Here is a 270,748-nt window from a genome sequence, read left to right on the forward strand (position 1 = left end):
GGCTATGGACCCGCTGGGGAGAACAGAACAGAATCAGGAGATATCTAGCAGTGTCTGCCACACACTCCTGATGCTTTCTTTTCCCATGGCTTTCTGATTCTTCCCTCAGTTCTTCCTCCCACCCTAAACTTCCAAATATAGGCATGCTGCTAAAGGCTTTATTGTTAACCTTCATTGCTACTCTACTAAATCTCCCTGAAGTACAAATCTGACCCTACTACTTCTCTCTTCACAACCTTTTGATCATTTCCTTGGATAAAGTAAAACCAATTTCCCTAGCATTCAAGGTTCTCCATAGTATAGCCTCATCCAGTCTTGGCCTCATCTGAATCTCATTCCCTTTTTGGAAAATAGAAATAATATCTGCCTTGGCTCCAAAGGCTGTGAGGATTAAAATGGAAGTGTGAGGGGAAGCACGTTTAATCTGTAAAGGTCTGTAAACATGTAAGGAATCTAGTGCTCTCTTCCTTCACATGGATGGATGGGTCCTATGCTGTAGCCGATCCGGACTCTTCCCTGACCTATGAATCTGTTTCGTAGAAATGGAGAGGCTTCCACACATCTTAGCTCTGAGGAGGAAGACACAGTCTCTTCTGGTAAACCTGGTTTATGCCAATGATCCAGACATGCAGCTGCAACCTGATTCTGATCACTGGGCATTTTTCTCCTATCCTGTTACTTTTCAGCTGTTTCTTTCCGTTGAGTGCTTATGGGACAGACTTACCTGCTAGACAACAATGTTATATACCTTTGGCAGGGGCTATTAAGGTTTGTACCATGTTATGATGTGCTGGCACACCTCCCTATACATGGGGTAGCAAGGAAATGTATTAACCAAATTTAAGAACCCAGAGGCAGTGAGTCTAGGGCTGGTATGACAGTCCCAGATCTTCCAGTGTCCTCTCTTTCCACTTCCAAAAGCCATTCATTCCTACCAACCTGTCCATAAGAGTTCCTCATGGGCAGATGGGATAAGAAGCAAAACTGTTCCACATGAAGCCAGTCTGGGTGACCTGGACAAGCATTACGCCCATTTAGGGAAGGGTGACTCAGTTTTGGCACGTCTCAAAAAGTGTGGGCTCAGAGGCAGAACTTTTGGCTATGGCCCAGTAAGGAAATTTGCAAGTCCTCTCTCCAAAAAGGCTAGCTATAAAGCTAGACAAATTTGACAAAAATAACCATTTCAGTGCTACAGAAATCAAAGGTAGATGGCAGTCTGAGAAGTGTTTATGCTCGAAAAGCCACTGAGGTTTGGGTAAACAACATTTGCAGTTTCTGTCATTCTTCCCTGGGGCTGCATCCAGCCTCTCCCTTGCACCAACTCTGTAGGATTGACATCTTCTTTGAAATGATGTTAGCAGAAGTGACAGTTGCTGTGGTGGGCAAGTGGGGAGGGCCAGCAGTTCTGCTAGTTTGATGTTGTGGTCATCATTAGAAAAAGCATGTATCTTGATGAAGATGTGCACATGTACATCAGGGACCAGAGAGAGCCCAAGCTAACCACACAATCCCAGCTGACACTGAGGCTGCATTCACATGCCGAGGAAACACAAAGGGGCACAGTGGAAAGGAAAAGCTGGGACCAACTTGAAAGTGACTTGATATTTTGAATGTGCTCCCTTACCCACACACAGATCCACTGACAGGACAGAAGCCCTACTAGCTCAGATAATTTGGTACAACTGTAGTCTGATCATTAACTGCCTTTAAGCTATGTAGACAAAGGAAGTCAGATTTTAAAATAAAATAAAAACAAAAAAAAAAATAGAGACATCAGATGCTACAAACCATAGGGGAGAAATTTCATGAATTTATCTCAGGCAAGCTACTAAACAAGCAAACAAAAACAGGAACGATCTTTGGGGAGTCCAGAATCTAGAGTTGCTACAATATATTATCTAAAATATCTAGTTGTCAATAAAAAATTGAGATGTGCAAAGAAACAGGAAGGAAAGATCCATACTGAGAGAAAAAGCGGTAAGTAGAAACTGAGTCTTCAGACAATGGATTTAACAATCAGCATTCAAAGTAGCTAATATAAATATGTTCTAAGAACCAAAGTAAACCATGTTTAAGGAATTATAGGAATCTATGGCAAATAGTGATTCTCAATAGCAAGGCAGTATAAAAAAAATGGAAATTCTGGAATTGAAAAGTACATAAATTGAAATGAGGAATTCACTAGAGCCTCTCAACAAAAGATTTGGGATGGCAGAAGAAAAAGTCAGTGAACCTGAAGATAGGTCAGTAGAAATTATCCAATCTGAAAAACAGAAAAAAGAAAAGTAAACAGAGCTGCAGAGATCTGTGAGACACCATCAGGTGTCATACACATAATGGGAGTCCCAAAAGGACAAGTGAGAGAAAGGGACAGGAAAGTTATTTGAAGAAATAATATCCAAAACCTTCCCAAACTTGCTGAAAAACATTAATCTGCACATCCATAAAACTCAACAACCTTCAAGTAGGATAAACACAAAGAAACCCATACATAGACACATTAGAGCCAAACTTAAAAACCAAAGTCGAAGATAAAATCTTGAAAGCTGTAAGAGAGAAATGACTCATTACATACAATAGGTTCATAATAGATTAACAGCTGACTTCTTATTGGAAATAATAGAGTTCAGAAGGCAGTGGGATGACATATTCAATGATCTGAATATGAAAAGAATTCTATTTCCAGCAGAACTGTTCTTCAAAAATGAAGGCATGGGCTTCCCTGGTGGCGCAGTGGTTAAGAAGCCACTTGCCAATGCAGGGGACACGGGTTCAAGCCCTGGTCCGGGAAGCCCGTGCACTCCAACTACTGAGCCTGTGCTCTACAGCCCGTGAGCCACAACTACTGAAGCCCGCGCGCCTAGAGCCCACGCTCTGCAACAGGAGAAGCCACCGTGGTGAGACGCCCACGCGCCACAACGAAGAGTAGCCCCCGCTCGGGCAACTAGAGAAAGCCCGCGCAGCAGCAATGAAGACCCAAAGCAGCCAAAAATAAAACAAAATAAATGAATTTATTTAAAAAATTTTAAAAAGCTCAGGCTCCAGTAGCAGGCTTGGCTGAGTTCAGCTCCCACAGCGCTACCTTCTAGCTACGTGACATTGAACCACTTGCTTAACTGCCTCAGTTCTTCCTCTTTAAGTTGGGGGAGAATAACAGCACTCATAGGACTGTGAGTACTAAGTGCGCTCATACAAGTAAGGGCTTTAGCATAAGCACATATTTAAGTGCCCAAAAGTCACTTAAGTTAGCAGAGCAAGAGGGACGCCCGCACCCTCTGGCCGCCAGCCCTCCGCGCTTCCCGGAAAGCAGGCAGTCACTATAGTAACAACCACCTACTTCCGGAAGAAGTACGGCGCGCGGCGAGGGTCAATCCCAACCGTACACATCAGCGAGTTGACCGAGGGGCAGTGGAGACGCTAGTTGGCGGCGCCGTCAATCCCGGCCCGCCGCCTCCCAGACCCGCGCGGGTGCTCTCGCAGGGCCGCTCGCTTCTGCAGCCTCGCGGACACCCAGAGCCAGCCCTTCAGGCCTGGACGCTGGGGTGCGGCGGTGCAGCCATGGACTTCTCCAAGTTCCTTGCCGAAGACTTCGACGTGAAGGAGTGGATCAACGCGGCCTTTAGGGCTGGCCCCAAGGAGGTAGCGGCCGGGAAGGCGGACAGCCACGCGGCCACCTTGGTGATGAAGCTTCAGCTGTTCATCCAGGAGGTGAACCACGCTGTGGAAGGTGAGCGGCCGGGCGGAGCTCTCAGACGGGCCCGGGGCCCCGGGGGTTGCACGTAGTGGGCAGTAAACGTCGGCGCCTCCCATGGAGAGCGAGCGAGCCCTGCTCCGGTTCTCCCGCAGTCTTTACGGGGATATCCAGGAGAAGGTCTCAGCCCGCTACTCCTCTCTCTCTGCAACACTTGCGGACTTGGGATCTTGGTTTTCCACCTCTGGCGGTGCTCTCAAGTTTCCTTTTAAAACTTAAAAGAGCGAATTTTAAGAATATTAAATAATAGTCAACTGATGCTTATATTTGGCAAAAAAACATATAGAAGGTGTATAGGAATGACAAATCTGGGAAACATTGTTTTAATGGATTTAAAAAATTATTTTATTGAAGTATAATTGATTTACAATATTGTGTTAATTTCTACTGTACAGCAAAGTGATTCAGATATATATATATATATATATATATACACACATTCTTTTTCATATTCTTTTCCATTATGGTTTATCACAGGATATTGAATATAGGTCCCTGGGCTATACAGTAGGACCTTGTTGTTTATCCATCCTGTATATAATAGTTTGCATCTGCTAATCCCAAACTCCCAATCCAACCCTCCCCCACCGCCCCTGTTTTAGTGGATCTTTATGTCAGTGGGAAGATGGGCTGTCCTGACGGGAGACTTTTAAGTATCGAATTCACTAACCAGAATAGTGAATTATAAAAAATAACACACCAGAACCATTTCATTAACTCCTCGACCTGGTTTTCATTCACTGTATGTTTATTCAGTGCATACTGCAGCCAGTCTCCCTGCTCGGCTCTGTGGGAAAGAGGCTCAGACCGCCCACACTGGGAGCTTATGATCCTGTAAATAGAACTTTGTTTTATAGATGCGTCCACTGTTTAAGAAAAGGTGGAGGTGGGGGGACGCTTTATTTCACTGCAGATTCTTTATTGTACTTTGCATCTTTTAGTAATTATTGAGCATCTACTATGCACCTGTCAAGAAATGAGTGCTGGTTATGAAAAGTTTACCTTTCTAGAGCTGCCCTGTGGGGAGCATACGTGAACTGTTTAATTACAGTGAAGGGTGGCTTTACTGAGAGTAGAACCGGAAGCTGAGAGCTGGATGAAGGGAGCAATTATCTCTTGTCTGGGAGAATCATAAAGGGCTTTTCCCTGTGTTAGGCCTTGAAGGAAGACCTCACAGGGCCAAGATGGGGAGGACATTAATAATAATATAATAGCAAATATCTGAGTCCTTGGTATACGTCAGGCACTGTTTTAAGTACTTTATGTGCATTAACTAAGTGGTTCTCAACAGGGGTGGTGGGACTTCCCTGGTCCGCCTGCCAGTGCAAGGGACACGGGTTCAATCCCTGTTCCGGGAAGATCCCACATGCCGCAGAGCAACTAAGCCCGTGCGCCACAACTACTGAGCCTGCGCTCTGGAGCCCGTGAGCCACAATTACTGAGCCTGCGTGCCTAGAGCCTGTGCTCCGCAACAAGAGAAGCCACCACAATGAGAAACCCATGCACTGCAAGGAAGACTAGCACCCGCTCGCCAAAACTAGAGAAAGCCTGCGTGCAGCAACAAAGACCCAAATCAGCCAAAAAAAACCAAAAACAAAAAATCCGCCTTCCAGTGCACAGGATGCAGGCTTGATCCCTGGTCGGGGAACTAAGATCCCACATGCTGCGGGGCAACTAAGCCCACACACTGCAACTACTGAACTCGCGCACTTCAATGAGAGAGACTGTGTGCTGCAAACTACAGAGCCCATGCGCCACAACTAGAGAGAGAAAACCCATATGCCACAACTAGAGGGAAGCCCGCACCGCAACAAAATATCCCACACGCCTCAACGAAGAAGACCCCAGTGCTGCAACTAAGACCCGATGCAGCCAAAAAAATTTTTTTAATAAATAAATAATCCCTGCATGATCTGGCTCCTGCCAACGTCTCCAAGCTAAGAATAGATATTGTTCAACATTGTATCTCCAGGCCCTGGAAAACAGTTTGTGCCCAATAAATATCCACTGACTGAATAAATGAACAAATCAGTCCTCCTATTAGAGTTCCTCAACAACTCCTGTTTGAGCCTCTGCAATAACTTCACTGTAGACTTGGGACCTTGTTTCATTGTCCATAAAAATAAAGCTTTAAACCTCCGAAGGCTTCTCACTGCCCACGGGATGAAATCCAAACCTTCAGGATGGGCAAAGCACCTTTCACAATTTGATCCTAACCTACTTTTCTACCTTATCTCCAGCAGAAGTTCCCCCCATGAAAGTGCAATCCTTCAATAATAATAATACTAATGACTAATATTGATGTTATTGATGAAGCTCTGTTTGAACTTCCCGCCTTTCTCTGGACTGGTTAGGCCTTTTTATACCCACATGCCTCTGCATGTTCCCTCTCCCTTTAATACCAGAGAGGTAGTAAAGTATAATGGATAACAGCCTGGGATCTGGAACCAGTTGCCTGGATTCAAATCCAGACTCCCCATTCATTAGCAACATGATGCTGGGCAAGTTACTGACCTCAGCCGCAGTTTCTACAACTATAAAGTGGGAATAATAACTATGCCTACCTCTAAGGATTACTGTCATTTTAAAATTAGATAATCATGCCAAGGGGAGGGGGCACTATTAACAGTTTGGCCAGGACACTTCTTCATTGCTCAGGACTCTCCCAAGCACTGCAGGACATTAAGCACTGTTGGGTCATTTCCACTAAATATCCTACCATAGCAACAACTAAAAAATTCCTACCAACTTCCAAATATGGGTGGGGGGAGCGTGCAGGGGTGGCATTACCACCCCTGTTTTCTTTGGTTTTTTTTTTTTTAATTTTATAAATTTATTTATTTATTTATTTATTTATTTATTTATTTATTTATGGCTGCATTGGGTCCTCGTTGCTGCGCGCAGGCTTTCTCTAGTTGTGGCGAGCAGGGGCTACTCTTCGTTGCAGTGTGTGGGCTTCTCATTGCGGTGGCTTCTCTTGTTGCGGAGCACGGGCTCTAGGCGTGGAGCATGGGCTCTAGGCGCACAGGCTTCAGTAGTTGTGGCACGCGGGCTCAGTAGTTGTGGCTTGCGGGCTCTAGAGCGCAGGCTCAGTAGCTGTGGTGCACGGGCTTAGTTGCTCTGCGGCATGTGGGATCTTCCCAGACCAGGGCTCGAACCCCTGTCCCCTGCATTGGCAGGTGGATTCTTAACCACTGTGCCACCAGGGAAGTTCCTCTTTGGTTTGTTTTTGTTTTTTGTTTTTTTTGGCTGCACTACACAGCATGTAGGATCTTAGTTCCCCAACCAGGGATCAAACCCGCGGCCCCTGCAGTGGAAGTACAGATTCTTTTTTTTTTTTTTTAATTGTTTTTAATTCTTTTTTTTTTTTGAACGCAGGGATTTTTTTTCAATTTTTTTTAGTTCTTTTATTTACTTTTAATTTATTCATTTTTTAAATTTTTGGCTGTGTTCGGTCTTTGTTGCTGTGCGTGGGCTTTCTCTAGTTGTGGCATGCAGGGGCTACTCTTTGTTGTGGTGCACGGGCTTCTCATTGTGGTGGCTTCTCTTGTTGCGGAGCACGGGCTCTAGGTGCGTGGGCTTCAGTAGTTGTGGCACACGGGTTCAGTAGTTGTGGCTCTCAGGCTCTAGAGCGCAGGCTCAGTAGATGTGGCGTACACGCTTAGTTGCTCCGTGGCATGTGGGATCTTCCCGGACCAGGGCTTGAACCCGTGTCCCCTGCATTGGTAGTCAGATTCTTAACCACTGCGCCACCAGGGAAGCCCAGAAGCACAGATTCTTAACCACTGCTCCACCAGTGGGAAGTCCCCATGCAGGGATTTTAATGTCACATTAAAGAGTTTGGATTTGGTTTAAAATTAGTGTAATGGGAAGGTACTGCAGGATTTTTAAGCAGGGGAATGAGATGGTTTGATTTATGTCCCCATTCAGGAGACTATGGCTGTCGTCCAGAAGAGAGGTGACAGTGGCTTCATCTGAGGTTATAGCATTAGAGATGGTGAGAAATGGGTAGATTTAAGGTATTTTTTAGGAGGAAGAAAGGGGAGAACTTGCTGATGGGTTGGAATGAGGGATGAGAGGGGAAGAAAATCAAGACTGATGGCAGGTTCTTGAACTGAGCACCTGGATGGAGGTGCCAAGTGTTCAGCAATGTTGAGAGAATTTGTAGTAAACATCATAACCCACTGCCTAGATGCTACAGTGAGCAGTGTGCTGTTCTCGCTTTATCACAGTTCTATCCATCCCTCTCTCCATCCATTTGTCCATCTTATTTTTGAGTTCGAAATAAATCAGTATTTCAGAGTAAGTTACAGACATTGGTACACTTCACCCCTAGACATTTCAGTTGGAACCCTAAAAATTATAGAGTTCAATACTTGTTTACGGCTCTTTTTTTTTTACTAGATAAAATTTATTTAAGGTGAAATGCAGGGACCTTATCTGATAAGTTTGGGTTTTGACAGATGTATACGACTAGTGTAACTCAAACCCCCATCAAGATGTAGAATGTTACCATCACTTTGGGAGGAGCCCCAGTCCCCTTTCACAGGGAGATTTGGCCCTTACCCTCCCAGAGACAACCACTGGAGGTGAGAGTTCGTTTGTTTGTTCGTTTTGATTTTTTTTGGCCACACTGCAAGGCTCATGGTGTCTTAGTTCCCCAACTGGGGATCGAACCCAAGCCCTCTGCAGTGGAAGTGTGGAGTTCTAACCACTGGACCGCCAGGGAATTCCCAGGAGGTGATAGTTTTAAAATGGATACTAGAAAGAATTAAATTTATGTGTGGGCGTGCTGTGGAGAGGAAAGAAGAGGTTTACAGGGAACCAGCCAGACATGAAGAGTGACTCTGAGGTTCCGTAGGCAGGGGGCCAGGCTGGGACCATGACAGTGCTGTAAAAATCAGTGCTGTAGAAATCACTGTTCCCTGGTGGCACAGTGGTTAAGAATCCGCCTGCCAATGCAGGGGACAAGGGTTCGAGCCCTGGTCCGGGAAGATCCCACATGCCGCGGAGCAACTAAGCCCGTGCGCCACAACTACTGAAACCCGTGCACCTGGAGCCCGTGCTCCACAAGAGAAGCCACCGCAATGAGAAGCCCGCGCACCGCAACAGAGTAGCCCCCGCTTGTCGCAACTAGAGAAAGCCCGCGTGCAGCAACGAAGACCCAACGCAGCCAAAAATAAAATTAAATTAAAAAAAAATCAGTGAAGTCTCTGTGCCTCGAAGAACTCTTTGTTCTGCCTTTGTTTTCTTAAAACTTTACTTGAGGTCAGTGCTGGAGACAGATTGTTATTTTATGGCAGAGCTGGATGAACAGGTTCCTGAAGCATGTCTTCAAGATGTTAAGGTTCCGTTCAGTGCACTGGTGGAGCAGAAGGCTCTGGACTTCTTTGATTGATTCCCCAGCGAATTGCTATTTAAAGGGCCAAAGGGTTATGCTGTTAACCCTCCTGTTTCCAGATAACACATCATGGTCTGCAAGGATTTTCAGATTTTATTCTACACTTGGGATGCCTGTTAAGAAAATGCAGGTTCCTTGATCTTACCTGATCTACCAGGATTCCTAAATAAGAATCTCTGGCAGGTGGCCTGGGGACCTGCATTTTTTTTTTTTTTTTTTTTTTTGCGGTACGCGGGCCTCTCACTGTTTTGGCCTCTCCCGTTGCGGAGCACAGGCTCTGGACGTGCAGGCTCAGCGGCCATGGCTCACGGGCCCAGCCGCTCTGTGGCATGTGGGATCTTCCTGGACCGGGGCACAAACCCGTGTCCCCTGCATCGGCAGGCAGACTCTCAACCACTGCGCCACCAGGGAAGCCCTGTGGACTACATTTTGAAAAGACTGTGGAAAGCAGACATTGGGTCCAGACACACGTTAGTTTCAGTTCTGAAATCTTGGGCAACTTACTTAACCTCTTCTGAGACTTAGTTTTCTTATCTGTAAGAGGTGGCTGCTAATGATTGCCGGGGACATTAGGTGATATAATGTATATAAAGCACCTGGTGCAGAGCTGGCATTTACCACTGTCACATTCCTCCATTCTCCTTCCTTGAAAAGGGAGTTGCTTGGGAGTTCCCTGGCGGTCCAGAGGTTAGAACTCGGTGCTTTCACTGCCAGGGTCCAGGTTCAATCCCTGGTTGGGGACCTAAGATCCCACAAGCCACGTGGTGTGGCCAAAACAAAAAAACAAAAAAAAAACCCCAACGAGTTGTAGTAAGAAGCAGCTGATGTTGGGTCAGGTTGACAGTTTATTCACAGGGCCTCACCATCATTCTTGGGAAGACAGGGTCCCGGCAGAGGCCAGCTCTGCGCCTCTCCCCACCTACAACTTTCCACAGGCTCAGAAAACTGTGTGGTTGGTAGTGCCTTAGGGAAGATTTGCTTCCTGCTGTCTGATTTATTCATATTGTTCACTGGTGAGTGATCCGATGTTCACCTTTGGTTCTTGGGTTCTTGCTGCAGAAACAAGTCACCAGGCCCTTCAGAACATGCCCAAAGTGCTCCGTGATGTAGAAGCCCTTAAACAGGAGGCATCTTTTCTGAAAGAACAAATGATTCTTGTCAAGGAGGACATTAAAAAATTTGAACAGGACACATCTCAGTCGATGCAGGTATTTTGGCTCCTGTCCTAAGTGTTGACTCTTGTTTTTGGAAGATGTTCAGTTTCCTAGTGGGAGGTCAACCTTAACTCAGAATTCTGCCAAGCACTCAGACTACTCTTTTGTTTGGTTCTTTCAGCTTATTCATCTCTCTCTAGCACCGCTGAACAATTTAGCCATGTAATCAGTGTTGTACGGGGTACAGAGGCTCCCTAAAGGCAGGAGCATGCCATGATACTTATGTTTCGAGTCACTGATGGAAGGTAGAGGAAATGGAACTGCCACTTCTTTAGTGTTCGACCCCTCATTTCTCTTCTAGGTATTGGTAGAAATCGACCAGGTGAAGTCCCGAATGCAGCTTGCCGCAGAATCTCTTCAAGAAGCCGACAAATGGAGCACACTGAGTGCTGATATCGAGGAGACATTTAAGACTCAAGTAGGTTTCTTGTTTAGGGGATGTTGTGACATCTCTTTAAGCAGGAACTTGAGGTTTGGAGAAACAAATGAGCTACCTATGCCACTCACAATCAGAAGGGCTAGTAAATAACCAGGTGTGGGAATATTCAGGCATAGGTTGGGGGCAATCTGAGACTGCTCTGAGTTTTTCCACCTTCTTTAGTTTGTATCATCTGCTTGACTGAAGCGTTTTAGTCACAAAAGTGAGTTCAGGAAAAGCTTAAAAAGGCAGAGAAAATGGAGTAAATAGGAGTGTGGGACTTGGGCAGGGGTGCCCTACATACCGTGGGACCATAGCAAGTTACTTTACCCTTCTTGGATAGCAAAGTGTGGAAAAGAGTGATTTTTTTTTTTTTTTTTTGCGGTACGCGGGCTTCTCACTGTTGTGACCTCTCCCGTTGCAGAGCACAGGCTCCGGGTGCGCAGGCTCAGCGGCCATGGCTCACGGGCCCAGCCGCTCCGCGGCATGTGGGATCTTCCCAGACCAGGGCACGAACCCATGTCCCCTGCATCAGCAGGCGGACTCTCAACCACTGCGCCACCAGGGAAGCCCAGTAGTGATATTTTTGATACCTGGTTATAAGGATGAAGTAAGATGATATCTTATGAAGAACTTTTTTTTCAATTGTAAAGCAAAATGAATTATTTATCATCTCTTTTGCTATTTAAAAAGAAACTTTAAAAAGTTTTTTAAAAGTTCTAAATGCACACGGGAAAAATTGAGTAAGCAGGAATAAACGGTGAAAAATAAGTCTTTCTCATAGTTCTGACCCTCCCAATCCCCTAACTTCCCTCTAAATACAAACCCTGTTGTCAGCTCTGTGCCCGTTCTTCCAGATAAACGCACACACATATATGTTCCTTGCCCTGTTTTTCCTCCACAAATGGTAGCGCATTGCGAATACTGCTTCGCACGTTTTTTTTTCAGTCAACAATCTATTATTCTGTCAGTTATTGTTACCTTTTTTTAAAAAATTTTATTTATTATTTTTGGCTGTGTTGGGTCTTCATTGCTGTGCCCGGGCTTTCTCTAGTTGTGGCGAGCGGGGGCTACTCTTTGTGGCAGTGTGTGGGCTTCTTACTGCGGTGGCTTCTCTTGTTGGGGAACACGGGCTCTAGGCACGTGAGCTTCAGTAGTTGTGGCGCTCGGGCTCAGTAGTTGTGGCTTGCAGGCTGTAGAGCGCAGGCTAAGTAGTTGTGGCGCATGGGCTTAGTTGCTCTGCGACTTGTGGGATCTTCCCGGACCAGGGCTTGAACCCATGTCCCCTGCATTGGCAGGCAGATTCTTAACCACTGAGCCACCAGGGAAGCCCTGTCCATTCTTAATTGAAGTAGCAGGGGTGTTTAAACATAAATATCCTCTATTCTGGTCTTTTTACAGGACATAGCTGTGATTTCTGCCAAGCTCACAGGTATGCAGAATAGCCTAATGATGCTTGTTGATACACCAGACTACTCAGAAAAATGTGTGCACTTGGAGGCATTGAAGAACAGGCTGGAGGCCTTGGCCAGCCCCCAGATTGTAGCAGCATTCACATCTCAGTCTATAGGTGAGTGCTGGCCATTTATCATCTCTTTGTACACCTCTTCACGAAGGTAAGGCTTTCCGAATCTTCAATCTTTAGAATGTCTTAATGTTGATTAAATTATGTAGATTGGAAGTCAATCTGTAGCTTTATGGTGGTTGCCTTTTCTTCAACATTTTATATGAACTTTTTCAAAATACAGAAAAGTTAAAATAACCATCAGTGAACACACCATCTAGATCCTAGTGTTAGCATTTGCCACATTTGCTTTATCACATATCTACCCACCTATTCACCTCTCTATCCATCCACCTTATTTTTTTTAATGCATTTCAAAGTAAGTTGCAGACATCAGTATACTTCACTCCTAAATACTTTAGCATTCATATCAATAACTAGAGTTCAGTGTTGGTTTATGATTCTTTCTTTTTTTGAGGTAAAGTTTACATTTAGAAAAATGTACAAATCTTAAGTGTACCATTTGATGAGTTTTGACGCTGATCAAGACCATTATGATGCTGTGTTATTTTCCAGTGATTTTTTTCAACAAATAAGTTTATCTAACTCCCTTTCCATTTCATCCACAAAACTATTGGTTAAACAAGAAGCAGCAGCTGTTTTCTTACCTTCACAGCTATTTACATTGGCAGAATGTAGTCTGTATCCACTGCCCTGCTTCCTGCACTCTTGCTCATATATCACGCAAGCCCCTCTACTCTGGGGTTAATGTTCTCCTGAACCTGTTCTGTTGAAGGTCTCCAACAGCTGTATCATCACCACACCCCAAGGCCTAATATCACTTTATTACTTTTCTGCATCTTTTTTTTTTTAATTTTTATTTTATTTATTTATTTTTGGCTGTGTTGGGTCTTCGTTGCTGCACGTGGGCTTTCTCTCGTGGTGGTGAGCGGGGCCTGCTCTTCGTTGTGGTGCACGGGCTTCTCATTGCAGTGGCTTCTCTTGTTGCGGAGCACGGGCTCTAGGTGCACAAGCTTCAGTAGTTGTGGCATGCGGGCTTCAGTAGTTGTGGCTCGTGGTCACATAGAGCGCACGCTCAGTAGTTGTGGCGCACGGGCTTAGTTGCTCCGCGGCATGTGGGATCTTCCCAGACCAGGGATCGAACCTGTGTCCCCTGCACTGGCAGGCAGATTCTTCTCCACTGCACCACCAGGGAAGCCCTACTTTTCTGTTTCTCATTGTCAACAATAGTTAACAATGTTTTTTACTCCCTCCTGTTCTGAGAATGCTTTCTTCCCTTGGCTTCTGAGATGTAGCATCGATTTTGTTTATATAATGGTACCTTTCCAATGGTGAAATTAAATCATAAGAAGTCTGATACCTTTGTTTTTCTAGTTTGTTTAAAATTTATTTTTTTATTGAGGTAACATTGGTTTATAACATTATGTAAGTTTCATGTGTACAGCATTATATTTCTACTTCTGTATACACTACAGCATGCTCACCACCAAAAATTTAGTTTCCGTCCATCACCATACAGTTGATCCCCTTTACCAATTTCGCGTTCCTGGTGCCCCATCCCCTCTGGTAACCACTATTCTCTTCTCTGTATCTAAGTGTTTGTTTTTATTTGGTTTGGTTTTTTCATTTATTTTGTTTGTTTTTTATATTCCACATTTGAGTGAAATCATACGTTATTTGTCTTTGTCCATCTGACTTATTTCACTAAGCATAATACTCTCAAGGTCTATGCTTGTCACAAATGGTAAGATTTTATCTTTTTATTTTATGGCTGAGTAGTATTCCACTATATATATCGCTTCTCCTTTATCCAATCACCTGTTGATGGGCACTTAAGTTGGTTACATATCTTGGCTATTGTAAATAATGCAGCAGTGAGAAGTGCGGATATCTTAAGAGTTCTGATTGATGTTTTATTTTGTTTTAGGATGGGTGAGCCTAGGCTTTGAATAATTAAGAAAAGTCTATAGCTAGATAATTATATATGAATATGCAGACATGTGCACATGTAAATTCTTATCATACATAAAAACGTTACAAAATTTCAGTATGCTGAGTTTGACCATGCAATTTATTATTAAACTAGGACACTTTTGAAAGGAAAAGGGAGTGCTTTCAATAATGCAGCTGGGGCAACAAGTATAAACCAAGACTGTCCTGGGCCAGCTGGGACATATAGTCATCCCTGTACCCATACAGTATAGAACCCTTGAAGAATGACCCTCTGGATAGTTGAGTTTTCAGTGTGGGTGAGAGCAGCTGAACCTCCTCATTCTGAACAGTAACACTATCTTCCCTCCAAAGATGATTTCTTTCCACTCCAGTTCTCTTGATAGTCAAGACCTGCAAAGGTTTGGCCTCCCTTGCCCTGGTGGTGAGGTCACACCAAAGTGGAGCCCTCTTGGAACTCAGCCCTGGAGAGTTGTGTATGTCTGTTTCCAGGAGCGAGTCATCTGTTTTGTAATCCCTGTGCTGTTCAGTAACTCCAAAGACAGAAACAAGTCTCAGTCAGTACTTGATACTATCCCGTTAGGTAATTTTAAAAAGGTAAATTGTCATATTTTATTAAATGACCTTTTAGCATCTATCAAGATCGAATGTGTTATTTTTATTTCCTCTGACCTACCAATATGGCAAATCATATTAATAACATTCCTAATTTTACATCATTCTTACAATTCAAGAACAAGCCCTACTTGTTCACCGTGTGTGTGTGTGAATATACTACTAGATATTTCCTGATATTTTATTTATTTATTTTTTGGCCATGCTGCGAGGCTTTGTGGGATCTTAGTTCCCTGACCAGGGATCAAACCTGGGCCCAAAGAAGTGAAAGCGCAGTCCATAACCACTGGACCACCAGGGAATTCCCCTGAAATTTTACTTAAAATTTTTAAATTGAGGTCCTGTACGTGAATATCTCTGTTAGGTTTTAGTATCATGATTGTGTTGGCTTCACAAAAACAACTGGGACCGTTTCATTCTTTCTTACTATTAGGATTTAAATAGCATTTTAATCAAATATTGCCATGGCCCCATTGAAGGCTTTCTGTCTGCAGTTCAGCTTGGGTATAGATATGAGGACCTCTGCCTTCTTTTTTGTTTGTATTTGTTTTACTGTGTCTTTGCCTATTTTGTCTTAACCCTCAAACTTCCTGAGATGTTTTATTTTAGACTTGTCTGTTGGAGATGGCACATAGTTGAATTGTATTTTTTGATCTAATCTTGGTATTTCTTTTTTAATCAGTGACTTTATCCCATTTAGCTTTTTTTTTTAACAGAAATTTCCAGTCTTACATGTTTCTATTTTGATATTTTCTTCTTTATGTTTCTGTTTCTTTTGATCTCTATATTTTGCTATGTTTTCTTTGTGTTTTTTTCTCACGGATAACTTGAAAGATACATAACTTGTTTTTAGTTTTACTAGTGATTTATGACTTCAAATAATAAACTAAATTTTTTTCTCAGTTTATCAACCTTGTAAATGAAACAATATATGATTCCCTCAATTAGTGCATTTACACTCCCCTCCCTGTCTCCCACCCTTCACCCTCCCCCTGCCCTATTCTAGAATATTGCATAGTCTAGAATTTTTCTTCATGGTATACCATCACATTAATAATTTTTTTTATCATGTAGCTTTCTCTCTGAAATGTAAACATTATGAAATTTTTGTGTTTTATAATATTTTATTTTTATATAACTGTTTTATAACCCAAAATTGCCATGGTTGTCTATGCTTAATATCATGTTTTTAAGTGGATTCACTCTCATTTCCAGACTTTTCATCCCACATTTGTTAATTCTTTTTTTTTTTTGCGGTACGCAGGCCTCTCACTGTTGTGGCCTCTCCCGTTGTGGAGCACAGGCTCCGGATGCACAGGCTCAGCGGCCATGGCTCACGGGCCTAGCTGCTCCGCGGCATGTGGGATCTTCCTGTACCGGGGAACGAACCTGTATCCCCTGCATTGGCAGGCGGACTCTCAACCACTGCGCCACCAGGGAAGCCCTGTTAATTCTTTTTTCTTTTTTTTTTTTTTGGCCACACTGCGTGGCCCGCGGGATCCTAGTTCCCTGACCAGGAGTGGAACCCAGGCCCTCGGCAGTGAGAGCGTGGGGTCCTAACCACTGGACCACCAGGGAATTCCCTGTTAATTCTTTATTTTGAGGCTTCTCTTCATTAGCAGGATTCTGTTCTTAAGTAGACTTTTTTTTCCCTCAGGAAGGGAATGCGGATCATATGTATATCCTTGGTATTTAAGTAAAGAATGTGTTTTTATTGCTTTTCCATGTAGAAAAGAATGACTGCTTTTGGAATTCTTGGTTCATACTATTTTTCCTTCAGAAGTCTAGAGACGTTGCTTTGTCTTCTGCCAGCTATATTCTGATGTTCAGTATGAGACTGGCCTGCCTATTTTTTTCTTTGTACGTAGTTTATTTTCCTTGAATAGTTAAAATAGGGTGGGCAAACATTGTCTGTAAAGGGCCAGATAATAAATTTTGGGGCTTTGTGGGGCATATGGTCTGTAGCACAAATACTTAATTCTGCAGTTGTGGCACGAAAACTCATATGTAAATGATTGAGCTTCACTGTGTTCCAATAACATTTTATTTACAAAAACAGTTGGTAACTTGGCTCATAGTTTGCTGACTTCTGGCTTATGAGATTCTTTCTTTTACCCTGTAGTTTAGTTACTTTACTAGGTTATTTTTTGGTTTTGAAAATTTTTAATGTTTTCTGGAACATAGTATCTTATTTGCTGATTCATATTTTTCTTCATTTCCAGAAAATTTCTTTCTTAAAAGACTTTTTCTTCTATTTCATTTATTTTCTTTTTCATTTTTGAGAACATCAACTGTCTGTTCATTAGCTCTTCCTTTCCCCCCTCAGCGTATACTATGTTCACGCTGGTCTATTTTGGCTCTTTGCCAACAATCTCCTCTCCTCCATAGTCTGTTATTTTTCAAAAGTCTGTCTTCCATTTGATCAATAGCATTTTCTAAAGTATGTGTTCTGCTCTTTCTTCTTCTAATTAATTTTTAATTCATCATATCATTATTTATTTCCTAATTTTTTTTTCTTAGCTCTGCCAGCCTCTCTTTATATCTCATTGTGATACCTTAGATCCTGTTGAAGAAAACGTATACCTTGTGTAATTTCCTTGAGAATGTGAAGCAGTTGTAGTGTAAAATTTTCTCCTCTTTCCTAAGGTAAATCTTTTGAAGTGCTCTCTCTTTTAAGAAAAGTTTTTTTAAATTTCAGTTTTGTTTTTTATTATTTATTTTTAATTAGTTAATTAATTAAATTTATTTTTTGGGCTGTGTCTGGTCTTTTTTAAAAAATTAATTAATTAATTAATTTTATATATCTATTTTGGCTGCGTTGGGTCTTCGTTACTGTGCTTGGGCTTTCTCTAGTTGCGGCGAGTTCGTTGGGGTGTGCAAGCTTCTCATTGCGGTGGCTTCTCTTGTTGCGGAGCACGGGCTCTAGGCACGCAGGCTCAGTAGTTGTGGCGCATGGGCATAGTTGCTCCGCAGCATCCGGGATCTTCCCAGACAAGGGCTCGAACCCGTGTCCCCTGCAATGGCAGGCAGATTCTTAACCACTGCGCCACAAGGGAAGCCCTGTGTCTGGTCTTAGTTGCAGCACACAGGGTCTTCGATGTGGCGCAGGCTCTTCGTTGTGGCGTGCAGGCTTCTGTCTAGTTGTGGCGCACGGGCTTAGTTGCCCTGCAGCACTTGGGATCTTAGTTCCCCAACCAGGGATCGAACATGCGTCCCCTGCAGTGGAAGGCAGATTCTTTACCACTGGACCACCAGGGAAGTCCCTAAATTTCAATTTTAAATCCAAGGTCATGAGGCTTTTCCTTTATGTTTTTTTCCTAAGAGTTTTATAGTTTTAGCTCTTACATTTAGGTTGTTGAGCCATTATAAGTTAATTTTTGTATATGGTACAAGGTAAGGGTCCAACTTCTTTCTTTGGCATGTGGACATCCAGTTTTCTGAGCAACATTTTTTTTTCCTGAGCACATTTGTTAAAAGGACTGTCCTTTCCCCATTGAATGGTCTTGACATCCTTGTTGAAAATTATTTGACCATGTATGTGAAGGTTATTTCTGGGCCCTTTATTCTGTTCCATTAGGCTATATATATGTCTGTCCTTATGCCAGTACCACATAGTTTTGATTATTGTTGCTTTGTAGTAACTTGAAATCATGGATTGTGAATCCACCAATTTTTCTTTTTTTTGGCTTGTTTTTCAAGATTGTTTTGGCTATTTGGGGGTCCCTTAAAATTCCATATGAATTTTAGAATGGGTTTTTCTGTTTCTTCAGAGAACACCATTGAACACCATTTTGGAAGGGATTACATTGAATCTGTAGATGGCTTTGGTAGTATTATCATCTTAACAATATTAAATCTTTTAATTCATGAACATAGCATGTCTTTTTATTTATTTGTGTCTTTTAAAATTTCTTTCAGCAGTGTTTTGTCACTTTCAGTGTACAAGTCTTTTAGCCCCTTGATTATATTTATTTCTAACTATTTTATTCTTTTTGATGCTATTATAAATGGAATTGTTTTCTTAATTTTTTTTTCAGATTGTTCATTGTTACTGTATAGAAATGCAAGTGAGTTTTGGTGGGTTGATTTTGTATTCTGCTGCATTAACTTACTAGTTCTAACAGGTTTTTTTGGGTGGAATCTTTAGGGCTTTCTATAATAAGATCATATCATCTGCAAACAAAGATATTTTTCCTTCTTCCTTTCCTGTTTGAATGCTTTTTACTTCTTTTTCTTGCATAATTATTCTGGCTAGAACTTCCAGTACTAAGTTGAATAGAAATTGCAAAAGTGGGCATCCTTGTCTCGTTCCTGATCTCAGAGGAAAAGTTTGAAATGGTCTTTCACCATTGAGTATTATGTTAGCTGGGGGCTTTTCATATATGGCCTTCATTTTGTTGAGGTTGTTTTCTTCTGTTCCTAGTTTTTTGAGTGTTTTTGTCATGAAAAAGTATTGAATTTTAACAGATGCCTTTCTGCATCGGTTGAGATGATCACGTGGATATTTTTCCTTTGTTTTGTTAATGTGGTGTATTTCATTCATTGATTTTCATATGTTGAACCTTCCTTGCATCCCAGAGCAAATCCCACTTGGTCATGGTGTATAATCCTTTTAATATGCTGTAGAATTCAATTTGCTAGTATTTTGTTGAGGATTTTTGTATCAATGTTCATCAGGAATATTAATCTGTAGGTTTCTTTTCTTGTAATGTCTTTTTCTGGCTTTGGTATTAAGGTAATGCTGCCCTCATAAAATGAATTAGAGAGTGTTCACTGCTCTTCAATTTTTTGGGGAGAGGTTGAGAAGTATTAGTATTAATTCTTTAAGTGTTTGGTAGAATTAATCAGTGAAGCCATCTGGTGTGCTTTTCTTTGTTGAGAGGTTTTTGATTACTAATTCAATTATTAGTTTTAGGTCTATTCACAGTTCCTATTTCTTCATCATTCAGTCTTGGTACATTGAGTATTTTTAGGAATTTGTTCATTTCATCTAATTTATCCAATTTGTTGGCATATAATTGTCCATAGTACTTTCTTATATTTCTTTTTATTTCAGTAAAATTAGTAGTGATATCCCCTCTTTCATTTCTGATTTTATTTATTTGAGTCCTCTTCCTTTTCCTTAGTAAATCTAAGTTAAGTTTTATCAATTTTGTTCATCTTTTCAAAGAATCTTTTCAGCCCTTGATTTTGTTGTTTTTTTGTTTTGTTTCTGTACTTATCTCAGCTCTGCTCTTTATTATTTCTTCCCTTTTGCTAACTTTGGGTTTAGTTAGTTTTTTATTTTCTTAGTTCTATAAGATGTAGAGTTTAGGTTGTTGATTTGAGCTCTTTCTTCTTTTTTAATGTAAGTATGTACAGCTATTAATTAGCTCTTTGGGCTACTTTTGTGGCACCCCATAAGTTTTGGTATGTTAGGTTTTTGTTTTCATTTGTCATTTTCTAATTTCTCTTACGGTATCTTCTTTGACCCATTGTTTGTTTAGGAGTGTGTTGTTCAATTTCCACATATTTGTGAATTTTCCAGTTTTTTTTCTTCTGTTGATTTTTAGTTTTCTACCAGTGTGATCGGAAAAGATACTATATGATTTATATGATTTTAATCTTTAAAAATTTATTAAGACTTGTTTTGTGGCCTGAGATACGGTCTGTCCTGGAGAATGTTTTATGGGTACTTGAGTATGTGTATTCTGCCATTGTTGGGTGGAATGTTCTGTACTGTCTGTTAGGTCTAATTGGCCTGTAGCGTTTGTTGAAGTCTCTGCTTCCGTACTCTCTTCTCTCTGGTTGTTCTTGACGTGCTCTCTGCATGCACCTTCTGTATGCTCCGTTCCTTTTCTTTTTTACCCCCTGTGGTACTTTTGCATAGGTCACGTGCTACAATTTTTTTGTTTGTATTTGTTTCTATTTATTCATATTTGTATGTGGGTGCTTTTTTCTGGGCTTACTGTTTACTGCAAAATAGTTAGCATGGGAGCTCCTTGGAAACCCCTCCTTTGTTGACCTGGACTTAGGTGAGAGATTTCCTCTTGCCCTTGATTTAAAGGCTATGTTCTCTGTTGTGCTTTTCAGTTGCCCAAAGAGAATGGGTTCAGGACTCATCTCCAGCCTTTTCATTCCGTATCTTCCTCATTTATCAATTCTTTATTTGAGTCTTCTTCTCATCATTAGCAGGATTCTAGGACTGGAGCTGGGCCTTTGGAAAATCACCATCTGGCAGCTTTATTCCTCATGTTTTCTCATGAATTTGTGGCAGCTACAGACCACGGAGCTCACCTGCATGGTTTGGGTGTATGTCTAGTTATGTGAGGTTAGGGGAGTAGGAGTGGCGGCGGGCAGCTCCATGAATTTAAGTTTTTTCCTTTCCTTCTGTGTGAGTTGGCTACTTGGTGCTGGAATCAGGTTTGAAGAATGCTCTGTGGGTCAGGATCATGGGCTTTGGTTTTGGGGTTAGCTGTTTTTGACAGCTTTCATTCACAAATCTGAATCAGGCTTGATTCCAGATTCTACTCTCTGTAGGCAGGATGCCGATTCAGAAGGGGGAAATGGCGCTTTTCAGCCCTGTGGCTGTCCCACTGCTGAGCTGGTACAGAAGCAGGCCTTCCCCTGCCTGCCCAGTCCTCCCTTGGCTCCCAGTCTTTACCTTCCATCACGCTGCTCCATGCGTGATACATCCAGAGTTCTCCCAGCATCCCCACTCATCTGCCAAAATGATTGAATATCTGATTGGTATTCTGTGAAGTTTGGCTTTTTTTTTTTTTTTGGCCATGCCCTGCAGCATGTGGGATCTTAGTTCCCCAACGAGGGATCGAACCCACGCCCCCTGCATTGGAAGCATGAGTCTTAACCACTGGACCACCAGGGAAGTCCCCTCCAAAGTTTGTAGTACAGACATTTTCCTGGCTTCAACACAGATGAATGATATTGTGTTTTGCTTTGGGTGGTTAATTTTGAATAGTTTTTAAAAATTAATTTACTTTTGGCTGCATTGGGTCTTCGTTGCTGCACACGGGCTTTCTCTAGTTTAGGCGAGCGGGGGCTACTCTTCATTGCAGTGCATGGGCTTCTAATTGCAGTGGCTTCTCTTGTTGTGGAGCATGGGCTCTAGGTGTGTGGGCTTCAGTAGTTGTGGCTCGTGGGCTCTAGAGCTCAGGCTCAGTAGTTGTGGCTCACAGGCTTAAATGTTCTGTGGCATGTGGGATCATCCTGGATCAGGGCATGAACCTGTGTCCTCTACATCGGCAGGTGGATTCTTAACCACTGCGCCACCAGGGAAGTCCCTGGGTGGTTAATTTTGGTGAGTATCAGGAAGGGCTTTTGTCTGCCACAAAAGTAATATGCTCTTTAATCTGTCATCTTTCCTAGAAGGCCAAGGTGCTTCTTTACTAACAGTTTTTAAAGGGAAATCTGATAAATTAGTACATCCCCAACACATTACCCACAATCTTCAAATATACATGCCTGGTTCGTTTTACACAACCAATGAATTCAGTTGATAAAGTGAAGCAACTTTTTGGAGCCTGATTTTACATATGGCAGGGATATTCATTTATTTAAGTGATCTTATTAAAATGATAAGCATTTTAAAAGCAATAGTCATTAAAAAATTAATTTATTTATTTTTGGCTGCACAGGGTCTTCATTGCTGCGTGCGGGCTTTCTCTAGTTGTGGGGAGCGGGGGCTACTCTTCGTTGCGGTGCACGGGCTTCTTGTTGCGGTGACTTCTCTTGTTGCAGAGCATGGGCTCTAGGCGCGCGGGCTTTAGTAGTTGTGGCTCACAGGCTCAGTAGTTGTGGCATACAGGCTTAGTTGTTCCGTGGCATGTGGGATCTTCCCAGACCAGGGCTCGAACCTGTTTTCCCCTACATTCGCAGGCAGATTCTTAACTACTGAGCCACCAGGGAAGTCCCAAGATTGCTATCCTTCAAAGACTTTACACACTGATGGAGGGTGAGGCTGGGAGAAAACAAGTACACAAATAATTTTATTACAAGATGGAATGTGAAAACTGCCTTAGGCCTCCCCAGGATGAAGGAAAGGACAAAACAAAATCGAGGAAGCTTTTATGAAAGAGCTAGTATATGTGCAGAACCTTGAAAGAGATGAATTAAAAATTTTTAAATTGTTTCTGATTATAAAATAATACATATATAGGTTATTAAAAATTTGAAAAATGGAGAAAAATATAGAAAAGAAAATGATATACCAGTAAAATGATATACTCACCACCCAGAGATGACTGTTAGTATTTTCTTCCAGTTTTTTCCCTTTGTGTACATATATCTTTAAAGGAAAGTATGTACATTGAGTATATGCAGTTTTATATCTTTTTTGCTCCCAGTCAGCAATGTAGCATGAGCATTTTCTCATGGATCTAAGATTTTGATAGGTGAGGAAAAGTACTTAGGGCAGAAGGAATAATATATATTTGAATGGTATAGAAATGAGAAAACTCAGGGACTGTTTTGCAAATAATAATTAAACCCATTTTGTGGAATGAACATTGGCATGTGGTATCTGATTAAGTCACATGTTCTATCCTTAACGTCACTTGTTTTTCATATTTATGATCTCCACACATGAGTTAATTCATTGTCTTGGTGGGAACTGCTGAATACAAGCTCATGTCTAATCCACATTTATCCTGCTGAGTTCTTTCTCTTGGCTGCAACAGAAAACCTGGTAACAGTATGTACATGTTTTCCATTGTTTTTCTTTAGATCAGTCCAAAGTGTTTGTGAAGGTTTTTACTGAAATTGACCGGATGCCCCAACTTCTTGCATATTACTACAAGTGTCACAAGGTGAGAAGCTGTGAGTGATTACCATTGTGGAATGCTTGTAGAACTGGGCTACAGAATCACAGTTTTGAATCCCAGTTTCCTACTCAAAGGTAAAAATATTTGCCTCCATGCCCTCTAGTTTTTTTCTTTCAATTAGCCAGTAGAGGGTGCTCTTGGTCCAGCCTGTGGATTCATTTAATTGCAAGTTGGAAAAAGTCATTAGTTTTCAGCCTCACTTGTATTTATAGCTAGATTTACAGATCGAAGAGTTTTAATTTTTCCTATTTTTGTCTTTTAAGGGCGATTAGGTTTATTATGCCTTCAGCAAGCCTTAAGAATTTTATCTGTTTTCTAGGTTTGTTGAAATTAGGTTACTGAAAATTTTGACAGCTTCCTGGGCTAACTTAATTCCTTCAAGTCCAGTGCCCATCTGTCTTTTAAGCAGTAGTGTTAGGACACGAAGCTAAAACACATATTCATGCCCACCTCTGAGGTCTATTCAGAAGAATGGTAGCATGCTGAGTACACTGGCATGCTTTGGGGGCAAGAAAAAAGGAGAAAGGATCACTTGGAGGGCAACAGATTCAAGCTCTGGATGATGATCAGAGCAGGTGACTGTTAAGTTTTTTTTTCCCTGCCTCTTTTGAAGTGAATGGTCGTCCGTGGGTACCCGATTGCCTGGGAGAGTGGGCAGTGGCCAGTCGCTTGCCCCGGTAGGAGGGCAGGGCAGTTGCAGCAGGCAGCATGTCTTGGCGGACCCAGTAAGGCCTCCTTTGTTCTGCTTCTGCAGGTCCAGCTTTTAGCAGCCTGGCAGGAGCTGTGCCAGACTGACCTACCCCTGGACCGGCAGCTTACCGGACTCTATGACGCCTTGCTCGGTGCTTGGCACACGCAAATCCAGTGGGCTGTGCAGGTAACAGCTCTTTTGGGTTCTAGCGAGAACAAAGCCCGTGGTGCCGAGGGAGAGGGTGATGGCCTTGGGAGCGGGCTGCTCGACCACAGAGCACCCAGACCACCCAGAGAGAGCACCGCTCGGAGAACCTCCCCATCTGCTGTCCTCACCAAAGGGGCAGGAAAATCTTTAGGTCTCTGTTCTAACTCTTCTTATCGCTCTTATCTGTATCTTAAATAGAATCTAATGTGACAGTGTTGCTTGTTGTTCAGCAGGGGAGCCCTGTGGAATTCCTGGAGGCCATTATCTTCTGATCTGAAAGCAGGAGGCCCTCAGTCAGGTGGTGCTTGAGTGAACAAGGCTGTTTTAATCTTAACTTTGGGTAAAATTTACCCGGTCTAAAGTTAGTTTCCCTTGTTCTCACAATACGCCAAGAGTTAGAGGAACAGTATAATTTTAAAGGCACCCTCTGACTTAGGGGAGAGGTAAGACAGAGAACTTCATTTCATTTACTTTCACGAACTTTCCATCATTTACTTTCCTAAAGTGTCTAGGCATTTTCAGCCTTGAAGGATATGAAACGTTGGTCCCTTGTCTTGATGCCAGGAGGTGCACTAGATCTTCTCTTTAGAAGGGGAAAAAGGCTGTCTTATGTCTGAGTAATGACTGACTGGGCCTGTTTATGGTGTGGCTTCTATTTTTTTCAGAATTAGTTGTGAATCGCCCTTCTCATATTGGTCAGTAATTTGCTGGAATGAACTCCACTGTAGTTGGAGAGAATTCCCTCGTATAGGGTCATGTCATTCAAGGTGCTTGAAGTTCTCTTCTCCACCCTCTTTTCTTTCTCCTTGAACCAGCTTCATTCAGACAAAAAAACCCCAAAAAACAAAAAAAAAACCAAAAATACCCCCAAACCAGCGAACAAAACAAAAAACAACCTCCTGTAGAAGTTTCCCATTTTTTATGTAATCGTCAGTTTTCAGTGATCCTGTCCATCTGCACGCATTTCTGTGTCCTTGTCTCCTCTACTGCTTATATCTTGAGGATAAAAACAGTTCATGCCGGGCTTCCCTGGTGGTGCAGTGGTTGAGAGTCTGCCTGCCGATGTAGGGGACACAGGTTCGCGCCCCGGTCCGGGAAGATCCCACATGCCGCGGAGCGGCTGGGCCCGTGAGCCGTGGCTGCTGAGTCTGCGCGTCCGGAGCCTGTGCTCTGCAACGGGAGAGGCCGCAGCAGTGAGAGGCCCGCGTACTGCAAAAAAAACCACAACAGTTCATTTATGCTAATTTCCACTTTTGTCCCGTGGCCCATTTTCTTTTCAGAATGTGAGCATGATAGGTGACTGTCATCTCCTGAAGCTCAGTAGAGCACAGAAGAAAACCAAAGGTGCCAGGGTGAATGTCTCTAAAGATTTCTTTTCCCCAGTATTTTATTTTATTTTTTATATTTTGGCCATGCCACGTAGCATGTGGGATCTTAGTTCCCCAACCAGGGATTGAACCCCGGCCCCTTGCAGTGGAAGTGCAGAGTCTTAACCACTGGACTGCCAGGGAATTCCCTTTCCCCAGTATTTTAATATGGAAAGTTTCCAACATATAAAAAATTTGAAAGAATTGTACAGTGAACACCCATGTACCCACCTCCTGTGTTCTACAATGAACATTTTGCTATATTTGCTTTATCACAAATCTATCCATCTATCCATGTGTATCTGTTCATTGACCCATCTTATTTTTTGATTCATTTCAAAGTAAGTTGCAAACATCATTCACTTCAGAATATATGTATTATTAACTAGAGTTCAGTATTTGTTTACTGGGATTTTTTTAGGTAAAATTATGAAATGCAATGATCTTAAATATGCCATTTAATTAGTTTTGACAAATGCTGTTTAACCTAATCCCCTACCAAGATATGGAACATGACTATCACGCTAGAAAGTTCCCTTGTGTTCCTTCTCAGTCAGTCTTTGTACCAATATCCCTGAAGGCAACCACTGTTCTGATTTTTCCCACCATAAGTTAGTTTAGCCTGTTTTAGAATTTCATGTAAATGGAATCATATGGTGTATGTCCTTTTGGCGAGGCTTCTTTCATTCAGCATGTTTTTGGAGATTTATTCATGTTGTTGTACGTATCAGTAGCTTGTTCCTTTTTATTACTGAACACTCTTACATGGTATGAATATATAACAGTTTTGTTTATTGAGTTTTTAAAAAATTTTATTTATTTAATTAATTTATTTTTGGCTGCATTGGGTCTTTGTTGCTGTGCGCGGGCTTTCTCTAGTTGCAGCGAGTGGGGGCTACTCTTTGTTGCAGTGCATGGGCTTCTCACTGAGGTGGCTTCTCTTATTGCGGAGCACGGGCTTCAGTAGTTGTGGCTCGTGAGCTCTAGAGCACAGGCTCAGTAGTTGTGGTGCTCGGGCTTAGTTGCTCCATAGCTTGTGGGATCTTCCCGGACCAGGGCTCAAACCTGTGTCCCCTGCATTGGCTGGTGGATTCTTACACTGTGCCACCATGGAAGCCCTATTAGGTCTTTTATTGATGGATACTTCTGCTATTTCCAGTTTGCTGCAATTATAAATAAAGCTGCTCTAAACATTGTTCTGTAAGTTTTTTTTTTTATTATTATTTTTTTATTTTTATTTATTTTATTTTTTGCTGCACGCGGGCCTCTCACTGTTGTGGCCTCTCCCGTTGCGGAGCACAGACTTCGGACGCACAGGCTCAGCGGCCATGGCTCACGGGCCCAACTGCTCCGCAGCATGTGGGATCTTCCCAGGCCGGGGCACGAACCCGTGTCCCCTGCTTCGGCAAGCGGACTCTCAACCACTGCGCCACCAGGGAAGCCCTGTAAGTTTTTTGTGGACACCACATGTTCATATCTCTTGGGTAAAGACGTGGAAGTGGAATTGCTGAGAGTAGGTCTATATTTAGATTTATAAGAAATCGGCACTTTTGGGGCTTCCCTGGTGGCGCAGTGGTTGGGAATCCGCCTGCCAACGCAGGGGACACAGGTTTGAGCCCTGGTCCGGGAAGATCCCACATGCCACGGAGCAACTAAGCCTGTGCGCCACAACTACTGAGCTTGCGCTCTAGAGCCCGCGAGCCACAGCTACTGAGCCCACGTGCCACAACTACTGAAGCCCACGTGCCTAGAGCCTGTGCCCCACAACAAGAGAAGACACCACAATGAGAAGCCCGCGCACTGCAACGCAGAGTAGCCCCTGCTCAAAGCAACTAGAGAAAGCACGTACACAGCAACGAAGACCCAACGCAGCCAAAAATAAAGAAATAAAGAAATCGGCACTTTTTCAAAATAACTGAGCTTTTTACATTCCCACAACACAAGCATGTGAGAGTTCTGATTGCTACACATCAGGTGTTGTCTTTTTTTTGTTGTTGTAAATTTATTTATTTTATTTATTTATTTTTGGCTGCATTGGGTCTTCGTTGCTGCACTTGGGCTTTCTCTAATTGCAGTGAATGGGGGCTACTCTTCGTTGCAGTGTGCGGGCTTCTCACTGCGGTGGCTTCTCGTTGCAGAGCACGGGCTGTAGGCGTGCAGGCTAAAGTAGTTGCAGCACGTGGGCTCAGTAATTGTGGCTCGTGGGCTCTAGAGCACAGGCTCAGTAGTCGTGGCACACGGGCTTAGTTGTTCCACAGCCTGTGGGATCTTCCTGGACCAGGGCTCGAACCCATGTCCCCTGCATTGGCAGGCAGATTCTTTTTTTTTTTAATTTAATTTAATTTAATTTATTTATTATTTTTGGCTGCGTTGGGTCTTCGTTGCTGTGTGCGGGCTTTCTCTAGTTGTAGTGAGCAGAGGCTACTCTTTGTTGCGGTGCGTGGGCTTCTCGTTGCAGTGACTTCTCTTGTTGCACAGCACAGGCTCTGGGTGCACGGGCTTCAGTAGTTGTGGCACTCAGCCTCAGTAGTTGTGGCTTGTGGGCTCTAGAGCACAGGCTCAATAGTTGTGGTGCATAGGGTTAGTTGCTCCGTGGCATGTGGGATCTTCCCGGACCAGGGCTCGAACCTGTGTCCCCTGCATTGGCAAACGGATTCTTAACCAGTGCGCCACCAGGGAAGTCCCTAGGTGTTGTCTTTTTAATCTTAGCCATTCTGGTGGGTGTGTTGTAGTATCTCTCTGTGGTTTTAATTTGCAATTCCCTGATGATTAAGGATGTTGAACACCTTTTCACATGCTTATTGGCCATTTGTATATCTTCCTTTGTGAAGTATCTGTTCTGGTCTTCTGCCCATTTAAAAAAATTGGGTAATTTGCCTTTCTATTATTGAGTTATAGGAGTTCTTTACATATTCTAGATATAAGTTCTTTATCAGATATATTTTGTAGATATTTCCTTCCAGTCTGTGGCTTAAGCAGAAGTGTTGATTCTGATGAACTTGATTTTATCGTTTCTTTTATGGTTATTGCTTTCTTTGTCCTCAGAAACCATCACCATTCCCCAAGTTGCAAAGCTCTTCTTCTGTGTTTTCTTATAGAAGCTTGTTGAGCTTTTACATTTAGTTCTATGGCCCATCTTGAATTATTTTTTGTGTGTAGTGTAGGGTAAGGTCAGATTGTTTTTCCATGTGCTGTTTGGGTTAATTCTATGGCCCTCGTTGTTAAGTTTGGTCTTACAGTCTTTGAACTTTTGGTTCTCGTTTGGCAAATGGCCAGAGCATCCCTTTTGCCAGATCACTTTAAAGGAAAGGGGACACCTTTGAGCATAGGGGACCTGTTGGTTGGTCAGCTGAAACTATCAGCTATAAACATAGTTTCAGCTGACCAACCAATTAGAACGCTTGGGTACAGAGTCGTTTAGTCTAATTCTCCCCCCTCCACCCGGCACCCCAGCCTCAGGTCACTTAAGTAGGAGCTAAGAGTGAAGTAGGTACTCATTGCCTAGTCCTTTCTCGCAATACAAGGAGAGGAGTCAGGATTTCTCTTTCTAGATAAGAATAGTTTTCATTTTCTCCTTTGGTCCCATCCGTTCTTGTAGTAAAATGTTTGTTTTGTCAAATCAGGACGTTGGACTGGGTGATATGTAAAGGTCTCTATGGTTCTCTTATGTTTGGGGGATCGTGGGGGGAATACACTGGATGGAGACAGAGGAGGGTTTGTATTGGTGCAGCTTTGTGTGGAGGGAGTGGGAACATTGAATGCGAGACAAATCTGGCTTTCTCTAGAAGATAGTGAGCCTCTGGAGCGATAGAGTGAACGATGATGTTACTGTTTTAAGAATGCTTTTGGTGTCAGAATATCACCTATGTAGTTTCTCTGCCAAAAAGTCTTACCATGAGGAAACATGCAGACAAATCCAAATCAAAGACCACGTTTCAAAACAACTGTTCTAGACTCTTCAAAAATGTCAGTGTCATGAAAGAAAAAAAGTCAGGAAATTGTTTAGATTAAAGGAGACAAAAAAAAAAAAGACAACTAAATGTAATTTCATTATCCTGGATTGGGTTCTGCATGATGACAAAAAAAACCTATCAAGGGCATTGAAAGAACAATTGGGGAAATTTTAACATGGACTGTGGCAGGTAAAAGTATTAAATCAAGGTTACGTTTGATTATTTGCAGTGTTGTAATATAAGAGGATGGCCTTATTCTTAAGAGATAAACACTGAGGTAGTTAGGGGTGATGTGTCATGATATCTGTGATTACCTTTCCAATGGCTTAGAGAGAAATAGAAATAAAGCAATTGTGGCAAAATGTTGATTGTTGAATCTTGCAGTATTTAAACATTTAAAGTGTAAGAAAAATTCTAAATAACATTTCAAAATAATGAATTTGGTGGTGGTAAATAGGGTGAATTGATGAGGAAAGACTGAAGACAGGTAGGAAGCTGTGTTTGGTCTAGGATGGTGATGGTAATGTAGCAAAAGATACCCAGTTAAAAAATGAACAGTTGCTAGGACCTGGTAACTGATAAAGGGACTGAAAGAAAGGAAAGTGAAAAGGGAGATTTTTATTCTGGTTGAATGGAGATGCTACTGACAGAAATAAGGAAGTTGATAGAAACAGACCTGGGGAGGTCAGTGGGAAAATAATGAATTCCAATTCAGGACACTTTTAAATTCCAAGTGAGAGTGGCTCAGCTTAATGGTGGCATCCAGTAGATGGCTGGAAGCTGTTGCTCAGGATATAAATTGGTCATTTCGGTATTTGTTGGGTTAGATTTGCATTTCCTCTAGTTCTTTCTCTCAGACCCCAGCAGTGATGTTTATTAAACTAAACAGGTGTTTGCTGAAGTTTTGTGAATTCTCTATGAGAATTTAAAAATTTTGTTTTCTATTTTGGTAATAATCTAAGAAAAAATATAAGCATATTTTGGGTCATGTATGTGACCACCTTATAACCAAGTACTGCCATGTAATTTCAGTGGGTGCTTTTCTGTTGACAGTCACATTGGTACCCCTGTTCTGTTGGGGGGCAGTGAAAAAAGAAAGAGACAAACTTAATGCTTAGATGATGTAAGTGCTAGTGCCAAGTGAGTGCTGTTTAATGCCGTTGCCAACTTGATGTTTTCTTAGTAGTTTGTAGTTTGAGTAGAGATAGAAGCAGTGTAAGAATTCTCCTCACATACCACAGAGAAGCATAGGCAAGCTGAACTCAAAAAAAAATCTGTGCTGTAGCAGTCAGATCAAATTATTGATGAAAAAGGCAGTTTAGTTGCAGTAAACATCTTCATCTGTCCTATTATTTTGAATTTTATTGGTTTGATAGTTAATTTTTTGTGTGTGGTAAAATATACATAAAATTGACCATTTTAGCCATTTTAAGTGTACAATCAAGTGGCTTTAAGTACATTCACAGTGTTGATTAACTATCATGCTATCTGTTTCCAGAACTTTTTCATCACCCTAAACAGAAACTGTGTACTCATTAAGTAATAACTCCCCACTTCGCCCTCTTCCATCCCCTAGTAACCTTAACCTTTACTGTGTCTATAAATTTTCCTATTCTAGATACCTCTTATAAGTAGGGCCATATGATATTTGTCCTTATGTGTTTGGCTGATTTCACTTAGCGTAATGGTTTCAGGGATCATCCATGTTGTAGCATGTATCAGAATTTTCATTCCTTTTTTATGGCTGAATAATCTGTTGTATGTATTTACTACATTTTGTCTATCCATTCATTTGTTGATAAACACTTGAATTGCTTCCACCTTTTGGCTATTGTGAGTAATGCTGCTCTGAACATGGGTGTACAAATATCTCCTTGGGTCCCTGTTTTCAATTCTTTGGGGTGTATACCTACAAGTGGAATTGCTGGATCATATCATAATCCTATGTTTAACATTTTGAGAAACTGCCAGACTGTTTTCTATAGCAGCTGCACCATTTTACATTCCCATCAGCAATGCATAAGAATTCCAATTTCTCTACATCCTTGTCAACACTTGTTATTTTCCACTTTTTTGATAAATAGCCATTCTAGTGTGTGTGAAATGGTATCTCATGGAGGTTTTGATTTGTATTTCCCTAATGACTAATGATGTTGAACATCTTTTCACGTGCTCGTCAGCCATTTGTATTATCGTCTTTGGAGAAATGTCTATTACAGTTTTTTGCCCATTTTTGAATTGTAGTGTTTGGTTTTATGTTGTTGAATTGTAGGAGTTCTTTATATATTCTGGATATTAATCCCTTATCAGTTACATGATTTGCAAATATTTTCTCCCATTCCATTGGTTGTCTTTTCACTCTATTTGCAACGTGCTTTAACAAATTTTTAATTTTGATATAGTCCAGTTTATCTGTTTTTTCTTTTATTGCCTATGCTTTTGGTGTCATACTTAAGAAACTATAGTCATCTCTTTGTATCCTCAGGGAATTGATCCAGGAACCCACCCTCCTCCCCATACCAAGATCCATGGGTGCTCAAGTCCCTTATGTAAAATGGTGTGGTATTTGCATACAACCTATGCCCATACTCCTGCATACTTTAAATCATCTCTAGATTACTTATAATACCTAATACAATGTAAAGGCTATGTAAATAGTTGCTGGTATGCAGCAAATTCAAGTTTTGCTTTTTGGAACTTTCTGGAGGGTTTTTTTTTTTTTTCCTGAATATTTTTGATCTGAGGTTGGTTGAATCTGTGGATGCAGAATGTGTAGATATGGAGGGCCAACTGTTGCCAAATCCAAGGTCATGAGGATTTTGCCCTATGTTTTCTTCTAAGAATTTTATAGGTTACTCTTTTTAAAAAAAAATTAATTTAGGGCTTCTCTGGTGGTGCAGTGGTTGAGAGTCCGCCTGCCAATGCAGGGGACGTGGGTTCGTGCCCAGGTCCAGGAAGATCCCACATGCCGTGGAGCGGCTAGGCCTGCGAGCCATGGCATGGCCGCTGAGCCTCCGTGTCCGGAGCCTGTGCTCCCCAACGGGAGAGGCCCGCATACCGCAAAAAAAAAAAAAAAAAAAAAATTATTTTTGGCTGAATTGGGTCTTCATTGTTGCTCACAGGCTTTCTCTAGTTGCAGTGAGCGGGGGCTACTTTTTGTTGCAGTGCACGGGCTTCTCACCGCGGTGGCTTCTCTTGTTGCAGAGCATGGGTTCTAGGCGTGTGGGCTTCAGTAGTTGTGGCTTGTGGGCTCTAGAGTGCAGGCCCAGTAGTTGTGGCACTTGGGCTTAGTTGCTCCGTGGCATGTGGTATCTTCCCGGACTGGGGCTCGAATCCATGTCCCCTTCATTGGCAGGCGGATTCTTAACCACTGTGCCACCAGGGAAGCCCTATAGTTTACTCTTAACATTTAGGTCTGATTAATTTTGAGTTAATTTTTGTATATGGTATCAGGTAAGGGTCCAACTTTTTTTTTTTTTTTTGCATGTAGTATCCAGTTTTCTGAGCACCATTTGTTGAAAAGACTGTCCTTTTCCCATTGAATGATTTTGGCACTCATGTTGAAAATCATTTGACCATGTATGTGTGTTTCTGGGCTCTCTATTCCATTGGGCTATATGTCTTTCCTTACGCAAGTACCACACTGTTTTGACTATTATAGCTTTGTAGTAAGTTTTGAAATTAGGAAGTGTGAGGTAGCCAATGATCCTCTTCTTCAATATTGTTTTTGCTATTTGGGGTTCCCTCAAATTCCATATGAATTTTAGGATGGGTTTTCCTGTTTTTCCAGAAAACACCTTTGGGATTTTGATGGAGATTGCATTGAATATGTAGATGGCTTTGGGTAGTATTACCATGTTAACAATATTAAGTCTTCCAGTGCATGAACATGGGAAGTCTTTCCATTTTTTGTGTGTATTCTTTCATTTCTCTCAGCAGTGTTTTGTCGTTTTCAGTGTACAAGTCTTTTAGTTCCTTTGTTACATTTATTTCTAAATACTTTATTCTTTTTGATGCTATTATAAATGGAATAATTTTCTTAATTTGCTTTTCAGATTGTTAGGATAGAATTGCTAGTATAGAAATGCAAGTGATTTTTTAAAAATTATTTATTTTGTTGCACTGGGTCTTTTAGTTGTGGCAGGCGGGCTCCTTAGTTGTGGCAGGCGGGCTCCTTAGTTGTGGCTCCTGGGCTCCTTAGTTGTCGCATGCAAACTCTTAGTTGCGGCATGCATGTGGGATCTAGTTCTCTGACTAGGGGTCAAAGCCAGGCCCTCTGCATTGGGAGCGCAGAGTCTTAACCACTGTGCCACCAGGGAAGTCCCTGAATGTGAGTGGGTTTTTTTTGTTGTTTTTTTTTTTTGCGGTACCCGGGCCTCTCACTGTTGTGGCCTCTCCCATTGTGGAGCACAGGCCTCGGACGCGCAGGCTTAGTGGCCATGGCTCATTGGCCCAGCCGCTCCGCGGCATGTGGGATCTTCCCGTACCGGGGCACGAACCCGCATCCCCTGCATCGGCAGGCAGACTCTCAACCACTGCGCCACCAGGGAAGCCCGTGAGTGATTTTTGTTTGTTGATTTTCCATCTTGCAACTTTGCTGAATTTATTACTGCTAACGGTTTTTTTGTTTGTTTTCCAATTTGTTAGGATTTTCTACATAAAAGATTACATCATTTGTGAAGAGATAACGTTACTTTTTCCTTTCCAATATAGATGCCTTTTATTACTTTTTCTTGTCCAATTCTTCTGGCTAGAACTTCCATTATTATGTTGAATAAAGTGGCAAAAGCAGGCACCCTTATCTTGTTCCTGGTCTTAGGGGGAAAGCTTTGAGTGTTTCACCATTGAATGTGATGTTAGCCATGGGTTTCTCTGCTATGGCCTTTATCATGTTGAAGAGTTTCCTTTCTATTCCTAGTTTATTGAGTGGTTTTGTTTTTTCCAATTATGAAAGGGTGTTGAATTTTGTCAGATGCTTTTTCTGCATTAATTGAGATTAATGAGCTTTTTCCCCCTTCATTCTGTTAATATAGTATATTACATTGACTAATTTGATATGTTGAACCATTCATTCTGGAGATCAGTCTCAGTCATGGTGTATAATTCTTTTAATATGCTGCTAAATTCAGTTTACTAGTATTTTGTTGAGTATTTTTGTATGTGTATTTATAAGAGATATTGGTCTATAATTTTCTTTTCTTTTCTTTTAGTATTTGCCTGGCTTTGGTATCAGGTTAATGATGCCGTCATAGAATAAATTAGGAAGTGTTCTATATTAGTTTGCTAGGGCTGCAATAACAAAGTACCATGGAGTAGGTGGTTTAAAGAATAGAAATTCGTTCTGGAGGCTAGAAGCCCAAGGTCAAGGTGTTGGCCGGGTTGATTTCTTCTGAGGCTTCTTCCCTTGGCTTGCAGATGGCAGTCTTTTCCCTGTGTCTTTCCTTTATGTGTGCCTGTGTCCTAATCTCCTCTTGTATAAGGACACTGGTCAGATTGGATTAGGGCCCACCCAGATGACCTCATTTTATCTTAATTGCCTCTTTAAAGGCCTTAGGTCCAAATATATAGTCACATTCTGAGGTACTGGGAGATTTGGAATTCAATATACGAATTTTGGGGAGACACAATTCAGAATATAACATGCTCCCTCCTCTCCAATTTTTTGGGAAGAGTTTGAGAAGGATTGGTATTAATTCTTTTAATGTTTGGTAGAATTTACCAGTGAAGCCGTCTGGTTCTCGTTTTTTCTTTATTGGGAGGTTTTTGATTACTGATTCAGTCTCCTTACTAGTTATAGGTCTATTCAGATTTTCTGAAGTCGCTTTTGGTAAATAATATTTGTAGGAATTTTTTGTCCAATTCATCTAGGTTATCCAGTTTGTTAGCATACAGCTGTTCATAGTATTCTCTTATAATCCCTTTTATTTCTATAAAATTGGTAGTAAATGTCCCCACCTTCATACCTGATCTTAGTAATTTGAATCTAATCTTTTTTTTTTTTTTTTTTGGTCAGTCTAGGTAAAAGGTTTGCCATTTTGTTAATCTTTTAAAAGAACTAACTTCTGATTTTGTTGAGTTTTTAAGTTGATTTTCTGTTCTCTATTTCATTTACCTCTGCTCTAATCTTTATTATATCCTTTCTTCTACTAGCTTTGGGTTTAGTTTCCTCTTTTTCTAGTTCCTAAATGTGTACAGTTAGGTTATTGATTTGAGATATTTCTGCTTTTTTAATGTGTGCATTTACAGCTATAAATTTTCCCCTTTGCACTGCTTTTGCTGTATCCATGTTTTGGTTTCCATTTTCCTTCATTTCAAGATATTTTCTAATAAAAATGTGAATTGATTGATTTTATAATTTTTAAACTTACACTAATTTTGGCCTTAGTGTTGCATAAGAACAGTCTTATATCTTGTTTCACATTTGACTAAGTGAATCTGTACTTAAAACAGGGGTCCCCGAACCCAGGGTCCACGGCCTGTTAGAAACCGGGCCGCACAGCAGGAGGCAAGTGGAGGGTGGGGCCAACGATAGACAGAAAGTAGCCAATTGTCCTTGACAGGATGCAAGTCTTGCTAGTTTACTTGGCTTTCTGAGCATGTTCACATGGGTGCTGAGGAAAGCTTGGGGCTCTTGACCAGACCGCTTTCTGGCTTGGAAGGATTCCTTTGAGCAGTCCAGGAGTCTGCTTCTTTAGAAGGTCTGCTCCAATGTGCTAACACAGATACCTCTCTCCCCCTGCAGGTTTTCAGGAACCCCCATGAGGTGGTGACTGTGCTGCTGATTCAGACCCTGGGGGCCCTGGTGCCCTCTCTGCCCATCTGCCTCAGCTCCAGTGTGGAGAGGGCAGGGCCCGAGCTGGAGCTCGTCAAGCTGCTGGAGTTCTACGATGCCACCGCCCACTTCGCCAAGGGATTGGAGATGGCCCTGCTCCCCCATGCAGGTAAACATCCTTCCTCCCAGCTCGCGGGCTTGTTTTTACTCGCTCTTTTTGAAGCTTCTGGGGCCTGGGTTTGTTTTTCTTTTCTGGTGACTGATTTTACAGAAATGCAAGGGATCAGTGTTTTCCTTCTTAACAGATATGAAAACCTTTTCCATGAAAACATTACCATTATGGAAATAATTGTTGCTTAATATATTGTTGCCTAGCTCCAGTGCTGCCTAGGTGCTTTACACACTCTGGGGAAGTGATAGACACTTCTGCAGGGGCTTAGAATGTAAGAGGCAGGTAGACATTAGTGGCAACGAGTTGGCAGTGAGTTACACTTGGGAGGGTAGTGTCCTCTTCTTTTCAAGGCATCACAGAACCTTGGGTAAGTCAACCTAAAAAGTAAGTTTAAGAGAACAAATGGATTAGAGGAGCTTTTTGATAGGACAACAGCAAGTTTTTAAGGGCAGGGGTGCTGCATTAGGACTAAGGATGGCTATAAGGAAATTGGGCTTTCCCCAGCTGCTATATGAGAGCAAAGCACTCCTTCTTCCCATTTGGGCAAACAATGCCTGGTGTGTTGCATTTCCCCAGCTGTTTCCCATCTAGGTTAAAAGCATCATAAACTTTTTAGTCATACAGACTTCATCACGAATGCTACTGTCAAATCAGGAAATTGCTTCAGGAAGGCCTGCTTCTTCCGTTTGGCTGCTGTGTGTCACTGACTTGGTTTATTTAATAGTTATTCTCTTTAATTACCTTTGTGTGTAATTACCTCGTACATTCCTGGGAGTGTGTTTATTGTTCGAGTTCCTGATGACTCATTGGTGTTTTTGGCACACTCACTGGCAGGCCCTGGTTGTGGGAGAGGCATGGTGGATGTGGCTTCCAAGGGACCTGGATGCTGTGGTCCTAGTGGCTGAAGAGTATGTAGGCTGAGCGTCCTGTGGAGCAAAGTGGAATGAAGGCAGGGCAAGGAGCAGGTTGCTTTTCTCCCACTAGTGATGGACATTATTGAAGAAGAGAGAACCACCCTCTGAAGAATCAGATACAGAAAATGCTTTGTTAGTCAGCCATGGAAGTTTAGATTTTTAATGATTCCTACTGAGGTTTTCAAAAAAGTATACGAATTTATTTATTTATTTTTTGTGGTACGCGGGCCTCTCGCTGTTGTGGCCTCTCCCGTTGTGGAGCACAGACTCCGGACGCGCAGGCTCAGCGGCCATGGCTCACGGGCCCAGCCGCTCCGCGGCATGTGGGATCTTCCCGGACCGGGGCACGAACCCGTGTCCCCTGCATTGGCAGGCGGACTGTCAGTCACTGTGCCACCAGGGAAGCCCTAAAAAGTATACGTAGTTTTTAATTTAAAAATACTTTGGAAACACACACAAAAATAAAAATAAAAGAGTAAAAATGATCCATAATCTCATGACTCAGAGAAGGCCATGGGAACATTTTATTTCCTCCCAGTAATTCAAATATAATTATACATTTTCATAAATAAATATAAAATATATAAGTATATGCCTATATAAATATATATGCACATACATATTTTAAAATATTAGTTTTTTTAAAAAAATTTTATTTATTTATTTTTGACTGCATTGGATCTTCATTGCTGCTCATGGGCTTTCTCTAGTTGTGGCTAGCAGGGGCTACCCTTCGTTGCGGTGTGTGAGCTTATCATTGCAGTGGCTTTTCTTGTTGCATAGCATGGGCTCTAGGCATGCGAGCTTCAGTAGTTGTGGCTCGCAGGCTCTAGAGCACAGGCTCAGTAGTTGTGACACGCGGGCTTAGTTGCTCCGCGGCATGTGGGATCTTCCTGGACCAGGGCTTGAACCCATGTCCCCTGCATTGGCAGGCAGAGTCTTAACCACTGTGCCACCAGGAAAGTCCCAAAATATTAGTTTATATTATCTTATATTCTCTTTTTTGCTCAAATTAATATAATGAGCATTTTTTATGTCATTAAATATTTTCCTAAAACATGGTTTTTAATGACCACTTGGTAACTATGGCTTACTTTAATTTTTAAACCTGCTATTATAAATAAAACTATTATTAACAATCTTATGTATTAATTTTGGAGCCCAACTCTGATTATTCCTTGGGATAAGTTTGAAAATTACAATTGCTAATAAACGAAAAATTTAAAGATGTTTGTCACATTTTGCTCTTTAGGAAGTTTCTACCTGTTTTCACGTCCATCAGTAGTAAATGAGACTGCTCATTCCCGCATGCCCTCACCAGCGCTAGGCTCTATCTTTTTTTTCACTTGCCAGGTTCTTAGACAGTTAATGATATATTATTTTAATTTTCATGTCTTTGATTACTAGCCAGTTTGAAAATTATATTATAAAAAGTTATATTTTTCTCTTGAATTGCTTATTCTTTTGCTTCTTTTTCTGTTTGAGGGTTTAATCTATTTCTGGTTAATTTATAAGAGCAATTTATTTAAAGCAATATATTATTAAATGTATTCTAAAAAGCAACAAAGTATTGTTATAAAAATTCATGATATAGCTATCTGTAACACAAAATGAAAGTCTCCTATAACCAGCTTGCTAGAAATAACCACTGTTAAAAATCTGGTGTATATTCCCTAAATATCCTTATATAGTAAGGATTTTTTTCCTCATTATCAAGTATGTTGCAGATATATTTTCTAACTTTCTGGTTTGCCTTTAACACTTTTCCATTTTAATAATTAATAATGTACATAGTATAATTCAAAATATGTAAAAGGTTATGCAATAGAAAGTCAAAAAGTTAAATAATTTGTTGACTTTATAGTTAACAAGCAATATGTATTCAGTATAGAAAAAACCAGAAAATACAAGGAAGGAAAAAGATCATGCTCAACCAACTGTCCAGAAACAGTATTTTGGATGATATACACATGCAAATTTTGTATAAGAGTGTGTGTGTACTTAAATGTTTTTAATAGAATATTTTGTTATCATTATCACCCCCCATTTTATATTGATTCAATATTGTCATCCAAAACACAAGTTTTCCCAGTTCCACAAAAGTCTTTATAGCTGTTTCCCTACCTCCCATTAAAATCCAGTCAGTGTACATGCATTGTCTTTGGTTGTCCTGTCTCTTTAATCTCTTTTAATCTAAAACAGTCATCTCATCTTTTGTCTTTCATGACATTGACGTCTTTGAAGAATACAGGGTAGTTTTCCTGTAGAATGTCCCATATTCTGTAATTATCTAATTGTTTCCTTGTGATTAGACTTTGATTAAACATTTTTAGTAAGAGTACTACATTGGTGATGATGTGTACTTCCTATGGCATCACATCAGGAGACACAATGTCCAATTATTGTTGATGGGTTGGATTAATCACTTGGTAGTTGTACCTGCCAGATCACTCCATTGTAAAGTTACCTTTTCCTCTTTGTAATTAATAAGTATCTGTGGCGTGATATTTTGAGCCCATAGGAATATACTGTTCCTTAAGAAATATTTACCTAGTGACTTTAGCATCCATTGGTAATCCTTGTCTGAATAAACTTTTACATTGCTGATTATAAAATGGTAGTATTCTAATTCTCTCGTTCCTTTTACATGTATTAGCTGGCATTCTTTTTTTTTTTTAATAAATTTATTTATTTATTTATTTTTGGCTACGTTGGGTCTTCGTTGCTGCGCACGGGCTTTTTCTAGTTGCGGTGAGCGGAGGCTTTTCTTCATTGTGGCGCGCGGACTTCTCATTGCGGTGGTTTCTCTTGTTGCGGAGCACAGGCTCTAGGCGCACGGGCTTCAGTAGTTGTGGTGCACGGGCTTAGCTGCTCCACTGTATGTGGGATCTTCCCAGACCAGGGCTCGACCCTGTGTCCCCTACATTGGCAGACAGATTCTTAACCACTGCGCTACCAGAGAAGTCCCTTGCTGGCATGCTTTTGTGAAGAGGAGATTTTTCTTTCTCTTTGATATCACTATGAACTCATTGGATTCTTTTTTTATTCATTGTATTATGATCCATTATTTTCATTATTCATTTTGATGCTCGAATTATTTCAAATTTGGTCAGTGGTTGCCCCTTCAGGCTGGCTCCTGTATCATTTTGACACGTCCCTATCAGCCTTTGAGTGCTTTATTGTTTTTTTGGCACAAACTGTTCCAGGAACACTTTGTACTTTCTCTGCCTCAGACTGGGAATCAGCCATTTTCTCGAGCTTCGTTTCTTCTAATGGGAAATGGTATTTAGAAACCAAGGTCTGGCACCAGGGGTGCTTATTGTTGCTGGGCTACTATTACTTCCTGTGCCCTTTGTGGACAGAGCTAGGAAATGCATAGTTTTTAAAATTACCAGTTTATACTGATACTTCCAAATCAAATGCAACACCAATAGATTTTTACCTCTTGCTGTTCTCAGTTGCATCTCTTTTCTCCTACAGGGAAAATTCTGGTTCCCATCAGCAGTGTGTGAGTGTGTGTGTGTACGTGTGTGTGTGTGTGTGTGTGCATTATAAACACATACAGTTATTTTTCATGACCCTATTATCGATAGGTCAAAATGTATTTGGTTTATTTATTCAACTACAAATGGACTAGTTCTAGAGTGATGGATGCTGAGGATGCTATGCTCTCATACAATGTATATTCCAGTGGGAAATAACCAAATAATCACACTAATGAGTGTTTGATTACAAGTGAGATGAGTACTTTGAAGAATAGCAAAATGGTTCTAGGAGAAAAGCAAAATGGTTTTAAGCAAATAAAGATGGTTGAGAGTAGCAGACTTGAACTTAGTGAGTGCTGAAGGAAGAACAGGAGGTAACCAGATGAAGAGGGGTAGGGAAGAAGAAGGTCGTTGCAGACAGAAGCAGTAGCAGGTGGCCGGAGGGGAACTTCTGAGGAGCCGAGGGAAGGCTAGAGGCTAGGTGAATTGTGAAGGAGGCTGAGTCTATAGAAGTAAAAATAAAAGTAGCTGGCCTTTATTAGGTGCTTATACATGCTAGACACGTACTATTTTACATAATCTCCAGTTAAGCCTTAAAAAATTGATGCCATTATTAATCTCATTTTATAGTTGAGGAAGCAGACACTGAAAAGTTAAGTCATGCACACAGTCACCTAACTAGGAAGCAGTAGAGCTTCAATAGAAGAGCCTTCACCCTTAACCACCACCCTCTTTCACCTCCTGAGGTCAAACGATGCAGAACCTTGTAGGCTATGGAAAAGATTTTGGATTCCAACTGAAGAGATAATTCTTAGAAGTTGAATTGCTGTGCCATAGAATATGTGCATTAAAATTTTTATGTAGTTGAATATAGGAATTTTTGGAATGCCTAGTGTATGGGCTCCAGATGGAAAATGTTCTTTCTGCAGAGCCTTTTCTCTGTAGCAGTTCTTGAACTTGACCCTGAGGAGGATTATCATTTGAAGACGTTCTTTTTTTTTTTTTTGCGGTAAGTGGCCTCTCCCGTTGCGGAGCACAGGCTCCGGACGCGCAGCCTCAGCGGCCATGGCTCACGGGCCCAGCTGCTCCGTGGCATGTGGGATCCTCCCGGACCGGGGCATGAACCCGTGTCCCCTGCATCAGCAGGCGGTCTCTCAACCACTGCGCCACCAGGGAAGCCCTGAAGAGGTTCTTGACTATGACGGGTTGTAGGATTAAGGGGATCGGTATCTTTAATAGTGCCTTAGGCATATAATACACAAAGCTCAAATTTATCAAAAGATTTACTGACATGATTGCTTCAGCTTCCATGAATGGTAAAAGCAGATGAACAGAAAGTAGTCACCCCTAAGATGAAATAGGAAAAGTTCCAGTGGAGGTCCTTTCACCTGTTGTTTTTCAGCAATTGATTTCCAATTCTTTGTTCATTATTGCATTTAATTTCTGATTCCCTGAAGATGAGCAAACCCTGGTGAAAATCGTGGAGCTGGTGGATGCTGTGTATGGTCCATACAGACCCTACCAGCTGAAGTACGGTGACATGGAAGAGAAGAGCCTCCTCCTCCAGATCAGCGCAGTGCCTCTGGTAATGGCATAATACCGGCAGTGGCCATTCGGGAATCATTCTGTTTGCCAGGCTCCTAGGGTTGGGGGTGGGTGGGATGCGTCGGAGAAGGTGTGAGGTGGCATTAGGAATGCAAAGAGTGGAAACTGGTGCGCAGACACTGGGTTCTCAGTGCTTCCTGGGCTCTTGTAATCCAAATGTAAAATGAGACCACAGATATGCTACCAGTTTTTTATTTAAAATCCTCTAGCAAAACTTAGAGGCTTAAATCTTCTTGAGAGTTAGTTGATTATCCCCCTGATTCAGTCATTATCACACAGTCTTTTGTTTAAGGCAGCATATGCAAATGGACACAGGAGCTGAGTATTCATGGACAGTACTCTAGGGCCAGGTTCACCAGGTGGGCACCAGAGGGGAATTTCCATTGTAAATGTTAAGGTCGCCTAGCATGATGTGAGTTGACATTTAAGAATAGATCTTACAGTAGTTAAAACCTGCCGCCTCCCGCCGCTTTTCTGTTTTCTAAGGACGTACCTAGAAAGTCTGTTACGCTCAATTATGTTCTTGCCCCTGAAGGAAGCATTCTCCTTTCACTACATTCTTTTGGAGCGTGTGGTATGGAGAATTCAAATCCTAGCTTGAGAGCCAGAGGGAGAGATGCCATCTTAAATCACAGAAAAAGAGGAAAGAGAGGAAAAATATAAAGATGAATATAAGGATTTGATCATGCTTTTTAGCCAGGAGTTTATTTCTGTGATCTCACTGACCACTTAGACTGTTCTTCCCTAGGTCAGGCTCTTAAAGAGCTGTCACCGTTTGGGACTGCATTTCTGTTGCACCTATTAAGTGATTTTACCATGAATGAGGAGGTTTGGAGCTCTCCCCATCTTAATGTTGTCTATTCGTTTGTTCTTCAGTCTGAGGCAGCTTTTTTTATCTCTGTTTGCTGACCAGGAGCGTGGGGAAGTCATTGACTGTGTGCAGGAGCTGAGCCACTCTGTGAACAAGCTCTTTGGCCTTGCTTCCGCAGCCATTGACAGATGCATCACATTTACCAACGGCCTGGGGACCTGTGGCCTGCTGACAGCCCTGAAATCCCTCTTTGCCAAGTAAGGCTGGGGTAGTGGGGTCAGGGCCAGCCTCATTGGAGAATGATGTCTCTCCCAGTTAAAAATGTGTGTGTCCTGTATTCCTGCCATGAACCCGGGAGAGGCACTTGCACCTGAGCCCAAGGGGGTGTTCTTAAGGATGTTAAGAACACTGTGGCATGTTTGTAATGGTGGAGCATTTGAAGCAACCTGAATGTCCATCCATTTGGAAATGACCAAATAAGATATGGTATATTCACATGAGGGGAGTTCCCTATGTGGCAGTTAAGGTGTTAATTAGATCTACACATAGCAACATGGATAGATCTCAAAACATACTGCTGAGTGAATAAAAGGTTGCAGAATACTATATAGAGTCTCATACAGTGTGTGAAAAGAATATACAAAAAATAGAGTATATTTTTCTGTAGCAGGGTTCGGCAAATTTTTTCTGCCAGGGGCCGGATGGTACGTATTTTAGGCTTTGAGGGCCTTACAGTCAACAGAGACTTTTGTAGTGCACTGCCCTAGTAGTAGAAAAGCAGCCAGAGACAACACATACATGAGTGGATGTGGCTGTGTCCATTAAAACTTTATTTACAGAAAACCAGGAGTGCCAATTCCTGTTCTAGATCTTTTTTTGTCACTTAAAAATGCATTATATATTCCTATAGCATAGAGGTCAGCAAACTCTAGCTCATGAGCCAAGTCTGTTTTTGTACAAGTTTTTGTAAAAGCTATATTGGAATGCCACCATGCCCATTCACTTACCTATGGCCTGTAAATCCTCACTATAAAGTTAGAGTTGAGTAGTTAGGACAGAGACCTTGTGACTCTCAAAGCCTAAAATACCTGGATCTTAACAGAAAAAGTTTGCTGAGCCCTGATGTGGAAGGTTAGGCAACAAACTCAAAACACTGGTTGTCTTTGGGGAGATGGGGAGGGACTGAGGTGGTGGTCATAGGGGATTTAGCTTTATTTGTTATTTTCTGATTTTTTAAAAAATTAAAAATGTAAATTAATTTATATTTAAATTTTAATTAAAAATGTAAAACAAAAAAAATATAAAATCATGCTACGTGAAAGAAGCCAGTTACAAAAGACCACACGTTATATGATTCCATCTATATGAAATGTCCAGAACAGGCAAATCTGTAGAGACAGAAAACAGATGAGTGGCTGCCTAGGGCTGGGGAGAGGGGAATATTTGGAGGAGATGAGGGATGACTGCTAAAAGTTATGGGGTTTCTTTTCGGGATGATGAAAATTGTTCTAAAGTTGATTGTGGTGATGGTTGCACAACTGGTTTTCGTGACTACCCTAAAAACCTTTGAAGTGTGTGGTATGTGAATTAAATCGCAATAGAGCTGTTAAAAGAAAGAAAGAAGGGGAAACCAAAATTAAGTTTACTTAGAAAAAGGAAAAAGAAATCAATATAAGGCTGGATTCTCTGACCTGTGTAATTGAGATGTAAGGGCCCTCAGGAGGTTAGATGCTTTAGTCTCTAGCTTATAGACAAATACATTCTTAGGCTCTCCAAGAAATCTTGTTCTAGAATGAAGTTGCCGCGAGTCTCAAGAAATTCCTCGTACTGAACTGAATGCTCTTTTGCTGCCGTAAGTTTAGGGAGCTCTTGTCATTCCAGAAATGCTGAGCATGCCCCTGTGAGCTCTGAGGGTCCTTGGACCCAGTACTGTTAGACACTGCCATGGACGGTCTGCACCTTCCAGGGTGGCTTACAGGAAGGCACTGAGGGCTGCGAGATCATGTCCCTTGCGTAAGACAGGGGCGGGGAGCCAGGTGAGCCCAGACATGTCCCCCAGGAAGAGAAACATCAGCAACAAGTTTAATCAAATAAAATTTATCTCTTTCTCTCTCTGCCACCAGTTGGGATCTTGTGGATAAAATAATTTTTTTGAGATCTAAAAATTTTATTATAAAATTAAAAAAGTAATGCTTCTAGAAATACATATATATTTAAATATGAAAAGGTGTAAAAAGGTGAAAGTCTTCCTTCTTTCCTGCGCATCCTTAGGCAGTCCTCAGTAGTCACAAGTTTTAAACATTTTGCTTTGAGTCTTCTCATTCTTCTCTCCAGACTTGAAAGAAGATTTTTTTGTTTATCACCTTTAACTATTATGTCTTGACGCAACTCTGAAAGGTAAGGAACTGAGCCTCCTCGGGGCTGGCGCTGTCTCTTACCCCCGCTCCTCCCAGCTCTTGTTGGTGACATTTTCACTTTTAGTTCTTCTGTTGGCTACTTCATTTTAAAAAGTAATACAGGGGCTTCCCTGGTGGTGCAGTGGTTGAGAGTTCGCCTGCCGATGCAGGGGACACGGGTTCATGCCCCGGTCCGGGAAGATCCCACATGCCGCAGAGTGGCTGGGCCTGTGAGCCATGGCCGCTGAGCTTGCGCTTCCGGAGCCTGTGCTCTGGAACGGGAGAGGCCACAGCAGTGAGAGGCCCGCGTACCGCAAAAAAAAAAAAAAAAAGTAATACAAATCCATATTAAAAATTCAAACTGTACAAAAGGACATATGATGAAAACAGGTCACCTGCTCTAGAAGGGAAGGTTTTGAAGCTACCAAGACAGCTGATGTTTATAAAATTAGGGAAATGAGGATGATGCTAACTTGCCCAGGGTTCAAGTGGGACCTTGTTCAGGAGTGGGGAGGGTGTGGGGATGGTGTTCAGGAAGGCAGGGTAGGGAGGATGGAGGATGCAGGCAGGGCAGGAGGAGATTGGCCTAACTTGGACCCTGCTGAAGCTGTAGAATATAGCTGCTGATGGGGTGTTGCAGGGTGAGGGGTGTTACAGCTGGGACGGGAGCCTGGGCCCTGGAGTTGTAGCCACCTGGGCTCAGATCCTGTCTCGGGCACTTACTAGCTGGGACCTTGGGTGGGTTAGTGTGCCCTTCTGAGTCTTGGTATCTTTTATTGGGGTAAACTGATGGTGATAATATCTCCTTTCCATGGTGGTTGTGAATATTGAGTGAAAACATATAATTAAAGCACCTAATGCAGCAGCTCTTACATGGTAGAGACACTTGGAAACGTGTATTGTGAGAGAATCAGAAGGTTTTGGTACAAATGCCATAAAAATGTGATGTGATACACACCTCATGTGGGAGCCCCACTATGGCTAAACAGTCACCCCCCTGCCTCCCCCTGGCCCTGCCTCAATGCTCGGCGGCTGCTCACTGTTCCGGGGACTCTGTCGGGAGGTTCTGTGGAGCTCACGCCTTGTTGGACGGGGTGTTCTTCTTGTTTAACGTCCTTCAGCTAAAGCACAATTAAAACGTTCTTCAACAGCTCCCTGTCAGTGTGTCCTGAGGGCCCTCCCCCTCCCCCAAGGAAAGCTGTCACCTCTCTGGGTGCAAAGGGAAGGTGCTGTCCGTGGCATTTTGGTTTCGTAGCTTTTCGGCCCTGTGTGAAGGGAGCAGAGCAGCAGGGGCGTTTGTCCCTCAGTGGAGTGGTCTGCAGAAGTTCCTTCCGCTTGCTTCTCTGAATGGCCTTTCTCTCCACCACACAGACTTACTCTTCAGAGCCGTGCCCTGAGTCATCACAGTCCACTGTCCTCACTAGAGCTCATGGCTTGGGAAGGGAGAGAGGCGAGACTTCTTGTGATGTATGCAGGTGTCGTGGGTTTTAGGGAGCCTGTTGGCTTCCAGAGCACATGACCATCCACCCCTGTCCTCCTTACCACACCCTCCCAAGGACTTATGTGTTCACGTTCCAAGAACTGTACAGCTGGCCCTCTGTATCCAGCGCTCCTTATCTGTGGGTTCAACCAACTGTGGATCAAAAATATTCAGAAAAAAAATTTCCAGAAAGTACCAAAAAGCAAAACGTTAATTTGCTGCATGCTGGCAACTCTTTATGTAGCATTTATGTTGTATTTACAATTATTTACATAACATCTATGTTGTGTTAGGTATTATAAGTAATCTAGAGATGATTTAAAGTATATGGGAAAATGTACCTAGGTTCTATGCAAATATTATGCCATTTTATGTAAAAAACTTGAGCATCCATGGATTTTGGTATCTTTGGGGGAGGAGGGGGGCAATCCTGAAATCAGTCCCTCATGGCTACCCAGGGAGTACTGTACATAAAAACGATACCACTGCACATCAGCTTTCATGTTATACTTTTCAGGGAGCTTTTGTGTCTACTATTTCATTCATTTCATTTTATTTTATCATCATGACAACTCTGTGGGGCAGTACAGAAGTCATCATTAAGTCCATTTTAAAGATGAGGAAACTGAGGCCCAAAGACACCTAGGTACTTGCAGTGCAGGTCTGTCATTGACTCAGGACCTATTTCTGGATGTCCCCTTTATGCCCAGGTCTGTGTTAATTCCTGGGGATACAATTATGACCTACAAATGGATAGTCCCTATTCTCCCAGAGCTTCTAGTCTGATGACAGCAATAAACATTAAACACATACATTAAATAAGCTATTTAATTATACTTGTGTTAAGTGCTATGAAGGAAAGTATGTGGTATAGGTGGGAGCAGACAGCAGTCTGTGAGGGAGGGTTTTCAGTTTTGAATCCAGTTTCATGCTCCTGTACCATTAAAGTCGGGCTCTTGCCTGCCATGGAGCTTGGCTGTTTAATCTAAATTCAAGGATTTGAATGCTACAGAAGTACACTGGATATCAGTGAACTGCCTTATGGTATCCTAGCTGACAGTTGGGTATTATAGTGGGACCATGACGTTTTGAAACAGTTCTTTGAATCAGCTTCCAAAGAAATGCCCCTGTTAGGATGAGGGAGTAATTAACCAGCATCGTCTCTCACCTGGTTGGTCACAGAGTCTTGGTCTTAGTGGCCATCCCCTTCCCCCCTCATCTTGAGCATCTCTTAAAGCTGCTCTGCCAGGTGAGAAAGACAGTCTTGCCACATAGAGGAGACCTTTTTGTGGTCAGAGCTTTATAAGTAGTGGCAACCCTTGGTAGGATAGCCTCTGAAGGTGCTCTCAAGGTCATTAGCAGTTTGTCCAAAGCTGTATAATTCCAGGTGACTCTGGGTCTGAGAGTTTATGATGATACCGCTGTCATTTTTGTCTTTCCCCATAGGTATGTGTCTCATTTCACCAGTACTCTCCATTCAATACGAAAGAAGTATAGGCTGGATGATATTCCTCTCAACTCCCTTTTTCAAGAAGATTGGGCGGCTTTTCAGAATTCCATTAGGTAAAGTGGGGGTAAACATGCATAATAGAGTATATAAAAATGATAAATGTGTGTGTAAGGCGTTCTTTTTTCTCTCTTTCACTGCCCCCCCCCCTTTTAAAGCAAATACTCTAGACTCTGAAAACAAGCCAATAAACAAAAAAACCAAGCCAAACCAAACAAACACCAAAAAGACCCCTCTTGCTCTTAAAATATTTTTTAAAGTTCTTTATGAACTCATCTCCTTTGGTGACTTAAGTTTTTTTATGTTTGGTTTGAGATTTTTTTTTTCCCCTTAGCCTATAGTTTCTACAAACGTAAAATAAGTTAGAGCTTTTATTTTAGAAAATGCACAGCTAATTGGATCCTGTTTCTGGATCTGTGCCACAGAACTAAATGGTAAGTCAATGCTATTTGGCCTGCAAAGAGCCGTGTAAGAGTTCCGTGAAAGGGCTTGAGGTGACCCTCCCAAGTCGTTGTTGACAGACAGATTCTGGCGTAGCCTGTGTGACCTGTGGGCCACTAGGTAGACACTCTGTTGCCCTAAGCCCTGAGGTCTGGTGGGAGTGTGATTGGCAGTGGCCTGAGGAGTTTGGCCCTTGATGTGTCCAGCCTGAGGGAATGCCCTAGCAGTCCAGTGGTTAGGATTCCGCGCTTCCACTGCAGGGGGCACGGGTTCGATCCCTGGGCGGGGAACTAAGATTCTGAACGCTGCACAATGCGGCCCCCCCCCAAAAAAAAAAAAAAAGACGGAAGCTCTGGAAGCACTGGGCCTGCATCGTCCCAAGGCTATGACCTGAAGTCTCGGTTGACTAGGTGTATGTTCTTTGTTGTGCTGTGGTTCTCCCACTCCTATGAGGTCTAACAACTGTACTATCAGCCTGAGATAAAAAGCGATCTAGAAATTTCTTTTCCTTACAACCATTCTTTGCAGACATAGTTCTGAAAAGGCAAGCTGCTCTCCCCCCACTTACATTTCTTGCCTGACCCCTGGCCTAAGTGGTATGTGCAGAGTGCCCATGGCACATGTGGGTCTCAGTGCAGATCCAGACCCTCCAAAAGCTGTCTTTAATCAGGGTAAACCCAGGGCCTCCCAGGACCATTTGGAGTGTCTCCTCATGGGCTCTGATCTGAACTTTTTTTTTTTGATGAAATTTAATGTTCTAGATGCTAATATCCCTTATCAGCTGTGGCAGCTTGGTACACCAGAAAATATTATGCGCAAAGTTGTTCTCTTGTAACTGGTGTGAGTGGAATATTTCACTTTCTCATAAACCTTTCTTATGATGGAATGCCTAGATATCCTGGTGATGATAGACACTTTTAGAGAAAGTTAAAAGTTAACTAGACCTAAGATGTTTTTAATCCTTGGATTTGTCCTGACATTATAGTTTGGTGTTGAAGGACTCAGTAGCTGGAGTTTGAGGCCTAGCATAAAATTACTTGAAAATTAAAGGATTATTAAATACAGAAATGATCATTCAGGCTTATCTCTGAGAAACAAATGGATTAATCTTCATCTGCCTTTCATGTGATCAGAGAGAAACAATTCTAAGATCAAAACAGTTTTCTCTTCTATGCCTGGCAAATAGCAGGCAGCTCACAAATATTAATGAATTTTGGTTTTTAAATTTTAGATACAAAGAATTTCCAACCCATTTTATTTGCTTGTTTGTTTTGTTTTGTTTGTTTTGCTTTTTTGGCCACGCTGTGCAGCTTATGGGATCCTAGTTCCCTGACCAGGGATCGAACCCGTGCTCCCTGCAGTGGAAGCGTGGAGCCTTAACCACGGGACCTCCAGGGAATTCCCTCCAACCCATTTTCTTAAGGACAAAGCCCAAAAGCAACCTCAGTATATTTGGAAATGTAAAATTATTTGAGATCATGTTGGATAGAATTGCGATTCATAGCAGAGAGACCCATGACACGACGATATTAGAAGGGACCAGCATTTCCCTTTTACATGCATTACTAATGAATGGAACATTTCAGGTGGGCCCTCAAGTGGTTAACTGCTTTCCCACAACCCAGCACACCACCAGAAGTGGTGAATAGTTAGAATTTTTATGAATGGGACAATGTTTGTCCTGTACATGTCGGCATTCCAGATACTTGAAGTGCTTTTTGTTTCGTTTAGGATAATAGCCACCTGTGGAGAGCTCCTGCGGCAGTGCGGGGACTTGGAGCAGCAGCTAGCCAACAGGTAGGAGAGGGCTGTGGGCCGGCCCCTGGGCTCTCAGCTGGGGAAGACCTTGATAGAGTGCCCAGCACCATCTGAAGCCACAGAGCTTGAGGACTCTCTGTACCTCGGATACGAGGTGTCAGTGTTCTCACCATTCAACATTTATCGAGCACCTAAAAGGAGCAAGGCTCTGACCTCCTTGGCACATACTTTTAGTTCGATATGGAAGTTTCAGCCTAAAAGAGGAAGCAGCACATGTTGTCTCCAGATTATGAGTGGGCAGGGCTCCCACTGCATGTTTGCAAGTCAGTTATTGGGAATGGAAAGTTATAGGCGGTGGCGAGGTCCCCTGGGCCAGCCCACAGAATCGGGATGAAACCGGCCAGCCTGCCTTCTGGGTTCTGCAGTAGGATCCTGTGCTGCGGAAGCCGGTGTGTGTGTCAAAGGAGGATTTCTGGGGTCAGGCCTAGGAAAGGCCCTCCTGCCCCCTCTCCATTCTGATACCTGCCAGGGCTTTTACACTGCCCCGAAGTGACCCCATTCGGACCTGCTTTTCCTTCCAAGGGCTTCAGGCTTCCCAAATGTCCTCACTTCTTCAGCAGAATCTCTGATTGCCCTGGTGCAGCTGCTTTCTCTGTTCTGCAGGAATTCAGGGGAAGAAGTCTGTTTCCTACAGCGGTGTTAGGGCCTAGCGGCAGGCAGTCCCTTCACCTCTTTCTGGGATAATTCTTTGTTGTCCTAGAGTCATCTCTGCAGGAGGGAATTTCTGGCAGTGCTACAAAGTGAAAAGCAAGCTGAGGCCTCGAAACTGGGTGGGCGGTAGGGCTGAGCTGCTGGGGAAGGTCGTCAGACCGGCTGCAGGGTCAGGGCTCTGAGTCGGTCATTTCTCTTCTCCTCACCACTCTTTGTTTCATTTCTGAACCCACGGGTTGCCTTCAAGTCCCAAGATTTTTCACCATGGTCCTCATTATGGGGAAAGCCTTGCGGGGGCCAGGGGTGCCCGGGTGAGTTGGAATGGGCAGCTGTTGCAGTTCATAACTCCCAAACAGCCCAGCACAGAGCTCATGTGACTTCTTGGAATGAATAAAACCAGAGCACCACAGGCGTACAGCGGAGTGTGTATAAATAATATAAATAATGATGTAAACACCCCCTTTCTCCCTCCCCACTCCCACACACACTTATGCTCGTGTTTATATGCACGTGTGTGTGTACACACACACACACACACACACACACACACGGTGAGGGGAGCCTATGGCGGAAGGGTGAGTAGGTCTGGGTTCACGAAGGGCCCCTAAGAAAAGGTGAAAATTTGACATGTATATATCTAAAAGAAAGCTATGTAGCTTATTAGTTTCTTAATTACGGTGGTAATTACAGCCTGGGCCCAGATCAAAAATTAAAAGTTCACGAGTGTACAAAGTATTAAAAACTGAAAATCTACTCACCCCAAAAATTCTTGAGAAGAAACGTTAACAGCCCCCCTGCCCCCATTGCATTTGTTGAGCTCTGCCATGAAAGGCTTTACATGAATTAACTCCTTAATCCTCCCAGGGCGTCCAAAGAGATAGGTACTATTCTTACCTCCATTTTTACACATGAAGAGACATTGAGGCATAGAATTTGGCACCGGTAGTAACTTTTTAAGTAAAAGAAATTATCTGTGGAAAGAGCTGTGTCTGAGGTGATGCACCTGAGAGGCAGTGATCTGAACCTGGACATCAGCTGAGTCATCCCGAGTGTGTGAGCATCACCTCCACACTGTCCTTCCTCACAGATGAGTGTCTGTCCTCAGACTTGGGTTTCTCTGCATATATATCAGACGTCTTTCCATATCAGAACATATAGACTTGCCTTAATCTTTTAATGAAGATGAGTATTACCTTCTAAAGGGTAAGGAAGGATCTGGTTAAGAAGGTGAATGGGGGCATGACAGATAAAGGGTGAGCCCCTCTAACTGCATTTTGCAGCCCCGAGAGGCTGAGAGCCTGGCCCGAGCTTTGGTGTGAAATGAGAACAGATTGGGTGTATCCAAGGGAGCCTTTTTAAGAGGTGACGTCATTCTGGAAGCACTGAGCCTGGAAAGGGAAAAGAGTAACAGTCATCATCTGTGTTCCCATCAGGGAGCCTATGTGTGTGACTGCCAGCTATAAAGCTTATCTTATCTCCCTGTCAGTTTCACCGGCAGACAGACTGCAACTTAGGACCCCTCTCCTCGGGTGGCAGAGGCAGTAGCTCGAAACATTGCAGATTGCTTCAGCGACAAGAGTGACATTGGCTACTGGGCCTTTAAGATCACCTGTTTGCAGACAGGGATCGTTTTGTGATCAGTGGGGCGAGTAAAGCAAGGTTGAGTTGGGTGTCACCCGAGGGATTTCTCTTGTGCTTGGGTGACATACAGGGAGATTGCTGTGGTTCCTCTATACTTTTATGGTGCCCACCACTTATTTTTGGAACAGTAGTATTTTCACTAGGACAAGGTTTTAGTGGGACAGTTCAGTGGGACAGTGAGGTTTGGGGAATCCAAAATAAATGTCCAGGTTCCTGTGGCTGAGGAGTGGGCAGCAGGCTTTCCAGAAAAGGAGATGAGTTGAGGAAGGAGATGGAATTGGGATGTTAGTCCCTCCCTCTTCTGCTCATACTCACTGCCTTCTCCTGGCTCAGCAGGTAGCATAACACTGGCACATAATGGACTCTCCTGTTAATCTCTGAGCTTCTGAGGGCAAGCTCTATGTTTAATCACCTGATATCGCCAAGACCTGGCTTAGAGCCCACTGCAATGATGAGAAAACGTTTCTTTTTTTTTCTTTCTTTCTTTATTTTTGGCTGCGTTGGGTCTTCGTTGCTGCGCACGGGCTTTCTCTAGTTGCGGCGAGGGGGGGCTACTGTTTGTTGTGGTGCGTGGGCTTCTCATTGCAGTGGCTTCTCTTGTTGTGGAGCACGGGCTCTAGGCGCACGAGCTTCAGTAGTTGCAGCATGTGGGCTCAGTAGTTGCAGCTTGCAGGCTCTAGAGCGCAGGCTCAGTAGTTGTGGTGCACGGGCTTAGTTGCTCTGTGGCACGTGGGATCTTCCTGGACCAGGGATCGAACCGTGTCCCCTGCGTTAGCAGACGGATTCTTAACTATTGCGCCACCAGGGAAGTCCTGAGAAAATGTTTCTTAATGAATGAGGAAATCAAGTGTTCATTTTGGTATGGTTTAGTTCTCAATAATAGGAAATACATATAACGGGAAATCAGATTCTAATGATGAGGTCATCTAATGGTGACTGGATGAAGAGGAGGCTAGGGAAAAATGCCATTAGTTCCTTAGGGTTGGAGCTATATTTACTCCAACATTTAAAAATATTAGATTTGGTTTTTATTGTAGAGCACAGTATTGTGACATTTTAAAGTATAATTTTTTTTAAAATTAATTAATTAATTTTTGGCTGCACTGGGTCTTCGTTGCTGCGCGCGGGCTTTCTCTAGTTGTGGCGAGTGGGGGCTACTCTTCATTGCCGTGTGCAGGCTTCTTATTGTGGTGGCTTCTCTTGTTGCGGAGCACGGGCTCTAGGGGCACGGGCTTCAGTAGTTGTGGCATGTGGGCTCAACAGTTGCGGCTTGCAGGCTCTAGAGCACAGGCTCAGTAGTTGTGGTTCACAGGCCTAGTTGCTCTGTGGCATGTGGGATCTTCCCGGACCAGAGCTCAAACCCGTGTCCCCTGCACTGGCAGGAGGACTCCTAACCACTGCACCACCAGGGAAGTCCCTTAAACTATAATCTTTAATACTCAAAACATTCCCAACATAACTGTTTTTCTTCAGCTTGGATGGCAGACTGATGCCACTTGCCTGGCAGCCTGAGACTGAGACACGTATTGCAGTAACCCCAAGAAGGAGAGCTGACTTCCCGGAGGGGAGAGACGAAAGCTCAGCTGTCAACTTCCTGCTCACCAAACCCAGGGTCACCTGTCAAAAAATAATTACGGAGCACCTGCTATATGCCCGGCACTGTGCTAAGTGCTGGGAATTCAGAGATGAAGACCAGTCTGTGGTTTAGCCTCACCATCTAGTGTGTAAGAGAGGTGAGGGCTTCCCTGGTGGCGCAGTGGTCGAGGGTCCGCCTGCCGATGCGGGGGACGCGGGTTCGTGCCCCGGTCCAGGAGGATCCCACATGCCGTGGAGCGGCTGGGCCCATGAGCCATGGCTGCTGAGCCTGCACGTCGGGAGCCTGTGCACTGCAGCGGGAGAGGGCACGGCAGTGAGGGGCCCGCGTACCACACACACACACAAAAAAAAGAGAGGTGAAGGCTGGTGAAGTTAGAAGACTGAGTGCCTGGGGGGAAAGATTGGGCAGAGAAGATGCCCCTGGGACAGGTCCTTGAAGAAGGAGTAGGATTTTTCCAGGTGCACCAAGGAGGGGAGAGCATTTCAGATCATGGGAGCGTGCGAGCAAGACACGCAAGGGCGTGAAGCATGGTGTGTGGGCTGGGGGCGGTTGGCACGGTAGCGGGAACGTTTGTAAGGATACGGGGGCTCCAGCGATGGAGGGCGCTGGGGGCCATGCCTAGGCATTTTTAATTTTATCTTGGGGAGCACTGAAGGATCTCTGGGAAAAAGACAAAATCAGATTTGCCTTTTGGAAAGATCATTCCAGTAACCCTTAGGAGGACAGATTAAATGGAGTGTGGAAGGGAAGGCAACTATGATCCAGACAAGAAATAGTGAAGACTTGGAAGTCAGGCAGCGGCAGGGACAGGCCACAGTTTCACAGAGAAGAGATGCAACCAAAATTACCGGTAGGCGTAACCCACAGGGAAAACTGTAACTTGACCTTAGTGGCAGAGGCAGGTGGCTACTTGTGTCAGCAGTGGTTCCTGAGGAAAGTCCTGTCCCCAGGATTTGTTTGCAAGTACAGGCATTTCTTGACAAGCTCATGGGTCATGGGATTTGTTTTGAAGAAGTGAATGCCTACAGGCTGCCATGTCCAAAGTGATCTTTTTTATAAGAAATTATGGTAAAGGAGGCATTGGGGAATTAGGCACAGTTGGGATGTACTACAGTGTCTAGTCTTCTGGCTACATAGGTTTGTATAATTCTGTACACATTTAAACGTATAGGCTGAATGGTGAGGTTGGGCTAAGGAGGAAACAGAGTGAGGATTTTCAGCATCCGTCAAGGGAGGTCATCCTCGTTGGAGACAGAGATCCTGCTCCCCAAGCAGCGCCAGAGCTTGATCATCCCATAGAGCCTCCTCCAGGCGTTGTTCTTTCTCAGGAGAGCACCAGGTTCTCTCAATAGATCTCTCTAAACCTCAGAAGTAAACTTTACAGTGCCGGTGAACACAAACACCACACGAGCCCAGCGTGTGCGAGAGTGTGAGTCCTGTGGGTAGAGGTGTGCAGCGAGCTGCTGTCACTCTTCTCCAGGGACACTGTCGTGTCTCGTGCCTCTGACTGCAGTGCCGATGGCTCCCCTGGCTTTGACTATTCCAAAGAGTAAAGCTAATATAGCTCATATATAGAAAGTGCACAGTATTCCCAGATTGTAGTGAATTGACGGCTGCCCTGTAGGCTGTGCATTACATTAGGAAGATGGCATATTCTGTTAGCGTGAGTGTTAAATAGGAGATAAAAACACCTGGTGTTTATTGTGCACCTGAGGTCCAGCTCCCTCCTAAAGGATCAAGGGCGTCTCCATTTCCTTATAAAATGGACCCTAAATCAATCTGCCTCATGAGGATATCCTGGGATTTAGTAAGGAGCAGTCTGAATGCTCCAAGAAGAAAATTCCATACAAATAGCTCAGGGCGTAATCATCATCACTTTCATTACAGGATTTTGTCCACAGCTGGGAAGTATCTCTCTGAGTCCTACAGCCCTCGGAGCCTGACCGGTTTTCAGGATAGCATCTTGACAGACAAGAAGAGCTCTGCCAGGAACCCATGGCAAGAATATAATTACCTTCAGAAAGACAGCCCTGCCGAATATGGCAGTTTAATGGAAATACTCTATACCCTCAAGGTATGAGACCTGACTGATGGCATTCTTGCAAATGAAAACTTTTCTCTTGTCACTCACCCTTTCCCTAACCCAGGCTTTCTGCCCCTGTTTGTGGGCCCTGGGCTGTGGCATGCCCTCCCACGGTCTCTGTCTCGTTTATGTTGGGGTTTTAAGAAGCTAATCAACTAAACCGGGGTCGAACCAATTGAAACACAGCTGTGGGAGGAGTTGGATAAAGGGAGCTTTATTACCGACGAAAGGTAGGCTGGAGAGTGTGGCTCTCGATCTGCAGCCGTGGGAGCTCGCTGTTCTCCTCTCCGGAGTTAGGCCCATCAGCAGGGTGGGCGGAGCTGGACGGCCCCGGGCCCCCACACGGGCACAGCCCCCCCGTACTGAGTGGCAGAGAGGGGACCGGAATCCTGTACTGCCTGGGCGTGGGCAGAAGCTGGGAAGGTGGACCCCAACCCAGGAGCCAGGGGAGGAGCAAGGTAGGGAGGAGCCGGGAGCGCCCCTCCAGTGAGGTTCTTCCGTGTGGCAACACGACGACGTGGGAATCAGTGTTCCCTCCTGGCTGTTCCTTTGGTTTAAACTCTTCGTTTGTCTACCATAAAATGGCCCTTGACTTTGAGCTTTGGGCCTCTTGGGGTCCAGGGACAGGGGACCTCCCAACAAATGGAATAAGCCGCACGCTCCCTGGGAATGGCCTCAGGGTTCTTAGAGGGCCACGGCCTCCTTTCCAGAGCCACCCCCCACCCCCCACCCCCAGTCTGAGTTGAACCGCACTCTCCTGGTGATAAGCCAAGGAAGTATGGCTGTTCCCATAGCACCAAATTCAATCTGAAATTATCCTGTTGGGCCACGAGCTCTGGAGGTGACTGCACAGTGTGCCTCAGGATGTGTCTGAGGCCTCAGCGTTGCCCTCACAGGGTCTCCCCCATCCCTCTGTACCTTGACCCACCAACTGGCTGCATTTGAGCTTGACAAACACTTCTTGAAGCCATTCTGCAAGTTCATTCATCCGTGCTTCTGTGATTACGTTAAAGCAACTCTGTTTATCTTTATTGCTGATCTGATTTATGTCTGTTTGTTGTAATCAGTTCATTTATAATAGCAAAACTAAGGTTACATTTTCCACCTCTGTATTTTCTCAGGCTGTTTGGAATACCTCGGGACTCACACAGGTGGTGCATACTCTGGTGTACAGCCGAGTATAATCGACCTGACCTCACTGGGAATCAGGGCTCTGTCTGTCACTCTTGTTTCTACATGACACTTCTGATCATTTTTTCCTTCTTCCTCTATCCCTGAGGGACAGTCACAGGTTAATTTTTCCTAAACTACCAATCCATGAGCTTATATTAGCTTAAATGCATCGGGGTCACCTGGGAAAGTGAATGAAAAATATATCAATAGTTTCCTGGGCTCCAGAACCCCAATGGATCCAGATTCAGTAGTTCTGTGGTAGACCCTGGGTATCTGTAACTCACTGTGCTCTCCAGGGGGTCCTGGGGCACAGCCAGGTTTGGAAACCACTGTAGTAGAGAACCCTCTTACTATTTTCCTTTCAGTGGCCTTTCAAAATGCTTAGCTAATGCTAATCCAATCGGTTGGATTCAGGGCATAACAACCTGCCTTCTGCATTTTCTTGTCTTAGGAAAAAGGGTCAGGTAACCACAACCTGCTGTCGGCGTCTCGAGCGGCTCTGACTCGGCTTAACCAGCAGGCCCACCAGCTTGCTTTCGATTCCGTCTTCCTGCGCATCAAACAACAGCTGCTCCTCATTTCCAAGATGGATGTAAGTTTCCCACCAACTGGAAAACGTGCCCCTTCACCCCCCAGCCTAGGCCTAATGTCCCCTTCCCCGAGCTTTGGGTGGTGCCCCCTCTGATTCTCCTAGAAGTCCAGCTATAGAGTCACTGTTCCCTTGCAACTCACTGCTTAGCGAGACTGTCCTATCTTAATTGTAGTTACTGTGATGCTGTGTTTTTAGGCTGTTTCTTGGGATTATTACTATTGCTTGATTAACTTTCACAGCAGCTTAGCTGTGCCCTCTTAGGGAGAAGTAAGGGAGATTATGTGCCTCTGGAAAAGTTGGGGCCGGTCAGAGGAGCTAATTGTCTGATGAGGTTGAATTGTTTTCGTGCCAAACATTTGTGGAGACTTGGTTCTGGAACTTTATTCAGGAGAGTGCCTTACTAGAGTTGATCTGGTGTTTTTGAGGAGAGTTTGAAGGGTTCTGCTCTTTTCTATCCTTGATACTCTTTCTATTTGGCGATTCTTAGAACATCTCACTTTCCTTGCCTTGCACACTCTTCTCTTTTCTGGTTGTCCTTATTCCTTTTCAAGGAATTGCCTATCAGTCCTGTTTTCTCTACTGGCTCTGACTTTCCCTGGGTCCAGATCTCATGACTTTCCTTTCAGATTTCTGAGACAGTCCCCTGATTAATTTTTCTCACTGACTCCTCAAGTCTATCTGGATTTGGCTTATTTTAAAGATAGTCTTGGGACTTCCCTCGTGGTGCAGTGGTTAAGAATCCTTCTGCCAATGTAGGGGACATGGGTTCGATCCCTGGTCTGGGAAGATCCTACATGCCACGGAGCAGCTAAGCCCACGTGCCGCAACTACTGAAGCCCACACACTCTAGGGCCCACGTCCCACAACTGCTGAGCCCGCATGCTGCAACTACTGAAGCCCACGTGCCTAGAGCCCATGCTCCACAACAAGAGAAGCCACCACAATGAGAAACCCGCGCACCGCAACAAAGAGTAGCCCTCGCTCGCCGCAACTAGAGAAAGGCCGCACGCAGCAACGAAGACCCAACGCGGCCAAAACAAAACAAAACAGTAAAGATGGTCTTTTGGGAAAGATCCAGTCATAACTGGATCATAACTAACCAAGAGATCCTTTAAGGAAGTCCTTTGCTTTTTGCCGCCCTCTGGAAAGCATACTAGGCCTGGAGCCAAGGGCCACTCGCTTTATTCACCGTATGACCTGGTTACGTCTGTGCGAAATGCCGTGAGATCTACTCCAACTAGATTTTGCACGTCTGGCCTGGCTGGGGCAGGGCTGGGGGGGGGGGGGTTGGTGTGGTGTGGGGCCCCTGCTGTCGCATCCTAGTGGAAGTGCTGTCGGTGGAGCTGTACCGGGCACCGCCCATGCCTGGTCTTGTTGGGTCACATGGCTGAGGCTGTTACCTCCTCTGTGAGCCTCATCTCCTTATCTTTAAAATGGGGATACAGTAATTCTCACCATATGGGCGTGTGAGGATTAAGTGAGATTGTGTATATGATAGAATTTAGCACAGCCCCTGTCACAGAGTAGATGCTTAATACGTGGTGGTTTTCTTTTTTTTCTGTGATTCTCAAGAGTAATGACAGTTTTTAAAAATAGAAATTACATATATTCATTTTCAGAAATTCAAGCAATATAGGAAAGTACAAAGAAAAAAAGCAGTAAACCCTTCAAAGTCCCAACGTCCAGAACTCATCAAGCCAGACATCTCTTCCTGCCCACTCACATGTTGAAGGCTGGACGGGCATTGGTAGGGAAATGATCTATAGGAAGAAATGGAATTGTGCTACACATGCTGTTTTTCAAAAAAATATATATATATATACAATATAAATGTTATTTGAATTTAACTAGAAAAAGAAGATAAACGAAACCAAAGGAATGGTTGAACTTGAGATAATAGTTTCTTCACCATGAAAGATATCAGTTCCCAGAAGATCTCTTCAAGATTAAGAAAGAAAGATTATGAAAACTACAATGGGGGGTCGTTGGTTTTTGTTAATCATGTTTCTGTTTTAGATAGATATTGACATTGATTCGCCTGCCCTGAAAGCCGCTGGGATTAGCATTCCTCACATCTCTCATCTTCCCCCACCTCCCCGGTTTGGTTGTTTTTATTATTTTTATTTTGTCAGAGGTTGAAGTCTTGACCTTCTGTTCTGAAACCTTCATTCTGCCAGTTGTTTAGTCTTCTCCACTGAGCCCAGCTCGTGCTTCCCACCCGGCCTTTCCCCTCTACGTCTGCGTTCCACGCCCATTGTTCTGCCCCGGTCCTTGGTCGCCTGGTCTCGCCTTCTCATTCAGGCCTCACCACGACGGCTCGGGCGCTGGGAATGGATGCAGGCAGCTTTGGCAATTAGGAGGAATTCTCCCAGAGTGCCAGCGTGAAAGCACACAACACAAAGGCGAACACTTTGGCCTTAAGGATTTGAAAATTAAACCCTGATCATTAAATGTTTGTTTTTAATGTTTGCTGGTAAATTGTATTGCTCTTGTACATTACAAGAATATAAACCAACACTATATTCCCTTTCAAAATAGATGGTTGAAGTTTACCTGCGTTACCTGGTGACAGATGGTGAGAAAAGGCCCTTTGAAGGAAATTTTAAATTCAAAAATAATCTGCATCATTTCCCTATTGACCCTCTTCAGGTCCACCCTCTCTGCCTGCTTTTTCAGGCCCTCCCTCATCAGTCCACTCTGTCTCGCCCTTATTTGAAAGTACTTTTCCACTCTGGCCCTTCTTTCCCTCTGCCCTCCCCCCATCACCTTCCGACTTCGCTCCTCCCACGTCCTCTGTGAAGCCTTCCCAGGGCCTGCAGCCCACGGTGCTGGTCCTTTAGATGCACTCTGGTGATGTGCTCTTTCCCCACAACTCAGCCCTTGCTCCTGGCCTCCCCTTCTCGGCCTCACCGACCCTCACCACCTCTGCTCCCTCCCTGTGCCCCTCTGTGCCAGGACTTCACCACCAGGTTGTATTGTTCCTTCTTTTCAAATCTGTCTCTGTCTGTTTCCATGGCCACTGCCCTGGTTTGGGTTCTCGTCATCTCTGAATTGTTTCTCGAGCCTTTCATCTTCCTCTCCGCCCACAGCCCTTCTCAGAGTTGCTGCATCAATCTTCCTAAAGCATCGCTCTGATTTTGTCTCTCCGCATTCAGATCCCTTTCTTGGCTCCCCCCAGTCAGTGCGATTGTCTATTTTAAACAACTTTTTACTATGGAAATTTTCATACATATGCACGAGTAGAGGGAAGAGTGTAATAAACTCTGTGTCCTCATCACCCTGTTTCATCAGTGATCAACTCCTGGCCGTTCTGTTTCATATATATACCCCTTATCTAAAATAAGAACTCTAAAAATAATCACAATACCATAATCACCCTTAAAGAATACAATTAAAAATAATTCCTTAATACCATCAGTGTTCAAATTTCCAGTTGTCTTATAAATGTCATGATTTAACTGTTTGAATCAGAATCCAGATTAGTTCTGCACATTGGGATTGGTGGATGTGTGAGGTGTCTTTTACGTCTCTTTTGAACTCTACAGGTTACCTTTCCATCTCTCTTTCTCTGCCTCCCTCCCTCCCTCCTTCCCTCCCTCTCTCTCTCTTTCATTTTCCCTTTTCTTTTCTTTAAAATTTATTTTTTTATTTATTTATTTTTGGCTGTGTTGGGTCTTTGTTGCTGCACGCAGGCTTTCTCTAGTTGCGGTGAGTGGGGGCTACTCTTCGTTGCGGTGTGCGGGCTTCTCATTGCGGTGGCTTCTCTTGATGCAGAGCACAGGCTCTTGGCGCCCGGGCTTCAGGAGTTGTGGCACGAGCGCTTAGTTGCTCAGCGGCATGTGGGATCTTCCCGGACCAGGGCTCGAACCTGTGTCCCCTGTACTGGCAGGCGGATTCTTAACCACTGTGCCACCAGGGAAGCCCCGTCATTTTCCCTTTTCTTAGCCTGGTGTTCACAGCTGTGCATTCTCTTTCTAGCCTTCCCTCTCTGCACCTCATGCATCCTGTGGCCGGCCCCTTCTCTAGCCACCCTAGGTTCTTGCTCCTCTGAACTCTTATTGTATAAAACCTGACTGAGAACTTCTGCCACTGAGAACTCTTGAAGTGGAAGCCTGTGTGTGTGTGTGTGTGTGTGTGTGTGTGTGTGTGTGTGTGTGTGTGTGTACGTGTAGGGGGTATAGGGTGGGAGTGTGTCAGGGGTCTTGGTTCCCCAAGGAGAGCAAGAACCAAGATTGCCAATTCTTTGTCTCCTCCCTACAAAGCCTGGCACAGGGTGCTATACAGCATGGGCGCTCGGTGCACGTGCATGATTGGCGTGTTCCTTCCCCGTGGGGTGGGAGTTACCAAAAGAGGATTCTCAAAAAACAGCATGGAGGGCTTCCCTGGTGGCACAGTGGTTAAGAATCCACCTGCTAATGCAGGGGATTCGGGTTCAATCCCTGGTCCGGGAAGATCCCACATGCCACGGAGCAACTGAGCCTGTGTACCACAACTACTGAGGCTGTGCTCTAGAGCCCACGAGCCACAACTACTGAGCCTGCGTGCCACAACTACTGAAGTCCATGCGCCTAGAGCCTGTGCTCTGCAACAAGAGAAGCCACTGCAATGAGAAGCCTGCGCACAGCAACGAAGAGTAGCCCCCGCTCAACACAACTAGAGAAAGCCCGCGCACAGCAACAAAGACCTAACACAGCCAAAAATAAAAACAAATAACTAAATACATTTATACAAAAAACAACAAGGAGTTTAGAAAACTATAGGGGCAGGAGTGGGGAAGAAAAGGCTTTGTCTAGAGCAGGAAAATTAGAGTCGAGTTGGTGCTAGAGAGTGTGGGGAGGACGGCTGAGGCTTGGCCTGGGCCGGGATCCCAGGGGTGGACACGGTCATGACATTCCCGGAAAGCTCCTTAAAGGATCAAGCAACCAGATCGGGCATCAGGTGGCTGCAGAGAGCAGCTACCACGTGACCTTGGGAGTCACTCCAGGAGTCCAGCCAGAAAGGGCATTGTTTTCCAGGCTGGCCTTAGGGTGACTCAGGTAAGAATTAAGCAACTAGATTTCTGTGGAAAGCTGTGCCATGCTGACAATTAACCACATGTGTGCTGGTAATTGGCCTAACTCTGTAGGGGAGGCCGGGAAGGCTCCCACAGTGACGTCATAGTCCCATTGAATGATGAAAGAAGATGTGTTGGTGCTGCAGGTCTCCAGACAGGGGGTCCTGAAGAGGACAAAGGAGCTGTTGGTGGGGTTTGGAGGCTCCTTCTCATCCCTTTCCCTTTGAGTTCTGAATCAGTTGAGACATAGATACAGAAAGCAGGTGGAATAAAAGCAGCACCTTTAACTTAGTAAAGCAGTGTTGGTGAATGTGGTTTGGATATTCCTGCAACCAGACAGGGCTTCCAATTCACGTATGGTCTCTGTGGAGGATTTTAGGGGGTCCTGGTCTCTTCAGAGTGCTGGCTGATGAACTGGGAGTTAGTGAGGCTACCTGTGCCAGCAGCTGTTAACCGGTTACCCTCACCCTGTAGAGAAACTCAGAATAAGAATATCCAACTCTTCCTTTCACGTTTTGAGCGGGTAAACACAGACGGGATCAGTTCCCATTGAATAGTTGAGTGGAGAAGGTGGGATTTCCTGCTTTATGGATCTGAAAGGATGCAGAGAGAGAGAGAGGATTACTTCCTCTATGGCAGGCTTCAAGGTGATGCCGTAAAGAAGAGAAATCCCTGGTCTGCCGCGTGGTGATGATTCCAAAGGCCAGCTCTGAGCAAAGATAGTGCCTGTGGTGATGCTGCGTTCTTCATGCAGTTTCCAGCACGTGGTGCTTGCGCGTGCTGCCTGGGTGCTGTGACATTGACTGTTTCCTCTCCTTCCTCCCCTAGAGCTGGAACACCGCCGGCATTGGAGAAACCCTGACCGATGACCTGCCCACCTTCAGTCTCACTCCTCTCGAGTACATCAGCAATGTAAGAGCCTCTGTGTACTTTTCTCTGCGCTGATCACAGCATCTGAGACCTTGTCTTGTCTGGCCCTTCTGGGTAAAGTGGTCCTTGCTGCATCGGTTCTGTCTGGACCTTTGCTTTTGGATAGTCTCCATCCATATCCAGGACTTTAAGGAAATGCGGTTGATTTCCTTAAATCAGCTGATGAAACACATGCTGATTCCAAAGCCTAACACATTCCCGCCCCTCCCCCATCCCTCTCAATATGAGGTGTGGCCAGTGCCTGAGGGCATCAGAGTGTGAGTCCAGCTCCATTGCTCTTAAATGTCAGTGAGCATAAGAAATGCTGTACAGGAATGATAGACCCCAACTGTGTCTTCCTCACACTATGGGGGAGTTCTGCAATTTTCAGGGGTGATTTTGAGATAAGTGATTTCTGCCTTGAGCTCTCACTTTAGAACCCACACCTGTGTAAGTTATGACTGTTGTAATAGATATGAAGGAATTTTATTTTTATTTATTTATTTTTTTGCGGTACGTGGGCCTCTCACTGTTGTGGCCTCTCCTGTTGTGGAGCACAGGCTCCAGACGCGCAGGCTCAGCAGCCATGGCTCACGGGCCCAGCCGCTCTGCGGCATGTGGGATCTCCCCGGACCAGGGCACGAACCCGTGTCCCCTGTATCGGCAGGCGGACTCTCAACCACTGCGCCACCAGGGAAGCCCTATTTTATTTTTAAAAATATTTATTTATTTTGGCTGCGCTGGGTCTTAGTTGCAGCATGCGGGATCTTTAGTTGTGACATGTGGGCTCTTAGTTGTGGCATGTGGGCTCCTTAGTTGCAGCATGCGAACTCTTAGTTGCAGCATGCATGCGGAATCTAGTTCCCTGACCAGGGATCGAACCCGGGCCCCCTGCATTGGGAGCGTGGAGTCTTACCCACTGGACCACCAGGGAGGCCCCTGCAAAGGAATTTTAGAAGTAAATATTGCACAGTTAGAGGAGGTGTGTGTGATCCCTCTGGTGAGCAGCAAGGAGGATGGCTTTCCTCTGTCTCTTCACTGAGCAAGTCCAAAACGGCAGTTGTTTTCCTCTGTTTTTCAGGGCATTATTCAATACCCTGGACCGATGGAACTAAAAATGTTGGTTGGTCTTTACAACCAATGAGAATAATCTTATTTTTAGAATTGAGACATGTGTATTGCAATCGAAATTGATTCCAGAAACGATGTTGCTTAGAAGGAACTCGAGAGGCTATCCAGTTGATTTGAAACACAGAGGAGTAAGGAAGGCGAGGGGGCGTTTTCAGGCCAGGACTCTTTCCCACCGGCTGCCGCTCGTCAGCCCCCAGGTAGGCATCGTCCTCATGAGGTCATCTCCTGATGACCTCGGCTCAGGAAATGAACATCTACTGAGCACGTACTGTGTGCAGGGGCAGTGCTAGGCTCTTATTGGTGCCATGAGATAGTGTGCAGTATAGACTGAATTTTAGCTTAACAACAACTTTGTGAGCTGGTTGGTGGCAGCCGTGTTTTGCTGTCAGAAGCACCAGGGCTCTGGGGGATGGGAGGAGGGCAGGGAAGCCACTCATTCAGCAGTCGCTCTGTCAGGATGCCTGGTGCTTTATGTGTGTCTCACACATATTAGTTTCGTCTTTGCCACAGCCCTCTGAAGTAAGTATGAGATCACTCTCATTTCAGAGATGGCGAAACCAAGGCCCAGACAGATTAAGTAAGTTGCCCAACGTCACACAGTGGTAGAGCCAGAACTCAAACCCAGGTCCTTCTGACCACAGAGCTGTTCATTTTTCCTGAGTCACTGCGCTTACCCAGCCAGGATATCAAGGAGTATTTATTGAATAGGGGAGAATAGCAGACAAATATCTACAGGTGTGATGTTGAGCATCCCTTCCCACATGGATTTCCAAGAAATAAACATAGACAGAACTCCCAAGAAAAGCTTGGCATTGTGGAATCTCTCTAGGAACCACAGCAATCCCCACAGTCTAAGGCCAATTCATTCAAGTTTGAGATGTCAGATTATTGAAAATATGCACCTAACCGATGCTTTGCCTTGCTGGTGAATGCCCTCACCCACGCAGAACTGTGTGAGCATTATAAGGGGATGAAATAGGAGAAAATCCTTTGAAGAAATAAAACAACATAGATGCAAGGCATATCAATGATGATTCTTTATTTCAAGTAAAACTGGGTTTGTGGATTTAGCCAAGAGGTGATGGCTACGGATGAAAGGGGTACCAAATACAGGAATATGCCTGTGGTCTCTGCACATAGTAGGTATTCAGGAAGTGCTTGCTGAGTGGAATTACAGCGGAGAAATTCTAACCCCAGAAGTCAACCTCCTTCCCTTCCTCCAGCCTTGAGGAAAAATGATGAATTTGTTGCCATTTCAAGCTGAAATGTACAGTGGTTGTGGTTATTAGTGACATAAGTGACCACTTGTCTAGTTTGAGTGAAAGACACTCAAACTAGAGTGTTTTACTTACTAAGTAAATGAAAGGAAAAGGTGCTGATTTTTATCATTTTACCATCTATGTACATAGCACTTTAAAGGGAGACCAAACACAATTTTTTGTTAGCACGATGGGCCACATTAAGTGTTTGGAGACGAAGGTGTAATCATCCTGTAGTCCTCTGGGCTGGTAGATTTTGGGAGTCTGTCTTAACTTCTGGACATGTGCTACCGTATAGGTGTATGTAAGGCCAGATCGAGAAGATCTTTCTCGAATAGTCCTTGGACTTTTAGCTTGCAGAATCAGTATCAACTCTAAGTTGGAATGAATGTGTGAAATCAGTATGGAGCCAAAAAAATCAACAACAGGCTCCAATACCTTTTTAAGAAGATATATATTACATTGTCGTAACCTGAAAATCAACCTCATTTTGAAGTGACACATACACTTACCTTAAAATACTAAACAATTGTGAGTTGTAATAGAAATAGGTGTCTAAAATGTATTCATGATGACAGTCATGTATATCTGACAAATACATGACAAATCCTGAATTACTCATGGACTCATCCCAAATGTCGTGTAACCCTGCCTTTGCGATTCCTCACCCACCAAGAAGGTTTATTTTCTAGAGTTTGTATTATGAAAATGTATAGTTTTCCCTCCAGATTAATTTATAATTATAAACTGCTTTTTTCCCCAACAAAATTCCTTCCTTCGCCTGGTTAAATCACTTAGAAGGAAGAGACCCAGATCCAAATCCAGAAGACAGGATTGAAATTCTTACTTGACCATGCACTTGTTGACATTAGCATCTTACTGGTTTTTCATCTATGAACAGTAATAATGACTTATATTTACACAAGTGCTTTAAATTTTACAAAGCACTCCAGTATCCATTACTCACTTGAGGTAGAGCTCGCACTGAATGCATTCCAAAGAACTGAGGCCATGAGTGAGAAGGATGAATCCATGATCTATGTGCAAACTACTGGTGACTTTTTTTTCAGATGTTGCCTCACCAGTATTACCACACACTGGAAAGATCAGACCTGGAGCTGCTGCAAGGTCTTGCAGTTTTGTCTGTCCACCATTTGCCTTCACATAAATGTACTGCATGAAATAATTACCGCCGCATGTATCAACGTTGGGCTGACAGTGCTTTCTTTTGTTTCAGATCGGGCAGTATATCATGTCCCTCCCCCTGAACCTTGAGCCATTCGTGACTCAGGAGGACTCAGCCCTAGAGCTGGCTTTGCACGCTGGAAAGCTGCCGTTTCCTCCTGAGCAAGGTAAGAGAGACCTGCAGGAAAGAGAGCGGCGGGCTTGGATGTGATCTCATGCCCCTTGTAGCATCTTACCGTCATCATACCCGTCCTCCACACTCGCACTGAAATAGTTGTCAAAGTGTACAGTCGTGACTGAGAAAGGTTGGGGTTCTCTTTTTGCACCCTCTGAGGGACCTCTGCGGGACAGAGTGGATTAGGGAAGGCTCACTGTATGCAGGGCATCCCTGGGGAACTCCCCCAGTGCCGTCAGTTGGGAGGGGGTGGCAGGTGGGCCTGGGGTCGTAGGCATTCATTGGTGATAGAAGGGAGGTCACAGGGCAAGGGACCCGCCAGGTGTTTTCTCTCTCTTTGCTCCCCCTCTGTGTGGACCACCTGTCAAGTAAAGTGGCACCTCATAAGAAGAGTTTTTCTTGTCAAGACAAAAATAAACTCTTCAGTGTAGAGGTTAACACTTCTGTCCAAATGCCTCTGGCTGTAGCGAGCTTCCAACTCCCCAAGGCTCGTGGGTCTCTAAACTGGCAAGGTAAAAAAATACAGTACGTTAGCACTTTTCCTTTTTGTCATTGTCTGGGCCTGACAGATTGAACAGGGACCACATACTCTGATCCAAAATCATCTTATCCCTAACATTGGGCATTATAGGCCTCCCTCTGTAATACTGAATAGACAGAAAAAAAATCACTTGGTATATAAAGGATTCAGCAGCTCAAGAGAAGGTACTGCACTGAAAATAAAATCACATCGAAAGGTTAAAAATAAAGGGTTGCTAAAAGACATCTCATGTAAATTCAAATAAAAAGAAGACAAGATGACTGCATCACTATTAAAGAAGTTGAATCAAATCAAAAGATAATAAATGAGACTAAATGATTCCTTATGTCAATAACAGGTGGATTCCACAGTGAACCGGTAGTAGTCAGGTACCCTTATGTGGCCAGTAACACAACACTGAAGTATATAAAGAAGAAGCTGGCAGACAAAACCACATTAGTACTGAGAAAATCTTGTACCTCTCGTTGAGGCTTTGACAGATCAAAAAGGAAAATTAACGAGAAGAAAAGAGGAATTGTTCCGTATAATAAGCACATTTGATTGAATCAATATGTCAAGATTTTTATCCCACAGAGAATAGGCATAGTTGTCAAATTTCCATAAACTGTTTGCAAAAGTAATACAAAGAAAATCTCCATAAGTTTCATAGGATTATATATATTAATGGTACTTATATAATTTTTGAAAAAAAATTCTATTTAAAATTCAAATTTAAAATGTGAAACCTGCTAAGCTAAACTATGAGTGAATATTAATTAATCTTCGTGATAGGGAAGGGAAGACTTTTTTGAAATGAAAGATAGAAACTGTAAAGGAGGGGACTTCCCTGGTGGTCCAGTGGCTAAGATTCCACGCTCCCAGTGCAGGGGGCCCAGGTTTGATCCCTGGTCAGGGAACTAGATCCCACCTGCCACAACTAAAGATCCCGCGTGCTGCAACTAAGACCCGGTGCAGCCAAATAAATAAACAAATAAATATTTTTTAAAAAAAGAAACTGTAAAGGAAATTGAAAGATAAATGATAAACTGGAAAAAAATAGCAACATATATGATAGATGATGGTTAATATCCTCATTTTATAAAAGTTCTTACAAGTCAGTAAGAAAAAAATGAACACCCACGGAAAAATAAGTAAACAACATGAAGGCATCAAATAAGCTAAAACATATAAAGAAATTTTTTTTTTTTTTTTTTTTTTTTTTTTGCGGTATGCGGGCCTCTCACTGTTGTGGCCTCTCCCGTTGCGGAGCACAGGCTCCGGACGCGCAGGCTCAGCAGCCACGGCTCACGGGCCCAGCCGCTCCGCGGCATGTGGGATCCTCCAGGACCGGGGCACAAACCCGTGTCTCCTGCATCAGCAGGCGGACTCTCAACCACTGCGCCACCAGGGAAGCCCTAAAGAAATGTTTTAACTTTGGTAATCCTCAAAGAGCTGCAAATGAAAGTAGGATAGATCATTTTACAGCCTATCAAATTGACTATATATACATGCATATATTTTATTTTATTTATTTATTTTTAAAATTAATTAATTAATTAATTAATTAAAAGCAAGATACAAAATAATACATACAATATTATTTATGTTTTGAAAGAGCCCCACCCTCTGTATTTCTGTACATACATATGCACCTAAAAGCATTGCAAACAGGTCTGGCAGAACATGTACCAAACTGATATCAGTGGCCACCTCTGGGCGGGGAAGTGGCAGGAGAGATGTACAGTATGGTTAGTTTTTACTCATGATATTTCTGTACTGTCTGAAATTTTTAAATTAGAATATATTTCTCTATTGAATGTTAAAAATATATGTAAACTAAAATGCTAGTAATAGTTATTGATGGGTGATGAGTTTATTAAATTCAATTTTTCTATATATATATTTATTGATATAATATTAATATATAATATATTAGTTTCAGGTATGCAACATAATAATCTGATATATGTATACACTACAAAGTGATCCCCACAAGAAGTCTGGTTACCATCTGTCACCATACAGTTGACCCCCTTCACCCTTTTTGCCTCCTCCCTTAATTCTCTTCCCCTGTGATAACCACCAATCTGTTCTCTGTATCTATGAGTTTTGTTTTGTTTCATTTGTTCGTTTGTTTTGATTTTCAGATTCCATATATAAGTGAAATCATACAGTATTGGTCTTTCTCTGACTGACTTATTTCACTTAGCATAATACCCTCAAGGTCCATCCATGTTGTTGAAATTGGCAAGATTTCTTTCTTTTTTATGGCTGAATAGTATTCCATTGTGTATATATACCACATCTTATTTATCCATTCATCCATTGATGGACTCTTAGGTTGTTTCCATATCTTGGCTATTGTAAATAATGCTGTGATGAACATAGGGGTGTGTATGTCTTTTTGAATTAGTGTTTTTGTTTTCTTTGGATAAATACCCAGAAGTGGAATATCTGGGTCATATGGTAGTTCTATTTTTAATTTTTTGAGGGACCTCCATACTGTTTTCCATAGTGGCTGCAGTAATTTACATTCCCACTGACAGTGTATGATGAGGGTTCCTTTCTTTCTACAACCAAAACTTGTTATTTCTTGTCTTGTTGATAGTAGCCGTTCTGACAGGTGTGAGATGATACTTCATAGTGGTTTTGTTTAACATCTCCCTGATTATTACTGATGTTGAGCATCTTTTAGTGTGCCTGTTGGCCATCTGTATGTCTTCTTTGGAAAAGTGTCCATTCAGCTCCTCTGCCCATTTTTTTAATCAGATTGTTGTTTTTTGTTATTGAGTTCTTTATATATTTTGGATATTAGCCCCTTATTGATTATATGATTTGCAAATACAGTAGTGCCCCCTTATCCACAGGGGATGTGTTCCAAGACTGCCAATGGATGCCTGAAACTATGGATAGTACTGAACCCTGTATATACTGTGTTTTCTCATATACTAATGGGTGGGTGGTATATACAGTAACAATACACTGGACAAAGGGATGACTCATGTCCCAGGCGGGACAGGGTGGGGCAGGGTGGGACAGGGTGAGATTTCATCATGCTACTTAATGCATTTTAAAGCTTGCTATATGGATTGGTTTTTTTCTGGAATTTTCCATTTACTATTTTTGGACTGTAGTTAACTTTAGGTAACTGAAACCTCAAAAAGCAAAACCACAGATAAGGGGGGACTACTGTATCTTCTTCCATTCACTAGGTTGCCTTTTTGTTCTGTTGATGGTTTCCTTTGCTGTACAGGAGCTTTTTATTTATTTATTTTAAATATTTATTCACTTTATTTATTTATTTTTGGCTGTGTTGGGTCTTCGTTGCTGTGTGTGGGCTTTCTGTAGTTGTGGCAACTGGGGGCTACTCTTCGTTGCAGTGTGTGGGCTTCTCATTGCGGTGGCTTCTCTTGTTGTGGAGCCCAGGCTCTAGGCACATGGGCTTCAGTAGTTGTGGCTCATGGGCTCTAGAGCACAGGCTCAGTAGTTGTGGCACATGGGCTTCGTTGCTCCGCGGCATGTGGGATCATCCTGGACCAGGGCGCGAACCCGTGTCCCCTGCATTGGCAGGTGGATTCTTAACCACTGCACCGCCAGGGAAGCCCCCAGGAGCTTTTTAGTTTGATGTAGTTCATTTGTTTATTTTTTCTTTTGTTGCCATTGCCTCTGGAGTCAGATCCAAAAAAATATTGCTAAGAACAATGTCAAGGAGCTTACTGCCTAGGTATTTTATGGTTTTTGGTTTTACATTCAAGTCTTTAATCCATTTTGAGTTAATTTTTGTATATGATGTAAGACAGTGGTCCAGTTTCATTCTTTTGCATGTGGTTGTCCAGTTTTGCCAACACCGTTTATTGAAGAGGCTGTCCTGTCCAGTTTGTATAGTTTTGCTTCCTTTGTCACAAATTAATTGACCATATATGTGTGGGTTTATTTCTGGGCCCTGTAATCTGTTCCATTGATCTATGTGTTTTTATGCCAATACCATACCATTTTGATTACTATAGCTTTGTGATATAGTTTGAAATCAGGGAGTGTGATATCTCCAGCTTTGTCCTTCTTTCTCAAGACTGCTTTGGTTATTTAGGGTCTTTTGTGGTTCCATACAAATTTTATAATTTTTTGTTCTAATTCTGTGAAAAATGCCATTGAAATTTTGATAGGGATTGCACTGAATCTGTAGATTGCTTTGGGTAGTACACACATTTTAACAATTTTAATTCTGCCAGTCCATGACCATGGAATATCTGTTCATTTATTTGTGTCTTTTTAAATTTCTTCCATCCGTGTCTTACAGTTTTCAGTATACAGGTGGTTCACTTCCTTGGTTAAATTTACCCCTGGGTATTTTTTCTTTTTGATGCAACTGTAAATGGGATTGCTTTGCTGATTTCCCTTTCTGATAATTTGTTATTAGTGTACAGAAACCCAGTCATTATTCTGTATATTGATTTTATATCCTGCAACTTTACTGAATTCATTTATTAGTTCTAAGAGTTTTTTGCTGGAGTCTTTTAACGTTTTCTATATGTAGAATCGTGTCGTCTGCAAATAGTGATGGTTTTACTTCTTCCTTTCCTATTTGGATGCCTTTTATTTCTTTTTCTCGCCTAATTACCATGATTAGGACTACCAACACTAAGTTGAATAAAAGTGGCAAGAGTGGGCATCCTTGTCTTGTTTCTGATCTTAGAGGAGAAACTTTCAGCTTTTCATCAGTGAGTATGATGTTAGTTGTGGGTTTGTCATATATGGCCCTTATTATGCTGAGGTACTCACTCTATACTTACTTTGTTGAGAGTTTTTATCATAAATGGATGTTGAATTTTGTCAAATGTCAAATTTTGTCAAATGTCAATTGAGATGATCCTATGATTTTTATCCTTCATTTTGTCAATGTTGTATATCGCATTGATTTGTGAATATTGTATCCCTGGGATAAATCCCACTTGATCATGGTGTATGATCTTTTTAATGTATCATTGAATTTCGTTTGCTAATATATATATATTTTTTTCACACTTTAGAATCCAAAATGCTTTATTTCTCATTGGCAGTGATAAATCAGAAATGTGTATTATTTTTGCAGTGGCAGGTGAGTGGGGTAGGGAATTAGATGTCATGTTTTTTTCTAATCCCAAAACGCTTAACGTAGCAAACTGAGAGACAGGAAAGCACAAATGAAAAAATACAAACCACGTTTCATGTCCCCCCATCGAGATGTAACCGGGTGGTTTGTGAACACGTCCTTTCTAGTTTTTAGTACCAAGGACACAGAAACATTAAGCGACAGGCCAAAGAATTTTCTGCTATCCCAGGTTAATAAAGGACAGATCCTAAACTGTTACTGTTTTCTCCGCACAATTCCTCTACTCAGTAGTCAAAAGACTATCAGAATGCTTCCCACGTCAATTCAAAGAAGTCACACAATGACCAACAATTTACTCAAACGTTTCTGACTGAGTTTTGAACAGGAGCCAATCTGTAAGACATTTATCTACTGAACTAAGGGCCTTAAATCCAATCTTGTGCTAGAGTACCACATGCCCTGTTCCATGGGACCTGTGCTGCCAGTTAATACCATGTCTTGGAAAAATGGCCTCTTAGCCTCATAAAACAGCTGAATTCTAGGTACTGTTGACTAAGGTCTAGGACTGTAGTTGAAAAGGAAACTTGATTGTCCTCAATCTTCACAAGAACCACACAGGGTAATTCCTAACTTTATAAAGTGAGGCTAAAAATGACTACTTGCTCCAAGATGCAAGGTCCTTCAACCAGGGGTCTCAGAACCTACCGCGGTCTGAGGGCCACATTTTCCCGAGCCCACCTGCAGCTGACCAAGGCTGCTCTGGGTGCCTGAGGCCTGGGCCCCATGAAGGAGGGATCATGTATCCTTTACAAACGCCTTCCAAACAGAAGGTTCCACAGAGCACGAACAGGCAAAAGAGCAATCTCTGTGACAAGCTGTCAAACAAACTGAAGAGTAAAACCAAGGGGGAAATGCCAGATGGCTGTTTTACAGTCTTATTAAACAAAGCGTGCACACGAGCTGACTATTCATTTTCTTCGCTGTGCGGCGTGGCGTTGGGATTGGTGACTCTGATGGCCAACTGGGCTGCTCTCTCCACAATGGCTTTGCGGTTCTTGGAGGAGACGTTGTGCGCAGTAAGACTTGTTGCACATCAGCAGCACTTCAAGCTCCTTGACGTTGTGGACCAGGAAATTCCGGAAGCCACTGGGCGGCATGTGCTTTGTTTTCTTCTTGCTCCCGTAACCGATGTTGGGCATCAAGATCTGGCCCTTGAATCTCCTGTGCGCCCTGTTGTCAGTGCCTCTGGGTTTCCGCCAGTTCCGCTTAATTTTGACATATCGGTCTGACTGGTGCTGGATGAACTTCTTGGTCCTCTTTTTGACGATCTTGGGCTTCACAAGGGGTCTGAGGGCAGCCATGATGCCGAGTAGGAGACGGTGGCCACCTCTGTAGGCAGCACCGAGGAAGAGAGGGGAAGGTAGCGTGCGAGGCTGATGGGACTTCCTCGTTTGCTGATATTTTGTTGAGAATTTTTGCATCTATGTTCACCAGGGATATTGGCCTGTAGTTTTATTTTTTTGTGGTGTCTTTTCTGGTTTTGGTATCAGAGTAATGCTGTTCTTATAAATTAAGTTTGGAAATGTTCCCCCCTCTTCAATTTTTTGGAAGAGTTTGAGATGGATATGTATTAAATCTTCTTTGAATGTTTGGTAGAATTCACCAGTGAAGCTGTGTTGTCCTGGACTTATGTTTGTTGGGAGGTTTTTGATTACTGATTCAATCTCCTTTCTAGTAATTGGTCTATTCAGATTTTCTATTTCTTCATGAGTCAGTCTTAGAAGATTGTATGTTTCTAGGAAGTTATCCATTTCTTCTATGTTATCCAGTTTTTTGGTGTATAATTGTTCATAGTAGTCTTTTATGATCCTCTGTATTTCTGTGGTATCATTCTCCTCTTTTCATTTCTGCTTTTATTTATTTGAGCCTTCTCTCGTTTTTTCTTGGTGAGTCTAGCTAAAGGTTTGTCAATTTTGTTTATCCTTTCAAAGAACCAGCTCTTAGTTTTATTGATCTTTTCTGTTGTTTTTTAGTCTCTATTTCATTTATTTCCATTTTCATCTTTATTATTTACTTCCTTCTACTAACTTTGGGCTTCATTTCTTCTTTTTTCTAGCTCTTTTAGGTGTTAAGTTAGATTATTTATTTGAAAAATTTCTTGTTTCTTGAGGTAGGTCTGTATTGTTTTGAACTTCCTGCTTAGAACTGCTTTTGCTGCATTCTATAGATTGGGGTGGTTGTACTTCCATTTTCATTTGTTTCAAGGTATTTTTGATTTCCCTTATGATTTCTTCATTGACCCATTGGTTGTTCAGTAGCATGTTGTTTAATCTCCACATATTTGTGATTTTTCCAGTTTTCTTCTTGATTTCTAGTGTCATACCATTATAATTGGAAAAGATGCTTGATATGGTTTCAGTCTTCTTAAATTTATTGACTTGTTTTGGGGCTAACATGTGATCTGTCCTGGAGAATGTTCCATGTACACTTGAGAAGAGTGTGTATTCTGCTACTGCTGCTTTTTGGCTGGAATGTTTTGTATATATACATACACACACACACACACACACACACACATACATGTGGCCATCTAGTCTAACAGGTTATTTGAGGCTGATATTTTCTTGATTTTCTGTCTGGATGATCTATCCAATTATGTAAGTGGGATATTAAAGCCCCCTACTGTTATTGTATTGCTGTCAATTTCTCCCTTTAGATGTGTTAATATTCGCTTTATATATTTAGGTGCTTCTATGTTGGGTGCATAAATGTTTACAAATGTTACACCCTCTTTTTTTTTTTTTATGTTACACCCTCTTGATGGACTGACCCCTTAATCATTATGTAATGACATTCTTTGTCTTTTATTACATTCTTCGTTTTAAAGTCTGTTTTGTCTGATATAAGTATAGCTACACTGGCTTTCTTTTCATTTCCATTTGCATGGAAAATCTTTTTCTATCCCTTCACTTTCAGTCTGTGTGTGTCCTTAGATCTGAAGTGAGTCTCTTGTAGGAAGCATAGATGAGTCTTGTTTTTTATCCATTCAGCCACTCTGTGTCTCTTAATTGGCGAATTTAGTCCATTTGCATTTAAAGTAATAAGTATGAACTTACTGCCATTTTGTTCATTATTTTCTGGCTGTTTTGTAGTTCCTCTCTGTTCCTTCTTCTCTTCCCTTGTGGTTTGATGAATTTCTTTAGTATTATGTTTATATTCCTTTCTCATTATATTTTGTGTATCTACTGTAGGTTTTTGCTTTGTGCTTACTATGAGGTTCACATATAACAGTGGCGCTCTCTCTCTCTCTCTCTCTCTATATATATATATATATATATACACACACACATATATATATAACATATATAAAATATACTATATTAGTATATATAAAATATATATACTATATTAGCATATATACACTAATATATATTAAATATATATATAAATATATATATAACATACTGCCAAATATATATATATGGCAGTATAATTTAAGTTGGTAGCAACTTAAATTTTTTTTTTTAATTTACTTATTTACTTTTTGGCTGCATTGGGTCTTCGTTGTTGCATGCGGTCTTTCTCTAGTTGCGGCGAGCAGGGGCTACTCTTTGTTGCGGTGCGTGGGCTTCTTACTGTGTTGGCTTCTCTCATTGCGGAGCACAGGCTTTAGGCATGCAGGCTTCAGTAGTTGTGGCTCTCAGGCTCTAGAGTGCAGGCTCAGTAGCTGTGGCACACGGGCTTAATTGCTCTGCAGCTTGTGGGATCTTCCCGGACCAGGGCTCGAACCTGTGTCCCCTTCGTTGACAGGTGGATTCCTAACCACTACGCCACCAGGGAAGCCCGGTAGCAACTTAAATTTGAATGCATTTTAAAAACTCTACATTTTTACTCCCCCCGTCACATTAAATGTTTTCGATGTCATATTTTACGTCTTTTTATTTTGAGTATCCCTTTACTAATTATTGTAGTTAATTTTACTACTTTTTTCTTTTAACTTTCATACTAGCTTTATAAGTGGTTAATCTACTACCTTTACTATATATCCATCTTTCACCAGAGAGATTTTTATTTTCATAGGTTTTCTTGTTATTAGTACTTTTTCTTTTCAACTTAAAGAAGACCCTTTAATATTTCTTATAAGGCTGGTTTAGTGGTGATGAACTCCTTTAACTTTTGCTTGTCTTGAAAACTATCTCTCTTTCAATTCTGAATGATAGCCTTGCCTGGTAGAGTATTCTGGGTCGGAAGCTTTTTCCTTTCACCACTTTGAATATAACATGCCAATCCCTCTGGCTTTCAGAGTTTCTGTTGAAAAATCAGCTGATAATATTATGGTGGTTTCCTTGCACATACAAGTTGGGTTTTTTTTTCTTGCTGTTTTTAAGATTCTCTCTTTAACTTCTGACATTTTAATTATAATGTATCTTGCTGTGGATCTCTTTGGGTTCATCTTGTTTGGAATTCTGTGTGTCCTGGACCTCAATGTCTGTTTCCTTCCCCAGGTTAGAGAAGTTTTTAGCCATTATTTCTTCAAATAAATTTTCTTCCCATTTCTCTCTCTCTTCTCCTTCTGGGACCCCTATAATGCAAATGTTATATCTACTTGATGTTGTCCCATAGGTCTCTTAAATTATCTTCACTTTTTAAAATTCTTTTTTCTTTTTGCTGATCTGTTTGAATGAGTTCCACTGCTCTGTCTTCCAGGTCAGTGATTTGTTCTTCCACTTCATCTAGTCTGCTATTGAACCCCTCTAATGTATTTTTTAGTTCTCTTATTGTATTCTTCTGCTCTGCAGCTTCTGTTTGGTACGTTCTTATATTTTCTACCTTTTTGTCGATGTTCTCATTATGCTTATCCATTCTTCGCCCAAGTTGGGTGAGCATCTTTACAGCCGGGCCTTTATCAGGTAGATTACTTATCTCTGTTTGATTCAGGCCTTTTTCTCAGGTTTTGTCTTATTCTTTCATTTGGAAATTATTCCTCTGTTTCCTCATTTTGCTTGACTCTCTATGTTGGCTTCTATGTAATAGGCAAAGGAGCCACCTCTCCCGGTCTTGAAGGAGTGACCTTGTATAGGAGATGAGCCTTATCATTCAACTTTTCCCTAGCTCTTGGTTGTCTCTCAAACGTCTGTGATTGTCTAAGTAGCCTGGCTTATTCTTGATAGGCTCCAGTTGTTGAGGATGCACCAAGACCTGTCAGTGTTCCAAAGGGAATGATCTCACTCAGCACCCAGATTCAGGCTGATTGGAAGCCAGATACTCAGGCAGCAGCTTTTAAAGTATGCAGATGTATACAGTCCTATGGGACTGCAATCATAGACCCTGCTGACCTCCAGACTGGGAGATCTGGAGGTGTCTCCTGGGCAACAGTTGCAAGCATCGGGACTTCAGACGAGTGTATGAGCTCCTTGCTGGGAGGTACCAGTGAGCAGTGGTGAGGCCAAGGGAGGCTGCAAGAATGGTGCCTCCCTGCCTGCTTCCCTGAGAGCACCTCTGTAGCCCTGAAGCCTATCCCTCAGGTTGAAGCTCCAGGACAATTAAATGGCCCTTTTTCACCTGCAGACTGGGGATGTGGCTCAGTCTGCTGCGTAGTGCCCTGGGTGTGATAATCCTGCCCAGAACTGGCTTTCTGATTGTTACAGTCCTGTGCCCAGGAGCGCAAGCCCCTCTGGTTATCAGAGCCAGGCCGTGGAGGTGTCCCCTGTGTGTGGACTGCACTTGCCCACTGGCGTTAGCAAGGTTGGGAAGGAGCGCTGGGGGCAGGGCACACCTGTGCTTTTAGTGATGTGGGAGGAGAGTGCAGAGCGGGGCACACCCTCAGCTTTCCCGAGGCCATGTCTGCGCCTGTCCCCCTGCGCCCCGAGGGAGAGGGAGAGTTCAGAATGGCGTTTTCCAGCCCCTTTGTCCCCGAGGTCAACCCTAGATACTCCCTGCCCCACTGGCAGATGCTTTAAGATTAGCAGCTGAATCTCCTTCTCATAGAATCCAGTCACCTCTCAAACTGCTGCCTTTGTGCTGGTTCCTGGGGTGAGTCTGTGCACGAGCTCCTCAACAGGAGTACCTCAGATTCCCACAGACCCCCGGGTCCCCTGCACGTAAACTCCGTTGATTTCAAAGCCAGATGTTTTGGGGGCTTCGTCTGGCTACAGGTCCCAGGGTCGGGGTGCCCGATGCGGGGCACAGACAGACCTCTTGCTGCTCAGGAAGGGGCTCTGCCCATGAGATCCTGCCCTACTCTGTGGGGGGTTTGGTGAGGCTGTATCTCTGCCTCTCCTCCCCATCTTCATGTGGCCCTCTTCTCCCTTGCCGTGGAGGAAGCTGTTCAGCTGGTTTTCAGTTCTTACGCAGTGGGTGTTATTTCATGAAGAGTTGTGGGTATGGTGTGCTGGGGGAAGAGGTGAATTCAGGGTCTTCCTGTGCTGCTATCTTGGACTTAAGGGCTCCAAGTGATTCTTATTTTCATCTATTGGCTAATACACTTTTTTTTTTTTTTTTTTTTTGCGGTACTCGGGCCTCTCACTGTTGTGGCCTCTCCCGTTGAGGAGCACAGGCTCCAGACGCGCGGGCTCAGCAGCCATGGCTCACGGGCCTAGCCACTCCGCGGCATGTGGGATCTTCCCGGACCGGGGCACGAACCTGTGTCCCCTGCATCGGCAGGCGGACTCTCAACCACTGCGCCACCAGGGAAGCCCTAATACACTTTTTAAGTTTAAAAATTTTTTAAACTTATTTTTCATAGAACTTTTCACGTACACACACTCACACGCAAAAGTAGTGAGAATAGTACAAGGAAACCCAGACACTCATCACCTGGCTTCAAGAATGGCTTCTTGTTTCATGTATTCTGCTCACATTTTTTGCTAGGGTATTTAAATCACATCCCAGGCATCATGTTATTTCATCCATAAATACTTCATTATGTATCTCTTACTGATAAGGATTAAATTCAGGTTCAGATTCTTTGGCAAGAAAATGTGGTGCTCAGTTTATTGTCTGTTGCCTGACATCAGGAAGAGCATAATGTCTTATTGTTCCATTGCAAATAAATATATACAGATTTAGTGAATATGTGATTGTTTTCATTTGCTCACTCATTCATTCATTCACTTACTTAGGAAATGTTTATTAATCGTTCTGTGTGCTGGGCTCTGGGTTGAGCATTGTTCAGAAGGAAAAACCTCCCGGCCATAAAGTAACATTGTAACAATGGTTGAAAACATAACGACAAGAAGCTGATCCGGGTAATTTTTTTGTTTTTACCTTTCATTCAACGTTTTATTATGAAAATTTTCAAGCATACAGAAAATAGGAAAGAATTACCCAGTGAACTAGCATTCTAGTTCTAGTTTTTTTTTTCTTTTTTAAAAATGTTATTGAAGTATAGTTGATTTGCAGTGTCGTGTTAGTTTCTGGTATACAGCAAACTGATTCCATTATACATATACGTATATTTTTTTCATATTCTTTTCCATTATGGTGTATCACAGGATATTGAATATAGTTCCCTGTGCTATACAGTAGCAGGACCTTATTGTTTAGCCATCCTATATATAATAGTTGGCACTAGTTCTACTTTTCTCCCGTTTTAACATTGAAAGTTTTATGAAGCAGATGGTTAAACAGCCAGTAGGAACTTTTTGGCTTAGATAAATGATAAGTAGGAGGGAGATTTAAAAATCATTGCGAGTCTTTTTCCTGTGAGGAAATTGAACTCTGGGAATTGTAAAGGGATGTGTCCAAGGGTCACAAACACAGTGGGTTAGAGCAGAGGCATTTGCAGGAAAACTCCAGTCTCCACGTTTCATGGTCCTCTTCCTTGGTGGAGTTACCAGGTTTGGCTGCAATGGACTTGGGAGATCTGTGGAGGCAGCCGGAGCTGCCGTGGAGTCATGATTCTGGGCACTGGGGAAGAGTGCTTCCCAGGTGTGGCACTGGGCCCGGGGGGCTCCCGCCCTCTCTCTGGCCTGGCTGACAGGCAGAGGGCCCAGCTCCTGGTTCCAGCAGGTCATCTGATGGGCAGGTGCAGTCTCTCTGCGGAGCTGCTGCTGCGTGGTGGGCCCTCAGGAAGAGCCAGCCCTGCAGGGACTATGGCTCAGGAAGGGGCCGCCGTCTGTCGTGGCCAGGCCATTGCTGAAGTCAGTGCAAAAGCTCAAGCGTTGCTGAGCCCAGCCTGGCCTTTTAAAACCCCTTTTGCTTGAGATTTCTTTTCTTTCCTGCATTTTGTCTGTCTTGCTTCTTTTTTCTGGTTCTTGCCCTCACCCTCTGACTAATGATTCCCTGCCCACTTAAAAACCTCTGATGGCCCCTTAGGACCTACATACAGGACAATAATCCAAACCCCTCATGGCCTGGCGTTGGGGACCCTTCCCAGTCCTGCCCAGGGGAGTGCTTGCGGCCTCATTGCCTCCCTTTCTATCTCTCCTGTGCCCCACATGCTCACATTCCAGCTACTCAGAAGGATTTTTTCTTCATTTTCAAAATTAAAAAAAAGTTTTGATTAAAACTCTACTGCCCTGAGACAGTCACTGGTAGCATCTGAGGGACTGTTCTCCCATGTGCTTTTCTCTACGGATCTGCACGAACCCGCACTTCTTCACAAACAGGATCATCTCACATGTGCTCTGTTTATCACGGGCACTTTTTAAAAATGAGTTTTGTTCTCTGTGCTTAGAATGCTCTTTTTCCTCGTGTGCGTTTGGCAAACTGCCTGTCTGTCCAAGTAAGCACAGGCACTCGCTCCTGGTTGTGGGCTCCTGCTGGTCTCAGAATGTGCAGCTGCTGCAGCAGTGACCTCATTGAAGGCTGTCTTTGTTGCCTGGCCAGAGGGTGCCTGAAGGGCAGGGCCACCCAGGACAGCGCCAGACCCAGCAGGGTCTCCACAAATGGGACTTAATGCAGTTAACACACGACTGCCCGCCACCCGCTGTGTCCATGTGTCTGTGTCTCTGGCTCCTCTTCCCCTGGCCTGGAGGGTCTCCCAAGGCACCAGCCTAAGTCTCTTTTTCATGTCTCCCTCTCATCCATTTCTATCAGCTTTCAGTTCTGTCCCACAACCCGAGAATCTAGGTGCTTGGTGCCCTGTCCTGTTAGGTTCAGCCCTTTCTGGGTCAGAGTCGGTGAGAAGGAGGTTTATCCCCCAAACCAGCCTCCCTCCCAGCTGCGTTTCTGGCCACACTATAGCCAGTCCAGTTCCAAGGCGGAAACGCTAGATCACACATTATTGTCCTTGTCCTCATTTGTGTTTATCCTGTTTTGATTTTTAGCCTTCTGGCTTGTATTTGTTGTACAGATGCTCTGTGTTAAACAGGTCGCAGTTTTCAAAGAAAATAGATCACGTCATCCCACCACTGCACTCACCGGTGTTACCGTGTTCCCACGTGCCCTCTGGGCTCTCCTCTAAGCAGCTGATGTTTCCCAGTAACTTTATATTCTCTGTTACTATTATCATTAGTGGTGGTAATAGTAGCATTTTGCTTATCTTCTTCTACTTTTCCACTGCTTGGCGCCATACTTACTTAGAAAGAAATGTTGCTCTCATTTCTCCCCTTCTTTCCACTTCTGCTGCGGGGTATCCCCCTTGCCCTCAGGCCTCAGCCTTGTGCCTCTCGTGCCTGGATGGCCGCTGCATCTCCCTCCTTCACCCCGCCCTGGCCTGGCAGGCCCTCCCAACATGGGCTCGTCTTCTCACAACCTTGCAGGGAACCTGCAGTCACTGCCTCCTCCCTACTACATGGGGTGCACGTGGTTCTTGGGGTGCCCTCTGTGACCCAGCCCAATCCCCTAACACATTTCCCTCCGCTCCCTGTACATACTCCCCCCACCCCCGATAATCGTTCTAGCACTAATGGCTACTGTGCACATGGCACTAAGCGTGCGGAAGGCCCCACGCCGAGGGCCCCATGTAATTCCCACGGCAGCCCTGAAAAGCCAGGACTGATGTTATCTCTATTTTACCGATGAAGCAAACAGTCAGGCGGCACCCGGCTCATTAGTGGTAGGCTTGGTCTTGAACCCAGGTCTCGGTTCTGATGTGCCGCCTCTGTCTTCAGCACTGCCGTCTGTCTCCTGCTGGGCTGTGCCAGTTCTCCACCCTCTCACCTGTGGTTCGGGCCCCCCCTCCCTCTGCTCTGTCTGCAGAACTCCTCCTGGCCTGCCTGGCTGCGTCTGCCCCCAGCCTTTGAGACCTCTGAGGTTGTCCCGCCTCACCTGATTGCTTTCTTTTCTGAATCCTCATTGTACTGAGTCTATACCAGTTGACCTTAGATGTAATTGTCCTCTGTTTCCTGCGTTGCCCGTTGAGACTGTAGCTTTGCGTATTGCATGTGGCACCTACCATGGGGCCTGGTCACCCCGAAGAGCCCCGTAAGAGCTGTCGGTGGCCGGTTCTTCCTGGCCAGGCTGTGTTTCTTTGGTGACCCTCTTTTCCTTTCCAGGGGACGAACTGCCCGAGCTGGACAACATGGCCGACAGCTGGCTGGGCTCTGTCGCCAGAGCCACGATGCAGACCTACTGTGACGCGATCCTCCAGATCCCTGAGCTCACCCCGCACTCCACCAAGCAGCTGGCCACCGACATCGGTGGGTCCCTGGGACGGGTCGGGGGAGGGTCAGCTCTGGCCTGTTGCATCCGTCGGGCCCCCTGCCCTCCAGGAGCGTCGTCCCAGGTCTCCTCTCAACTTCAGCTCTGGGTTTGTCTGTGAAGCTTTGTTAAACATGTGGACTCCCCAGGCCCCACCCCCAGAGATTCTGACATAATAAGCGTGGATAGAAGCCTAGACACCAGTGTTTTGACAGGTGTCCCCGCGGACTCGGATAGCTGCCGAGGCTGAGAGCCATTAAGCGGCGCTTTGCCGGGATGGGTTGGGATGAGTGAGGCAGACTTGTGTGGTGCCGCCTTGCCCCGCCTTGCCCTCTGCCCATCGATAGAATCATCATGCAAACTGACGTTGAATAAGCTCTCACTGTGCGCAGGCATGCCAGGTGCTGAGCCAAGCACTCGCGCACCCACTGGCTTACGCAATCTTCAAAACTCCCCTGTGAGCTCAGCACCCCTGCCTTCATCACACTGTTAAGGAAGCGGGGGCACAGAGCACATGCATCACGAGGCCACCCAGCCAGGGTTGCCCCGTGGTCTCCATCCAAGTACCTGCCTGCCTCCCGGGTCACAGGGGCGTGTGCCCACCTGCTCCTGCTGGCGCAGGTCCCTGGAGGTGATGCCGCCTGCAGGGTGCTCTGAGGCTGGGGGTACTGCAGGCAGGTGGTCGGGGCGTCTCCCCAGCCTCTTGGTATCAGTCCATTGCCTGCCTGTTCTTTAGCTGGAGGCAGCTCTTGGAGCGGGCGAGGGAGAGGGTGGTGGGAGCCTTAAAGATTAGCTCCTTGGGGACCCAGCCAGAGCTTTGCCCTGGGTGACCCCAGGCCCGAGCCAGCCTTTTGTTTTGCTGAGGAAGAAATGGAAGTGAGGCCCTTAGGCCCTTTGCTCCGGGTCCCAGAGCAGTGAGTGATGGGGCCAGGCTTGGAACCCAGCTGCCCCAACTCCCAGCTCTGTGCTCATTCGTGGTCAGCTCTCAGCCGTTACAGGGCAGCAGCCAGCTTTTGTCATCTCACTGGGCACAGGTTCAGAGAAGAGATGAAGAGGTTCAAATGCTCGTCGGTGGTCCCTGTTGGTATAGGCGGGAGCATCGAGGAGAGAACCAGCGGAACTAGTGAGTGAGATTTGGGGGTGGTCCCTAGAGTTCACTTGTCCACGTCGCGTCTCCCTCCCTGTTAAGCTGCCGTCCACATCCATCTGCTCACTCGCTCAGCGTTGACCGAGTGTCTGTTACGTGCCAGCCGTCATGCTAGGAGATGGGATGCAAGAGAGGTTTGGACAGTTCCTGTGCTCACTGAGCTTACGCTGTGAGGGAGTGTGCTTAGGGGCCGGGAAGTTGCCAGGTGGTAACACGATAGAGAGCGGAGAGGTCTGTGGCAGTGCGTGGCCACCTTAAAGATGCTCAAATTAAGCATTAAAATGTAACAAAACCAAACACACTCTTGCTGTCTGAACAGAAGATGTCAAGGATATATTGGGTAGATCACGGGCTGCTGCTTCGCAGGTCCTGGCCGACAGTCGAGGGGAACTCACAGTTTTATGGGTGAATATGTGCCACAGGCAGGTGCCTGACTGGTTGGTGGCGCCCTTCCCAGGAAGCGGCTCGCTGGGACGTGAGTCAGGCAGCCAGGGCAGAGCGGGCACCTCCTATGGGCTCTGCCCTGAGCTGGGCCTCAGAGAGAAGACACAGGGAAGATAGAGCGGTGCCTGGAGCTCCAGCCTAGTCGGGCAGAAAAGATCAACGTGGGTGGTCATCAGAACATGGAGGGACCTGCCGGGTGATGCGTCTCCCGGTCCCTCAGAGCAGGAAGAGGGAGGGGCTGGAGAGCGCCCTTCCTCGGGCTCGGCAGCCGTGCTGCCCAGGAAGAGGAAGGGAAGGAGCATCCAGTTACTGACCACCCGCGTCACGTCAGGCGCGTCCGCGGTCCTTGTCCCACTTCATCCCCCGAACATGCTGCCTGATGGGTACGAACTGCATCCACAGGTGGAAGTAGAGACTCGAGAGGTGGATGGAGTCACTGAGGTCACCCTGACCTCGGAAACCCGGTTTTCTCCTCCACTCTGCCGGCGCTGCCTGAGCTTGCCTGCCGGTTGGAGGGCAACTGCCGCTTTTCAGAAGGACAGGAGCCTCAGACCCTCTCTTGGAAACGCTCACCGACTTGGCCTGGGGGTGGGCTCAGTAATCTGTCCTAACTCGTACCCTAAGGGGTTATCTGGGAGGTGTGGGAACTGTGTTACACCAGGCCTGGCGTTACCCCTGCACCGTCCAAGTCCCCCCTGTAGGGGCTCTGCTGGGAAATCTTCGGGAGCTGCTTAGATAAGCCCTGTGTCTCCTGACCCCTTGGGTTTTCCATGTCGTCAGGGGGGTCCGCTGGGGAGCAGGGCTGGGAATGCAGGAGTCCCCAGGGTAGAGCTTCGGCTGAGGTCAGCTGGCTGGGCTGGAGAGCTGAGTGTGCAGTGGGAGTGGCGGGGATGGGGCGATGTTAGCAACTCCTTTATGAGATTAGAATTCCTGGGTCCGGGCCGAGCTCACAGGCAGGTCTGACCCCTTGGAAAAGCCCTCGGGGTGAAGGCTTGTGGGCTGAGGGCAGACCTGGCAGCCAGCACTTGGGGGTCGGGGGGAGTGTCTTGTCCCTTACCACGGGGAGGCCTTTGGGGCTCGTCCTCTCAGTGCTGAGTGTGTCGAGCTGTGTCTGTCTGCGCCCACCCCACAGACTACCTGATCAACGTGATGGACGCCCTGGGCCTGCAGCCGTCCCGCACCCTCCAGAACATCGTGATGCTCTTGAAGGCCAAACCCGAGGATTACAGACAGGTCAGCAAAGGCCTGCCCCGTCGCCTCGCCACCACGGTGGCCGCCATGCGGGGTGTGGACTACTGACCCTCACGCACCCGGCTGATAAGAGGGTCGGGGCTGGAGTTCCGGGGCCACAGAAGGCCCCAGAATGGATTTGCTCTAAAAATCCGCCTGGGATTGGGCAGAATTCGTTTCAAAAAGATGTGGTTCGTTTGTATAATCAAAAAACACGGTTGTAAGTTAGAGGTGTATTATTTATCAGGGAGGAATTTTCAGATGATTTTTTAAATGATCCTGTCCTGGAAGTGCAATTAATAAATACTGTGAAATGAAAGACGGCTGTTTTCTTTCCTCAGTGAATATTTGGGTGCTTCTCATGTGCTGTGCTGTCTGCACTGAGGATTCGGACGGAAAGGATAATCCCAGCTGGTTCAGCCTGCTCGTGCCAGCCCTCCGGAGGGGCACTGCCGCGAACGTGGCCTCTGAACCAGCCCCACTGGGCTGCCAGGGCCGTGTCTCTCTGGGTTTGTCATCCAGGGATTCCCACACATTCTGTTCCCACAGCTTTGGAACCAGTTCGGCTGGCCCCGAAAGAGCATCAGCTGCGAGTCCACACCAAGAAAAATATTTTGGTTTCTCATGTGGTGGATCACAGACTGTCCATGGCAGGGCTCGAGCCTGGCTCCTGCCTTGGAGTGGGAGCTGGTAACCTGGAAGGTGAAAAGAGCTGCTTTGAAGTGGAAACCTGTTTGCAGTGACCTCTGTGCCAGTGTGGGTGAGAGCCACTAGGACAGGCTTGGTCTTGATTCCCAGCTTTGCCACCTTGCAGCTGTGTGACCTTGGGAAAGTCATTCGCCTCTCCGAGCCTCATTTCCTAATCCGAAAAACAGGGGTCATAATGGTACCTAACTCATAGGGTTATTTGAAGAGCCACTGAGACACAGTGGGGGCAACAGCATGTAGTAAGTGCACAATAGCTGCTAATTTCATAGTCCTCTAGCGTCTGTAACCTACCTTCCCTTTGGGAGTAGAGGCAGGAATTACAGAAGGCCATTTTTCTGGGCAATTTTGGCCCTGCTAGACTAATTTGTCACCCCTAAACGGCTCTAATGGGACCCCAGAGTAGGAATAGGACAGCCCTTATCTCCTTTAGATCCGGAGGGGAGAGGAATGCCTGTCTGCCTGACCCAGAGCCTGCTTTTGGAGGTGGGGCCATCATCCATCTTCACCCCGGCCCTCAGTACTCCCCAAGAGAGGGATGGCAACTGATACCCACGTCAGCCTGGTCCCCGTCTCCCGTCTACAAGCAGCTTCGGGGGCCAGAAGCTCCTTCCCACTCTGCTTCAACATGTCTCTGAGCAAAACTTCTCACAGGAGTCTGTAAGGGGCTGCCCGCTGTAGATACACCCCAGGATGGCCAGGCAGCGTCTCCCGTCCCCAGTCACAGTGGTAGGTTCAGAATGAGCATGTGGCCCAGGCTGACCCAAATGAGCCTCACTGTCGAGGCTTTTGCTGGGACACTGTGAAGGAAAAGCTTTCTTCCTGCTGTGGTTCCTGAACTGAGGGAATGGAGTCTGGGACTATGGAGGGAAGAGTAGCATATGGAGAGAAACTGTTTGAGAGGGATATCAACACAGAAGAAAATACAGCCTGTAGCTGAACCCTTGGATACAGCCGTGCTTAAAATCCCTGGACTTTAATTATAAGAACCAATGAATTCCCCTTTTAGCTCAAGTTCAAATTAACTTGTGACCAAAGGGCTGGCAAATGGGGTTAGATAATAATCATTGCTCTGCCTGCCCCAGAGCCTCAGATGAGATAATAAATATGAAAGCCCTGGGCTTCTCTGAGGAACTGGTATTCTTATGACCAGAAGTCTCGCCTTTGTCACTTACAAGAATAGCAATCTAGTCTAGCCCCTTACTTTACCTCTCCAAGCGTCAGTTTATTTACTTGTAAAATGGCATGATCATATTTCTCAGTGGTTATGAGAATTCAATGAAATAAGACTTAAACTACTTGGCCTGGTGCCTGGCATGTCATAAGTGTTTGATGATACAATATAGCCATTGTTTAAAAGCAACCAATAATAGTGAGTGTGGTGACAACTACCACCATTGCTATTGATAAAAGTCCCAGTCATAGTAGTAAGTGTGGTAATTACCAAGAATTGAGACTCCAGCGTACAGACTCACCTGGCCCTGAGCTCGGAAACCCGGCTTCCCCGAGGCCTGCCCCACTCAGTCCCTAGCAATGCTGCCTTTGGCTGGAGTGGCATCAGCCTGTGACACCTCCTTCCTCCACAGGTGCCATCGTGGGAGGACAGCTTGTTTGCCTTTCAGGCCAAGGACCCAGGCGTTCTAGCCCAGCAGGGCTGGGATGCCCTGGTCCCAGGGTCTGAAGCGCGAGCGCCTTCACCACCAGGGCCAGCAGGTGACAGCAAGGCCCTGCAGTGGTCAACTGTCTGCAGCTGCCAGACCACGTTCTTCTTTGGTAACAGCTCCCTGATCTCTCTTTGGGAAGCCATTAGGGTTGCCATATTTAGCAATTAAAAATATAGGAAGCTCAGTTAAAACTGAATTTCAGAAAAACAGTGATTTATTAATATGCCCCCAATAGTACATGGATGTATGTCTACTAAAAAATTAATTTGCTGTTTATCTAAAGTTCCAGTTTAACTTGGTGGCCTATATTTTATCCAGCACCCCTAAGAGCCATGTCCCCACCACCCTCAGACCATGTGATTCTGCTGGGGGCCAACTGGCCTCAGGTATGGGCAGGGCCTGACCAATCCCAGCAGCCTGCCAGTTGGGCACACTGATGATTGGCTCAGAGACAGGCATGTGACCCACTCAGTGACCAATGAGAGTCTGCCTGGGAACTTACTGTGACAACTGGGAAAGAGGTGCTCTCTCCTAGCTGAGTTTGGAGTTGCAGATGGCCCTTTGCTGCTGTAAAGTAAGGACAGCCTGCCTGGGAAGCCAGAGAGAACAGACATCACTCGAGCTGCTGGAGATGCTTTTGCTTAAGCCAGTTTTGAGTATTTCTCCCATCTTACCTCTCTTTCTCTCTCTCTTGATTCTTGCAACCCAGAGAAATAAGTTGGATGACACTGAAAAAGGCATAAAGCCACTGTTTCAGGGACAACTTGAGAGCACCTTTAAAAATCACCAGCTTGGACCTTTCTTTGGCCAGGTCTCTGCTCTCGAGTTGTTATGGATGCCCTTCCACCCCCAGAGATGCATCAGGGCACTCTGGCTGCCCAGTCAGACAAAGAACAAAGCTAGACTCCATGTTTTCTACTTTTATTTCCCAGAACAAAACATGTGCCACCTGGCAGGGCCTCTGATGCCTGCTATCCACCAAAGCTGCCCTCACTAAACCCATTCACAAGGTCCCAAGCATGCTGCCTGTTCATCTCTGGGGCAGACGGTGACCAGCCCTGGGAAGGAAGTGGCCTACCTCCAGGGGAGGATGCTCCGGGTCTTGGAGCCTGGCTGGGGGCATCCCAGGCCAAGGATTGGGTCAGGTTGGAGGGTGCAGGCAGGAACACAATTCCCACATCCGTACCAGCACCGTTACTTCATGGAGCCCTCGGCCTGGGACTGGCCAGGAGCTGCTGGCTCTCTGTAGAGGGACCTGGACTCTGGCCTTGGCCACCTCCCATCCCGGGCCTGTGGAGAGGGCATCATAGAATGCGGCCTTGAGCAACGGTCTCCACTGCTCAGGTCCGAATTCCTGGGCTGCCCGGGATGGGCAGGGTCTAGATGGCATCACCCTCGTTGTCAGACTCGATGATGTCCAGTGGCTGCAGACGCAAGGAGTCGTAGTTGGGGGGTGGGGTGCCTGGGATGGGCGGGGTCTGCTCATGGGGGTGGGGCCCAGCATCGGGGCCGTGTGTGGCCGTGTCAGGCTGGAAGCCAAAGTTGGTGTGGGCCTCCACCAGCTCAGCCACGGTGGGCGGCGGGCCGTCGTAGCAGGCCTGGGCCCGCCTCTGCCGCAGCCTTTTGGCGAAGGCCACCAGCCTGATGATGGTGATCCACAAGAAGTCGATGATGATCTCCCCGAACTCGATGAGGCACAGCACTGAGCCCCCCATCCAGAAGCCAAACTGTCCTCCCAGATTTGAGAGCAGCCAGACAATCTGTGGGGAGCAGGGGACTGAGGGCCCGGCCGGGGAAGGGGGCCTGGCCGGGCCACAGATTCCTGCCTCAAGCCCAGCCTCACGGGTTCCTGTGAGGTGGGTTGTTGGCCGGGAAGGGGGAAAGGGTGAACGTCTCAGCCCAGGGAAGTAATGTGACACTGCTTAAGGGACCTTTCTCATTCCTCTGTTGGGCTCAGGACCCTCCCCACCCTCAGGGTACCAGGTGGAGGGACTGTAGGCAGGGCTGAGGTGCCAGGAGCCCCCAAACTCACGTTATTTGCTGCTGACTCCGCAATGGTGCGATAGTTGTATTCTTGGAAGTAGATGTTGAGCTTGATAACTCCCTTCCTGCAGGAGGCAGCAAAGGGAGCTGGTGCCCTCTCCCCGACACACACACGCGGCAGCAAGGGCCCCCCAGCCCTCCTCTGGCTCACGTGCCACTCCCAGCAGTGGTGAGGTCCAAACAAGAGCCAGGAAGGGCCCCTCTAGGCCCTGGGGCCACAAAAGGCAGCACTGCCCAGCACCCATCCTGTGTGCCCCTTTCTGAACCAGCTCTCCAGAGGACCCTGGGGCCCGAGACAGTCCTGAGGATCAGCTCTGGGCTCCCCTCTCCCGCCCCCAGCCCATGTACAGTAGGCTTGACATAGAGTCCTAAGCCTTGGCTCTCTGTCAAGGGACCTGAGATGCTCCTCAGAAAGGCGATGCTCTCACACCTCCAGGCTTCTGCCGGGACACTGTTGCCTCTTCTTGTTTGTCTGGACATTTACTCCTCCTCCTTGGAGGATCAGCTCAAGTGTCATCTCCCTGTACAGACCTCCCTTATCTCTCAGGAAGAAGGAGCCTCCTTCCCTGCTGGGATCCCACAGGAAGGGTCCTGGGCAGACTCCCATCATAAGCCCTGTTCGCATACCTCTGTCCTCTAGACTCGAACTTCCTGATAGACTGAACCTTCTGTCTTTCTTGTGCTCAATGCATGTTTGCTGAATGGATGGAAAAGTGGTTGAATGGATGGAGGGTGGGTGGGTGGATGAATGAGTGGAAGAATGGAAGGATGGACAATGGAGGGATGGATGGATGGATGGATGTGTGAGTGGAGAGGTGGATGGGTAGAAGACTGGAAGGATGGACGATGGATAGATGGGTGGATGGGTGGATGGGTACAAGGATGAAGGACTGGAGGGGTGGATGGCTGGATGACCAGGTGACAGATGGAAGAACAGGCTGTCCTTTAGGAGGCGGTAGGCTCTGAGCCCCCCTGGCTGGCCTCTCTCTCAGTGCTCCCCCTCTAGGCTTGCTTCTGAATCTGACCAGTGTGAGAAGGTGTCTGAGTAGCTGCTCTATGCCCAAGCCCCTCCCCTGAGGCTCTGGTTCCTCCTCTTTTCTGCCTTCCCTGGCCCGTCCAGACTCTGGGCTCACCTGTTCAAGGTGATATTGGTGCTCTGGTCCCGCTCCTGAGACAACACATGGAAAATCCAGTCCTGGAACCCAAAAAGGCAGCTGAAAACAACGGTGCCTTGCAGCATCCCCTCCCAATCATGGGCCCTGCTACCTGTGGAGGCAGACCACAGCCCTGTGTCTTCTTGAAGCCCCTGGGGGACCATGTGTTGGCACAGGGAGAAAGGGGAGGGTGACAGTGCACGCCGTGGCTGCTGTTCTGGGGAGAACGCACTCGGGTCTCTAGGCTCTCCCCCGCAGGCCCGGCCTCCCTGTGCCAGCTCTTTCCCACCTCTGGCCCTGGTCTACCCTACACAGCCATTTGAAATGATCTTATTTCTGTATATTGTCTGTCTCTCCAGGTAGAAAGTACGCTCTGTAAGGGCAAAGGACTGTGTGTCTCGCTTACTGCCGTGTCCCCAGCACAGTGCTTGGGGGACATGGGTGGAAGGAAGCGGGGAGGGAGGGGATGGAGGGACGAACACCCCTCTGTAAAGTTCCAAACGGCCTGCAGACCTCTGCCCAGACCTGCCTCCCGCCTAAAGATGGGCAGCCAGGAGCTTGGCCGCGCCCCTGACTCACCTCAGAGGACTCAGAAGGCCAGACGGCCATGGAGATGGTCATCTTGTACTGAGTGTCACTGGAAGAGAGAAGGCAGCCTGTCACTGTCCCCACCCGCCCCACCATCCACAGCCCGCCCCGCCGCCCACACGAGCCTCCAGGCAGGACTCACTTGCAGGACTCCTTACAGATGTCGATGCAGGTCTCCCTCTGCGCCAGGCTCATGCGCAGGGCCGAGTAGCAATAGACTGAGCGGTAGGGGGTGGGGAGAGAGACTCTGAGCGGGGTTTTGTGCTTTGAGCCTCTGGCTGCCCTCTGCCCTCCTGGGCCCTGGGCCACCTGAGGCCTGTGGTTAGGTTGAGTGGGGGGAGTTATCTCAATCCGAACCTCCCTGGTCATGGAGAATCACTTACATCCACCCCCAACCCGCCCCGTTGCCAGCCATTTCACCCCAGCCTGGCCTGGGGGATCCTCTCCCCAGACATCCCAGCCCCAGCTCGGCAGCATCAGAGCAGCTTTCCCTCCACTTGTCACCCGATCCTGGCCGGTGGGCCGGGGTGATGGGGTCATGTGGGAAGGGATGAGTGGCTGGAAGGGGTAAAGTTTTCCCCTCTTGTCCACACATTTTGTTAGTTTTAAGAGGTGGTAGGGGGCTTCCCTGGTGGTCCAGTGGTAAAGAATCCGCCTTCCAATGCAGGGGATGCGGGTTCGATCGCTGGTCAGGGAACTAAGATCCTACCTGCCACAGGGCAACTAAGCCTGCGGGCCACAGCTACTGAGCCCGTGCGCCTCAACTAGAGAGCCCGTGTGCCGCAAACTACAGAGCCCATGTGTTCTGGAGCCCACGTGCCACAACTAGAGAAGAGAAAATCCACAAGCTACAGGTAGAGAGAAGCCTGCGCGACGCAACGAAGAGCCCGCGCGCTGCAACGAAAGATCCCGCACGCCTCAACGAAGATCCCGTGTGCCGCAACTAAGACCCGATGCAGCCAAAAAGTAAAATAAATAAATAAAAGTTTAAAAGAAAAAGAGGTGGTGGGATGCTCTTTGCTGCTGACAACATCCATCGGTGTTTGGACTCCAAGCCTGGATCGCAGCTCAGTGTGAGCCCAGCAGGGGCTCCTCCGCCTGTGGCTTCAGGTCTCAAGGACAAATCCTCTCCCGAACATACGTTTCATGTGTACACTTAATGGAGTCGAAGAATAGGGGGAGCGGCGAGAGGGGCTGTGGTCTGAGAGGACGGGGACGGAGGGCGGGGAGCTCCGACCTCCCTTGTGATCAGGGCCTTCAGGGGGCAGCTGGCGGGTGGCCGGTCCCCCGGGGCTCCCCACTCACCCCAGTCTGGGAATTCCCGGTTGTTGCAGTATTTCTCTCCGTGGGGCAGCGGGTACAGGTAGTGGCCACAGCTGCAGTTATGGATCATGTGGTCTTGGAAGCAAGAGCCAATACAGGCCTGGGGGTGGAGGAGGTACAGAGAGAATGCAGACTTGACGGTGATGTCCCCGTCCCAGCCCCGGGGGAAGGGGGCCTGGAGAGCTTGCTGCCCAGGCCACGGGGGCTGGGGGGGTAGGGGGAGGGGCCCCTCCCGTGCAGAAGCGGTGGCCGAGCCTCCTCCAAGTTGGGGCGTGGCGGTCCTCCCCTGTTCCTGGCCCCCATAGAGGGACTCAGGCCAGATGTCGGCTCTCTGAGGATGGCCCCTGCCACCTTTCAGAGTTGGGGCCCCACGGATGACATGGGGAGGGGTGGCTTGTTCCAACACTAAAGCTGACTCTGAGGGACTTCCCTGGCGGTCCAGTGGTTAGGACTCTGTGCTTCCACTGCAGGGGGCACAGGTTTGATCGCTGGTCAGCGAACTAAGATCTGCAAGTGGCCAAAAAAAAAAGCTAACTCTTAGATAGCTCTTGTCACAAGGCTGCCAGCAGGTTTCCGAGCCCTTTACGTGGAAGGACCCAGAAGGGAAGACAGGCAGGCTTGCCCTGTGCTCCTTCTTCCTGGAGAGAAACACTCAGGGAAGGCGAGAAGTGTGCTGTGAGTGCTCTGACTGGATGGAAGAGGAAGTGACCTTCTACAGAATGTCCCCTGGTTGGGGAGGGGGGAGGGGGAGAGTGGACTCAGCCCTCCCCTCCCCCCGCCCCGGCCCCAGGCTGGATGAGATGAATCTACTCATACTGGGTTTTCAGGTCATTCCACTCAGAGATGAGCTATGTGTCCCGGGGCCAGCCCTTAGCCTCCCAGCCTCGGTTTACTCCTGTCACTCCCATCGGCTCAGGCGGGGAGGTCGGCTTGCCATGGGGCGCTCAGCGAACGGAAGCAGCCATTCCTCACGTCTCTGGCTGCCCAGTTTCCCAAGTGCTGCCTCTGGAGGACTCCCTGCTCCCACCCTGGCCAAGGAGCCCACAGCGTCTTTTCCGCTCTCCTGCCTGCTGCTTCCCAGTAACGCATCCTCTCCTCTGTTCTCCCCGGCAGACCTGTGGGCTCCCTGCGGGAGGAAGTGGCCGGGGGGAGGTGGCAGATGAAATGGCACAGCGGGAGGAGCGGGTCTGGGGCGAGGTCAGGGGCAGTGAGGTCAGAAGGGAGCCCTGACTTGGCCAAGTGTCTCACACTCGCCCACACCTCACTGTCTCACCTGGAAGGCGGGAGTCCTCTCCAGGGCCCAGCTGAGGCTGGGCTAGGGCGGGGCCTGGGTGGGCCGAGCACCTGACCAGGACCTGGGGCTTTGCCAAGGTCTCCGGCCAGAGTGGTGACTGCACTGGACAAAGCAAGAACTGAGGTTTTTCTGGAATGAGGTCTCCAGGGCTGCGGCCTGAAGCCTCTGGCCTCCTCCTCCGTGCTCCCCACTTCCCTGTGCTGTCTTGTCTGTCCATCTGTCCCTCCAGAGGCTTGGAAGGTTCCCTGAGCTCTCCATCGCAGGCAGAAGCCCCTCTAGACAGGAGGGTCAGAGTGCGGGGTGCCTGGGGTCAGCTGGATGGAGTGGGCGGGCAGGCGGGCATGGGGGAGAGAGGAGTCTCCTGACTAAGGCAAACGGGAAGACCACACCTTGCTTGGGGCTCTCAGACACGGAGCCAGGCACTGCCCTGGCCCTTGTTATGCCTCAGTTTCCTTATCCACCAAGGCAGACTGGGCTGGAAGAAAAAGTGTCAGCAAGTGGTCACTTTTGCAAAGACTCAGTGTGTCCTCTCCACTGGGGCCAGGTCTGAGGCCAGGCCTCCTGGGCTGACCTTGGAGATCAGGATAAGGGGGAAGCCCCCCAGCTGCAGCAAGGGGGATTGAGGCCAGATACAAAGAGGGACTTCTCAGGTACATCAGTGAGGCATTTGGACTGGGGTCTGTAAACCCCAATTTCCTCATTCCTAAAAATAGTATCTACATCTTAGGGTTGTTGTGAGGGTTAAATGATTTAATGTATATATGTGAAGCATGTGGAACAGTGCCTGCCTAGCACACAATAAGCCTGCTGTTTTTAGTATATTAATACTTATAATAAATAGCATATATAATAAATGCTATTAATAGCAAAATACGTTAACAATAGTTAGTAATTATTGTTAGTATATTATTGCCTCGTAGGGGTATTGAAAGGATTAAATGATAATGTAATTCATGTAAACCCTTAATATACACAAGGCTTCTTCTTGGGAGACCCCAGAGCAAGACCCCAAGGGCACACCTACAAAGCAGGGTGGAGAAGTGGCCAGCCCTGGGCTCTGGTGAGAATCAGGATTAGACTGGCTCCCTAGCCCCCAGGGCACCCTGTGGTCCCAAAGATCCAGCAAAGTCAGCCTTGCTGGGATTAGCTTTCCCAGAGACCTCAGGCCTCAGGCTAGGCAGACGTAGACGGGGGCCCCAGGGTCATGAGGCTGCACCGTCTTCCCACCTGGATGGAGTAGGTCGTGTTGTAGTCGCTGTAGAGGTTTCGGATGGGGACGTCGGAGCCGTTCATGGTGCACTGGCTGTAAGGCTCGCCCTTGCGCTCCAGCTTGTCCTGTGTGAGAGGTTGTTTGTGGGGGGCCCCTGGTCACCCCTAGGAAGCCCCTCTGTTCCTCCCTCCCATCTAGCATGCAGATCTAGGGGATGCTGAGAGGGGATGGAGGGCCGATGCCCCAGCAGGCACCAGGGGTTGGGGGCACTCATCATCCCCCAGAGCGTGGCCGCCCGGTGGGGTTCCAGCCAGAAGGCGAGGCAGGAGTGGATGGTGAGATCCAGGGCTTGGGGAGGCCCGGCTCTCCGGCTCTCAGGCCCTGGGAGGTGGGTGCTGGGCAGGTGGGGTGCCCTTGGGCTGCAGCCATACCACCAGCACCCCGATGGAAGTCTCCATCCCCGACATGGCGAAGATGCCCTCTTCTTTGATGAAGGGGTACGACATCTGCTCGTGAAGCATCAGCCGTGCACCGGCTGTGGTCGTGAGGAAGGGCACGTAGTCTTCTTGGCCCATGTCCAGGATCAACTTGAGGCCTGAGGGGAAGACGGGGCCAAGGGCTGCCTGAGCTCGCTCCCCAAGGCTGAAGGGACACCCACCACCCACTGGTCCAAGTCCCCTCCAGCCAAGGGTCTGTGCAGGAAGCTGGCTCCACTTTACGAAAATCCAGACTTCTTGCCTTCTCTAAGGCCCCCATTCGAGTCCAAGCCACCATGGTCTCCTCTCTGGGCTCCTTTTGCCCCCTGTACCACCCGCCATGATCTCTCTTCCACAGGCAGGTAGGCCTAGGGCCACAGCACAGGCGGTCCTACCTCCACTCACACAGGTCCCCATTCTCTCCACTCACTTCCCTTTGCTGCCGTGCTCCCTTCTGCTGCTGGGACTTCGTGACGCTCTCCCTTCTCTCTGGAATGCTGTCTCCAGCTCACCTTTCACCTAGAAACTCTTGCTCTTCCTTCAGATCTCAGCCCAAGTGTCACTTCCTTCAGAAGCCTTCCCTGACTACCTAGACTGGGTCTCAGGACCTCTGCGATATGCTCTCCTAGCCCTGGAACTTTTCTTCCAAGTACCTCTCTCACTCTTGAGATTCTTCTTTTATTATCTGTCTTCCTGCCCCACTCCACTGTTCCCTTCTTGAAGGTAGAGACCAGACCCATTATTTTATGCACCATGGGACCGGGCTAGGTGGTTAGGACAAGAAGGCTAGTATTTATTGAGCACTTGCTACATGCTGAGTGCTGGGCTAAGGGCCCTATTTACATGATCCCACTGGTGCTTTCAAGGGGCATATGAGTTAGGTACAATTATCATCCCCATTTTACAGGTGAGGAAACTGAGGCTCATAGAGGAGAAGGGATGTTGTCATAGGTCACTCAGTGAGGAAGTGGAGGGTTGCTGGGCTTCTAAACAGGCAGCCAGGCTCCTTGATCTTAATCATCTTCTCCTGTAGACTGAGTTGACCAGCACCTTTGTGATACCCAATGTCTTCAGGGGCACAGGGGTGGTGAAGGGTGGGCAGCCCACCCACACCCCTATTGACCAGCAGCCCTGACAGTTGCTGAATGACACCTGCCCTTTGATGGCTGGGGAGGGCAGAACCTGAGTGGGGAGGAAGGATTTGCTCCCCAAGGCCTGGTGCACATGCTGAGTCTGCCAGCCTTTCTCCCAAAATGAGCAGCCTCTGCCATCAACCACTTCCTCTTCCTCCCTTCTGTTTACTACTTCACCTGCTCTCTGTCTCTCAAGAACTGCACAGAAACAAGGCTGAGGGTAAGGGCTCTGCCCCAGGCTAACTATGTGAGTGTGGGCAAATTATTTACCACTTTTCAGAATATCTGCATTTATTGAGCATTTGCTACTTGCCAGGCTTAGAGACAAGGCTGCTTGCTCTGTGCTCAGAGGTCTACCTGCCTTAGGCCAGGATGATTCGATGAGTTCTATACTATATATATGATCTGCTCTGTACGATATGGGGAAACAAGGGCTTCGAGAAGTGAAGTCTCAGCTCAGCATCACCCGGGGATACATGGTGGAGCTGGGGTTCCACCCGGTCACAGAAGCCTGTGCTCTCGACCACTAAGCTTACAGCTACCTCGCTGTGCTCATCAGCGAAATGGGCACACCAGTCGCTACCCCAGGGACTTATGAGCCTTGGGTGGGGGGACGGCTGAGAAGGCACCTGGCCCAGCCCCCGTGCACACGGTAGAGGCTGCCCCTCCGCATGCCAGCCTCTGTCTAACCTCGGTCCTGCCCCTCAATGGCCTATGGTGATTTGGTCTTTCAGCCCCACGTGATAGGATTTAAATCCTCACGGCCCTGGCTCCAGGACAAACCAAGACTTACCAAACTCAGCTCCGGGGTTGGCTGAAGGGAGGGCCTTCTCCCTCATGCCCCAGTTGAAGATGTAACAGTTGCCATATTCAGGGTGGAAGATGTGTGTGAAGTTCCTGAAAGAAACACCATCAGCTAGAGAGCAGGGCCCACCCCGCCCCAGCTGATGCCTCCCCTGCCCAGGGCTCGTGGCAGGGGGGAGCTGGTAGATTACTGCTCAGAGAGGCTCAGGAGGGGAGAGGTGAGCAACAGGTCATTCTGTCCCTTTACCTGCACCCAGGCACCCACCAGAGAGGAGATTCCTGGACTCCCTTGGGAAAGAAGGGTGAGGAAGGGTGGAACTAGGCTCTCTGGCTTAGCCACGAGTGATGAAAAAGAAGCTTATTTGATGTTTTCATCTGTCTCATCTACACGGTCTTGTAAGTCATGTGGTCATTTAAACGGTGGCCCCCAGAGAGATGTCCACGTCCTAACCCCAGGGACCTGGGAGTGTGATCTTATTTGGAGAAGGGGTCTTTGTGGACATAATTCAGGATCTTGAGATGAGATCAGCCTCTTTTATCCACGTGGGCCCTAAATCCAACCACGAGTGTCCTTCAAGAGACAGAAGAGGAGACACAGATACAGAGGAGAAGGCCACCTGAAGACGGAGGCAGAGATTGGAGTTACACAGACAGAGGTCAAGGAACACCTGGGCCCACCAGATGCTAGAAGGGGCAAGAAGGGATTCTCCCCTGCAGCCTCTGGAGAGAGCCTCGTCCTGCTGACACCGTGACTGCCCACTTCTAGCCTCCTCTGTGAAAGAATAAATTTCCGTTGTTTTAAACCACCCAGTTTGTGGTCATTTGTTACAGCGGCCACAGGAAACCGATACAGATCATAAGAGTGAGAGGGTGGCTCCAGGCAGTGTTTGCTGCAAGGAGCTGGCGGAATGCAGACAGGTGGGCTTGTCGGGGAACCTCGGGAGCTCAGGTAAAGGGGAAAGTAGACGGAGATGGAGGGCTGTGAATCAGGAGAGGGTGCAAGCAGGGGCCAGGGAAGAGAGAACTTCACAACGAGGTGTGACGAGCCCCATCTAGGATCCTATCTTATGTCATGAGAATGTTTCCTAAGGAAATAATTCAGCAACAACACAAAATGTTTGCATAAAGATGCTCACGGAAGAAGCGACAGTATAATGTAGTTTCAGATAATTTGGTTAATTTTTTTTGATATGGAACTTTTCAAACATAAAAAGTTGAGAGACTGAAGCCCACCACCAGCTTCAACAATCCCCTATGGGACTTCCCTGGTGGCGCAGTGGTTAAGAATCCACCTGTCAATGTAGGGGACACGGGTTTGAGCCCTGGTCTGGGAAGAGCCCACATGCCGCAGAGCAACTAAGCCCGTGTGCCACAACTACTGAGCCTGCGCTCTATGAGACCACGAGCCACAACTACTGAGCCCACGTGCCACAACTACTGAAGCCCGCGCACCTAGAGCCCGTGCTCCGCAACAAGAGAAGCCGCTGCGATGAGAAGCCCGTGCACCTAGAGCCCATGCTCCGCAACAAGAGAAGCCGCCGCGATGAGAAGCCAGCTCGCTGCAACTAGAGAAAGCCCGCATGCAGCAACGAAGACCCAACACAGCCAAAAATAAAAATAAACATATTTTAAAAACCCCAAAAAACTCCAAAAAAACCAATCCCCTATGGCCAGTCATGTTTCATCTCTACCTGCCCCCACTCTCCCTCCCATATTATTTTGAAGAAAATCTCAGACATCATAGTTTTATTTGTTAACATTTCTATATGTATCTCTACAAGAACTCTTAAAAAACCATGCTAAACTAACAAAAATTCCTTAATATTATTAAACATTCAATTTATATTGTCTCACAGAGGTCAATTCTGGTTTTACAATTTATTTGTTTAAATTGGGATCCAAATGATGTTGACATGTGATTGGTTGATATGCCTTTTAAATCTCTTAATCTATGGCTCCCTTCATCTGACTTTTTTTTTGTCCTTGTAAAATAGCTGTTAAGAGTTCTGATTTCATCCAGCTAATAATTGAAGAGGGAGTGATACAATTAGAGGATCATCATTTTGCAACCCTGATTTTGGGGATTTGGGGCAATGTGCACCAGTAGTGACCAATGCTGGGTGTCCTGATGGAAGAGCACAGGCTGTCCAGGAAGTGGCCTTGCCAATAAACAAAACAACAACAAAACCCAGCCTTGAACAGGATCGAGCATCTGTCTCTACCATTTATAGCAAATACTGGAGACAGAGGAACAAGTTCAAAGACACTACAAAAAGTCAATATGCAAAGTCCAGACTCCAGTTTCTTCAACAAAGAAATTGTGAGAGAAGGTAAGGGAGGTAACCTATAGACTAAAACAAACTTCAAAGACTTGGTTACAATCACAACCTGTGGACTTTAATTGGATCCTGATTCAAACAAGTAAACAAAAAAGTATGACATTGATGAGTGTGAACACGACTGGATAGTTGATGGTATTGAGGTATCACTGTTCATCTCTTTTTCAGGTAGGATAATGGTATTGTGCTTCTGTTACAAAAAGTCTTTCTCTTTTAAGATACATTCTGAACACTACATAGATGAAAGAATATGATGTCTGGGATTTGCTTTAAAAACAGCACAGGACAGAATGTGAATCACGCTTGTTGGATCTGGGTGGTAGGTCCATGTGAGTTCATCACACCCTGTTCTATCTATGTGTATGTTCTCAAGTCTTCATAGGAAATAGCATTTAAAATGTCCTTGTAGGGGGCTTCCCTGGTGGTGCAGTGGTTGAGAGTGCCGGTGCAGGGGATGCGGGTTCGTGCCCCGGTCTGGGAGGATCCCACGTGCCGCGGAGCGGCTGGGCCTGTGAGCCATGGCCGCTGAGCCTCCGCGTCCGGAGCCTGTGCTCCGCAATGGGAGAGGCCACAGCAGTGAGAGGCCCACGTACCGCCAAAAATAAATAAAGAAATAAAATAAAATGTCCTTGGGTGTTTTTATACTGTTTTTGTTATTTTATTTAAAAACAGGAAGGAATGGGGCTCAGTGCATCAAATACTGCAGAAATATCACCTGAAATGCAGTACTTTCTAAGCTTTCTGTTCCACAACTTTTACTGAGCGACTTTCACGGGCCAGGCCCGTGCTGAAGATTTCTAATTCTCAAAATAACCCCATGAGGTCAGCTGCTCTTTGTCCCTGTGTTCAGATTAGGAAACCATTTTCTCCATCTTTTGTCTCACCGTCTGTGCCAGCAGAATGAGGTGGGTCCACGGCAGGCAGTGAAATCCAATCTGGGAGCTGACCCTGCCTGACACATGTGAGCTGCTTCCTCAACCTCTGAGCTTTGGTGTCCTCCATGGTGAAATGGAAATCAGGAAGAAAGTGCATTTCTTCACCCAACATTTACTGAGGCGTGCACTGCGTTGGGGACACTGAGGCTGGCAAGACAGTCCTACCCTCGAAGCTCACAGCGTGGGGGACACCACGGAGCAGCGTCATGGCAATCCTCTCCTTCCAAAGTGCGTCTCTGGCCTAGCTGCCTCCCTCCACCTCTAAGGCTGCCAGACTGGTCCTGGCCGCCAGCATCTCCTGCCCCAGTTCCTGCTGGAGCCTCTGCCTCCAGTCCTGCTCCCTCAGTCTTCCTTCTGCACAGTGGTCAGGGCGAGCGTTCAAGCTGTGAATCAGCCCAAGGCACGCCCCTGCTAGAACCTTCCAGAAGCTCCTTGCTGCTCACAGAATAAAATGCAAATGCCCTACTGGGCTTTCTCCCCGCCTTGTTCATTATACTCCAGAGACACTCCAAGATGTTTCCAAATTCAAGGCCCGCTGCTCCTTGGGCCTGGGATATTCTCTGAGCAGCAATTTCTGAGAAGAAATTGCTGGTTTCTCCTCATCCTTCAGGTTTCATCTGCTCAGAGCCGTCCCCTGACCTCCCTACGCAAAGTCACTTCCCAGTTACTTGACCATTTCCACCTGCTTATTCCCCTGCTGGCATGCATCAGAAGGTGAACTCATCTTCTTTAACTGCTTGCTTATCAGCTGCCTCTTGCTTTAGACCATAATCCCAGGGAGGGCAGCTGTGTGTTTGCAGGGAGAAAGAAGTTAAAGGCTAAGAGCTCAGGCCTGGGAGCCAAGCCTGCCTGAATTTGAATTCTGGCTCTGCCACTTACTAACTAGCTGGTGAGCTTGGGGGAAGTTGCTTCACTTCTCCATGTCTCGTTTCTCCACCTGTAACACTGGGGTAACAACAGCGCCCATCCAAAGGGACTGACGTGGGGGTTGGAAGCCAAGCACACTGAAATACTGAACAAATTCACCCCCCATCCTCAGAGCCTGGCACTCAGTAGACAGTAAATATTTGTTGGATAAATTATAATATGTGGTAAGAGTATCAACAGAGATAAGCCTGGAAGAGTGGGCGTCCGGGTAGGGAGTAGGTCAGGGAAGGTTTCGTGGAGGAGGTGAGGCCTGAGCTGAGACTTTAAGGGTGAGTAAGAGGTAGCCGAGCCTGGTGGGTGGGGAGGAGAAACGGCAGCCCAGGCAGGGGGCACGACACACGCGAAGTCCCAGAGGGAAGAAACAGCTTTGGGCAGGCACTACAGAGTCTCTGTCCTGTGTGGGATCAGGGCTGTGGCCACAGGGAAGGAACGGAGCAGGGCAAGCCAGCTGCAGCCAGGCCCTGCTCTGGAAGGAGAGGCCCCACCCCAGGGGTGTGGGGATACAGTGTGCCTAAGGAGCTGTCCTGGACATCTACAGCTCAGGAGCGGGAAGTGGCTCCGGGCACGGCCAGATCCCCTCCTGTCCTGGGTTGCACTCTTAGTCTTGCCAACTATTTGCTTGTTGATAATGTTCTTTACCTGGAGAGGCTGCTCCCAGCACTGGCTTCCTCCGGCTCCAGAGCTAGGCGTTTCCCTCCAAAAACCTTCCCTGGAACAGAGGCTAAGGTGTATAGACAGAGACCAGCAAGCCTCCAGAAAAGACTGGGAAACAGAGCATCCTAACAGGAAGCAGTATAGCAACAGTGGTACTGTGTAGTAGAGTTTGGGGAAGGGCAGAAACTAGCTGGCCAATCCCTGAAGCAATAATTATAACAACAACAACACTTACAGATGCCTAGATCTTGGTTTCTAAATACCATTCTCCAATAAAAGGACTGGACCTCCTCAGAGAAACGGCTGATTCTAGGACTGGGGCATCTTGTTGTGCCAGAAAGTAAGGAAGTACTTAAAAAATAAATAAAGGGATGGGAACATGTCAAAGAGACATAGGAGCCAACTGAAGGAGCTCTCAGTGGCCAAAGATGGAAAATTTTGAGTAAGAAAATAAATAGTGTGGTATTGGATTACAGCCCAAATATACATGAGTCCATATTGGTATAAATTAAGAGACTGAATAAATAAACAAATGGGGAAGACATAGATCTTCCTTACAGACGAATTCCAAATAGTGTATGTTCCCCTCTCCAGGAGAAGTGGAGTTTAGTCCCTCCCCCCTGCCGTCACCTCCACCCCCCAGAGTACAGGCTGAACTTAAGAGACGTGCTTCCACGATACAGAGCACAGGCGGGGAAAGTGGTTACGTTAGAGCGGAGAAGCCCAGCACACAGCACCTGAACCAAGGGAGAAAGGCCAACATCACGGGTGGTGTCGAGTGCCTAACATGTACCCCACACACGATGTGATGAGGAGCCCCCTCACCTCTGTGGTCCTCTTCCCCCAAATCCATCTTATCTGTGTAAACCCAAATCAAAGGCTTTCTATAAAACACCCAACCAGTACTCTGAAACTGTCACAATCATCCAGAACAAGGAAGTGTGAGAAAGTGTCACAGCCAGAATGGACAAAGGAGACGTGACAACCGACAGCAACCGACAGGGGTCTCTTGGATGGAATCTTGAACAGGAAAAGGTCACCAGGAAAAACTGATAAAATCCGAATAAAGTGTTAGGTTTATTTAATAATGATGTGCCCATGTCGGTTTCTTAGTTTTGATAAATTACTATGGTGATGTAAGAAGTTACCGAGAGGGGAAACTGGGTGAGGAGTACAAGGGAACTCTGTACTCTCTCTGAAACTTTTCTATAAATCTAAAGCTATTCCACAATAAAAAGTTTATCTTTAAAGTGCTCAGATAATTCTTAACACATGCTCAGCACTGTTCTAAGCACTTTTTTTTTCTTGTCTCCTCTTTTTTTTAACATCTTTATTGCAGTATAATTGCTTCACATAAGCACTTTATCTATGTTAACTCATTTAAACCCCATGATAGCCCTATGAGGTCATTTCACTATCCCCATTTTCCAGATGAGAAAACTGAGGCACAGAGAGGCTGAGTAGCGTGCCCAACAACACACAGAGCTGGCATTCAAATCTGGGTGGTTTGGTGTCAGGGTCCAAACATGGCTCATATGTTCCTAAAACTGCAGCTGCTGCATCTTGAGCATTTGCTACATACGAGCAGGAGAGGAAGGAGTCCAGGACAGAGTGAGGAAGCCGTAGTGTCTGGGGCGCAGCACTGTGAGGGCAGAGAGAGGCATGTGTCCTCAGCACTGAGTCTGAGGCTGATTCAGGAAGGTGGGTAACCAGTTGTCTGTGGGAGTGAGCAGGAGCACAGAGATGGGTGGACTAGGGTTTCTGTGCCAAGTGTCTGGGTCACACCCTCCACTCAGACTGCCGAGTGCTGAAGAAACAGGCTTGGGAGGGGTGGGTGGGGAGGAAAGATGATCTTGATTTCTGATGAGGTGGTGAAGTGACACAGGGTGGGCCTGGCCCAGACTGCCACCTCTGACACTCACCAGCTGTGTGACCTCAGAGATGTTGCTTAACCTCTCTGGGCAGTGGTTGCATCATATAAAATGAGGGCTTGTTGCCAGGGTCAAACTGATTTTATACATGTAAAGTGCTAAGAATAGTGCTTGGCACATCAGAAGGGCACAATAAATGTTAGCATCATTATTGAAGAATGAGTTCCTTGTCAAATGTGGGTTTAATGAGAATAATACTGAGTCTTCACTACTGTCAGCCTGTCATGCATATTAACTCATTGAATATTCAAAATAACCCTGTAGAGTAGGCACTGTTATTATCTATTTTACGGAGGAGGAAATTGGAAGCATTTAAAGGTTAAGAAATTTGGGACTTCTTCCTTGGTGGCGCAGTGGTTAAGAATCCACCTGCCAATGCAGGGGACACAGGTTCAATCCCTGGTCCGGGAAGATCCCACACGCCATGGAGCCACTAAGCCCATGTGCCACAGCTACTGAGCCTGTGCTCTAGAGCCCGCGGGCCATAACTACTGAGCCTGTGTGCCACAAGTACTGAAGCCCGCGTGCCTGGAGCCTGTGCTCCGCAACAAGAGAAGCCACCACAATAAGAAGCCCGCGCACTGCAACAAAGAGTAGCCCCCGCTCGCCGCAACTAGAGAAAGCCCGTGCACAGCAACAAAGACTAGAGAAAGCCCGCGTGCATCAACAAAGACCCAACGCAGCCAAAAATAAATACATTAAAAAAAAGAAAGGTTAAGAAATTTGTTCAAGGCCACACAGCTTGTAAGACAGAGCAAGGATCTGAACCGAACAGTCTAACTGCAGAGTCGAGCCTTGACCCACCCCTTCACTAGACTTACTCCCCAGCCCTAGCTACACCACAAAAGTTGTGTGGCCGATACCGGGTGTTGCCTGCCCATCAGCCATCTTCTCTTTGGGGGACCACCCTCAGTCCATGTGACCCAAATGCAACTCGTTTTGGAGGGCGCCATCTTGGCAACAAGCAGGTCATCCCCAGGTTGCCTCTGGCCCTGGATCAGGCCTGGAAACAGCTGGCTCAGTTGAGAGGCCGTGCTGTGTGCAGAACGCACACCTTCGAGCACTGGGATCCTGCTCAGTGGGAGATGCTCACGCTTCAGGCACCAGGGACCTGACAGCAGATCCCAGTGGATGCTAGTTGAACCCACTGTCCCAACTCACTTGCACTTCAGGACATATTCTGACTGAGCAGATGGGCCATATATTTGCAATTACAGTATTACATCTCTCTCTTTTAGCGGAGAGGGTAAAAGATGAACTTGTGGGCACAGCACTAGTCCATTGCGTCCCAACAACCTTCAGGCAGGGCTGCCAGGAACGGTTGGGCAGGTGTGCTCTGAACCAAGTGCCCTGGCCCAGAGAGAGGGCTGGAATCCAGCCTGTAACCAACCAGCCAGGATGTGTGCCATCAGCAGGGGGTCATCACGTAGCTCTTCTACCTGTAGGACCGGCCTTTTCTGATTCTCACAATGGACCAAATGTGCAACGCTGCCTCCTCAGTGGGCCTGGATTCCGTGACACAGCCTATGAAACGCCTGCCTTTTGAGTGCCTGTGCGTTTTGGGGGACAGAGGGTCCACAGCTGTCAGCAGATTCTCAACAGAGGTCCCTGAAGGTGTACGAGTTGACTGAGTTGGGCTGAGGCCACAATCCCTGGGAGGGTGAAACCACTAGCCTGTCACTCATCCAAAGCAGCAAGACTCAGCAAAACGCCCCTTTCTCCAGAGGCCTTAAGTGTGGGAATTTGAAGCCCCAGGCCAGGAAGATGCCAGCACCTCTGGGAAACAGGACTGGCTGAAGCCCTGGGCGGGACCCAGGTGGTGTGGTCCCCCTCACCCAGAGGCCTGGACAGGAAGCCAGGAGGGGGTGCTGGGGCTTCAGCAGCTCTGCCTGTAGCCAGCCCCTCCTTTCCCCCGTGACCGGCCAGCCGACCTGCAGCCCTCTGACGGCCGCCCCAATTCGGGGACAGAGCTTGGCTCTCAGGCCCAGGGTCTGGATGGTCAGAAGCTGGGGACGGGAAGGAGGGGGAGATCTGTGGGCCATTTGTAAGGGGACACAGGCTTTTGGGGTTGACCCTGCCCTCATTCTGCCATCTTTTCAACATTGGGGGTTGTTTGGGAAAAAGGTGTTTACAGCGAAGACTTCCAGGCCCTAAGTGCTGACATGAGCCACTTCATTCACTTTTTTTTTTTTTTCCTAAAAAAATTTTTTTGTGGGGGAAGTTATCTGCATAATGTACTTTTGTCACTATGAATTCCTTTCATATATTTTTTTAACATTTTATTGGAGTATAATTGCTTTACAATGGTGTGTTAGTTTCTGCTTTAAAACAAAGTGAATCAGCTATACGTATACATATGTTCCCATATCTCTTCCCTCTTGCATCTCCCTCCCTCCCACCCTCCCTATCCCATCCCTCTAGGCGGTCACAGAGCACCGAGCTGATCTCCCTGTGCCATGCGGCTGCTTCCCACTGGCTATCTATTTTACGTTTAGTAGTGTATATATGTTAATGCCACTCTCTCACTTTGTCACAGCTTAAAGACACAGACCTACTAGAGAATGGACTTGAAGATATGGGGAGGGGGAAGGGTAAAAATTTTGTTTGTTTGTTTTTTGGCCACACAGCATGTGGGATCTTAGTTCCCTGACCAGGGATCGAATGCCGCACCCCCTGCCATGGAAGCGCGAAGTCTCAACCACTGGACTGCCAGGGAAGTCCCCACTTCATTTACTCTTCACAGGAACTCTAGGAAGTGGATATGGTTATTGTTCCTGTCTTAGGGATAAGAAAACCGAGGGCAGTAGATGCTGGGGTACCTGCACAGATCCCCAGCTATGGGGTATTGGAGGCTAACAGCTCACAGCCGCCCCTTCTCCCTCCACCTTGCCTGGGAAATTAGGAGACCCCGGCCCATCCTCCTGGGGGTGGCACAGAGCCAGTGAGTAACTGATGGGGGCACGTACAAGGGGCTGCTCCCACGCCCCCGCCCCCGACCTCCGCTTAAGGGAGGTCAGCTCTGTGGTGCGGTTTACGCTCCCCATGGATCAGGTCAGGCCTAGACGTCACCTGTGGCCACAGCCTCCCTTAGCTCAGTCCTCTTTCCTGCAGACTTTTCCTAAAGCGATTCCCTCAGTACGTGATGGGGCCTTCAGCGCATCCCTGTCTCAGGCTCTGCCCCCAGAAAACCAAAGACACCTGGGCACAGACAACTGTGGTGCAGGCTGAGTGGCCAAGCAGGGGTGTGGACCGGGATGTGGACCGGGATGTGGACCCTGGCTGCAGGGGGCCCGGCGGCTCTTACCTGTAGTTGCAGGGTTCCGCCCCAAAGAGACAGGCCAGGATCAGCTGCTCGGCGGGGTAGCCCATGGCCACCAGCTCCTGGTTTGGAACCTGTGCGAAGATGTTGGTGGCCTGCAGGGTGTACCACTCCGTCACGGCCTGGGTGGCGCTGCTGAAGTTCCGGAAATTGCACGTGGTCCCATTGTGGCTGCACTGCGGGGGCAAGAGGGGTTCCTGTGGGTGGGGGCTGCTGCCAGGCCTCTGCCCCAAGAGCCAGGGCGGCGAGGGAGCTGCCAGCTGCCCTTCCAGAGCCTACAGAGGGGTGCAGGCCCCTCCACCATGAAGCCCAGGTCACCTGTAGACACAGGACAGACCAGGCCCTGACCCTCCAGCCTTGGCCACTCTGCCTCTATTGGTCCTCCTGGTGGGAACCCAGGAGGCCTGAGGGAGAAGCTTCTTAGTTCTGAGACAGCCCTCTCCAGGCCAGCATGGGGCGCTGTCCTCAGGCCAGTTCCTGGAGGTCCTCATCTCACCTCAGGGAGATGATACTACTTAAGAGTCACTCTTGGGACTTCCCTGGTGGTGCAATGGTTAAGAATCCGCCTGCTGGGCCTCCCTGGTGGCGCAGTGGTTGAGAGTCCACCTGCCGATGCAGGGGATGCGGGTTCGTGCCCCGGTCTGGGAGGATCCCATATGCCGCGGAGCGGCTGGGCCCGTGAGCCATGGCCGCTGGGCCTGCGCATCCGGAGCCTGTGCTCCGCAACGGGAGAGGCCACAACAGTGAGAGGCCCACATACCGCAAAAAAAGAAAAAAAAAAAAAAAAAAGAATCCGCCTGCCAATGCAGGGGACACAGGTTTGAGCCCCGGTCCGGGAAGATCCCACATGCCGCGGAGCAACTAGGTCCGTGCGCCACAACTACTGAGCCTGAGCTCTAGAGCCTGTGAGCCACAACTACTGAACCCACGTGCCACAACTACTGAAGCCTACGCACCTACAGCCCATGCTCCACAACAAGAGAAGTCACCGCAATGAGAAGCCTGCGCACCGCAACGAAGAGTAGCCCCCACTCGCTGCAACTAGAAGAAAGTCCACATGCAGCAACAAAGACCCAACGCAGCCAAAAACAAACAAATAAATAAATAAATTTATGTATATATATATATATATATATATATATATATATATATATATATATATATATATATATATATATGGACTCACTCTGTCCTGGGCTCTGTGCTCAGGACTTTTTTTTTTTTTGGCCATGCCCCATACCTTGCAGGATCTTAGTTCCCTGACCACGGATGGAACCTGGGTCCCCTGCAGGGGAAGCTCAGAGTCCTAACCACTGGACTGCCAGGGAATTCCCAACTCAGGGCTTTAGTTCTATTATCTCATCAATTCTCACAGCAGCCCTGCCCCATCATCATGAAGACACTGAGGTCCCCAGCCCACTTACACACCCACACAACATGCACTCACACACACACGTGGGGCCTGACCCTGAGAGCTGGTGCAGCCACCAGGACCACACCTACTTTACAGATGAGGAAATGGACACAGGAAGCCTGCTAACTGCACCAAAAAGTAGTAGGGCATTGGGTCAGAGCGGGCACTGGGCCTCTGGAGCCTCGTGCTGTTTGCTGGTTTGTGTGGAGAGGTGGGGGGGGGGTTGGGTTGTGGAAGTCCTGACCACATGGGGGGCACGGGAGGCAGTAGCCTCCTTCTGGGGAGTGTCTAGCCCCAGCCTGGGTCTCCGAACAAGGCTGATCATCAGAATCAACATGGAGCCTATTAACAAGACAGATTCCTGGGTCTGGGCCCAGAACTGCCCATTCAGATTCTCCAGAATGGGGCCCAGAGATCTGAGCAGTTACAGAGCTCCCAGGGGATCCAGGGCACAGACAGGGAACCTTCTTCCTACTGCTGGCTTGCGGGCATCCCAGCATCCCAGTTATGCTTTGGCAATGACTGTATTGCATAGCTGTGGTTTTTCACCTGTCCGATATTTATGCCTCCGTCTTTTGATAGTAAGACTTAATTCCTCATTGCTGCCGCTGTTGGCTGAGAAATATCTTTTTGTTCACAGAAAACAAGATTATGTTCTTACCAAAAAAGATGAAACCAGCTGGGTTACTTTCAAAAGACAACTAAGTCAGCACTGCAGACTAATGAGTAGGATCAATAAGAACATGATTTTGGCACTTTAAATGTTGACACGTTCTGCATTTCTGCTGTTTCAGTTGTACTACTACAAGCACTATTTATCAGCAAAGACTTTGAATGCTCTTCTGTCAAAAATAACAGCCGTAGCTTCAAGATGACAGAGGAGTAAGACGTGGAGATCACCTTCCTCCTCACAAATACATAAAAAATACATCTAGGGCTTCCCTAGTGGCGCAGTGGTTGAGAGTCTGCCTGCCGAGGCAGGGGACACGGGTTCGTGCCCCGGTCCGGGAGGATCCCACATGCCACAGAGCGGCTGGGCCTGTGAGCCATGGCCGCAGAGCCTGCGTGTCCGGAGCCTGTGCTCCGCAACGGGAGAGGCCACAACAGTGAGAAGCCCGCTTATTGCAAAAAAAAAAAAAAAAAAAAAAAATCTACATGTGAAACAGCCCCTATAGAACATCTACTGAATGTTGGCAGAAGACCTCATATTTCCCAAAAGCTTTGCTTTTACCATTCATCCTAGGGTTAGGCTAAGAGAATTCAGCACCACCAAACCAGCTTTACAACAAATGCTAAAGGAACTTCTCTAGGCAGGAAACACAAAAGAAGGAAAAGACCTACAATAACAAACCCAAAACAATTAAGAAAATGGTAATAGGAACACACATATCGATAACTACCTTAAATGTAAATGGATTAAATGCTACAACCAAAAGACACACTGGCTGAATGGATACAAAAGCAAGACTTGTATATATGCTATCTACAAGAGACCCATTTCAGACCTAGGTACACATACAGACTAAAAGTGAGGGGATGGAAAAAGATATTCCATGCAAATGGAAATCAAAAGAAAGCTGGAGTAGCAATTCTCATATCAGACAAAACAGACTTTAAAATAAAGACTATTACAAGAGACAAATAAGGACACTACATAATGATCAAGGGATCAATCCAAGAAGAAGATATAATAGTTGTAAATATTTATGCACCCAACATAGGAGCACCTCAATACATAAGGCAAATGCTAACAGCCATAAAAGGGCAAAGTGACAGTAATACAATCATAGTAGGGGACCTTAACACCCCACTTTCACCAATGGACAGATCATCCAAAATGAAAATAAATAAGGAAACACAAGCTTTAAATGATACATTAAACAAGATGGACTTAACTGATATTTATAGGACATTCCATCCAAAAACAACAGAATACACTTTCTTCCCAAGTGCTCATGGAAAGTTCTCCAGGATAGATCACATCTTAGGTCACAAATCAAGCCTTGGTAAATTTAAGAAAATTGAAAACATATCAAGTATCTTTTCCGACCACAACGCTATGAGACTAGATATCAATTACAGGAAAAAATCTGTGAAAAATACAAACACATGGAGGCTAAACAATACACTACTAAATAACCAAGAGATCACTGAAGAAGTCAAAGAGGAAATCAAAAAATACCTAGAAACAAATGACAATGAAAACACAATGACCCAAAACCTATGGGATGCAGCAAAAGCAGTTCTAAGAGGGAAGTTTATAGCAATACAATCCTACCTCAAGAAACAAGAAACATCTCAAATAAACAACCTAAGCCTTCACCTAAAGCAATCAGAGAAAGAAGAACAAAAAACCCCCAAAGTTAGCAGAAGGAAAGAAATCATAAAAATAAGATCAGAAATAAATGAAAAAGAAATGAAGGAAACAATAGCTAAGATCAATAAAACTAAAAGCTGGTTCTTTGAGAAGATGAAAAAAATTGATAAACCACTAGCCAGACTCATCAAGAAAAAAAGGGAGGAGACTCAAATCAATAGAATTAGAAATGAAAAAGGAGAAGTAACAGCTGACACTGCAGAAATACAAAGGATCATGAGAGATTACTACAAGCAACTACATGCCAATAAAATGAACAACCTGGAAGAAATGGACAAATTCTTAGAAAAGCACAACCTCCCGAGACTGAACCAGAGAGAAATAGAAAATATAAACAGACCAATCACAAGCACTGAAATTGAAACTGTGATTAAAAATCTTCCAACAAACAAAAGCCCAGGACCAGATGGCTTCACAGACGAATTCTATCAAACATTTAGAGAAGAGCTAACACCTATCCTTCTCAAACTCTTCCAAAATATAGCAGAGGGAGGAACACTCTCAAACTCATTCTACAAGGCCACCATCACCCTGATACCAAAACCAAAGATGTCACCAAAAAAGAAAACTACAGACCAATATCACTGATGAACATAGATGCAAAAATCCTCAACAAAATACTAGCAAACAGAATCCAACAGCACATTAAAAGGATCATACACCATGATCAAGTGGGCTTTATCCCAGGAATGCAAGAATTCTTCAATATATGCAAATCAATCAATGTGATAAACCATATTAACAAATTGAAGGAGAAAAACCATATGATCATCTCAATAGATGCAGAAAAAGCTTTTGACAAAATTCAACACCCATTTATGATAAAAACTCTCCAGAAAGTAGGCATAGAGGGAAATTACCTCAACATAATAAAGGTCATATATGACAAACCCACAGCCAACATTGTTCTCAATGGTGAAAAACTGAAACCATTTCCACTAAGATCAGGAACAAGACAAGGTTGCCCACTCTCACCACTAGTATTCAACATAGTTTTGGAAGTTTTAGCCATAGCAATCAGAGAAGAAAAAGAAATAAAAGGAATACAAATCAGAAAAGAAGAAGTAAAACTGTCAGTGTTTGCAGAGAACATGATAGTACACATAGAGAATCCCAAAGATGCTACCAGAAAACTACTAGAGCTAATCAATGAATTTGGTAAACTGGCAGGATATAAAATTAATGCACAGAAATCTCTTGCATTCCTATACACTAATGATGAAAAATCTGAAAGAGAAATTAAGTAAACACTCCTATTTACCATTGCAACAAAAAAGAATAAAATACCTAGGAATGTTTTACCTAAGGAGACAGAAGACCTGTATGCAGAAAACTATAAGACACTGATGAAAGAAATTAAAGATGTGATACAAACAGATGGAGAGATATACCATGTTCTTGGATTGGAAGAATCAACATTGTGAAAATGACTATACTACCCAAAGCAATCTACAGATTCAGTGCAATCCCTATCAAACTACCAATGGCATTTTTCACAGAACTAGAACAAAAAATTTCACAATTTGTATGGAAACACAAAAGACCCCAAATAGCCAAAGCAATCCTGAGAAAGAAAAACGGACCTGGAGAAATCAGGTTCCCTGACTTCATACTATACTACAAAGCTACAGTAATCAAGACAGTATGGTACTGGCACAAAAACAGAAATATAGATCTATGGAACAGGAGAGAAAGTCCAGAGATAAACCCACACACATATGGTCACCTTATCTTTGGTAAAGGAGGCAAGAATATACAATGGAGAAAAGACAGCCTCTTCAGTAAGTGGTGCTGGGAAAACTGGACAGCTACATGTAAAAGAATGAAATTAGAACACTCCCTAACATCATACACAAAAATAAACTCAAAATGGATTAAAGACCTAAATGTAAGGCCAGACACTATAAAACTCTTAGAGGAAAACATAGACAGAACAGTCTATGACATACATCACAGCAAGATCCTTTTTGACCCACCTCCTAGAGAAATGGAAATAAAAACAAAAATAAACAAATGGGACCTAATGAAACTTAAAAGCTTTTGCACAGCAAAGGAAACCATAAACAAGACGAAAAGACAACCCTCAGAATGCTGCGAGAAAATGTTTGCAAACGAAGCAACTGACAAAGGATTAATCTCCAAATTTACATGCAGCTCATGCAGCTCAATATCAAAAAACCAAACAACCCAATCTAAAAATGTGCAGAAGATCTAAATAGACATTTCTCCAAAGAAGATATACAGATTGCCAACAAACACATGAAAGTATGCTCAACATCACTAATCATTAGAGAAATGCAAATCAAAACTACAATGAGGTATCACCTCACACCGGTCAGAATGGCCATCATCAAAAAATCTACAAACAATAAATGCTGGAGAAGGTGTGGAGAAAAGGGAACCCACCTGCACTGTTGGTGGGAATGTTAATTGATACAGCCACTATGGAGAACAGTATGGAGGTTCCTTAAAAAACTAAAAATAGAACTACCATACGACCCAGCAATCCCACTACTGGGCATATACCCTGAGAAAACCATAATTCAAAAAGAGTCATGTACCACAATGTTTACTGCAGCTCTATTTACAATAGCCAGGACATGGAAGCAACCTAAGTGTCCATCGACAGATGAATGGATAAAGAAGATGTGGCACATATATACAATGGAATGTTACTCAGCCATAAAAAGAAACGAAATTGAGTTATTTGTAGTGAGGTGGATGGGCCTAGAGACTGTCATACAGAGTGAAGTAAGACAGAAAGAGAAAAGCAAATACCGTATGCGAACACATATATATGGAACCAAAAAAAAAAAAAAGGTTCTGAAGAAACTAGGGGCAGGACAGGAATAAGGACACAGACATAGAGAATGGACTTGAGGACACGGGGAGGGGGAAGGGTAAGCTGGGGTGAAGTGAGAGAGTGCCATGGACATATATACACTATCAAATGTAAAACAGATAGCTAGTGGGAAGCAGCCATATAGCACAGGGAGATCAGCTCAGTGCTTTGTGACCACCTAGTGGGGTGGGGTAGGAAGGGTGGGAGGGAGAAACAAGAGGGAGGAGACATGGGGATATATTTATATGTATAGCTGATTCACTTTGTTATAAAGCAGAAACTAACACACCATTGTAAAGCAATTATAGTCCAATAAAGATGTTAAAAAAAAAAAAGACTTAATTCCTCCTTCAGGAAGCCACCCCTTCCCCCTGACTCAGTCCATGTGGTCTGATAAAGGCTGACGTCATCCTCAGCTCCAGGGTATATGACCCAGGAATGGCCAATCATGAAAGCCTGTCCTCCAGCTCACAGTGATTGGTTTAGGGGTGAGCATGTGACCTGATGATCAGTCTCAGGACTTTCACTGCGGCAATTAGGAAAGAAGAGCTTCGTTTCTGGGAGGAGTGCTAAGCCTGTGGGATGTATGTCTGGCATTGCCAGAGTCTTCCATGTGGAGAGAGCCAGCCAGAGAGCAAAGTCAACTGAGAGAAAAGATGAACCTAGGTGGAGAGAGATGGACTCCTGATGACAGCATCTGAACGCCTGGATCCAGCCACATCTCAACTTAATACACCCCTGGACTTCTCATTTTGTGAACCAAGGAACTCCCTGCTTTGCTTAAGCTAGTTTGAGCTGGGTCACTGGCATCCAGAAGTGTCTTGACTAACATATCAACTATTTCTAATTTTAAAAAAGCACTGCAAACATACAAAATAGGCACTGGCTCCAGCCTGTTTTTCCCCCAGCAAGACCCAGATTATTTAAAGAAAGAAACTCCCATCAGCCTCACTAGTTAGGGCCCATTGGTTGACCTGTGCCTGGGCCCCACTTACTAGTCTCATGGCTACTTTGCATCCGCGGGCACTGCAGGTCCTTCCTGGTGCTGGGCTGCTGCTTGCTGAGCCATTGTAGTTGTCCTCAAAGAGGTCAAGAACCACCGGGTGATGGGGGTTCTGCTCATTGATAAAGACCAGGGGCATGTGGTTCCAGATGGTGAGGTTCAGGACCCTGGTGGTGTTGACATGGCTGAGCTCAGGACCCAGGATCCTCTCTAGGACTGCCTCCATCAGTTCATCCAGGTCCTTCAGCAAATGCTTGACTTTGGAGTACCTGTGTGGGAGAGAGGGCAAGTCAGGGAGGCAAGAGGCAGCTTCAAAGCAGAACGACTGTAGTCTGGGATCCCCTCCTACTCCAGTATGGCTGCCACCACATGTGAGAAGAATGTTCCTCCACCCCAAGCACCCACCTCTCTATCTACCCACCCATGCGTCCATGCATCCTTCCACCCACCTGCTCACTCATTCATTCACCCAGTATTTGGTGAGCATCTACTATGTGCCAAGTACTGTGCAAGGCACAGAGGATATTATGGCAAACAAGACAGAATGGGTCTTTTTCTGTATGAAATTCACAGGCTAGTGGGAAAGAATCCTAAGAGCTCACAGTTATTGATCACTTACCATGTGCCAGGCGCTAGGTGCTTCCTACATCTTTTTATTTAATCTTTGCCACAATTCTATAATCATCCCCACATATGGATAAAGAAACTCTGGGAGTTGCTATGATTTCCTGAGCTTATCCCACTGAGGAGGCCGCAGAGCTGAGACTGGAACCTGGGTTTGGTGGGCTCCAGTAGGTGTGCTGTGTAGGCACGGGGCTCTGACTTCTTCCTGCCAGGAGGGATAGAGAATGTTGGGGGAGGGGCAGGTCTGTGATCCTGAGGTCCTAATTCTCCAGCAGCAATTTGGGGAACAGGAGCCAGTTTCAGGAGGGAGAAGGCAGATGGGACTGTGGGGCTGGGATCCAGGATCTTCTCTCAGCCCCTGAGGCTCCCATATTGGAAATGGTGACCAGTCAGTCTGGCAGAAATGTGTCCACACCAGTGGGTGTTCCCACCAGGCCCTGCACCCCAGTCATTCCAAAACCCAATTTATCCAAGATCTTGCCCCAGAGTGTGGTCTCTAGGTGGTGTGTCTCTAGGGCCCTTCTGCAGCCGGTGCAGGCACTTGAGCAGGTACTTCTTTATGTGCATCGTGGCTCCTGCAGATACACCCGGGACAGCTCTGGCTGGAGGACGTCCTGCAGGAGACAGCACTAAACCCTGGACACAGGCCCAAGTCCTGGTACGAAGGTGCACACCAGCCAGAGCTGACACCAGCCTCAGATGCCAATACAACCTGTACCCTGACCATCAGACCAGCTGCCTCTGTGCACACAGGGAGAGGAGGATTGGGTAGGTGGCGGGCTGCGGGGTAGGGGCTGCTATTACAGCCTAGATGTCCACAGCTGCTGTTGAGCTTGGTAAGTCCTGTGTTGGAATTCATGGGCTCTGGGTTTGAATTCCGGCATGCCACTTAATATGTGTGACTTTGGGTAGGTTAACCTCTCTGAGGCTCTGTTTTCTCATCTACAAAATGGGGGGGGGGATTGAAATATTTACCCTAGAGGGCTTTTGGAGGATTCAATTAGGTGATGCTTATAAAGCAGGGTGTGTTACTATAATTATTAAGAGTTTTCTCACGTAGCTTCAAAGACCACCCAAGCAAGGAAGAGCAGCCCTATTACTAGAAAGAAGTGACTTTCTGATAGCTGGAAATGTAATCAGGAAATATGAATTCCCTTCCAGGACCTTCTTTTGGACAAGAACGTTCCCTGAGACTCAGACATGCTGGCCCTTTTGTCAAGTCCTTGAATGCACCAAGCTCTGTCTCACCCCAGGACCTTTGCATGTGCTGTGTCCTCCACTTGGGGCATTCTCTTCACTCTGCCTGGCTAACTTCTACTCATTCCTCGGGGCATTTTTCTCTGACTGACCCTCTGCCTTTCCTCAACCCTGACTAGGTCGGGTGTCCTTGGGTGTCCCCTTCCTAGGCCTTGCCATCAAGTGGTTAAACAGTGGCAGCTCTGGAGTCAAATCAGGCCTGGATTCAAATTCTACAGTTGCTCACTGTGTGTCTCTGGGCAAGTTCCCTCACTTCTCTGAACCTCCATTTCCTGACCTATGAATTGGGGCTACTATAGCAGTGCCCACCCCTAGGGTGACTGTGTGGATTAGAATGACATGAATTACCCAAAGAACACTCAACACGCTGCCTGGTGTTTCTTAAGCACTCAATGTATGGTTGCTATATATATATTTTAATCCTCACAATTACAATGAATTCCATATTTATGGGAAAAAAAGATTAATGTCTGTTTTCTCTGGTAGGCTGTGACGAGGGCAGGCATGTTGTTTTAGTTACTGATGTATTCCTGGTGCCTAGAACAGTTCCTGGCAATAGTAGGTGCTCAATAAATACACATTGAATCAATAAATAGGCACTGGCATGCCTGAAGGCAGGGACTGCCAGGTATTTTTTGAGGTTCTTTTTAAGCCTAGGAGGTTTATGAATTTTGAATCTTACTTGCTACAAAGGGATGAAAGCAAAGAAGGAAAGAGAAAGAGAGAAAGAGGAAAAAGGGAAAGAAGGAAGGAAAGCTGGAAGGAAGGGAAAAAAAATAAGAAATGCAGCCCCGCTGAGACCAGCCGCGCTCCAGGGACCGCCTACCGGAAGGGGCTGGTGTTGCAGACGGTGACGGCGGGAAAGTCCATAGCCTTGAAGCCGATGGAGAGGGAGACGCTGACCTCCCAGCTCAGGTAGGTCCTGATGAAGACACCCCATTGCCAGCAGACGAGGGAGGCAAAGAGCAGGGTGAGCACGAACCACATGGCCTTCTTCTTGGGTCCCTCGCAGATGATGCGTTTGGGGCCATGCGTGTTGGTGTTGTCACAGTACCACACCAGCAACTCCTTGTATGTGTAGCCGGGGCCCTTCTGCAGCCGGTGCAGGCACTTGAGCAGGTACTTCTTTATGTGCATCGTGGCTCCTGCAGATACACCCGTGACAGTCACTTCAGATACCACAACAGCCTCCCGTCCCAGGATCTCCCAGTCATGGCCAGAGCATGGGCACTGGGGACAGGAAGGCCCTCTTTCTATCCCTCCCTGCCTTCCTTCCTTCCCTCTTGCCATTTATCATCCATCCATCCAACCAACCCCAAAGCATTTATTGAGTGCCTACTGTATGCCAGGCACTGAATGAGCCCCTCTGGACTCAATGATGAGCAAAATGGACAAGGTTTCTTCCCTCTGAGAACTTCCAGCTTAATGGACAAGTTACTTAAACTCTTAACTCCTCAGGTTCTCCGTGTGCAAAACGGGGACAACTGTACCTAGTTTTTATAGAATTGCCGAGAGGGTGAAATTAGGTGAAACATCAAAAGTGCCAAGTACAGTGCCTAGCACAGGCTAAGTGCTCAATATGTTAGCTACCATTATTACTAGCTGTGAGTGCTGAGACAGAGGTCAACCAAATGGTAACAAAATGTGATAGGAAGGACCCTGAGTACCCAGAGGCAGTAGAGGGCAGTGGTTAAGAATGCGGACTCTGGAGCGAAATGTCTGGCTTTGAATCTCGGCTCTGTGACTTTGAGCAATTCACTTTCTCAGTGCCTCAGTTTCCTCATCTTGTAAAATGGGGATAACAGTCCCCACCCCACAGGGTTGATGTGAAGACTGAAATGAATGAGAATCTGTAGAGTGTGGATTAATGCCTGGCACCTGTCAGCTACTGTTATTACCAAGGGGGCCCCCGAAGTCTGGGAGTCCTTGGAGGAGTTGAATTAAAGGACAGAAGAGGAGTGGTGGTGGGAGGGGGAGGGGACAGCAGGAGCAGAGGCCGATCGGGAGGGAGCCTGGGGACGTGAACGGAGCTGGCCGCGCAGGGCCCTGTGGGCCATGTTAAGGAGTGGGGTTTCAATCCTAGGACAGTTGGAACCTGTGGAGACAAGATGCTGTCAACTCTGAGGTCTGAAAAGAGCGCCCCAGCTGCTCGGTGGAGATGGACTGGAGCGGGGTGAGGGTGGCTCCAGGAGCGCTGGGTGCTAGCTGTGGGTCAGCCAGGAATGGTTAACCTCTCTGAGACTGTTTCCCACCTGCGTGAGCAGACAGGGTTCTTGTGACGTTACCAAGATAGTTGTCAAAGAGCCTGGCACATGATGGCTTCTCAGGAAATACCCGTTTCCTCCTTCCTTCTGCCCATATACAGAGCCAGAACCTGCTGACGGAGCACCCCAGCCCTATCCCTGGAGCCCCAACTGGCCAAAGGCCACCTCCTTCATGAAGCTGTCCTGACTCCCTGGCTGGAATGAGCCCTGCCCCACTCTGAGAGCCTCTGCCTTTCTGGGGGCTCTGTGTTGGGCAGGGTGTTGCCTGCTTCCCAGCACCCTCGCCCCTTGCTTGGATGTTTCCTCGGGTGAACCCCTCCCCCAGTCTCAGTTGGTGTGAGTGGCCAGGCTACCATCCCTAGCTCTGGGAGGGGGGAGCTCACATGACCCCAGTTTGGACCATTAGACTCAATTCTGTTATTTTATGTTGGAATAACTGAGGAAGAGACCTCCTTTTTCACTAAGACTACTAAGCTGGCGGTATTTGGCATCACAAATGGGGAGACTGCCTGAGAAGAAAGCCAACACAGAGAAAAGCAGAGCCACAAGATGGAGACAGAGTTCTGACAACATCGTTTGAACACCTGGATCCAGCCATTCCTGAAGCCTTTTATTCCTGGACTCAGCAGATATGGGAACCAATAAATTTTCTTTCTTACTTATGCTGATACAAGCTGGATGTCTATTATTTGCAACCAACAGAGAAAAAAATTCTCCTCGTTCTACTCTGTGTCATAGTTGCTTGTCCTGTGGCTTCTCACTCCCATGGGATCATAATCCTCCTGAAGGTAGCAGCACTGTATTCCCGACAAGCCCAGCACAGCGCCTAGAACACCACTGAATATCGAAATGAATAACCCCAGACCTTCATATCTAAACAGAGATCTTAAACTTATCCAGGCATGTTCACTCCTGACCTAACTGTCTGACACAGTAACATTCCTCACCTGCCTGGCCAAAGCATTAAGGGCTTTATTCTCTTAACACCACTACCTCTGCTCTCTGATGGAAATCAAGCTCCATGTGCCTGTCTAGGCCATCATGGCTGTAGGACAGATGTTCATAGACTAACCCAACCCCCACCTTTCCCAGAGGACCCAGTTCCTGCTCTGGGATAATAAAGTAATAATAACTACAATAATAACAACTATGAGAGCAACGTTAAAGTACTAAGCGTTTACCATGATCCAGGAACTGCAATGTGCTTCGTATGTTACTTCATTCCTACATATTTTTATCCATAACCTTAAACTTGGAAAGAACTGGGGCTTCATCTGTCTTGTACAGTCCAGTACCCCAAGGCCCAAGAGGTTAAGAGCACATTAGGCTCCTATAAATAGTTGTGGAAGAAACAGACCAAGGGCCTCTCTGATATCTACCCTCTTCCATTCTAGTTTAACCATTCTGATTCAGTCAAGAAGAAAGTTTTAGGTCCTTAACATCCATCTAACCCCCTCTAATCTCCCAGTTTAACAATGAGGCCTCAGGCTCGCTCAGAGCCCTGTCAGGCAATGGTATCTGTAACAACAACCTTCTGTTTTCACTGGGTTTCTTTTTAAGAGGGATCTTCTATTTATGGCAAGAGACACTGGCTTTTGCTTTAGGTTCATAAATACACTTAAGTTAAAAAAAAAAAAAAAGACCTGAGATTGGTTCAAGATGGCGGAGTAGAAGGACGTGCGCTCACTCCCTCTTGCGAGAGCATTGGAATCACAGCTAACTGCTGAACAATCATCAACAGGAAGACACTGGAACTCACCAAAAATGATACCCCACATCCAAAGACAAAGGAGAAGCCGCAATGAGACGGTAGGAGGGGCGCAATCACAATAAAATCAAATCCCATAACTGCTGGATTGGTGACTCACAAACTGGAGGACACTTATACCATGGAAGTCCACCCACTGGAGTGAAGGTTCTGAGCTTCCCAACCTGGGGGTCCGGCAATGAGAGGAGGAATTCCCAGAGAATCAGACTTTGAAGGCTGGTGGGATTTGATTGCAGGACTTCAACAAGACTCGGGGAAACAGAGACTCCACTCTTGGAGGGCACACACAAAGTAGTGTACGCATCAGGACCGGGGGAAAGGAGCAGTGACCCCATAGGAGACTGAACCAGACCTACCTGCTAGTGTTGGAGGGTCTCCTGCAGAGGCAGGGGGTGGCTGTGGCTCACGGTGGGGACAAGGACACTGGCAGCAGAAGTTCTGGGAAATATTCCTTGGCATGAGCCCTCCCAGAGTCTGCCATTAGGCCCACCAAAGAGCCGGGTGGGCTCCAGTGCTGGGTCGCCTCAGGCCAAACAACCAACAGGGAGGGAACCTAGTCCCACCCATCAGCAGACAAGCAGATTAAAGTTTTACTGAGCTCTGCCCACCAGAGCAACACCCAGCTCTACCCACCACCAGTCCCTCCCATCAGGAAGCTTGCACAAGCCTCTTAGATAGCCTCATCCACCAGAGGGCAGACAGCAGAAGCAAGAAGAACTACAATTCTGCAGCCTGTGGAAGGAAAACCACATTCACAGAAAGACAAAATGAAAAGGCAGGACTTCCCTGGTGGCGCAGTGGTTAAGAATCTGCCTGCTAATGCAGGGGACATGGGTTCGAGTGCTTGTCCAGAAAGATCCCACATGCCGTGGAGCAGCTAAGCCCGTGCACCACAACTGCTTAGCCTGCACTCTAGAGCCTGAAAGCTGCAACTACTGAGCCCGCACACCTAGAGTCCGTGCTCCTCAACAAGAGGAGCCACCGCAGTGAAAAGCCCATGCACCGCAACAAAGAGTAGCCCCCACTCGCCGCAACTAGAGAAAGCCAGCGCACAGCAACAAACACCCAATGAAGCCAAAAATAAATAAAAAATAATGATAATAATAAAATAAATTTTAAAAAATGAAAAGGCAGAGGACTCTGTACCAGATGAAGGAACAAGATAAAACCCCAGAAAAACAACTAAATGAAGTGGAGATAGGCAACCTTCCAGAAAAATAATTCAGAATAATGATAGTGAAGATGATCCAGGACCTCGGAAAAAGAATGGAGGCAAAGATCGAGAAGATGCAAGAAATGTTTACAAAGACCTACAAGGATTAAAGAAAAAACACCTAGAAGAATTATAGAACAAACAGAGATGAACAATACAATAATTAAAATGAAAAATACACTAGAAGGAATCAAAAGCAGAATAACTGAGGCTGAAGAACGGATAAGTGACCTGGAAGACAGAATGGTGGAATTCACTGCTGTGGAATAGAATAAAGAAAAAAGAATGAAAAGAAATGAAAACAGCCTAAGAGACCTCTGGGACAACACTAAATGCAACAACATTCACATTATAGGGGTCCCAGAAAGAGAGAGAGAAAGGACCCGAGAAAATATTTGAAGAGATTATAGTTGAAAACTTCCCTAACATGGGAAAGGAAATAGCTACCCAAGTCCAGGAAGTGCAGAGAGTCCCAGGCAGGATAAACCCAAGGAGAAACATGCCGAGACACATAGTAATCAAATTGACAAAAATTAAAGACAAAGAAAAATTATTGAAAGCAACAAGGGAAAACTGACAAATAACATACAAGGGAACTCCCATAAGGTTAACAGCTGATTTCTCAGCAGAAACTCTACAAGCCAGAAAGGAGTGGCACGATATATTTAAAGTGATGAAAGGGAAGAAACTACAACCAGGATTACTCTACCCGGCAAGGATCTCATTCAGATTTGACAGACAAATCAAAAGCTTTACAGACAAGCAAAAGCTAACAGAATTCAGTACCACCAAACCAGCTCTACAACATATGCTAAAGGAACTTCCCTAAGTGGGAAACACAAGAGAAGGAAAGGACCTACGAAAACAAACCCATAACAATTAAGAAAATGGTAATAGGAACATACATATCGATAATTAGCTTAAACGTGAATGGATTAAATGCTCCAAACAAAAGACGCAGGCTCGCTGAATGGATACAAAAATAAGACCCATCTATATGCTGTCTACAAGAGACCCACTTCAGACCTAGGGACACATACAGACTGAAAGTGAGGGGATGGAAAAAGATATTCCATGCAAATGGAAATCAAAGGAAAGCTGGAGTAGCAATTCTCATATCAGACAAAATAGACTTTAAAATAAAGACTATTACAAGAGACAAAGAAGGACACTACATAATGATCAAGGGATCAATCTAAGAAGAAGATATAACAATTATAAATATATACGCACCCAACACAGGAGCACCTCAATACATAAGGCAACTGCTAACAGCTACAAAGGAGGAAATCGACAGTAACACAATAATAGTGGGGGACTTTAACACCTCATTTACACCAATGGACAGATCATCCAGACAGAAAATTAATAAGGAAACACAAGCTTTAAATGACACAATAGACCAGATAGATTTAATTGATATTTATAGGACATTCCATCCCCAAACAGCAGATTACACTTTCTTCTCAAGTGCACACGGAACATTCTCCAGGATAGATCACATCCTGGGTCACAAATCAAGCCTTAGTAAATTTAAGCAAAATGAAATCATATCAAGCATCTTTTCTGACCACAACGCTATGAGATTAGAAATCAATTACAGGGAAAAAAACGCGAAAAACACAAACACATGGAGGCTAAACAATACGTTACTAAATAACCGAGATCACTGAAGAAATCAAAGAGGAAATCAAAAAATACCTAGAGACAAATTACAATGAAAACACAACGATCCAAAACCTATGTGATGCAGCAAAAGCAGTTCTAAGAGGGAAGTTTATAGCAATACAAGCCTACCTCAAGAAACAAGAAAAATCTCAAATAATCTAACCTTATACCTAAAGGAACCAGAGAAAGAAGAACAAACAAAACCCAAAGTTAGTAGAAGGAAAGAAATCATAAAGATCAGAGAAGAAATAAATGAAATGGGAACAAAGAAAGCAATAGCAAAGATCAATAAAACTAAAAGCTGGTTCTTTAAGAAGATAAACGAAATTGATAAACCTTTAGTCAGACTCATCAAGGAAAAGAGGGAGAGGAGTCAAATCAATAAAAGTTGAAATGAAAAAGGAGAAGTTACAATGGACACAGCAGAAATACAAAGTATCATAAGAGGCTACTACAAGCAATTCTATGCCAATAAAATGGACAACCTGGAAGAAGTGGACAAAGTTTTAGAAAGGTATAACCTTCCAAGACTGAACCAGGAAGAAATAAAAAATATGAACAGACCAATCACAAGCACTGAAACTGAAACTGTGATTAAAAATCTTCCAACAAACAAAAGCCCAGGACCAGATGGCTTCACAGGTGAATTCTATCAAACGTTTAGAGAGCGCTAACACCCGTCCTTCTCAAACTCTTCCAAAAAATTGCAGAGGAAGGAACACACCCAAACTCATTCTATGCGGTCACCATCACCCTGATACCAAAACCAGACAAAGATACTACAAAAAAAGAAAATTACAGACCAATATCACTGATGAATATAGATGCAAAAATCCTCAACAAAATACTAGCAAACAGAATCTAACAACATATTAAAAGGATCATACACCATGATCAAGTGGGATTTATCCCAGGATGCAAGGATTCTTCAATATATGCAAATCAATCAATGTGATATACCATATTAACACACTGAAGAATAAAAACCATATGATCATCTCAACAGATGCAGAAAAAGCTTTCGACAAAATTCAACACCCATTTATGATAAAAACTCTCCAGGAAGTGGGCATAGAGGAAGCCTACCTCAACATAATAAAGGCCATATACAAACCCACAGCAAACATCATTCTCAATGGTGAGAAACTGAAAGCATTTCCTCTAAGATCAGGAACAAGACAAGGATGTCCACTCTCGCCACTATTATTCAACATAGTTTTGGAAGTTTTAGCCACAGCAATCAGAGAAGAAAAAGAAATAAAAGGAATGTAAATTGGAAAAGAAGAAGTAAAACTGTCACTGTTTGCAGATGACATGATACTATACATAGAGAATCCAAAGATGCCACCAGAAAACCACTGGAGCTAATCAATGAATTTGGTAAAGTTGCAGGATACAAAATTTATGCAAAGAAATCTCTTGCATTCCTATACACTAACAATGAAAGATCAGAATGAGAAATTAAGGAAACAATCCCATTCACCATTGCAACAAAAAGAATAAAATACCTAAGAATAAACCTACCTAAGGAGGTAAAAGACCTGTACTCAGAAAACTATAAGACACTGATGAAAGAAATCAAAGATGACACAAAGAGATAGAGAGATATACCATGTTCTTGGGTTGGAAGAATCAATATTGTGAAAATGACTCTACTACCCAAAGCAATCTACAGATTCAGTGCAATCCCTATCAAATGACCAGTGGCAATTTTTTTTATAGAACTAGAACAAAAAGTCTTAAATTTGTATGGAGACGCAAAAGACCCCGAATAGCCAAAGCCGTCTTGAGGGAAAAAAAGCGGAGCTGGAGGACTCAGACTCCCTGACTTCAGACTACACTACAAACTACAGTAATCAAGACAATATGGTGCTGGCACAAAAACAGAAACATAGATCAATGGAACAGGATAGAAAGTCCAGAGATAAACCCACACACCTATGGTCAAGTAATCTATGACAAAGGAGGCAAGGATATACAATGGAGAAAAGACAGTCTCTTCAATAAGTGGTGCTGGGAAAACTGGACAGCTACATGTAAAAGAATGAAATTAGAACACTCCCTAACACCATACACAAAAATAAACTCAAAATGGATTAAAGGCCTAAATGTAAGACCCGACGCTATAAAATTCTTAGAGGAAAACATAGGAAGAACACTCCTTGACATAAATCACAGCAAGATCTTTTTTGACCCACCTCTTAGAGTAATGGAAATAAAAACAAAAATAAACAAATGGGACTTTATGAAACTTAAAAGCTTTTGCACAGCAAAGGAAACTATAAACAAGACAAAAAGACAACCCTCAGAATGGGAGAAAATATTTGCAAACAGCTCATGCAGCTCATATTAAAAAAACAAACAACCCAATCAGAAAATGGGCAGAAGACCTAAATAGACATTTCTCCAAAGAAGGCATACAGATGGCCAAGAAGCACATGAAAAGCTGTGCTCAACTTTCTAAGTTCAACATCACTAATTATTAGAGAAATTCAAATCAAAACTACAATGAGGTATCACCTCACACCAGTTAGAATGGGCACCTGTTGCACTGTTGGTGGGAATGTCAACTGATACAGCCACTATGGAGAACAGTATGGAGGTTACTTAAAAAACTAAAAATAGAATTACCATATGACCCAGCAATCCCACTACTGGGCATATACCCAGAGAAAACCATAATTCAAAAAGACACATGCACCCCAGTGTTCATTGCAGCACTATTTACAATAGCCACGTCATGGAAGCAACCTAAATGCCCACCGACAGACAAATGGATAAAGAAGATGTGGTACATACATACAATGGAGTATTACTCAGCCATAAAAAGGAATGAAACTGGGTCATTTGCAGAGACGTGGATGGACCTAGAGACTGTCCTACAGAGTGAAATAAGTCAGAAAGAGAAAAACAAATATCGTATATTAACGCATATATGTGGAACCTAGAAAAGTAGTACACATGAACCGGTTTGCAGGGAAGAAATAGAGACACAGATGTAGAGAACAAACGTATGGACACCAAAGGGGGAAAGTGGCAGGGGAGGTGGTGGTGGTGGTGGGATGAATTGGGAGACTGGGATTGAGATATATACACTAATATGTATAAAATAGATACCTAATAAGAACCTGATGTATAAAAAATAAATAAAATAAAATTCAAAAAAAGAAATAGGTTTAAAGAAAATTATTAATTATAAACAATAGTAATACATGCAACAAAAACTGTGACAATGGTAGGCAAATAACAGAAGTTTGCTGAGTACTGCCTTATCTCCTAACTAGTTTGGGAAATAAGCCAAGTTAAAATCAATAAATGCTATAAACCACTTTATGTTGTTCTTGTCAGATTTCACCACCAGGGTGATAGATGGTCTGTGTTTGGAATGTATATACACAGCTTGTGTAGAAAGGTTTGAATCAGCTTACAGCTTAAACCAACCCAAATAAGCCAAGTGGAGACTGAGTCTAGGTATGGACTCAGGAAGAGTGGACACTGTCATGCTTCGAGAGTCACAGATCACTATCTACAACTTGACCCCGAACTCGTGGAGAACATTCCTGGCAGCAAATGCAAAAACAATAAATGTTGTGTACAACCGTTTCTGTTTTCTTGTAAGAGAAAATATCTGCTCACTTTCAGAGATAAATTGTACCTGAGATTTGACTCAGTGTCCTGTGGGGAAGGGTAATGGGAACCAAGTGGAGACTGAGTCCACATATGGACTTTGAGGGGTTGCAGATGGATGACCCGTGAGCTGTATTGGATTTGCAAAAGGTTTTTGTTGTTGTTAGCACAGTTTGGTGTTTTTTTTTTCTGTGTGAAGCTGAATTTATTTCATATACTCCAAGCAAAATAGTATTTTCCAACACAATAAATACCAAAACAGATATGGCAATATATTAAATAAGATGTTAAAGAGATTTGCTGAAAATAAAAACCAATGCCACTTTTCTCATTAAATTTTTGAGGGTTTGAAAAAGATTTTTTTAACACCTTTATTGGAGTATAATTGCTTTACAATGGTGTGTTAGTTTCTACTTTTTAACAAAGTGAATCAGCTATACATATAAATATATCCCCATGTCTCCTCCCTCTTGTGTCTCCCTCCCACCCTTCCTACCCCACCCCTCTAGGCGGTCACAAAGCACCGAGCTGATCGCCTCCCACTAGCTATGTATTTCACGTTTGGTAGTGTATATATGTCCATGCCACTCTCTCAATCTGTCCCAGCTTACCCTTCCCCCTCCCCGTGTCCTCAAGTCTGTTCTCTAGTAGGTCTGCATCTTTATTCCCGTCCTGCCCCTAGGTTCTTCGTGACCTTTTTTTTTTTTTTTTTAGATTCCATATATATGTGTTAGCATACAGTATTTGTTTTCCTCTTTCTGAGTTACTTCACTCTGTATGACAGACTCTAGGTCCATACACCTCACTACAAATAACTCAATTTTGTTTCTTTTTATGGCTGAGTAATAGTCATTGGGTACATGTGCCACATCCTCTCTATCCATTCATCTGCCGATGGACACCCAGGTTACTTCCATGTCCTGGCTATTGTAAATAGTGCTGCAATGAACACTGTAGCATAGTATTTTAAAAAATATAATTTCCTTTTGTAAATAACAGCTTTATTGAGATAGAATTCACATACCATATAACTCAGCCATTTAAAGTGTAGATTCAGTGGATTTTAGTATATTCACAGGGTTGTTCATCCATCACCACAGTACATTTTAAAACATTTTCATCTCCTCCAAAAGAAACTCTGTACCCATTACCAGTCACTTCTCACTCCTTCCTCTACCCTCCCCCACCCCAGGCAATCACGAATCTATTTTCTGTCTCTATAGATTACCTATTCTGGACATTTCATATAAATTTCACATAAATATATTATGTGGTCTTTTGTGACTGGTTTTTCACTTTGCGTAATGTTTTCAAGGTTCCTCCATGTTGTAGCATGCATCACTACTTCATTCCTTTTTATTGCCAAATAATATTCCATATTATGGATACACCACTTTTTATTTATTCATTCACCAATTGATGGACATTTGAATTGTTTTTACTTTTTGGCTATTATGAATAATACTGCGGTGAACAATCATGTACAAGTTTTTGTGTGGACATATGTTTTCCTTGGGTATATACCTAGGAGTGCATATACCAACTGGACCATATGGTAATTCTATGTTTAACCTTTCAAAGAACTAGCCAGACTGTTTTCCAAAATGGCTGAACTATTTCACAATTCCACCAGCAGTGTATGAGGGTTCCAATTTCTCCACATTCTCTATAACACTTGTTATTATCCATTAATATAGTAGATGTGAAATGGCATCTTACTCTGGTTTTCATTAGCATTTCCTGATACCTAATGATGTTAAACATCTTTTCATGTGCTTATTAGCTATTATATCCATTATATGGCCAATATATCTTCTCTCAAGAAATATCTATTCAAATCCTTTGCTTATTTTTTAATTGGGTTATTTGGCTTTTTATTATTAAGTTGTAAGAGTTATTTATATATTCTATATACAAGTCCCTTTTCAGATATAGGGTTTGCAAAAATATTCTCCCATTCTGTGGGTCATATTTTCATTTTCTCGATGGTGCCCTTTGAAACACAAAAATGTTTAATTTTGATGGTACTCAACTTGTCTATATTTCTTTTGTTGTTTATGATTTGGTGTCATATCTAAGAATTCACTGCCTAATTCAAGGTCATAAAGATTTATTCCTATGATTTATTCTAAGAGTTTTATGGTTTTAGCTCTTACATTTAGGTCTTTGATCCAGTTTGAATTAATTTTTATATATGGTGTGAGGTAGGGGTTCAGTTTCATTCTTTTGCATGAGGATAACCACTTGTCCCAACACCAAGACTATTCTTTCCCCTATTTAATTGTCTTGGTGCCCTTGGTGGTTTTAAAAAAATATATTTAAAGAAAACCTGAATAAATGAAGAGATATAACATATTCCTGGATCAGAAGACTCAATGTTGTTAAGATGTCAATTAACCTCAAATCAATCTCTAGAGTTAATTCAATCTCAATCAAAATCCCAGCAGACAGCATGTAGAAATTGACAAGCTAATTCTACATATTATATGGAGAAGTAAAAAAACTAAAATAGAAAAAAAAACTTTTGAAAAAGAAGAGCAAAATTGAAGGATTTATACTATCTGATATCAAGACTTACTATCAAGTATAATAATCAGAACAGTGTAATACTGGTGTGATGATGGACATATTAATCAATGGGATACGATAGAGTCCAGAAATAGACCTACAAAGGTGCCAAGGTAATTCATGCAGAAAGGATAGTCGTTTCAACAAAACATGCTGGAACAATGGATATCCATATAAGAAAAAGGAATCTCAACTCCTATCTCACACTAGACACCAAAGTTAACTTGAAATGGATCAGGGACCTAAACACAAGAGCTAAAACTGTAAAACATCCACAAGAAAGTATAAGAGAAAAATCTGTGCAATCCCAGAGTAGGCAAAAGACCTTTTAAATAGAACACTAAAATCATGAATAATAAAAGGAAAAAAAATTGTCCTTTATTAAAGTTAAATCTTCTGCTCTTCAAAACACTGTTAAGAAAATGAAAGAGCAAGTCACTGGGAGAAAGTCCTTGTAGTAATATGACTGACAAAGAATTTGTATGCAGAATACATAAACAATCCTTGCAACTCAATAATAAGACAAACAGGGCTTTCCTGGTGGCGCAGTGGTTGAGAGTCTGCCTGCCGATGCAGGGGACACGGGTTCGTGCCCCAGTACGGGAAGATCCCACATGCCGCGGAGCGGCTGGGCCTGTGAGCCATGGCCGCTGAGCCTGCACGTCTGGAGCCTGCGCTATGCAACGGGAGAGGCCACAACAGTGAGAGGCCCGCGTACCGCAAAAAAAAAAAAAAAAAGATAATAATAAGACAAACAACCCAACCCCTGCAATGAAGGGCAAAAGATTTTAAAACACACTTCATAGGGCCTCCCTGGTGGCGCAAGTGGTTGAGAGTCCGCCTGCTGATGCAGGGGATACGGGTTCGTGCCCCGGTCTGGGAGGATCCCATATGCCGCGGAGCAGCTGGGCCCGTGAGCCATGGCCGCTGAGCCTGCGCGTCCGGAGCCTGCGCGTCCGGAGCCTGTGCTCCGCAACGGGGGAGGCCACAACAGTGAGAGGCCCGCATACCGCAAAAAAAAAAAAAAAAAAACACACTTCATAAAAGAAGATACATGAATGGCTCAGAAGCACATGAAAAAACACCTAACATCATTAGTCACTGGGAAAATGCAAATATAAACCACAATGAGATACCATTTCCCACCCACTAGAAGGACTGACAGTATCTAGTGCTAGCAAAGATGTGAGGCAATCAGAACTCTCTTAGAGGACTGGATGGAATGCAAAATGGTACAGTCACTTTGGAAAACAGTTTGGCAGTTTCTCATAAAGTTAAATGGGTACTTATTATATGACCTTTCAGGTCCACTCTTATTTATCCAAGAGAACTGAAAACATATTTTCACACAAAGGTGTGTACATATATACTCACAGCAACCTTATTCATTAATAATCCCAAACTGGAAACAAGCAAGTGTCCACCAACAGGTGAGTAAATAAACAAACTGTAGCATATCCATACAATGGAATACTATTCAGCAATAAAAGGAACAAACTATTGATACATACAACATGGATGGATTTTTTTTAAAAAACCATTATTCTGAGTAAAAGAAGCTAGACACAAAAAAGTACATAAGATATGACTTCACTTACATGAAGCCCTGGGAAAGACATATCTAATCTATAGTGACAGAAAGCAGACCAGTGATTTCCTGTGCTTGATGTGAATAGTGGATCAACTGGAATGGTACATAAGGGAACCTTTTGGAGGTGATGCAAATATTCTATATCTTGAGTGAGATGGTGGTTAATTAGATGTATGCATTTGTAAAAACTCATTAAATGCTATACTTGAAATGGATGTATTTAATTGTAAATAAATTACATCTAAATAAAGTTTTAACAAAACACTTAAATCCACTGCCATCTCAAAATTATGCAAGTTCACATTTTTAAAAAATCTAGATTTTCTTCAACTTTTGAAAAATCAGAAAGATCTGATAATTGTCCCCACATGGCAGTTTCTGCTCAAAATGACTAGTGGCTGCCCTCCTTAGATGGAGACTGTGCTCCCCAGTTCACCCCAATTCTCCCCATTCTCTATTTTCTTATACTCAGCCCACTTCACTCATTTTTTAATTCCTGCCTTGGCTTATGTGGACATCTGACTTTGTGACCCCTATAAATTACAGGTCAGATGCTTTCATTAAAATCCCCTGTATTTATTTTTGCAGCAAAACCTCAATTATCCAAGGTAATCAGGGAATAAGAGTTCTGGGGAGCTGGATTTTTATAGTTAATTGAAGGTTAACCTGAAAATGGGTTGGACTCTGGTTATTGAAAAATCTTTCATGTTTCTGCCTTGTTAGCCCCAGAGCATGACTGACTCTTTGTTCTTGAAAACTTAGCCAGGTCAGAGCCATTGATGGGGCTCACTGTGTCAGGCTGGAGATGGTGAAGGAGAGTTTTAGGGGGGCAGTCAGAATCTCCCCAGGGACCAGGACATATCCTGGGCATCATTTCTACTTATAAATGCAAATGTGTGCATTCCAGACACCTAGATTTTGGTCTCTAAATACCATTCTCGACTAAAGGGAACCAGGGCTTCTTAGAAAAATGGCTGATATGAGTTTTGGTGCAGGAAATGTACAAGATGAGCCTAAAATCTCTTACCATACCAGAAAGCAAAGAAAGCTATCAAAGACTACTGGGTCGGTCAAAAGGACTCCTTGAAGGGATTCTTACTGGCAAATATGGGACAATTTGAGCATCATTAAAAAAAAATTACTAATGGCATTTTTTACAGAACTAGAACAATAAATCTTAAGATTTTTATGGAGACACAAAAGACCCCGAATAGCCAAAGCAGTCTTGAGAAAGAAAAACGGAGCTGGAGGAATCAGACTCCCTGACCTCAGACTATACTACAAAGCTACAGTAAGCAAGACAATATGGTACTGGCACAAAAACAGAAATATAGGTCAATGGAATAGGATAGAAAGCCCAGAGATAAACCCACACACCTATGGTCAAGTAATCTATGACAAAGGAGGCAAGGATATACAATGGAGAAAAGACAGTCTCTTCAATAAGTGGTGCTGGGAAAACTGGACAGCTACATGTAAAAGAATGAAATTAGAACACTCCCTAACACCATACACAAAAATAAACTCAAAATGGATTAAAGGCCTAAATGTAAGACCCGACGCTATAAAATTCTTAGAGGAAAACATAGGAAGAACACTCCTTGACATAAATCACAGCAAGATCTTTTTTGACCCACCTCTTAGAGTAATGGAAATAAAAACAAATATAAACTAATGGGACTTTATGAAACTTAAAAGCTTTTGCACAGCAAAGGAAACTATGAACAAGATGAAAAGACAGCCCTCAGAATGGGAGAAAATATTTGCAAATGAATCAGTGGACAAAGGATTAATCTCCAAAATATATAAACAGCTTATACAGCTCAGTATTAAAAAAACAAACAACCCAATCAAAAAATGGGCAGAAGACCTAAACAGACATCTCTCCAAAGAAGACATACAGATGGCCAAGAGGCACATGAAAAGCTGCTCAACATCACTAATTATTAGAGAAATGCAAATCAAACCTACAATGAGGTATCACCTCATACCGGTTAGACTGGGCATCATCAGAAAATCTACAGACAATAAGTGCTGGAGAGGGTGTGGAGAAAAAGGAACCCTCGTGTACTGTTGATACAACCACTATGGAGAACAGTATGGAGGTTCCTTAAAAAGCTAAAGAGGGCCTCCCTGGTGGCGCAAGTGGTTGAGAGTCCGCCTGCCGATGCAGGGGATACGGGTTCGTGCCCCGGTCTGGGAGGATCCCATATGCCGCGGAGCGGCTGGGCCCGTGAGCCATGGCCGCTGAGCCTGCGCGTCCGGAGCGTGCGCGTCCGGAGCCTGTGCTCCGCAACGGGGGAGGCCACGGCAGTGAGAGGCCCGCATACCGCAAAAAAAAAAAAAAAAAAAAAAAAAAAAAAGCTAAAGATAGAATTACCATATGACCCAGCAATCCCACTTCTGGGCATATATACGCAGAGAAAAACATAATTCAAAAAGACACATGCACGCCAATGTTCATTGCAGCACTGTTTACAATAGCCAGGTCATGGAAGCAACCTAAATGCCCATCGACAGATGAGTGGATTAAGAAGATGTGATACCCATATACAATGGAGTATTACTCAGCCATAAAAAGGAACGAAATTGGGTCATTTGCAGAGACGTGGATGGACCTAGAGACTGTCCTACAGAGTGAGGTAAGTCAGAAAGAGGAAAACAAATATCGTATATTAACGCATATATGTGGAATCTAGAAAAATGGTACAGATGAACCGGTTTGCAAGGTAGAAATAGAGACACAGATGTAGAGAACAAACGTATGGACACCAAGGGGGGAAAGCGGGTGGGGGGGCGGTGGGGGGATGAACTGGAAGATTGGGATTGACATGTATACACTAATATGCATAAAATGGATGAGTAATAAGAACCTGCTGTATAAAAAAATAAATAAAATAAAATTTAAAAAAAAGCATGCGGTTAATTGAAACATATTAAATACATTAAAAATCTATGAGTTCATAATAATGCTGAAAAATGGGAGTAAGTAGAACATTAGTGTTATTAATAAATGTGTCATTAATAGATGGCTCCCATACAGGTTGTTGTACCTGTATTTGGAGCACTAGCAGCTATTATGTTCAATAAATTCCTTAATTTACTGCAAGGGTCTGTAAAGTTGAAAAGCCAGCCTGTTTTTGTATGGCCCTCTGGTTAATAATGTTTTTTATGTTTTCAAAGAGTTGTAAAGAAAAAAGAAAAGAATATGCAGTGTTTATGGCCCACAAAGCCTTAACTATTAACTATACCTGGCCCTTTACAGAAAAAGTTCGTCAAAACCTGATTTACTGGGCTTCCCTGGTGGCGCAGTGGTTGAGAGTCCGCCTGCCGATGCAGGGGACACGGGTTCATGCCCCGATCCCGGAAGATCCCACATGCCGCGGAGCGGCTGGGCCGTGAGCCATGGTCGCTGGGCCTGCGCATCCGGAGCCTGTGCTCCGCAACGGGAGAGGCCACAACAGTGAGAGGCCCACATACCGCAAAAAGAAAAAAAAAAAAACCTGATTTACTGTGTCCTATATATTTGCATTAAATAAGAAAAAAATCCTTAAAATAGGTTTTCAAATAAGTATTTGTAAGTTTGATTTTGTTATTTGCCCCCCCAAATACCTGCTAATTCAATGTTTCCCAAACATCAATCATTTGCATACCACCTTCACGATTTTTGCTAAATCTCGATAGCACTTGTATCATTATTGACTTAATATATAACATCATCTGAACTCGTCTTTTTTGCTTAAAAAAATTCACCCTCATCCTAAGCAACACTATGCCTGTGAATAAGTTTGATGTGCTAAGCCATTTTTTTCTTAAGACATAGTAAAATAATTCCACGATTGAATAAAGGGTTCCTCTCAAAAGATTTAAAACCATCTTCCTTATAACCCTTGAGGAAATTCTCTGTTAATTGTTTTCTGCCCACTTGAAGCACACAATCTCTATCAAGCATTTCCTCCTGCGTTTTCATGTCAGCCTTTCAAGAAAGTTCGGGTAGCCAGAATTATGCCCATCTCACAGAGAAGGTAACCAGAGCACAAAGGCACTTCCTCACAGTCACAGTGAGTCAGGCAGATCTGGAAACAGAAACCAGGTCCCTTGGCTTCCAGTCACCTCTTACCGACAAGCCTGATGGGACATGTGACCTCTTGCTCCCGATCTGGTGGGTACTGGGGGAATCTGAAGGGTAGCAATAGGCTCCACCTCCTCTGTGTGCACATATGCACCTCCTTTGACCAAGGCTGTGGTTCCCGGGCCTCCAGGGGTCCTCCCATAAAGCCAAACGCAGTGTGACTGATAAACCTTAAAAAAGTGGCTCCCAGAGGGGTGGGGGAAGGGGCAGAATAGGGTAAGAGGATTAAAAGGTACAAACTACTAGGTATAAAATAGATAAGATACAAGGATGTGCAGCACAGGGAATATAGCCAATGTTTTATAATAGCTTTATATGGAGTATATAGTCTATAAAAATATTGAATCACTATGCTGTACACCTGAACCTAATTTAATAATGTAAGTCAACTATACTTCAATAAAAAAAAAAAAAGTGGCTCCCTCCAGTCCTCCAGGAGAGGAGACACAGTGGTCTTATTTGAGCTGCTCAGAGATGAAGAGTGCTGCCAAGGTATATCATTAAGTGAGAGAGAAGAAAGGGCAGAACCATATATAAAGCTGGTATGCATTTGTGTTGGAAAAAAAAGGGGGTGGGGGGCTTCCCTGGTGGCGCAGTGGTTAAGAATCCGCCTCCCGATGCAGGGGTTCGAGCCCTAGTCCGGGAAGATCCCACATGCCGTGGAGCAACTAAGCCCGTGTGCCACAACTACTGAGCCTGCACTCTAGAGCCTGTGAGCCACAACTACTGAGCCTGAGTGCCACAGCTATGGAAGCCCGCATGCCCTAGAGCCCATGCTCCACAACAAGAGAAGCCACCGCAATGAGAAGCCCGCGCACCGCAATGAAGAGTAGCCCCAGCTCCCCGCAACCAGAGAAAGCCCGCATGCAGCAATGAAGACCCAATGCAGCAAAAATAAACAAATAAATACATTTTTAAAAAAAAAGGAAAACAGCATAGAGATATTTAGTTGTGTGTGCATAGCCCACCTCCAAGGGGCCAGACACCAAAGTGCTGACATAAGCTGCCTCCAAGAAGGGGAACTGGGTGCTGGGGGCACAGGCAGGGAAGGAGACTTTTAAAAATGAGTTACTCTTTTGGCACCTTTTGTATTTTGGACCATTTCAATGTTTAATCTATTCATTTATTCAGTCAGGAAATATTTACTAAGCACCTACTGTGTGCTCAGCACTGTTCTAGGCACCCAGCATCCCTCAGTAAGAAGTCCCTACCTTTGTGTAGCCTACACGCTCCCAGGAGACAGAAAAAAAACATTTTAAAAAAGAAATTTTAAAATTTATGCTGATTGGAGTTAACTGAAAAAAAAATCTGCATGGCAACCATTCGATTTGCAAAGATGAAAACGTTTTGTAATACCAGGTATTACAAAGCACACCTTTACATGCCAATGGGGTTTAAGTTGGTGCAGTCACTGGAGAGTAGTTTGGTAGTCTCTATTGCATTTACTATCTATTGATTTATTTTTAAAATATATTTTATTTATTTATTTATTTGGTTGCGCCGGGTCTTAGTTGCGGCAGGCGGGCTTCTTAGTTGTGGCTCACAGGCTCCTTAGCTGCAGGTCGCTGGCTCCTTATTTGTGGCATGCATATGGGATCTAGTTCCCTGACCAGGGATGGAACCCGGGCCCCCTGCATTGGGAGCACGGAGTCTTAACCACTGCGCCACCAGGGAAGTCCCTTTTTATTTTTTATTAAAAACTTTGGGGGGGCCACACTGCTCAGCTTGAGGGATCTTAGTTCCCTAACCAGGGATCGAACCCAGGCCCCTGGCAGTGAAAGTGCCGAGTCCTAACAACTGGACCAGGGAACTCCCCTTATTGCATTTAAAATGTGACAGCCAGGACCCAACAGTTCCACTTCTTGGGCATGTGTCCCTAGGTGCCTGTGTGCATGGGTACTTGCGCAAGTGTGTGCGTGAGTGTGTGTGCGCATGCGTGCAGGTACGCACAGGAAGGATGGTGACTGCAACGCTGTAATACCCTCAAACTAGAAACAACCTCAGTGCCCAGAATGAAAAGGCTGCTGGAGGGTAGATAGGGTGCCAACTGCTCTCCACGAGAGCTATGGGAGCAAAGCAAGGAAGAGCAGTCCCAATACGTGTGCTGGAGTCAGTGCTTCAGGTGAGCTGAGGTGTTGGTGCCCTTGGCCTTTGGGTGGCAGGCGCGGGCTGGGGCAGCAGGAGCATCCGCCCCCCCATCGCTGGCAGGCACAAGCCATCTTGCCCCTTCACCTTAATGCTTGATACAAACATGCCCATTCTCTATCTTCCATGACGTGAGAGGTTAAAAAGCAATGGTTTAGAAGCGCTTTCATGTTCATTCTAGCCCCGAAATGCTAAGAATGTGTGGCTCTGTACTGCAGAGGTCACGTCCGAGTCCTCACCCTCCTCCTCCTCTACGGTGTCAAGGCAGTGACCACACTCCGCACCCTGTGTAGATGTCCTTTGGGGTCACTGCCCCATGCCTTGGGGGTGGGGTCCAGGGGTGGTATGGGGGATGCCGCAGGTGTCCCACTATTTCGCTCCACAGAGGGGTGATGGTGGAGTCACCCTCTGATCCTACAGGGCAGGGAGCACCCTCCCAGGACAACGAGGGATTCCCACACACAGCACAGACGAGCACAGCCTGGGGCTTTGACAGGCCACCAAACACACGATGTTAAGGACCCAGAAGGGACTTACATTCTCGTCAGGGTCAGACAGGGGAGGGCTTGGGAGTCAGTCCCCAGTTAAGGTCTGGCTCTGTTGTTTCCTCCAGTGGGGAGGGGCTCAATTCATGACAACAAGGGGTTGGCCTTTAGGGGTCTTAATTTTCTCATCTGTAAAGTGGGGATAATAGTAGCTGTTCCTTCTAGGTTGTTGTCAGGATTTAATGAGATAATGAGTGGGAAGCACTTTGCACAGTGCCTGCACGTAGTAGTCTTGATAAGTGATAGATGCTATTATTATTATGATTTTATGCAAGGAGGAGAACTATCCAAAATTAACCAGAGTATTCGGCCTGAGTTTTGGGGACTGTCATTTGTGGCAAAATGGCCAGCTGGAGAAGTGGCATCCAGGCTCTGCTTCCTGTGGGACTGAGTCCTTCCCTGACAGGGAAATCCCAATATCCCCAAGGTCTCTAGCGGTCCCCAAAGTCCCCATGGCTGGCGACTGGCTTTCCCAGACAATTCCTATAAACAGCTGTACCTAATCCTAGGCTGCCTGGCATCAGCAGCTGTGTATGCAGCCCGAATACACAGACCATGTATACTGGCCACGGACAAGAGCACTTTCTACGCTTGTTCCATATGAAAGAAGACCCATGGAGTTGAGGGTCCCTCCCTGAAACAGAGCCCTCACCTCTTCATACCTTAGCCCTGGCGTGTCTGTCTGCGGGATGATGGGAAACCTGGGAGATCAAAAATATCTCTGTGTGTCTGACTTTGGCCTTGTGGGTTACCCTATAAAGCCCTTAACCCACACCTGTGATGGTGTAGATTCATCCCATCCCTCTGCATGGCCATGGCCAACCCACAACGATACAGGTGGCAAGGCAGAACCCAGAACTGGAATACAGGATCCCTTCCTCCTGTGCCAACTCTAAGCTATCCGGGGAAAGAAGTGGCATGGGTCCCTGCTGAAGCTCTGCTGTGTCAAGCTGGGGGGCAGGGGACCCCACCCCATGTACCTCCCTCGCTGCACCTTCTTTAAAAACCTGGAACATCCTGTAGTGAATCAGGTGCTAGCACTCTCTCTTTGTCCCCAAGCAAAATGAAACTGTCTTTCCGGGAGAGGCCACTTAGGACATGCACTTCATGATCTGGGGTGTTGGGAGAGGAAGGGAGCCCGTCAGGCACTGGACATGGCCCAGGAGGAATAGAGACAGAGTGGTGACCCTTACAGAGCCAGCATGGGGCAAAGCGTATGGGCAGAGGCCGTTGTCATCTTCACCCCAACCCCACGTCAGGCTCCATCCTGCCCACCTGCCTGTTCAAAGCGGCCCTGCTGTGCCAGTCTGGCTGGTCCTGGGATGGAAGATGAGTCATCACGTCAGATAAGCGCTCAGAGCTGGCGAAGAACACTGGCCACACCTTGCAGGAAGCAGGCACCAGCGTTCTTAGAAAACCTGGTCTGGTCTCCAGATGTGAAGCCATGATTGAAGACCTCCCCGCAACCCTCCACCCCGACCCCGGCCCCAGCCAGCTCCATGGAGCACAAGAGATCCCATTGCTCAGAGCTCAGCACACCACACACCCTCGCCCCTCAGGGACTACACAAAAAGCAGGTTGCAGAATCCAAAAGAGAGAGGCATTTGGGAGGAAACGCTTTTTCAGTGCTTCATGGTGGACTGATGCCCCTGATGGAAACGAGGCATCTAGGCCCCAGGAATGGCTGCTTATACCTGCTTTTCTCCCTAACCATCGGGGGACCAGGAGGAATTATACTGGTTGGGTCTGTTCAGGTTGGAGGATGGGGGAGAGTTACTGAAGTCCAGCCCATGCTCCGCGTGCCCAGTTGTGAGCCCCCAAGGGCTGCTCCAGGCAGAGAGGCACCTTTTTCTAATTTGCTCGAAGGCGTCCTATGGGCTAGAAGGGGAGGTCCTGTCAAACATCAGCTTCTTCCCAGAGCCACAGTCAGCAACATTTGACTCAGCTGGGCCATATTTTCAAAAGAAGACTCTCCTATGCATTGGCTGGAATGTGGGGATGAATTTCCCCAGGAAAAAATCCAATAAAGGTGTACCCACAACTCCCTGTATAGGGGAACAGCTCAGGACTTATGTGCTAAAGCCAAGCTTTGAGCTTGAATCCAGGTGTGCTGTGCAACGCTGGGCAAGCTACAAGGTGTCTCTGTACCTTCACTTCCTCATCTGAATACTGGAGACAATATTACACCTACCTCTGAGGGTGATTAGAACAATGCCTGGTTTGCAGCAATATAAACGCATCAGCACCTAATAGCTTTTATTCAAGGGCCTATGCAAGTGAAAAACAATTATTGTTTTCCAAATACAAAAAGAAAACTGCAGCATTTAAAATGAATGGCAATATGGATGCCAACCAGACAAACGCCATTCAACTCTTAGGTAGTAATATGCCAATGAAAATGGGAGCTCATTTTTTTGACAGTGGAAGAAATAAAGATCACAAAAGAAAATGACCACAAGGATGAGGAAGCTCACTTTTCCTTGAGCTTTGGTACATCCTGAGGGCACAGACCTGGGGACCCCTTTCCTGGTGATGATCCATCACCCACTTCCTAAGTGTCACATTTACCAGCCCCAACCAAGAGCTTAGAGTCAAGATCCTAAAACCACTCTTTTTTTAAAATTTATTTATTTATTTATTTATTTTTTTATTTTTTGCGGTACGCGGGCCTCTCACTGCTGTGGCCTCTCCCGTTGCGGAGCACAGGCTCCGGACGCGCAGGCTCAGCGGCCATGGCTCACGGGCCCAGCCGCTGGTGGCGCAGTGGTTGAGAGTCCGCCTGCCAATGCAGGGGACACGGGTTCGTGCCCCGGTCCGGGAAGATCCCACATGCCACAGAGCGGCTGGGCCCGTGAGCCATGGCCGCTGAGCCTGCGCGTCCGGAGCCTGTGCTCCGCAACGGGAGAGGCCACAGCAGTGAGAGGCCCGCGTACCGCAAAAAAAAAAAAAAAAGTTGGGAGATGCCTTGGATCCCTTCACATGCCAACATGATAATCCAACGTATAAAGAAAATCTCAATACACAAATCTATTTAAAAATCTCACTTCAAAACTAAATGCTCAAGTCATGGCATGAGTGATGAAACCAGAGCCCACAATTCAGAGGCATTTACCACAATCTTGCAGGACAGGACTTCTATGTTCAAAAGTGACCGGACCGGTCCAGCTTCTAGGTTTTAGGAACTCAGATGATGCGTCTGCGCTGACTGCTTGTTTCCAGCACCTTCTGGGTTCTTAATCCAACTCATACTGGAATGGTGAAGAAGCTCCAAGAAGCTGCCTCTGAGGACAGAGGCCTTTTGTGGCAAAGTGGGGGTCAAAGACTGGAGCTGAAGGTGCTGGCTGTCTTTCTGTTCTCTGGGACTAACTGTCTGATGTACAAGGGCCAACCTTAAGCGCTGCCTTCATGATTTGGGCTGCATCTGGGTACCAATTATACTTGCATCAACTTAATATCTTTCTTTATATTGACTCACTCTTGTTATCACTTAAACACCTACTTTAGCTTTGTCCTAAGCAAGAATGTCCACAAAATCACAGTCCTGATGTTACTAATTATATATGTTTTCTAATACACCTCAACATAAATAATTACTAAGGAGATGAAAGACATTTGCTCACCATCTAAAAACCATCTCCACAGGCCACACTACAGGGAAACAGATTCAGCAAAGATCTTCCTTTGTCTCATAAACTCACCAGATTAGATAAAATACCTTGGTACTTGCAACTCAGAAACAACCTGCCATGCTGACCCCTTGGCCCCAAGCCGCTGTGCACATCAGGGTTCTTACGAAACCCGTTCTGTAGGTTTCTCTGCTCCTGGGTCTAGGATTATATCAGCCTCCATCCTAGGAGTAGCCTGACACACATCCTGCCACCCCAGCCAGAAGACCCCAAAGAACAAGGCATCAGATGTGGCCACAGCTGCCAGAAAAACATGTTCTTTTTGTATGGCCTTTAAAGGAGAAACATACGTGCATCTGGGCTTTGGCCAATATGCTAAACCCTGGAGGACCCATCTTGTCATGAGGCCAGAGTACTCCTGGTTTGTCATTTCCTTGTCCACCTGGTGACCAAGTGCCACAGGTGGGTTTGAAAGGTGACCACACCTTGTGGCGATTAATCCCTCACTGCCTGGCTTCCTTGCATGAACACAGATGCTCATGGCAAGAAAATATAAATGTACAACAGGAGCAGAAGGATGAGACAAACTATGATAGAAGCACACAATGGAATATTGGGGAAGAATGGTTACTTATTTTTGTTTTAAAAAAAACTATGAATTTCTAGGTAGCAATGTGCACAGGGAAAAAAAAAAAGTGGGTGAAATTAACCAGAATGTTTATAGTAATTACGTTTGGGTGAAGGATCTTGGATTATTTTTTTTAAATTATTTTTAGTTTATCTGTGTTTTGGAAGATTCCTACAATGAACATATATTGCTTGTATAATAAAAAATAATAAAAGAAAATGATTTTTTAATAGCAACATGGAAAAAGCTTATGATAGAATGTTAGGTGATAAAAGTGAGATTATAGCATTATGGAAAAATCTATTGTTAGGAAAAATGTTAGGGCAATGGGAATTATAGAAGAATTTTTTTTAATGCAGTCTTCCTAGAATTTAGGGGAAATTCTGGGGAAAGGGAACAGGGAAGATGCTGGATTGGCTGGGATTAAGTATCTACTATTTGGCAGAAATGGGGCTTTTCAAAGAAGTTCAGATTGGATGTATACTTTAGCTTGTGTTCTAATATTTGTAACTATTTTCCAAACATTTGTTACTTTTACAGTTTTTTTTAAAAGTTAAAAAAAAAAAACCAAACCAAACAAAAGGGAGAGGTAGTCAATCAACTAGGAAAATCTGCTGGGGTCTCCAGCAGCTCGGCAATTCTTTCCATAATTTACGCAAGAGGACCTTTCTTTTCTTCTTGGGGATGGGTGAGCCCAGGGTGGATTTCAGAAAAGGTGGCGGCATCAGAACGTGTATTTCTTGGATGGTTCCTGTCTTCCAAAACCTTGTTGACAGAGTCTTAATGCTGTGTTTGCTTCCTTATTGCCGAGGACTTGGCTACACTAGGCTTTATCCTGTACAATCACAATTACATGGGAAAACACCTTGCCCGCTAGGCCCGGTGCCAGGAGCAGAGTCATTGTGTCCTGATGGACAGATGACTTTGGGATTCAGGGATGCCAATGGTGTGCACACAAGCCCACGGCTTTGCCCCTACCCAGCCATGCAAGTGGCCACTTGCCCAGGGTGGCTGGTATGTGTCGACAGCTGGCAGAGAAGAATGTGGTCAGTTTCATTTGCTCCCTACTCTCTCCTTACCAAGGCTGGAGGCAACTTGCAGTGGAGAGTATCTGCTGAGCCTTGGAAGGTGCCAGGGGTGCGGGGTGAGAGGGTAGAAGTGGAGAAGGCAGGTGGTTATTGCACTGGGAATAAAATGCAGTGTCCCTGACTAGAGTCAGAAAAATAAGGTCAACCGGGTAATATTTTGAGGCTCACGTAGTAGGTCTAGCCTCTCTCTCTCTCTCTCTCTCTCTCTCTCTCTGTTTTTCACTGGGAAACATGAATTATTCTATTATCATTAAAAATGAGAGCTTTGGAGTCAGGCAGACTTGGGTGGAGTCTTGGACCCATCACATCACCTCTCTGAGCCTCAGCTGTCTTATCTGTCAATGGGGCCAACAATAGCACCTCCCTCCCTTGGCTTTTTTAAAAATTTATTTATTTATATTTGGCTGCATTGGGTCTTCGTTGCTGCGCGCGGGCTTTCTCTAGTTGTGTCGAGTGGGGGCTACTCTTCACTGCGGTGCACGGGCTTCTCATTGCGGTGGCTTCTTGTGTTGCGGAGCACGGGCTCTAGGCGCGCAGTCTTCAGTAGTTGTGGCGCACAGGCTGTTGCTCCATGGCATGTGGGATCTTCCCAGACCAGGGCTCGAACCCGTGTCCCCTGTATTGGCAGACGGATTCTTAACCACTGCGCCACCAGGGAAGCCCTGGGCTTTTGTTTTGTTTTGTTTGTTTTCAGTGAGGATTAAAATGAGATAATGCATATAAAGCACTTGGCATAGCATTGAACAAATGTTGGCTAGTATTACCATTATTAGGGGAAAGAAAGATGACAACATGTAGGTGGCCACTAAGCTTACATGCTTACTTGCAAGGCTGCTTTAGAAAGGACAGGTGCTGGAAGGGGAGTTTCCCAGCTCAATAAATGCATTATTTGGTTTTGGACTAAATGAATGATTTGGTTTTTGGACGGCACTTCCCGGAGGCTCAGCTGTCACCTGTCCCATGCCTGTCAGAAACTTTCAACAGCTCCCAGTGTCTGCAAATAAAGGCCTTATAGTATGGCCCCCACCTCCATGTCTCCTTTTATTCCCTTCAAAATGGGTGATGGTTAAGAAGCTGGGTTCGAATCCCAGCTCTGTCACTTGCTCGCTGTGTGACTGTGTGGAATTGACCTACCCTCTCTGTGCCCTGGTTTTCCAATCTGTAAAAAGAGGGGAAAATAGTCCCTCCCTCACTGGGTTGGTGTGAAGAGTCAATTGTAAATGTGAAGGACCCGGCACAGCATCTGGCACATAGAGAGAGATGAGTGCCTGGAGCAGTTTCTGTGCTTCTCATACCATGTCCAATGGACCATTCGCTGGAGCCCATGGATACTCTGGACATTACCACCAGGTTGCTTTTACTCATGCTGTTTCTCTCCTGGAGTGCCTTTGCCCCAGGCCCAACTCCAATGCCACCTCTTCCACGAAGTTTCCCAGTCCTCACTGAATGGATGTCATCTTCCCTCCTCTTTAGTCCCATAATATTTTCTGTGGACCACCCGCTCCTGTTTGATTTGTTCCCCTCTGCCTTGTATCATGGCTATTTATGTCCCTTTCTAATCTATCTGACTGGATGATGAGGGCCCTGGTCAGATTCCCCAATGTTTGAACTTGGAACTTTGCACATGATAGTTGCTCAATAAATATGTCTGGACTTCAGAGCTGGGGGGCAGGGCTGACATTCAGCTGCTATGCCTCGGTGTGGTTGCAAGAATTGTTTATGTCTGGAAACCTTCCTAACCCGAAGATGCCCTTCACCTAAACATTCCAATTATTGCTACTGCTTATATGTGTAGAGAGGAGGTGCCGGGGGTCGGGGGGAGAGGCGGGGGCAGGGGATGGGGGGGAAGCACCTGGTTTCCCTCCATCCACCCGCCACTTTGAGCTGTTGATGGGTTGAATTGCATCCCTCCCTCCCCAATTCATATGTTAAAGCTATAATATCCCGTGCCTCAGAATGTGGCTGTATTTGGAGACAGGGTCTTTAAAGAGGTGATTAAGTGAAAAAATGAAGCCCATAGGGTGGCCTAATCCAATCTGACCAGCATTCTTATAAGAAGAGGTCATTTGGACACCCAAAGAGACACCAGGGATGGGCATGCACAGAGGAAAGGCCATGTGAAGACACGGTGAGAAGGCGGCTGTCTGCACACCAAGGAGAGAGGCTTCTGCAAAACCTGCTCAACCAACACCTTGATCTTGGACTTCCAGCCTCCAAAACTGTGAGAAAATACATTTTTGTTGCTTAAGGCATCCAGTCTGTAGTAGCTGTTCTAGCAGCCCTAGCAGACTAGTAAAAGCTGTAAGGGAAAAGGAACTGGTAGGCATGAGGGTGAGTGGGGGTGAGGAGAGAGCAGGCTGGAGGGCTCCTCCCGACTCCAGGGTCGGGACAATGGGGTCAGTAAGTTTATCCCCTGCCCCCAAGTAGGAATGATTTCGGCTTAGGGGTGAATCTATTCTTTTTTCCCTCAACCAAAGGATGCCATAACCTTCCATGAAAATACACTCCTGCCTTGCAAGTCCCTCCTCATTACCAGATTAAAGGCAACGAGTGGCACCTTAAATTTCTTTTTTTTTTTTAAACTTAGGCAGAGGGGCTTCCCTGGTGGCACAGTGGTTAAGAATCCACCTGCCAATGCAGGGGACACAGGTTCAAGCCCTGGTCTGGGAAGATCCCACATGCCGCGAAGCAACTAAGCCTGTGCGCCACAACTACTGAGCCTGCACTCTAAAGCCCATGAGCCACAACTACTGAAGCCTGCACACCTAGGGCCCGTGCTCTGCAACAAGAGAAGCCACTGCAAGGACAAGCCTGCGCACTGCAACAAAGAGTAGCCCCCGCTCGCCACAACTGGAGTAAGCCCACACGCAGCAACGAAGACCCAACGCAGCCAAAAATAAATTAATTAAAATTTAAATTTAAAAAAGCAAACAAACAAACAAAAACTTAGGCAGAGACAAAGAGTGAGTGTCCAAGCTTTTGACAAAAAGGCCTTGCAGTTTTCCTGCAGTGAGTCCAGCAATGGCTTCTGGTCACACTTAGAATAAAACCCAAATTCCTTACCATGGCCCGGAGAGGCAGTGAGGTCTGGCCCTTGCCCCCCTCCAGACTTACCTCCTACCCTCTCACCCTTCCTCATTTCTGCTCTTCCAATTTGCCAAGATCGTGCCACCTCTCCTTTGCACCTGCTGTTCCCTTGGAATCATCCATCCCCAGCAGCTTCCACAGCCCTCCTGGCCCAGCATCAGGATCACTCGGGAAGCTCTTAAAAAACCCACAGCCCAGAGCCTCATGCACAGCAGCTCTGACTCCCCAGGTCACAGTATCCGTATATATATGTTTTTTTTTTTTTTTTCGGTATGTGGGCCTCTCACGGTTGTGGCCTCTCCCGTTGCGGAGCACAGGCTCCGGACGCACAGGCCCAGCGGCCATGGCTCACGGGCCCAGCCGCTCCGCGGCATGTGGGATCCTCCCAGACCGGGGCACGAACCCGCTTCCCCTGCATCGGCAGGCGGACTCTCAACCACTGCGCCACCAGGGAAGCCCTATATGTGTTTTTAACTCCTGCACAAAGTCCGATGCACAGGCAGGGTTGAGGACAATTGCCCTAGATCTTCATAGAGTTGCTTCTTCTTTGAGGCCTCAGCTCTAATGCCACCTCTGAGAGAGGCCCACCCTGACCCCCAGCACCCCACAGCCCTGTTTATTCTCTCCATAGAAGCCAACACCATCAGAAACTGTCTAATTTCTTTGTTTGCTGCCTGTCTCCCTCCACTGGGATTTGAACCTCCCTGCGGTGTGACTGGGCCTCTCTCTTCGCTGCTCCAGCCAATACAGGAGCCACAGTCCACATGGGGCGACTACTGGGCACCGGAAGCGTCATCGAACTCAGGTATCCTTTCCGTGAGAAATCGTACAAAGAGGAGAGACAGAAAATACTAATATTTTGCAAGACGAAAAGAGTTTGGGAGATGAATTGTACAACAATGTGAATGTACTTAACACTACTGACTGTACACTTAGAAATGGTTAAAATGGTAAATTTTATGTTCTGTGTGTTTTACCACAACTAAAAACTTTAAAAAGACATGTTGAACATTAAAAAATCTCATCAATAATTTTTAATACTGACTACTTGTTCAAGTGATAACATTTTGAATATATGGGTTCCATAAAATATATTACAGTACTAAAATGAATTTCACTGTTTCTTTTTACTTTTTTTTTTCAGTGTGGCTATTAGAAAACTTTACATTGCTTATGTGGTTCCTGTTTGTGGCTTGTGTTACATTTATGCTGGACGGCGCTGACTTAGGACTGTGGCCAGCTCACAGCAGGCACTTTGAGTTGAATATTAAAATGAATCCAGTTGCTGCCAAAGAGGTGCTTTTATGAGCATAAGCATGCTGTTCTGTCTGCCAGGCTGCAAGAGAATGGGAGGGAGGCTGTGGTGGAGCATTTATGTAACTAAGTCATCATAATTAATAATTAATGTCTATTATTATGCTGATAACAGCAGCTGCAGTTTGTGGAGCACCTAACGTGCGCCAGGAACTGTCATGGCACTTTGTCCACATCATCTCGTTTCATTTTCAAGTTAGTCCTATAAGGAGCCACTGCCTCCGTAAGACAGCTGGCTGCCCAAGGTCACCCAGCGGGTGAGGGGACAGCTGGGTCTGTAAAGGGCTGGCCCAGCCGCCCCAGTACACCTGCCTCCCACCGGGGCCAGGTCCCACGTGCCATCCTGTCATGTAGGACTTGCAGGTCCTGCCTGAGCCAGACAGTGGGCAGGGGCTTCTGGCTTCTGGAGCCAACAGAGAGCCCCCATGAGGCAGCGAGTCCCTGCCCCGTTCAGTGTCCAGGAAGAGAATGAAACAACTTGTAATCTCTGATCTCCTCAAGCTCACCCATCCAGACCCGCTGCCGGCCCTCTCAATTTCAAGGACTCCGGGGAACCGGTCCTGGCCCAGGTGGTCATTCTTGCTCAAGGCAGTTGTGGCGGATGGCGCTGGGCCCGGCCTGACCTGCCAGAGGGCCCTGCCCCGTCCCTGAGGCTGCAGCAGCCACAGAATCTGCAGGTGTGGCCTCTCCCCTCCTGCCCTGTGGCTTTCAGGCCTGGAGCTGCAGGCCCAGACCCACCTGAGACTCCATCTCTGGGGCTCAGATCCTCTTGAGCAGGGCCCCCTGTGGTATCTAACGTGAGACCTTTTTGGAGGAGGTCTTTGATCCTAAGATGCAAGAATCAGAACCCTCTGTAATGGGGGAGGGGTGCAACACATGGACAGAAAATTCTCCCACGTCTGGGCTCCAATTCCATCTTTAAACTGTCGATATGAACTTGAGGAAACTGCTTGGGTTGGGTCAAAGAGACAGTGACTGAAGAAGCCAATAACGACCTGGTTTCCGGGACTTCCCTGGTGGCACAGTGCTTAAGAATCCACCTGCCAATGAAGGGGACACAGGTTCGAGCCCTGGTCCAGGAAGATCCCACATGCCGCGGAGCAGCTAAGCCCATGCACCACAACTACTGAGCCTGTACTCTAGAGCCCGCGTGCCACAACTACTGAGCCTGAGTGCCTACAGCCCATGCTCCGCAACAAGAGAAGCCACAGCAATGAGAAGCCCGCGCACCACAACGAAGAGTAGCCCCCGTTTACTGCAACTAGAGAAAGCCCGTGCGGAGCAACAAAGACCCAATGCAACCAAAAAAAAAAAGACCTGGTTTCCTAGGCGACAGCTGGGTGTCAAGGAGCCTGACCTCAGAGGGAATAAAGATCCTGCCATCTGGGGGACCTCAGAGCCCCCAGCCTAGGTGCGGGCCAATGGATGGGTCAACCAGTGCCTAGCCTAGAGTAATGGTTCTCAAAGTCTGGCCCCAGAGCAGCTGCTGCAACATCACCTGGGAACTTGTTAGAAAGGCAGCTCCTCAGGCCCCACTCCAGACCTCCTGAATCAGAAACTCTGGGTTTGAACAACTAACCTGGGAGATTCTGGGCCATGCTAAATTTGAGGCCTATATCCTTACTACTCAAGTACCAGGACCAGGCGATCAGCATCACCTAGGAGCTTGTTAGAGACACAATATTCAGGCCCCACTTCACTTACTGAGTCAGAATCTGCACTTACCAAGACCCCCCGGCACTCGTGTACATGTTAAAATTTAGGACGCGCTAGCCTAGAGTTCCTTGCCATAAAGTCAGGGGTCTCAAACTCAAATGCTTCCAGGGACCAAGAAGGTGATGTTAAAAAATGAAGCCAGGTTAGATCCAGCTGATTATTGCTCTTTGGAAACGTGAGCCCAGGATGGCCAGATCTTCCAATTTTTCAAGAGAATCTGGAAACCCAGATGCCAAAGTGAAATGTCCTGATTTAAAAATTACTGTGTTGGGGGGACTTCCCTGGCGGTCCAGTGGTTAAAAATCTGCCTTCCAATATGGTTCGATCCCTAGTTGGGAAACAAGATTCCAAATGCCGTGAGGCAACTAAGCCCGCAGGCTCTAGAGCCCACGTGCCACAACTAGAGAGCCTGCATGCTGCAACTACTGAGCCCTTGCGTCCTGGAGCCCGCGCACCAGAACTAGAGAGAAGCCCGCACGCAGAAACAAAAGATCCCGTGTGCTACAACGAAGATCCCGCGTGCCACAACTAAGACCCGACGCAGCTAAATAAATAAATAAACATTAAAAAAAGTATTGTGTAGGTCACACAAAATCAGGCCTATGGGGCACAAGCATATAGGCCTTGGGGCAGGAAAGGTGCCTCATCTCTGGGTAAGCTTTCTGAGCTTGGGACAGCCCTCCCAGGCATGGCAAGAGGCACACAGTAGGGACTCAAAAAGGGCTGGGACAGAAGTTCCCAAACTCGTCTGCATAATGGAACCACAATTACACTGAGTAGCTGTCGCAGCTACTCAGTGCAGCCATGGGAGTGTGAAAGCAGCCAGAGATAATATTAAATGACTGAGCATAGCTCAATCATTTTTTCTTTTCCTTTGGCCGTGCCATGCAGCTTGTGGGATCTTATTTCCCCGGCCAGGGATTGAACCCAGGCCCCTGGCAGTGGAAGCGTGGAGTCCTAACCACTGGACCACCAGGGAATTCCCAGCACAACTGTGTTTTTTGTTTTTTGTTTTTTTTGTTTCTTTGGTTTTTTTGCGGTACGCGGGTCTCTCACTGTCGTGGCCTCTCCCGTTGCGGAGCACAGGCTCCGGACGCGCAGGCTCAGCGGCCATGGCTCACAGGCCCAGCCATTCCGCGGCATGTGGGATCTTCCCGGACCGGGGCACGAACCCGCGTCCCCTGCATCGGCAGGTGGACTCTCAACCACTGTGCCACCAGGGAAGCCCGACAACTGTGTTTTAATAATTCTTTATGAACACTGAATTTTAAGCTGCCTGTAATTTACATGTGTCACAGAATATGATTTTTCTCTTGATTTTTTTTTTCAACCACAGAAAAGCCATTCTTAGCTCATGGACTGCACAAACTTGGCCTCTGGGCCATAGTTTGCCAACCTCTGGGCTGGAGGAATGAATTGAGGGCCTGGAGGCCTGGACTGCAGTCCTTCCCAGTATTTACGCACATAATCTCCCCTACACAATCTCTGAAACCTTAGCAGCACTTGATTATGAAAAGGTTATGTTGACAAGGCCCGATCAAGTATTGACTTGGTCTGGCTCTGAGCCAAAGACTTCAGATTGGACCCTAAATCCTTCATCACCTTGGCAGGATTTTAGGGAGCTGCCTTCCAGTGGGCTACTCTGAACCCCACCTCTCTGACTGGTGATATCATTGATCCTTAACATGTAGTGACCATTTAGCTACGTGGTGGGCACTGTCCTTAGAGCTTTACCTGAATCACCTCATTTCCTTCTCACTCCCCGAGAGAGGGAGGACTAGTATATGCCCATGTGTATTATCATATACCCATTTTTTAGATGAGGAAACAGAGGCACAGGTGATTTTCCTAAAGTCACAGAGCGACAGGAGTAGAACAGAATTGAACCCAGGTCTGCATGACTCCAGAGGCTGCTCTCATAACCACTTTGCTATATTGCCTCTCAATAATCCATCACTATCACCAGTCAACACGATGCCCAGACACAACCTTCTCAAGGACAAGCCTTGGGCAGCAAACCTGGGCCTCTGCATCTTAACTGGCATCCAGACACCAATCAACCTTCTCTGCCTTGAGCTGCAGCCAGACCCGGGGGACCCAAGATCGATTCTGTACCCACTTCAGGAAGGAGGAGGCTAGCAGAGCTGCCTCGTGTGACTGTGCACTGCACAACCCTAGGGGGCATTACTCACAGTGTACCCGGTGTGAACGGCACCCCTGGGCCTGTGCAGCTGGAGGCTGGAGGTGAGGTGCTCATGTTGCCTGGCACAAGATTGGCCTTGGGTGCCCACCTTAACTCCTATTCAGAAACAATTCATCCAAAAGGGAGGCAGCCCAGAAGGAAACGCCACCATGGATGGTGGAGGTGCAGGCTGGCAGGCTTGGGGAGCCCTTTGGGTCTGGGGCAGGGAGTGGCTGGCTCTTACTGGAACCTCCTCCATCCAACTTGGAAAAAGATCCTGCCCCCCCCAACTCTGTCTCAGACTAGACTGACCGCAGCTCCCAGCTCTGAACTCTTGGCCCTGCTCCAGGTGAGAGGTCCCCTTCCCATCCCTCCACACCCTGCCTCCTTGGAAAGAAAGAAGGGCTCTCGAGTGTTCTCTCCAATCCTGCCCCCAAGCTGCCCCACGCTAGCCCTGTACTGTTCGTTCTCACGCTGGGCAACACCTGCCCCTGGCCATGCAGGGCTGCTGGGAACTCCCAGCCAAACGCTCCCAGCTCTCCCCTTAACTACTGCTGTCCTCGCCTGTGTGTTTTCCTGTGTTTGTTTTGCTTTTATGATTTGAGCCAGGCCCTGGGCCAGCACTTTACATGCACCAGTTCATGTGACCTTCATCACAACCCAATGAGGCAGGAACTATGCTTATCCCCATTTTACAGACAAGGGCTTGGAGAGGTTCAGAGAGGTTAGGTTGCTTGCCCAAAGTCACCCAGTTAAACAGTGTCAGAGTCAGGAATCAGGTTTGGGTCTTTTAGACTTTAGAGCCCAATGCTTATCTTTCTAGGGGATGAATGTGTCATGTCCTCTAGGTCTGTTTCCCTATCTGCAGATTGGGTCTTGGGTCTGGGAAGCCATGTGGGTGACTATGATGTTGCTGCAGGTGATGATGGTGATGAAGGAGATGATGCTAATAATGGGGATGATGGTGATGAGGAGGAGAAGGTGCTGATGATGATGAAGATAAAGGTGATGACGATGAGAGTAGTGATGAGAGGATGGGGATGATAATGATGCAGGTGGTGATAATGATGATGATGATGGTGGTGGCAGTGACCATGATGTACCTACCCGATACAGTTACTGTGCAGACTACATGAGGTAACTCAGGTAAAACACTGCTCACCATGCCTGTTCTATAGTTAGCACTCTACAAGTGCGGAGCCAGTTGAGGTCTCTGTGCCCTAGACCTCCAGAGTGGATTCCACTGCACTGGAGTGTGTTCAATAAACACCCTCCTCCTCAGACACTAGGTGAAAGGCATGAATCAGAGAAAAGAAAGGGAAAAAAGAGTAACGTTTTTCTCTGTTGGTCCCTCCTACTTCCTGCTAAGTCTCCATTTCCTGCCAACCTCTGAAATCCAGCTGGGCTTTGGAACTAAGTCCCTGGGAGGGAGGCCTGGCCTCGGAGGGTTTCCTGGGCCCCAGGTGGCCTTCACCCAGGCCTCCAGGGAGATTTGGAGGCTGAGAATCTGGTGCCCAGCAAGGGGCTGCTGCCCCAAGAATCACAGTCATTTTCAATCTGGGCTCCTGCCCTTCTCTGTTGGGGGAGATTAGAATCTCCATCCACACAGCGACCCGGGGTAGGTCCTAGGGGAGTGAACAGCTGAAACCTTATACTCCGCTGCTGGTAAACCAAGGGCTTTGAGAGCCATTGTCACAGAGTAAAAATTTCCATTCCTCCTCCACACTCATCTGGAAGCTGAGGAGAGGCAGGGTGAGCTCTGTGGTCAGACTGCTTGAGTTCGAATCCCAGCCCCACCATTTGCTAGCTCCGTGTGACCTTGGGCAAGCTACTTAACCTCTCTGAGCCTGCTTTCTTATCTGCAAAATGCAGACAATTACATCACCCGTTTCACTGGACTGTTGGAATAATATGATGAGACCCCACAAGTCTCTCCAAAGGTCAAGTGAGGGAGACTGTCTGTACCTTTATGGTCGCTGAACAAATTCTATGATGTAACGTTTGTGCCCGGCCTGTAGTGTATACTTTAAAATGCTGCCTATTATTATCACAGAGGAGAAAGCCACATGGGCCTGCATTTCTCTGACGAACTATATCTTGTGTTGAGATAAACTGAAGTCAGTTCATCCCTGTGCACAAGGCAAGCAAAATAACATGGTTCCCAGACAGAGTGGCCGCACCGTCTGCAGTGACTGAGATGAGTTTTGGAGCTGTCTGGCTGCAGGGAGGAGTTTTTAGCCAATTAGATCCTAAGATCCCACAGGTACACGGCTCCACCCACCTCAGGCCCAGCCACTGGTGGGCCACAGTGGGAGTTCAAGAGTGGGAGTGAGGATGCAGAGGGGGTCTCGGGTGAGGGTGTCGGGGTCTCCTGGGGGCTGAGGCGTGTGACTTGCTCTACCCTGTATCTCCAGGGCCTAGGCCATCACTGGCAATCATCCAGCCATCTGTCATTCATTCACTCAACCAATATTCATTGAGTGTCTACTGGGAGCTGGGGCTGCAGCAGTGAAGCAATGAACAAAATAGACAAAATCTGGCCCCTAGAAGTTTAGATCCCTGCGAACTAGTGTTGTAGCCTTCAGGAAACACTCCCTGAATATTCCCAAAGGCCGGGAAATGTGTCTGATGCCCCCCCTCCCCCCGCCTTGCTCTGTCAGGTTCTTTCTTCTATGCGGGGAGATCTGCCCAATGGGTGGGTCATCCCATGGCCAGGCTGCCACCCACTGTCATCTGGTGTCAGAGGGGTCAGGGAGGGTGAGGCCCAGACCGGGTCCTGCTCCACCAGCCAGCAAGCTGCAATCAGCCGGTCCACCCTGCGCTTGAGTGTCACCCCTCCCGGGACACACACGCCCAGGCCGATTCTGATCTTTCAACTTTCCCTGAATTCTGCAGGTGTCTTGGTCTTTTCAGCCCAGGACTCTCCTCCCACTGCCCCACCCGCATCCCTTCTTGAAGCAGGGTTAGAACAGCATTTCTGGAGTTAATCAGAGCAGTAAGAAGGGTGGGGCCAGTGAATGGGGGTCAATTACCAGCTGCTAAGGTGCTGTGCTGTGCTTGCTTACTTACGACCCTGCAGGAGGTCCTATTGTCTACAATCCACAGGCCAGGGTTGGGGCTCAGAGGTTAAGTGTCTCGCGCAAGGTCACACAGAGCTAAGCTCCAACTCCACCCTGTTTAACTCCCAACCCTTAACCGTTACATCAACTGACTGTCCAAAGAAGACAATTTAGGCGTCTGGGGGATTTCAACACTCAAGGCGTGGCAGCAATGCTCTGAGGACAGGAGCGGTCTCCCCAGGCAGTCTGCAGTAAACCAGGCCCCCCAGGCCCAGTAAACGCCCCTCCTTCCCCTTGGGAGCACCCAGCCCGTGCCAAGCACACGTCTAAACATTTTACATTGCCCCCCCAATCTCTAAAACAGCCCTTCAAAGGCTGCCTTCCGGTCCACCCCGACCTTCAGCCTCAGACCCCGAAGGTCTCTCGCTTACCAGCCAAACTCCTTCTCACTGTGGTGCAAGCCGCTGAGAAAGGACAAAGGTGATCCTCCTGGGGTGGTGGGAGGCGGTGCCTCTCAACCAGGAAAATCAACAAACTCCACACACAGACAGGTGAGAGTGGAATTTCAGGAATCAGCTTGTTTGGGGAGGTTGCAATCTAGCCCCCACTTAAGGTCCTTGAAGGAACAGGCATGCAGGTGCGGCTCCTGAAGGAGGGTGTGCCAGGCTTCCCAGGTCTTAGCCCTCCTTCCAGGCCTCAGCTTGGGAGTGAGTTCCCCGGCACGTCAAGAGGAAGCAAAGCTACCTGTATTGTCCCAAAGGTCTGCATGGAAAGGGCCCCTGATCTTCAAGACACTGGGGAGAAGGAGAAAGTTGGGGCTGAATCTGGGCTCTGCTGTTATCACTGTGAGGCCTCTTGGGAAAATCCCTGAAGCCCTCGGAGCCTCTTACCGCCTCATCCCTCATCAGCTGGGCCCCTCTTACCTTATCTTGGCCTCCCCAACCCATCCCAGGGAAGTCCTGCAGATTCATCTCAGCCCCCTGACTCTATCTTTGCTAGGATATTGTTTCCTTAGTGTAAAAAATAAATTCCTCTTTTAAAATCAAAAATGCTAAGACTTTCAGGCTTATTTCAAGTTTATTTTTTTTCTTAACAATTACTTAGGACTTACTGTGGGCCAGGCAACACCCTAAGCACTTGACACCTTTGATCCTCGTAACATCCCTAATGGGGTGAGAATTATTATCACCTCCAGTTTGCAGAAGAGAAAAGTGAAACACAGAGAGGTTAAGTAACTTGCCTAAGGTGACACAGCTAATAAGTGACAGAGTCAGGATTCGGATCTCTGTAGGTTAGGAGGCCACAGGTTTAGAATTGCTGCATCTTTGGTGGATTCCCACCAGCCAAGATAATTTTGTCTGACTCGACATTCTGTGAGTTTACACTATGGAAATGCATTAAAAAATTTTTTTTGGCAAATACAAAGTGATATATAAATATAGATGGTTCTTTTATAAACTCCCTGTATATAAACTCACTCCACCTGAATCTGCTGGTCTTAATATTTGGTCCAGTAGCTGATTCTAGCCTCCCTATCCTCTTAAACCTGACCTCCTACAGTTGTTCCAGAGATGCAGAGCAAGCACTCTGTATAGATAAAGTCATCTAGTTCTTGCAGGATTCCTTGCAGGTACTCTCTGACAACCCCATTTTGTAGGTGGGAAAACTGAGGCTTTAAAGAAGTACACACACTTGATCAAGCATACACAGCTAAGAAGTGGTGGAATCAAGGACTAGAACCCAAGCAATCTGATATCAAAGCCCCTACTTGTTTCTTTGTCATCCCTAAATATTTTCACTGTGGCAAAATATACAACGTAAAATTTACCATTTTAACCCTTTTTTTGGTAAAGATATACTTTAATGTCAAGATGCAGGTTGAAACATAATTGTCTTACAAAGATTGTGAATTGAAATGTCATAATTGGAGTTGCAAGATGCCACACCAGCCCCCCTCCCAGCCTTTCCTGCCTGTGTCTTACATCAAAGGAGTTAAATCTGTTCCACAAAATTAAAGTAGCCTTGGCTTACCAGCAATTACACTTTCACTTTTCCCACCCAGCTAATTGTTTTAAAACTAACTTGCTAATACGCTGTCAGTGCAAATTTATTCATAATAGACATGAACAAAAGGGTCGCCATTTCAACCATGTTTAAGTGTACATTTCAGTGGCGTTACGCATTCACATTGTTGTGCAACCATCACCACTTATCCATCTTCAGAAAAATTTCATCATCCCAACCAGAATGGAACTCTGTACCCATTAGACACTAACTCCCCATCCACCCCTCCCCCTCAGCCCCTGGTAACCTCTCTTCTACTTTCTCTGAATTTGCCTCTTCTAGACGCCTCATATAAGTGGAATCATACAATATTTGTTCTTTTGTGATAAAGGCCCTACTTAAAACCATAATTCATTTTTTATTTGAAAACATATTATATAATTTGGGTCATAGCCAAAGGGGGAGTTAACCTTATCTCTAGTGTTATGCTTGTTTTTTTTTTTTATGCTTGTTTTAAATAAGGAGAAAGAAGATACATGTGGCTAGATTTTATAACTATAATATAACAACTGTATGAGGGAAAAAACATCTAATGAGTACCAAATTGTATGCAATGAAAGGTAAGTCTCCTCATCTATCAGTTTCCCTCCTCAAAGTTAACCAGCTTCTAGTGTGTCCTCCAGATTCTAATGTGCATATACAAATATATACACATATAACATTGAATCCCTTTTTAAAACACACACACACACACACACACACACACACGTGGTAGAACACTATACACTGTTCCATACCTTGCATTTTTCTTTTAACAATACACCTGGGGTGGGATAGGGAGGGTGGGAGGGAGATGCAAGAGGGAGGGGATATGGGAACATATGTATATGTATAACTGACTTATTTTGTTATAAAGCAGAAACTAACACACCATTGTTAAGCAATTATACTCCAATAAAGATGTAAAAAAAAAAACAATACACCTGGGAGATGGTTTCACATTTATTCATGCGAGCTACTGCTTTCTTTTGAATGGCTGCATCATATTCTCTTGCATGGCTGTCCTGACATGTACAGTACTTAGTTCCCCTCTGGTGGATGTTTAGCTCATTTCCAATCAATTGCTCTCACACACAGACTATCTTTGTCCTAACATGATGTGCCCAGTGCAAGGATATCCACTGGATAAATTCCAGGAGGTGAAGTGGCAGAGACAGAGGGTATGAGCATCTTCAATACTGACAGTTTTCTTACCCCCGCCTCAGGTTGCCCCAATTTGTGTTCCCACCAGCAGAGTCAGAATCCCGGTTGCCACACCAGCACAGAGTGTTACCCAGCGAACTTGCAGGTGGAAAACAGAATCAGTGTGGTTTTGTTGTGCATTTCTGTTTTCAGAGTTCAGCATCTTTTCATCTGTTTGAATTCAATTGTATTTCTTTTTATGTAAACAGTAGAATCATATCCTCTATTCCTTCCCCCACCCGGCCCCCGCTTTTGGATCACGTGGTTCGTCTTTCATTTATAAGAGCTCTCTATGAAATTAACTCTGTCATAAAAGTGACAAATACTTTTACTAGTTTGGCATGCCTGGGCTTATGGATATTTGTTTGTTTGTTTTGGTCATGCAGAAAAAATTAATTTTTATGTAGCCAGACTCAGCAACTTCTATCTTTAAGGCAAGGCCCGTTCTTCTACCCATTAGGCTGTACTGCCTCCCCACACCGATCAGCGCTTTGAAGAAGACACGTGGAGTGGGCCTGCTTCTTGATTGGAGGTCCTCGGCAAAATATTATTGTCCCCAACCTAGACTTGGGCCTGGACACGTGTTCTCAAGGTGCCAAGGGAGAAGAGACTGTTCACAGAGAGACTCTACTCGCGAGCTTTTACTGCGAGGGGGACAGGTCCTCAGCTCCCTGATCCCGCGCTAGAAAATAACTCCTCTGAAAGTCAAATCTTGCCCCAGGCCCTCAAGGTGGGCCCACTGGTGGCTGTGAGACTAGAAAGGAGAGCAAGTTCTAGAGAATAAAACCCCCACTAGGCCCCTTGGCAACTTTCCTATCTGTAAAGAAGTGGTTCTTTCCAGCCTCCCATGCTGGAGGGGATGTGCCTTTGTCTTAGGGCATCCCCTCCAGGTTTGGTCTTTGCGAGGGCAGAATTCTCACCACCAACCCACTCTTCTAGAGGGAGGTGGGTGCAGGTGGCCAAAGAGGATCTCATTTGAAGGTTTCCTCCAGACCAGTGATTCTGAAATTTTAGCTTTCATGAGAGCCACCTGGAGGTCTTGTTAAATTACAGGTTGCTGGGCCCACCCCCAGAGTCTCTGACTTAGTAGGTCTAGACTGGGTCTGAGAATCTGCATTTTGAAAAAATCTCCAGGTGATGCTGAGGCTTCTGGTCCAGGGACCACAACTTGAGACCCAATGGCCCAGGACATCCACTCCCTGGGGACCCCCATCTCAGGCTGGGCAGTGGTATGAGTTAGGGTGAGAGGCCTGGAAGTACACAGGCTTCATTCAATCAAAATAACAACAGCAACTGCTCTGTGCCAGGGGCTGTGCTATGGGCTGTGCATTCATTCTCATCTCATCCTCACACCAAGCCCACACAGTAGGTTTTACTAGTATTAACTCCACTTTACAGTGGAAAAACTGAGGCTCAGAGAGGGTGCATGGGCTTTAGAATCAGACAGATCTGGAGTCTGATTCCAGCTCGGCCACTGACCCATCATGTGAGCTCTTGAGCAAGTGACTTACCATCCCTGAGCCTCTAACTCATCAGTAAGTGGGGACCAAAAACCTGATTCTTGGGGCATTATGAGGATGACAGGGCTGATGATTATAAGGGCATCTGTAAGGCACAAGAAATGTACATCTCCTTTCTTGCCGCAAGCCCCATCATGATCTCAAGGTCCTTTTCTGTCTCTCCAGATCCATCTTCCCTTTCCCTATACTCTGAGATACCTTACCAGAAGTCACACTGCACTACTGTCACTTCCTAAACCTGCTTCACCTGGTCATGCTCCCAGGCCTTTGGAAAGGCTGTTTCCTCTGTGTGGAAATGCCTTTCTCATGCTATTGCTCCAGAGAAACTCCTATTCATCCTTCAAAACCCACCTTAGAAGTCCCCTCCTTTTTGTCACTTTCCTTGAAATGTTGTCCTCTTCCTGCCCTTGGAAAAGCAGGAAGAGGACAACATTTTCCTCTTTCACTTGTGTTCCCATAACATCTTATATGGAGTACAATTTGGAATACAAATTGCACTGTTACAGGGACCAGGCAACTTATACCACCACCAGCAATCACCAGCTTCATCAGCACTTAGTGTTTTCCATGCACCAGGCACTGTTGTAAGAGGCTGAGGTTTGTTGATTCATTTAATGCCTAAAATAGCCCTCTGAGGCAAGTGCTACTTATTATCCCTATTTTCCATATGAGGAAATCGAATCACAAAAATGCTAAATAATTTGCTTTAGACCATACAACTAATCCATGCCAGAGCTGGGATGCAGAAGCTGGCTGTGGAGTCTGTGTTATTAACATTTATATTATGCTGCTCTTTATGAATGAGGGGTGGGCCAGGTGGGGACTGTGCTACCCTGGAGGGCGCCTGCCCCATCCCAGGGGGCAGCCGAATGTTAGGGCTGGAGCTGTCAGCCTTTCTGATCCTCTTTTCTCAAGAGGATCCAGAAATATCAAGTTTTATGTGACATATCCCACCTTTTAAAATCTTGGGAGTAAGCTAAAATTGAAAAAGGAGTGTGGACCTCACAAAAGCTGCACACAGGTCTGCTTTGCGGGAACCTCGTCTCAGTTTGTTTCTGCATCTTAGCTCAGGGCTCGGCGCACAGTAGGTCTTTTGTAGGTGCCATGGCACTTCTGGACCTCACTGTGAGGTGGGCGTGGCTCTCACAAGCTGAGCTCTCATCCCAGTCCCACTCAGCACTGAGATTCTCTGACCTGCACTTGGGATGTGGACGAGGTCCCAAATGGTGGCCCTGAGCACCACCTCAACCTTGGGGCCATCCCCGGGTCTCCTGTGTCCAAGATAAGACTTCCTGCTTTCCAAGTGCTGACAATGAGTTAAGTGTTTTGTTCCGTCATCCCGCTGATCCACTCAACAGTTCTGGGAGGCTGCCATCTTCATCATCCCCGGGTTACAGATGCGAAACTGTGGCTCAGAGAGTGGAAGGGAATTATTGCCCAAGCTAGGAAGAGGTGGAGCTGGGACTGTGATGCACACAGCTCTGATTCTAGCTTTTCCTCAACCAGCTGTCATCAGGCCTTCCACCAAACTTTTGATGGTTCTGGCCCACGTTCTAGGGCAAGCACACTCCCACGGTACAGCCCAGACCTGGAAAGTTTGTGGTACGCAGATAGGACCCTGGACACTCCAGTCTGTCAGGCATGGTTTCTAACTCCTTCTGTGTCCTACTAGATGGCAGGGACGGCATTGAGAGTGTCTAGAGGGAACTCCTGGACATGGTCCCTTATGGGAATTCTCCCCACTGGGGTCTGGACAGGCAGAACTTGTGGCCTGGCTCAACCCCAGGCCTTTGGGCTCAGCAGCAACTGCAGATAGTGGGGTGTAGTGTTTGTACTTGTCCACAGACAGAAGCATAGAGATGTGCGTATGTGCACCTGTGCATGTGTGTATGCCTTGTGTATGTGTGCATGCACATGCATGTGCAATGGAGAACAGGGGACCTTGTCCCCCAAATTCAGATCCTGTGAAGTTAGTTTAGGACAAAGTACAAAGAAATCTTAACCCAGAGATGTCAATTTACAGCAGAGGTTGAAATATGAAACAGTCCCCTAATTTTTACAACTTAACTGCCCATCAGTAGGCATATCCATGGTGGAAAACAAGGCAGCAGTTAAAATAAATAAGCTAGATTTATATGCAGCAACTTGGATAACTTTCAAAGAAATGATAACTGGGTGGAGGGGGGTGGCAAGTTTCAGAATGATGTGGATGGATTATACCGTTTCTATTAAACATCCACCCACAACATTACTCTGCAGTTTACATACCTCCTATGGGTACGCATGTATACGACTGCCTGGGTGTAGGAAAGGCCTAGAAGGAACTCACCAAATTATGAAGGCAGTTACCTTTGCGGGGGCATGGAGGTCAGGGGTTGAAATTTTACAGACAAAGGAGAATGGATCTGTGTACTCCTCACGGCATCACACAGTTCAGTGGGCAGGTACGTTGGGCCACTGGTGGATGTCACGTGGAGGCCGCAGGGAGGCTTAAGCCTGGGGAACAATTCACACAGGACCCCCATGGACTCTCTGAGGGCTCCGCTGTCAGGGACAAACCGCCGCTTTGGCTGTTCTGCCCTCACTCCCTGGTGGAGATGGGGTGTGGGAGCTGTCCTGCCTCTTGTGGATGGAGGAGCTCTGCTGCTTCCTCCGGAAACCTCCCCCTGACTCAGTTTCTCCCTCCACACTGGAGGGAGAGGTCCTGCCCCAGCTGTCCGCCCCCACCCCCTGCCTAGCACCCCCAAATCTCCGACATATGCCCCTCTGGGGGATAGACAGCAGGGCCTCCGGATCTGGCCTCCTCCCAGTGTGGCCCCAAGGGGGACAACTCAGGGAATGAACCCCCGTTGCCCAGAGGCGGGCTGGCAGGGGAGGCTAGGGTGGGCTCTGGGGTCAGATTCCCTGGGTTCAAATCTGGGCTCAGCAACTTGTCCCTGGAACCCGGGGAGGCGTCTCCAGCCTCTGACCCTCAGTTTTCTCCTCTGTAAAATGGGGACACCAAGAAGGACCTAATTCCAGAAAAGGCTTGCGTTCCGGCGCCTAGCCCGCACTCTCAGGTGTCGCTGCTGTCGCCCTCCCGAACGACACCTCAGCCCGCCCCTCGGGGCCGAGGACGCTGCCGCCCTCTCTGCTGCCCCTGACAGACACTCATCGCCCTCTCCCGGTCCCTCGGCTCGCATCCTGGGGCTTCCCCACTCCCCACAATCCTCTGCGGTGGTCCCCCTGCGCCCGAGGCCGGGTGCCCGCAGCGCCGCCGGCGCCGCCGCCGAGCGCCCTCAGGTGGGAAATGGCGGGGTGGGCGGCGGGGGAAGGCGCGGAGCCCGGCGTCGCTGTCGTACCTGCTTCCCGCGGCGGCTTGGGATGCGCGCGGGTGGCGGCGGCGGCGCTCGGGAGGAGGCGGCGGCGGCGGCTGGGCAGCTGTCACGGTGGCGCCGCGAGCGCGCGGACAGGGACTGGGAGGGAGCGGGCGGCGGGGCGGGAAAGTCCGGAAGCGCGGCGGGCGGGGCTTGGCGGCGCCGACGGCCCGGGCCACCGCGCCCGCCCGGCTCCTCGCCGCCCCTCTTTCTCACTCTCCCCCGAAACAAGCTCCTGCCGCGCACGCTCCCTCGTGCCCGCTTCCGCATCCACGTCTGCCCGGCACACCCACCCGGACCCCTCGCGCACACACCCCGCATTCTCCTTCTACACATCCGGACCTGTGGCACCAATATGTACGCACAGACCCCGTCATCCTCGTGTTCCCCAGACAGACCACTGTACCCACAGTCCCCTACCCCGCCCCCCCAGCACATACGTGCCCCGTGCAACACTCCATCCTGCCCCGCGGTGTACATGGACACATCGCGCACACCTGTACGACCACGCCCATCACATCCACACCCCCGCAGGCACAGATTGTCCTCTGGGCAAGGTGAGAACTTCAAGGAGTTTGCATAGGAATAGGCTTCTGCAGCTGATTTCCCTGCCCCTCACCCGACCTCTGCATTCCCTCACCCTACCTCTGCATTCCCTCACCCTCACCTTTGGTTTCTCAGTGACCTTCTCCTTCCTTGGCCTCAGCCACATCCTCCAAGGTCACTCCCAGATCCTCGTCAGCCCCTGAAGGCCCCATCTGTTTGGACCTTTGGCTTCCTCCCAGTGACACCCACTACACCTGTGCTTCAGCCTCAGCATGCTGCCAGGCCCCCTTCTCTAATCCTCATTTCCTTCCCTCTTCTCATCAGTTCCAAGGACTATCATTTCAGTATCTTCATTTCACATGTGCATGGCAAACCCCAAATGTCAGCCTGTCTTTGTCTTGCCATTTAGAGACTATTCCTTTTCCCTTGTGGCTGTAACAAGCGGCCACAAATGTAACTAGCTTAATACACATAAATGTATTATCTTACAGTTCTGGAGGTCAGAAGTATGACACCACTAAAATCAAGAAGTGGTACGACTGTCCTCCTTCTGAAGGCTCTAGGGGAGCATCTATTTCCTTGCCTTTTCCAGCTTCTAAATACTGCCTGCATTTCTTGGCCAGCAATGTCAGGCCAAGTCTTTTGTATACACCACATCTCTGGTTCTCTCCCTTCTGCCTCTCTCTTCCACTTATAAGGACTCTTGTAATTACATTTGTTCTACCTGGATGGATAATCCAGGATAGTCTCTCCATTTCTAGGTCAACTGATCACCAATCTTAATTCTAACTGCAGTCTTACTTCCCCTTTGCCCTGTAATTTAACATATTAACATATTAACAGGTTATAGGAATGAGGACTTAGACATCTTTGGCTGTTATTCTGTCTATCACAGAGGCTGAGCCCTGCTGGAGAAAATTAGTCATCCGAGAGGCTTTTTGCCACTATAAATTTATGAACCTCTACAAGCAGAAAGACCCCATCACTGTCAGTATTTAGAAAAATAATAAAATAAAATGTGGAATGTTTATGTGATCGAATACTATACAGCACTGAACAAGAACATATTCCACCTATGCATATGAATGTTCAAAGACTTCAAAATCATGAATGAAAAAAGCAGGAGAATTGAAATAACAATGAGAGCAAACACGTTTATAGTGCTTACTCTGTGGCAGATGGTGTTTCTAGGCACTTATATTAAAACTCACAGCAATCCCCTGGGGTAATACAGATGAGGAAACTATGGCACAGGAGGTTGAGTAACTTGCCCAAGGTCACACAACTAGGTAGCATCAGAGTCGGGATTTGAACCCAGAGTCAGTCTTAATCCAGAGCCTGTGCGCTTCACTGCTGCAGATTAATTTGTACAGTATGAATTATTTCAAGTTAAATTTTTAGAGCACATAAAACTATATATATCTCCAAATCACTTTGCTGTGTACCTGAAACTAACACAATATCATAAATCAACTATACTTCAATTTAAAAAAAAGATAGGTGGATTCATATATCTGCTTCTAAATTCAGTCTGTTGCATTATGTTGTTTAGTGGAAATAAATAAAGGAAATCCAGCCTCATGTAATTTTACCCACGATTGCTTTTGTCAACCATTGCTTTCCTCAGTGCAAATGTCAACATGGTGACCAGGCAAGTAACATCTTAGTATTATTATGACAATAATTTTGACTTCATGTTTTTCTTGAAAGGATCTTTGGGACACACTCCCACTCCCCCCCACAACCCCTCCACCAGAAGTCTGTAAACCACACTTTGAAAACCATTAGTATAAAAACCACGAGGTTTGATAAACCTAGTATATCCAATTGTGACCATTGAAATTGTTGAGATTAGACTATTATTGACCTACAAAAATGGCAATATCATATCGTTCCACCCAATGCATGTTATTTTGGAGGGTTTTCCTTTTGGTTCACACCCTGCTTCCCTGGCCAGGCCCTGTTGTTGAACATCACTGGGTGCATCTCCTCTGGGACTGTGTTGCTGTGGGCGGCTTTGTACAAATGATATGTCTTTCTTTATGTCATGATTTCCAATGCGGGGGAGCTGGAGTTTGGGGGGTGTATAGGAACTACGAACTGGTTGATGTCAGGCTGACATATTTTAAAGTATGTATTTTAAGCAGTTGTGAACATGGAGAGGAGTGTTCTCAGAGTTGGCTGAAGGACGTCAGAAAGTCCACGTGGACTTTTGTCAGGTGTTTAGAACTATGGATCATTTGGCAAAAAAAACAAAAAACAAAACCAAAAGCCTTTTTCTAGACAAAGACATGTGGGCTGAGTTATGGCACAGTTGGATGAATTCACATCTGGATAGATTCATGAGTGGTTTGGGAGGTAAGTGACCCCAAAATGTTCTATTGAATATTTATATACTATTGTGGAAGAATAATCCTGCTTTCTTTAATCAAGTTAGTGCAATTCTAGGAGATGATGAGATATGAAAAGGGATCCAAGGTCAGCCAAGCCAGCCCTGGGGATCAGTGGGGTGTTAAATGCTGTCCGTTATAACCACTATTTAAACAAGACATTGTATAAAATATAAGGCAACTATTCTTTTTGTTTCCCCCTAAGGAAGTGGGTCACCACCCCTTCCTTACTTCTACTCCATATTTTGATCCTGGTGATGCTTATTTCATGTATCACCGCCCCATTCAGGGTTGATACTACCCCAGCCTAGAAATAACACATTGTATTCCTCTTAGGATATTGATTGGTTCAAAGGAGGGAATGAGACACAACTCAAAGTTAACCATAGTCAATGAAACTCTACACAGGGACTTTCCCTTTGAACTCTTAGGGAGTCCCACCTGCTTCCAAGTTGTTCAGATACGGAGCTGCATCTGGGAAGAGGCTGCATGAGAATGAATCCCATCCAGAGGGACGACAGAGAGGAACTAGGTCTCAGTTTCATCGTCTGACCCACAGCAAGCCATACCTGTCCTACCCCTGGACATTTCAGGTACATGAGGCTATACATTTCCTTTTTGCTAAGCCGTCTTGGGTTGGGGTGTCTGTTGCTTGCAACTAAAGACTCCTAAGTGATTCTGGTGAAAATTTTATCCAAACTACAAAAGAAGGAAGTCAGGAGGGACAGTTACAGAATCTTGACATCTGGAATGTCAGGTTCCAAACTAAGAAGATAAACTACAACAAGCACAGATGTAAAGTCCTGCAGTTAGGCTCAATCAGACAAATTCTGTGCTTAAGTACAGAATGGGAAGCCGTGGCTTGGGACCTGTGCCACCCCCTGAGACATAGAGCCTCTTAGAGATGCAGTACCACCTGCAGGTCTGGAGGCCCTGGGTGCTGGGTCTCTGGCTTTGTTGGCAAAATCCTTATCTGGGTCCATTGATCAAGGTGGGTCCCTGGATCTTCAGTTTCATTCCCCCAGGCCACAGCAAGCTTGGGTGTTCCTCTTCTCTGACTGCAGCATGCCAGCTTACACCATGCCTGTCCTTTCTGTTATTCCACTTTCTCTCCCTGGGATAGTCCCCCTTGGCTTCCCCTTCCCCCCATTACTACTACTAATACTGAACTGTGGTACTATTTGCCAGGCACCTTGCTAAGTCTCTATCCTCCCAAACAATCTTAGGAGGTAGGTTCTATTTTCGTTCCCATTTTACAGATAAAGAAACAGACTTGCAGATGTCAAGGATCTTTGCCCAAATAGCAGCAAAGCCAGGTCTCTCTGTTACCAAAGTCCATGTTCTTAAGTATTTTTTTTAAACTGCAGATTTGTAAACAGTAGGGTGGGGGGGGGGAATGGAGGAAATCCAGTTTTCAAACATGTTTTGTAAGATCACGTGTTTAAAAAATTTTTGAACCAATGTTTAAAAGTCAGAGAATAGCTCATAAAAATCAGCTTCCTGATTCTCTGGAAAATAAGCAGTCAGGAGGTCTGGGGACAACAGGGCTTCCATTCCTGCTTGGTCTAAGTGACCTGGAGCTGGGTGGCAGCTGAATGGACCTGTGACTCCCCACTCCTGCAGTGCCCAGAGTCCCCACACCCAGCCTGCCTGCACGTTGATGCCCCGCGGACATTTGAGTGTGCAGCCTCTGCTCCCAGCACCACCAGGCCTCTTTAGCTTGGTCTTCCCCGCTCCCCGGCCAGTCGCCACAAAAGCCTCCAGCCCCTGCCAAGCTTGGCACTTTCCACTTTGTTCCCAGAAATCCAACCACAGAGGCCAGATCACACAGGGCACAGCCAGGCTGGCGCTCAGGGCTCACCTGGTCATTTGGAGCACATACCTTTCCACTTTTCTCTCTCTCCTGGCCTAGATGAAAAATTTAATCAGCTTCTGGGGTTTTGACCTGAGGAAAAGGAAGATCTGGGAACAAACGTTGCAACTCTGCTATTGAGGTTTTCAGTTGCATCCAGGAAGCTTGAGAAAGGTCAGGCTGCAGCTTGGTGACTTTAAAACACTCGAATACTCTTACAATCTCATCAGGGAAGACAGACAATAAACAAGACAAAGAAGCTTTTAGATGGTATAACTGCTGTGGAGAAAAAGAACGCAGGCCAAAGGGGATGGGGTGAAAATTGAATTTTAAAAAGTATGGTCAGCTTGGGAATTCCCTGGCAGTTCAGTGGTTAGGACTCCGTGATTCTACTGCAGGGGGCATGAGTTGATCCCTGGTCGGGGAACTAAGATCCTCAAGCCTAAAGGAGGTGAGGAAGCCAGCCCTGCTGGTACCTGGGAGAAAAATGTACCAGGCAGAGGAACAGCAAGTGCAAAGGCCCTGAGGCAGAGCGTGCCTGTCGTGTTTGAAGAGCAGTAAGGGTGCCAGTGTGTCTGTAGTGGATGTGAACAGGAAGACAGTAAGACGGAGATTCAGAAAGTTCACATGGGGTGTGGAAACAGAACACAGGGCAGGGCCTTGTGGGCCAGTGTAGGGACTTTGGTCTTGAAGCACCGAGGTGGGGGCCTTTAGAGCATTTGGGGTGATGTAACCTGATCAAAAAAATTTTAATGTATTTTTTATTGTGATAAAATACAAATAACAATATTTATCATTTTAACCATTTTAAAGTTTACAGTTCAGTAGCATTAAGTACATACACATTGTTGTTCAACCATTACCACCACCCATCTCCAGAACTTTTTCTCATCTTCCCAAACTGAAATTCTGTACCCATTGAATAATAACTAACCAGCCTCCTCTCCTCCCAGCCCCTGGTACTCAATATTCTACTCTCTGTCTGTATGAGTTTGACTATTCTAGGTACTTCATTTAAGTGAAATCATACAGTGTTTGCCTTCTTGAGTCTGCCTTATTTCATGTCCTCAAGACTCTTTCATGTTGTAGCATGTGACAGAATTTCCTTCCTTTTTAAGGCTGAATAATATTCCAGTGTAAGTGTGTACGACATTTGTTTATCCATCCATCCACTGATGGACATTTGCGTTATTTCTGCCTTTTGGCTATTGTAAATACTGTTGCAATGAACATGGGTGTACAAATATCTGCTCAACTCCCTGCTTTCAATTCATTTGGGTATATCTGACCGAAAGTTGAAAAGACTCACTTTATAAGAAGGGTGGCAATGGCTGAAGCAGGGACCAGGGTGAGAGCTGTGGAGGGGGTGAGAAGCAATTAGATTCTGGATATATTTTTCAGGGATAGCAGACATAATGTGCTAGGGGATCAGGTGTGGGGTGTGAGAGAATTTAGGACCAAGTCTTCCCAGACAACCCAGTACTTAATGAGTATCTTCACTTTTGAAGCTATTTAAGCAAGTTACAGAATAATGCCTGCCAAATAACATTATTTACATAAAAACTGTATAAAATAATAGGATACATTTTAATGAGCACATGTAAGTTTATGTAAATGCAGAGACAGAGCTCTAGAAGGATACATATCATGTTGTTAACTGTGGTTACCTCTAGAATGAAAGAGAGGAAGCAGAGGTGAGGGGGGTCAAGGAGAATCTCATCTTTAGCTGTGTTCCTTTTTTAAAATAAAAAAAAAGTGTTATTCATATAACACTTGTGTAATTAAAAACTTTAAAACCCTAATAAATAGTGTTTACACTTTAAAAAGAATAGAAGGGGTTTGGTTTAATTTAGGACCAAGTTCTCCCAGCCAATTGGGTGTTGAATGAATCAGATTCACTTTTTTAAAATTAATTTTTATTAATTAATTGTAAAGTATGGTTGCTTTACAATGTTGTGTTAGCCTCCACTGAACAACAAAATGAATCAACCCTAAACATACAGATATCTCCTCCCATTTGGACTTCCCTCCCATTTAGCTTACCACAGTACATTAGGTAGAGTTCCCTGTGCTATACAGTACGTTCCCATCAGTTGTCTATTTTACACATAGTGTTAATAGTGTATATGTGTCAATCCCAGTCTCCCAATTCCTCCCACTCCACCCCTTTCCCAATCGGTATCCATACATTTGCTCTCTATATCTGTGGCTCTACTGAGTCATATTCACTTTTGAAGCTATTTAATTGCTACTGACATAGCCTGAATCACTGTTTCATGCTGGGAAGGAAAATAGGAAACTTTCATTTGGCTCAGTCTACTGAAAGTGAAAACCTTTCTAACTAGCATGGGCCCACAGCCCAGGACCGGCCAAGCAGCCTTAGAGAGGTCAGCAAAAATTAAAGTGTAATCACGTAAGTAACAATAATCATTTCAACAACATAAAATAGCAGCAACAACCGCTTATACTTATGTAGCACTTGCAGTGCCCGCCACTGCTCTAAACATTTTATATGTACTAACGCACAATAGCCCAGGGAGGTAGATATTACTATTACCCTCATTTTACAAGGGGGAAATGGAGGCACACATATTTCCACTGGTTGCACATTCTGGAGATCAAATTCATCTCCTGTTTCTTCCTTGCCTGCTTCTTGCCTTTTTACTTCACTTATGAGGTTTGGATCATATTGAAAGGCTTAGTACTGATGTAACAAAAAATGAAGCTGTGGAGATGCTTACAGCAGGTCAGTTTCATTCTTGCTTCCCTTTCATATTGGCACATAGTCTCCACACAGTTGACAGAATAATCCTTTTATCCTTTAATAATCCACATCATATTAAACAAACAAAAAAATGAAACTTAGCAGTCACGTTGGAAGATGCTGGATGTGGCAGGATGACTCTGAGATGGCCCCCAAGTTTCCTCTCCTAATGTTAACTCCCTTGTGTAATCCCCTCCCCAGCCATGTAAGTGATATCAGAATCAAATCTCTCCCCAGCTGCCTTCCAGTGAGACCACAGCCCAACCAGCACCTTGATGGTAGCCTCATGAGAGACCCTGCAACAGAGGACCCAGCTAAGCCATGCTGGAATTCCTGACCCACAGAAACTGTGAGATAATAAATCTGTGTTGTTTTAAGCCACTAAATGTGGTCATTTGTTTTGTGGCACTAGAAAACTAATAGGCTAGAGAGGTAATTCATTATTTTGAAAGCATATAAATAAAGGAAAAGAGTCAAGCATGTATTCTGCCTGCCCTATACACGGTAACCAAATAGGTGATGTGAGGAAGTTTTCATATATATATTCCAGCTAATTAAAGAAAGAAAAAATAAAATGTCAGCCCTTTGAAACTTCTAATGAGGGATTTCCCTGGTGGCGCAGTGGTTAAGAATCCACCTGCCAATGCAGGGTACACGGGTTCAATCCCTGGTCCGGGAAGATCCCACATGCTGCGGAGCAACTAAGCCTGTGCGCCACAGCTACTGAGCCTGCGCTCTAGAGCCTGTGAGCCACAACTACTGAAGCCCGTGCACCACAATTACTGAAGCCTGCACGCCTAGAGCCCGTGCTCTGCAACAAGAGAAGCCACCACTATGAGAAGCCCACGCACCACAACGAAGAGTAGCCTCTGCTCGCTGCAACTAGAGAAAGCCCACGCGCAGCAACGAAGACCCAATGTAGCCAAAAATAAATAAATAAATAAATAAATGTTTAAAAAAAAGAGAAACTTCCAATGAATTAGTGGACCTAGGCAAAAGTCATTTATGGCTGCTTATATCGTGAGATGAAGGACAATCAAACAGTATACACCTCTTGATGAAAGTACCCAAAATCATCTATGAAGTATTCTTGCCAGAAAAAAAAGGACCTTTAGTCTGATTAGGTCTCTCTATATAACTATCAATTTAAAAGAAATCCAGGGAACAGAGGAACTTGTTAAATAACACCATGGGGATGTAACCAGTGAATTTCAGATGGTGGGAAACTCTATAGGACAAATGACCCAGTTTCAACAGATTGAAAGAAACAAATAGAGATTGAGGAGAACCCTAGAGATCAGAAGAGACTTGAGAGCTATTTAAACAATTATAATTCAGGAATCTTACTTGGATGCTGATTCATACAAACTCTATGAAAATGATTGATAAGACAGTTGGGGCATTCAAACACTAAATAATTTGTGGTATTTTGGAGTTATTGTTAACTTTTTAGGTATGACAATGGTTTTGTTGTTTTCTAAAAGAGACCTTGTATTTAAAGATATAAAGGTAGACCTCATTTTATTGCATTTCACTTTATTGCACTTTGCAGATATTGCAGCTTTTATAAGTTGAAGGTTTGTGGCAACCCTGCATCAAGCAAGTGTATCGGCACCATTTTTCCAACAGCATATGCTCACTTTGTGTCTCTGAGTCATATTTTGGTAATTCTTGCAATATTTCAAACTTTATTATTATATTTTATTATATTATTATTATATTATTATGGTGATCTATGATCAGTGATCTTTGATGTTACTACTACAACTCGATGAAGGCTCAAATGATGGTTAGCATTTTTTATCGATAAAGTATTTTTTAATTAAGCTATGTACCTTGTTTTATTATATATAATGCTATTGCATACTTAATAGACTATAGTAAAGTATAAACATAACTTTTTTTTTTTTTTTTTTTTTTTTTTTTTGGCGGTATGCGGGCCTCTCACTGTTGTGGCCTCCCCCGTTGCGGAGCACAGGCTCCGGACGCGCAGGCTCAGCGGCCATGGCTCACGGGCCCAGCCGCTCCGCGGCATATGGGATCCTCCCAGACCGGGGCACGAACCCGTATCCCCTGCATCGGCAGGCGGACTCTCAACCACTTGCGCCACCAGGGAGGCCCTAAACATAACTTTTATATGCAGTGAGAAACTAAAGCATTTGTGACTTGCTTTATTGTGATATTTGCTTTATATTCGCAGTGATCTGGGACCAAACCTTGCAATATTTCCAAGGTATGCTTGTATACAAAAATATTTTGAGGTGAAATGATAAGATGTCTGGGATTTGCTTCAACATAATCCATTTGGGTGGTGTGGGAGATATAGATGAAATAAGACTGATCATGAATTGATAATGGTGAAACTGCATGGTGAGTACTTGTGTGTTCATTATACTATTCTCTCTACTTTTTGTATGTTTAGAAATTTCCATAATAATAATTTTCAGAAAATCTAAGTAAAATCTAGTGTTTTCCATCTCAGAATAAGAGCTGAAATAGCCTGTAAGTTTCCCCATCACCTGCAACCCTCCATCCCCTTTGCTATTTTCTCTGAGCTCATCTCCTACCCTTCTCCCCTTTTTTCTTCCATGTGACCCTCACTAGCCTCCTTATTGCTTCTTGAATACCCCCAGCCTGCTCCTACCTCAGGGCCTTTGCACTTGCCATTCTGTCTTGCTCCTCTATCAGGTATCCCAGGGCCTGTTTTTCTCACTTCTCTTAGGTCACTGCTTAAATGTCAACCCTAGGGGAGGTCTTCCTTGATTATCCCACATAAAATAGCATATAGATATTCTTGTCCGTATTTTCTTGCCCTATTTTTCTGCGTGGCACTTGACATACATTACACTTTACTTGTTTGGGTCCTTGATTGTCTTCTTTCTCCAACGGGATGTAATTCCAGGAAGGCGAGGACTTAAAAAAAAAAAAATCAATGACTATAGCACCAATGCCTAGATCAGTGCTTGGCATATTACTATTTGTGGAATTAATGAATGCTTGTTTAACCTCCACTTGTCTTTTGTTATTTATTATGAGTAATTTCAAATGTACAGAAAAGTAGAGAGAATCACATATAATAAACATCTCCTAGATATAATACTTGCGAACATTTGCCATGTTTGCTTCATCTCCTTTTCCTTTTTTGGCTGAAGTATTTTAAAGTATTTATAGTCAACATGACATTTCATCGCTAAATACTTCAGTATGCATCTTTTAAAAAATGAGACACTCTCTTTACTTTGCCACAATACCATTATAACACCTAGCAAAATGAACCCCAAATCCATAGTACCATCAAATTCCTCCATATCCACATTTCCCCAATCGCCTCCAAAATGCCTTCAAACCAGGACCCAGTCAAGATCTTCAAATTGCATATGATCACGTCTCAGAATCTCTAAGTCTAGAACCACCTCTCCTCTCATGTCTCCTCCCTTTTTTCCAGGTCACTGAAAAAGCCAGGTCCATTGTCTTATTGGTGCAACACCCTACCTTCTTGGCTTTTTCTGATTGCTTCCTCATGATGTATTTAACTAGTCCCTCAATTTCCTGTAAAGTAGAAGCCAGATCTAAAGGCTTGATCAGATTTTAGCTAAATATTTTTGGCAATAATTCTTCCCAGGTGGTGCCGTGAGCATCCTCTGCTGAATGACACCAGAAGGCTCATGACTGGGTGTCTCAAGAGTGAAGCTAAGATTGATCAATGGGTTTAGGTGGTGACAACCTGATCTCTCTGTTGTGAAGTTGTTTCTTCTGCTATAATCAGCTCTATGGGTTGATGATTTGGCACCTTGTGAATATCCAGTCTTCCTTGAACCTTTCACCCCGTAGTCTCAGCATCCATTGCTAATCATTGCCTGAGTCAATTATTTCCTTCAGGGCTGCAAAATCTAATGCAGTCCTTCCTTCAACATTATGAGCTGGCATTCTTCTGTAAAGAAGAGCTTCTTTCCCTCATTGACTAGGGCAGAATAAATTATTTCCCTCTAATTACAACTTTTTTAGGGTAACGATTTGATGCAATAGCTGCCTCCAATGGTGACAAATTAGTTCTTTCTATTCTACTTTTTCTCTCTCTCTTTGTTTTTGTTTGTTTGTTTGTTTGTCATTATAAACTCATTGACCTTTAGAAATAGAGTTAGGGACTTCCCTGGTGGTCCACTGGCTAAAGACTCCATGCTCCCAATGCAGGGGGCCTGGGTTTGATCCCTGGTCGAGGAACTAGATCCTGCATGCATGCTGCAACTAAAAGTCTGCATGCTGCAACTAAGAAGTCCACATACCGCAACGAAGATCCCACGTGCCGCAACTAAGGCCTGGTGCAGCCAAAATAAATAATTAATTAATTATTAAAAATAGAGTTAAGTGTTTCATTCAAATGCATTCACTAATTTAAAAAACTTTTTATTTTAGACTAGCTATAGATTTACAGAAAAGTTGCAAAGATAGTACAGAGAGTTCACACATCCAGTTTCCCTATAATATAATGCAATGTAATAATAACATCTTACATTTCCCTGATTCCTTTGACAAAACTGAGAAACCAACATTGGTACATTACTATTAACTAAACTCCAGACTTTATTTAGATTTTACTAGTTTTTCCATGAATGTCCCTTTTCTGTTTCAGGATTCAGTCTAGGATCACTCATCCATTCTTTCTTTTTGATGCTTAAAAGTGACCCAATATAAGTAAATAGGAGCCTGTTGAGGCTGGATCCATGTCCCCTTGGCATGACTATGGCCCCAACTAGTCTTTGTTAAGCTGCTTTCTGGCCCAGCAAGATGTCCCAAGCTCAGATGGATCTGACTTCTTTCCCAACATTTAAAAAGTGGTAGGTTTAACATGAAAGTCAGGATTTTCAGTGCTCCCCCCAAAGTCAGCAGATCTGGCAACAGTGAACTCGCATTCCCGCTTGGCAGAAACTGGCCGCAGCTTAGTAGGGCCACCCCGTTTAGACAGGGCGTGCACACCCAAGCTTGACACAAGCCTCCCCACCCCCCAGGACCGGTTCTGGCCATGCCGTTATGCAAGCCGCCTGGCTTCTGCAGCATGTGAGCTGCTCCCTCTGAGTTAAGAACACAGACTTTGGTGTCTGCCTGCCCTTCCTCCTCCCTCCCATCTTTCCTATTTATGAATGGCTTCTGCGTGCCAAGCACGATGTGAGATGCTGGGGTTCTAAAGGCAGATGAGACAAGTATGCAGGTCATTGGCTTGGGTGATCTTAGAGCCACTCCTTGACCTTCTCCTGCAAACTACATTTCCCAGGAGCCACTGCCACTCACTGGCTGGCTGGTTTCCAGCTAAACTGAGCCAAAAAGAGGCACTGGCAGGAGATTGGATGGTGGGATAAAGGGAGGAGCTAGGGCCTCTTCCCAACTTCAGAGAGTGTTTTCCAGCAGAGGCTGCATCTCCTCCATGGTTTAGCTCATCACTGGGTATCCCCTGCTGTTACTGTAGTTCCTCCTGGATGGCCCCAGAGAGGGACACCAACCCCTCTGTGTGCCCCAGCAGTGACAGCAACTTCCTGCTGTCGCTCAGCCCAGGGTGGCTTCACCATCTCCTATTTGGCTTCTCAGCTGTTGGCTCATTTGTGTAATCAATTCCTTGTATGAAGTTCCCTCTGTTTGAAATAACTGGAATGGTTTGTGTTTTTCTCATACAACAGGCCTGGCCCGTGACCTCGTGGAACATATACTGGTTCTTTTTCTTTATCTGCGTTTACTTGCTTTGTGACTCTTGGCAAATTACTCAATCTCCCTTAGCTTTGTTCGGTCTTCCTATCAGGAAAATAGGGTAATAGTGGTACTCCCCTCATATTATTGTTGTGAGGATTAAATGCAATGATGCATATAAAGTGGTTAGCTCAGTCTCTGGAACCTAATATTAAATGTTAAAAAATGCTACCTATTATTCTAGGCTGCATGGTACAAACTGTTCCTGCCCCCACCAGGAGACAGCCCTGGACTTCTTCCTCGGTGGCTCCATAGACAAGCAGCTAGTGTTTATTGAGCACCTACTATTTCCAAAGTCTTAACTTATTTACTCTTGATAAATATCTCTAAAGTGTAGGTATTACTCTTCTCCTCATTTTCCAGATGAGGAAATCAAAGCACAGAGAGGTTGAATAACTTGCTCAAGTTCTCATAGAAGAGGAGGGAGGCATGATGTGAACCTGTGTGGGCTGCCTCTGGAGCCCATGCCTTTAACCTGCCCTGTAAACTTCCTCAATATGCTGCACTCCATTGTTACAGCAGGTAAGAAAGCGTCTCTCCCCTCAGATAGCTCACAGCCCAGCTGGAGAGACAGGTTCATTCATCACTAGGCACAATGCAGTGTGATACATGCTAATCATTCTTTGTGTGCTTGTTCATTCAGTCATTCACTCATTCAGCAAATTCTGGGCGTCAATTATGTACCAGTCTGGGCTAAAGGCTGGTGAGGAGGCTCAGGGTGGTTTGGAGGACCCAGACTTCCACACCTTCTCTAGCTGCTGAGTGCAGAGTGGTAAAATGGGAGGCTTCTGACATTTCCTTTATTTATTTATTTATAACATTTTATTGGAGCATAATTGCTTTACAGTGCAGTGTTAGTTTCTGCTGACATTTCCTTTTTTTATTCCTCCAAAGCACAGCACTTTAGAGTCAGACATATTTGAGTTTTCCTCGTGCTTCTTGATTTACTTGCTGTGTGACCTCATGCAGATTACTTAACTTCTCTGTGCTTGTTTATACATGTAAAACTGGGGCTAGTAATGATAATAATGATACCTCGCATGCTTAATGTTAAGGCACAAAGAGATGATAAATGCAAAGGTCTTAGCTGAGTGCTGGGCACACAAGAAGGGCTTAATTATCAGTTGTTACTACTATTTGTTGATAATGGTTGTTAATTGCCCATAACCACCAACAATGGAAGACTGTTGCTCTAAATACTACATCCCTTAGTTTGGCAAAGTTTTGCTGGTCTAACAAACCAGATGCATTCCTTCTGGCTTTTCAACTGACAAGTCTCAGCAGGATGAGAACAATGCTAGTAGGCATGACAGACAAATCATTAGCAAAGACAGAAAGTCGGCTGTTGTTTTCCAGGTGTTGCATAGAAGCAGTGAAGAGAGCTTTAAGTTCTGCAGCCTTCCTCCACCCTGCCAGAGAGCCCAGCCCTGCCTGGCTCCAGCTCAGTCATGCCTGGATGGGTTTAAAGAGCCATACAGAGTGAAGTAAGTCAGAAAGACAAAAACAAATACTGTATGCTAACGCATATATATGGAATTTTTAAAAGCAGTACTGATGAACCTGGTGGCAGGGCAGGAATAAAGACGCAGACGTAGAGAACGGACTTGAGGGCGTGGTGCGGCGGGGGGGGGGGGTTGGTGGGGGAAGGGTAAGCTGGGATGAAGTGAGATAGTGACATGTACATATATACACTACCAAACGTAAAATGGATGGCTAGTGGGAAGCTGCTGCATAGCACAGGGAGATCAACTCGATGCTTTGTGACAACTTAGAGGGCTGGGATAGGGAGGGTGGGAGGGAGACGAAAGAGGGAGGGGATATGCGGATATGTGTATACATATAGCTGATTCACTTTGTTGTACAGCAGAAACTAACACAACACTGTAAAGCATTTATACTCCAATAAAGATGTGAAAAAAGAAAAAGAGCTATAACCCCTTCTAATGCAGAAGGTATGAATTTCACTCCCCAAACCTGGATCTGTGATACATAACATCGTTTACTGTAACCATGTCATTCCTATTTCTGGCTTCTTCTTCCAGGAAATAGAAACTTAGTAGTAGCCAATTCCAAGTCTAAAGGTGAGCTATATGCTGAAGATTTGCAAATATCTCCTGCATCTTTCCTGAAATCCAAGCACACATCTATCTGTCTACTTGACAATCTCACTTGTTCAATAGGCATCTCCAAATTAATAACCAGTCAAAACTGAACACTGACATTTTCTCCCCAACCTCGCTCCTCCTACAGTCTTCTGCATCTCAGTGATGGCAACCCCATTCTTCAAGTTTTCAGACCAAAGACATCAGAGTCATTTAAAAAAAATTTTTTTTATTGCAGTGAAATTCACATAACATAAAATTAACCATTTTCGAGTGAACAATTCAGTGGCATATAATTCATTCACAATATCAAGGAACCACTACTTCTATCTAATTCCAAAATATTTTTATCAACATATAAGAAAACCCATACCCATTAAGTAGTCACTCCCCTTTCTCCATCTTTCCCTAACCCCTGGCAACTACTAATCTATTTTTGTCTCTGTGGATTTACCTATTCTGAGTATTTTGTATAAATGAAATCATGTAATATGTGGCCTTCTGTGTCTGGCTTTTTTTTTTTAACATTTATTTATTCATTTATTTATTTATTTGGTTGTGCGAGGTCTTCGTTGCGGCACGCGGGATCTTCATTGTGGCGTGTGAACTCTTAGTTGCGGCATGTGGGATCTAGTTCCCTGACCAGGGATAGAAACCCAGGCCCCCTGCATTGGAGCATGGAGTCTTAGCCACTGGACCACCAGGCAAGTCCCTGTGTCTGGCTTTTTTCACTAACAAACTGTTTTTGAGGTTCATGCATGTTGTAGTATGTACCAGTACTTCATTCCCTTTTATGGCTGAAGAATATTCTGGAGACAGTCTTGATGCCTCTGTCTTACACTCCACAACCAACCAACTAAGTAATCCGGTTGTCTACTTTCAAAATATGTCTTTTCTTTCTTTCTTTCTTTTTTTTTTTGGCCATGCCACACAACTTGGCTTGCAGGATCTTAGTTCTCCAAGCCTGTGCCCCATGCAATGGAAACACAGAGTCCTAACAAAACTGGACCGCCAGGGAATTCCCCAAAATATTTCTAGAATGGATTCACTGCTCGCTGTCTCTACTGTACCTCCCAGTCCCCACCATCACCTCTCACCTGGATTACTGCATTTCCTTATTCCTGGCCTTCATACACCCCGTCCCCACTCTTTCTGCTCCAATCTTTTCTCCACAGAGAATCCAGAGTGATTCGGTTAAAACCTAAGTCACATCATGTCCCTTCTCTGGTCAAAACTCTCCAGCGCCCCTGCCCTCATCTCATTCACGGTCAAAGCTGAAGTCCTGACGTCTTCCAGCCTCCTGTCACTTCTCTGACTTCCCTCTGCCATCATCCTGTTGCTCAGTGTTGCCTGGCCACTTGGGCCAGAATCCTTGCTCTCAACACACAGGACCATCTCTCTCCTACCTCGGGCCCTTTGTACTCAGGCTCTTTCTGGAACATTCGACTGTGGTTTTCGGCCCTTAATTTTCTTTACTTCTCTGTGAGTTTTACCCTGTTGACCACTCACCCCTTCATGAAATAGTTTCTGTTCTTGCATTTCATGATGCCATGTCCTCATTTTCTTTTTTCCCTTTGTACCTGGCGGTTTCCTCTCAGATGCCTGTATGAACTCCACTTCTTCTGTGCACCCCTTAAATGTTGGCATTTCACAGAGTTTCATGCAAGTCCTCTTCTCTCCTTTCTCTCCCTGGAGTGAGCTCATGAATACACCATCAGCCTAAATCCTTTTCTTAATCTAGACTCATAGTAATTGCCTGCAGGGTATCTCTCTCTCTAAACAGCCCTGAGGCACTACAAATTCACAAGTCCAAAGTGAAACAACCCTCCAAACAGCCAGGTTGTTCTTGCCAAATGGAATCCCCAGCCATTCAGTTGTCCAACATAGAAACCCAGCCCTAACCTTGATTCATTTTTTTTTTTTTTTTTGCTTAGTTGCACGTCTAATCCATCACAAATCTATAAATCCCACTTCCTGATATCTGGAACTGTCTACTTCTCTCTTCCCCTCCCATAGTTCAGATTGTCACCTTTTCTCAGACAGTTGGTCTTCCGGCATCTTCTCTGGTCCCCTTCCAATTTATTATCCAATGCAGAAGCCAGAGAGACTTTTATGGAATACAAACGTGATCCTCAATTGCTAAACCTGCCACGGCTTTGATTACTCTTGGGATAAGTTCCTTAACCCAGCTTATAATACCATGCCTGATCTGGACCCTGTGACTGCTCCACCACCAAGCTTGCCTTCTGCCCTCTAGACAAACAGAACTAATTCTCCTCAACATACCATGCCTGTCATTTTTGCTTACATTGATGCTTGTCTGCAGTACTGCCCTTCCCATTCTCTCCTGCCTCTCTTCATCCTGTAACTTGTAATGTATCCCTCAGGTATCAGCTTAGAAACCACCCCTCCAGGAAGCTTTCCCCATTTTCCCAAGTCTGGGGCAGCATAGACTGCTATGTGTTCACTAAACTCTGGTTCTTTTTCATCTTGGGCTCACAGTTGGACTACATTTCCCAGGCTCCCATGCAGATGGATGGAGTCATGTGGCTGAGTTCTGACCAGTGGTAAGTTCCTCAAAGAAAGAGGAACATGTATGCAAGGCTTAAAACCCACCATGAAAACCTCCCATGTCATCCTCCACAGTCTCTATTTCCCTCCTCCACCAGGTGGATGCAGGGGACCCCATGGAGAACTCTGACACCCTGGGGGAGGGCAGTGGAGCCATTAGATAGAAGGATCCTGGATCCCTGAATGACTGCATGGAGTGGAGTCCCCCTGCCCTCTCCCCAACCAGCATGGGATTGTAACAGGAGAAATAAACGTTGCTGTATTAAGTCACTGAGAATTGGTTGTCTGTTAAACAGCAGTTAGCCTACCCTGATAAATACATTTGAATTAATTGATCTTCCCTCCCCCACCCCACCCCATTCTCCCATATAATTTTTTACCTCCCACCAGAGCACTTAGCATATTAAATAGCAACAGCCTCTCACCTGCCTCTTCAGCTGTGGGAGGATAGGGATGGATCATGCCTGTCTCATCCTAGGTATAAATGGGCATCCAGCTCAGCACCTGGATTGTCACAACTACTAACTAAATAGTTGTGGAATCGTTTTGTGGTTGTTGGGTTCTCTGTTCCTGGGTGCCTATTTTGGTAACTTGCCCAGGACTGGGATCCCTCCTGCACCTCCCCAGTCCTCTCCCAACACTCAGGACCTGCCTTTGACCCAGTCCAGTAGCCAGCTGGGACTACCTGATGACACAGTTCCTCAAGCTGACTGCCCCCCCCGGCCCCAATTTCCCTATATTGACACGGTTCCCAAGCCTGGTCTCCACCGACCTGTCAGGATCCCTGACACTGCTAAATTTTCTCATGCCTGCTGTCTGCTTTCTGGATGTCACATTTGCATCTGCTGGACTGGATTTCCTCTCAAGTTCTGGAACTTTCCTGGTGACAAGCTGAGGCTCTGGCAATGGGGCAATCACCACGCTATGTTGTTAGCAAAAAGGAGGGGCAGGAAACAGGGTATACAGTGAGCAATAATGTGTGGAAAAGTCAAAACGATATACATACATTGGAGTTTGCCTAAAAACATTCTTAGAAGAGCACATCAGAAATTGGAAACAGAGCAGCGTGGAGGTAGGGTAAGAGTAGAGTCCTGGGACTTGTCGTGGAGGGGGACTTACCTTTTACTCAATGGTCCTGTGTGGTAGGCTGAATAATGGCTTCCTTCCCCTTCCCCAGCAAAGATGTTCATATTCTAACTCTCAGAACCTGTGAAGATGTTGCCTTACATAGCAAAAGAGATTTTGCAGATGTGATTAAGTTAAGGACCTTGACATGGGGTGGTTATTCTGGATTATCTGGGTGGGTTTAATGTAATCACAAGAGTCATTCCTTATAAGAGGGAGGCTGGAGGATCAGAATTAGAGGAGCAGATGTGATGTTGGAAGCAGGGTGGGGGAAGGAGGGGCATGGTGGGAAAGAGAGAGAAACAGACAGACATTAAGATGTTCCTCTACTGGCTTTTGGTGCTTGTTTTTGGTCTGTGCCTGTTCACATTTTCAGGTTCCAGAATCCTTAGCTTCAAGTTTGGGATATATGAGACAAAAAGAAACCCAAGGAGCTCAACACTGTGTGTCCCCTGGTCCCGATGTCCCTAATCTGTCTGCTTTCTTCTCTCCACCTGGCAGAGTCTTCTGATGTTGGTGTTACATACTATGTCCAGAGTTTTAAATTATACTTAGTGGGAGGACTAGAGAAAAGGACTTCACTCTATCTTTCTGAAAGTAAATCACCAGTATCTTTTTGAGGTTTACCTGGTGATTGTAATGTGGAGCCAGAGTTAAGAATAACTGTGATTAGACTTCCCTGGTGACGCAGTGGTTAAGAATCCGCATGCCAATGCAGGGGACACGGGTTCAAGCCCTGGTCTGGGAAGATCCCACATGCCGCAGAGCAGCTAAGCCTGCACGCCACAACTACTGAGCCTGCGTTCTAGAGCCCCTGAGCCACAACTACTGAAGCCCACGTGCCTAGAGCCTGTGCTCCGCAACAAAGAGAAGCCACCACAATGAGAAGCTCGCACACCGCAATGAAGAGTAGCCCCGGCACGCCGCAACTGGAGAAAGCCCGCACACAGCAAGGAAGACCCAACGCAGCCAATAAATAAATAAATAAATAAATAAATTAAAAAAAAAAAGAATCACTGTGATTAAGGAGTAGGGGGAGGGGGAAACAGCATTATAAAATATAATTTACAAAACACAAATACATATGCATAAAAAGCATCCAGAAGGAAAAATGACAAAATGTTAACAGTAGTTATCTTTGGGTGGTAGGATCATAAGAAATTTTTAATTATAACTTTTTATTTTGAAATAGTTTAAGACTCACATAGGGAGATCCATGTAACCTTCACCCAGCTTCCCCCATGATAATATCTTGCCTACTAGTATAATACTATTAACTCAGGTACAGGCATTATTCAGATTTCACCAGTTTTTAAATTACAGGCAATTTTAATATCCTCTCTTTTGTTCGTCTGAACATGTTTCCTGTATAACAACAAAAATTAGTGAAAAACATCGATTCCTCCTTTAGTGTATCTGAGCTTGCTCCTTTCTGCCTGCTGAGGTATTTCCTATGTTTTCTCTTCTGGCTGCATTTCTCCATCCACGTCATAAACATCCTCCACAGAACAACCAAGGGAAGGAAGGTACATGGGACAGACCTTCACTGTCCTGGAAATCCACTCATTCAATAAATCTCTTTGACGTGCCTACTGGGGGCCTGGAATCAATGGAGAGTTACCTCCAATGCAGCTTTCATTGCCTATATTTTTTATTTTCTGTGTATTATGATGTTTTGACATCTTAGAAAGAGTCTGGCTGGGGAGAGACTGCCTTTCCTGGGGCGAGCCGATTAGAGACAACAAGGGACTCAGCCTTTGATTTACAAAAGGACACATCCAGAGCCACATGTTGCTTTATCTGGTCCCCATACCACAGGAAGCAATATCCCTGGCCTTAATCAACCCAGAGTCAGATACCAGGTAACTAGGGACCACTCCTATAGGTAAGAACCTGCTGAAATTATTCAGACTAACCCATCCTAGCCATGCATTCTCCTCACTCCTGCTTTCTGCCTGCTGACCACACTAGGCTTTCCCCACATTGCCCTGTTTCTAGGACCTGTTATAGAATAAACTGTATTTTCCTGAGCCTCTCCTGTGTTCCCTCTTGTGGCCATACCTGACTGGCCATCACATAAGAGAACCTAGAAGAAGCTTCCTCCACCGGAGTGCATACTCTAGTGTATGAGACGGACATTAATATTATACCTGTGAGTGTAAAACTATAACCATGAGGAAGAAGTTCATGGTGCTCAGAGCATTTTAACAGGGAGATGTGACCCAGGCTTGGGGTGGGGGTGGGGGGTCAGAGGAGGTGTCCTTGAGGAAATGACACGTGGGTGAGATCTGAAAGGGTGATCAGTAGAAATTAACCAGAGAAGTGGAGGAACGTTTTCCAGGCAGAGGGACCAACACGTCAGAGGCCTCACCACTGGAGCCTGCGTGCAGGATGACCAGCCATCCCTCCTTGCCCGAGACTGAGTTAGGGTTAGGGCTAGGGTAGGTTCTGGGTACCATATTTTCAGTTTTAAAACTGCAACAGTCTTGGGTAAACTGTCCTAGTTCCCCAGGGACTGGGGGGTTCCTGGGATACTGGATTTTCAGTGCTAGTGCTGGGAAAGTTCTGGGCAAACTAGGAGGAGTTGGTCACCCTGTATGGCATCTTCAAGAAATTGAAGAAGGTTCTTAGAGTGAGTATCCTTGGAAGCAGGCCCTGAGAAAAGGAGTCACGTGCAAGGAGTTTATTTGGGAGGTGGAAGAGGAGGGAGATGGGGAAATGAGACAGGGAAGAGAAGGCAGCCAATAAAGGGGACAGTCTTGCTCCACTGAGGGGTCTCCAGAGAAATAGAACCTGTAGGAGACAGGTAGGCAGGTAGACAGATAGATACATAGACAGATAGATATGGATGGATGGCTAAATAGATAAATGGAGAGATAGATATGGATAGATAGATTGTCAAATGGATGGATGGATGGATACATACATACATAGATATATAGAGATATTTGTATTAAGGAATTAACCCACGTGAACATGAGGGCTGGCAAGTCCGAAATCTGTAGGGTAGGCTGGCAGACTGGAAACTCAGGCAGGAGTTGATGCAATCTTAAGGCAGAATTTCTCCTTTGAGAAAGATTTCGATCTTGGCCTTGATCTTATTGAAGCCCATCCGTATTATTGAGTATAATCTCCTTTACTTAAAGTCAATTGACTATAGATGTTAACCACATCTACCAAATACCTTCATAGCCACATTCTGATCAGTATTTGATGGAATACCTGGTACTATCGCCTAGCCAAGTGGACACAGAAAATTAACCATCACAACGCTCAAGCCAATGACTCCTGTGGACAATGGGTTTAATCCTGCTGGGGCATACTGGGAGACAGCGGACACACCAGAGACACATCAGAATCATCCACCCAGGTGAGGGATATTGGGTATTTACACTCCGATTCTCATCAGCCACTGTCTGACAGCTGCTGCAGGGGGGAGGTGGGGAGATGGGTGGGGAGGCAGGTAGGCAAGGATGTCCAGAGACCAGTGGACCTGCTCAGGCAAAACAGAGCCCTGAGGTGGTTTGGAGGAGGGGAAGGGTGGAATGTCCACTACAGAAGGCCCCTGGGAATCAAGTGCCGAGAGCAAAGTAGAAAGGGGCCGGGCCACAAAGACTCCTGTAGGCCATGTGAGGATTTAAGGCTTTAAATCAAGAACAATGGAAAGGCATTATGTTTGGGGGGTGGGGGGATAAGGAGAGGCATAGTGACCGGATTTGTGTTTTCAAAGGTCTTTCCATTGATTCTGTTCCATATAGATCAGTGGAACAGAATAGAGAGTCCCAAATAAACCCATACACCTACAGTCAATTAAAGACCTTTTAAAAACACAAATCTGGTCGTTATGCCTCTCCTTACCGCCCACCCACCCACCCCACTTCAACAAAGGAGGCAAGGATATAAAATGGGAAAATGACAGTCTCTTTAGCAAGTGATGTTGGGAAAGTTGGACAGCTGCATGTAAATCAATGAAGTTAGAACACACCCTCACACCATACACAAAAATAAACTCAAAATGGCTTAAAGACTTATAAGACATAACACCATAAAACTCATAGAAGAGAACACAGACAAAATATTCTCTGACATAAATTGTACCAATGTTTTCTTAGGTCAGTCTCCGAAGGCAATAGAAATAAAAACAAAAATAAACAAATGGGACTTAATCAAACTTAATACAAGCTTTTGCACAGCAAAGGAAACCATACAAAAAAAAATGAAAAGAAACCTATGGAATGGGAGAAAATATGTGCAAATGATGCGACCAACAAGGGCTTAATCTTCAAAACATACAAACAGCTCAGGCAACTCAACAACAACAAAACAAACAGCGGGCTTTCCTGGTGGTGCAGTGGTTGAGAGTCCGCCTGCCGTTGCAGGGGACATGGGTTTGTGCCCCGGTCCGGGAAGATCCCACATGCCGTGGAGCGGCTGGGCCTGCTGAGCCTGCGTGTCCGGAGCCTGTGGTCCACAACGGGAGAGACCACAACAGTGAGAGGCCCGCGTACCGCAAACAAACAAACAAACAAAAAACAGCACAATCAAAAAATGGGCAAAAGACCTAAAAAGACATTTCTCCAAAGAAGAAATACAGATGGCCAACAGGCACATGAAAAGATGCTCAACATCACCAGTTATTAGAGAAATGCAAGTCAGAACTACAATGAGGTATCACCTGACACCTGTCAGAATGGCCATCATTAAAAAGTCTACAGGGGCTTCCCTGGTGGTGCAGTGGTTGAGAATCTGCCTGCCAATGCAAAGGACACGGGTTCGAGCCCTGGTCTGGGAAGATCCCACATGCCACGGAGCAGCTAGGCCCGTGAGCCACGAGCCTGCACGTCTGGAGCTTGTGCTCCACAGCAAGAGAGGCCGTGACAGTGAGAGGCCCGCGCACCGCGATGAAGAGTGGCCCCCGCTCGCCACAACTAGAGAAATCCCTCGCACAGAAACGAAGACCCAACACAGCCAAAAATAAATAAACAAAAAATTAAAAAAATAAAAATAAAAAGTCTACAAATAACAAATGCTGGAGAGGGTGTGGAGAAAAGGGAACCCTCCTACACTGTTGGTGGGAATGTAAGCAGCCACTGTGGAAAACTATGGAGGTTCCTCAGAAAACTAAAAATAGAATTACTATACAATTCAGCCGTCCCACTCCTGGGCATATATCCGGGCAAACTGTAATTCAAAAAGATACCTGCACCACTATGTTTATAGCAGTACTATTCACAATAGCCAAGACATGGAAACAACCTAAGTGTCTATCAACAGATGAATGGATAAAGAAGTTGTGGTACATATGTACAATAGAATATTACTCAGCCATAAGAAAGAATGAAATAATGCTATTTACAGCAACATGGATGCAACTAGAGATTATCATATTAAGTGAAGTAAGTCAGAAAGAGAAAGACAAACACCATATTACATCACTTATATGTGGAATCTAAAATATGGCACAAATGGGAGCTGCCGAGCTGAGGTGCTGATACAGCCATTTCGCACTAGGACGTCCAGTCTGAAGTGCCGGGAGCAAGGTCTCTGATCGTGGCCTCCTATGAGGAAGTGAAACCAGACTCAGCACAAAGGGAAAAAAATGTTCCGGAGTTCTGAATCAGAGACTAACCACCCCTGGGGCAGAATTCCTGTGAGGCCCCCAGGCATCCAGTAAATGCTGTAGGGCTAAGGTGATGAGAGCTGCCCAATAGAGAATTTAAGAGTAGGAGCCCAGGGGGAGACCCTTAGAACAGATATGGGGAACATGGAAGCATTCAACAGGGACCCCCTGAAATACCTGGGAAGGGCAGCCTGATACAAGACTGCAACTCCAGTGGATCAATTAGGAGAAGAGCTCAAACAAATGTAATGATTAATGGAAGATGGCGAATACAAGGATATCTGGGTTACAATGAACTCAGCAGTACTGACTATGAATTCTGTGTCCAGAACTAGAAAGACCATGGTGAACAAGACAGACATGGTCTTGAATCTCACAGATACAGCCACTATGTACAAATATGAAGTTGATTCCAACAGAGATTACAGTCTGTGAAAGTGTCAGCAAACTTTTTTCTATAAACCACCAAATAATAAATATTTTAGGTTTTGGGTCATATGGTATCTGTCACAACTACTCCACTCTGCCATTGTAGTGTGAAAGCAGTCACAGACAATGCATAAGCAAATAGGCATTGTTGTATTCTAATAAAGCTTTATTTATGAAAAAATATGGCATAAATGAACCTATCTACAAAACAGAAACAGACTCATAGACATAGAGAACAGACTTGTGGTTGCCAAGGGGGAGGAGGGTGGGGAGGGATGGAATGGGAGTTTGGGATTAGCAGATGCAAACTATTATATATAGGATGGATAAACAACAAGGTCCTACTGTATAGCACAGGGAACTACATTCAATATCCTGAGACAAACCATAATGGAAAAGAATATAAAAAAGAATCTCTATATGTGTATAACTGAGTCACTTTGCTGTACAGCAGAAATTAACACAACATTGTAAATCAACTGTACTTTAATTAAAAAAAGAGAGAATAAAAAAAAAGATCTTTAGCCTGTGATGAGAAAAGGGGCAAAGAGGATGTGGAGCCACTAGCTTGGAAGATCTTGCTGGAGTCCAGGTGCCAGATGGTGGCATCTGGGAGAGAGTGGTAACAGTGAGGGTGGAGAGAAGACAGACTCTAGGGTTGTTCAGGGAACTAAAGCAACAGGTCTTGGTTATTGATGTAGGATCATTTGGAGGGTATTGAAAAGAGAGTATCAAAGCCATCCCTACTCCAGGAATCCTGGATTTATTTTAAAAACCTCTTTTTTATGTGTTGGGGAGGGGAGATAACTGGGGCCCCAGAATGGACCAAACAGCCCAGAAGTTGCCTGCAACAAGTTGGACTATGAGAATGACCTTGCCTGGGACTTCGCTAGTGGCACAGTGGGTGAGGCTCCACGTTCCTAATGCAGGGGGCCCGAGTTAGATCCCTGGTCAAGGAACTAGATCTCACATGCATGCCACAACTAACAGTTTGCATGCCACAATTCAGGAGCCCACATGCTGCAACTAAGGAGCCTGCCTGCCATAACTAAGACCTAGTGCCACTAAATAAATTAAAAAAAAAAAAAGATGACCTCATCTGCTGCCTGACCTGTTTTCATACCCTAGGATGCTTATTGCATAATCAGAAACCTCCTGTTGAAAATACAGCTGGAAGATACAGTGTAAATGGAGGGTAACCATGGAAAACGTTGTTTTGGGCTCTCAGCACAAGGGCAGATCTCATAACTAGAACAGGGATGGTATGAAGTTGAGAAGTCAGACACCCAGAGTCCGTCACCTTGAAATGGGAACCCTTAACCCTCACACCTTGGTTGTCCAAACATCGGATGCTCCTTAAATGCCCACCTGCTTTCTGTGTCATATTTTGTTTTGTCCACTGTGTGGAACAAAGGGTGGATTTAACCACTCTGGTGTGGGGTGGGGGGGCGGATTAAGAGGGGATGGGAAGAGCAATGTCACATTAGGGCTTTCCCAGTTGTCCTTGGCTTTACAAAGTCAGGTGTAATGAGAGGACCAGATGGTGGTGGTGTAATCTGACAAAACTGGAATTTTCCCACCTCTGCTCCAGGCACCATGAGAATCTTCCTTTGAAGGCAACATTGGCCCAGCTGCTGACCAAGAAGATGGGGACAGATCACTGTGACCTGCCCATGCAAATGACTAGAAAACCAAACTGAGCTTTAATTTCCAGTGGTGTCTGAGGCCAGGCTACAGCGTTTCTCATCTCCTCCTCGGCCAATGTGCTCAAGATGGAAATCCACGGTGGGTGGGTGGGGGGATTGTGGAAAGCCCCTAGTTATCCACGCCTCCTGGTATTGCTGTCCTTGGGTAGTTGCCCTCCCACATTTACCATGATGGGTCTGAGTGGTTGTCAGAATAATGGCCTCCAAAGATTCCATGTCCTAATCCCTGGAACCTGTGAATATGTTAGGTTACATGGAAAAGGGGAAATTAAGGTTGTAAATGGAATTAACATTGTTAATTAATTGACCCAGAGATGGGGAGATTATCCTGGATTATCTGGGTGAGCCCAACGTAATCACAAGTGTCCTGAACTGGGGAAGAAGAATGCAGAAGAGTCAGAACCAGAGAGATGGCTTCATTAGAAAGACTCAGCCAGGCACTGCTGGATTTGAAGATGGAAGGGGGCACAAGCCAAGGGTTGCAGGTGCCTCTAGAAGCTGGGAAAGGCAAGAAAATGGATTCTCCCCTAGGGCCTCCGGAGGGAACCCTGTCTTCATGATGCAGCTTGAACTGTAGCCCAGCAAGACCCATTTCAGACTTCTGACCTCAAGAACTGTAAGCTAATAAATCTGTGTTGTTTAAAGCCATTAAGTCTGTGGCAATTTGTTACAGCAGCAATAGGAACCTAACACAGTCACGTGGCTAATTTCATATGGCATCATTTCTGAGACACGTTTAAAGGACTGAGGCTTCCGTTTTGAGCTCTCCTTCTCTCTCTCTCACTCTCTTTCTCTAATTATTTGCTCTGAGGGAAGCCATGCTGCGAACAGACCTACAGAGAGGACCACATTGCAAGGAACTGAAGCCTCCTGCCAACTGCCATGTGAATGAGCTGAGAAGCAGCCCCTGCAGCCCCAGTTGAGCCTTCAGAGACCACAGCCCTGGCCAGCAGTTTGACTGCAACCTTCATGAGAGACGCTGAGCCAGAGCCATCTAGCTAAGCTGCTCCTGGATTCCTGGATTCCCCCTCATAAAATGTGAGAAATAAATCCTGTTGTTCTCAGCCACTAAGGTTTGGGGTATTTGTTATGTAAGACTGGATAACTAATACAGGGTCATTCCATACTTTTCTGGTAACTTCACATAACATGTTTCATCAGGCGCTAAGTTCTACAGACTCTACTTCCTAGTGATCACTCCAGCTGTGCTCCTACTCTTGAACTATTGCAATGGTCCTCTCACGCCTCAAGACCATTGTACCTGCTGTTCCCACTGCTGGGAACAGTCCAACTGGATCTTCCCATAGTTGGCACCGTCTCATCAGGTCTCAGATTAAATGTCACCTAGAGAGGCCTTCTCTGATCATCCTGTTTCATATTGCTGTTTTATTTCACACAGAGCATGTAACACACTCTGAAATTGTCTTTAAAGAAAAAAACCATTTACTTGTTTATTTGTAAATTGTCTGTTTTCTTCAGTAAAACATAACATCCATGAGGTCAGGAACCTTCCTTGTCTGTATCCCCCAAAGCTAACACACCCCTAATATATAGAGGGTGTAGTTGGCAGAATAATGACCTCCCAAAGACGTCCACATCCCAACCCCCAGAACCTGTGACTATGTTACGTTACAAGGCAAAGGGGAATTAAAGTTGCAGATGGAATTAAGTTTACCAGTCAGTTGATCTTGAGTTGGGGAGATTGTTCTGGATTATCTGGATGGACATGATGTGATCACAAATGTCCTTGATTGGGGGAGGGAGAGACAGAGAGAGAGGGGATCAAAGAGAAGAACTCAGCTTGATGATGCTGGCTTTGAAGATGAAGGGGCCAGGAGTGGGGGGTGGGGTCTCTAGAAGCTGGAAAGGCAAGGAAATGGATTCTCCTCAAACACCTCCAGAAGGAACACACCCTACCCACATCTTGATTTTAGCCATTTCAGACCCATTTGTGACCTCTTTCAAATTTCTGACATCCAGAACTGTACAATAATAAATCTGTATCGTTTTAAGCCACTAAGTTTGTGATAGTTTGTTATAGGAGCAATAGAAAATAAATACCGGTGCTCTCAAAAAATATTTACGAAATTGAATGAATGAAAGGTCACTTTGCTCCAGTCCATCCCTGCTCTGTTTCAGTGTTATCTTTCTAAACTGAGGATCTGATCTCATCATCTCTCTGCCCATCTGCCTCTAATCGTCTCCCTTTGGCTGTAGGATGACTCCAAGCTCCTTCAAGACCTTTACAACCCTCAGCCCACCATTCCAGCCTTGCTGGCTTCCCTACTCATGGAAAAACCATTTGGACTTCTTGCTTCACCTCAGCTTGTCATGCCCTTCTGTGCCTGTATGCATCTTCAGATGTGTTCCCTCTTCCAGGACTCTCAACCCCAATGCTTGGTGAATACCTCCTCACTCTTTAAGATTACACTCAAAGGTCACCTCTAGCTACTCAGGTCATAATTTGCATCTACCGTAACTTTCTGTACTCTCTTGCATCCTCACTTTGATCACCCTGTGCTGTATTAAACTTCCAGCCCCTCTGTCCTTAACACCATGTAGAGCCACTCACAAGTAGAGCTGGTGTCAGAGTCATCCTTGCATCCACTTGGGATAAGAATTTGGGAAGGGAACATCACTCCCAAAGATTAAGGACTAATAAGGACTAGCCTAGGCATCCTAATGTTTTCCTTGATCTCTCCTCCAGAGATTAGTTAAACCTCCGAGTCACCTCTTTAAAAAAAAAAAAAAAAGACAAAATGTACATAACCTCTTCTTGATTATAATAGTAACACCTAATCAGTGTCTAGTACTTGGGAAACAGAAGTGTACACAGAAGAAAATAAACTCCCACCCAGACCATCCATAAACCTGTCACCCATCATAATGAATAGCTAACATTTCCCTAGTTCTTACCATGCCACCAGAATAAAACCTCTAATGGGAAGGTTCCATCATTAACCCCACTAACAGATGGAGAAATTGGGGCTCAGGGAGGTTGAGGGGGAGAGCCAGAGTTTATGTACATTTTGGTCTTTCTGGATACAAGCCCAATGTCATGAACAGGCAGCAGGGTATCTCTGATAGCCATAAACTACATCTGGGTTTTTTCAACCCTAGTTATCATGAACTCTCCTATCTCTTAAATTGGAAGCTTGAAATGCAAAGATAAAGACTTGAAAGGATGACTTATACCACAGGAAGCAAACTCAAAGGCCTCCAGGGCCAGGTAGCTTCTTTAATTGCGTGATAGGGCCTGGGGTGGGGTGGGGTGGGGGGAGGTTTGTGACAAATCATTTTCCCCAGTTTACAGTTTAACGTTTAATAACTTTATGGTTTTTTGTTTGGTTTGGCTTTTTTTTTTTTACCCTTTTTTTATTTTTTACCACACCTAAGTTTGAATTTTTATGTCGCCAAATCCATCACTCTTTTTCCTCCTTTATGCTGTCTGGGTTTCCTTTGAGGTTTTGCAAGGCTTTCCTCCCTCTGAGGTTGTAAGCTCACCCTCCTGACTTTCCTCTAGTACTTTCATGTTTTTATTTTTCTTACACAAAAATGTAAGTCTAACTGATGTTTTAAAAGACAGGTAAGTGCTTCCCTGGTGGCTCAGTGGTTGAGAGTCCGCCTGCCAATGTAGGGGACACGGATTCGTGCCCCAGTCAGGGAAGATCCCACATGCCGCGGAGCGGCTGAGCCTGTGAGCCATGACTGCTGAGCCTGCGCGTCCGGAGCCTGTACTCCGCCACGGGAGAGGCCACAACAGTGAGAGGCCCACGTAGCGCAAAAAAAAAAAAAAAAAAAAAAAGTCTCCCTGCTTTGAAACACCATTTTTTAGAAAAGCAAAAAATGTTTTATTATGAAAAATGTCAAACTATACAAAAATAGTATAATGGTATTATGACCTCCCAAATACCTATTCCCATCTACAATAGTTAACAATTTAGGACCAATTTAAAAAATTGTGAAAATTTACCATCTTTCACTTTTTTCTTTTTTTTGGCTGCATTGGGTCTTCACTGCTGCGCACGGGCTTTCTCTAGTTGCGGCGAGTGGGGGCTACTCTTCATTGAGGTGCGTGGGCTTCTCATAACGGTGGCTTCTCTTGTTGCGGAGCACGGGCTCTAGGCGCATGGGCTTCAGTAGTTGCAGCTCACAGGCTCTAGGCACGCTGGCTCAGAAGTTGTGGCACACAGGCTTAGTTGCTCCGCAGCACGTGGGATCTTCCTGGACCAGGGCTCGAACCCTTGTCTCTTGCATTGGCAGGCAGATTCTCAACCACTGCGCCACCAGGGAAGCCCCAGGGTTTTAGTTTTGAAACACATTCTGTATTAATATGGGGCCTCTTTTTTTTGGGGGGGTGGCCTCTTAATGTGACAAAAACCTGATTCAAACTGGCTAGAAAAAGGGAATTTCTGGAAATTAATTAATATTCACATTCATAGAGAATATTGGTATTCACACGTCCTGCTGGATCAGGTGCCAAGCCAATGTCCTCAGAAACCCTCCTCCCTGTCTCCATCTCCTGGCTCTTTTCTGTGTGTTGGTCTCCCGCTGCCCCAGGCCTCCCTCCTTCCCATGTGCAGCTCCAGACCAGACTCACTCATGTGCTTGGCCATGAGCCTCTCCCTGACCAATCACTGTGGCTAGAGAAACAGATGCTCTGGTCGGGGTCATAGATGCTGGGTTGACAGAACACCTGGTGTCCAATATATGGTTTATATGGCTGCCCTCTTCCTAAAACACCTCTCTAATCAAGGCCAGACTTGTCTTAAAATTTTACTGTTTCCTTAGCAGGTGGAAAAACTCTTCCCCACCTCAACTTGCTCTCTTTACAGCTCTCAGCTCGCTTCCTTTCTCCCACACCCTGTGTTCCAGCCACAACAAACTATTCCCCATTTCCAAACAAAAGCGTACTTTTGTTTCTCTGCCTTTGTACAGGCTGTTCCTTTTGCTAGAAATTCCCTCTTCCCTTATTCATTCTTTAAGAGCCTAAGTCATGTCTGGAAATCACTTGGGCAGTTTGTCCATCTCCTCCCTGGGCTCCCAGCTACCTCTTCTCTCACTCTGCTCATCCTGGACCTGGACAGGATTGAATCCTGTGGGACTGTCGCCCCTTTAAGACGTCAGGACTGGACCCTTAGAGCTGAGGCTATGCCTCAACAATTTCCCTGCAGTGTCTGCAGTGTAGTAGATATTCAGTAAATGTCTGTTTAAAGAATGTGCAGGCAGGCTCAGCTACCCACAAGCTGATTATTTGACCATTTTTGTGTACTATAACCTCCTGCGGATTTTCAGTCCAGCAGCCGGTACCTTCCTGCCAGAACCTGCTTCTACCCCTGCTCCACCCTACCCTATGCTATAGAGCCAGAAATGCCTAAAAGTTTTCGTGCCTTGGGGACAGCCCTAATCAATGGCTAACAGTGTGGGGGAGGGGTGAATGCTCCCATTCCTTTGTCCTAATGGGACTACTCTAGGTGTGACCTTCACTGCCCCCAAAGCTCTCTGGGGGGTTGGGCCACCATTACTCTCTACGTGACTTGACTTGATAACCCATCCTTGCTTGACCTCCTTCCCCTCCCCACCCTACTCCCTGACTCTCCTACCCGTTTTCCTGGAACACTTCGTAATAAGTCACTTTCTCACAAATCCTGGTCTCAGGTCCTCAGATCTGCTTCTGGGGAACCCAGTCTAAGACAGAGTTGATGATTCAATGAACAGAAGGAGAAGAATAATGAATTCAGAAATCAACAACTATTTATTGGTCACTAATTGCAGAAAAGAAACAGGAGAAGGAGAGGACCCTCCTTCTGGGATGTATCTTCTTAAGGAGACAAGGTTTACACGTGTAGAAAAAGAACGAATACATGAAATGAAATGTGATGAAGAGTACTGAGGTTTAAAGCTCAAGAAAGGAGGGATGAATATGAACACAGAGATGTCAGAGGCTGGTCAGACTTTGAAGGCAGAACTGAGCTTTGAAGTGAGGATGAGATAGAGCAGGCAAAAGCCCAGTGAATACAGCAGTGTGATTGGAGTAAAATGATGAAACTTTAAGGCCAGGATGTGAAGACTTGGAATCCATTCAAATGAGTTTGAACTTTATCTCATAAGGTAATTGGGGGGGGGTCAACATTAATTTATTAATTCAACAAACATTTATTGAGTGCCTGTAACGTGTGGCACACCCAGACAGGAGCGAGGTGTACTCTAGGAGGGGAGTTCCTTAACTGAACTGCCTGTTCCGGCCACCATAATCTTGACTATATGTGTTATTTGGATGCACCTATAATTCCCGGATAGATTCTTTTTCTTACGTAGTTTTATCATGTGTATATATGTTTTTCTGATTATAAAGTGAAACATTATCCTCATAAAAATTCAAACATTTGGAGAATTATGCATTCAGGAGCAATTATTTGGAGCAGCAGCATCAGGCAGGTTCTGATTTTCCTCAAGCATTCAGTTAAGTTTGGCTCAGCACCCTCATTAGGAAGGGAGGTTAAGGTCAGGGTTAATGTTAAGCTTGTTTCTGTGATGAGAATAGTATGGGGACCACAAAACAGAGGGTTCAAGATGAACTGCAAAGTCCTGAGTGGCAGCAATTCAAAGCAAGGTGAGCTGGTGGAAGTGACGTGGGAATGGAACTTCTAAGCATTCCTTGGAAAACCAAGAATGGGGGTGGGGAAGCCTGCACTTTCTGTTATCCGGGAAAGTTGGGGGTTGTAGTCATCATATGATGAACATTTTAAAAATGCAACCTTATTTGGTAGGCACGGACTGGTGATATCTGGGGAGCTTCTTACTGCGTGTATTTTATATTTTAATAGAGAACGTGAGGAGCCATCCACAAAGATTATGCCTATTTATAGAACCACAAATAGACAATCAGAGTGCCTGTTCCTTTCATCCTCTCAAACACTGGTATTACCAAATTTTATTCTTGGACAGCCGATTAGGTAAAATTGAACAAAAATTATTGTTTGTTTCAACTTGCATATATTTAATCATTAGTAAGGTTGAGCATCTTTGGTATACTTTTCAGTCATTCTTATTTCTTCTGGAATGGCCTCATTCATTTACACTTTTCTCATTGATTTGTAGAAACTCTTTGGATACAGACATCATTATCTATTTTGTTTGACATACCCTGTAAGTGACAGTCCCAGTTGAATGTAATTTAAAAAATTATCACGAGCATGTTTCTTTCAATATTCATAACAATTATTGCACTTTATTTTTTGTACCTATAGTTATGAGGTCCTTACCTTAATTCTCTCTAGATTGAGTGCTTTGATCATTGGGGTGTAGTACTCACCACCAGTGCTTTCACACTAGACCTTCTCCATGCATTTGTTTTTCACCTTGGTTCATCTTCTAGTTGGCTGCATTGTATCCTCAAGTCAGTTTTTCCAGAATGAGTAAATAGTGCTCTAATATTTGAGTTCTTCCATATCTGAGAATGTCTTTAGGTTCTCTTTACACATGAACAACATCCCAACTGGATACGGAACTCAGCACTCTGTTGACGTTGCCCTTAGCATCCCAGGTGGAGAAAGAGAAAGGGGGACTGAGTAAGGAGAATGAGGAACAGAGGGAGTGAAGTGTGTGAATCAGAAATGAATGGAAGACAGCATTGAAGATGGAGGCTGTGATCTTGGAGGCCCTTGAAAGCCAGGATACAGGGCACTGAAGGCATCTGATGAGAGGGAGGACGTGCAAACAGCTGAATTTTAGGAAGATTAACCTGGCAAAGGCAATGGGAAGAATGAGAGGGGGAGATGGAGGACTGTTTTGTTATCAGTTAGAAACAATTTGGCTACAAGTCACAGAAAGCAATGAATAGAGGTTCACTTATATCATATACAAAATGTCCAGAAGAGCAAAGGAAAAATATATACAAATAAATATATGTATGTATGTTTTTGTGTGTTTATTATGTATTTTGGTTTAGCTGCTCATATTGGGCTGATGTCACTGTGGTTGTCTTGGCCTTTCCCTCATAGTTGCAAGATGGCTGCTGCAGCTCCATACATAGTATTTGCATTCCAGGCACAAGATGGAGGGGAGGGGAGGTAGAGTCACAGCTGACTCATTTTATTAGGAAAGCAAAAACTCTCCAGAACTTTTCACCTCCCAGCGGAGTTCTGTTTATATCTCATTGGCCAGAGCTGTGTCATGTTGTTACTGAACCAGGTTTGTTTGCCTGACATGCAACAAGCTAAACCCTGAGACACTGAGGTCTTTAGCAGAGAAAGGGTTTATTCACGAGGGAGCCAAGTGAGGAGACAGGAGAGCAAATCTCAGGTCCGCCTCCCAAAAGGCAAGAGCCTTGAGATATTTATGGGATAAAGAAGCAAGGTGGTTGTAGGTGTGGGGAAAGGTGATTGGAAGTAGGGAAAAGGTGAGGTAATCGGTGCTCTGTGCAGGCTTAGTTTTAGTGTCGGTGGTCCCCACTAGACTTAGCCAGCCTGAATTGGGCAGAAGCCTACTCCAAATTTCTGTAAAACAACTTAAGCCCCTGTTACTCTAGTGACCCATATGTCAGAAGCATTATCTATAGGGGTGGTTAAGAAGTCTGGTGATATATTATCTAGGCTACGTGAAGCTTGGAGGGGGGAGGGTATGCAATTAGAGAAAGGGGGAAAAAAGAACAACTAAAGCAGGCTTAATCAGTAAAGGAAGGTTACAAACAGAGGGGTTTCTAACAAGTTGTTTCCTTATCTGCTGTTCTATAAGACGCATTCAAGGATTTCTGTTAAGGCACCAGCTTCTGTTAACCCTATGGGGCACAGTCTCAATATGGCCATCCTATCTGCAGGGGAGGCTGGGAAGGCAAATTATTCAGCTAGGCACATTTCAAAGGAAAAAATAGGGAATCAATATTTACAGACAAATGAAAGTGTCTGCCAGAACACAAATGTACCACACACACACACACACACACACACTCACACACACAAAAGATAAATTGGACTATATTAAAACTAAGAACTTCTGTTTGTTCATCAAATAACTCCATAAAGAGAGTGAAAAGGCAAACAGCACTTTTTGGGAAAAACGCTGAAAAGGAAATAAATGCAGAATATACATTTAAAATATATAAAAGGCAGATAACCCATTAGAGAAGAAAAAGGCAATAGAAAAACAGTAACTTCACAAAAGAGAGTATCCAAATGGTCTATAAACATTTAAAAATGTACTCACCATCATCAGTCATCAAGGGAATATACGTTAGAACCACAATGAGTTACCATTTTACATCCACCAGGATGACTAAAATAAAAGATAGAAATTAACAAGTGCTGATGAGGATGTGGAGCAACTGAAACTCTCATATTCTATTGGTAGGAGTGAAAACTGGTACAGTCACGTTGGAAAGCACTTTAGCTTCTTTTTTTGGGGGGGGTTACGCGAGCCTCTCACTGTTGTGGCCTCTCCCGTTGCGGAGCACAAGCTCCGGACGCGCAGGCTCAGCGGCCATGGCTCACGGGCCCAGCCGCTCTGCGGCATGTGGGATCCTCCTGGATCGGGGCACGAACCCGTGTCCCTTGCATCGGCAGGCGGACTCTCAACCACTGCGCCACCAGGGAAGCCCAACGAACATTGTTTATTTTTATTATATTCTGTAGTTGACTTCTCTTTTTGACAACTGATGCCAGTTAGGGATATAAAGTTTCCATTTACAATTAATGTGTTTAAACTGAAAACAGTAGGTAGATGTTAAATAATCGTTCAGTGGCATGTATGTATGACGAAAATTGTGATGGTGTTTTGCAATTGACTGAATCCCGATAAACAGTGCGCCATCCTACAGACATCAGGCAGTGTCCCTGAAGCTGGGGAAAGCAACTCAGCACGGAGGAATGGCCGTCCTGGTAGCTAGAGGAGGGTGATTCAGGCTGAGGGCAGACAGACTCTGCTTGAGGCCTGGGCTGGTCCTCAGGGCCTGTGAGAACAGCCCAACTCTGAGCCAAGTCCTAGGCCATGACCCGGTTCCTGTGTTCCCACAGGCCAGGTCCTCAGGGCATAAGCAGGGCTGTGTGGGCTCAGTCAGGTGCCTGAAGCTCACGCTGGAAGCTTGTTGATGTCTCCTCCCTCCCTTTTCCCCTTTGTCCCATTGGGCCACCCTCCAGAGGGCAGAATTCTTGGGTGCTTTTTGGAAGACTCTGTACCCTGGCTCAGGGCCTGGCTGGCTTCTGCCTATTACCGTAGGCTGCCACCTTTCCTGAGGGGAAGGTAGCGGGTAGAGCCGGCCCCCAGGCCTGGAACTGGGTGAGTGCAGACTACAGACTGAAGCTTGCATCCTTCCTAGAAATGGCTGGCCTACTGAGGTGTTCTTAGGTATTTCATCAGGCCAGTGACAGAGAACAGAATTTACCCAGGGGACAGAGGCTCAAGGGAAATCCCTTGGGAGATGAATGTCCCCAGGAGTATTCTGACGAGCAGTGTGTCATGTTGCTGAGGACTTGGCCCCAAGTATGCTTCCTGAGTCCTGGGAGAGGGTGGCCAGAGAGTGGGAGGGTCTGAGTGGGCATGGTCCCCAGTTATCAGGGAAATGAAAATTAGAACAATAAGATTCTTTTCCCTTTTCAGAGTGACAGCATTAAAATAAATAATCTTACCTCCACGTATGAATGTGGCTAGAGCTAAACGTAATACTGAGTGAACACATGCTGCCTGACGATATGTGTATTAGCTCTCTAGTGTCATATAACAAATTATTCCCTAACTTACTGGCTTTAAACAACAATACATACTTATTACCTTCATAATTTGTGTGAGTCATGAATTCAAGTGTGGCTTAGCTGGACGGTTCTGGCTCAGGGTTTCTCATGATGTTAATGGTTAAGATGTCAGCTGCGGGTACAGTCATCTGAAGACTTGATTAGGGCTGGAGAATTCATTTCTTTCTTTCTTTTTTTATTCAGCCATGCCGTGTGGCATGCGGGATGCGGGATCTTAGTTTCCCAACCAGGGATCGAACCCGTGCCCGCTGCTGTGGAAGTGCAGAGTTCTAACCCCTGGACTGCCAGGGGATTCCCCCAGGATTCATTTCTAAGATGACTTACTCATATGGCGGTCAAATCCTGCTGCTTGCTTGTGAGAGTGCTGAGGTCCTCCCCATGTAGCACTCTCCACAGGGCTGCTTGAGTATCCTTACAGCATGGCAGCTCTCTACCTCCAGAGCAAGCAATCCAAGAGAGTGCAAGGTGGAAGCAGCAATGTCTTTCATAATCTAGCCTTGGCAGTCACATGCCGTCTCTTCTAGTGTATTCTATTCATTAGGAATAAGTCACTAAATTTGGTCCACATTTAAGGGAAGAAGAATTAGGCTCCACCTTTCAAAGGAAGGAGTGTCAAAGAATTTTTGGACATATTTTAAAACTAGCTTATGTATGATTTGATATCATTTACTTAGTTTACAAGTGATATATTACACACATAGGCTTGGCCAATCGGAGCTCCCTACCATCCTGGCTATGGTGATTGCTTCATGGATAGATATGTGACACAACTTAGGCCAATTAGAATTCTCCCCAGTACTTCAGTACTAGAGATCTCTCTTTCTTCTGCAGTTGCTAAGCTTTTAGGATATGAATCTTGGACTCCTTGATCCCATTTTGTCTGAATTGAGAGAGCCTTGAGAAAGTCTTTCTAAAGAACTGTGTGAGTGTGTGTGTGAGAGAGAGAGAGAAAGAGATACAGTCCAAATGAGATCACTTGAGCTCCTGGATCAAGACATGCCTGAAGCCTGCATGATTATCTCTGGAACTTTCAGTTATGTAAACCAATAAATTCCCCCCTTTAGCTTATACTGGCTTGAATTGGGTTTCCATTCCTTGCCACCACAACACTTTGATGAATATAGTAGTTATGGCGTTTCTGTACTAGTCAGGGTTCTCCAGAGAAACAGAATATATGAATATATATATATATATATATATATATATATATATATATATATATGTATACATTTTTTTTTCTATGAGAATCAGCTCATGTGATTTTGGAGGCTGAGATGTCCCACCATCTGCTGTCTGCAAGCTGGTGACCTAGGAAAACCAGTAAGGTAGTTCCCATTTGAGTTCAAAGGCCTGAGAACTGGGGAGAACTGATAATGTAGGTACTAGTTCAAGTCCAGAGGCCTAAGGACCAGAGAGCCAACGATGTATTTCCCAGTCCAAGAGCAGAAAACCAATGTCTCAGCTCAGTCAAGCAGAGAGAGCAAATTCTCCCTTCTTCCACCTTTTTGTTCTTTTCAGGCCCTCACCAGATTAGCTGAGGCCCACTCACACTGGGGATGGCAATCTGCTTTACTCAGTCTACTGATTCAAATGATACCAAGCCACTAGTTTTGGGGTAACTTGTTAAGTGGCAGTAGATAATTAATAAAGCTTAGAATCATTATTGGTATTATCAAAATGATCTGTGATGCTTAGATCCAGATTGCTTACCTCTCTTTTACTAGGGTTTTTATTTCTTGTCATTCCTGTCCCTGGGATCTTTACTTGGAATTGTTTCTTAGGCTAGAGAAATTCTTTATGAACTTTGTTTTGGAAAAGTACATGCGTGGTATCTTTTCTGAACTCTTGCATGCCAGACTTTTTTTGTTTCACTTGCATGTAAATGGATCACAGTCTTTCCCACTAAAAATCTTACACGTTTCTCTAGTGTTACTGTGATGTCTAAATCTTAGAAATCTGCTAGCAATCTAACTTGTACATAACCTAGTTTTTCTGTCTGGGTTCTTGTAGGACTTTTTCTGTATGTTTGACATTTTAAAAAGTTTCACTAGGCTATATCCATATTTTGGAGTTTTTATGTTAATTTTTGCCAGATTATCAGGGAATTGTTTTACTTTGTGAATTCAAATATTTCCTCTGTTTAGTGACAATTTCTTCTGTTATTCCTTTTAATCTTTTATCTTTGTTCTATTCTTCTGGGGATCCAATTATATCCACATTTATTCCTTGAATCTCTTCTCCAGTCTGCTTATCTTCCCTCACCCCCACCCCACCCTTTCTCTCTGAGTTTTAGAACCTTTTAATCTATTCTTCAGATTCACTGACTGGATCTGATGCAGCATACAATCTTCTGTTAACTGCCTCTGTGGCTTTTTAAAACTCAATACATACGATTTTCATCTCTAGAATAGATTTATGTTCTAGGATTATTTTCTTAAGAAGAATTGTTTTAGAAATTCAATAGCCTCTAATGTTGGTAAGTCTACAAATTAGCAAATTTTTCCCTTACATTTTTCCCTTTGGGCCATAATAGTCATTTATCCAGGGACATTTGCTCTAATTCCGCATCTCAGTATCCTTTTGACATGCTAGATCTTTGTATATGTCCAGTCATTATTCTCTATTTGCTCATCCTTACAGAAGGGGGCCTGTGTTTGTTCAACACTGGGTGTTAAGATGAATTAAACAGTCTGTTTAAATATTTTTGGTCCAGACAAAGAGAGGAGGGAAAAGTTTATATTTACTGTATCTTTACTTTGTCCTATTAAGGAGTCAGCAATCTGTGGAGATAGGGAGGGAGCTTCAGCTCAGAGCAGATGCACTAGGGGATTTTACCTTTGCTTGGGGGTGACCCTTTTTTAAAAAATATTTATTCTAATTTTATTTATTTATTGGGCTGCACCGAGTCTTAGCTGCAGCACTCAGGATCTTTGTTGCCAAGTGCAGGATCTTTAGTTGTGGCACACAGGATCCTTTAGTTGCTGCATGTGGGCTCTTAGTTGCCGCATGCAGGATCTAGTTCCCCGACCAGGGATGGAACCTGGGCCCCCTGCACTGGGAGCGTGGAGTCTTAACCACTGGACCACCAGGGAAGTCCCAGGGGGTGACCCTTTTTAATCTAGCATATCTCCTGGTTTGGGAGACACTGGTGGACCCCTCAGCAGAATAAAGTTTTCCTCCCCCTCCACCACCCACCGCACCTGTGCCCCACTGTTGTCCCCAGCTGGTGTGCTCAGAGCTAGCAGGGAACATGGGGATCTTTTGTCTCTTCCACCTCCCCCTTGAATGGACTTTTCTCTTGCCTGGACTGAATCAAGACTTGGCAGTCCCCAACCTCAACGTGGTTTAAGCCCAGTGTATCTTGCAAAAATTCCTTAATGTTTCTAGCTTGCTATAAGTGGCACCCTTCCCTATTTTCCTTCTGTGGCTAGAGTTTTTCCTCTTATTCTTATTCTCCCTTGCCTCATCCTCCTTCACTTGGCTAACCAAGCCATGCCTCAGGCTTCAGCTTAAGCCCACTTCCTCTAGGAAATGTTCTGGGAAGTTCCCTCAAGTAGATACCCTATACTGTACTCTTAGAAATGCTCATATTCTGCCTGACATAGAACTCACACCTGGAATTCTACCTCTATACTGAACAGTGCCTATTCATTCGTTTAAAAATCATTTATGGAAACTAACACAACATTGTAAATCAACTATACTCCAATAAAAATTTTAAAAAATTAAAAAAAATTATTTATGGAGAGCCAAGTATATGTATGGCACAGTGCTAGGCACTATTTTTTTTTTTTTTTTTTTTTTTTTTTGCAGTACGCGGGCCTCTCACTGTTGTGGCCTCTCCCGTTGTGGAGCACAGGCTCCGGACGCGCAGGCTCAGCGGCCATGGCTCACCGGTCCAGCCGCTTCGCGGCATGTGGGATCTTCCCGGACCGGGGCACGAACCCGTGTCCCCTGCATCGGGAGGCGGACTCTCAACCACTGCGCCACTTGGGAAGCCCTAGGCACTATTTTTGTCTCCTGCTCAGTGCCTGCCGCAAATTATATAGCGAATATTCACTGAAAGAATTAATGGCCAGCTTGAAGGAACCAGGCCTGAGATGGTGGCTGGCGATCAGAAAGAATGTTGGAACACTGGTGGGTGGAGCCTTGTCACAGCTCCAGGGAGCAAGATAAGTCCTAGGGTAGAGGGAACTGAGCTCTCCTAACCGGGTTGGTGCCTTGAGGTCAGCCTGCACTGGGGACCACCTGATAGCAGCCAACAGGAATTTGTTCTACAGGGCTCAGGCAAGGAGCCAGCCGGGGCTGGGAATTGGGCAGACCCTTCGATGTTGTGTCTGTGGCTAATTTCTCCTTGGCTAGGGTTCCGCGCCAATGAACCACTATGCTGGAGTGTAGTGAAATGTCTAAGCCTAGGGTTTTTGCAGTCAAAGAAAGTTATTTAAGTTCTCAGAGCCTCAGTTTCCTTTTCTGTAAAATGGGAATAAGACTCATACCCATTTTGTAGGCCATTGCAAGGATGGAATGAGATTATGTATATGACATATCAGGCTGGTATCTGGCATATAGTAAAAGTTTTATCAATGTTAACAATTATTGTTATCTAGGCTTGCTTTTTAAATTTGCAGTATGTCTGGGGGAGATAAGGGGAGCAAAACTTTTGCCCCAGTTTGGAGGTATATCTTTAGCTATCTCTAAGAGCCCCATGTATATAGCAGCCAATAGCAAATGAAAGCTCCCTGCTTGGACCTGTGCCTTCCCAGACTTCCCTTTGGCTGGGACATAGCACAGAACATCTGGGTCTTCCCCAACATGCTGCATCTGTAAATGAGGCCTAAGGCCACCTCAAGAAGGTGAAAAGTCTCAGCACTCACTAACCATACCTAATCACAGTAAAAAATCTGAGGATAAAAGGAGTTACTTGGATATCATCAAAAAAGCTAGATTTAGCAATAAAAGGGTTATCATGAGATCAAGTGGAGAAGAATGTAGGCCAAAGGAGGTTTCAAAGAGCCATAGATGAAGTCCTGTGTTGCAAAATGTAGATGTTTAAATTATGGCTCTGACCCAATGCATTGGAGCAACTCTGTCTTTTTTTTTTTTAACTTTAAAAATTTCTATTGAAGTATAGTTGATTTACAATGTTGTGTTAGTTTCAGGTGTCAACTCTCTTTTTAAGGCTGCCCAGCATCTAGGGCTGGCTGGATTGACAGTGAAGGCAGAAGGACTTCCAACTTTTTGCCCGACTAACTGTGTAGATAGAGGCACCATTAGTTGACATTTGGAGAAGATAAACAGATTTGGAGAGGGAAGAGACCAAGTCCAGTTTTGAATATAGAGACTTTTGAGGTGTTTGAAGGGTACCGAGGTAGGTATGTTTAGAAGGCAATTGAAAATGTGGATCTGGAGCTCACAGAAAGTTATATAAACATGGAGGATGAGGGAATTCCCTGGGAATCCAGTGGTTAGGACTCCACGCTCTCACCGCCAAGGGCCCAAGTTTGATCCCTGGTCAGGGAACTAGATCCCACAAGCTGTGCCACATGGCCAAAAAAAAAAAAAGAAGATGGAGAATGAGAATTGTAAATAAGAAGGGGACAATGTCCACTGTGGGCAAGAACAATACAGCCCAGGGTATAAAGTAGAGTGAGAAGATGACTAAGGAGAAAACCATAGAGAATTGCCATTTGGAGAGGAAAAATGGAGGAAGGAAAGCCAGCAGAGAAGATGGAGCAGGAAAAAAAAATTAGAGAAGTAAGAGCAAGGGCTTCCCTGGTGGCGCAGTGGTTGAGAGTCTGCCTGCCGATGCAGGGGACACAGGTTCATGCCCTGGTCCGGGAAGATTCCACATGCTGCGGAGCGGCTGGGCCCGTGAGCCATGGCCGCTGAGCCTGTGCTCCGCAACGGGAGAGGCCACAACAGTGAGAGGCCCGCGAACACCACCCCCCCAAAAAAAGAGCAAAACTATGGCCTAACTGTGAGACCACCAGACATCTTAAGGAGGATTCTGATTCACAGGAAATGAAATTGAATTTTTTTTCCCCAAGTCAAAAGAGCTTTATTCATTTTTAAAATATCACATATGAGCCTGGCCTCTTGTGGTGTCTGTAACTGGATCACTCAGATCTTATTCATCAGCCTGCTGAACTGTTCCTTTTTCAGAAACATAGATACCATCCCCAAATTTTCTGATATCCTTTGTTTGTTTGTTTGTTTGTTTGTTTGTTTTGCGGTGCGCAGGCCTCTCACTTTTGTGGCCTCTCCCGTTGCGGAGCACAGGCTCCGGACGCACAGGCTCAGCGGCCATGGCTCACAGGCCCAGCCGCTCCGCGGCATGTGGGATCCTCCCGGACCAGGGCACGAACTCATGTCCCCTGCATCGGCAGGTGGACCCTCAACCACTGCGCCACCAGGGAAGCCCTCTGATATCCTTGTTTTTAACTGTTGTGCCTTGCTGAATCAAAGCAGCTGAATTTGACACAAGTTCAATGTCATTTCCTTCAAGAATCAACTCATCTTTCTGGGCTTGAGATACTACTGAACAAGCAACACCTGGCCTCATCTGAACCCTGTGGATGTATTTTTCACCCCCAAAATTTCGGATTTCAACAAGAGAACCATTCTCCTGAATAACAACGTTGATGGGGAAGTGAGCATACACAGACCTCATCTTATAACGGAAGCCCAGTGTAACACCCTTGATCATGTTCTGTACATGACTACAGATAGTGCGAACAGTGGCCAGTTCCTTTCTATTCCCCCACCATTTGTCAACCCGGAGCCTCTTCTTTTTCTTCCCAAGGAGACTGAGTTCTACATTGATGTGATTGCAGTCTTTCCACAGGGTGCCTCTGGGGCCCTTCACAATAACCGTGTGTCCCTTCAGAGTAATGTCGACATTTTCTGGAATGTCGACAGTCTGATTGCTGAGAATGGTCTTCATTCTTGCAGTAGATGTGGCAAAGAGCTGAAATTGAATTTTAAAGGCATGAAAACATACTCAACCTCACTCATAATGAAGACATGTACAATAAAACAATGAAGAGGTAGCATTTTAAAAAAAATCTACCAGACTGGCAAGAATAGAAAAGTTTAACACAGTGTTTGAGAGGATGTGGGGAAATAGACACTTTAAAATAGTAAAGATATACACTTTTTGGCTTAGTAATTCCATTTCTACGAATCCACTGGATGGATATGCTTATGCACGGGTACAGAGAGGTTTGTACAAGGATATTCACTGCAGCATTATTTCTTGTAGCAAAGGGTTGGAAACAACCTAAACGTCCATCAATAGAGGACTTGCCAAATTAATAATGACATCATTTCAGTGGAATATATGGAGTTATTAAAACAAACAAGGGAGATCAATAAGTACTAATTTGGAACAATATCTAAGATATCTGAAGTGAAAAACATCAGAAGGAGAATAGAACAGGGTGTGCTATCATTTATGTAAAAATGGATAAGGCTGGCTTTGGAGCCAGACTGCCTTGGTTTAATTCCCAGCCCCACCGCTGTCTAGCTATGTAATTGGGGGAAAAGCTACCTGTGCTTCAGTTTCCTCAGCAGTCACCTTCACAGGGTTATCAGAGATGTGAAGATTTACTTTTCCCTTTTGTACTTTTTGAATTTTTTTTTTTTGGACATGCCGTACGGCATGCAGGATCTTAGTTCCCCGACCAGGGACTGAACCCACGCCCCCTGCAATGGAAGTGCAGTCTTAACTGCTGGACCACCAGGGAAGTCCCTGAATTATTTTTAAACCATGGGCATGTGTAACCCTAATTTTCATTTAATTAAAAATTTTAAACAAAGAAGGTATATGAGTAGCAAATAAGCATGTGGAAAAGATTCTAAATTCATTAGTCATTAGGAAAATGCACTTTAAACCACAGTGAGACACCACCACAAGTCTATTCATATGGCTAGAATTATAAAGACCAGCAATACCAAGCGCACCACCCCAAACCTATGTTGCTTTGACAGCTCATTCACATCAAAGAAAATGTGATCCTCCTTTCCCAGTGTACAACTCACCAAGGGGTTCATTCTGATTGGTCCTGCCTGGGTCACATGTCCAGCTCTGAACCAATCACTGTGGGGCTGTGAATCACCTTAAGGTGTTGGCGAAGATGTGTAGCAGTTGAAACTTTCATAGGCTGCTGGTGGGAATGTGAAATGGTACAGCCACTTTGGGAAACAGATGGGCATTTTCTTACAAACTTAAACATAACATCTACGCAGTAACTCAGAATTCCACTCTTAGGGATTTACCAAAGAAATACGAAATTTTATGTTCACAGGAAGACTTGACTGGAATGTTCTTAACCGCTTTATTCAAAATAGTCCCAAACTGGAAACACCCCAAAAGTCCATCAGCTTGGGAATGGGTAAACAAAATGTGGCATATCCATACAATGGAGTAAAAAGGAATGAGCTAATACTTGCAGCAACATTGATGAATCTTTAAAAATCCAGAAACAAAAACCCGAATACTGTATGATTCCACTTATATAAAATTCAAGAGAAGGCAAAACTATAGTAATGAAAAGCAGATTAGTGGTTGCCAGGGATGGGGGCTGGGGAGGAACTGACTACAAAGAGGCACAAGGGAACTTTTTGGAGTGATGGAAATAGTCTATGTTATGATTGTGGTGGTGGTTACATGACTGTATGTTTGTCAAAACTCAAATACATAAGATTGTGAATTCTATAAACAAAGTTGGATTAAAAAAAAAGACTCAGTCTAACAACCACATTTTTTTTTTTTAAAGGATGACCTCGTCTGTAATCTTCAGTGACAGAGAGAAATTAAATAGGATGAGACTGCGAAGGGATCGTTTGAATGGCTACTTATGTGCCAGGCTTTGCTGGAGCGTCTTGGTTGGGGAGGGATGAAGTTGGACCCCAGATTGTCAGGAGTCAATGGGGAGGGAAGAGGTGGAGGTAGTCATCTGAGGACATCTTCCAAGAAATTCATCTGCACATAGATACCAAATAAACATGACTCAACCTTTCTGGTTACGAAAGAAATACAGATTAAAACAATATCACTATGGCCCATCTGATTGGTATAGTCTGATAGCCTGCGTGGGCCTGGGTGTAGGAAGTGGTGTATAATCTTTGGAAAAAGTAATTTGAAATAAAAATCCCTGCCCCCTCTCCCCACAAATGTCAAGACTTTGACCTGGCCACTCCACTAGCAATTTATCTTAAGGAAATAACTGGACAGCTGGACAAGGGAGGAGGCATACAGTTGTTAAATCAAAGTGTCCTTTATAATGTAAAGCAGTGGAAACAACCTAAGTATCCAGTAATAGGGGGTTGACTGAGTAAAACAATGGTTTATTCATCCCAGAATTTGCTTTCAGCCTTTGACCTTTTTTGATGTACATAATAATTTGGGAGAGAAAGGAATTGGATGAGGAGGAAATGGGGATGGCAGGGAGATTTATATTTTTGCTAAATACCCTTTCCTACCTTTTGAATTTGGGACCATGTGAATCTATTGCCTACGAAAAAGTTAAAATAAAAATTTTAATACAATAAGAATTATATATGGAGTTATAATTACTAAACATGGAAGGACATTTACAATATAGTGTTTAGTGGGAAAAGCACATTGCAGGGCAGGGTGAGCATATTTTTGTAAAAAAATTGATTTATATGGGTAAAGCATTGCAGGAGGAACAACAAAATGTTAGCTGTAGTTGTGTCTGGATGGTGGTTTTTGGTGACCATGAATTTTTTCTCTTTTTACATTTATATTTTCTAATTATTAAAAGAATGATTAATTGTAGGCCTTGTATAATTAAAAATACACACTTTTTGGACATTAGTGGGAAAACTGGTGAAATCAGAAAGTCTGTAGTTTAGGTCATAGTATGGTGCCAACATCAGTTTCCTAGTTTTGACCAACATGCCGCAGTTCTCTAAGATGTTCACTTGAGGGGAAGTTGGAGGAAGGGTATACGGGAACTCTCTGTACAATTTTTGTGGTTCACTTGTAAACCTAAGATAATTTCAAAATAAAAAAGCTTTTAAAAAGTTTTAAAAACAAGTTTACTGACCTAAAAATATCACTTTTTCTACCATGATAGCACTGTAGAATGTAGTTAGACATGACCAAACACAAAGCTTGGTCGTGAAAGGAAGAGGAAGGTAGGGTATTAGGAGAGTGGGATTTTAGGACAGGAGAGATTTCACAGGTAGAGGAGGGCCCAGGAGACTGGCAGAGGCTGAAGGTGAGCATGAAGGGGAGCTGTAATTGAACAAGGTGGCTGAGGAAGGCAGGTGGGACCTTCGGAGTAGGTGCCTCTTTCTCAAAGACTGAAGGGAAAAGAAAAAAGACGAGGGGATATAACTAAAGTTTATTGGCAGGGGAGTTTATGTCAGCCCACCTGGGGAGGTGGGTTTCTCTGGGAGATAGGGGCCAGCTTACCTGCTGAAGGTGGGGGTGATGGGGAATGCGTGGAGCTTGTGGTTGATAGAGGAGGTCTGGAAGCCAAAATGTGTCATACAACCAAATGACCATGAGACTGCAGTATTTCCCAGGTGTACCAGGAGATAAGAGTCACTTGGAATGTGTTAGCATCACAGGGTCTCTTTTGTGCCTCCAACCCAAACCAGGGAAGAGACTTGAAAACCTTTATATTTAACAAGTGCCCCCAGGTGGTTCTTCCCTGGAGCGAAGTAGGAGGAACACTGAAGTATTGCTAAGGTCTGGCTGCTCAAAGTGTGCTCTGAGGACTGGTAGCATCGGCCTCACCTGGGAGCTGGTTCGAACAGCACACCTTACTTCACACCTAAGAAATCAGCTTCTGCATTTTAAGTTTGATCTCCAAGTGAATCATCAAAATTTGAGAAGCGTTATGCTAAGTAACCACTGTTACCATAAATATATACAATTGGCATAAAAATATGGCTGTCCCCACTGGAGAGCCCACTAGTAGGAAGAGAGAACCTCCCATTTGGACTGACCAGGGTACTGAGGCTGGAAGATGAAGATGGTGGTGAAGGGGTGGTTGCAATGTTTGAACATGGGGTCTAGGATGCAAGGAAGACAAGGAAGAGGGCTGGTGAGCTGAGTGGCTAGGGAAGGCTGAGGGAGTCTGGAGAACCGGATTAGATCAAGAAGCAGGGGTGGAGGGAGTACAGAGTAGGAAAGGTGGAGGGATGAGGGGTATGTTTATATCCAAGGTGTAGCCTTGGGAGTGGGTGGCTACAGAGGAATGGAGATGAAGCTATCTGAGTGAGGGAACTCAAGGAATTGTGAGGTCTTCCGGTTGAGTGGATCACTCACAATTCAAGTTCAGTTTGCTCAAGGTGACGATCTATGCTAGTTTGCTCAGCCATCATTCTTTGGGGATCCGTGTGATTTGGATGGAACTCACCCTTATCAGGGGTGGGTATGTGACACAGACATGGCCAACTGGAGTGCACCATCCTACAGCCACAGTGATTAGTAGAGCTGGGCATGTGGCCCAGGCAGGACCAGTCAGAGTCTGTTAGTGAGTTTGATATATGTATGCTGGGGAAGGAGGATCTCATTTTCTTTGACATCAATGAGCTGTCCAAGCAATATAGGCTTGGGATAGTGGGGGTGGGGGTCAGAGGCCATCTTCCCACTGTATGGAAAGAAGTGGTCTTGAGAAGTGGCAAGTTGATCAGGGAAGTGGGGGAGAGGGGTGGATGAAGCCCCAGTGACTGACTGAACAGCTGCGTCCATCCACGCCCAAAGCTAGATGCATCTACATGTTTCATTTAAATGAGTCAAAATAGGGACTTCCCTGGCGGTCCAGTGGTTAAGACTCTACGTTCCCAATGCAGGGGGTGCAGGTTCGATCCCTGGTTGGGGAACTAAGATCCCACGTGCCCCGCAGCGTGACCAAATAAATACATAAGTCAAAATAGTCTCCAACCCCACCCTTTGCAGAAGCCAGTGTGAGCTGGGGTATCTGCCACAAGTGAAAAAGCACAAATTCAAGAAGAAAACAGGGCATCAGGGGCTGAAGTCTCCCAGGGGATGTGAACAGGGCTCTGGATGATAGTGGGTGATTGTGTGTATCAGGTGCAAGAGCTTCACAGGAAGAAGGCTGGAAGGAGGGGCATGGAAGTGGCAGAGAGGGTCTGGGGGAAGGTGAGCCCACCTTGAGAAATGCCTGCAGGCAAGGAAGTGGCCTCCACCAAAAGCCTGAGAACAAAGTGGGGTCAGCAGGACCAGAGACCTAGTCATGGACTGGGCCTGGCCCTAACTGGATCCTGACCACAGACTGACTCCTGACCCTGACTGTGGGCTGGACCCTCCTGTGGCCATGGGTTAACTCCATGCCCTGATCCTGTTCTTTTACCTTTTTCTCGAACTCAGTGTAAAAACTCTGGAGCAAGCTGGCTCAGGGCAACCATAGTCTCCCCTTGTTCCATGAGCTATACCCATCACTCAGGAGGGCCTGGAACATTATTCCAAGATCTCAATCCTTGACTCAGAAATCCAAATCCAATTTTCCATCTGGAGAACCAGCTAGTGGCTTCTCCCCAATCATCCTCTCTTTCCTAACATCTCTGCCCCGGGGGGAAAAGTGATGAAGACATCACCTTGGCTCCCGTTGTGTTCTGTAAGCCTGTGCGTCTCCATAAACTGTCCATCAAGGATATGAAGGGCAGGGGCTCCAGAGCTGCATCTAAATGGAGGTCCAGCGTGGTGATTTCTCAGGTGCCCATTCTGACTTAAGAGCTTGAAAGATAATTAGTGGATAAGTGGTTGATAGGTTGGATGGATGGATATGTGAATAGATGGATACATGGATGAATGAATTGATGATGGATGGATGGGTGAGTGGAGGTATCAGAGGAGGCAGAAATTTGTTCTGAGCTTGGTGGGGACCTGGGGACAGACTGGCAGTGGGAGGCTGGCAGGGAACCGTGGATAGCCAGCCTCATTGTCTCGCCAAAGCTGCCTTTTTGTTGTTGTTGTTGTTGTTTGTTTGTTTGTTTTTTGACATCTTTATTGGAGTATAATTGCTTTACAATGGTGAGTTAGTTTCTGCTTTATAACAAAGTGAATCAGTTATACATATACATATGATCCCATATCTCTTCCCTCTTGCGTCTCCCTCCCTCCCACCCTCCCTACCCCACCCCTCTAGGTGGTCACAAAGCACCGAGCTGATCTCCCTGTGCTATGCGGCTGCTTCCCACTAGCTATCTACCTTATGTTTGGTAGTGTATATATGTCCATGCCACTCTCTCACTTTGTCACAGCTTACCCTTTGTTTTTCTTCTTGTTCTCGTGTTCTTACTTGTATCACTGTCATGTTGCTGGGTTGGGGCATCCTCTGAGCTTGACTGAGTTCCCTCACACATGAAAGAGTAACCCAGAGCATCTACGGAGAAAGACTGTTATGGTGGGATAATGGCTGGTCTCTATTTTCTCTGTGCTTTTCTGAAACTTTCTAATTTTCTACCATGTGTAGTGGGTTCCTATGGCTTGTGCTGAACCATTCTTCCTTCTTGTGATTGCAGCACCCTAGTGGCTCTTGAGCAACCACCCCTTACCCCACTCTCTTTCAGTGTAGTTTCTGGGAGGAGGATGCTCCCTTAATACAGAAATAAGTACACAGGGAGTTCCCTGGTGGCCTAGTGTTTAGGATTCCGGGCTTACACTGCCATGGCCTGGGTTCAATCCTTGGTTGGGGAACTGAGATCCCATGAGCTGCGCAGAGTGGGGAATAAAAAATAAATAAAGAAAGAAGTACACAGTCCAGGCCCGGACAATCACAGTGTTTCATCTCTTTGGCTGCAGTGACTGGTTCAAGAAAAAGTCTCAAGTATGTCCAATGCAAAGCCATTAAATAATTTTGTTTTTTGGAATAGTTGTAAGAGAGAAGATCTCTTCCTTTTGGGGGTGTGAAAGATGGGACACATGTCTGGGGCTTCCACTCTGTAGGGAGGAGTGTGTCTGAGAATAGAGCTAACATGAAGGAGAGCACAGAGGAAGGCAGGAAGTGAGAGTTCTGATCTTATCATTCGAGTTTCTGGATCCAACCATACCTGAAGCTAGAGACGCATTTCCAATTATATGAGCCAAAATTTTCTTAATCCAATATGAGTTAGGTTTTTGGTACTTGCGACAAGATTCCTAACAAAAGATTTATTACTTTTGTACAAATACAAATTTTTATTTTTGATAATGTTATTTAAAAAAAACAAAAGACAACTGTCAGATTCCTGAGTACATGTAGTTAGTCAACAAGCAGAGCTGTTAAATAGAATTTGTCGAACAAACGCCTGCAGATCTGTCCCGAGATGTGAGCAGACATGGCTGGGAAGATTGCTCCAGAAGTGCTCCCGGAGGTGGGGAAGGAGCTGTGAACAGTCAGCTCATTCCACCTCCTCCCCTGGCTCCTCCCAGCTCCAGCTGGGCACAATGAATGAGTTGTCTTCAGCCCTCAGCCTGCAGTTAGAGCATGTGTCTCAGGAATCCTGCTGATGCATGGGGCTGGTCCTGCCTCTGGAAAGAAGGAGCTGGAACAGTTCTGGCTTGCTGGGAGGTGGCTGTGGCTGCCTAGGCCAGAGCTGGGCCTGGTGGGGACCTTCCCAGGGCACCCACCCTGGGGGATACCTTGCTGGCCATCTCCGGGGCTGCCTCAGGGGAGGAGGGAGGCGACAGAGCCACAGAGATATTTGCCCCTTGGAGGCATTTGCTGGAGCACCGCGTAGCTTTTAGGAAGTTATTAACATCCGTGCAATACCTATGTTACTGCCTACTCATCATTCTCTTTGTTTTCTGAGTTTAAAAAAATTCTGTAAAATCATGCACTATAGAGGTGTGCATAGAACGTGTATGTGGTTTTAAAAAACAGGAGAGCAGGGCTTCCCTGGTGGCGCAGTGGTTGAGAGTCCGCCTGCCGATGCAGGAGACACGGGTTCGTGCCCCGGTCCGGGAGGATCCCACATGCCATGGAGCGGCTGGGCCTGTGAGCCATGGCCGCTGAGCCTGCGTGTCCGGAGCCTGTGCTCTGTAATGGGAGATGCCACAACAGTGAGAGGCCCGCATACCGCAAATAATAATAATAATAATAATAATAATAAAACAAAAAATAAAAATAAAAAATAAAAAACAGGAGAGCAAACACCCATGTTTGTACTCCCGATGAAGAGGAGATCACTGACAGCCAGTTCTCCACGTGGAGACCTCTGATCACCTGCGCTCCCGCGACCCCTCCAGAAATTTCCATCATCATGACTTCTGTGGTCAGTGCATCCTGCTTTTCTTTCTAGTTTCACTTACCATTTTTCTTTAAGTCAACTCACTCTTTTATTTTTTTTATTTATTTTTTATTTTTAATTTTTTATAAATTTATTTATTTATTTGTTTGTTTTTTTAATTTTTGGCTGCGTTGGGTCTTCATTGCTGCACGCGGGCTTTCTCTAGTTGTAAGCGGGGGCTACTCTTCATTGCGGTGCATGGGCTTCTCATTGCGGTGGCTTCTCTTGTTGCGGAACACGGGCTCTAGGCGCACGGGCTTCAGTAGCTGTGGCGCGTGGGCTCAGTAGTTGTGGCTTGTGGGCTCTAGAGCGCAGGCTCAGTAGTTGTGGTGCACGGGCTTAGTTGCTCCGTGGCATGTGGGATCTTCCCTGGCCAGGGCTTGAACCCGTGTCCCCTACATTGGCAGGTAGATTCTTAACCACTGCACCACCAGGGAAGCCCAACTCACTCTTTTAATTCAAATGATTTTTTTGACTTTTTTTATTGAGGTAAAATTCACATAACTTAAATTTGTAAAGTGTACAGTTCAGTGGCACTCAGTACAGTTCCAAAACTTTCATTACCCCCAAAGGGAACCCTGTACCCACTGAGCAGTCACTCCCCACTCTTCCCTCCCCCTCCTCCCAGCAACTACTAACCTACTTTGCCTCCGTGGATTTACTTATACTGAGTATTTCATAGAAATGGAATCACACAATGCGTGGCCTTTGTGGCTGGCCTCTTTCACTGAACATAGTGGTTTTGAGGTTCATCTGTGTTGTAGATGTATCAGTGCTTCATTCCTTTTTATGGCTGACTACTATTCCGTTGCAAATAAATTTCTTTTAAAAGGAAACTGTTTCATTATCCCTGACTTTTCCCTCCTCCCGGAAAGTTATTTTCCCAGATACGTCTGCATGAATGACTCCCTCAAGCTGTTCAGATAATACCCTTGCACAAAGATCTCCCCTGACCACATAACACTGAGACTGGCCCCTCTGTCTGCCCCCAGACTCCCAGACCCTCTCTACCCTGCTCTACATTTTTCTTCTTTCCATAGCACTTCTCACCCTCTGACATGCTATCCAAGGTACTCACTTCTTGTGCAGATTGTTTCTGTGTCTGTCTCTCCCCCTAGGAGGATATGAATTCCACAAGGGCAGGGAGCTTTGTCTGCTTGCCCCACATGTGCATCCCCAGCTGCTACAACAGTGTTTGGCACGAGTAAGCAGTTGTGGGAGGCTGAATAATGGACCCCCAATATGTGCACGTCCTAATCCCTGGAAACTGTGAATGTTACCCTCTGTGGCACACAGAGCCTTTGCAGACATGATTAAGTTAGGAATCTTGAGATGGGGAGACTATCTTGGGTTCTCTGGGTGGCCCTAAATATAATCACAAGTATCCTTATTTAAAAAAAAAAAAAAAGGCAGAGGGAGGTTTGGTTGCAGCAGAAGTCAATGTGACAATTGAAGCAGGATGCTACTCTGCTGGCCCTGAAGAGGAATGCAGTTTAGAAACCAGAAAAGGCAAGAAGACGGATTCTCACCTAGAGCCTCTGGAGCGAGCACAGCCCTGCCGACACCTTGATTTTAGCTGCACAAGACTCCTTTCACAACTCTGGCCTCCAGAACTGTAAGGGAATAAATTTCTGTGGTTCTAAGCCACTCACTTTGTGGTAATTTGGTACAGTATCCACAGGAAACTAACTAACTATTGAGCAGTGCTCAATAAACAGCTGTTAAAGGAATAAACACTGTCCAACCAGTGACTAAGGGAAACACCGTTACTGCTTACAATAAGCAGAAAGTAACTGAGAAAACATAGGCAGTGTAAACATAGTGGTGCAATTAAATTTGGCTTGATAGCTAGAAATCCATGGCCTCTGAGGCAGCTCTCTCTTTGTTTTTGTTTTTTGTTTTTTTTCGCGGTATGCGGACCTCACTGTTGTGGCCTCTCCCCATTGCGGGGCACAGGCTCCGGACGCGCAGGCTCAGCGGCCATGGCTCATGGGCCCAGCTGCTCCGCGGCATGTGGGATCTTCCCAGACCAGGGCACGAACCCACGTCCCCTGCACCGGCAGGTGGACTCTCAACCACTGCGCCACCACGGAAGCCCGCAGCTCTCTCTTTGTTAGAAAAGAGAGCTGAGCACCCGTTAGAGACTGTTAGAGACCTACGAGCCCCACGCTGGGAACTGATGTCTTTGCACGTTGAAGAATGGAATGGCGTTCTTGTTCTGTCAGTCAATGGTACTTAAAGCTCCAATTTGCTGGGGCAGGCGAGGGGGTCAAGGCAGACTTCACAGAGATGGTGACATCTGTACCTGGTCTTGGAGGGTTAGTGGAGAAAGAGAGAGATCAGAGTTTGGCATTGTAATTAAGTTTGTGGACCACCTAAAGTCACCACTGTAGGGTAGATCCTGTGACTTAACAAATGTGACTGAGGTGATGGGGGGGCCGCCAGAGGCATCTCAGAGGGATGTCTGTGGTGGGCGTTCCTCGTGGAGACATCCCCCGGGGAAAGCCTGGAGTTGGGATGGGAGGGAGGAGAGCTGGGAGACTGGGAGATTCTTGAGGATGGAGCCTTGTGCAGCTTTTACCTTTTGTCTCGGCTCCATCTTGTGCTCCAGCTGCGTCTTAAATGTAGAGGTCTCAGGGTCCCATCATCAACTCTCTCTTCCTCTTTTCTTCCATGTGACCTCAGCTCACCCTTGCTGACCCCCTCATGTCTCTCTCTGGCCCAGACCTCTCTCCTGAGGCTTCAACCCCAGGAGAGGTTGGGGTCTATCCGATATCATCCCCTGGGGTGCAGGCTCAGCAGGGACATGTTGAGTTTGAGACACCTCTATCATCAGGGAGACATTCTATGGGCTGTGGAATGCTTGGGACTGGGACTCAGGGGCCCAGAAGGGAGATCAGAAGAGCAGTGAGGTTGGGAGCTCAGTTTGAGAAGAACAAGGACGTATCAAGAACCAACGTTTCCACAACCTGCATGTGGAGCCATTATCTCTTAGAGTCAGGAACTCCTGGCCATGTGGCTACTTACCCAGGGCTCTGGGAATGAAGCAGTCCCCCCTGCCCCCGCCTCTGTCCCGGCACAAGAACACCTGAAGCCAGAGAACGCCAGAGGGGACCTCTTCAGGGGCACGTGGACTCGGCCTCTGGGGAAAAGCTTCCATCCGAAAGGCAGTTTGCACAGTGGTTAAGCGCACGAGCCCTGGGGCAGGCCTGTGTCCACCAGTTACTAGTGACTGGGGCCATGAGAATGGGACCCATAGGGATGGTGCCCTGTGCTTCCATTTCCTTATTTGTACGAATACCTGTGCGTGAGAATTCCACAAACTGATGTGTGTGGCGTGCTCAGCAGATTCCCTGGCCAACAATAAGTGCTCAATCAAATATGAGCCATTGTTAGGATTGTTATTGTTTTGATTAGCTCCATAAACTTTCCCAAAATACCATCACTGTATGCAGTCCTATCCCAGTTTGGAGACAGAGAGGTAAGACACAATTCCTGCCCTCAAAGCATTCACTGTTTAATGAGACAGATAAATGGATAAGAAATTGTATTAGGGGATGGAAATTCTGTAAGAGAGAAAGCTCCAACTTCTTGGGGTAAGAGAAAGTATGGGAAGACTTTACAGAGGTGGTGATATCTGTACCTGGAAGGATGAGTGGAGGCGGAGAGAGGGCAGTATTTGGCATTACAGGTGCACAAGGTTCGGTGCTGGGTAGGAAGGAGACGGCTGAGCCGTGGGGTGTGCGCTGTATGCTGGGGGAGATACGGGAGACTGTTGCCTCCAGAGGCTTTTGGCCTCAGCTTTGACAAAGCCAGCAAAAGCTGAGCCTCGCTGAAAGTGTTCCTGCCTGTGATGTCATGCTGAGGCGGGTCAATTCCATGAATCTGAGGGCCTGGCCCCCACCCCTCCTGCTTTGGGGAGGAGGAGGAGTCTCTCTCTGGGCAATGCCCAGGCAGGCATCCATTGCAAGTTCCCTGTCGGCACTGGCTGTGGCCACCCCAGCCCAGCATGGACAGGAGCCAGGCTCTTGCCTTTGGCAACCTGATGCTTGCCTGCATCAGCCCTGGCTTCTGAGCCCACTCCTCAGGGGAGCCAGGGGTCATGGTGACCGTCTCCCTGCTGGCTGCCATGCCTCCTAGCAGCGCCCCACCCGTGAGGGCCAGGGGAACCACTGCAGGGGGTAGAGATGGCTCTGGCAGCCACAGGTCTGAGGTTGGGTTGGACCAGGCAGGGTCCCCCAATCCCTGCTCTTTCACCAAGACTTCTGCCTCTGCTTGAGCGGGAAGCAGACCTGAATGCGGGCCTCTCCACACCCACGGATGTGGGTGGGGATCCTACCCCTCTTCCCACCGGAACTGACATGAGCCTCACACATAAAAGGCACAGACACTGATTGGATGCAAAATGATGGAGTGATAAAATGCAGAGTGTTGGGGGCGTGGTCTGGAGTCACAGTGCCTGGGTTAGAATCCCAGCTCTGCAACTTCCTAGTTGTCACCCTGAGCGAGTAACTCAACATTTCTATGCCTCAGTTTCTTCATCCATACGGTGGGATACCTACTTACTGTGCTAGTCCAGGGGTTGGCAGGTATTTTTTTCTGTAAAGGGCCAGAGAATAAATACTTTTGGTTTTGGGGGCTGTAGAGTTTCTGTTGCAGCTACTCACCTCTACCAGCTATGGTAGCACAAACATAGCCATAGACAATTAGTGAACGAATGGGCGTGACAGTGTTCCAATAAAATTTTATTACGGACACTGATATTTGAATTGCATATAATTTTCAGGTCACAAACTGTCCTTCTTTTGATCTTTTTAATAATATGAAAAAAACCCCCACCCAAAACCATCCAACTCACTCTGAGGTCACAAGCAAAACTAGGATTTGGCCTGTGTGTTGTCGTTTGCAGTCTCCTATGCTAATCTCTGTGAGTGCTTAGCACGGCAGCCAGAACACTGCCCTTGAGCTGATGTTGAGCACCTACTATGCGCTTAATACACATTAGCTATTATCTCCCTGGAAGGTGTGAATACGCCAGGAGGCGGCTGTCCCCGTGGCTGGCTTGTTGGTGAGGCGCAGGCCATTGGTGGGGGTACGGGGTCTGCCTTGGAGGGGGAGCAGCTGAGAGGGTTATCAGGAGATAATCCGTTATGGCTTGTGCTACCACTGGACAGCAGTGTCCACCAATGTCCTTTCCCTGGCCCTTCTCTGCTTGGGGAAAGGGCCCAGAGCATTGGCTTAGCTGCCCAGAATATGTCCCACACCCACCCTGGAGTGAGGACCTCCTGTCACACCCCCCAGGCCTCCCTCCAATGCACCCTTCCCCTCCACACACTCCGAGCACTTTGGGCCAGCTCCTGCCTCAGGGCACAGAGCAGACCTCGCCCCAATGTCAGTGACTAAGCAGTTTATTCACAAACGGCTCCAGCTCCAGGCCTGAAGCCTCCTCCTTCCTATCTTTGGCACCAGGCAGTGATTGTCAGGCCTCAACACCTAAGGTCACATCCTTGGGTCCCAGCCCAGGCTGGGGGAGTGGCTGAAACCCACAGCTCGGGGCTTTGGAGGAGTCTTTGTCTCTGAAGATCTGGCGAAGAACTCTGTCAGGCTTCACTCCTGGGCTTTGTCCAGGCCGGCCGTGTCTCCTCGGCCCCATCTGTCTTGGTAGCAGATATCCTAAGGGTTTGGGCTGCAGGAACTATCTCATCCTGGGCGGCTGCTAGCATTGCTGGGTGGGGTCCAACAGTCCCCTGCGCATGCCCAGGCCCCACCTTGTTCAAAGTAGACTTGTAGTCAATGTCTCTGAGAAGCCCAGAGGGGGTGCAGGAGACAGGGTCTAAGTTCTCAGACCATGGCTGGTGGTCCTGGCTCAGTGTCTCTTCCCCTGCCTGCCTCAGGACTCAGCTGGCACCTCAGTGCCTGTGAGCTGTCTGGAGAAGGCCCTCTCCAAGCGCAAGGTGTTGTATCTGGGGGGCGGCGTGCCCGGCACCTGGGCTGCTGGGGCTGGAGGTAGGCACAAGGCAGAGGTGAAAGTGGGCAGGTCATCGTCTATATGGAGGCCCAGGTTGTCCTGACCCTGAGGGCTGGGGGGAGCCTCGGGGCGGGGGGACGCCTGTCTCCGGGCCCACCACTCCTTGGCTTTGTGCCACTGGTGGCGTGCGACGATGGACAGAGAGTCGATGAAGAAGACCTCAATGATCTCAATGACGCAGACGATGGAGCAGCTCAGCCACAGGCCCAGCTGGCCACCGATGTTGGACAGAAGCATCTCGATCTGCAAGGGAGGCCAAGCCAGACTATCAGAAGGGACCCCCACCAAGTTGGCTTCATGCAAAGACCCCAATTCCCAAGGGAGTCACTGGCTAGCCCTGGCCCCGAACAGGTTTGGGGGAAAATGGGGGCAGCCTTCCTGTCCCCTCTTACTCTGCCTTATCTGAGGCTTGGTTGGCCTTTGGTGGCCCTACGAGCTCAGGCTGGATCCCCACAATCTGACTCTGCTCCCCAAGGCCAGGCAGATGCGTACACTCGCAGACCCGGGACAGGTCCCAGAAGGAAGCCACTCACGCTGTTGGCAGGGCTCTCCACGATGGATCTCTGGTTCAGGTCTTTGTAGAATATCAAGAGTTTGGCCAAGTCTGTTCTGTAAAGATTCCAATAGGCAGGGTCAAGGTGAGTTGGAGGCCTTTGCACTCTACCAGATGGACAGCCTCTCAGCATGGCTCTCTCTCTCCTGCCCAGGCCCCAGCACGGACCAGGCTCTGAGCTCCACAGGGTCTTAGAACCTGGTTTATGGGTTTCCTTCTGCACCACAGAGAATATCTCTGGCCTGGGGCTGGTTCATTCATTCACTCAAAAACCATTTCCCCACCTGTAGACTAAGTTCCCTCAGCTGCATTCCCACAGCACAGTGTTCTTCATTAAACCTTGACATTGTAGTTGTTTGATTGCAGTCTAAAACATGTATGGGAGACAGGCAAGTGATGTAAATGAGCGAGGCAGGCTGGGTATAAGGTCATAATTATAACAACCATAATAACAGCTAGCATTTACTGACCACTTCCTGCGTTGCCAAGCACTGGAAGAACTTTATGTGTTCCAAGAACCTTATGTGAGTCAACTTATTTAATTCTCACAACAACCCTATGAGGCAGGTATGTTTTAATCATACCCATTTTACAGATATGGCAACTGAGACACAGATCGGATAAGTCACTTGCCTAAGACTACACAGCTCATGATTGGCAGAGCTGGTATTCAAACCTAGAAAGATCTGGCCCAGGGCTGGGCACTGTGGAGACAGTAGTGGCCCAGAGAGATGTAGGTTCACACGGCAATCCCCCCACCCTCTCCCATCTTTGTCTCCACCTGCTGAGGTCCCTGAACTCTGCCCTGGCTGATTTTTGCTAAAGGTCCCTTGGAAGTGAATTTCCATGTGGAAAATTCAAGTGGAATTAAAAGCTGCATGGCTCAAAGGAGTATTTTTCCAAGTGGGTCAAGATACATCAGGAAGCCATGAAATAAACTTACTGGGTTATGACCAGTACCTTTTACAAAATGAAATAGAAAAGATCAGATTGCATCCACAGAGAGATTCGAAATTTTTATCAACTGATACGGGCACTAATCATTCAGAATTGTGCTGTGACCAATCGGGATGGATGTAAACAATTGGTTTGGTACCCGAGTGTGCAACATTTGAGAAGCAGCCCAAATGCTTTGTACATCATAAGGGAGTACTGTTTCATGACAATTTTATTTCAGTTATGTATTCAATGGGACACAATGGAAAAAGTATTTTCATACTGTGGGTCATGGTCAAAAAGTTTGAGAGCCCCAGGCCTCGAGCAGGGCCTGGCTTATGATAAGAACTCAGTAAATATTTGTTGCATAAAGAAATAATGAATGAATGAATGAATGAAAAGGAGATTGGCACTGAGGAATCAAGTGAGCAGGCTGGGACGGGGGCTGGCAGAAGCAGAGGAAGCAGGGCGGAGGTCAACTTACTTGTTGAGTTTTTTCTTTATTTGGCCTTGGTCCCAAGTGAGAACAGACAGCAACCATTTCTGTGGTGGAGAAAGAAGTGGCCTGGGGATGCCTGGAGAGACCAGAGCCAGCCTGTCTGCCCTCCCCTCTCAGCCCCAGCCCCTGACCCAGGCCTCCCCTGTGGATCACCCCTGAGGCCAGAGGACACAATCAGGACATGAGGCTCCAGGCTGAGGGCTCCAGGGGGAAGAGCGGACAGAGAACTCACCTCGGAAACCTCAGATGGCCACTGTGCCAGACTGGTGGTCAGCGTCCACTCCTTAAAGCTATGTGGAGAAGGGCATGGAGTGAGGGTGGGTGGCCTGGCCCAGCCCAGCCCTGCTCATCCCACTGCTTTGGGTCCACTCACCTGCAGGCTTCCTTGCACACTGACTGGCAGCCCAGCTCTCCCCGGACAAAGTCCTTGTGCAGTTCGTAGTAGCAGTACACTGACGGACAGAGTGCAGGGTGGCATGAGCTTTGGGGTCACAGGACCCTTCCTAGGGTTTTCCAGTGGTGCCCCCATAGTCTCCTTTTAATGATTTCACCTTCCACTTTCTACAAACACTAGTTCTCGGGAAACAATTTCTGGCTTGTGATTTTGAGAGACAGAATACTGCCACAGCTAAGAACATGAGTTGGGGTCGGGGGCAGGTTAGCAGCCCTTGCTTTGGGTCTAGCTTTGTTGCTCCCTGGCTGTGTGACCTTGGGCAAGTTGCTTAACCTTTCTGAGCCTCAGTTACCTGTTCTGTCAGAGGATACTATGAATAGTTCCTACCTCCTGGAGTTGACAGAGGTGGTCAAAGTTTTAGCACAAGCTGGGGTGTAGCATTTGATCCTTAATCAGAAAGTAGAATTCAAGCCAGGCTTCACGACAGGAGTGAAACTGGCCGTGTCTCTCTATCAATATCTCCCTCAGGCCAAAGGCCATGGGGCAGGGTCCCAGGAGCGCCTTAGCTATTGCCAGGGCTGGGCTGACCCCGCTCCTGGGGTGTGTGAGGTGGGGGTGGGTCTCACTCACTCCAGTTGGGGTGCTGCTGGTAGTTGCAGTAGTTGGCTCCCTGAGGTAGAGGCTGGCTGAACTGGGCACACCCACATTTCTCCACCATCTTTGCCTGGAAGCACGAGTGAAGGCAGATCTGAAAGACAAGACCCAGGAATTCCCTTAACCTCCTTGCACGTGGATGCCAGAGACCCCTTCCCTACATCCCTCCGTCGGAGCGGGTCAGCTTTCCACAGCCTTGGCAGACAACATACATGTACCCCTCATGTCACAGCCGATAGGGCCACAGGGACAATGCTAGAAAATTTATTGGGAATGTAAACAGACGTGGAGGCCAGGTTGAGCTAGAGCTGCGGTGGTCATTTTCCATCATGTAAGTGCTGACCCAGATATAAGTGGGAAACTCGGAGCAGGTGCTAAGAAACAGAGAGAAACAAACCCAGCCCCCAACTTTCCGATTCTCAGGTCCAAGCCCTCCAGGCTGGATCCCTGGGGACCATAATATCCATGAAGCTTATAGCATAAAAGCTAACAGTGTGGGCTCGGAAGGCAGGCTGCTTGAGTTCAAATACCAGCTGTGCTACCTCCCAGCTGTGTGACCTCAGGCAAGTTACTTAATCTCTCTGATGCCTTGGTTTCTTCATTTTTGAAATAAGTATAACAAGGCCTACTTCATGAAGTTGTTGTGACTATGAACTGAAAGATGTGAAGTGTTTTTAAATGGTAGCCTCTCACTAGATATTATCCAGAGTATCTTTCCAACGAGCTGACCGCGCCGCCCCCCCCCCCCCCCCCGCCTTTTTTTTCTGGTCTTGAAGTCAGTGTGAATGTGTTTCTATTTCCTACAAGCAGACATTGTCTGACTACAGGTCTCTTTTCACTCACTGTCTCCACCACCCCTCAGCTCAGCTCTGGTGGAAGCTAGTGGACTCAGTGCACTCAGGGCGCCTGGTCCTTTCGTTCTGCTGGGATGATTCTCATTGGCTCTTAGTGTCCTGGTGGGAGGCAAAGGGCAGACTGCCTGAACAGGAGGCAGGGTAACAGGTGATCTCACTCAAGGGTTAACATAGGTAATACACTAGCGGGTGGTGGAGACCATGGGGAACCAGAGAACATATCTCGTTTGATAAGGCCACTCCACCCACTGTTTATCCTGTAGGAATATGGGTCCAATGTTCCCAGATCTTGTTTTTCAAGAGAAGCTAGAAATCTGGGTTTTCTTGTGAAATTCCCTGACTTTTAAACACCATCCAGAAAAACCAGGTGAGCAGGGTGGAAGGGACCTGGGATCTGCCACTTAGCAGCCCCTGATCCAATCCAAACTCCCCTGGTGACTGCTGAGGACCACACAACTTGCCCCAAGCCATCAGTGGGTGAAGGGCACCCCTCACCCAGTGCCTCTCCCAGACTGCTTCCTCCTCCTGTCCCTCACTCGCCAAGGCCCATTTAGGAAGTGGATCTCAGCTGTACATTCTGTTCCATGCAAACCTCAATGAATCAATTAAGCTCTGGTTACAGATGGATTGAAGAGGACCGGAACCAGCTGGCATCATTTGCTCTTGAGGTCCTTGGATGAACCCCAGGATTCTAACCACAGTTCCCAGTCCCAGACACACCCCAGCCTATATATAACTTTGTTCCCTGGGTCCAGGCCACAACCCGGGGCTGGGTGCTGCCTCCAGTCTGTACCCGGAGGGAATACGTAGCATTGTAGATGTTCGTGATCAGCACGTCACTCCAGTCCTCCGTGCACCGGCTGTAGGGATCACTCAGCTTGAAGGACTCCGTCTGTAATCACAACAGCACACATTCAGTCCTGATCTCCCCCAGGACCCAGACAAGGGGCATTTCTAGCAGCTTCGAGGAGCTGAGCAGCTACCCAGTCATTCATTTAACAAATATTTATTGAGCACCTACTAGGAGCTTGATGCTATTCTAGGCATTATGGAATCCACAGTGATTAAAACAGACAAGTTCCATGTACTTGTGGAGCTCACATTCTAGTGGGGTAGACAGATGGTCAAAAAGCAAATAAATTGGGCCTCCCTGGTGGCGCAGTGGTTGAGAGTCCGCCTGCCGATGCAGGGGATACGGGTTCGTGCCCCGGTCTGGGAGGATCCCATATGCTGCGGAGCGGCTGGGCCCGTGAGCCATGGCCGCTGGGCCTGCGCGTCCGGAGCCTGTGCTCCGCAACGGGAGAGGCCACAACAGTGAGAGGCCCGCGTACGGCAAAAAAAAAAAAAAAAAAAAAAAGCAAATAAATCATTTTGGATCTTTTTTGATAGTGATCGATGAAACTGGGTAGAGAGACTAGAGGGATTGGGAGGAGGGGGCAGTCTTTCCAAAAGTGATTAGGGAAGACGTCTCTGAGAAAAAGACATGTTGGCTCGACATGGAATGGCAACAAAGAGCTGGACTTGCCAAGAAAGGTAGGAAGAGGATTAGGCAGAGAAAGCAGCAAGGCTGGAGGCGGGAGAGGGCCAGGGTGGCCGGAACGTGCTAAAAGGGAGAGCCGTCGCTGGAGACGAGGTCAGAGAGGGATGCCAAGGCCAAATTATGGCGGCCTCCTATGCTGTGCTGAGAAATTTGGGTTTGGATTTGGTTTTCAGAATGTAGTGAGCCACTGGAGAATCCACGGGGAGGGGCTGGAGGGATTAGAAAGATGAGCAATGACTGTGCTGCACAGGGTCCTTGTCTCAGTGAAGGACTCATTTCCTACCCTCTTGTCTTCTGGTCCCAGAAGTTGACTTGAAAAAATGGACTTTCTTAGAGAGGACCAAAGAATACCCAGCAGAGCAGAATGATACTCTGATCAGAGGAGGTAAGAGCATGGTAACTCACTGTTCGAAAGCCTTATTAAATTATATTTTATTATGGCTTACTACGTTTGGTTCTAGCTTAATATTTGTCACTGCAAAGGAACAATCCAGACAAGCCAATTAAGAAAAAAAAAAAAAAAGGGTAATGTCTCCCAAGGGGGAATAACAACTGAATATACTGTGACCATATCATAGCTAGGATTTGGTGTGTGTGTGTGTGTGTGTGTGTGTGTGTGTACACAAAGAGTTTTGTTTTGTCTTTTATGAAATGGGGAGGGTAAAGGGCAAATGGATGGCAGATTTATGGGAGGGAAGAAAATTCCTTTTCCTTTGAAGAGTGGATGCACAGAGAGAAAGGTGATTGGGTGGGGGGAAGGAATCAAGAAGTTTGGCGCAGGTAGAAACTACAGACATCTCAAGTGGCTATAATCTCTTTCTGTTTGTATTATAATTCATCTGTTGACCCATTAGTCTCCTTCAATTAACTGCAAATTAATTTGCCCTCCGGGGCAAAAGACAGTGCTCATTTTAAAACGTTTAAACAGAAGAAGCAGAGAGGAAAGTAGCCGTCTGGTTTCCTCTCTTCCCCCGGGTACCCACTCCAACAGGTCAGATCTTGATCCTGAGATCCAGACACACATCACACGTTCCCTTTGCCCTGCAATGTCCTCTTCTCACTAATAATAAAGAGTGAGTGTCTTTCCACGTCAGTACAGAATAAACAGACTTACTTCATTCCTCTACTAGCTGGGTAGCAAACTGATTTAGAGCCTCTAGTGCATGCCAGGGCTGGGCTGGGATCTGGGCACGAAGATGCCAAGCAATGGCTTCCCTCGAGGGCACCTCCATTCAATGCTACCCTCTAAGCTTCTCCAAGCAGCAGTCTCCCTGATCGGATGTCCCTTGGAGCCCCCAGGCCCAGGATGTCCACAGAGCCTAGAGCGTCAGCTACTAGGTACAGGGCTCTACCTGCCTGTGGGGAGAGTTCAACAGCCTGGCATCTAGGGGAGAAGGTCCGTCCACACAGGTAAGCCCTGTGCAGCTGGCAAAGGTGGCTGAGGCTCTTTCTACTTTGAGAACCAGGCCATGGACCACTTCCAGAAAACCGATGTGAGAAGTCATATTGTGATTTTTATGCTTTTTGAGTACTCGATGGCCCTTTACTTTGCAACGATGCTTATCAAACTCAGAGTTCCTGGGTTATTCAGGTTACTTCCTGAAACACCTGGGGCTGGGGCAGATGGGGCCAACGGCCTTTTGAGAGGGGAAGAGAGGTCTTTAGCTTCTCAAAGCCACAGCTAGATGAACTTGGACAGAGTCCTGGCTTGCTCTCACTCTCTCTCCCCCGCCGCCTTTCACTCCCCCACTTCACTGTCAGTTTACCAGAAGTGCTGATCTGGGCAGCGTGGGGAAACATTTTGGCTTCTGTCCTGACCCCTAGGGACCCCAAAATGAGAATGGGTATATATGTATGTGTGTGTGAGAGTGTGTGCAAGTTTAGATGGATAGATAGATAGGTAGATAGATAGATAGATATGTGTGTAGCATGCACAGGTATGTGTAGGTGTGATTAGGCGTCTGTGTGCACATGTGTTGTATGTGGGTGTATGGGGGAGCAGGAATCATTTATCAAAATGAGGTCCTATCTGCTTCCTTCTGAGAATCCTGGTGGGGGGGCGGTTGCACAGAGTCCTTAGCTCACCTCTTTAAAAGTATGAACTGTGCCAGGGAAAAGCCCAGGTGGCAGCAGGAGGCTCTAGGTGGAATTATGGGTGTTTTAACTCATTTTTCTTTTGTTCTGTTTGTAAATTGTAATAAATGATAAAAGTTATTTGTAATGTTATAAAATAATTTATAGATATAAATAATTGTAAAAGTTATTTTTACGTTTCTAATCAATGGAGGAAAAAAGAATTATGCAACATATGAAGTTAGGACTACTTGTTAAGAATTTGGAGGAATGCTGCATTTCACATTCTGCAGAAATAAAATTCTAGTGGGTTAAACTATTAAATGAAATAATAAAATAACCGGAAGGAAAATCAGCTCAGTATCTGATCTCAAGGAGGGAAAATCCTCAATAAACATAGTGACTAAAGAAGAAAACAAAGGTTTTGACTATGTAAACATCTGATGTTTTTGCATGTGAAAGAGTAGCATAATGAAAACTAAAATAAAAGCACACACTGGGAAAGATATTTGCAACACATATGGCAAATAATTAGTACTTTCTATATACTATATGGAACAGATCAATATCTTACTCAATATCTCACTCAGAAGGGTGTCATGAGGACAAGAAAAATCTTCCCTACCCCCTCTTTTTGGTTCAAATATTTTCCTTTCCCTTCACATTTCTTTTCTTAAAAAAATGTAGAGTAATAGCCAATATTTTTGGAGCACCCAATACATGCCAAGCACTGTTTTCAATTTTCACATGAACCAACTCATTGAATTCTCACCAGACTATGAAGTAACATTATTATCATCCCCATTTTACAGATGAGGTAACTGAGACACAGAGATCACACAATCAAAATGCAAAGCTGGGGTTTGGACCACAGTTGTCTGGCTTCAAAGTCTGAACCCTTAATCCCTGTTATACATATGCTTATGAAGAGAAGTGTGTGTGCATGCTTTAAGATAAAAATTTCCCTGGTGGTGCAGTGGTTAAGAATCCTCCTGCCAATGCAGGGGACCCGGGTTCGAGCCCTGGTCCAGGAAGATCCCATGTGCCGCAGAGCAACTAAGCCCGTGCACCACAACTACTGAGCCTGCGCTCTAGGGCCTGCGAGTCACAACTGCTGAGCCCGCGTGCCACAACTACTGAAGCCCACGCACCTAGAGCCCATGCTCTGCAACAAGAGAAGCCACTGCTATGAGAAGCCCGTGCACCTCAACGAAGAGTAGCCCCTGCTCACCGCAACTAGAGAGAGCCGTGCTCAGCAACGAAGACCCAACGCAGCCAAAAATAAATAAATAAATCTTAAAAAAAAAAAATGTACAGTAAGATTTGCAATGACAATGAAGTCTCGCCCCTCTCCGGGGCCTGGCTCCACACTCCCCTGGGTGAATTTGCCCTTGCCCACTTCCTCATCTCTCATTCGTCATCCAACCTATTGTACTTTGGTCTCTGTTCCACTCCTTCCACTAAAAAACTGCTCTGGCAGAGAACCGGTGACCTCTTGGTCGCCCAACCCAACAGCTTTTGCCCTTTACCTTGCTTGACCTCTCAACTGCGTTTGGCACCCTAGCTAATACCTTCCTGGAAACCCTCTTCGTTTCTCTGACACCAACCCTTTCCAGCTTCTGCTGCTACTTTGGTCCCTCTATTTCTCCATTTTCTTTCTGCTCAGCCCTTAAACATTTGCATCCTGTCTCAGGTCTTGGGTGATGGCATTTCTTTCCAAGTCTAGAATTATGCTAGAGGTAACCCCCCCTCAACCCCGCCATGGCCCCCGGATTTTTCTCCTGAGCTCCAGGTTCACAGCGTCTATGGGCAGAACGTTTTCACCTTGATTTCCCAAAGGCACAACAACTTGGGTATGTCCCAAACTGAAGTGGTTATCTTCTCCCCCAAACCTACCCTTCTTGTATTCCCTAATTTAGAACCGGGCACTTCCATCCACCCCACTACCCAAGCCAGAACCTAACTATCAATCTAAATCCCCCAGGCCTTTCCTCAGTGACCTCAGTTGTCAAACCCTGTTGCTTGTAATATCTCTCACATCCATTCACTTTTGCTCATCCCCACAGCCACTGCCTCAGCTAGGGCCTCATCATTTCTTTCTAGTGTTACTGTAAATACTGCGCTGTCTCCAGTATCTTGATTGCACTTCCGCCAAAGTGGTTTTTCAGAATGACTCACTACATGGCTTCAAATCCTTTCTGCGACCCCTTTGTAATTGCTATGCCCTTTGTCTGGACTAGCCTTTCCTGATACTATCTGCCTGATGATTGTCCTTTAAGAATCCATCACCTAGAAAGCCTTCACCAAAAGCTTCTGTCCTGGCTCCCAACCATCCATCCATCTATCCAACAATATTTACTGAGGATCTACTACGTTCTAAGAACTGAGCCTGGGAACAAGATAGAGAAGGTCCCTGTTCTCACAGAGCTTGGACCTGCGTTGCAAATGTATGTTATCTTCTCTTAAAGGTGAATCTTTGAAGGTAGGTGCTCTGTTGTATCCATCTCTGAATATCCAGTGCTTTGGACACACATGCCTCCGTGAATGAAGGAAGATTAGTTAACCAACTGCCTAACAAACTGAGTCTACCAGTTTAAAATGCCTATCGAAAGTAAATAAATAACTAAATAAAAAATAAATAAGAAAGGAAGGAAGTCTAGTTTGTTCGGACTTATTCTAGTGACTCTCTGGTGACTTCTCAGTAATCCCTAGTTTTTTTGTTTTGTTTTGTTTTAAATGCTCATAAATCAGAACTAGAGCTTCCTGACCCTGCTCTGTGGCTTTGATTTTGTATATCTCAAATTAAGTGTAGCAGAAAACCGACCCATGTCTTTGTTTACCATCATCGCTAAAGAGAGCATTTGCTTAACAGTGTGATGAATATTTTTCTAAGCTCAGGGAAGAAAACCAGAGGGCAATTCCTTAGTTCTTGTACTTTCCCAAGCTCTAAGTGTGCAGACACTGTGAGAGGCAGAAGGTAAGAATGTGCTGCAAAGCCCAGGTGCTTCTTCATGGTATAAAACTGCCTGAGAAACGTTGGATCAAAATGTTCGCTATTCTGATCTGGGAGTTTTGTAATCTGCCAGTGAACAGAGGCATCAGAGACCTGGCTCCTTAAGTAGTAAGCTAAAGGGACTTCCCTGGTGGTCCAGTGGTTGTCTCCATGCTCCCAATTCAGGGGGCATGGGTTTGGTCCCTGTTTGGGGAACTAAGATCCCGCACGCCACACGGTGCGGCCAAAAAAAAAAAAAGGTAGTAACTTAAAGTCTTTTCAAACCACAGTTCGAGCAGGTTGGGGCTCAAGATTTTTCCCTGGGCAATCGGCATTCACACAGCCCAAGTTGGTACACAATACTTCTCATGTTGGAACAAATTTCCCACATTGAACAAAGCCACTAAGTGACACGGCTTCACAGATGTGCCATCCTGATGTTTTCTCTTGTCCAGGGTTGTCCTTTGATGGGACATGGTGAGGCACTGAAGCCACAGATGCCAGTTTATCTTCTCTGCTGTCTCAACTTAAATAGCACTTCCTCAGGAAAGCACCCCTTGAACTCCCCTCTTCTCCCTATTAAAAAGCCCTAAATCAGGCATCTCTGTGATATGCTCTCATGCATCCTGTATTTCTCCTTCTTAGCACCTATGATGATTAGAGTTAATCACCTGTGCAATTTTTTGTTATTGATTCTCTCTGCTAGACCCTAAGTTCTAAAAGGACAGCGACAGTCCTGGGGACACTGGTGTAGCCCCAGCATCTAGCACACAGGATGTGCTCAGAAAATGCTTGTTGAATGAATAGATGATGGAGGAATATACAAGCCCCAATGCCCACCATATCACTTTATAACTCACTCTGAAGCCATCATCTATGGCTGTGCTAAAGCGTTGGTGTCATCCTAGCTTTACTTTCTCCTAGGAAGACACACTTTTCTTCTCTCATTCTGAACTACTCAGGTTTCTAAAGCTGAGGTTCCTGAGTTTGTGGCCTCTTGAAATGACCACTGGAGTTTGGTAAAAATACAGATCCTTGGGCTCATCTCTCAGAGACATTGATTCAGTAGATCTGAATCTACTGATCAACAAGTTTGGAAACGACTGCTCTGGAGGAAAAATTTGTGAGGGATGAAGGCTAATATGTTTAATTTGGGATACTGAGGTTGGATATAAACAAAGGCATGAACAAAAGAGTCCACAAGGAAATTTTTTTCCTCCATAAATAGGTGAAAAAAATGCCACTAAGAATGACTGTCAAAAATTATAATAGATACCATTTTTTTCTTGACAGATTAGCAAAGATTAAAAATTGGTTAATACCCGTGTGGGTACAACGTTATTGGAGGACAATTTGGCTAATATGCATACTGATTGATATACTTCTAGGAAGCAATCGATGACTACACATCACATTGCACCATTGCTTTTAGTTGTACCTGGAAACAATCTCAAGTCTATCAACAGGGAATTGCTTCAATAACTTATCCACACAATGGACTATTATGGGTCTTTAAGAAGAATGAGGCAGACTCTATATGTGTATTCATATGGAACTATTTCCAAGCCATAGTATCAAGTGAAAAATGGGGCAGAACAGTATTTTGTATTTGCATAAAAGGAGAAATGCTTATACCCCCACACACATGCTTGAAGAAGACTATCACATCCCTGGCGAAACATAGAAGCAGCAGCAATCGTCTCTGTGCAGAGGAAGGAGGGAACCAGAGGTCAGGGATAGAAGGGAGATACATCTGCATGGTAGGCTCCTTGTATTGTTTGGGATTTTTACTTTGTGCATATACTCCCTTTAAATAAGTACTTAATAGTTATTCTATTAGATAGAGCAAGAGACAGAGACAGAGAGTGAGAGAGTGAGACAGAGACTGGCATAAAAAGACCCCAGGCCTGCAAACAAGAGACTGTACAAGCGTGGCCAGGGGCGTCTGAGCACACTCCTCGCCTTGCCCTTCTGCTTCCATTGGGCATGACTGACTCAGGGATTGGAGTCTGCAGCCCAGATGTGCTTTCGTTGACAGGTATGAGTGTTCTCAGCACCTAGTGAGGTCAGAAAAGGTCAAAGACTTGAGGGGAGAGGCTCTCGGTAAATGAGGTGAAACTGATGGAAGTAGGATGGTCCAAATAGACCTTTGATGGCCCAATGACTTTCCAATAGTGGTTTACATGCCCCAGTGGCCTCTAGGTGTCCCAGAAAGGTGTTAATCTGCTCTATGTATATTAGTGACAAATACATAGTTAGTGCCTGACCAGCACAGGTTCCATAAATGCTGACATTTGTCTCTGGAACAGGGAAGGTTCCTTAAATTCTTATCCAAAATGGCATCCTGTCCTTGTTCATCCATACAAAACATACAAAGACAGCCTTTAGTATAACTACTAGAATGACCACTGGGGTAACCACTGGAAAATATTAGACCATGCTTCCTTTTGAAACCAACACTCTTTTCCATAAGCTGCCCCTCACTGGTTGTTATCCTTCAACAAAATCTGTCCTCCTCATGAAGCCGACGGGATTCAGAATATTCTCTTACCAGGTGCATCCCTATGGAGGTGGCCATGGCCGTCTCAATCTCTGTTCCCACATCCTCGATGAAGGGGTACTCATCCTGCCGATGGACAATCACCTTAGCCCCAGTGGAGGACACCAGGAAGGGGTTGTACTCCTCTTCGTCTATGTACAAGATGACCTGCAGCCCTGGGAGGATAAGGCAGCCTGCTGTGGTCAAAAGCCAGGAGAACATTCCCTGGTGGTAGCCTACCTCTCCCACTGCTCTGGGAGTCTCAAAACCAAGACCCAGGCATTTCCCACAAGTGAAAGGTAGACAAGGGTGAGACTGGAAACTCCAGCCTGACTTGTTCACTGCTCTGTCGCCAGGGCTTAGCACAAAATAGGGCTCAGAAACAGTGTCACTCCTGCTAAGTATAAGCAAAACTACTACCCTGCCTAAGACACGAATCTCCACGTGGTTCTTTGAGATGGGGAGTTCTGCTGGGCACCCAAAGGGACACACAGAGCTGTGGCTGCTTAAACCCTCGGGGAGAGACACCAGTGGTGAATCCGATCACTGGCCTAACTCCTCTCCCTGCTCCCACTCTTTCTTCTTTTTCTTGCGCCTGCAGTCTAATCTGAGCCCAGCAGCCAGAGGGACCTTTTAAAATCAGGAATCAGATCAGGTCACTCCCTTGCCTGAAACTCTTCAGTGGCATTTCATTGCATACATGGGGATGCCATAGAATAAAGTCCAGAAACCTGACTGTGGTTCTCAGGCAGATGATGATGCCTCCCTCCTCACTCCACTCTCCCCTTCCATCAAGAAGCTCCAAGCACGCTGGTCTTCTTTCTGTTTCTGGAGCTACCAAATCCATTTCCTTCTTGGGGTCCTTGGACTTGCTAGTGCCCAAAATGCTCTTCCATGGACCTTAATGCGTATTTTCCATCTTTAAATAACCCTCCTCCCAGAGGCCTTTCTGGACCTCCTTATCTGAAATAAACCCCCCATCTCAGCCCCAGCCACTCTCTCTACCCTTGCACGTTTTCCTCATAGCGCTCACTAGGATTGATAACCAGATAATATCTATGTGCTTGTTCACTCATTTATCTGTCTCTCTGCAACAAAATGCAAGCTCCCTGAAAGCAGAGATGGCATCTGTCTTATTCACCACTGTGTCCCTAAGACTTGGAAGAGGGCCTGGCATACAGAAGACACTCAATAAACATTTGGTAAACAAATGAGAGCAGGGCCTATATGAGTTGAAAGAAGAGAACTTTGAGAGTTATTCTGACTTCTTCTATTTGTAAGTAAAGGAAACAAAGCCCAGAGTGGGGAAGCGATTTGCTCAAGGTCACACAGCCCACATGCAGCAGAGCCAGGATTGTGCAACAGTTCCCAGACTACTTCTTCCCACTGATGTGTGTGCCCTGAATTATGATTTCTTGCAGATTTGGTAAGAACACAGAGAATACAGTAACAAAGATGAGGAGTCCAAGTGGGTTTTCCTCCATGACAGGACCTTGCCTTTCCTTGTAGGAGCATATCTATATATCAAATCATGTTCAATTTGTTTAGGACCTTTCAGGAATTCCTTTTGTAGGTAAACCAGTCCAGTCTGTTGAGTTCCTGCCTTCTCTACAAAAGTCACAGTAGTAGAGTAGTAGTAAAACTAATACTGGAGGTAGTAATTATTGGTGGTGATAGTAGTAGCAGCAGCAATGGTAGTAATGGTAGTAATAGTAGTAATGACAACCACATCTAGCATTTATTGTGTGTATAGTATGTGTTATGGACTGAATTTTGTGTCTGTCCGCAGGTTGCCCCCTCCACCCTATTCATATGTTGAAGTCTTAATCCCCAATGTGATTGTATTTGGAGATTCAGACTTTAGGCAGGTAATTAAGGTTAAATGAGGTCATAAGGGTGGGCCCTAATCCCATAGGATTAGTGTTCTCATAAGAAGAGGAAGAGACAACAAAGCTCTCTCTCTCCACAGAAGACAGGCCATGTGTGGACACAGAGAGAAGGTGGCCAACTGCAAGCCAGCAAGAGACTCCTCAACAGAAACGGAATTTGCCAGCAACTTGACCATGGATTTCCAATCTCCAGAACTGTGAGAAAATAAATTTCTGTTGTTTAAGTCACCCATCTGTAATATTTTGCTATGGCAGCCCAACCAAACTAATACAGTGTGTATCAGGTCTTACTCTAAGTGCTTTTTATATTTTGTCTTCTCAATTACCTTGTATCATCAATACTATTATTATTCCCTCATTATAGATGAAGTGGTGTAACTTGCACAGGGTCACACAGTGAGTGGCAGAGCTGGGTTTTGGTTCCAGAATCTGTCATCTTAACCAAGATAAAGGTGTGTTTCCTTCCCTAATCTCCTGTTCAGCATGTCTGGATTTAAGTCCATCTGGAAGCTGCCTGCCCAGCATTACTCACTCCAGTTATAAGCTTAAACCCGAGTGGTTTCCCTGGGAGAAGAAACCCCAGGGTTGTCCCTGTTGCTCTCTCAAAAGCAAAGAGGAGATGTCAAAAAGGAAAACAGACTCTGATAAAGAAGGAAAGAACTGATATGGATGTTGATGGAAACACTGCAAGAAGAAAAGCTGTGCCCCAAGTTTCTGGCCAGGTGGGGAAAGCCTGCATCTCTGGAAGGCCTAAAGCATCCCCAATTGTCCTGCTGCCAGCATGCTTGCCATAAGAGCACCCCAGGATCTCCTTGGTGCAGATTTCCTTACCATAGTCACTGCCTCCCATGGAGGTGCTGAGCATAGTCTCATTTTGTCCATTGTTGAATGTGTAGCAATTCCCATACATTGGATGGTGGAAACGTGTGAAGTTCCTATTTGGGGGAGAATACAGGTCAGAAAAGGGCCGTGCTGGGAACTCCCTTCATGCACCTGAGCTGAAGTCCAAATGGGCAGTGCTAATGGGCCAGCTCTCTTTTGTGGACAATGGATGATAGACATGACTTACTTCCCCCATCTTTCCTCTGATAGATGATGAACAAGGCCCCTCGTCCAATTGACACATGTTGATGTAGAACCGCTCTCTGCTTTCTGTTCTCCCTCTTAATCTTCTCACCTCCATCTCCATCCTGACTTGGCATTCTTTGTGCCAATATATCTGTCCCCCATTTCCTCTACTCTTGAATTTCTCAGCCAACACTTGCCTTTTTTCCATTCCAATTCCTAGCAAATGATCCTCAGAAAAGGAATCACATCATATGTGTCCTTATACTGACTTTAGAACCCAACCTTCAGGGAGACACGATTCCAATCAGTTTTCACAAGGGTCAGTATATCAACTAACATATAGAAAGGCTTAGTATTTCAAAAGAATGAAGAAAGCCCTTCAGATAAGCAGGAACACTTTAGAATGTCCCATGACTGCCCAATCTCTACCAGGAATATGAGTGTTATCTTAAGGGTGGAAAGTTCTGAAAGCTCACACATCTGTACATAGACCTTTCTTCCCTCCGTCTTCTTTCCCTCCCTCCTTCCTCCCTTTCTTCTTTCCTTCCTGTACTAGATCAGTGGTTCTCACTGGTATGTGTGATGGTAATATACAAGGTTATATGTCCACCATCAACTACTCTGTTTCTGTGAGTAATTTAATGAATTTAAGGATATTTTGACTCTACACCATCTCCACCTTCCTCACTGACTCTAGAGCTGAGCTCCTGTATAAGTCATTTTCCAAAACTCAGGGTCAGTGAGGAGAGCACCTGTCGCTCCCAAGACCTCTAGTTGAGTTTCAGGTGCATGCAAGGAGCCCAGCACTCAGAGCCGCTGGTCCTTGGAGCTGAGAGAGCAGCCTTCCCCTACTGACCTGGCATCACAGGACTCCCCATCAAAGAAGCAGGTGACCAGCAGCTCCTCAGCAGAGTAGCTCATGTTGATTTTCTTCTCCGGAGACACCCGTGCCATGATGTTCATGTAGTGCAGCTTGTACCACTCCCGGATGGCATTAACCCCCGAGTTGAAGGTGTAGACTGTACAGCTGGATGTGTCATTTGGACACTGTGAATAGGAGGAGACACCAGGATGAAACTATCAGCCCTACCAGCGGCCTTCAGAAGGACTGTCAGGAACTGAAACTCTAGATCAAACACTCAGGGGAACAGGAGGGATATCTGGGGCAAGAATGGGCTTCTTCTCACTTCTGGGGCCTGGGACACATCATCCTCAAGCCTCAAGGACCAAGAAGGGGCTGAGTAAGGAAGGACACAGAGCCTCACACTCATGACTCCCTACCAAGTGAGAAGCAAAAATCAGCTTCTTCAGGGTCCCCAGACATCCAGGCTTCGACTGATTATGGCTACTGAGTTCCCACCCAACTCTCACCATTTCTTATTGGGTCAACAGTTCAGAAATCGAGATTCTAGCCCAGACTCTGCTACGACCTCTCTGCAGAATCTTGGGCAAGGCATTACCTATCCATTATTTCACCTACAAAATGTTGACCAAAATACCATCCTTCCCCACCTCACATGGTAGTTGGGAGGACCAGCATTTAAAATACATAATAATGAGAGTTTTATAGGGAAATTGTGGTATATTCCAGATGTTCTCATCACACAGGGCCTGAAAACTCTCCTAAAAGATGGACACCAAAGGATGGATTTTGGTATTAAGGAGAACTTTATCTTATATAAGGACCCAGGAAGATTTCAAAAAGGCTCAGTGATTTAGAGAAAGGGCCATTTTCCCCCAGGATTTGCAACTGGAGCCATGAGGTCTCACAATCAGCAACCAAGACTATAAAGTGGAGGTAGTTCTCATCTTGCAGAGGTGGCTGGGGCACAGAGAGGAGGGTGATGGTTGAGTTTGGCCAGGAAGGCAATGGACTTCATTTTTGGTGAATGGCTGCTTCTTCAGAGTCCCTCAGATGGGACCAAGAAGGAGAGATGAGAAGTCAATCTTTAGCACCCCATGAAGGCAAGTGCTGCTGGGAACACTGTGTTTCTGCTGCTCATTATCTGTTTTCTTCCTTCTGGTATCTGCACTCCAATTTTGCTTTGGTAGAATTTCCTTCCACCCTTTGGATACAGTCAGCTGAGACTGTCCATCAAGATGTCCTACCCTCTGTGAGCCATCAGGTGACCCAAACTTGGCCAATCAGATAGTCCCCAAATGGGATCTGAATCCATCTTTATGGTTGGATTAACAAAACGAATGAAAACAGTTGAAGCTTATTTAATCCAGTAGCAGTATCTGAAACGACTTTTCATCATTTCTTGCCACCGGGATCCCTGGATCTTCCCTAATTTCTGTCCTTCAAGAGGCCTCCATGAGCTACTGGTTACCTTCTAAGACATTTTTATCTTAAGATTGCCTGGATCAGTTTCAGTTGCTTACAGCCGATTCACCCTAACTGAGTGTGTTTCTTCCTGTGGGACTATAGGGCTAATGGCAAAGGAGAAACCTCCCTGGACCCACTACCCCATCCCATTCCCCGAAACCGGGAGGATGTGCATCTTACCAGCTGGAATCCCACCACCTCCTTGGAGTCATGGACATGCATGACGTCTGATGCCTTGTGAATGATTCTGCCCCTGACTTTCCGCTTCCGTCCTGTGCGGAAGTCCCTTGCCTTGCTTGTCTCACCCTTATCGAAGGCCAGCAGTGGGATCAGGTTGAGGAATTTCGACCCTGTGCCCTCCCTGGCCGAACTCCAGGACTCTGCCTCTCGGCGTTTCCGAGATATAATCTCTGAAAAGCCATACAGGGTCTTCAAGGTCCCTCTGGTCTCCTGTTCCAAATCGGCTAGAAGGTCCCGCACGGCACTGTACCTGTCAAGGTGGGAAGGGGGAGTCAGGGATGGGAAACCCCTCTGGCAGAAAGCTGGCACTTCCCCATGCTGCTTTCCATCAATGTACGTCAGCCTGTGCCCATCACCTCAGAGCCCTTGGCCAAGAAAACCAGGCCTTTTATAATTTGCCCCCTCCAATGTGACCACTGGCTCAAGTAAATGGGGCAGGCTCCCATATGACCCTTGTGTGACTTCCTGTGGTTTCACCTTTGCCACCACTGTCTGCTTGCTCTCAGGGTGTGTTGATGAGTTTGCCCCAACCAGCATTTCTGGAGTGGTGACTGTCAGGTGCCTCCCATAAACCAGCCACAGTGAAGACAAGTAAATAACTGCTAACCAGGAGTCTCCCCAGGGGGCAGGCTCTGTCTCTACCCAGCATACTTGCCCCTGCCCATGGGTTCTCCTCGAATCAATGCTGGGAGGGAAGAGGTATAACTGTTACTTTGACAGCCCCCAAGAACACAGAAGCGTGATCTAGGAGTTGACTACATGAAGAATAACAACACCATCTTTTAATTTTCACAATACCAAATGGTCCTGGCCTCCCTCTTAACTCTCCCCACTCTCTCTCTCCCTTGCTAGGGGCATAGGCCACACAGCATAGTGACTGAGCGTATAAACTCCAGAGCCAAACTACCTGGGCTCCAGTTCCCCATTCTGGTTCTGGATGTGTGACCCTGGACAAGCCATTTAGCCTTTCTGTGTCTCAGTTTCCCCACCTGTAAAATGGGGTTATTGGCAAGAGTCAATGAGTTTATTCTATCTATCTATCTATCTATCTATCCATCCATCCATCCATCCATCCATGTATCTCTGTGTGTATGTATGTATGTATATACATATATATATATATACACACACATATATGCTATTAAATGGTCACTGTTATTAATTTTATTAGTGTAATTATATTTGTTAATATTTCAATCCTCTACTACAACATCAGCTGCACTAGGACAAAGACTGTGTTTGGGTCATTCACTTCCATGCCCTAGAATCTAGCACAGTGAATGACAATTTGTAGATGCTGAGTAAAAGATTATGGAACAATGGATGAAAGGAAGAAAGGAGGGGGGTGGGAAGGAGGGAGGGTGAGGTAAAGGGAGGGAGGGAGGAAGGAAGGAAGGAAGGGAGAAAGAAAGAAAGACAGACTTTGAGGTGGAGGATGAGTTTAGACCTGATTTTGATTTTGAGCTTTGCCATCAACTCATTGATGACTCTGGATGAGTTAGTTCCCTTTGATGGTCTTCCTCCCCTGCTCTTCCCTTCTCCCCACCTTCACACCTGCTCTGACAAATTCTGCCAGATTCTGATGTGCCTCACAGATCAGTTTTCAATAATCCTGAGGATTCCAATGACCCATTTAGAACAGGTCCTGCAGCAGACAATTGGGCAGTACCAAGCAAGGGCTGATCCTGCCCAGAGCTCAGTGATCTCAATTAGTGGGGCTGGGTTCGTTCAGATGAGCTGAGATGCTTCTGGAAGTCACCTAGGTGTCATGTCTGAGTCAGCCTCCAGCTCACATTCAGGGGAGAGTGAGGGTGTGAGCTTGGAGAGCTCAGGGGAAATGGCTAAGCTGAACTCTGTGTGTGTGTGTGTGTGTGTGTATGTGTGTGTGTGTGTGTGTGTGTATCTCCAGGGTAGGAGGAATGCTAGTTCATTCCAGGCCCAACCACCAAGCAAAAGTGATTCTTGCAGCCTCCCTCTCTTGCCTTCCTTGAGCTAGCCCATCCTCAGAAGTAGCTGATGGACTGAAACCTTGGTACAGATTTCAAACCTGGGAGAGGGCAGTTTCCCAACACTGGCAATGAATTCAAATTTCTAAAAAGCATGATTGCAGGCTGGAGTGTGTCACCTTTGGGAGGGGCATTGGCACCTGCAGGGGGCGTGACCCCCCTCCCTGTCCCTGCCTCTTACCTGTAAGGATTGATGTTGCAGATGGTGACAGCAGGAAAATCCAGCTTCTGGAAGTGGACTTTGATGGAGACAGAGACGGTGTAGAAGGATGAGATGAGGAGGGCACACTGCCAGAAAATGAGGGCCACGGCTGTCAGCGTGAACAGGATCCAGAGCAGGCGCCGGAGGCGGCCGCGGGACACCACGATGCGGCGACAGCCGTGGGTGTTGGTGTTCAGACAGTACCACCGCATCAACTCTTTGATGGTAGGTGCCTGAGGTCCCCTCACGGGCAGATTCTCCTTGATTTTGGCTTTGATCTTCTCTCCAGCAGCCATGGTGAAGATGGGACTTGGTGGGGCAGACAAGCTGGAGGGGCAGAGAAAAAAAAAGCAGGTGAGTGGGCACAGACCGGAGGCTGGGCACTGGGAAACACCAGCCCTCATGTCCTCAGAGGCTGCCTTCCTCTTTCCCTCTGGCCTGGACAGTCTGCTTTGAGGCCTTGGCCCTTGCTCCAGGATATTTGCTTTTGGGCCACCACAGGAGGCTGGGCACTGGGAAACACCAGCCCTCATGTCCTCAGAGGCTGCCTTCCTCTTTCCCTCTGGCCTGGACAGTCTGCTTTGAGGCCTTGGCCCTTGCTCCAGGATATTTGCTTTTGGGCCACCACAGCTGCCAGAGAGCTGCCTCCTTCTCTTGTGGCCCCCAGGCCAAGCTGTGTGGAGGCTGGGTGAGGTGTAACCTGTGAAACCACCACACGGTTTGCAGGACCTTCCCCCTGGGCGCTTGGAGCAGGAACCCTCAGGGCAACCCCATCCCAACCAGCCTCCACACCCCTCTTATCAAGCTCCATCGTGATTAGAGCATCGAGGGGTCTGATTTTAGTGCCTCCATTAGCTTGCCTTCCTTAGGGCATCGTTCCTGCCTCGCCCTGCCTTCTGGTGCCCAGCTCAGCGTCTGGCACAGAGCAAGCACCTTGCAAATCGATTCTAACAGATAAAATCTGCCAAGGGAATTTCCGGGCAGCCACCCTAGACCATGTCCAGTCCCTTCCCAGCCCAGCCATATCTTCCCAGCCTTTTCTCAGCTGCTTTACTGAAAGTGGAGTGTTTCTGTTTCATTTCTGTTTCACTTCTCTTTACAGTCAAGCCCTTAGTGTTTCTAGAGCACCTGATATAATAATAGCCTACAAATATTGACCACTTAATATTTGCCAGGCACCATGCCATATTTCCTTGATTCTAAGAGAATTTGGAGAATACACTTTGATTTAATAACAACTTTGTCTGGGGAAGAGTGTTGGAAAGCAAATGACGGCGTTTATCAATATACATGCTGCACCTGAATTACAGAAACTTTACAATGTGAAATAATAATCTTTTAAAAAATGAACTAAAATAATATATAGTCTCATTAGCCTCACAAATGCATACAGTCTCTCTCTCCATATATCATATATATAATCAATCTCTCTCCAAATATATATAATCTCTCTATATATTTCAGTTCATGTTTCAACAAAGCCATAAGGTAGGCATACTATTATTACTTCCAGATTACAGAGGAGGAAAATGAGCTCAGAGAGGAGGAGTAACTTGTGCAAAATTACACAGCTAGTAAGTGGAGGCGCTGGATTGGAATCTTGAGGGGCCTGGTATTGTGCTGGGTGCTGCCCCCTCCCCAAGACAGTTAATTAACAGTCCGTGGGACTAAAGTGGGGGGGTGGAAAGAGATGGAATCCTGAGCTATTTAATTTCTAAACTCTGGGTAGGTAGTGTGGCCACTTCCTAACACTAGTATTGGTGAGCACTGGTACTGGGGAGGGGGAATATGGAAACTCTGTTTCCTATGCCTACCGTAGGTGACAGAGGCAAATTAGGATATACTCGAATTTGGAGTAGGATATACAGGGTAGTCCCCATGCCCCCCAGAAGGCCTGGGTCTGGGACAAAGACTATAGTTTGCCCCATCACATTCTTCAGGCAGGATTCTGGCATTGAGGAAATACTTTTTCTCCACCCTGAACCCATGGGATATTATCCAAAATCGGGAGCTGGGGCAAAGGTGGGAGGCTTTCAAGTGAATGATGTTAGTGGGTTTCAGGTTTATGATGGCAAGGATGTAGAGTGCTGTGGGAGGAAGGTGAGACATCCAAAGACAGCCAGACCACTCGAACCCTCCACAGCCGTATATGATCTTGCTGTCATCTCTGACCCTCAAAATTATGCAAGAAGCCTCTTGGCAAGAAGAATGTGATTCACTGTGTTTTATCATTTAAAATATTGCCCATCCTCATCTCCTCTCTCACTACAATCCAAAAGCAAAAATTAGCAAGAGTTTGTTTTAAGAAACCTAGATCCAGGTACAATTTCCTGTCAAATAACACTGCAACCCAGGGAAGATTTTCTCCTCTGTGAATGTTCAACAGAAACTGTGATTCTGGAAGCTTCTGTCATCAAACCCTCCATTTTCTCACTGAAGATAACTCTTGGGGTCCCTCTGCCCCGTCAGCCCCTTCCCCAGGACTACGTTGACCCCAGTGGATCAGCCACCAATGTTAGTGAAACCACAGGTGAAAGAAGGGAACCCATCTTGCACAGCATAAAACATACACATGTTCACACAAATAATATTTCAACTTATAAACAAAGCAAGGTTGTAGCTACCTTTAGGTTATACTGCTTGATTAAACATGATGCCCTTGTGGAAGAATTAGTAGCTGACACCCAGCACTCACTCTTCTAAGCACTTTCCAGGTATTAACTCATTTAATTTCCACAAATATCTTCTGAGATAGGCACCATAATTTTCCCCATTATACACATGAAATTGAGACACTGAGAGGTTAAGTAGCTTGCCCAAGGTCACCCTAGAAAGTGGCTGAGTTGGGATTTGAAACCATGTCTTTAACTACAAACTGCTTCTCAAATAATAATAATAATAATAACAGTAACAACAACAGCAACAGCACGAACAACAGAAATAATAGCAGCTATCATGTATTGACCCCTTACTCTACCCCCAGACTTCCTCCTCCTTCTCTTTCCACACATTACCTTATTTAATCCCCATTATTATTATATGAGGCACAGAGGAGAAGACTGAAGTGCAGAGTTTAGGCAACTTGTCCAATGCCACACCGGGAGGAAGGATTAAAAGAATTCTCTGGAGTTCCGGGGTCCCTCATGATTCTCTACTGCACCCCTCTCGCCCATTCCCGACCTCAACTATCCCCTAGACCTCAGTGATGGAACCCAAGCATTGGGCTCTGGGCGCCAGACCCGCGCTCCTCCCGGGGGGCGACTCTGCAGCCCCTGCCCTCCCCGCGCCGAGAGACCGGAGCCACGTCTGCCCCAGGGCAGCCGCGCTGAGGCCGCCGGAGAGAACCCAACCAACCCGCTTCAAGTGTTTGCTACATTCTGCAACCCTAGTCACCACAGAGAAAACATTCCAGAGGGGAAAAGGAACGATCGCGGTCAGGTCCACGCGTCTCACCAAGGCCAGGAAGGGAATGAGCGGGTGCTGGGTGGAGAGACGAGGCGGGGCGCGGCCCCGGACACCCCAGACCCGGTTTCTGAGTAACTCAGAAACGTCTCCCGCCCCAGCTCTGCGTCCCGGGCCACGGCGAAGGCAGACAGCAGAAAGCTGGACCGAATGGACTTGGGAAGGTGTCCCAGCATCCCAGGTACCGGGAGGCAGCCCCGGGCTGATGCCCGTTCCGCCGCCGACCGGGAGGACAGTGTCCGGGAAGCCCAGGGACCCCGAGGCCACTCCGGTGCCTGAAACCCCCGAGCTGGTGCGATCCGACCCGGCTGGGCTCACCTCACTCAGTTCCGAAGGGTCCGCGGCTAGCGTGTGCACGATCCGGGTACGCTCTGCTCTGCTCCTCGTACAGCGAGAGCATCCCGCAGCCCCAGCGTCCAAGGCTCCTGTTGGTTGGGCCCCGCCTCCTGGAGCCCCGCCCCCTGGAGCCCCGCCCCTCGGACCCCGCCCCCGCCTGCCCAGGTGTATTTCCCCAGCGGCCGAGGACTTGAGCGGCAGCCCACAGCGGGCCACGATTCTGCTGCGCCCCCTGCCATCCTGAGGCCGCACTGCGCCCCAGCCCATCCTGCGCTGTGTTTCTAGGTGGTATCGCGCAGCACCTGCTGCCGCCCTGAGGCCACCCTGCACCCTGCATTCCAGCTGGGTCTGTGCGGCACCTTCCTCAAGCACCTCGCAGCGCCTCCTGCCGCCCTGTTACTGCCCAGCGCCTTCCATTCTGGTCCAGTTGGGCGCCCTCCCGCCCCCACCATCAAAAGAAATCCCAAGCAGCCTCCTGCCCCTGGCTTCCTCCTGACCTGGATGGAGCCTGAGGCTACTTCAGTGCCCACCTGGGCAGCAGGGCTGTTCAGGCAGGCCGCTTATCCTTTAGTCTCTTCAGCTGTCTTTTTATAGGCATTCACGCTGAAAACAAGACATGAGCTTAGAAAATTACAACTGGGAGGGACCATAGGGGTCCCCTCTGTCACAGGCCCCTTGAATAGGGAAGCACACAGACAGGGGAAGCGGTCCGCTCTTGCTCAGAGCTGCTCAGACTTTCACATGCTAATCGCGTTCACGTGCAGATTCTAATTCACTAGGGGTGGGATGGGGCTTTGGAATTTGGATTTCTCAGGTGATGCTTCTGTTGCTGGTCCAAGGACCACACTTTGAGTTAGCAAGGGGCACTTGCCCAAGTGAGTGGTTCAGTATTTGGGGAGGGCAATTTAAAGAAAATCATCTTTTAAAATCTCAACTGTTTTTTTTTTTTTCTGACAATACATCCTCATAGTTAAGAACTCAAAAGATAAAGAGAAAATGGACGTCTTTCCATAATCTGCGGCCCCCACTAAATACTGGTAACATAGTTACCAGTATGTATATATAATGATGTACATACTGTTCTTTAATTTAACTTGGTTTTAATGACAATACACTGCACAGTTAGATTCTCATTGTAAAATAAAGCCAGCTTTTTCACTTCATGATATATTATGTGTAACTTTCCTTGCCAATAACTACATTTACCCAAGTATTCCTTTCACATAGCTTATTTAATCGATCTATTGATATAGTTTAAGATTTCCTCTAATTTTTCACGAATATAAATTATTCTGTAAAGTATCATGTACATCTCTGACTATTTCCTTGGGATAAATTTCTACTGGTGTATTTTTTTTTTTCTGTCAATGTACTTACCAAGTTTAATTGGTACAACAAAAAGAACAGTTAAGAGAAAAGGGCATGCTACAAAACAATATATAGAATAATAGAATATATATCAAAATATTTAAAAAGAGGTTATCTCTTGGGGTAGGCTTACAATTGAATTTTACTTATTTGTGTTTTCTTGTGTTATACATATCACAAATTTTACTTGTGATATATATATATATATATATATATATATATATATATATATATATATATACACATATCACCTGTGCCATAAAAATAAGAATGGTTTTACAAGATGGGAGTTAGTTGAAGTCAGGGATAAGACTTAAAATCAGCTCTATATCACCATAGGATATAATGACTTTAGGCTGGATTGGCTTCTTTTTAAAAATCCAATTAAAATTTATATACAGTGAAATGTGCAGATTTTACAGGTTCAATGAGTTTTGATAAAGGCATACACTATGTACCATCACCCTAATCAATATATAGATCATTACCCCAGAAAGTTCCCTCAGCTCCTTTTTACTCACTTCCCACATAGGCAACCAGTGTTTCCTATGGCAATAATAGATTAATTTTTTTGGTTCTTAAATTTCATGCAAATGGAGTCACATAGTATGTACTCTTTTGTGTCTGGTTTTCTTTCATGAATTCAGTTCTGGCTTTTGTTTTTCCACTATGCCATCACTGCTTCTGCTTACTGAGTTATTATTACCCGAGTTTTACAGATGACGGGACTGAGACTCAGAAAGCTGAAGTTTACCATTTGTAAGTAAGTGGTAGAGCCAAGATGTGCATCCAAGTCTTCTCTGTAGAACACAAAGCCTACACACTTATCCACAAAGCTGCGTGAGAATCTTGCTGTGAGTGGGACCAACCCTCATCCTCCCAGGCCCCACATGAAGAATGATGAAAAGTCCTTGCTTGGAATGGCTGAGATGCAGAGAAGCCCCTCACTTCCTAGGCCATGGGACAGCAAGCCTTCTATCAAGGTGCTTGCATAAGGCATAGTTGATCAAAGTTGTAAAAACCGTCTTTGGTACAGAGTGGTGTTGTCTCTGAACCATCTCTGTCATCATTAGACCATAGGCAACTTCTTTTCCCTTTGGAAGCATCATGTCCATATTTATGAAATATATCTACAATCTACTTCTCATTACCTCTGGGGCCACCACTGTGCTCCAATCCTTCATTTCTCTCACCTGGACCATTGCCAAAGCCTCCTAACTAGTCTCACTGAGTCTGTCCTCTACAGCCTGTTGTCAATTCACTACCCAAAGGGATGCTGTTCAATTAGTCAGATCATGTCACCCTTCTGTTTAAACCCATTCAATGGTTTTTGACTTCATTCAGAGTAAAAACCAAAGCCTTCATGTCACCTACAAGGTCCTCCATGACCTGACCCCTGTTATCACCCTTCCCTTATCTTCTACCACCCTTACTCTGGCTCATTCTGCTTCTTCCTCATTGAACTCCATGTTGTTTCTTGTATAAGACCGACACACTCCTGCTTCAGGGTTTGCTGTCTGAACTGCTCTCTCTCTCCCCCCCACACACACACAGTCACTTAGATAATTCCATGGATTATCCCCTTGCCTCCTTCAAGTCTTTTGTTTTTCTATCAGTTAGAACTTCCCTGGTTACTCTATTTAAAATCACAACGATTGGACTTCCCTAGTGGTCCAGTGGTAAAGAATCTGCCTTCCAATGCAGTGGGTGCGGGTTCAATCCCTGGTCGGGGAGCTAAGGTCCCCCATGCCTTGGGGCCAAAAAAACAAAACATAAAAACAGAAGCAATATTGTAACAAATTCAATAAAGACTTTAAAAAAATAAAATAAAATCACAATATTTCCTATCATTCCAAATGCCTCCTACCTGCCTTCCTATATTATTTTCTTGTATGGCAGACCCAGTCAAGATCAGGGGGATTGCCATGCTTACCCCACAGCTGATTCCAGGTGTACCAGTCATGCAACATTGCTATGGCAATTGATAACTGGTACTACTTCACTCAAACAGGAGCTTTGAAAGGCCCAAACGTTTCAGGACTACTGGGACTAGTGACAGGCTTAGCAGCAAGAGCTTAGAGCCTGGGAAATGCAACCACAGGGGCCAAGTTCAGAGAACATTAAAATCACACTCAAAATCAGCTATTCCTTCCTCAATGCTACTGGAAGCTTGTGACTGGAATTAGTCTTGGTAAAGTCATTTGGTTTCAGTTAACAGAAATAGACTCAAATTAGCATAAGCAAAACCAAAAAATTATTAAATGGATGCAGGCAGAAGTCTTTTTAACAGGATCTGAAGAAACACAAATAAGGTCTCAGGAGAGTGGGAACCAGGAACGTTCTAGATCTCTCAGGAGGAGGATTTTGTGGGCTTTCTTGAGTTCTCAAACTCCTTCTCAGTCTCAGCGGAGGCCATGAAGAATTTGATTAGCCACTAGTATGCAGATGAGCTAGATTTTTGGGATCTGTTGTCTTCATGCCTGGTCCAATCAGCTAGCACCACGAGGGTAGGATTAAACATGGCAGTGTATGTCCACCACTATGGGTGGATAGGCAATTCTCAGAGAATGTGGCTATGAGTGAAGAAGAAACCTTAAAATGAAGTGAACCAACACATCCTTTTGTGTTAATAGTACTACTTCTAGGCCATTTAGGAAAAGACAATATTAGATAAGATTTACACTGTCCCCTAAATGCACAGATTTTATAGATTTGCTTGCCCGAAACACTGGTATAGCAGTCATCTGTTTTCTTTCTTTCTTTCTTTTGTTATCAACACCTATTTCCTCTTATTCTGGAGACATCCTGAATATCCTTTGGAGACCAAGTCATCCTCCTTTCCTAGTACTTGAACTGTGGTTCAAGCTGGGTTGATCACATCTCTGGCTCTAGGTCTAGCCAATCCGCTTATCTTATCATTCAGGTCACAGTGTTTTGCTCAGGAGTGGGCAGGGGCCCCAATTCAATCCAATGAGAGTCAGGCCCACCCAGGACATTTTCTGAAAGATTGAAAAGGAGAACTTCTTTTACCGTTGGTGCTAAGAGCAGAAAGAATTGTGTAATCTAAGAACTGTTGGGAGAATCACATGGGACCTGGAAGAAAAGGAGAGCTGAGAGATGGAGAGTGTTCCAGCCCTGATGATAAAATGTGAGTCTCTGGACCCAGCACTACCTGAAGCTGGGTATACCTCCTGGGTTTTCCAGTCATGTGAGCCAATACATTTGCTATTGTGCTTAAGACATTCTGAGTTCAGTTTCTCTCACTAGAAATCAAAAGAGCCCCAACCAACAATCTGCTTGGAGAGGGTGATGTCATCTTCCACTCCTTAAAGGATATGTATTCCATATCCAGTCCCAGACGCAGGATCTACAAACTTTCTGGGGAACATTTTTCTATGCCAGATGACACCAGTGAGGGCCATCTTTCACAACTTGCTAGGCTCATGAGAGGTGGTGGCATGATAGAAGATCATTCTTATTTCTTAATCTGACCCTAGCTCCCAATGACCTTGATACTATTTCTGCATATAGACTTAGCTTAGAGCAATAACATTAATTGTTGTAATATTAAAGAAATGTAAATTTGGTTACATTCATCTTCTAGGACACTTTTTTCTCCAAGAGGCACACACGCTTCTAACAAAGGTTAGCATCATTAACTAGTGTAAGAAACATTCTTTTATTAATCGACTTTTGTAAGGTTCAAGAGACATGCACAGATTACCTATGATGATGGGGACTTATTATTATTATTATTATTATTTTTTGCGGTACGCGGACCTCTCACTGTTGTGGCCTCTCCCGTTGTGGAGCACAGGCTCCAGACGTGCAAGCTCAGAGGCCATGGCTCACGGGCCCAGCCACTCTGCGGCATGTGGGATCTTCCCGGACCAGGGCACGAACCCGTGTCCCCTGCATCGGCAGGCAGACTCTCAACCACTGCGCCACCAGGGAAGCCCCGATGGGGACTTATTGAAAGCACACAAGACAACTATCACAGGAGAGTTCTTGATGGAATCTGTTTCTCCTGCCTACATGGAATCCATTCCACTTTCTACCGGCAACAGAGCCTATGTTTTCCTTTGGGAAATCCTCGTCCCCTACCTTATGGCCATGTGATTCTGGTAGGAACCCCCACTTCGACACCAATCATAACATATTCTCTCTGGCCATCATTGGTTCAGGAAGGGCATGCTTCCCAAGCCAGCTGATAAAAACCTTCCCTTAAGGAGAATTTACCAGCATTTTTGCCAACATGTGAAAAGTCTTCTCAACCTCCTAGCTATGTCAGAAAGGTTTTCACTGCCCTATATCCAACCCATTAGGCCTTTGTCAATTCCACATTTTAGCATGCATCATCTAAAACACTCCACTTCTAGTATTATTTGTAATCCAAGTAGAGCTCTGTATTTTGCAAGTATCTTAAACAAACAACTCTGAACTAGTTTAGGTTTTAAAATGGAACAAATTATCTCATGTACTGAGGAGTTTGGTTTCAGCTTAGCATAAACCTGGATTCAAAAGATGTCACCAGGACTTGTTTTCTCTGCCTTTAAGTCTTGACTCTACTTTCTCAGTGTTCATGCCATTCTCTGTCCAGTGCAATCATAAGATGGCTGCATTAGCTCCAGCCCCTAAATGTACGAAACTGAGTCCAGCAGGACTGGTGGCTCCAGCACAGATTGTACGATTAGTTCTGAATGATCCTAAGCAGGCTTCATTACCTTGCTTGAAGCATGTCCTAACCTCTAACTGAAAGCTGTGATTAAAATAAAGAATGTGCTGATTGGCTTAGGTTTGGATCACATGCTTAGGTTTGGAATCACCTTTACCCAAAACACATGATCTGAGAGTGAGAAAAGGGTCGTTTCCCCCAAAGCAAAATCCAAGTGAATTCTGGTTGCAAAACAGTTAATTTCCATAATTTCCCCAATTTTGCCTTCTTTGGCACTTGCAATTGATAGTTGTCTCAGTGAAACACTGTTTTCTCTTGGCTTCTATGTTGTATCAATTTATCTAAAATTTATTTCTGCTTTTTGAAACTTTTTGTAACATGGAGTCTGTAGAGACTCTGGGTTTTAGAGGATCAAGGTTCAGGGACTCAGGAAGCCAGTCATGAGAAATATCAGTACCAGGAAATCTTAAATCTTCTGGAGAGTCAGAGGAGATCTAAAGGGGTTTAAAAGGTTTGGTTAAACTGATAATAGGGCTTAGGCCTCCGTGGCACAGGATTGGCTAAGTGTGGGAACCCAGTGGTAATAAGTAAGCTTGTTCCCAAGTATGGCTCTTTCCAGGATTCCTGTGGCTCTAGAATAATGTCCCTCTGTTCTTGTGGATGTTAACTTGATGTTACAAGGATGAGATCAAGACTCTCTCTTCATGCGTGCTCACTAACCAGTTTTGGAAACCTACTGTCTTTAATCACTGGGGAACAGGGAACAGGATCCTAAGTTTCACTTGTGTGAATTTCATGATTTTTCTGATGCTTCTTCTCTTTCAGGAAGGTTTCTTTAGATGATCAGCACCATGGACAGCAGCCATGGATGCCATTGTGGGTTCTCCCATTTCACAGGAAGTCTCTAATGGTATGTTCCTCTCCCACAAAATGCCACTTGCAGATTTGAGATGGATACTGCAAGAAGGATGAAATGGTGAAAGTGACCTCCTCCAGCCAGGTTGTTCAATCAGCACAGATGACAGATAAGAGATGTCACACTCAGATTGTCTTTAGAACTAAAAATGTACAGTCGATTCCTGATATTTACTCTTGCAGTAGTTATGTTCTATGAAGTCACGCAAACACGGAATTAGCAAATACTGAACCATTTCTCTTAGGAGAAATGGAGAGTTAGTTTCCTGCGAGCCTCTGGTCACAATGTATTCATCAACTGATAAATACATAACTTTTAGAATGTGTGTTTCTGTTTAAAAATACCTTACTGTTGGTTCATCAGTACTGAATGACCAATGGCATTATGGCTCATTCACTAATGAAGCTTATCTAATGCACATATTTTCTCTGAAAGGCACATCGCAGCCTTCTTGTGCATGGGAACACTGGACAGCACATAAGCACTACAATTGAGGGCCATTTTAAACAGCAAAATCACCAAAAAAAGGCACAAAAAAATGAGAGAATGGCACTAAATAGGCTATAAAAATATAGCATGAGAGCTCAAAGGAAAAGGCAGAGAAGATGGACATCCCAGCTCAAGAAGAGAGAGAGAAAATTTGCTCCTTCTCTAACTTTTCCTTCTATTTGGAAAGATTAGATGATGCCTGCCTACACTAGTGAGGATGATCTTCTTTACTCAGTAGTGTTTCAAATGCTAATCTCTCAGAAATCTTCACAGAAGCACTCAGAAATAACGTTTTACCAGCTATGTGGGCATCCCTTAGCCCAGTCAACCTGACATGTAAAATTAACAGGATACAAAAGGTACTCAGAAGTTATAGAACCCAAATCCCATATGGTCCTCCATGTTAATTTGCTCTTGGTTTTCTGTGTGTTAGGGTGGAAGGTTAGGTTATTGATTTGATATCTTTCTTCTTTTTTAATATAGGTATCTAAGGCTATAAATTTCCTTCTAAGAACTGCTTGAGCTACATCCCATAAATTTTGCGACGTTGTGTCTTCATTTTCACTCATGTCAAAATATTTTCTAATTTCCCTTGTGCTTTCTTGTTTGACCCTTGGTTATTTAGAAGTATCTTGATTCATTTCCACATATTTGTGAATTTCCCACATTTCTTTCTGTTACTGATTTCTAATTTCACTCAATTGTGGTCGGAGAACATATGATGTATGATTTCAATCCTTTTAAATTTACTGAGGCCTGCCATACAGTCTCTCCTGGAGCCCTGCATGATTTAGTGCCATTAAACCAGTTACCACACTAACCTCATATCCTACTACTTGCCCATCATTTACTCACCTCCACACTGGCCTCATCACTTTTTCTCAAACAACCCAGGCATGTTTTTTGGTTTTTTAAAAAATATTTATTTATTTATTTGGCTGCGCTGGTCTTCGTTGTGGCATGTGGGATCTAGTTCCCTGACCAGGGATCAAAACTGGCCTCCCTGCATTGGGAGTGTGGAGTCTTAACCACTGGACCACCAGGGAAGTCCCAACCCAGGTTTTTGGGCTACCCTCTGCCTGGAATGCCCTTCTTCCTAATTTTTGCCTAGCTCAAGATCTCCTCCAGATCCTTTCTCAAAAGTCACCTTTCCAACAAGTCTTTCATGACCACTCTATTTAAATTAGGTTTATTCCCCCTAACTGAATTCAAGATACCTAATAGAAGCTTTCAATTTTGTTTCACAAAACTCTAGACCATGATGTTAATGGTGACCCCCTGGAGCTGTAAAGGACACAACTGATTAAGATTTCATTCTGCTCCAAGTATTAGAAGCCCTGATTAACAGTGGCTTAAACAATGAGTCTAGAGAACGCAACTAAAGCAGTGCTCAGATGGAAACTTATAACTTGAATGCACATATTTTAAAAGAATATTTCTTGGCAAGGATGCAGAGAAACTGGATCTCTCATACGTGGCTGGTGGGAATGTAAACTGGTACTCTGGAAAACAGTTTGGCCGTTCCTTATAAGACCAAACCCCAAAAAAACCCCAACCCAACCCAAACCAAACCAAAACAAAAAACCAAACATGCACTTACTATAAAACTTAGCAATCAAATCATATCCTTGGGCATTTTCTCCAGACATGAAAACTTATGTTCAGACAAATATCTTTATGTGAATGTTCATAATAGCTTTATTTGTAATAGTCAAAAACTGGGAATAACTCAGAAGTTCTTCAGTAAGTGAATGGTTAAACAAACTGATACATTCATGCAGTGGAATACCACTCAGCAATAAAAAGAATGAATGTGGATAAATGTAACAACATGGATGGATCTCAAGGGCATTATGTAAAGTGCTAATAGCTAATTTCAAAAGGTCATACTCTAGAGGATTCCATTTATATAACTTCTCAAATTGACAAAACTATGGAGATGAAGGACAGATTGATGGTTGCTAAGGGACAGGGATGAGGGTAAGAGAGGGTGAGTGGGAATATAGAGGGGTAGCAGGAGGGAGTTGCTTTGTGGTGATAGACCAGTTCTGTATCTTGACTGTAGTGTGGTCACATAAATCTATCCATGGGACTAAACTGCACAGAATTCCATTCTCTCACATATACAAATGAGTACATTTGAAACTGGTGAAAACTAAATAATTGTAGTCATTCAACAATGTTGTACTAATGTCAGTTCCCTGGCTTTGATATTGCACATCAGTTATATAAGACATCATCATAGGTAGAAGTTGTCTGAAGGGTTCAAGGAACTTTATGTACTAGTTTTGCAATTCCTTGTGAGTCCTGTGTTATTATTTCAAAATAAAAAGTTAAATAAATTTTAAAGAATATTTGAAAATCGACCCTCTAATCTACCATCTCAAGAAGCTAGAACAAGAACAGCAAAATAAAACCCAAAGAAAGTAGAAGGAAGGAAATGATAAGAGCAGATAACAACAAAGTAATACAGATCAGTTAATTATATAGTCTTGATCTCTGGTAGTGTAAGTCCTCATTCTTCAAGATTATGTTGGTTATTCTAGGTCTTTTGAATGTTCTTATATAGTTTAGAATTAGCTTGTCAGATTCTACCAAAAATCTTGCTGTGATTTTGACAGGGAATGTATTGAATCTATAGACCAATTTTATGAGAATTGGCATTACAATATTGTCTTTACAATACTGAGTCTTCTAACCATGAATATGGTATATCCTTTCATTTATTTGGGTTTGCTTAATTTCTTTCAGCAATATTTCATAGTTTTTAGTGTAGAGGCCTTATGTTTTTGTCAGATTTATTCCCAGATATTCAATGGGTTTTGGCGTTGTCATAAATGATTTCATTTTTAATTTCATTTTCTGCTTGTGTTACCAGCTGCTAGAAGTTAATGCAGCTGCTCAAGGATGTCAAGGTCCAGTCTCCTGTTTTCTTTCACTCCACCGTCCTTTGCATCTCAGGGTCACAAGCTGACCTCTTCATCCCTTGGTTTGGAATATCTTTCCTGGGAGGAAGAAGCACGTGACAAGATGGAAGGGTTAGCACCTAGACTGGGAAAGAAAAACTTTCCAAGAAATCTCTACAGAGATGTCAGGCACTAGAACTCTGTCTGGCTACTCCTAGATGCAGGGGAGGTAAAAATGGAATTTTTAAACAGGGTTCATTGCTGCCCAAAACAAAAATCAGAGTTCTATTGTTAAATCATAAGGGGAGAATAGATATTAGGTGGGCAACTAGCACAGACAGCCACAGTGCAGAAAAGGATTTAGCACCTTCATAGCACCATGTACCCTTACCAACTTCTCAATATGGCTAAGGGACAGTTTTTATTTAATTCAGTGTTTCATGTTATTTGACTTATGTAAATATTACTCTATACTGATCTGTGTCATGTACTCTGACTAATTTCCTCCCTTGGTCAACTTTTGTGTTTTCCTTGGAGTTATGGCTTCTTGTTTTTGTTTGCTTAGTTTTCTATGTCACTGTCTCTAACTCTTTCTAAACTCTCCAACAGAATTGCAAAATTTCACTTGAAAAAAATTTTTTATGTAGTCAGACACATCAAGTTTCCCTTTTTCTCACATCTTTCCTGGAGTCTTCTTACTCCTTCTGAACTGGTTGTTCACTAGCATTCTGGAATTTTCTTCAGCCTCTCCTTGTGTTGGGTTTTCTGTCGGTCTTAATGGCTTAACCCCTCATTTTTGTTGACTATATTTTCCAATAGCCCTGACAAAAAAGTCATGGGAAGTATATTTTCTAAGGCATTACCTTTGTTCCATCCTCACACTTGATTCAAGTACAGTTTGTCTGGGAATAGAATTATAGATTAGAAATAATCCCTCATTATTTTGAAGGCATTACTTCATTGTGTTTAGCTTCTCATTTTGCTTTTGAAAGTCTGATGAGATTCTGATTTCCAGTTTTTTTTTCCCTTTTTCTTTTTGTGACTGTGTCCTATTTTTTCACTATGAAAGTTTTTATGATATTTTTCTTCTTGGGATTCTAAATTTCCCAATTACATGCCTTGGTGGGGATCTTTTTCAAATACAATGTGCTGTATACTTTTAATCTAGATGCTCATGTTCTTCAGTCCTGGACATTTTCTTCTATTATTGCCTGCTGGAAATTACTGCTCTCTTGGTAGAATTACTGTCAGTTGAGTATTGAACTTCAATGAATTATTTCTCATTATTTTTTCTTTCCTCTTTCCCATCTGTTTTCTTTTTAATTCTGTTACCGAATGCAAGCTTCTGTGCCCAACTCACAGTGAGGTCAAACAATAGCGAAACGTCAGAGTTTGGAGCAGAGAAAGGTTTATTGCAGGGCCATGCAAGGAGAATGGGTGGCTCATGCCCCCCCAAACCCCAAACTCCCCAAAGGGTTTCAGCAAGCATTTTAAAGGACAGGTGAAGGAGAGGCATCCCAGGGTCTGTGATCAGCTCTGCACAATTCTCTGATGGTGAGATAACAGGGTGGTGTCACAGGGGTTAACATTATCAGTCCTTAGACTCCAGGAGGCTATGTGTTCGTGGTCATCAAGCAGTTAACATCTTCCATTTGGTGGGGGTTTTAGCATCTGTAAAACGACTCTGGAAATGTGCATCAGATACTATTATCTAGGTACTTCAGAGAGGAGCTAAAGTAGAGGATATGGGAGAGGGGTGTGTCCCGGGAAGGCCCCATAGGGTCTTGCTTGGTTCTACTTTCTAGGAGATTTCTGCAACTTTATCTTCCAACTCTTTTGTTCAATTTTAAATTTCTTCTATCAAAACTTTAATTTCCAAAAGTCATTTATATTCTTATTTAAAAAAAATCATGTTATTGTTTTATAGATGAAATATGTTTTCTTATCTCTTTGAACATGTTAAGTACAATTTTAAAAAACTTTTCTTTAGCTCTCTGCTTTGTCTCAATTTCCTCCAAAGGAAGGAAAATGTCTTACTTAAATGTCTGATGATCCTGAGCTATTTATCTTTAACAGTGAGTATTTAAAAGCTGTGGATATGAGGTGTGACTTTTCTTTTTTTTTTAAACGGGGTATAGTTGCTTTACAATGTTGTGTTGGTTTCTGCTGTACAGTGAAGTGAATCAGTAAGACGTATACATATATCCCCTTGTTTTTGGATTTCCTTCCCATTTAGGTCACCACAGAGCACTAAGTAGAGTTCCCTGTGCTACACAGCAGGTTCTCATTAGTTAACAGTTTTATACGTAGTGTTGTATATATGTCAATCTCAATCTCCCAATTCATCCCCCACCCCCCTTTTCCCCTTCGGTGTCCATACATTTGTTCTCTACACCCGTGTCTCTGTTTCTGCTTTGCAAACCGGTTCATCTGCACCATTTTTCTAGATGCCGCATATGTGCGTTAATATACGATATTTGTTTTTCTCTTTCTGACTTGCTTCACTAGGTGTGACTTTTCAACTCAGAGGGCCTCAAATTTCAGCCATTTGTGTCAGACTCCCAAAGGCCACTGTGTGCGGACCTTTTTCAGGGCCCTTTTTGTCGAGAAAAGAATGCCAATTTCCTGCTGATGGTCCTCTGTACCAGTCTGGGACCAAATGGCAAAAGTGGCTTGGGTCAGGGATGGTTTCGCAATCTTTAGGTGGTAGTCTCTTACTCGGTTCCCTACTTTTCAGAATAGTTCCTCTCGCCTGTCCTTTACCAGGGCTTTAAATTTGGAAACTCTCCGAAGTTGGAAACTCTCTAGTTTAATATCTTTGTCAAATATACTTCATGTTGGATGTTGGAGCTAGAAGCATCTTTGCCTTGGATGTGTGTGATAAGTGAGGGTACCTAAGCATCTAAATATATAGACTTTCAACCAGGCTCCCTATTTTAAGCCCCATGCTTTACCCCAACTTTTACTGCACCTGATGCTTCTAATTCCTGACTGTATTAGTTTGCTAGGGTTGGGATAAAAAACTACCACAGATTGGAAGGCTTGAACAACAGGCTTTTATTTTCTCACCTTTCTGGATGCTGGAAGTCTGAGATCAAGATGTTGGCAGTGTTGTTTTCTTCTGAGGCCTCTCTCCTTGGTAGATGGCTGTTTTCTCTCTGTATCTTCACATGGTCTTCCCTTTGTGTGTGTCTCTGTCCTAATCTCCTCTTCTTACAAGGATATCAGCTGTATTGGACTAGGGCCCCCCTAATGACCTCGTTTGAACTTAATTACCTTTTTAAAGATCCTATCTCCAAATACAGTCACATTCTGAAGTACTGGGGTTAGGACTTCACCATAGGAATTTGAGGGGAGGGGCAGGATACAACTCAACGCATAACACTGAACTTTTAGAGATTCAACAACTTAGTTTGCTTGTTGTTTTCTTCCTCTCTGTGACTATTTGATATTCATATTTCTCAGTTCTGGTAATATCTTTACCTGCTTTCCAGCTTTTGAAACAGTCTTGACATCTCTCTGTTGGATTACCTGTTATTAACTTGACAGCATTACCTCTCTTTTACAGTTCCCTCTGTGTCACAGGGAAGAAGCCTAGAAGTACATTTCCAAGAATCTCTTTCTTAGTGCTTTTCTAATGAGAGGTACCCACAAAGAATTCAGAAGACAAAAGAGAAATTGTTATTCTCTGGCAGCTATTGTGGGCAGATGGGTGAGCAGACAGTAAACTTGAAGTTCTCAGTATCTCCTAGTCAAGGACTATAAATCACTCCTTTTAATTCCACTGTTAGCTGGGAAGACCATAGGTTCTCCCAGAGCTACTGAGCAGGGCTGGGATTAGGGTGAGGTGAGCAGGGTGGTGTCGTGCAAATGCACGATCAGACTGTTTTCTGTTTAAAATTTTTAAATTAAATTCTTTTTTAATTAAAAAATTCTGTTTTAAAATTCTGACATTTTTTTCACCATGGATTTTTTTGCATTGTTTGCTTTTTAAAAAATATTGCATTAAAATATTCTTTATTTTGATAAGTGAGTTGTGATGGTTAATTTTAAGTGTCAACTTGACTGGGCTAAGAGATGCCCAGATAGCTGGTAAAACATGATTTCTAGGTGTGTCTGTGAGGGTGTTTCTGGAGGAGATTAACATTTGAATGAGTAGACTGAGTGCAGAAGATCCACCCTCACAAGTGCAGCTGGGCATCACCCACTCCACTGAAGACCTGAATAGAACAAAAAGGCGGAGGAAGGGTAAATTTGATTTTTTTGCTGGAGCTGGGCCATTCATCTTCTCCTGCCCTTGGACATCATCACCCTGGTTCTTGGGCCTTCAGACTCAGACTGGGAGTCACACCATTGGCCCCATTCTCAGGTCTTCAGAGTCAGAATGAATTATACCACCAGCCGTTCTGGTTCTCTGGCTCACAGACAGCAGATTGCAGGACTTCTCAGCCTTCACAACCATGTGAGGCAAGTCCTATAATACATATATACATATCTACTCTGTTAGTTCTGTTTCTCTGGAGAACCCCTAGCACATGAGTGTTTTGGTATCCTCTTAAAGTCTGTATCGAAGGTGACTGCCTCACTAGTCTCAACCTATACTTGGCTCTGCCCTTGGTAGGTACAGAGCTGCCAGGTTGCTCCTGAGATTCTCTCGCTTTGGTGCTGCAGGGTGAGACTGGTGACAGTGGCTTGCCTGCCCTGCATTCCCCAGCTTTACATTGGTGGGGTAAGCCTTACATTTCCCCTTCCTAATCAAAACACACAGAGTGGCTTCTGTTTTGATAGAACTTTGATTTACACAATCTTTCATTGACTGTATTCTCCTTTCTTAATCTCTCTTTTGTAGATTTATATCTTTTTTATTCGCTTATTTTCTCTCTCTCTCTCTCTCTCTCTCACACACACACACACACACACACACACACACACACATCCTACCTACTGGATCTGTTTCTCTGTAGAACCCTGACTAACACAAAGCGTTAGTGTTAGTGATATCACTTGATATCAACATGACTTATCTCTGAGTGATGTCAGCCTTCATCAACACTTGGTTTAGGTAGTGTCTGCTCCATCACAAATTTACTATTTCCCCTTTCCCACACTTTGTTCTTTGGAAGCAAGTCATGAAGTCTAGCCCACACTCAAGGGGTAAATGTATTTAAAAATAAAACCTCCTATCATTGCAGCAAGTAGAAAATCAGTGTTGCTATAAATAGAGGGTGAATGTAAAAATGAATAGAGGAAAACAAAACAATATAATTAAAATCTATCTAGATACTTGTTCAGTTATCCAATCATAACAAATTACCCACAACTTAATGGGTTAAAACTCCACAACAATTTATTTTGCCTGTGAATCTGCAGTCTGGGCAGGGCTTGTCAGGGAAGTCTTGTCCTTGCTCCATGGACATCACCCCAGGGCCCAGAGCTTCAGGCTTGATCCCTTTCCATGTGACCCTCTCAGTGTGGCTTGGGCTTCCTCACAGCATGGTGGCTGGGTTCCCAGGATGAACATTCTGAGAGAGAGACAAATGGAAGGTATATACCTTTTATAATATGGCCTCAGAAGTCACATAGTTTCACTTTTGCTGAATTCTATTAGTCAGGGCAGTCACAGAAGCTCACCAAGTTTCAAAAGGGAGGGGATATAGATTCTACTTTTGATGGGCTTGATGGGGAGCAGCAAGGTCCTCAAAGAGCATGTGGAGTAAGAACTACAAACTACACCATTACTCCTGCTTGCTGAAGGCTCTGAACTTGTTTTAAAAAGGAGAGAAAGAAAGAGATTAACAAGTGGTGGAGAGGTTTACAAAACATACTAGCACCACACTGAGACTTTTCCTTTCAAAAGGAAATGAATGACAGGAACATACTTTGCTTATAATGTATGGATGAGTCTATATAGCTACCCTGAACTTGCGTTTCCTTGACATATGAAGCCTTTTCATGTCCTGTGTCATTACACATGTGATTTTCTCTTCTTAAATTTCCTTTACTCCTTTCTTTGCATAGAAAACTTATTTTCTTTCTTCCAAACCCAGCTTCACTCTCTGAGGCACGAACAGCATCTTGTTTATTCTAGCCCTTAATTAACCCTTGCATTATAATTTCTCTGAGAGCCATTCGGCTTCCCAACTTCACTCACTACATTTTGAATTCCTAAACTCATAGGAACCACATGTTATTTGTAATTGTAAGTTTTTGGCCATTTTATCTCTGCCTATAACACTTCATCTCCATACTACATTTCCTATCCGGTCCACTCCTATTCATCCTTAAAAACCCAGATTGACTAACACTTTCTAAATGCAGTGTTCACTATCTCCTCCCAATTGAGTTATTAACTTCCTCTCTGTACTGTCACAGGATTTCATTTGTATTTCTATGGCAATGTCCAGGTGTTACAGTGTAATTCATTAGATGGTATGTCAGCCTTTGAGGGCAGGGACTAAGTTAAATCATCTTTGCTTTAGACCAATTCCCCAGAACCAGACCCCAAGATGAGAACTCATGTGTAAGTGGTTTTTAAGGAAGAGCTCTTACAAGAAACTATGTACTGTCTTCCTTGGTTTCCCAAGTCTGATTCTGAAGCTCTTCTGACAGTTCTGTGAGCTGTTTGATATCCATCCTTCCAATAAACTCCCTTTCTGTTTAAGTTAGCTGAAAGTAGTTTATATTGTTTGCTACCAAGAACTTGTGATGAGTATACCGGTCAAAGGATATAAAAGCATATGCTCATTTCTGTTGGTGCCCAGAGGCATTTGATAAGATTCAAGATCCATTTCTGATAATAACACTTTCTGAAGTAGAAACAAATGGATACTACTTTAATGCAATAAATAATATATCTCTCAAACCAAAAGTAAGCACCATGCTTAATGGTGAAGCATAATGTCAGGAACAGTGCAGGCTTTCCCACTCTCACTGCTATTACTTAACAGCGTTCTAGAAGGGCAATTAGACAAGAGAAAGGAACAAATGAGGTACAAATATTTTAAAGGAAGAGGCCAGGTTACTATTTCATGCATTGATACTAATTCCTGAAAAACACAAGAGAATTAACTGAAAATTATGAGAAACAACTAAAGTACATCAAGGTGGTTGGTTACAAAAATAATTTTGTCCTAGAGATAAACAACAGAAAATATAATGGCACAAAAATATCCCATTCATAATAGCAAAAAACAGGAACAAACTTATTAATGTTACACAAACCTATGGAAGGAAACTGTAGTACTCTGAGGGACGTGGAGAGCCCTTGTCTAATTTTTAAAAGATATACTTTATTCTCAGGTAAGAAGATAAATATTATGATGATGTCAATTTTCCTTAAAGTAATCTATATAAATAATCCCCCCAATAATTAAATTCATCTGAGAGAATAAGTGAACAGCCAATAAAATACTAGGAGGTATTGCCCTACCAAACATTTCAATATATTCTATATATTATCATGGAATATAAAGACACATCAATGAGAAGAGAATTATTAAAAACCCTAAATGTATGTGAAGTTTAGTATGTGATAAAAAGTGGTATTTTGAAGCAGTGGAAAAAGGTTAGATTAGAAAAAAAAAAGGTGCTGGGACAACTGGCTAGCCACGTGAGTGGGGAAAAAAGCAAGATCCTTACCTCATTTCCTTCACAAAAATAAATTCCAGGTGGAACCAACATTAACAGTAAGAAAAAGAAAAAAAATAGAAACCATAACAGCACTAAATGAAAACAGAGATGAGTATTCTTTTATATATATATATATATATACATTTATTTATTTATGTTTTGGCTGAGTTGGGTCTTCGTTGCTGCATGCGGGCTTTCTCTAGTTGTGGCGAGCGGGGGCTACTCTTCACTGCGGTGCACGTGCTTCTCATTGCGGTGGCTTCTCTTGTTGCAGAGCACAGGCTCTAGGTGCGCAGGCTTCAGTAGTTGTGGCATGTGGGCTCAGTAGTTGTGGCTCCTGGGCTCTAGAGCGCAGGCTCAGTAGTTGTGTCTCACAGGCTTAGTTGCTCCATGGTATGTGCGATCTTCCCTGTCCAGGGCTCGAACCCATGTCCCCTGAATTGGCAGGCAGATTCTTAACCACTGTGCCACCAGGGAAGCCCAGATGAGTATTCTTATGATCTTGGAGTTCCTAAGCATGTTAAAAAAGAAAGAAAGAAAGAAAGAAATCTTTATAGAAAAAAATTGATCAATCTGACTATATAAAATAATTTAAATTCTCTATTTGATATAAAGATACTGCAAATATGGTGAAAGGTAAATAACCAAATGAAATTGCATAGACCAAGGAATAACTCATATACAAAGTACTTTTACTGATCAACATTTATAAAAGGAACACACCAAAGAAAAAATAGGCAAATGATGTGTACAGGTAAATCACAGCAGCAAAAATACAAATTGCTAACTAAAAGGCATTATTAGTCGTTTTCTTGATTGCAAACAATGGAAACTGACACTAGTTAGTTTCAGCAATAAAGCAATGTATAGGAAGCCTATTAGGTTAGCTTGCAGAATAAACAGAGCTGGAGAAACAGGCTTGGACAGAAACGTAGGTAGGCAGACACCAGTAAGAACTTGCCACTAGAGCAGCCAGCTGGACACTCACTGCCTCCATCATTGGCACTGCCACCACTGGACCTTCTGCTGAATATAGAGCCACTAGATTCACTAATTATCTCCAACTAAGCTTGTATCTATACATCCAGAGCCAAGGTTCAGGTGGGAGCACCTGACTGGTCTTTCTTAGGTGATCTTCCTGGGCTCTAGCTTCCAGGGGTGGGAAGGCAAATACTTTCTCCCCATCCCCTGCTCAGTTTTCATAATGGAGTTTGAATTGTCCTGTCTAATTTGGTATCCTCTTCAAAAAGGAAGTCTGTTTAGATGTTGGATGGTAGAAGACCAGAACATGTTGTTCAACTTCACTCCTACAGATAAAAGTACATTAATACGCCATCATTTTTTTCATTGAATTTGCCAATGTGAAAAAGACTGAAAAACTCAGTACTGTCTAGGGTTTGGGTAATGTGCACACCCCATTCATTGTTGACAGGATAAAACCTTTCTGGAGGTGAGCTTGACATACTAGGTGTCAAAATATGAAATTTGCATACCCTTTGGCCCAAGGTGTCAGCTTAAGTAGATAGTTGCAGGGATGGACCAAATTTAGATCACAACACTACTCACTGCACTGTTGTTTCTAATTTGTTGTTTCCCTAGTTTGGGGGTAAGGGGTGGGTATAGAGAGTGGAAGATTTACTATAGAATGTTGTTTGGGGTGGGTCTTAAAGAAGGACCATCTGAGTGCTCCAACTAGGAATTCTTTTCCAAGCCTATTCTGGTCAAGCTGGGATAGGATGGCTTTGGAGCCCTTTGGGGACCAATAAGCCTGGAGTGGAATGGTAAAAGGGGCCAGATTTGGAAGAGGGTTCATATGTCTCATTAAGGAGTTCAGATGTTGTTTAGATATACTGCTGCCAAATAATCAATATGCTATACAATGGCTACCTTACTAATTATCCAGTAATGGGTAAGAGGAGACTCTGTTGGGTTGAAGTCTATACCTTAGGGCAAGTGACAGATTGTAAGCTGACTTCCAATATGGTAAAATTAGTGTCATGACTGAGACTAATGCCAAGAGAGCCTGCAGAAGGGACACCTCCTGGAGCAGGTGACACCTAAGATAAGACTCTAAGGATGGGGAGCACTTGTGTAAATGAAGAGGCCCAGGGAAAGGTGTTTGGCATACAGAATACATCTTGAGCAAAGGCCCATGGGTCTGGATCAAATTGCATGAGGGTATGGGGGAAGAACAAGACATTCCATAATGCTGGACTAGAAGCAGTGATTGGAGGACACTCCCACGTGAGTAACATCAGAGAGAACTGTATTTTACTGGACTCTGGTGACCAAGGAAACCAGCCTCCAATTACTGCTGAACTATAGCAACTACATTTTGGATTTCAGCTACATGTTGGTGGGAAAAGGTGGGAGTGACAACTAGGTGGTACTGGGCTAGGGGAGGGGGCAAAGTTCAAAGGGGTGTGGTGAACCATAGTTTGCCCCCGCTGTGTGGTGGTGCTAAGGAGGTGCTAAGGTGCCCTAATTTCTTCAAAGCACATGATAGCCATGGGATGCTGAGTAGCTGGCTCGGACAAGTGAGGAAAATGGAAAGGAGGGCCCAGGCAATGTGGTCATATTTTGCCTAAGGCTCCAGTATAAAGAAGAGGAGCAGGGTGGTAAATTTCCACTGGTCTTTGACCACTCTCCGTTTTATAAATTAAAAAAAAAGAACTCTTGTTAATACCCACTGTCTGCCAGGCATGCATGTAAAGGAAGGAATGATGTTCTGGAAAGCAGCTGTCAGGACAGTCAAGTGGACAAGGTGCATTGGTGGACAAGGCCAAGGATTGTTTGCAGCAGCTAAAAGAAAACCCCATCTCGGGCTTCCCTGGTGGCGCAGTGGTTGGGAGTCTGCCTGCCGATGCAGGGGACACGGGTTCATGCCCCGGTCTGGGAGGATCCCACATGCCGCGGAGCAACTAGCCCTGTGAGCCACAATTACTGAGCCTGCGCCGTCTGGAGCCTGTGCTCCGCAACGAGAGGCCGCGATAGTGAGAGGCCCGCGCACCGCGATGAGGAGTGGCCCCCACTTGCCGCAACTAGAGAAAGCCCTCGCACAGAAACTAAGAGCCAACACAGCCATAAAAAAAAAAAGGCAAAATTCCTTTTAAAAAAAAGTGATAAAAAAAAAAAAAAAAGAAAACCCCATCTCAACCAATTCCAGATCTGTCTTGGGTTT

The 270,748-nt window shown here is 45.3% G+C and overlaps 3 protein-coding genes and 2 pseudogenes across 3 annotated transcripts; 1 reads left to right on the forward strand and 4 right to left on the reverse strand.

The window, feature by feature from the left end:
- Positions 1–3,371: 3,371 nt before the first annotated feature.
- COG7 (component of oligomeric golgi complex 7) lies at positions 3,372–88,094 on the forward strand. Its single transcript, XM_060078499.1, has 17 exons — positions 3,372–3,727; positions 10,212–10,360; positions 10,668–10,784; positions 12,186–12,354; positions 23,596–23,678; positions 24,448–24,570; positions 36,654–36,852; positions 42,712–42,839; positions 43,773–43,927; positions 48,993–49,109; positions 51,226–51,291; positions 57,089–57,275; positions 58,909–59,049; positions 64,931–65,014; positions 68,639–68,753; positions 84,810–84,953; positions 87,678–88,094. The coding sequence occupies exons 1-17, from the start codon at positions 3,559–3,561 to the stop codon at positions 87,842–87,844; spliced, it is 2,313 nt and encodes a 770-aa protein (XP_059934482.1). The 5' UTR covers positions 3,372–3,558; the 3' UTR covers positions 87,845–88,094.
- LOC132476538 (large ribosomal subunit protein eL32-like) lies at positions 75,335–75,762 on the reverse strand (annotated as a pseudogene).
- A 2,983-nt stretch (positions 88,095–91,077) lies between the features above and the next one.
- On the reverse strand, positions 91,078–166,208 carry SCNN1B (sodium channel epithelial 1 subunit beta). The gene is made up of 13 exons (XM_060120401.1): positions 166,120–166,208; positions 120,618–120,936; positions 117,903–118,179; positions 110,260–110,450; positions 100,159–100,262; positions 98,188–98,351; positions 97,774–97,881; positions 95,235–95,352; positions 94,072–94,147; positions 93,921–93,978; positions 93,321–93,382; positions 92,177–92,252; positions 91,078–91,904 (listed from the first exon to the last, which is right to left on the reverse strand). The coding sequence occupies exons 2-13, from the start codon at positions 120,926–120,928 to the stop codon at positions 91,524–91,526; spliced, it is 1,926 nt and encodes a 641-aa protein (XP_059976384.1). The 5' UTR covers positions 120,929–120,936; positions 166,120–166,208; the 3' UTR covers positions 91,078–91,523.
- Positions 166,209–209,804: 43,596 nt separating this feature from the next.
- Positions 209,805–210,663, reverse strand: LOC132476233 (large ribosomal subunit protein uL6-like; annotated as a pseudogene).
- Positions 210,664–224,880: 14,217 nt separating this feature from the next.
- On the reverse strand, positions 224,881–246,082 carry SCNN1G (sodium channel epithelial 1 subunit gamma). Its single transcript, XM_060078066.1, has 12 exons — positions 245,766–246,082; positions 243,519–243,828; positions 241,866–242,056; positions 240,773–240,876; positions 238,065–238,228; positions 229,702–229,800; positions 228,031–228,148; positions 227,380–227,458; positions 227,239–227,296; positions 226,992–227,050; positions 225,552–225,627; positions 224,881–225,261 (listed from the first exon to the last, which is right to left on the reverse strand). The coding sequence occupies exons 1-12, from the start codon at positions 246,080–246,082 to the stop codon at positions 224,881–224,883; spliced, it is 1,956 nt and encodes a 651-aa protein (XP_059934049.1).
- Positions 246,083–270,748: the final 24,666 nt, after the last annotated feature.

This window comes from Mesoplodon densirostris, chromosome 16 (genome assembly GCF_025265405.1).
Source record: "Mesoplodon densirostris isolate mMesDen1 chromosome 16, mMesDen1 primary haplotype, whole genome shotgun sequence".
In the NCBI taxonomy this organism is placed as follows: Eukaryota; Metazoa; Chordata; class Mammalia; order Artiodactyla; family Ziphiidae; genus Mesoplodon; species Mesoplodon densirostris.

Excerpts from the sequence above, each read along its gene's own strand:
- COG7 (XM_060078499.1), top strand. The coding sequence starts at position 3,559 with ATGGACTTCTCCAAGTTCCTTGCCGAAGACTTCGACGTGAAGGAGTGG. Across the intron at positions 3,728-10,211 it reads GGTGAACCACGCTGTGGAAG|AAACAAGTCACCAGGCCCTT; the intron begins GTGAGCGGCCGG and ends TTCTTGCTGCAG. Across the intron at positions 65,015-68,638 it reads CTCTCGAGTACATCAGCAAT|ATCGGGCAGTATATCATGTC; the intron begins GTAAGAGCCTCT and ends CTTTTGTTTCAG.
- SCNN1B (XM_060120401.1), bottom strand. The coding sequence starts at position 120,928 with ATGCACATAAAGAAGTACCTGCTCAAGTGCCTGCACCGGCTGCAGAAG. Across the intron at positions 95,353-97,773 it reads ACACGACCTACTCCATCCAG|GCCTGTATTGGCTCTTGCTT; the intron begins GTGGGAAGACGG and ends CTCCACCCCCAG. Across the intron at positions 91,905-92,176 it reads CGGAGTCAGCAGCAAATAAC|ATTGTCTGGCTGCTCTCAAA; the intron begins GTGAGTTTGGGG and ends TGCTCCCCACAG.
- SCNN1G (XM_060078066.1), bottom strand. The coding sequence starts at position 246,082 with ATGGCTGCTGGAGAGAAGATCAAAGCCAAAATCAAGGAGAATCTGCCC. Across the intron at positions 242,057-243,518 it reads AGGTGGTGGGATTCCAGCTG|TGTCCAAATGACACATCCAG; the intron begins GTAAGATGCACA and ends TCCTATTCACAG. Across the intron at positions 238,229-240,772 it reads CATGGGAGGCAGTGACTATG|GGCTGCAGGTCATCTTGTAC; the intron begins GTAAGGAAATCT and ends TTATCCTCCCAG.